The sequence below is a fragment of the Oncorhynchus nerka genome, linkage group LG3, assembly GCF_034236695.1.
Source record: "Oncorhynchus nerka isolate Pitt River linkage group LG3, Oner_Uvic_2.0, whole genome shotgun sequence".
NCBI classification, from domain to species: domain Eukaryota; kingdom Metazoa; phylum Chordata; class Actinopteri; order Salmoniformes; family Salmonidae; genus Oncorhynchus; species Oncorhynchus nerka.
The window spans coordinates 42,610,670-42,899,027 of NC_088398.1; the positions used below are offsets into that span (position 1 = coordinate 42,610,670).

General features: G+C 43.7%; 3 protein-coding genes across 7 annotated transcripts; 2 read left to right on the forward strand and 1 right to left on the reverse strand.

The window, feature by feature from the left end:
• The first annotated feature begins 1,029 nt into the window (after nt 1–1,029).
• On the forward strand, nt 1,030–94,659 carry LOC115108228 (myosin light chain kinase, smooth muscle-like). 3 transcript variants are annotated; one of them, XM_065011978.1, is made up of 33 exons: nt 1,030–1,107; nt 15,812–15,947; nt 17,854–18,007; nt 29,924–30,131; nt 33,151–33,196; nt 45,378–45,543; nt 45,796–45,961; nt 46,138–46,159; nt 46,315–46,907; nt 48,420–48,623; nt 49,749–49,883; nt 53,268–53,447; nt 63,542–63,688; nt 64,793–64,990; nt 65,234–65,480; nt 67,041–67,121; nt 67,485–68,284; nt 69,657–69,773; nt 70,424–70,492; nt 79,744–79,791; nt 80,481–80,608; nt 81,490–81,646; nt 83,368–83,673; nt 83,891–83,917; nt 84,113–84,197; nt 84,470–84,673; nt 86,586–86,803; nt 87,092–87,215; nt 89,295–89,447; nt 89,903–90,026; nt 91,274–91,364; nt 91,864–91,992; nt 92,131–94,659. In XM_065011978.1, the coding sequence occupies exons 3-33, from the start codon at nt 17,858–17,860 to the stop codon at nt 92,361–92,363; spliced, it is 5,556 nt and encodes a 1,851-aa protein (XP_064868050.1). In that variant the 5' UTR covers nt 1,030–1,107; nt 15,812–15,947; nt 17,854–17,857; the 3' UTR covers nt 92,364–94,659. The 3 variants fall into 3 exon arrangements, with proteins under 3 accessions (XP_064868050.1, XP_064868044.1, XP_064868046.1); XM_065011972.1 differs by lacking the exon at nt 1,030–1,107 and adding an exon at nt 1,108–1,276; XM_065011974.1 differs by lacking the exon at nt 1,030–1,107 and adding an exon at nt 14,489–14,598.
• Nucleotides 94,660–107,648: 12,989 nt separating this feature from the next.
• Nucleotides 107,649–188,349, forward strand: LOC115108233 (formin-like protein 2). Its single transcript, XM_065011980.1, is given in 30 exon segments — nt 107,649–108,222; nt 135,774–135,857; nt 149,693–149,773; nt 155,057–155,133; nt 155,714–155,797; nt 156,658–156,807; nt 159,949–159,978; nt 160,143–160,187; nt 161,912–162,020; nt 162,350–162,426; nt 165,610–165,703; nt 168,091–168,165; nt 169,051–169,161; nt 169,460–169,609; nt 170,523–170,624; nt 170,917–171,223; nt 171,542–171,574; nt 171,577–171,612; nt 171,615–171,716; nt 174,058–174,182; nt 174,479–174,681; nt 174,965–175,199; nt 175,425–175,493; nt 175,610–175,690; nt 175,825–175,954; nt 176,395–176,558; nt 176,783–176,884; nt 177,002–177,100; nt 179,633–179,771; nt 184,479–188,349. Coding segments are annotated over 30 exon segments (3,318 nt in total). The 5' UTR covers nt 107,649–108,108; the 3' UTR covers nt 184,589–188,349.
• A 489-nt stretch (nt 188,350–188,838) lies between these two features.
• Nucleotides 188,839–225,395, reverse strand: LOC115108283 (pre-mRNA-processing factor 40 homolog A-like). Of its 3 annotated transcripts, none has more exons than XM_029632444.2 (27): nt 225,297–225,374; nt 224,345–224,422; nt 224,091–224,234; nt 218,662–218,745; nt 215,761–215,779; nt 215,642–215,664; nt 215,496–215,537; nt 214,911–215,021; nt 214,557–214,677; nt 212,540–212,564; nt 212,002–212,226; nt 211,698–211,803; nt 210,537–210,601; nt 210,271–210,435; nt 202,468–202,576; nt 201,795–201,945; nt 201,266–201,399; nt 200,577–200,691; nt 198,980–199,071; nt 198,588–198,704; nt 197,732–197,869; nt 193,600–193,695; nt 193,293–193,379; nt 192,972–193,068; nt 192,661–192,722; nt 192,383–192,547; nt 188,839–189,922 (listed from the first exon to the last, which is right to left on the reverse strand). In XM_029632444.2, the coding sequence occupies exons 1-27, from the start codon at nt 225,297–225,299 to the stop codon at nt 189,833–189,835; spliced, it is 2,664 nt and encodes an 887-aa protein (XP_029488304.1). In that variant the 5' UTR covers nt 225,300–225,374; the 3' UTR covers nt 188,839–189,832. The 3 variants fall into 3 exon arrangements, with proteins under 3 accessions (XP_029488304.1, XP_029488295.1, XP_029488313.1); XM_029632435.2 differs by having other exon boundaries at nt 198,980–199,092; XM_029632453.2 differs by lacking the exon at nt 224,345–224,422 and having other exon boundaries at nt 198,980–199,092; nt 225,297–225,395.
• Between the last annotated feature and the right edge of the window lie 62,963 nt (nt 225,396–288,358).

Genomic DNA, 288,358 nt, shown 5'->3' on the forward strand with positions numbered 1-288,358 from the left:
TGACACCCAAAAGTACTTGTTACACTTTGAATGCTTAGCAGGGCAGGAAAATTCACACACTTATCAAGAGAACATCCCGAGTCAACCCATATTGCCTCTAATCTGGTGGACTCACTAAACACTTTTTTTTATTTTTTATTTAACCTTAATTTAACTAGGTAAGCCAGTTATGAACAAATTCTGGGGGATGGGGGCTGGGATTTTTTTAAATTTTTTTTTAACTTTTAAGACAAAACACACATAATGTCAAGAGAGACAACACAACACTACATAAAGAGAGACCTAAGACATACTTCGTTTGTAATTGATGTCTTGAGTGTTGGAGTGTGCCCCTGGCTATCCGTAAATAAAAATAAAATCCAAAGTATATTTAAAAGAAAATACTTTTAGACTTATACTCAAGTAGTATTTTACTGGGTGACTTTCACTTTTACGTAAATCATTTTCTATTAAGGTATCTTTACTTTTAAGTGTGACAATTGAGTACTTTTCCCCCAATGTATTTCATAGCACAAAAAATACTTGACACTTTTAAATTGGGCGTTCAAAATCGGGAGATACAGCTAATGGCTCTTGGTGATAGTAGTCAACTATGGTGTCACAGTGAGAAATGCAGAGAAACGACATTAGCCGGTCCTTTTTGTTTTGAGTAATCACGAGTAAGCCTGATAAACTGGGCATTCAATGTTATCAATAACTATCTAGAAAGGATTAAAAGATGATTACATTTCAGAATAATAGCTGTCTGATTGCAGGCTATGTGAACTAAGCACTTAAAAGCGTATTTAAGTTATCTATTTGAATTTACCATCTGAAAATATTGTACTAATCCTCAAATACATGTAAGAAGTTGATGGCCATTGGTTCAAAACACCCTTGAGCTGAGAGCAATATACATCATGTAGTTCATACATAATTTACAGTTCACAAATGCTGTGACCCAGACCAGACAGTACATTTTGGGGAGAGATTTGCACATTTCCAGACCTTCCCCTTTCCCATCTCACACGACCAATGAAACGTCTCGCAACGCATGTTAGAACTGACGCCAAAAAGTTTGATACTGGCAAACGAAAACCGCAAGAACTGAATAAAGTAGTCTCGACGGTAAGTCCGACGGGTGAGTGACTTACCTGTCTTTGAAAGCGCGATTCATTTTCTCGCTGAGTTCTTTGAGGAAAAGTTTCTCCCTTCAGAGTGAAACGTTTGAGCAAAGGAGCAGCGCTTCATATTGGGGGGGGCACTACTTTCTAGCACTCTGCAACGTGCTGCTAAGGTAAATCCAACTGAAAAATTGAAAATGTTTGGCAGAGCCTAGGCTACCGGTATTGCATAGGCTTACGTTTATAATAAAGCAACTGACTATGACAACTTTTATTATATCCTACTTAATGTATTTCTTTGGATTTCTCTTATTATTGCATGTGTTTCCAATTTTCAGCGCTTTTTAAAACTTTTTAAAAATTGAAATGTATGAAATTACTATTTACATTATTCTACTGAATGATTAGTAGCCTAATACTTTACCAGAATATTTAAGCACATTTTTTTTAGCCTTTCATTTATTGCCGTTGAGTTCTAAATTGCACATAAGCACTGCAGTAGATAAATAGATAATCATGTAGCGTATTTGAATTCAACGTGGTCGCAGGGCAATTCGTATTGTTATATATATATATATGTGTGAGCTTCATTCAGGATGATATATTACGTTACCTTACATTATGAATGGAATAGCTGTTGTACAATATCATGCAAGTCATAGGATGTATAGTATCATACGTCTTACCCGGTCGTATAATATCATACATGTTTGAAGATTTATTGTAATGACCGCGATAAATGAAAATGTAAATGTTTTTATAATCTATTTCATTTAGCAGATGCTCTTATCCAGAGCGGCTTACAGGCGGAATTAGTGTTGTGTCCTTGAGTAAAGGACTTATCGACAGTCGGTTCGGGGATTCGAACCAGAGACCTTTCGGTTACTGGGCCAAAGCTCTTAACTGCTTTTCTCACACGAATCACACGGCCTGTCCATATGAACCCCTTCTCCTTCTGCGGCAATGGTGGTTTTGGTCAGTTGTTCCCAACCTGGGGTACTAGGACCCATGGGGGTACTTGGCCTATCCACAGTGGGTACTTGAGGAGACTCATGAGACCATAGGACTACTGGTAAAATGCTTATGAAGGGGAACTTCCTGGGGGGTACTCCGGGCAGTCAAAATTCAGTTGGTGGTACAGTAAATGAAATAGGTTAGGAACCACTGATTTTTACCTTGTTAGCTCGGGGATTCGATCTTGCACCCTTTCAGTTACTAGTCCGAAGCTCTAACCACTAGGGTACCTGCCGCCTGTGTTGGTGACTGCAGGCCCTCCCTGGAAGCTCAGTGTGCACCTGTCTAGATCTAGCTTCCTTCCCACACAGGATGATGCACCGTCCTGACCCCTACTGTAATTATCCCCTTCCTTTCCATGGGTGCCAGCTCACCTGTGACTGTGCAGAGCTGCACAGTTGTGGCCTCAAACTGAGCCCAACCTGTTACAATTTCCAGTCTCACCATGGTTACTGTGGATCCAGTGTCCACCAGGGCAGAGCAGAGCACCCCCTCACAGTGACTGGGATGTGACAAAAGTCCCCAACACAGGTCCGGCCCGCCCATCCGCTTACAGTTGTCTGCTTCTGGGGGAAGTGGAGCCTCGCTCCTCCGTCTGTGCTGTTGGGCTCCCCCTGGCGATGGTGGGGGTTGGGAAAGAGAGACAGGGGTCTGCACGGCACCGTCTATGCGGACCCCAAGACGTTTCCCTGGGCTCTGGGGGACATTGGGCAATTCCTGCGCAAATGGCCTGGCTGGCCACTCCCCCAGTAGACCATGGGGCCAGGGCGTGTGTTGTGTGCTGTCTGGAGCGATACAGCACAAATGAGTTCAGTCATTTCAGTCACTCATGCAGGCTTTTCCAGCTCTGGGCTACTCTGCACCACAGCCCGCAAAGTGGGTGTATCTCCAAATGCCCCCACTGAAGACCCAGCCCACACAATCTCCCTCTCCAAAGCCAACTCCAAGGCTTTCTGTAATGACTCTGGATGAGCCAGCTGGGTCTGTGTGTGCAGCTCCGTAGCAGAGAGCGCCTGTATGAACTGGTCGTGTGCCAGCTTGCTCTGCACGGAGGGAGGGGGGGCGGGCGGGCATGTGAGCGTATGTCCGCAAGTGAGGCTCTCATAGTCCTTAGCTACCACCCGTAGAGGCTCCCCTGTCTGCTTGCATCTATTACTCCGTTTGGAGCGCAGTAGCCCTGTGTTCTAACTAAAGCCCTATAATCACGTCTCTCCTCTGGGACAAGCAACAACGAACAGGACAGAGCATGGTTTGTGCAAGCAGGCTTTGTGCCCTGATGCCCTCACGACCACCTCAGCCAGGTCCTTCGATGTCTATGTGGGTTCGTAGTGTCAACTCTGCAGCGCACACACACTTACATACACCAACTGGTTGATGGACTGCTGAATGTTTTTTTTCTTCTCTTGCTTTTTTGTTCTTTTCCATATTATATCTATCTCTGATAAGCTACCCAGAAAAGGGTTAAAATAGCCCATATTCATATTTGTAGCCTTAGAAATAAGGTTAATGAAATCATTAACTTATGACTATCAGATAACATTTAATATATTAGCCATTTTTGAGCTTCACTTAGATAATTCCTTTGATGTTACAGCAGTAGCAATACAAGGATATAACATCTACAGAAGAGACAGGAATGCCTATGGGGCAGGTGTTGCTGTATATATTCAGTGCCATATCCCTGTAATGTTAAGTGATCTCATGGCAAGTGCTATTAAGGTGTTGTGCTTACAGGTTCACCTGGCTCATCTAAAGCCTATTATTTTAGGTTGTTGCTGTAGGCCACCAAATGCTAACAGTCAGTATCTAAACTGAACAAAAATATAAACGCAACATGCAACAATCAGTCAATTGAAATAAATACATTAGGCCATAATCTATGGATTTCACATGACTAGGCAGGGGCCCAGCCAATCAGAATGAGTTTTACCCCACAAAAGGGCTTCATTACAGACAGAAATACTCCTCAGCACTCCCCCGCCATCTCCTTAGACAATCCCGCAGGTGAAGAAGCCGGATGTGGAGGTCCTAGATTGGCGTGGTTACATGTGGCTTGCAGTTGTCAGGCCGGTTGGATGAACTGCCAAATTCTCTAAAACAACGTTTGAGGCTGCTTACGGTAGAGAAATTAACACTCAATTATGTGGCAACAATTCTGTTGGACATTCCTGCAGTCAGCATACCAATTGCACACTGCCTCAGAACTTGAGACATCTGTGGCATTGTGTTGTGTGACAAAGCTGTACATTTTAGAGTGGCCTTTTACTGTCCCCAGCACAAGGTGCACCGGTGTAATGATCATGCCTTTTAATCAGTTTCTTGATATTTTATGCCTGTCAGGTGGATGGAGTTTTTTGACGAAGGAGAAATGCTCACTAACAGGGTTGTAAACAAATTTGTACACAACATTTGAGAGAAATAAGTTGTGTGTGTGTGTGTGTGTGTATAGAGCATTTCTGGGATATTTTTATTTCAGCTCATGAAACATGGGACTAACAATTTATGTGGTGTTTATTTTTGTTCAGTATAAATAATGTTTGTGAAACGCTTGATAGTGTGTGATGAACGCAGAGAGGTCTATTCTCTGGGTGACCTGAACATTGACTGATTAGCAACTAGCTGTCCTCTCAAGAGGAAGCTTCTGTGACTAATGCCTGTGATATGACCCAGTTTATCGCTCAGTCAACTGCAGTGTATACCAATAGTGTTGGATCTGTGACAACTACTTGTATTGATCATATCTTCACTAATGCTCCAAAGCAATATCAGTTCCCATTGGCTGTAGAGACCATAACATTATCCAGATGCAGCTCTGGAAGTACTTGTAAAATGATTCATGCCATTTTTGACAAGCATGTTAAGAAATTAGTGGCGAGAACTGTTAGAGCCCTCTGAATTGAAGAATCGTATGACTCAAAGTAGAGGTCGGCCGATTTCAAGTTTTCATTACATTTTTGGATGCCAATTATGACGAGGAAATTCCACGAGGGAGGAAACTGCGTAGTAGGCTTGACCACCTGTTACGCGTGTCCCGCAAGGAGTCAAGGTAAGTTGCTAGCTAGCATTAAACTTATCTTATAAAAAACAATCTTAACATAATCACTAGTTAACTACACATGGTTGATGATATTACTAGGTTAACTAGCTTGTCTTGCTTTGCATATAATTCATGCTGTGCCTCTTAATTTATCATCGAATCACAGCCTACTAAGCAAAAAGGGGTGATGTTTTAACAAATCCCATTTGTGAAAAAAGCTCAATCGTTCCACGAATGTATCTAACCATAAACATCACAACCTTTCTTAAAATCAATACACAAAGTATATATTTTTAAACCTGCATATTTACACTGCTCAAAAAAATAAAGGGAACACGTAAACGACACAATGTAACTCCAAGTCAATCACACTTCTGTGAAATCAAACTGTCCACTTAGGAAGCAACACTGATTGACAATAAATTTCACATGCTGTTGTGCAAATGGAATAGACAACAGTTGGAAATTATAGGCAATTATCAAGACACCCCCAATAAAGGAGTGGTTCTGCAGGTGGTAACCACAGACCACTTCTCAGTTCCTATGCTTCCTGGCTGATGTTTTGGTCACTTTTCAATGCTGGCGGTGTTTTCACTCTAGTGGTAGCATGAGACTGAGTCTACAACCCACACAAGTGGCTCAGGTAGTGCAGCTCATCCAGGATGGCACATCAATGCGAGTTGTGGCAAGAAGGTTTGCTGTGTCTGTCAGCGTAGTGTCCAGAGCATGGAGGTGCTACCAGGAGACAGGCCAGTACATCAGGAGACGTGGAGGAGGCCGTAGGAGGGCAACAACCCAGCAGCAGGACCGCTACCTCTGCCTTTGTGAAAGGAGGAGCACTGCCAGAGCCCTGCAAAATGACCTCCAGCAGGCCACAAATGTGCATGTCTGCTCAAATGGTCAGAAACAGACTCCATGAGGGTGGTATGAGGGCCCGACGTCCACAGGTGGGGGTTGTGCTTACAGCCCGACACAGTGCAGGACGTTTGGCATTTGCCAGAGAACACCAAGATTGGCAAATTCGCCACTGGCGCCCTGTGCTCTTCACAGATGAAAGCAGGTTCACACTGAGCACGTGACATACGTGAGAGTCTGGAGACGCCGTGGAGAATGTTCTGCTGCCTGCAACATCCTCCAGCATGACCGGTTTGGCGGTGGGTCAGTCATGGTGTGGGGTGGCATTTCTTTGGGGGGGCCGCACAGCCCACCATGTGCTCGCCAGAGGTAGCCTGACTGCCATTCGGTACCGAGATGAGCTCCTCAGACCCCTTCTCAGACCATATGCTGGTGCGGTTGGCCCTGGGTTCCTCCTAATGCAAGACAATGCTAGACCTCATGTGGCTGGAGTGTCAGCAGTTCCTGCAAGAGGAAGGCATTGATGCTATGGACTGGCCCGCCCGTTCCCCAGACCTGAATCCAATTGAGCACATCTGGGACATCATGTCTCGCTCCATCCACCAACGCCACGTTGCACCACAGACTGTCCAGGAGTTGGCGGATGCTTTAGTCCAGGTCTGGGAGGAGATCCCTCAGGAGACCATCCGCCACCTCATCAGGAGCATGCCCAGGCGTTGTATGGAGGTCATACAGGCACGGTGATGCCACACACACTACTGAGCCTCATTTTGACTTGTTTTAAGGACATTATATCAAAGTTTGATCAGCCTGTAGTGTGGTTTTCCACTTTAATTTCGAGTGTCACTCCAAATCCAGACCTCCATGGGTTGATAAATTTGATTTCCATTGATATTTTTTGTGTGATTTTTGTCAGCACATTCAACTATGTAAAGAAAAACATTATTTAAGAATATTTCAGTCATTCAGATCTAGGATGTGTTATTTTAGTGTTCCCTTTATTTTTTTGAGCAGTGTAGTTAAAGGAAATCCAGGTTAGCAGGCAATATTAACTAGGGAAATTGTGTCACTTCTCTTGCATTCATTGCACGCAGAGTCAGGGTATATGCAACAGTTTGGGCCGCCTGGCTCGTTGCAAACTAATTTGCCAGAATTTTACATAATTATGACTTAACATTGATGCTTGTGCAATGTAACAGCAATATTTAAGACTTAGGGTTGCCACCCATTGGATAAAATTATAGTTTCCGGATTTGACCATATTAATGACCTAAGGCTCTTATTTCTGTGTTATATTATAATTAAGTCTATGATTTGATAGAGCAGTCTGACTGAGCGGTGATAGGCAGCAGCAGGCTCGTAAGCATTATTTCAAACTTTACTGCGTTTGCCAGCAGCTCTAAGCAATGCATGAATCACAGCGCTGTTTGACTTCAAGCCTATCATCTCCTGAGATTAGGCTGGCAATACTATAGTGCCTATTAGAATATCCAATAGTCAAAGGTATATGAAATACAAATGGGATAGAGAGAAATAGTTGATGTGTCAACTACAACCTAAAACTTCTTAATTGGGAATATTGAACCACCAGTTTTCATATGTTCTGAGCGAGGAACTTAAACGTTAGCTTTTTTTACATGGCACATATTGCACTTTCTTCTCCAACACTGTTTTTGCATTATTTAAACCAAATTGAACATGTTTCATTATTTGTTTGAGACTGTATAGATTTTATTTGTATTATATTAAGTTAAAATAAGTGTTCATTGTTCATTCAGTATTGTTTTAATTGTCATTATTACATACAGTTGAAGTCGGAAGTTTACATACACCTTAGCCAAATACATTTAAACTCAGTAAAAATTCCCTGTCTTAAGTCAGTAAGGAACACCACTTTATTTTAAGAATGTGCAATGTCAGAATAATAGTAGAGTGATTTTATTTCAGCTCTTATTTCTTTCATCACATTCCCAGTGGGTCAGAAGTTTACCTACACTCAATTAGTATTTGGTAGCATTGCCTTTAAACAGTTTAACTTGGTTGAAACGTTTCGGGTAGCCTTCCACAAGCTTCCCACAATAAGTTGGGGTGAATTTTGGCCCATTCCTCCTGTCAGAGCCTGTGTAACTGAGTCTGGTTTGTAGGCCTCCTTGCTCGCACACGCTTTTTCAGTTCTGCCCACACATTTTCTATAGGATTGAGGTCAGGGCTTTGTGATGGCCACTCCAATACCTTGACTTTGTTGTCCTTAAGCCATTTTGCCACAATTTTGAATGTATGCTTGGGGTCATTGTCCATTTCAAAGATGCATTTGTGACCAAGCTTTAGCTTCCTGACTGATGTCTTGAGATGTTGCTTCAATATATCCACATAATTGTCCTCCCTCATGATGCCATCTATTTTGTGAAGTACACCAGTCCCTCCTGCAGCAAAGCACCCACACCGCATGATGCTGCCACCCCTGTACTTCACTGTTGGGATGGTGTTCTTTGGGTTGCAAGCCCCCCCTTTATCCTTTTGGGTTAGGTGAATGTTCCCGCAAAACTGCTTACTTCCTCCAGGACTGCCTCGTAGAAGGAATGACATGCGGCGCATAGACGCAAGATATTGAACTTAACTGTGTTCTATATAAGTTAGTGCCAACTAATGAAGCGATCAACGTTTTTTTTCTGTGATGGAATGAACATGATCTCAACCCCTTTTTCAATTGAACAAACCAAAATAAATATAACTTTGCAAGACCGAGTCCGTGACTTTGTTGTATGCAGAGCCAGAGCGCAACGGAGTAGAATTATATTATCAGGGTAACGTTAGCCCATGAGCAGTCTTTCAATCACCCGCAAGTGAATGAGTTTTTCAGATCTGTTCAGAATGGAGCGCAGAGCCGCACATGACCGCATGTGTTGATGTTCTTTGCTATTTGGCGAGTTATTAGCCCAGTTATAGATAAGTATAGGTAGACATTGGGGGAGTTACTGCTTCCTACAAAAGCACAAAACGTGTAGGCTACATTTCAAGGTGTATACATACATTGTACATACATAATACATTGTATTTTGTAAAGTGGTTTCTTGCCTCATACAATCAAATTTACAGTCAACTATGGTGTTGAAGACCAAGTAAAAAAATATAAATTTGTCAAGCCCTTCATAATGTAAAAACATTTTCAAAAGTTTCATGCAATGTAGGCCTGTATTGAACTACATACATGCATACAAACATACATACAGTGGGGCAAAAAAGTATTTAGTCAGCCACCAATTGTGCAAGTTCCCCCACTTAAAAAGATGAGAGGCCTGTAATTTTAATCATAGGTACACTTCAACTATGACAGACAAAATGAGGGAAAAAAATCCAGAAAATCACATTGTAGGATTTTTAAAATGAATTTATTTGCAAATTATGGTGGAAAATAAGTATTTGGTCAATAACAAAAGTTTATCTCAATACTTTGTCATTGCCAACAACTGGTATATAACAGAGGTCAAATGTTTTATGTAAGTCTTCAAGGTTTTCACACTGCTGGTATTTTGGCCCATTCCTCCATGCAGATCTCCTCTAGAGCAGTGATGTTTTGGGGCTGTTGCTGGGCAACACGGACTTTCAACTCCCTCCAAATATTTTCTATGGGGTTGAGATCTGGAGACTGGCTAGGCCGCTCCAGGACCTTGAAATGCTTTTTACGAAGCCACTCCTTCGTTTACCTGGGCGGTGTGTTTGGGATCATTGTCATGCTGAAAGACCCAGCCACGTTTCATCTTCAATGCCCTTGCTGATGGAAGGAGGTTTTCACTCAAAATCTCACGATACATGGCCCCATTCATTCTTTCCTTTACACGGATCAGTCGTCCTGGTCCCTTTTCAGAAAAACAGCCCCAAAGCATGATGTTTCCACCCCCATGCTTCACAGTAGGTATGGTGTTCTTTGGATGCAACCCAGCATTCTTTGTCCTCCAAACATGACGAGTTGAGTTTTTACCAAAAAGTTATATTTTGGTTTCATCTGACCATATGACATTCTCCCAATCTTCTTCTGGATCATCCAAATGCTCTCTAGCAAACTTCAGACGGGCCTGGACATGTACTGGCTTAAGCAGGGGGACACGTCTGGCACTGCAGGATTTGAGTCCCTGGCGGCGTAGTGTGTTACTGATGGTAGGCTTTGTTACTTTGGTCCCAGCTCTCTGCAGGTCATTCACTAGGTCCCCCCCGTGTGGTTCTGGGATTTTTGCTCACCGTTCTTGTGATAATTCTGACCCCACGGGGTGAGATATTGCGTGGAGCCCCAGATCGAGGGAGATTATCAGTGGTCTTGTATGTCTTCCATTTCCTAATAATTGCTCCCACAGTTGATTTCTTCAAACCAAGCTGCTTACCTATTGCAGATTCAGTCTTCCCAGCCTGGTGCAGGTCTACAATTTTGTTTCTGGTGTCCTTTGACAGCTCTTTGGTCTTGGCCATAGTGGAGTTTGGAGTGTGACTGTTTGAGGTTGTGGACAGGTGTCTTTTATAATGATAAGAGGTGCCATTATTACAGGTAACGAGTGGAGGACAGAGGAGCCTCTTAAAGAAGTTGTTACAGGTCTGTGCGAGACAAATCTTGCTTGTTTGTAGGTGACCAAATACTTATTTTCCACCATAATTTGCAAATAAATTCATAAAAAATCCTACAATGTGATTTTCTGGATTTTTCTTATTATTATTTTTCTGTCATAGTTGAAGTGTACCTATGATGAAAATTACAGGCCTCATCTTTTTAAGTGGGATAACTTGCACAATTGGTGGCTGACTAAATACTTTTTTGTGTGTGTGTACACACACACACACAGTGGCTACTGTAGGCTATATCATAGAAATCAAAAGCTATTTCCATGTGAAAATCTTATGAGATTTAACCCACTGGTTGTGTTGGTAGGCCTACATTATGATCAAATAGCCTATTGGCTACTGTCTAAAACTGTAAGGGTACAGCCTCCGTGTTCACTGTAAACACTTGCCGAAGGTTGCACAGAATTCTCACAATGTTGAAGTTTCTGCTCACAACACCTAAAGACGTGTTCATGTGCTTGATCCACAATCAGTTGGACATGAGCAGTGCCGTAAATAATGAAATGCAGGTGGTTGAACGGTCAATCCAGTTAATAACACTGCAATAGTAATCCTCTCTCACTAGCTGTGCTCTGGCAGTTGGCTACTTTGGCACCCAGAATCTAAAGACGGCCTTGAATAGGAGCAGAAGTCTAAAGTCAGCCCTTTCCCGTGTCCAGATACTGACTACAAGGGGACAATGGAGCTGGCTAGTGTTGCAGCAGCAGCTCATGTAATGTAGCTAGAGAAGGACGCTCTTGACCTGTTCGTCTGATGTTCTGTGGTGGAATATGTCACAACTAGGGTTGCAAACCTCCGGTACGTTCACAGATTTTCCAGAAATCCCAGTTGGAAGATTCCGGATATCAGGAGGGAGTAAGCAAGAAATCCGCTATCGTCCAATTTTGGAAAGTTACTGGAATTTTGCAAACCTAGTAGTAACTTAATTATTATAGTTTGATAGGACAAATGTCTCGACCTACAGTCACATTTGACAAATGGAACTGTTATGGGGCATTGGTTAGGCCTATGGCTATACAAAACTGACAACAGCACCCCAGCATCGTTGTGTGGTTAAGCGATTTAGATTTAAGTCATTTCGCAGACGCTCTTATCTAGAATCGAACCCACAACCCTGGTGTTACAAGCGCCATGCTCTATCAACTGATCCCCGCAATTATGTAACAACTGAGCTAAAAATCTATGTCCCCTTCAAATGGCATGTTATTCCCTATATAGTGCCCTTCTTTTGATAGGGCCCTGGTCAAAGGTAGTGCACTACATAGGGAATAGGGTGCCATTTGGGACTTACAGTGTGTTGAGGGTTACAGGGTTGTTACTAGCCTTGTCACAGTCCTGTCAGTGACTCAGAGCTTCCTGCTGCTATTGCCAAACAGTAGCATTGTCTCTGTATACCACAGACCATTTATCTATCACTTGTCTTCCCAGCTGTCACGTTTACCAAAAGCCCCAACCAGTGGGATTTCTACTGTTGATAAGATTAGACGGTGTGTACACACATCATCCAGTTTCACCCAATCCTTCTCCTTTCCTTGTGGCCTTTTGTACACTTAACAAAAAATATAAAAGCAACATGTAAAGTGTTGATTCTATGTTTCATGACCTGAAATAAGTTTCCAGAAATGTTCCATATGCACAAAAAGCTTATTTCTCTCATGTTGTTTGTCCATGTTACTGAGCATTTCTCCTTTGCCTTGATAATCCATCCACCTGACAGGTGTGGCATATCAAGAAGCTGATTAAACAGCATGATCATTACACAAGTGTACCTTGTGCTGGTGTCAAAAGGCCACTCAATGTGCAGTTTTGTCACACAACACAATACCACAGATGTCAAGTTTTGAGGGAGTGTGCAATTGGCATGCTGACTGAAGGAATGTCCACCAGAGCTGTTGCCAGGGAATTTAATGTTAATATCTCTACCATTAGCTGCCTCCAATGTCGTTTTAGGGAATTTGGCAGTAAGTCCACCCGGTCTCATAACCGCAGAGCAAATGTATGGCATCGTGTGGGCGAGCGGTTTGCTGGGGCAAGTGGTGGTCACACCAGATACTGACAGGTTTTCTGATCCACGCCCCTTTTTTAAGGTGTCTGTGACCAACCGATGCATATCTGTATTCCCAGTCATGTGAAATCCATAGATCAGGGCTTAATGAATGTATTTCAATTGACTGATTTCCTTATAGACACTAACTCAGTAAAATCTCTTAAAATGTTGCATTTATATATTTGTTTCAGTATATTTGACTGCAGGCCCCTGTTCATATCATCCTGGTGAGTCATGGGCTGTGTCAATTGTCCACTTATGGTAGTTGCTGAGTACAGTGTATATTTCTAGCAGAAATGTCTCATTCCCGACACACACTTACGTGTTGCTTCTGATATTGTTACATTTCCTCTATGGGTCTGACCTTGAGTTCCGCCATGTTCTGTTGCGCAGTTGAATGTTCAATATGATAAGCACTTTGCCGTGTGGGCTGACATTAAACACTGTGCAACACATAAAGTGATCCCCAGCCGATCTTGCCTAATTTAAAATAATATCTCGAACTGCTATTTGGTTTCATTCACAGGTCCCAAAACATTTGATTTACTGGTTATTTGACTGAGGTACAGTAACGTTTAGATGGCTATTTGTTGATAGTGGCCAAAACAGTAACTTTTTAACTGTGGGATTCCAGGTGTTTTATCAGTCCACAGTTGTGTCTGAAACGGCACCCTCCTATTTCCTTAGAAACGGAGTGTACAAAACATTAGGAACACCTGCTCTTTCCATGACGTAGACTGACCAGGTGAAAGCTATGATTCCTTATTGATGTCACTTGTTAAATCCACTTCAATCAGTGTAGATGGAGGGGAGGAGACGGGTTAAATAAGGATTTTTAATCCTTGAAACCATTGAGACATGGATTGTGTATGTGTGCCTTTCAGAGGATGTATAGGCAAGACAAAATATTGAAGAACCTTTTGAACAGGGTATGGTGGTAGGTGCCAGGCGCACCGGTTTGTGTCAATAAGTGCTTTTTGAGATTGGTTCGGTTTCGTTTAGATTATTGAAAAATAATCACGGTTTTCGGTTTCAATATTTTTTAACATGAATTCTGTAACGACACAGAATAAAACAATTCATAAATGTACTATGATGGTACTGACTCTCCATTACTGCTTATCACTTAATAACCATTTATTTACATCACTTTACTTGAATAAAATATTTCAGTTGTTGTGCATATTCCATTTGTTTTATAGGGTGACTTTTGTTATTTCATTTCTTTAGAAAAATACTTCATTATTTTGTTTCTCATCTCTATAGAGCTGCTGCCTATGCTGCCTGACAAAATCACTATTTCGGTAGTTCTTGAAAGTAAAAAAGGCATCACTTAGGTCATGTATTTTCAGGTAGAGATACCTCATGAAGGTACTGCTCTCCATCCCTCTTGATCGCGCATCTTCTGTCTCGCCGTGTCTGCCCCCACACAGACCGGACAAGTAGGCGTGCAATGGATTATGGTCATTGTAGTTAATTATCATGTTTTCTGCGCTAAACTATTAGGATATTGGCTTGTTGGAAACTACAAATCCCTTACTATATCGCACAGTTCGGGCTTGATCTTATTTATCTCTAGGGAAACAGTGTATTCAACTCACAGAAGAAGAAAAAATGCACAAAATTAAATTCAAATAACTGAACCGATGTCGATATATTAGTTGTTTTTAAAAACCGAAAAATAACCCACATTTCAGTTAATCATTGAGCACTACACCCTAATGGCCTTCGGCGAAGGTGAATGACCCCATGGCCATGTAAACGTCTGAGGTGTTTGCTTATTGCTAACACCGGTGCAAAAGAGAGCCCCAAACCCAAACGGAGAAGGAGTGCATCTCTCCCAGCCAGGTGTTCCAGATATGCATCTCAGTGACTTAACCCTTCGATGTTAGGATCATTGCTATTGGGGTACTGTGGATAGAACCAATATTCCTGTGAGTTAGCACTACAGCAGCGGCACCTTTTTTGTGGTGTTTCTTCTGTCGGCTATCGCAAGTATTTTTCATTTGCCTTGCTAAACTATATATTCCATGTTTTATTGGTATTGATATTGGCTTCGAAAGGGTACGAACCTTAACATCGACCATGTCGAATGTGAGTTATGATTCATGTTTGTTTCAGGGCCATGCAAAACATGATTGGTCAAACAGACTGTGAAGCTCTGAATATACACTCTGCAATGTGTCAACTGATAAAGCACCAACATCCCTATCTTGTTGTTCTAAGAAGGGATTAGTGAAACACAGGCCTGGCTGTGACTTTGCTGATAGTAACCCATTGTTGTTTTTTAATATTTGGGAAAGCAACATGGCATCCTGGTAAGGGATTACAGTGTATGTCCCAAATGCGCCCATAGTCCATATATATAGTGCACTACTTTTGACCAGAGCCAATAGGGTACTGGTCAAAAGCAGTGCACTATGTAGGGTGCCATTTGGGATGTAGACAGAATAATAATGCATTAGTTACACACTTGGCACACACTGGTTGAATCAACGTTGTTTCCATGTCATTTCAATGATATTACGTTGAACCAACATGGAATCGACATTGAATTGTCTGTGCCCAACCTTTTTGTCAAAATGTGTGTGCATGGAATATTTTGATGGTTTATACAGCAAATGGACGCTTTCACGCTTGTGGTTATTATAGGCCTTGCACATCCTGTCTAATTTAAGTGTTTTCTCAGACAGAGATCATTTTATGTTAACGCCGTGGATGCTGGGAAGTCGACACATGCAACACCACTGTTTACATTTTGAAGTCCTCACCAAGCACATATTTAGATTCCACCTGAGGTTGTGTTCTCCAATTTTGTCCACATCAGTTTTTCCTCATTTTCCTTTTGATTTGGAGCTGAACAGAAGCACCATGTGTTCCCTGATAGACTTGTTTTAATATGATGTTGTGTTAGTTGAACAAAGACAGGCTATAAAGTAACATCGTATGGACCCTAAAGAACCCCAATGGACATCGGCCTTCTTTTGGCTTCATTGTTTTTAAATTCAATCAATCAATAAACTAATCAACCAATCAGTCTCTTAGTCCATGTAAAGATGTGCGGCTCTGTTCGTCCTAACAGCTCTACTTTACCTTAATGTGTTCCTACCTAATACACTCATTTTCTCCATGCTGAAAAAAAAAAAGGAGTTGGGACGCACACAAACCCAGCCCCGGGACAGCCAACTAGCAAGCATCAGGCTTCCTGAACACTAAACAGAAGCAGGCCTTGATCCACCACTGCCCCTCCGACTGCGAAGCCAGCCCACCACGAGAATACACAGTGAGTCGGCGGCTTCTCTCTGATTGTTTCCCTTCTCTCTTTCTGTTGCGCAAGCTTTCTTAATTGTTTGAATGTTTTATTAACTGTTTTATAGTGTTGACATGAAAGTGAGAATGCAACACGGCGTATGGTGACGTCACCACGATGTCGGCTAACGTGCAGGGCAAATATCATGCAGTATCGTCGTATGGGTCACTGCTGGGCAAAGATTCTATTTGAATTCTTACGTTGCCGACATGGTACCGCAACACGATCTGATCAACTGTGAGACTTGAATTACTTCCAGATACAGGTGAATAGGCTAGAATGCATTAGTCAATGTTGCCGGTAGACTGCATTCACTTTGGGGCCCGCCATGCTTCTTTTTGTTAGTCACATTACATATCAGTTGTGCTCTGAGCTCAAGTTAAATCCTTCATCTTCGTCCTTAATGGGTGTGAGGCTTTTGTTTCGGGGCAGAGCATGTCAATCTCATAGCCGACCCGTTCTGAATGTGTCCTACTATTACTGGTCTCTGTGAGGTAATAACCCAATGGCTCCCTATTGTCTACAGTGCACTATTTTTGACCAGGGCCCCAACCAAAATCACACTGCAGAGCCCCTCAGTGACCCTGAACTGACACCTGTCTCACAACACCCCGAAAGAGCAAGAGGGCTTGACGACACGCCACATCAATTAAGCAGCTGTTTTGACATTATTAATCCCATGTGATGTTGGGTGGCATTGTGTAGAGGTGGGGATATGAATTGTATTAAAATAAAGGCTAAACTCAAATGTGTTGTTTCTGACACTTTACAGCCACTGCTGTTAAAACCGCAGGAGATTTTTTTTTTTCTCTCTCTCCATTTTCACAAAGGAACATTTAGTCATGAATTCTCAAATCCTTTCGCTTTTTCTACCCTTTGCTCCTCTCGCGTTCGTTCTCAAGGGGCTCCAGCTGCGGCTCCGGCTGCAGCGTCATATGGCTTGCAGTCTGCAAGTCTGAGGGCCCTGTGTTTATACCAGAATCAGACATCAAACCTCTCAAAACAGCCATAATTAAATCACTTCTACTTGTCCCTCCTTGGTGGTCCCAAGTCCTCTATTGAGAGAGTGCTGATTATAACACATCCCACAGACGGGATACACGATGACCAATGGCATATTTCCGACTGACCGTATGTTTGTATGTACAGTATGTGGGTGTTATGCTTATTTAGTTATTCTAATGTATTAGATTAGATGAGATTCACAGGGATGAGTGTTGGCCACCTAGAGCGAGAGAGCGCACGTACTGCGATCCAGTGAACTTTGAGTAGTCAAATATTGTGGTTGTCGACGACAGGGAGCATTTTTTTTTTGTTACTTATTTTGCTTTGTCGCTTGTTTGACTGTTGATTTTATGGTGGAGGCTGAAAAGGTGTCTGAGAATACCGCTTCTGTGAACGCCTCAAGTCTGTGCTGCGAAATGAACATGGGAGGTATTTTCCCCCAAAACGTCAGGAAAGGGAAGTTGCAGTTATTTTCTAATATTTCCTTAACTACTTCCACAGCTAAGTTACGCCTTGCCAAAGCTAAGCGAGGGCGTCTAAGAATAACAAGCTCAAAACTGCTAAAGTAATGACTGTGAATCAATGGATGACCCTTTTTTTTTTGTGTATCTATCGTTATTAGGGTTGATACGGATTTGGCAAGAAACTAGATGGTTGATGGTATATAGAGACAGGAATCACTTCAAATAGAATTAGTATGTGAATTCCAACAGCCTGTAGCTGTGCCCCAAATGGGACATTATTCCCTATACAGTATTCTATGGGCCCTGGTCCACTGCACTACATAGGGAATAGGGTGCCATTTGGGATGCATCCTATAAAAATGAAGTGCATTATCAAAACAATTGACAAAAAGTCATTATATCCTGTACAGAAATATGGGGGATGTGCAGCTTGTGACAACGCGGATCTCCAAGACCAGCCTGACACAAGGCCGAGGTTCCCCAAGTCAGGATCCTCCAGCCTTCACTCTCCCACCCCGCAATGCCCGGGTCAGTCTGGGAGGGACAGCACGGCTGGATGGGAAGGTATGGATCTCTCTCCACTTCCCCCTCTCAAAATCCCCTTCTATCCTCCTGACGTTGTACTGGTTATATCTGTTTCTTTTCAACCCGCCCCAGCATGTGTGAGTTCTGCATGTTGCATCATTTTCATTGTGTTAGGAGTGGAGAGGTGCTGAAGCGGACTTGTTGCTCTTGGGTCAAGGCCTGATGTTGAGCCCCACCTCCTGTTAGCAGACAGAGGCTGTGCCAAGACTCCTTACTGTGCTGTTCACTGAGCACTCCTTGAGCATCACCTGGGTTTAGGGGTTGATTTGGGATTGGGCATCAGTCTCCGGTTATCAGCTGACTCAATGTGGCCATGGAAGAGCAAGCAGGCTTTGTACAAAAAAAATGCTTTTCCCAACATGTAACTGAGGTTGACAGACGGTACTGTCAGGTCATTACATTTACATTATATTTTAGTCTTTTAGACACTCTTGATTTATCCCAATGGTCCTTTTTGGAGAAGACCTGCTTGAATTTCCCATCTGATTCTAGCATGGTTCATTGTTCATTGTTATCCTATCAAAGGAAGAAATCTCTGCCCCTAAGTGTTTTAAAGTTTCCAAACCGATAAGTCGTAGGCTATACTTTTAAACAGGCACTTCAAAAAATTGGGTGGACGGTTCCGTAGGTAGATTAAAGGTCTATCATGGGTGAAATGCTAGTCAAGAAAGAGAAATATAACATATGTCATTCAGCAGGCCCAAAGTTTCTTAGTTGTGAGTGCCTACACCCCACCTCCTGTTGTCTGCTAACAGGAGGTGGGGCTCAACATCAGGCCTTGACCCAAGTGGGTTAACTGCCTGTTCAGGGGCAGAACAACAGATTTGTACCTTGTCAGCGCAGTGGTTTGAACTTGCAACCTTCCGGTTACTAGTCCAACGCTCTAACCACTAGGCTACCCTGCCGCCCCATGGTTGGCCCCAGTGAGAATCGAACCCATACTCTACCTGCTGAGGCACACAGGACCACGCAATGCATTTATGAAGAATACTTTATTAATTTCATGCCTATACCTGCAGAGTGTGGGTTTGTTGTCTATGTATTTCTTATCCCCAAACATGCATGATTTACACCATCCACTGCACATCGCACTCAAGCTACACCAACTCTCCAGTGGCCTTGCTTCATGTTTGGACACCTGCTCTTCAGATGCCCCAGTCTCAGTTCTTGTAATGTCTCACCACTGCTTTCCATGTTAAAGGGATATTTCACCCAAATTACAAAATGACATTGTTTTCCTTACCGTGTAATCAGGCTTTGGTTATCTGGCCACTGTCTCCAGATGCTAACGTTTTATAACATTTTGTATTTTGGGTGGACTATTGCTTTAAAGACATGACGGCGGTGTTATGGCAATGCATTGAGTGGGATTTCTCTTTTAGATTGAAAAGGATATGTGATTAACAAGACTGTATTGTTACAGAAAGCAGACTCCTGTCACTGTGTTCACCTCCACTCTACCCATCCGCCTGGTTTTCATTTGGCTTCTCTGTCGCTGATTTTGAGTCTGATGTGAAGCATTGAAGTAGTTTCTAGGACCCATGTTATGAATTTGAATTGCATCCGGTGAATTAAATGAAACAGTAAAGTCTTAAAGGAGAGATGTGATAATTGATGGAACTGTTATTAGGCATTTGCAGAGGAATATTGTCCATAACTATAATGCCTTTCGACCAATCAGCATCCAAGATCCAAACTAGGGCTGTCCCTAATAAAGAAAAAAAACGTATATAATCGTAGTCGATCGAGAGTTGTCTGTTCTTTCGACCATATATAGACACACCCTATGTTTGAATAAAATCAGCTAAATGTAAGCTACTGATCTTGTCTGATGCTTTAAGCACCGAAATGAAGACACACAAATGACTAAAGAGTGAGCCAGAGATCAATATAGTCTAACAAGAAGAAAAAAACCTGTTCTGACCCCACCCCCGCTGCTGGCCTATGCAGATTCTGCTATTAACCTCCTGAAGTTGCCTGTAATAGGCTACACCAGCGGTCTGCAACCTTTTTCCATTTGGAGTACCAAGTTACGTACCATTGCTACTGATCTGCGTGCCAGTTATGATTTTCATAAGCACATTTTCATGGAACAGTTGAATATAATTTCTAATCAAGTCTTCATATCTCAGAATCAATGTCAAATGATTAATCTAAATGATATCTAAATGAAAATGTCAAAGTAACTTCTAATAACATAGCAGCCCGCAGGTAAGAAAATATCCGGATAAAAAATAAATATCCCTTAAATCACATTGGCTAGACTTGGCCTGTCTGCAAAGAACTTGAAACATTTGTATCAGTTATTGACTTGCTAGCAACATTGTGTAAAATATTCTGGGCCCTCAGTTTCCTGCGCCAGTGACCTCCTGACAGATCGACACAGCTGTAGGCTATTTGCGCAAGGGATAAGAAGTAATCAGGTAGGCCTGTTTTATGACGTTTCCATCAGAGCATTACATTGTTTTTCCCATTTCATGCTCTGGTTGTTGAAAGGGAGAGCGCTGGAAAGATTTTTCAAATAGGCTGAGGAACTATTCTCATTCTCAATTGATTTAAAAACGTTTGTTTACTTGCTGTATGGGGTGAAGAACAAATTACTTTGAGAAGCTCCACAGTGATGGTGAGCTAAAACAATCAGAAATAGTATTAGATCCCCAAATGGGCACACTTTTTAACAAATGTCATTAGTCACATGTACCGAATACAACAGGTGTAGACGTTAGTGAAATGCTTACTTACAAGCCCTTAACCAATAATGCAGTTTTAAGAAAATACCTTAAAAAAAGTAAGAGATGAAAGTAACATAATTAAAGAGCAGCAGTAAAATAACAATAGTGAGGCTTTATACAGGGGGTACCGGTGTCAAGGTAATTGAGATAATATGTACATGTATGTTGAGTTAAAGTGACTGCATAGATAATAAGAGTAGCAGCAGTGTAGAAGAGGGGGGGGGACAATAAAAATAGTCTGGGTAGCCATTTGAAGAAATTGTTCAGGAGTCTTATGGTTTGGGGTAGAAGCTGTTAGAAGCATCTTTGACCTAGACTTGGCGCTCCGGTACCGCTTACCGTGCGGAAGGCAGAGGGAACAGTCTATGACGGGTGGCTGGAGTCTTTGACAATCTTTATGGACTTCCTCTAACACCGCCTGGTATAGAGGTCCTGGATGGCAGAAAGCTTGGCCCCAGTGATGTACTGGGCCATGATAGTTGGTGATGTGGATGCCAAGGAACTTGAAGCTCTCAACCTGCTCCACTGCAACCCCATCAATGAGAATGGGGGCATACTCGGTCCTCCTATTCCTGTAGTCCGCAATCAGCTCCTTTGTTTTTATCACGTTGAGTTCTCTGACCACCTCATCGTTGTCGGTGATCAGGCCTACCGCTGTTGCGTCATCATAAAACTTAATGATGGTGTTGGAGTTGAGCCTGGGAGTACAGTCATGAATGAACAGGGAGTACAGGAGGGGACTGAGCACGCACCCCTGAGGGGCCCCGTGTTGAGGATCAGCGTGGCAGAAGCGGGCTGACAGGAAGTCCAGGATCCAGTTGCAGAGGGAGGTGTTTAGTCACCGGGTCCTTAGCTTAGTGATTAGAGCTTTGAAGGAACTATGGTTTTGAACGCTGAGCTGTTGTCAATGAATAGCATTCTCACAGGTGTTCCTTTTGTCCAAGTGTAAAAGGGCAGTGTGGAACGCAATAGAGACTACATAATCTGTGGATCTGTTGGGGCGGTATGCAAATTGGAGTGGGTCTAGGGTTTCTGGGATAAGGGTGTTGATGACCAGCCTTTCAAAGCACTTCATGGCTACAGACGTGAGTGCTACGGGTCAGTAGTCATTTAGGCAGGTTACCTTAGTGTAACGAGCAGGCCTGGTAGCCTAGGCCTATTTCTATGGGTAATCAAGTGCGTGTCCTTACTCATGAGTGCTCCAAACAAGACAATGAATAAATTGACAACTCGTAAATTTAAATTTTAAATAAACCAAAACATTTTTCTCACAAGTGTAGCCCAGATTGTGCGCTCTGCATGAAGCTGGTTGAGAGAATTCTAAGAGTATGCAAAGCTGTCTTCTAGGCAAAGGGTGGCTACTTTAGAGTCTCAAATATAAAATATATTTTAAATTTGTTTTAACACTTTTTTTGGTTACTACATGATTCCATATTTGTTATTTCATAGTTTTGATGTCTTCACTATTATTCTACAATGTAGAAAATAGTAAAAATAAAGAAAATTAGTAGGTGTGTCCAAACTTTTGTTTGGTACTGTACATAATATGTATCTCATACTCTCAGACTACTGTATATTTGCCACTACTCAACAAAAAAAATTTGGTCAACCAACATCCTAGCGACCAAACAATCGACCAGTCGACTAAATGGGGTCAGCCCTAATCCAAACTATCTGGGTTTTTTAAAATATTGTACCTAAACCAACCAGTGCTCTTGGCTAAGATGCAATGGGACTGTAAAAACTCTCCCCTATCGTCAACTTTGTCCGGGTTCTCTAATTGACCATCTTTGCGTATGTGTAGCCGTCAATGAGCTTCCACATTCTGTAGATTTTGCCTCCCGAAGGTCTCATGGTGCTCTGATTACTCTCGCTGCCCGCAAACCCTTGTGGTCTGCTCCTAAAACACAGCGGCTAAGGCAGAGGAAATTGAAATCATAAATGCTGCTGCAGAACCTGCCACTGCTGTCTGGAGCCAGGGCTGGAGCCAGGGCTGGAGTATGAAGCTGAACGCCTGGGACTGCTGGGTGCGTTGGCGAGGAGAACTGAACTGGCTTTGTGTCCAGCCACTGTACCTCAGACACTCTGTCAGAATCCATTTAGCTGTGGTCACAGATGCTTAACACCACAGAGCACCACAGGTCCATCGAGTCCAGATTAACAGTGGCCAAAATAGCTGCTTGCCCTGAGTTAGCCTGGCTTCCACAACAACCCTAGGACCAGGCTGATGGCCATAGAAGTGATGTCATGGTTTGAGTATTTGATGAAAAAAAAAAAAAACATTGTTAAACCCACTGCAGGTTCTTGATTGCTAGACAAATATACTACCTCGTTTAGCTTTATATACAGACTTGTTACGTACATAGTTGATAACATGTGTGGCCCACCACTGCTACCTGTGGTGCTCCACATGTCTAAATCACTCATACAGGAAACTTACCACTCCCCTCTGCGTCGCCCTAATCTACGGGTTTATTTTCATTTGTCTAGAAATGTATTTAAGATCTTAACAGATTCCAGTTGTATTGGATGAAATGTGAATAGGGGGGAAATCCATAAGGATCCTATTTATGGTTGCAAAATTCTGGTGACTTCCTGTAAAAACCCAGGATTTCCAGAAATCCTTTTTGGAGGATTCCAGATTTCCTGCTTATTTCTTTCGGAATCCTGGAATCTTCAAACTGTGATTTGTGTAAAACCTGGGAATTTGGGGAAAGTGACCTTAGATCCAAGTAAGTCTCGCCCTCATAATTCCCATGCTAAAAAAGGATACACAGTTCTGACTGCCATCACGACAGACTCTTGACATAATGTAAGGAAGCACATCATTGAATTCCTCTGAGAACTTTGAGATGGCCTGAAAATTAGCTGCACTGAACATGTCTGGTTATTGACAGCAATGCCTTTTCTCCCCCCCGTGAGTTTTCTTATATCGCTCGGATATCGGACAGTTATGATTAAATTCTTTGACATTTTTGCCATTTATTCACGTTTTATTCAATGCGTTTCTATGGGCTATAGCAGTAAAGCAAATGGCTCAATTATACATTTTATGACCGTCTTGAAACAATCCCATATGTTAGCTTAGTATATATTGCGATTTTAAGGGCTTAGGCCTACAGGGGTTAAGTCTGGCGCTGTTTCTCGAGAGCATAGAACCAACTGTTGCATTTAAAGGGGCTTCAGTTTGGGGGGGGGACTTGTTCTTGTAGAACCCCATTATAGCCCTCTGTTCTCAGATACTGATCATATACTGTAGGTTCATACATAGAGATCCAACTATGTAATTCTTTGGGTTCATTTTGGGTATAGTCACCCATTTGTGATATTGAGACAACTTTTAAGTACAGCTAACTTGAATATCGCTAATAAAGCTTTACTGGTAAAAACAGACAATTGAAATACTTCCCCCAGGCAGACTGTTCGTCTGGGTCACTTCTGTTCTGGTCCATTTAACAGCATGGATAAAAAAAAATAAAAAACTGTGTTATTTAAAGTTCCTAAACACAGACACCTGTGTCTGTTCCTCACTTGCGGTCCCGTGCTGCACATTGGCCCAACAATAACAATACCTTCCGCTGTAAGTCTCTAGCTCTTTCTGTCACGTTTTGTTGTTCTGCCATTTTTAACCTTCGTACAGTAAATGTGCGTCTGACTCAATTCGGCATTTCCAATACCGCTAAAAAAGGAGACATTACTGTTGCTATCAAACTAACGATGAATCCAACGTCTAACCAATGTATTTTGAAGGATGTGTATTTTTTTGTTGTTTTGAAGACAGTCGAGCCTCTCCTCCTTTACACGTCACTTCGTAATCCTTTTGTGAGCGATCGGTTGGTTGATGATGAGGGTGACATGCTGGTTAGGAGAGGAGGAGAGCCAGCAGTGCAGTGTCTGATTTAGGGCAGCCTGACTGTCCAGTGCTGAGCTGACCTGGGTTCAAATACTATTTGAAATCATTTCGAACACTTGATCTGTGCTTGATTGAGATTGCATGGCTTAATGGACCAATAAAATAGTCCCCAGAAACGGTCAACTCCGCCCGTCTGCAACTCCAGGCAGGCTAGAGCAGATGCTCAAAGTATCTGAAAGAATTCAAATAATATTTGAATCCAGGTAGGTGCTGAGGCAGTAGATCTATGGAATGCGTCTTCATAGGGATTAAAATATCTTAGTCTTGTGACTTGCTTCCTCAGGAGTAGTTTTTTTCAGAGCTGCTGGAACAGAACCCAGTCAGCTCCAGTTCTGCTTGGATGAGCTGAAACAATGCAGAATGTATCTCCTCCAACTATTACATTTTGGGCAGTTTTACAGTAGTACCTGAAAAATGGGATGGTGCTAAACACATGTTTGTGTGCTGTGAGAGAATAGTTTGTGTGGGTACTGTATGTTCAACACCAACCCTAAGACGATAGGTTCTTTAGTACCGATGTGATGAAACACCTCCGACATCTGCCAGCCAAATGCTACAGGCACACACACATACACACTTGAGGCGGCCTCCCACCACCTACGATTTACAGACCTTCAAAACAAGGGTATCAAGTGCACAGATGTTTCCCGGCTCCCAGGAGGAGGTAATGTGTCAGGGAGTTTGTTACTTGGTTCTGTTGCTGTCCCAGGCAGCATCCATCACTACTGAAGGCAAGATTCATCACCTCTCCTTACGGCTGCGTCCCAAATGCACCCCATTCCCTATATAGTGCACTTCTGTTGACCAGGGCCCATAGGCAGTATAGTGTCGGGTGCCATTCTTATGCTCGTCCAGATTGAAGCCTTTTCAAATGTTCTGTGTTGCGTAGGGGAAACTTGATTTCTCTTTTGGCAGATCTGTGCATATTCTACTCTAGTCAGTGTTTCAGCCCGATGCAGATGACCAGATAGTATCTGTCCTGCTTCTGGAAGGAGTTAGGGTTGCAACGATGATTTGTCTCCGGTCTTGGCCCAGGGGAGCGACTGGCTCTGCTAGGTTTCATTGCAGAGGGATGTTTGTGCTGTCTCCTCTCTGTTGAGGTTCAATGGACAAGAAAAACCAGAAGCTCTACCAGATCAGTTGGAGAACATTGATGTGTAAATCAGTGTCCTGCCTGGCTCAGTTGGTAGAGCATGGAGCTTGCAACGCCAGGGTTGTGGATTCGATTCCTGCGGGGGGGACCATTATGAAAATATATGCACTCAGTACTGGAAGTTACTCTGGTAAAAGAGCGTCTTCTAAATGACTAAAATGTAAATGTATGTCAATGGCTGGTGCGTCCGGATTATTGATGTGGCATTATTGCATCCTCTCCTAAAAAGTATACAGGGAAAAACATTCAGAATAGCAAGTGAACCAGCCTAGTGTCACCATTTTGAGGTTCTGGTCCTGCTGCCTGTCATTTTCCTTCCCGGCAGGCGTGGTTTTTGTCATGCTCCAGAGCCATGTTTTCAATAAGAGGGGATGCTCCTGTGAAGACAAGGAATGTCCACCAGCATGGAGGCAGGCGTCTGACATGCTCTAGCACCCCCCCCCCCCCCCAGCCTCCTAGTCATTTATTGGCCTGCCAAGGGAAGAAGAATGCAATATTACATAATTACGAGCCAGTAGGAAAATATAGGGGTAACAGCATGCGAGGGAGGCTCCATGTTAACTCTGTGAAAGGTATGCTGCCAGAAACCTGATGGTGGTTGAAAGTGCTCGCCTATTGAAAGCAGATGTGGACCACTGCTAGGCTATTCCTACACGGCTCCACCCTTTTTCCACCGCTCCGCTCACTTCTCTAACCAGTGTTGGAGAAGCGGCCATCTTTCTTCTTCTGCTGGTTACGTTGGTCAATGGTGTCCATTGGCTACATTTTGAAGGCCGTCTTCCTCGTCTCATCCATCCACTGGCCATGGTTAGAAACGGTCGTTAAACCCTGGTGATTTGTCTCTTGCATGTGTAATTCATAGCAGCTATTTGGCAGTGTGGCTTGACCGTGTCAGTGAAGCCAGGAAAAATAAAAGGTTGATGTGTTGGAGACATCAGGTTGTTTCAATGTTGAAACAATCAGTGAAATACTTCATTATTTCCCTTCCAATGGAATGTTAGCTCAGGACTAAACATTAACTCTGTGTCCTTAAGTGATGTGGGATTCCTCACCATCATGTAGACTGTGGCTATTCACAGCACTGGGAGAGTCAACGTATTGATCACTCAACATCATCAAATGACCAGACAATGCTCGGTTGTAGTGTTATCAGTTTTTCTGTCTGGGAATAGTGTGCCAATTTGGGACCCAAACTTACTGTATTCCGACCCGTGGTAGAAATCACAACTTTGTGTGATTTATGCTACAATGCAGGTGGGAATACATGAATAGGTTCTTATGAATGTATGTTGAGCAATAGCCAGAGGACAATTCTTCTCCTAGAGTCTCCGTCAGAGGCCAACGCCAGCAGTAATCCACTACAGGTGTCTTCCAGAATACAAAGTTGAAAAGTCATTCCGAGTACAAGACATTTTAGAGAATTACTGGGACAAATAAACCATAGGCCTATTTCTTGGGGAATGAAAAAGACCAGGGGTTCGTCCCAAATAGCACCCTATTCTCCATATATGCCACTACTGTTTGACCAAAGCCCTGGTCTGAAGTAGTGCACTAAATAGGGAATAGGGTGCTATTTGGGACGATATTGATTTGCATCTTCCCTTTTAATCAGTTTCTCTCCATTACGAGGGGATTTAACGGACAAGGCTGCTTTTATCCCCTAAGTATTAGCCTTGTTATAGCGAGTAGTACCCTTGTTGTAGTGATATATTGGGTTCCAGTAGCATGACTCAACAAGAACTAGAGAGAATATTCCTTGCTTTGTTCCCTTTTTTACTTGTCGTCTTCTTGCACTCTTGGGTATTTTGGTAGTCTTTAGGAGCTAGGTATGTTCTGGGTGGATCAGCAGTCAGGGCCTCTCTGCTACCAGTGCATTGGACCATAGTCTTGTCCCAACCTTTTTTGTTTTCAACCCGTTTTCTCTTGGTACTTGTCTGTTTTTCTGTCATTTTTAAACTTGACTTGGTGTGTAAACAACCTAGTGTTTTTCCTATACTCCGCATGTGAACTTGCTCATTCAGGATGTTTGAGGCCCAGAGTGGACCACAAGAAGCTTGAGGAATGAGAAGTCCGAAGTCTGCTCGAAATTTCTCTGGCACTGAGCCTCAAGCAGCTGAGTTTTCAAGGAAATGCCAGTGTCTGTTTGATTTAATAATGACTTTAATAATGCTATTTTTGGGCAAGCTTTCGGAGAACTGGGTACAACAGAGGTTATATTTGATTGAAACTGAGAGAGGCTAGTTTGACAGGCTGGAATGTGAGTGGACGATTTTTAAAGAGCGAGGCTGGGCCTGTGTGCTTTTTTAGCTTGCCTCAGAATTTTGTGTGGCCTACGGAGTCATTCTATCCTCTACTAGCAGTCGAACCTTATTCACTTGTATGTTCAATCTGAAATCCGTTGCAGTGGTTAACAATGTCCATTTCTCGTTAGTTTGTTCTGTTAATTCAAAACAAGTTGTCTTTGCGAGGGGCTTGTAAATTGCAGAGTTCGGGTTTACCATGGTTCTCCTCCGAAATACAACGTTTTAAAGTCCTCCAGGGTTCAAGACGAGGATTGTTGGCTTGCCACCAGTGGAAACAGTGTGCCCATCCCCTGTCCTTATTAGCTGTGGCCTCTGCCTGCAGATTTGTGATGCTTCAAAGATTTCGGAGAAAACAAGCTGTAGTGAGATTAGTGAAGTCAACTGGAACTGAGATGAATCGGAGAAAGGTGGGAAGCTCCTTTCAGAGATACGGGGAAAGTTAGAGGTGTTTAGCATATCTTCTGTACTTGTTCATTTTTGCTAGTTAACTTCCTGTGCTGTTTCAGCACCAGTGTTGTACGCCACTCTTGTCAAGTGGCATGATGAGTGATGGCTACTGACCTGGGCCGTGTCGGGAAAAAGAGCATTGCGAGAATTGAAACGTCAGAAAGGACTAAGAACTTGAGTTATGCACTAAGGAAAAAGGAATGAAGTTGAGGAAATTAGGTTTAGCTGGAAACCAGAACACAGGGATAATAAAACAAATGTGTTTTTTTGTATTCTAGGAGGTCGGAAACGTTAAGGGTAATCAGTAGCTTTCCATTTCGCTTGCTAATTACCGACATCAATGTTTATCATTTGTGTTTTTGTAAATATCCTAGTTTGCCGTGTCCATTTTGTTTTTACATCTAATTATTGATTTTGTATCCACTTTAATTAGGCTATGGGCCACGGATTGTCAGTTTCACACACTCAGTGAGTTACTGTGCTCCGACTCCAATTGTATTGAGAAGATGCTTTTGTGCCCGCATAGAGATTGTCATAGAGCTTGGTGTCCGTCCGTGCCCTAATATTTTGACCTGCTCATTTAAAACTAGCTTATGGAAACGGTTTTTTGATTATGATAGTGTTATGTTCATGGGAATGTGATGCATACACTCTGTACAAAACATTAGGGACACCTTCCTAATATTGAGTTGCACCCCTCCATTTTGCCCTCAGAACAGCCTCAATTTGTCGCGGCATGGACTCTACAAGGTGTCAAATGTTCCACAGGGATGCTAGCCCATGCTGACTCCAGTGCTTCCCACTGTTGTCAAGTTGGCTGGATGTTTGGGTGGTGGGCCATTCCTGATACACACGGGAGACTGTTGTGCGGTCTGCCTGGCACCTACTACCATACCCTGTTCAAAGGCACTGAAATCTTTAGTCTCGCTCATTCACCCTCTGAATGGCACACGTACACAATCCTTGTCTCAGTTGTCTCAAACCTTCTAAATCCTTCTATAACCGGTCTCCTCCCCATCATCTACACTGATTTTTGAAGTGGATTTAACAAGTGACATCAACAAGGGATCATAGCTTTCGCCTGGATTCACCTGGTCAGTCTGTCATGGAAAGCGCTTATTGTACATACTGTATGTTTCTATGGTTTTACTTCCCATCCGCACTGTAAATAAATGCCTCTTCCTGGACATTGCAGCGCTACCAACGTTTTTGTTTCCTCACTGAGAAATCTTCACAGGGATATTATTGCTGATTTAACCCTATCAACTGTTTTTGTTTCAACCAGGACCATTTAACCACTGATGCTCTATGTTAAAAATACACTGAGGTACATCCATCTATCCCCAGGTGAGAGGATACCCTGAGCCCCAGGTCACGTGGTCCAGGAGTGGGAAAGCAGTGACGGCTGGAGAGCGGTTCGTCATGGAACAGAGTAGCCGCGGAACCTTCAGCCTGGTGTTACACGGTGTCCAGGAGGAGGATGCAGGGCGTTACACGTGTGAGGCTGTCAACGATGCTGGGAGCCGCCAGGTCACAGTGGAGATCACTATAGAAGGTACAGGCGCAGCTGTCCAATAAAACTGTGTCCCAAATGGCACTCATTCCCTAATATAGTGCATTACTTTTGACCAGAACCTGCAATAGGCAATATCCAAACGGTGTGTGCTATATAGGGAACAGGGTCCTATTTGGAAGGCAACCTAACCCTCTCCATCAGCCAATCAGAAATAATAGAATGGTCTGTTGACAATTGGGCTCCTGAGTGGCACAGCGGTCTAAGGCACTGCATCTCAGTGCTAGAGGCGTCACTACAGACCCTGGTTCGATTCCAGGGTGTATCATAACCGACCGTGATTGGGAGTCCCATAGGGCGGTGCACAATTGGCCCAGCGTCACAAGGGTTTGGCCGGGTTAGGCCGTCACTGTAAATAAGAATTTGTTCTTGATCGACTTGCCTTTTTTTTAAATGAAGGTTAACTAAAAAATACAAATAAATAATAATTGGACAGGGTCCATTGCCTTTGTATCTCCTTTGAAATGTAGCATAGGCAGTAGACTGGGACATGTGCACGGCCTCAATACCTCATGTCAAGGACCATATCACCTCCACCCTACCTGACACCCTAGACCCACTCCAATTTGCTTACCGCCCAAATAGGTCCACAGACGATGCAATCTCAACCACACTGCACACTGCCCTAACCCACCTGGACAAGAGGAATACCTATGTGAGAATGCTGTTCATCGACTACAGCTCGGCATTCAATACCATAGTACCCTCCAAGCTCGTCATCAAGCTCGAGACCCTGGGTCTCGACCCCGCCCTGTGCAACTGGGTACTGGACTTCCTGACGGGCCGCCCACAGGTGGTGAGGGTAAGCAACAACATCTCCTCCCCGCTGATCCTCAACACGGGGGCCCCACAAGGGTGCGTTCTGAGCCCTCTCCTGTACTCCCTGTTCACCCACGACTGCGTGGCCATGCACGCCTCCAACTCAATCATCAAGTTTGTGGACGACACAACAGTGGTAGGCTTGATTACCAACAACGACGAGACGGCCTACAGGGAGGAGGTGAGGGCCCTCGGAGTGTGGTGTCAGGAAAATAACCTCACACTCAACGTCAACAAAACTAAGGAGATGATTGTGGACTTCAGGAAACAGCAGAGGGAACACCCCCCTATCCACATCGATGGATCAGTAGTGGAGAGGGTAGCAAGTTTTAAGTTCCTCGGCATACACATCACAGACAAACTGAATTGGTCCACTCACACTGACAGCGTCGTGAAGAAGGCGCAGCAGCGCCTCTTCAACCTCAGGAGGCTGAAGAAATTCGGCTTGTCACCTAAAGCACTCACAAACTTCTACAGGTGCACAATCGAGAGCATCCTGGCGGGCTGTATCACCGCCTGGTACGGCAACTGCTCCGCCCTCAACCGTAAGGCTCTCCAGAGGGTAGTGAGGTCTGCACAACGCATCACCGGGGCAAACTACCTGCCCTCCAGGACACCTACACCACCCGATGTTACAGGAAGGCCATAAAGATCATCAAGGACATCAACCACCCGAACCACTGCCTGTTCACCCCGCTATCATCCAGAAGGCGAGGTCAGTACAGGTGCATCAAAGCTGGGACCGAGAGACTGAAAAACAGCTTCTATCTCAAGGCCATCAGACTGTTAAACAGCCACCACTAACATTGAGTGGCTGCTGCCAACACGCTGTCATTGACACTGACCCAACTCCAGCCACTTTAATAATGGGAATTGATGGGAAATGATGTAAATATATCACTAGCCACTTTAAACAATGCTACCTTATATAATGTTACTTACCCTACATTATTCATCTCATATGCATATGTATATACTGTACTCTAGATCATCGACTGCATTCTTATGTCACTAGCCACTTTAACTATGCCACTTTGTTTACTTTGTCTACATACTCATCTCATATGTATATACTGTACTCGATACCATCTACTGTATGCTGCTCTGTACCATCACTCATTCATATATCCTTATGTACATATTCCTTATCCCCTTACACTGAGTATAAGACAGTAGTTTTGGAATTGTTAGTTAGATTACTTGTTGGTTATCACTGCATTGTCGGAACTAGAAGCACAAGCATTTCGCTACACTCTCATTAACATCTGCTAACCATGTGTATGTGACAAATAAAATTTGATTTGATGTGAAATTAAACCAAGACGGCGCCAAGTGTTTTTAATGGCACCGCCTTTATTTTACTCTGTAAAATACAAGACGTCCTGTCAAAAGTATTGTACATAGGCTTCTGTGCTGTTTTTAACTCTATGTAATGGTAAGAATAAGGTTGAATACTTTTCTACTTCCCTGTTCAGACGGCACTCATTAGAGTAACCCATGGCAAAGCCAGCAGAGGTTTTGTCCCAAATGTCCCCCTATTCCCTATACTGTATAGTGCACTACGTTTTGACCAGAGCCCTATAAGCCCTGGTCGAAAGTAGTGCACTAAATAAGGAATCTGGTGCCATTTGGGATGCTGCCATTATAATATCCACATGGAAGGCTTCGGGAACTTTTTATTCCTGTTAGGATAAGTGTTATTGGCACACTTTTTAGATTTTCAAATTCCTTTGTGTATACCATGCCAGCTGTGCCTCTTGCATTTCCAATGTTTACACTGTGGATACTTAGGTTACATTGTGCATGAAAGAGGCGGCCTGGCACCTACTACTTTCCAGGGAGAAGTATGTAAACATTCAGACGTCCTCCACATTTTGTTAAGCTTTACAAGATCGTAAACAGCTATTTAGGCACCTCTGGCTCACTGAACACTAGCAGATACATATGGAGCATGACCTCTGTAACAAGGGGCATTGCAGCGAGATCTGAAGCATTCTTCAACACTGCACTGTGCACATTCATTTACACCCGTGCTGCTGGACTTGCACCAGCAATTCCCTGTCTCCCCAATGGCACCCTATTCCTTATATAGTGCACTGCTTAGGGAATAGGATGCCATTTGGGATGCACACTGATGTTTATTTTTATTCATTATCTGAGGCGTGTTTTCCATCTCTCATAGGGAACACAGGGAAGAAATCCAGACTCCCCTCCTCCAGTAGAACAGGGTAAGGTATATGTGCCTGCGTCCCAAATGGCACCAAATTCCCTATATAGTGCACTACTTTTGACCAGAGCCCAATGCACCCTTGTCAAACGTAATGCACAATATAGTGAATAGGTTGCCATTTGGTGAGCATCCTTTCTTTGCAAATGGTGGTATCATGGTGGTGTTTAAATCAACCTTACTGTCCTTGTTTCATCGTTCTGGTCGTTTTTTATTTTCAGAATATTGTTCATAAATGCTTTCTTGGTATAATAAATATGGCTGCGAATCCAACTTTTTAGGGGTCTTTAGTCCGCTGCACTTTTGCACGTGCGGATCAGCGCATGTGTATATTCTATATGCACAGAGAACCGGCTGCTCAGACGAATGGTAATCAAATCAAATGTATTTATGTAGCCCTTCTTACATCAGCTGATATTTCAAAGTGCTGTACAGAAACCCAGCCTAAAACCCCAAACAGCAAGCAATGCAGGTGTAGAAGCACGGTGGCTAGGAAAAACGCCCTAGAAAGGCCAAAACCTAGGAAGAAACCTAGAGAGGAACCAGGCTATGAGGGGTGGCCAGTCCTCTTCTGGCTGTGCCAGGTGCGGATTATAACAGAAGATGGCCAAGATGTTCAAATGTCATAAATGACCAGCAGGGTCAAATAATAATAATCACAGTAGTTGTCGAGGGTGCAACAAGTCAGCACCTCAGGAGTAAATGGCAGTTGGCTTTTCATAGCCGATCATTGAGAGTATCTCTACCGCTCCTGCTGTCTCTAGAGCGGTGAAAACAGCAGGTCTGGGACAGGTAGCACGTCCGGTGAACAGGTTAGGGTTCCATAGCTGCAGGCAGAACAGTTGAAACTGGAGCAGCAGCACGGCCAGGTGGACTGGGGACAGCAAGGAGTCATCATGCAGTGTAGTCCTGAGGCATGGTCCTAGGGCTCAGGTCCTCTGAGAAAGAGAGAATTAGAGAGAGCATATTTAAATTCACACAGGACACCAGATAAGACAGCAGAAGTACTCCAGATATAAGACTTACCCTAGCCCCACAACACATAAACTACTGCAGCATAAATACTGGAGGCTGAGACGGGAGGGGTCAGGAGACACTGGCCCCATCCGATGATACCCCCGGACAGGGCCAAACAGGCAGGATATAACCTCACCCACAAAGCACAGCCCCCACACCACTAGAGGGATATCTTCAACCACCAACTTACCATCCTGAGACAAGGCCGAGTATAGCCCACAAAGATCTCCGCCACGGCACAGCCCAAGGGGGAGCGTCAATCCAGACGGGAAGATCACGTCAGTGACTCAACCCATTCAAGTCACGCACCCCTCCTAGGGACAGCATGGAAGAGCACCACTAAGCCAGTGACTCAACCCCTGTAATAGGGTTAGAGGCAGAGAATCCCAGTGGAGAGAGGGGAACCGGCCAGGCAGAGACGGCAAGGTCGGTTCGTTGCTCCAGAGCCTTTCGGTTCACCTTCACACTCCTGGGCCAGACTACACTCAATCATATGACCTACTGAAGAGATTATTATTCAGTAAAGACTTAAAGGTTAAGACCGAGTCTGCGTCTCTCACATGGGTAAGCAGACCATTCCATAAAAATGGAGCTCTGTAGGAGAAAGCCCTGCCTCCAGATGTTTGCTTAGAAATTCTAGGGACAATTAGAAGGCCTGCGTCTTGTGACCAGAGCGTACTTGTAGGTATGTACGGCAGGACCAAATCGGAAAGATGGGTAGGAGCAAGCCAATGTAATGCTTTGTAGGTTAACAGTAAAACCTTGAAATCAGCCCTTGCCTTAACAGGAAGCCAGTGTAGGGAGGCTGGCACTGGAGTAATGTGATCACATTTTTTGGTTCTAGTCAGGATTCTAGCAGCCATATTTAGCACTAACTGAAGACTATTTAGTGCTTTATCCGGGTAGCCAGAAAGTAGAGCATTGCTGTAGTCTAACCTAGAAGTAAGAAAAGCATGGATACATTTTTCTGCATCATTTTTGGACAGAAGGTTTCTGATTATTGCAATGCTACGTAGATGGAAAAAAGCTGTCCTTGAAACAGTCTTGATATGTTCGTCAAAAGAGAGATCAGGGTCCAGAGTAATGCCGAGGTCCTTCAGTTTTATTTGAGACGACTGTACAACCATCAAGATGAATTGTCAGATTCAACAGAAGATCTCTTTGTTTCTTGGGACCTAGAACAAGCATCTATGTTTTGTCCGAGTTTAAAAGTAGAAAGTTTGCAGCTATCCACTTCCTTATGTCTGAAACACAGGCTTCTAGCGAGGGCAATTTTGGGGCTTCACCATGTTTCATTGAAATGTACAGCTGTGTGTCATCAGCATAGCAGTGAAAGTTAACATTATGTTTTCGAATGACAGCCCCAAGAGGTAAAATATATAGTGAAAACAATAGTGGTCCTAAAACGGAACCTCGAGGAACACCAAAATGTACAGTTGATTTGTCAGAGGACAAACCATTCACAGAGACAAACTGATATCTTTCTGACAGATAAGATCTAAACCAGGCCAGCAATTTGGGTTTCCAATTTCTCAAAGAATGTGGTGATCCATAGTATCAACCGCAGCACTAAGGTCTAGGAGCACGAGGACAGATGCAGAGCCTCGGTCTGACGCCATTAAAAGGTCATTTACCACCTTCACAAGTGCAGTCTGTGCTATGATGGGGTCTAACTAGACTGAAGCATTTCGTATACATTGTTTGTCTTCAGGAAGGCAGTGAGTTGCTGCGCAACAGCTTTTTCAAAGAATTTGGAGAGGAATGGAAGATTCAATATAGGCAGATTTAAAAAAAAAAATATATATATATATATATTTTCTGGGTCAAGCTTTGGCGTTTTCAAGAGAGGTTTTATTACTGCCACTTCTGGTGAGTTTGGTACACATCCGGTGGATAGAGAGCCATTCATTATGTTCAACATAGGAGGGCCAAGCACAGGAGCAGCTCTTTCAGTAGTTTAGTTGGAATCGGGTCCAGTATGCAGCTTGAAGGTTTAGAGGCCATTTATTATTTTCATCATTGTGTCGAGATATAGTACTTGAGCGTCTCTCTTGATCCTAGGTCCTGGCAGAGTTGTGCAGACTCAGGACAGCTGAGCTTTGGAGGAATACGCAGATTTAAAGAGGAGTCCGTAATTTGCTTTCTAATGATCATGATCTTTTCCTCAAAAAGTTAATGAATTTATTACTGCTGAAGTGAAAGCCATCCTCTCTTGGGGAATGCTGCTTTTTAGTTAGCTTTGCGACAGTATCAAAAAGAATTTCGGATTGTTCTTATTTTCCTCAATTATGTGGGACAAATAGGATGATCGAGCAGCAGTGAGGGCACTTCAATACTGCACGGTACTGTCTTTCCAAGTTAGTCGCAAGACTTCCAGTTTGGTGTGGTGCCATTTCCATTCCAATTTTCTGGAAGCTTGCTTCAGAGCTCGGGTATTTTCTGTATACCAAGGAGCTAGTTTCTTATGACAAATGTTTTTTGGGGTGCAACTGCATCAAGAGTATTGTGCAAGGTTAAATTGAGTTCCTCAGTTAGGTGGTTAACTGATTTTTGTCCTCTGGCGTCCTTGGGTAGGCAGAGGGAGTCTGGAAGGGCATCAAGGAATCTTTGGGTTGTCTGAGAATTTATAGCACGACTTTTGATGCTCCTTGGTTGGGGTCTGAGCAGATTATTTGTTGCGATTGCAAACGTAATAAAATGGTGGGTTGATAGTCAAGGATTATGAGGAAAAACATTAAGATCCGCAACATTTATTCCATGGGACAAAACTAGGTCCAGAGTATGACTGTGACAGTGAGTAGGTCCAGAGACATGTTGGACAAAACCCACTGAGTCGATGATGGCTCCGAAAGCCTTTGGGAGTGGGTCTGTGGACTTTTCCATGTGAATATTAAAATTACCAAAAATTTGAATATTATCTGCTATGACTACAAGGTCCGATAGGAATTCAGGGAAATCAATGAGGAAGGTTGTATACGGCCCAGGAGGCCTCTAACAGTAGCTATAAAAAGTGATTGAGTAGGTTGCATAGATTTCATGACTAGAATCTCAAAAGACAAAAACGTTTTGTTTTTTTGTAAATTGAAATTTACTATCGTAAATGTTAGCAACACCTCCGCCTTTGCGGGATGCACAGGGGATATGGTCACTAGTGTAACCAGGAGTTGAGGCCTCATTTAACACAGTAAATTCATGAGGCTTAAGCCATGTTTCAGTCAGGCCAATCACATCAAGATTAGTTCATTGACTATAACGGCCTTTGAAGTGAGGGATCAAACATTAAGTAGCCCTATTTTAAGATGCAAGGTATCACGATCTCTTTCAATAATGGCAGGAATGGAGGAGGTCTTTATTCTAATGAGATTGCTAAGGCGAACACCGCCAAGTTTAGTTTTGCCCAACCCAGGTCGAGGCACAGACACGGTCTCAATGGGATAGCTGAGCTGACTACACTGACTGTGCTAGTGGCTGGCCTGCACCCTATTTCATTGTGGAGCTAGAGGAGTTAGCCCTGTCTATGTTGGTAGATAAGATGAGAGCACCCCTCCAGCTAGGATGGAGTCTGTCACTCCTCAACAGGCCAGTCTTGGTCCTGTTTGTGGGTGAGTCCCAGATAGAGGGCCAATTATCTACATATTCAATCTTTTGGGAGGGGCAGAAAACAGTTTTCAACCAGTGATTGAGTTGTGAGACTCTACTGTAGAGCTCATCACTCCCCCTAACTTGGAGGGGGCCAGAGACAATTACTCGATGCCGACACATCTTTCTAGCTGATTTACAGGCTGAAGCTATGTTGCGCTTGGTGACCTCTGACTGTTTCATCCTAACATCGTTGGTGACGACGTGGATAACAATATCTCTATACTCTCTACACTATCTACACTCTGCCAGTTTTAGCTTCAGCCAGCACCATCTTCAGATTAGCCTTAACGTCGGTAGCCCTCCCCTGGTAAACAGTGGATGATCGCTGGATGATTCGTTTGAAGTCTAATACTGCGGGTAATGGAGTCGCCAATGACTAGGGTTTTCAATTTGTCAGAGCTAATGGTGGGAAGCTTCGGCGTTTGTATAATAAAGTTAGATCAAAGCGGAATCAATGAGGTGTTAAATAAATGAATTTTTTAAATTCTTCAAATGGCTACCCTGCTTCCTTCTGAGAATTCGAAGGCAATCGAATAAACCCCCACTTCCTTCCATTCTGCTAGGAAATGTGCAGTCTTTGGAGAATAAAATAGATGACCTACGGACAAGATTAAACTATCAACGGGACATTCAAAACTGTAATGTCTTGTGCTTCACGGAGTCGTGGCTGAACGATGACACTCAACATACAGCTGGTGGTTTATACGCTGTCCTGGCAGGATAGAACAGCTGCGTCTGGTAAGACAAGGGGCAGCCGACTATGTATTTTTGTAAATAACAGCTGGTGCACGATATCTAAGGAAGTCTCAAGCTATTGCTCACCGGAGGTAGAGTATCTCATGATAATCTGTAGACCACAATATCTACCTAGAGTTTGATCTGTATTTTTCGTAGCTGTTTACATACCAACACAGACTGAGGCTGGCACTAAGACAGCATTGAATGAGCTGTATTCCGCCATAAGCAAACAAGAAAACGCTCACCTGTAGGGAAGAGGTCAGAGACCTGGCCATGTGGTGCCAGGACAACAACCTCTCCCTCAACGTGATCAAGACGAAGGAGATGATTGTGGACTACAGGAAAAAGAGGACCGATCACTTGCAGTGGAGCAGATTGAGAGCTTCAAGTTCCTTGGCATCCACATCACCAACAAACGAACATGGTCCAAGCACACCAAGACAGTCGTGAAGAGGGCACGACAAAACCTATTCCCCCTCAGGACACTGAAAAGATTTGGCATGGGTCCTCAGATCCTCAGAATGTGCTACAGCTGCACCATCGAGAGCATCCTGGTTGCATCACTGCCTGGTATGGCAACTGCTCGGCCTCCGACCGCAAGGCACTACAGAGGGTAGTGCGAACAGCCCAGTACATCACTGGGGCCAAGCTTCCCTGCCACCCAGGACCTCTATACCAGGCAGTGTCAGAGGAAGGTCCTAAATATTGTCCGACTCCAGCCACCCTAGTCATAGACTGTTCTCTCTGCTACCGCATGGCAAGCGGTACCGGAGCACCAAGTCTATGCCCAAGAGGCTTCTAAACCGCTTATACCCCCAAGCCATAAGACTACTGAACACCTAATCAAACGGCTACCCAGAATATTTGCATTGCCCCCCCTCCCCTCTCCCCTTCTTTTATACCACTGCTACTCTCAGTTATCTATGCATAGTCACTTTAATAGCTCTACCTACATGTACATATTACCTCAACTAACCGTTTCCCCAGCACATTGATCCTGTACCAGTACCCCCCTGTATATAGTTTCGCTATTATTATTTTCCTGCTGTTCTTGAATTACTTGTTACTTTTATTTCTTATTCTTATCCATATTGTTTTAAACTGCATTGTTGGTTAGGGGCTCTTAAGTAAGCATTTCACTGTAAGTCCTACTACACCTGTTGTATTCGGTGCTTTTGACTAATAAAATGTGTTAAAGTGTGAGTCTGCATGTGTGAATGCATGTATGTTTGTGCATGTAGTGTTTGAACGTGAGTGATTTGTGTGGGAGTGAGTGTGTATATATCAAGTCTAGTGCGTGTGCTTAGCGTCAAGTGCAAGATAGTCAGTCCAGAGAGTTTGGGTACTCTTAATTGACTATTTAGCAGTCTGGCTATTGAGCTTCTACCCCCAAGCCATAAGACTGCTGTCTCGGAGCCTGTTGGTCCAAGAGCCGATGCTCCGGTACTGTTTTCTGGATGGCAGCAGAGTGAACAATCTATGGCTTGGGTAGTTGGAGTCTTTGTCAATTTGTCAGTCATTCCTCTGTCACTGTCTGATATAGAGGTACTGGATGGCAGCCCCAGTGATGTCCGCACCACCCTTTGTAGCTATTTGCGGTGAAGGGCGGTGCAATTGCTATACGAAGTGGTGATGCAGCCTGTCAAGATGCTATCGATGGTGCAGCCTTTTGAGGATCTGAGGGCCCATGACAAATATTTTCTGCCTCCCTGATGGGGAGTGGCACTGCCATGCCCTCTTCACAACTCTGCGGGTGGGTGTGGACCATGTTAAGTTGTTAGTTATGTGGACACCAAGGATGATGGTGTTGGGGTCGTGCGAGGCCACACAGTCATGGGTGAACAGGGAGTACAGAAGGGAACTAAGCACACATCCCTGAGGGGCCCCCGTGTTGAGGGTCAGTGTCCTGGAGTTGTTGTTGCCTACCCTTACTGCCTGGGTCCGAGCTGTCAGAAAGTCCAGGATCCAGTTACAGAGTTGTTCAGTCCCAGAGTCCCTAGCTTGGAGTGGACTATGGTGTTGAATGCTGAGCTGTAGTCTATGAACAGCATTCTCACATAGTTATTTCCCCTTTTGTCCAGGTTGGAGAGGGCAGTATGAAGTGCAATTGTGATTGCGTCATTTGTGGATCTGTTGAGGCTGTATGCAAATTTGAGTGGGTCTAGGGTGTCTGGGATGATGGTGTTGTGTGTCATGACCAGCCTTTCAAAGCACTTCATATTTACAGATGTGAGTGCTACAGGGTGGTGTAGTCATTTAGGCAGGTTACATTGGAGCTCTTAAGAAACATTTAGCAACTGACTTGGCGGAATGAATACACCCCTGATCACCCACACACAGTTCACCTTTATAGCAGCCACATACAGCATCATCACTTTGATCATTGTATAATTCCTTCTCGCATCTACTCGCTTTCCTTCTCTCACTTTTTATTTTCCCCTTGCTTTTGGACAACACAACAACTGTGTCAGTCTTTGACCAGGCAGCCAAACCTTCATAGCATAACCACTAATGGCTACACAGCCTAAGTTGTCACCATAGCGTTATGATCAACAAACTAGAACTAATGTGTTTGTACACATGGATTGGATTGTGGGTTCACTATCACGCAGTACAGTGTACAGCAAGCAGTTTAGCAGTTACACCAGCGGGTCCCAGTGGCAATACATTTGTAAAACCAAAAGCTTATATTTTTGTTAGCTTAACTTGACTTAGAGTTGCAGTGTTGGGTAACCTTAGCCAGCTAGCTAACACACATAGCATTAATCTCTGCTTGAGTCAGGTTGTTGGGTAAGCTAAATTAGCTGCATTAGCTAAGTAAGTGAAAAGTAAACTAAGAAGAAAAAAATACAATGAAATATAGCTAGCTCACTCTCGCTCTCTGCTGCTCTTCCTTAGTAGTTGAACAGTTTTGAACAAAACAATTGTCGTTCTCTCTGAGTCAACAACTCACCACACTTTATGCACTGCAGTGCTAGCTAGCTGTAGCGTATGCTTGGATTGGATGGAGAACATGTCAATTCATACTGAAAGAGGCTGGATGACGTCCCCGGGAAGTCGTCATAATTACTGTGCAAGTCTATGGAAAGGGGTGAGAACCATGTGCCTCCGAGGTTTTGTATTGAAGACAATGATCCCAGAGAAGGACTGGAAATAGCTGTCCTCCGGCTACACCATGTTGCTACCCTAAAAGGTGCTGTTGAGGCTACTGTAGACGTTTATTGCAAAACGGTGTGTTTTTAAATCAATTATTTGGTGAGTTTTATCTAAAAAGGATACCTTTTTTAATGTTTCACAATTTTTTGGTTGTTGAAATTCACTGAATAGGATGGTCCTCTTCCTCCCTTGAAGAGCCTCCACTGGTATACAAGATCACATAATGATCACAGTGTTCTACATAACCTAACCCGAATAGCATAGTATAACGTTACTGTAAGACAAATCCGCCAACACACTTTTCTTTCATGTGGCCAGAACTCAACTGTGCAAAATAGGGGGACTGAGCACGCACCCCTGAGGGGCCCCTGTGTTACAGATTAGCATGGCGGATGTGTTGTTGGCAGCCCGCCAGGAAGTCCAGGATCCAGTTGCAGAGGGAGGTGTTTAGTCCCAGGGCCCTTAGCTTAGTGATGAGCTTTGAGGGCACTATGGTGTTGAACGCTGAGCTGTAGTCAACGAATAGCATTCTCACATAGGTGTTCCTTTTGTCCATGTGTGGAGGGCAATAGAGATGGCATCATCTGTGGATCTGTTGGTGCGGTATTCAAATTGGAGTGGGTCCTAGGGTTTCTGGGATAATGGTGTTGATGTGAGCTATGACCAGCCTTACAGACGTGAGTGCTACGGGTCGGTAGACATTTAGGCAGGTTACCTTAGTGTTCTTGGGCACAGGGTCTATGGTGGCTTGCTTGAAACATGTTGGTATTACAGACTCAGACAGGGAGAGGTTGAAAATGTCAGTGAAGCCAGTTGGTCAGCGCATGCTTACATGTCTTGGTAATTAATCTGGCCCTGCGGCCTTGTGAATGTTGACCTGTTTAAAGGTCTTGCTCACAATGGCTGTGAAGAGCGTGATCACACAGTCGTCCGGAACGGCTCATGCTCTCATGCATGTTTCAGTGTTACTTGCCTCGAAGCGAGCATAAAAGTAATTTACCTCGTCTGGTAGGCTCGTGTCACTGAGCAGCTCTCGGCTGTGCTTGCCTTTTGTAGTCTGTAGTAGTTTGCAGGCCCTGCCAGAGGAGCCGGTGTAGTACGATTCGATCTTAGTCCTGTTTTGATGCTTTACCTGTTTGATGGTTCATCGGAGGGCATAGCGGGATTTCTTATAAGCTTCCGGGTTAGTGTCCCGCTCCTTGAACGCGGCAGCTCTACCCTTTAGCTCAGTGCGAATGTTGCCTGTAATCCATGGCTTCTGGTCCGGTTATGTACGTACAGGCACTGTGGGCACGACATCCTCGATGCACTTATTGATAAAGCCAGTGACTGATGTGGTGTGCTCCTCAATGCCCTCAGAAGAATCCCGGAACATATTCCAGTCTGTGCTAGCAAAACAGTCCTGTAGCTTAGCATCTTCTTCATCTGACACTGTTGTATAGATCGAGTCACTGGTGCTTCCTGCTTTAATTTTTGCTTGGAATCAGGAGGATAGAATTATGGTCAGATTTGCCAAATGGAGGGTGAGGGAGAGCTTAGTATGCGTCTCTGTGTGTGGAGTAAAGGTGGTCCAGAGTTGTTTCCCCTCTGGTTGCACATTTAACATACTGATAGAAATTTGGTCAAACGGATTTAAGTTTCCCTGCATTAAGTCCCCGGCCACTAGACCATCAGAATGTAAAACAGCCATCACTAACGCAGAGAGGCTGCTGCCTACATACAGACTTGAAATCATTGGCCACTTTAATAATTGGATCACTAGTCACTTTAAATAATGGCACTTTAATAATGTTTGCATATCTTGCATTAGTCATCTATCTATATACTGTATTTTATACCATCTATTGCATCTTGCCTATGCTGCCTGTCATTGCTCATCCATACATGTAAATGTATATATTCTTAGTCTTTACTTAGATTTGTGTGCATTAGGTAGTTGTTGAGGAATTGTTCGATTACATATTGCAGCACTGTCGCAACTAGAAGCGCAAGCATTTCGCTACACTCGCAATAACATCTGCTAACCATGGGTACTGTATGTAACCAATCAAATTTGATCTGATAATTATTCTCGCTTCCCAGCAAAATCTGCATAGCTGGGATGGTTGTATCCCCCCAACAGCTGTCAATTATTTGGTCCTTAAATTAAATAAAATAAAGTATCACAATTGTCTTTAGACAATTTTGGTCTTTAATGCAGGGCCAACAGACATGTTCCTTACTTTTTCCCCCTTCCACTTGCCTCTTCCATTTTTGTGGTAATGCTGAAATTGGGTATCATTTTGAGTAGAGCTGAAATGTCCATATATTTTTGTTTGCTGCATGTGTGACAACTCCACCAGTCCTATTTATGATATCATTAAAAATATCATAACCAAAGATATATATTTTTTTTTATCAATTAGTGTATTTGAGTTTAACCATAATATTGGTTGTAATATTTGTTTTGTCTTTTCTGGTTGATTTAAACTGAAATTGCAACCGACTTTCTATGGCTTGTTTTAAAAATAGCGATATTTTAGAGATGATGATTTCATTTTCAAATAACCTAAAGTGAGAGATTGTAAAGCCCATTCCTGAACATGGGGTCACACATTCTTGCTAGAGAACCAGTTCGGGTTTTAAGTATAGCTTTTGTATGACTGAAGCCTTTAGTGAGAAGTGTAATGCTTTAATGTTGAATCATTTCTGCTCCCCGAATTCATGATAATTATAGAAATAGGCCTGTTTAATGTTGTCTGGCTTGCTGTTCCGAAGAAAATAAAAGAAATTGCTCATATAATATATATATTTTTTTTAAATAGTTAAACAGGCATATGACTAAAGAGTTAATCAGCGTGATCTCTCCACAAATGGAAAGGTATTTTCCTTTCCACTGTAGCAAGCTCTATTTTTGCTAACTTTCTATTAAAATGTATTGTAGTGAGATAATTTCTTTGAATACCGAGTATGTCCACTTCACCGTCAGACCATTTTATTGGTAAACTACATGGTAATGTAAAAGTATCATTTTTTGTGATGCAATACATATTATAAACTGGGATGGTTCAAGCCCTGAATGCTGATTGGCTGACAGATGTGGTATATCAGACCTTATACCACGGGTATGACAAAACATTTATTTGTACTGCTCTAATTTCATTGGTAACCAGTTTATAATAGCAATAAGGAACCTCTGGGGATTGTGGTACAGTATATGGCCAATATACCACACCCCCCTCGTACCTTATTGCTTAAATGTAGTACTTATCATAATTTGGTTGTAATGCAGAGAGGTTAGAAAAAGTATCTAGATCATCTATGAGGCTGTGGAGGGATCCAAGTTGTGGATATAAAGTAAGGGGGGGGGGGGGGGGGTGCAACTCAATATTAGGAAGGTGTTCCTAAGGTTTGATATACTCTGTACATGCACAGAAGATTGGGGAAGCTCCGGATCTTTGATTGCTGCAGACAAAATCCCGTAAAAGTTGGATCCGCAAGCAACTGCCTGTAAATATAGTCTGTCAGTCACTCATATTTGCTATATTAAGTCATTGTTCAAATGGAATTTGTTTGTTCAAGTGGCGTGATTAAGCAGACACATATTTGGATGCTGAGGTAGTGAGTGGTTGTGTTTTCTCTGACTCCAGTGGGCGGTTTGGAGTGTCAACCATGGAGAGCATGCCCAGTATCTGGGGGGAGAGCCCCCCTAAGTTTGTGACAAGGCCCTCGCGTATCTTTGTCCGATTGGGACAGAGTGGCAAGTTCTCTGCCAAAATCACAGGACGCCCACAGCCCCTGGTTACCTGGCTTAAGGTGAGATGGAACAGAGAGAAGGTTTAGTAATCTCATTAACTTTCCCAAAATTCCCAGGTTTTCCAGCAATCGCACTTTGAATCTTTGTTTGAATTAGGAGGGAATAAGCATGACATTTTGGAAAGTTAACATTTAGATTTTGCAACTCTGGTTAGAACAGAGATGGTGTATTGTCTTTCAAATATGTAGGATGGTGAGTCTTAATCTCTGACATCTCTCTCTTCCACTTTTTCTCTTTGATGGGTGTCACAGGGAGATGAAGAGCTTCATACTTCTTCCCACTTCAACATGTTTGAGAAGTCGGGAATCCACTTCCTGGAGATCCGAGACGTGTGTGTGGACGATGCAGGAATGTACACCTGCTCTGTGGCCAACAGTGCTGGGAAGGCCACAGCTACAGCAGAGCTGAATGTTCAGGGTAAGATACTGCAGCCATCAACACACAGGCTGTGTCCCAAATATGACTTTTCCCCTTTGTAGTGCACTCCTTTTGACTAGGGTCCACTGAATAGGGTGCCATTTGGAACAAGTTATATTTGGGACATTTTTTGTTGTATTTGAGAGGAAATTCAGTGTGCATCCTTTCCTTTTTAGGTTCAGGCAGTGAGGCTGGCATGTGAGTATGTATCTCATACAATTCCCTGCATTGTAGTATTACTAACTGATTCCATGAGCAATTATTTTCATGAGATGTATACATTTCTACCAAATAATTCCACAAGAATTTCTCTACAGTTAAATATTCAATCCCTTGACAATGTGTTACTACAGCCTTGGTCCCTCTGCTCCGGTGGCCCCTGTCCCAAAGACAACTGACTCACCCGAAGTCAAGCACACAAGTAACGGCCTGCTCGCTGACCGGCGTTCACCTACCAAGACAGGAGACAGGACTGGGACCAGAGAGAGACTCGCCACACTCACCAGGGAGACCAAAGACCACACAGAGCTGACCAAAGCAACATGGAAGGACACCATGGTGTCTCCCAAGACCACCATCCTGGCGTCTCCCAAGCCCCCTGCAGACCTGCCTGATGAGGCCCCTAGAAAGCCTGGAGTGGCAACCCCAAAGGCTACCAGCTCCACCAGTCTGCAACACCATCTAAGAGGCCAGGGAGCTGCTAGGACCAGCCCAGACCCACACAGAGCCCCTGAGAGGGATACAAGGGATAGGGTGAAGACTCCCCCAGTGGGAGTCCAGAGCCCCCCACAGCCATCTCCAGAGCCCACTAGAGAGACTAGAAGGCAGGCCAGAGAGAGCAGGTCAGCGAGGACAGCAGTGACTGCTGGAGCTCCACCAAAATTTGACTCTGTACCTCAGAGCCAGGACACTAAAGAGGGGACCAAAGTCGCATTCAAATGCCAAGGTGATTCAAAACATCTTATGGTGTATTATATTGAACAAAAATATAAATGCAACATGTAAAGTGTTGGTCCCATGTTTCATGACCTGAAATAAAAGGTCCCAGAAATGTTCCTTAAGCACAAACATCTTGTTCCTCTAAAAATGCTGTGCAGAAATATGTTTACATCCCTGTTAGTGAGCATTTAACCTTTGCCAAGATAATCCATCCACCTAACAGATGTGGCATATCAAAAATGTGATTAATTAACAGCATGATCATTATACAGGTGCACCTTGTGCTTGGAACAATAAAAGGCCATGCTAAAATGTGCAGTTTTGTCACAACACAATGCCACAGATGTCTCAAGTTTAGAGGGAGTGTGCAATTAGCATGCTGACTAGGAATGTCCACCAGAGCTGTTGCCAGAGAATTTAATGTTAATATCTCTACCATTAGCCGCCTCCAATGTCGTTTTAGGGAATTTGGCAGTACTGTACGTCCAACCGGCCTCACAACCATAGACCAAGTGTAACCACACCAGCCCAGGACCTCCAAATCCGGCTTCTTCACTTGCGGGATAGTCTGAGACCAGCCACCCAGACAGCTGATGAAACTGGGGGTTTGCACAACCGAAGAACTGTCAGAAACAGTCCCAGTGAACCTCACCTGCATGCTCGTCGTCCTCATCAGGGTCTTGACCTTCAATGGTCACTGTCACGCTGGAAAAATGTGTTTTTCACGGTTTAAACTGTACTGGGCAGATGGCAGACTGTTTGCTGACGTCAACGTTGTGAACAGAATGCCCTATGGTGGTGGTGGGGTTATGGTATGGGCTACGAACAATGAAAACAATTGCATTTTATTGATGGCAATTTGAATGCACAGAGATACCGTGACGACATCCCGAGGCCTATTGTCATCCCATTCATCCGCCACCTCATGTTTCAGCATGATGATGCATGGCCCATTGTTGCAAGGATCTATACATAATTCCTGTAGACTGAAAATGTCCCAGTTCTTCCATGGCCTGCATACTCACCAGACATGTCACCCATTGAGCATGTTTGGGATGCTCTGGATCTACGTGTACGACAGCCTGTTTCAGTTCCCACCAATATCCAGCAACTTCGCACAGCCATTGAAGAGGATTGGAACAACATTCCACTGGTCACAGTCAACAGCCTGATCAACTCTATGCGAAGGAGATGTTTCGCGCTGCATGAGGAAAATGGGGGTCACACCAGATACTGACTGCTTTTCTGTTCCCCGACCCTTCCTTTTTTTGAAGGTATCTGTGACCAACAGATGCATATCTGTATTCCCAGTCATGTGAAATCCATGGATTAGGAATGAATTGATTTCAATTGACTGATTTCCTTATATGAACCGTAACTCTGTAAAATTCTGTATGTATTTGTCATGTTTAGATGCACATTTTTGCCAATTCACGAATACCAGTTCACTAACAGTTCTTAGGCACTTTTATTATTGCATATTTAACCCATTAGATTGACTGTTAATGTGCTCTTCCAGTCTCAGGCTCTCCCGTGGCTGGCCTGAGCTGGGTTAAAGATGGCTTCCCTTTGAGACCCAGAGCAGGGCTGAGTTTCCAGCAGGACGGCAACACACACACCCTCACTGTGGACAACGTCCAGAAAAGGGACAGTGGGACGTACGGATGCACCCTGACTACTAGCACTGGGAAGGTGTCCTCGACTTGGAACCTCACGGTCAAGAGTAAGTACTTGGTTTGGGTCCCAAATGGCACCTGATTTTTATCCAGCATTTCCGAATCCTGGTCCTGGGGAACCCAAGAGGTGCAACATGTTTTATTTTTGCCCTAGCACCACACATCTGATTTTAAAATGATCAAAGCAGTTGATTTATTTTAAATCAGGTGTGTGGTGCTAGGGAAGTCACTAAAATGTGCCCCCCTTTGAGTCCCTGGGACCTGTAGGGCTCTGGTCAAAAAGTGTTTACCATACACACTGTGGCAGGAACTAAAGGAGAACGGGAGAGCAGCATTGTTGGTTTTAATAGTGTGAACTAAGGCCCTTGTTGTGCAGGATATTTATCGCGTCATCCTTTTCATGGTTGAAGGTACAGTAGTTTAGACGTAAATGGTCTCCGCAGTCTCCAGCTCTGCCTTTTGGGTAAATAAGCGTCTAATTCATTTCCCCTGCCTGTCTTAATCAAAACACGATAATGATGAAGGCAGGCTAAACTGAGGTGAGCACATCGACCGTTTAGTTCATTCCTCAGCGGCAATGCCGATTTTTGGGCTGAGTTCAACTAAAACGAGACACTGTTGCTATTGGACCGGTCCTTATAAGCTGTCTGCGGTCTTTAACCAAATAACAGTTGGTTGTTTATTGTCCAAGTGAAACTGTTTTGATATCTGGTTGGTGGTTTTCTTTGGACTAAACGTACTGGCACCAGTCTACGGTGATTTAATTTAGGGAGAGTCCAGAATTTATCGCTTTTATTTTCCATAATACAGAGCCGTGTCGGACTCTATGCATATTCAGGTTATTGTGCTTGAGATGAGCAGTCTTTTTGTTGGGAGTGTGTGTCCTCCCAGACATGACTGCCACAATTATTGTCCACCTATGCCCTCTACTGGAGAGAAGGAAAGATTGCATCTGGTCATACACCCAGTTTGCTGATACCGCGGTCGGTTGTCCCAAGTCCGGGTAGGTATTGTTTGCGGCAGGTACTTTAGGCCAAACACTGGGGTAAAGTCTTAAGGTGGAAATGGGCCCGTTAGACTGACCAGTACCACGCATTTCAAATGTAAGGCCCCAATGTAATATATTTAGGTCGTATTCTTAATACTCTGTCTGTGTACTCCCTCCCCTGCAGACCCACGGCTGGAGGGCAAGCCCCCTGCGTTCAGCACTGTCCTGAAGGGATGTTCAGTGAGTGAGGGCCAGGACTTCCTTCTGCAGTGTTCAGTGGAGGGGGAGCCTCTACCGAACATCTCCTGGCTCCTAAACGGTGAGAGAGCCCATCATTAAAACAATTTTACATTTGACTTAAGAAATAGGTGCCATGCTCAAGGGCACAACGGACAGATTTTTCACCTAATCGGCTCAAGGATTCAAACCAGCAATCTTTCGGTTACTGGCCCAACGCTCTTAAACCGGTAGGCTACCTGCCACCCTGCATCTCCCCCTGCAGTAACTGAGAATGCAAAGTTCCAGTAACTTTCCTATAATTTCCAACTGGAATTTGGCAAAAATTACCGTAAATGTGCAACCCTAGCAGTAGCAGTCACCATTGTCTGCTAGTTACCGTATATCCATTATACCCACAAGAGGGGGGTGATAATCCTGTTTTTCAATGCTTTGCATCTCATTGGACGGACAGACGAAAATCCCTTCCACTCCTATGAAAAGTGAAGGATGAAGGGAGAAGTGGTAGGAATAACAAAAAGTCCCTGTACTCAGAACCCTCTTGAATAGATCAGCTAGGTGGGGGGGGGTGTAATTTATTACATGCGTTCACGAATGGCACCCTATTCCCTATATAGGGCACTACGGCCCTGGTCAAAAGTAGTGCACTATAAAGGTAATAAATAGGGTGCCCTTTGGGACACCGCCATAGTAAGTCTGCTACTGCTTTCCCTCTCAGCATGAGGCCGGCCCATCACAGGACCACCGTTTCACAGGTCTGGCTGCTCTGCTGCTGAAGGCTCATGTGTCTCTGTAATATGTCAGATCCCACACAGAGAATGTTGATCTTTTTCATCTTTAACTGCTCTACGTAGAGAATGTAGGAGGAAACACCTTGAATGGGCAATTTTGAAAGTCATAACTCCAAAATGGATTAATGCTATACGGGAGCCTTGGGGACGTCCATGTCTCATTAGAGTTGACGTTTGAATTGGTTACGGTAAGGGTTAAGGTTAGGGTAAGGTTAGGGGTCAGGGTTTAGCCTTGGGAGTATGGACGTCCTAAGGGTACCCAATATCACTAACCAAAATGAAAGCTTGGCATGACAATTGATCTAGCAGAATTCCAACTGAACATAGTATTTTTTTATTGTAGCTAGGTCATTTTTATCCTTCCATATTTAATGAAGATGGATCACAATTTGTTAAGAGTTAGACAAAATCAATCTATCACCTGAGCCTAACTTGGCTCACAACATAGGGCTACAGTTCTTAACTGTAACTTTCATTTCTAGTCAAAAGTTTGGCTCCTGAACTTGTTTGTGAAGCGTCTTGGCCAATGTAATTGTTTGTGTTTTGTTTTACTTCGGTGGCCAAATGTGTTTGAGTTGAATTATCCTCGTTAGAAAACATAGCTGAAAAGTATTAAAGGTCCAATGCAGCCGTTTTAATCTAAATATCAAATAATTTCTGGGTAACAATTAAGTACCTTACAGTACTTAATTATAAAAAAAAATAGCTTCTTAGCAAAGAGCAATTTCTCAAGCAAGAAATTTGCTAGGACTGTCTGGGAGTGGGCTGAGTGGGGAGGGGAAAATTGAAAACTAGCTGTTATTGGCAGAGCGGTTTGGCACTTTCTTTCTTATTGGTTTATTAACTAATTTACCATGTAGTGACGTCACCAGGCAGACCAAAGCTCCATCTCAGCAAAACAAGATGACATTTCAGGCGGTCTTTTCAAACAGCTCTTACAGTACACTAGAAAGGCATTATCATTATTTTCACAACTCCACAGTATTATTTCAACCTCATAGTGCTGAAATATAAAACATATGAAAATCACATTTTGTCTGTACTGGGCCTTTAAGAGGCATCTTTAAAATAGAGATTTAATCTTTAAACTCAAATAGAATTGACTTGTTCCTGATTTTAGTGAAGGATCTAACATAGTTTGTGTCCCAAATGGCACCCTATTCCCTTCATAGTATACTACTTTTTGACCAGACCCCTATGGGTCCTGGTCAAAAGTAGTGCACTATATAGAGAGTAGGGTGTCACTTGGGACGTAGCCATAGTTTCCACAAGGCCACTTCTCTTAGTGCTCCAGGTCTGAGCTGTACGGGAACTGTTGATGTTATACTCTGGTCTCTTGAAGACGGATGGACAGTTAATGGCATCACACTTATCTCAGGGAAGAGAAATAGTCCCCGCTCCCAGCAGGGATCCCAGCACCGACCGATTCGCAGCCCTCTGTTCTTTCCGCTGGAAAATACACCCACAGCCATTAAACAAATATGAGGCCTAGGAACCATATAAAGGAAAAACATGCATCGCTGCCTCCTGAAACCTCTTCTGAAATATTACACACAGCTAGACTTGGCAAGTGTTTGTGCTCCAAAAGCAGACATCTGAGACTCTCTCTCTTTCCAAACTCTGACCTGTGCCGGCCGATTATGAAATGCCTACCACAAGGACAAAAGAAAAGCCTCCCCTGGATTTCAAAGTGAATGCCTTTCTTGGGATTGGGTGGTCCAGCACCGGGAGGGAGCAAGAGCCGTTTATATAGCGGTGGTGCATAAATATTGCATATTGTACATTCCTTTCCGTTACTCTCTTTTTGTGTCGTCATTAGCACAGTATACATGATCTCAATTTGAGCTCCAAAATTTGTAAAACTCCAAATTGTGATTGTGCCGATTTATTTACTGGTTCATTGAATCATGTTGTGCGCTGTAGTTAACAAAACTCTGTGTGGCTCGTGCTAAAACAATGACGTCATATCTGTATTCCGACATCTTTATACACCTTCGCCATTGTTGGTGTCAGACCATCACAACTCGTATATTATTTGACCCCTTTCTCCACAATTTCATGGTATCCAATTGGTAGTTACGTTCCTGTCCCATCGCTGCAACTCCCGTACGGACTCGGGAGAGGCGAAGGTCGAGAGCCGTGCGTCCCCCGAAACACAACCCAACCAAGCCTCACTGCTTCTTGACACGACGACCCATTTAACCCGGCAGCCAGCTGCACCAATGTGTCGAAGGAAACGCCATACACCTGGCGACCGTGTCAGCGTGCATTTGTGCCCGGCCCACCACAGGTGGATCAATTTAACACAGAGCTAGCTAGCTGCCTGTCTGTGTAAACTCAGGCCTGCAGGGAAACACACATCCGATCAGTTACAAGGTTGTTGTTGTTGTTTTTTACATTCGTGTAGTCTTTCTCTGCCACCACACATTTATTTTGTTTTATGAGCGATTCCACAACAAACATTTTCTTTGTTCAATATGAATGAATGAATATTAGTCTCTTGCTTAATTTCTAATAATCTTTCTTCAATCATCTCTCTCCATGTAATACTGCTCTCCTTTACTTTTACACTCTTAGTGTAAGAAACTTTTTTGTTGTTGTTGCTGTGTGTGGACTGGGTTTAGGTGTTTCCTCCTCGAGTGTGACGCATGTTCCTTCCCCCACTCCCCCTCCAGACAAGCCAGTGCCGCATGCCCACTCTGCCTTTGAGAATGGCCTGACCCAACTCACAGTCCAGGGTGCACTGCCAGAGGACGAAGGCCAGTACGCGTGTGTCGCTGAGAACAGCCATGGGAGAGCGGTGTGCACTTCCAGAGTCATCGTCAAAGGTGGGCTTGGGAGCCTCTACAGTGGCCGTATGTATCAAGCTTCTCAGAGTGGGTTCAGCTCCTCCCTGCTGTTCATTAAGATCCAAAATGTATAACTGATCATATACCATGACCTGTACTCTGAGACACTATTTACATACAATACACATTACACTGAGAGTACAAAACATTAGGAACACCTTCCTAATATTGAGTTGCACCCCCTGTTACCCTCAGAACAGACTGTTAAACAGCAATCACTAACATTGAGTGGCTGCTGCCAACACACTGTCATTGACACTGACCCAACTCCAGCCACTTTAATAATGGGAATTGATGGGAAATGATGTAAATATATCACTAGCCACTTTAAACAATGCTACCTTATATAATGTTACTTACCCTACATTATTCATCTCATATGCATATGTATATACTGTACTCTAGATCATCGACTGCATTCTTATGTCACTAGCCACTTTAACTATGCCACTTTGTTTACTTTGTCTACATACTCATCTCATATGTATATACTGTACTCGATACCATCTACTGTATGCTGCTCTGTACCATCACTCATTCATATATCCTTATGTACATATTCCTTATCCCCTTACACTGTGTATAAGACAGTAGTTTTGGAATTGTTAGTTAGATTACTTGTTGGTTATCACTGCATTGTCGGAACTAGAAGCACAAGCATTTCGCTACACTCGCATTAACATCTGCTAACCATGTGTATGTGACAAATAAAATTTGATTTGATTTGAACAGCCTCAATTCATCGGGGCATGAACTTTACAAGGTGTCGAAAGCATTCCACAGGGATGCTGGCCCATGTTGACTCCGATGTTTCCCACAGTTGTGTCAAGTTGACTGGATGTCCTTTGATTGGTGGACCATTCTTGATACACACGGGAAACAGTTGAGTGTGAAAAGCAGCGTTGCAGTTGTTGACACACTCAAGAACTACCATACCTTGTTCATAGACACTTAAATTGTTTGTCTTGCTCATTCACCCTCTGAGTGGCACACATACACAATCATATCTCAAGGCTTCAAAATCCTTCTTTAACCTGTCTCCTCGCCTTCATCTACACTGATTTGAAGTGGATTTAACAAGTGACATCAATAAGGGATCATAGCTTTCACCTGGATTCACCTGGTCACTCTTTATGTCATGGAAAGAGCAGGTGTTCCTAATGTTTTGTACACTCAGTGTACACCACAATGGCTTTGGAAATATTTTTTTTAGGACAAGTGAAAAGTCTGCTTTACTAAAATGATGGTCATGTAGGGGAATGCCGAATTAATATTTCAAGTTATTAAAAGAAAATGTAAATTTTTGAACATCTGAACACACATGCATGTTATGCTGAAAAATTCTTTAAACATGCTATATATAGAAACATCTCCGGTAAAATATAAATCTATACAGTACCAGTCAAAATTTTGGACACCGACTCATTCAAGTTTTTTTTTTACTGTTTTCTACATTGTAGAATAGTAATGAAGACATCAAAAGTATGCCATAACACATATGGAATCATGTAGTAACTAACAAAGTGTCAAACAAATCAAAATATATTTTATATTTGAGATACTTCAAAGTAGCCACACTTTGCCTTGACAGCTTTGCACACTCTTGGCATTCCGCCAACCAGCTTCATGAGGTAGTCACCTGGAATGCATTTCAATTAACCGGTGTGCCTTGTTAAAAGTTCATGTGTGGCATTTCTTTCCTTTTTAGTGCATTTGAGCCGATCGGTAGGGGTGGTATACAGAAGATAGCAATATTTGGTCAAATTCGTATTATGCCAAGAACAGCTCAAATAAGCAAAGGGAAACAACAGTCCATCATTACTTTAACATTACATTTACATTTAAGTCATTTAGCAGACGCTCTTATCCAGAGCTACTTACAAATTGGTGCATTCACCTTATGACCTCCAGTGGAACAGTAGTGCATCTAAATCTTTTCAGGGGGGGGGGTGAGAGGGATTACTTTATCCTATCCTAGGTATTCCTTAAAGAGGTGGTGTTTCAGGTGTCTCCGGAAGGTGGTGATTGACTCCGCTGTCCTGGCGTCGTGAGGGAGTTTGTTCCACCATTGGGGGGCCAGAGCAGCGAACAGTTTTGACTGGGCTGAGCGGGAACTGTACTTCCTCAGTGGTAGGGAGGCGAGCAGGCCAGAGGTGGATTTAATGCATGAAGGTCAGTCAATCCGGAAAATGTCAAGAACTTTGAAAGCTTATTCAAGTGCAGTCGCATAAACCATCAAGTGCTATGATGAAACTGGCTCTCATGAGGACTGCCACAAGAAAGGAAGACCCAGAGGTATCTTTGCTGCAGGGGATAAGTTCATTAGTTCCTAGCCTCAGAAATCCGCAATTAACTGCACCTCAGATTGCAGCCCAAATAAATGCTTCATAGAGTTCAAGTAACAAACACATCTCAACATCAACTGTTTAGAGGAATCAGGCCTTCATGGTTGAATTGCTGAAAAGAAACCACTACTAAAGGACACCAATAAGAAGAATATACTTGCTTGGGCCAAGAAACACGAGCAATGGACATTAGACTGGTGGAAATCTGTACTTTTGGACTGATAAGTCCGCATGTGTAGTTCCCACCGTGTAGCATGGAGGAGGAGGTGTGATGGTGTAGGTGTGTGTTGCTCGTGACAATGTCTGTGTTTTATTTAGAATTCAAGGCACACTTAACCAGCGTGGCTACCACAGCATTCTGCAGCTATTCGCCATCCCATCTGGTTTGAGCTTAGTGGGACTATAATTTGTTTTTCACCATGACAATGACCCAAAACACACCTCCAGGATGTGTAAGGGCTATTTGACCAAGAAGGAGAAGGATGGAGTGTTGTATCAGATGACCTGCCCTCCACAATTCCCTCGACCTCAACCCAATTGAGATGGTTTGGGATGGTGAGTTGGACCGCAGAGTGAAGGAAAAGCAGACAACTCCTCAGCATATGTGGGAACTTCTTCAAGACTGTTTGAAAAGCATTCCAGGTGAAGCTGGTTGAGAGAATGCCAAGAGTGTGCAAAGCTGTCATCAAAGCAAAGAATCTCATCTAAAATGTATTTTGATTTGTTTAACACCTTTTTTGGTTACTACATGATTCCATATGTGTTATTTTATAGTTCATAGTAGAAAATAGTAACTATAAAGAAAAACCCTTGAATGAGTAGGTGTGTCCAAACTTTTGACTGGTACTGTACATAAAATGTGTCTCATACTATCAGGCTATTTTAAGTCTTAGCAATCTTTTGGCTTTGAGAATGTGCTCAATCCATGATGGGAAATATGCTTCTCTTCTCAGAAGAATGAGCATTTGACTGTTTACTAAAGCCCTGAAATGTCTATATTGAGAGTACTTTGAGCCCTTTGATAAGCAACGCTGCTGCTCTAAGAGAATATCTATTTTAGGGCTCTGATGTTGCATTTAAGGAAACATCTGCTCTCTCTGTTCCAGCATGCATCTTGTCTACATCCCAAACGGCACCACATTCCCTATATATTCCCTACATTCCATATATATAGTCCACTACTTTTTTTTCTTTTTTTATCCTGGTCAAAAGTCCTGGTGTACTCTGTAGGGAATAGGGTGCCATTTGGGACAGAAACCTTGTCTTTCAGCGCACACAGGGCTTCATGGCAGAGGTTCAGCTTTTTATAATGTGAAATGCCATCATTTTCCCACACATGCACCGTGAGTTCAGCATGCAGCATGAGAGAGCGAGAAATTACAGCTTGTTTGACTTGCTAGCACACCAACCATCTTGGTCATGCATTAAGAACTAATGGCACTCATTCCTTTTTAGTAGCAAAAGAGTGCTAGAGCAGTGAGAGAGTATAACTGTAAGGACACCCACAATCCAATCTGTTTGGAAGCACATTCTATGAAGTCCTTTATAATGCATTATAATACACTTATGTTTAACGGTAATGACACTGACTGTAAGATTCCATAGTGATCTCGATCTACAGGTTAACCTTCACTTCAATCGAAGAGTCTTCTTTCTAAGCCCTGATTTAAAGATGCAACGCTTCATGCAGATGGGCTAGCTGCAAGCCAAGTGGCCGTTGATTCGCTTGGCAAGTTGGCATCACACTGAATCTGTGAGAACAAGTAGATGAGTGGATTGGTGCCCATTTATATGATGCCAGTCTAAAGAGGTAGGGTGAGTCTGCTATGTTCAACACAGCTAAGATATTGTTGAAGAACAGCCATGGCAGTGTTAGCTGTAAGTTAACTTCTCATCATACTGTACATATACCTACAGTATATGACAGCGGAGGCTGCTGAAGGGAGGACGGCTCATAATAATGGCCGGAATGGAGTGAATGGAATGGTATGAACCAGATGGTTTTCTTGGGTTAGTTACCATTCGATTACGCTCCATCCCAGCCATTACTATGAGCCGTCCTCCCCTCAGCAGCCTCCAATGATATATGAATACTGTAAGGTGTGATGGTTTCTTTTTTACTATTGAAATGCCTTTGGGAAATGCAAAATGTTTATATTGACTGTTGAGTATTGCATGCCTTAGGATTGGTAGAGGGGCTAGAGGATGTCCCACGCAGTTAGGCTCCCTGCATTATTATTAACTTTTGTTTAAAGTCGGGCCCTTGGGCCATGTGTAAACTGTTATGAGGGCTCCTCAGATTACTGTCGGTCCCAAATGGCACCATATTCCCACTACTTTTGACCAGGGCTGACGAAAAGCTCCCATAGGCCCAGGTGAAAAGTTAGTATAGTATAAAGGGTATAGGGTGCCATTTGGGACGCAGCCTGAGGCAGCAGTGAAACGGGGCTTTTTAAGCAGTAGTGCTGATGGAGATGCCTTGGATCTTCCCTCTGGCATGCTGGGTATGTATACAGACAGTGGGCTGTGTTTATGACCAGCCCTGTCTTGTAGGGTCCTGACGTCCACAAGGTTAGGGCCACTAGATTTATGAACCTGGGGAAGGGGGTTGACTCTACGTAGAACCAAACGCCATACATGGTGCGTATGAATCAAGGAGCGAGGGCCAAAAAGGTCCTCGCTCTCTCTCTCTCTCTCTCAGGAAGCCCTCCGTAATAGAGAAGTCCCTCGTGGAAATGTGCCTGTTTCGCTCAGAACAGCTTGTCATCTTGCTCCCTCTGTCCCTTTTTATTTTGATATATGATTTCTTTCTATATAACTGTATTGTGATAATACATGTTTTTATCATTAGATTCAACTTAGCTTTTTACCCCATTATGACTAAAGTATAATTGATGAGTCAAGTAATTTGATTTTGACTCTTAAAGACCTTGGCAAGAGCATCGCCCTTTTCCCCTCATGTCCTATGGTCATCTTTAATGAGATTATCCAAGTGTTTGCTTTTTCAGGACATGTACCTCACTAGTTTGCCAATAACATCACATCATCAGTCATTTGGAGTGTCCAGATCGTCGCTGTGGTGTTTAGAGCACGGGTCTAAAGTATGATAAGAGCTGTAATTGGAGTACTGTAACGTGTCCGATCAAAAGTAGTGCACTGTATAGGGGTTAGGGTGCCTTTTGGGACGCACACCTGGTAACGTTCAGGACATATCTCGTATTCATCCCAAATGGCACCCTATTCCTTATTTTGTGTGTTACTTTTGACCAGGGCTCTGTTCACAAAGAGTGCACTAAATAGGGAAAATGGTGCCATTTGGGATGCAGATATAGCATTGCGTTGTGCTCTGGAAACTTCTCCAGATGGCAAGTCTGTAGTTATGGATGAGATTCTACTCCCGACTTCTGAGGATGACAAAATGTGATCAGAGTAGGAGGAATTCTATCGTAATAATTATTCATTCTGACTCCATAATCATGTGTATAAAATGCATACGGCCCTGTGAGTCTCTGACGGGTCTAGCAAGATAGCTAATCATTGCATCACCAGACTATAATGTGTCTATCTTGTACCATAATGGAATTAACAATGTTCGGATACTTATAAGCTGATTCTAGAGATCTAAGTTCTCGCATTATTTGAGTCACGTTTAGAGCAGAGTTGTCAAGGTGGAAACCAAGTGTACGATGTGTAGTATAATTACAGTACCAGTCAAAAATTGACACACCTTCTCATTCCATATTTTGTTGTTTTTTGTTGTTGCTAGTTTCTACATTGTAGAATAATAGTGACGGCATCAAAGCTATGAAATAACACATGGAATCATATAGTAACCAAACAATTGTTAAACAAATCAAAATACATTTTAGATTCTTCAAAGTAGCCACCGCCACCCTTTGCCTTGACAGCTTTGCACACTTGTGGCATTCTCTCAACCAGCATCATGAGGTAGTCACCTGGAATGCATTTCAATTAATAGGTGTGCCTTGTTTTAAAGTTCATTTGTAGCATTTATTTCCTTCTTAATACGTTTGAGCAAACCAGTTTTGTTGTGACAAGGCAGGGGTGGTATATAGAAGATAGCCCTATTTGGTAAAAGACCAAGTCCATATTATGGCAAGAACAGCTCAAATAAGCAAAGATAAATGACAGTCCATCATTACTTTAAGACATAAATGTCAGTCAATCCGGAAAATGTCAAGAACTTTCTTCAAGTTTCTTCAATTGCAGTCGCAAACACCATTGAGCGCTATAATGAAACTGGCTCGCATGAGGACCGCCACAGGAAGGGAAGACCCAGTTACCTCTGCTGCAGAGGATAAGTTCATTAGAGTTAACTGCACCTCAGATTGCAGCCCAAATAAATGCTTCACAGAGTTCAAGAAACGGACATATCTCAACATCAACTGTTCAGTGGAGACTGCGAGAATCAGGCCAATGGACATTAAACTCGTGGAAATCTGTCCTTTGGTTTGATGAGCCCAAATTTGAGATTTTTGGTTCCAACCGGCATGTCTTTGTGAGACAGAGTAGGTTAACGGATGATCTCCACGTGTGGTTCCCACCGTGAAGCATGGAGGAGGAGGTGTGATAGTGTGTAAGGGCTATTTGACCAAGGAGAGTGATGGATTGCTGCATCAGATGACCTGGCCTCCACAATCACCAGACCGCAACCCAAGTGAGATGGTTTGGGATGAATTGGACCACAGAGTGAAGAAAAAGCAGCCAACAAGTGCTTAGCATATGTGGGAAGTCATTCAGGACTGTTGGAAAAACAGTCTTCATGAAGCAGGTTGAGTGCTGTCAATGCAAAGGGTGGCTACTTTGAAGAATCTCAAATTTACTATATATATTTAGATTTTTCATAACACTTTTTTTTGGTTACTACATGATTCCATATGTGTTATTTCATAGTTTTGATGTCTTCACTGTTATTCTACAATGTAGAAAATATATATTTTTAAAATGAATGAATAGGTGTTGCCAAACTTTTGACTGGTACTGTATATTTATCATTAGTCCAGAACAACAAAACAAAGAATATTACTCTGAATTACAAGGACTACAGTATGAAGCCAATTTAAAAGTGATAAAGATGCATTACAAGTATGCAATAAGAATATAATTAGAAAATGTGTACATACCATACATTTTTCTACAATGTAGAAGATTGTCTGTCTAATAACATAGCATACACACTATGGCATAGGCCTACAAAGTATAGCCAGGAAATTTGCAATAGAAGTTCTCAATGAATGAAGCAACCCATTTCAATTTCCTCCATCGATTAATTAGCATCACTCTGCTGGCCAACAAACAAAATGCATAAAACTTCACAATCATTCTCAAAACCTAATCGACACACACTCAATCTAAATGATAGGGGCTTTGAACTGACCACCGTCCGGCGACCAGTTTAGTTCAGCAAGATAAATCCTTAACTTGCAGCTCTTCAGAGCTACTGAAGGGATCCAAACATGACAATTTAATTGAATCAGTCGTCATGCCTCTGAGTGTGCCAGTATCCTTGGACCTCCGTGGCAATGTCCGGCCCCAGAGAAAGCCACTGGCGAAGGTGTGCTCCACTCCTGTGATGCGTATAAATATGGTCATCCATCCGGACAGTGCCATAAATCGTGATCAAATCATCACGCTGTGCCTTGGCGCCGACGTGTCTTCATCACCGCTTTCATCATCGGTCAACCTCTAATTCTTCAACGACAAGTCCATATGAGGATCAGCTGTACACTTGTAATGTTCTGCTCCAGAGCCTCTGAAAGTTTTCAGACTATACGCTTGGCTGCCAATGTCATTGAGAACACAGGTTTTCCACATTCTTTGGCATGGTTTCTTCAGTACTGTAGGTTTCAGATGTCCTGGCCGGAGTAGATTGCCAGCCAACTGAGTAATTGATGTAGGAGAGCTCTTGCTCTTGGCCCGGAGGTTCATCTTTATCTGAACAAGCGGAGACTCCCATGCGATGCACAGGGCTCCCAAATCAAATCAAAATCAAATGTTATTGGTCACATATACACATGGTTAGCAGATGTTATTGTGAGTGTAGCGAAATGCTTATGCCTAATGCTTCTAGATCCGACAGTGCAGCAGTATCTAACAGGCAATATCTAACAATTCCACAACAAAACCTAATATACACAATCTAGTAAAGGAATGGGATGAGAATATATAAGTATTAAATATATGGATGAGCAGTGACAGTGGCGAAGATGCAATAGATAGTTAAGGATACAGTATATACATATGAGATGAGTAATGCGAGATATGCAAACATTCTTAAAGTGGCATTACCCCATAGGGTTCAGGTCAGAAGTATTGCACTATGTACAGGAAATAGGGTGCCATTTGGGAAGTACTATAAGAAATCTACTCCAGCCTTAATATACAGTGCATTCGGAAAGTATGGGGAGCGTCGCTGCACAGCTATTTTCAGGTCTCTCCAGAGATGTTTGATCGGGTTCAAGTCCGGGCTCTGGCCGGGCCACTCATGGACATTCAGAGAAGTGTCCCAAAGCCGGTCCTGCGTTGTCTTGGCTGTGTGCTTAGGGTCATTGTCCTGTTGGAAGGTGAACCTTCGCCTCAGTCTGCGCTCCTGAGCACTCTGGAGCAGGTTTTTATCAAGGATCTCTCTGTACTTTGCTCAGTTTATCTTTCCCTTGATCCTGACTAGTCTCCTAGTCCCTGCCGCTGAAAAACATCCCCCACAGCATGATGTTGCCACCACCATGCTTCACCGTAGGGATGGTGCCATGTTTCCTCCAGACGTGACACTTGGTATTCAGGCCATGGAGTTCAATCTTGGTTTCATCAGATCAGAGAATCTTGTTTCTCATGGTCTGAGAGTCCTTTAGGTACCTTTTGGCAAACTCCAAGTGGGTTGTCATGCGTCTTTTACTGGGGAGTGGCTTCTGTCTGGCCACTCTACCATAAAGGTATGATTGGTGGAGTGCTGGAGAGATGGTTGTCCTTCTGGAAGGTTCTCCCAAACCAAGGCTCTTCTCCCCCGATTGCTCTGTTTGGCTTGGCGGCCAGCTCTAGGAAGAGTCTTGGTGGTTCCAAACTACTTCCATTTCAGAATAATGTTCTTGGAGACCTTAAATTCTGCAGAAATGTTTTGGTACACTTCCCCAGATCTGTGCCTCAACACAATCCTTTCTCGGAGCTCTACGGAGAATTCCTTCGACCTCGTGGCTTGGTGTTTGCTCTAACATGCAGTCAACTGTGGGATCTTATATGGACAGGTGTGTGCCTTTCCAAATCATGTCCAATCAATTGAATTTACCACAGGTTGACTCCAATCAAGTTGTAGAAACATCTCAAGGATGATCAATGGAAACAGAATGCACCTGAGCTCAATCTCGAGTCTCATGGCAAAGCGTCTGAATAGTTATGTAAATAAGGTCTGTTTTTATTTTTAATACATTTGCAAAAAATTCTGAACCTGTTTTTGTTGTCGTTATGGGGTGCTGTGTGTAAATTGAGGATTTTTATTTTATCCATTTTAGAATAAGGCTGTAATGTAACAAAATGTGGGAAAAGGGAAGGGGTCTGAATACTTTCCGAATGAACTGTATAGTATTCCAAGACTCCATCTAGAATAACTATTGATTTACATGACAAACAGTCCATTGGGAGAATGCTGCTGAATCTCAAGTTGGTTGTCTTGGCTTAGTGTGCGGCTTAGTAAATGACTCATGTTCTTAAAGTAACCCTACTAATGTTGTCGTTACATTTCAGCGAAGAATATTTTCAAGAGGACGGACCCTCCAAATGCAGTTGACGCCAAGAAGCCGTCGAAGCCGTCTGCCCCTGTATTCCTACGTGGTCTGAAAGATCTGAAAGTCATGGACGGTAGCAAAGTCATCATGACCGTAGAGGTGGCGGGTAAGAGAAGGCCTAGTCTCTCCTCCTCCTAGGTCATATTCTTTAGGTAGCAAATGAAAGAAAACAGACTACCTAGACGAGTCCAATAAGAACACCTTTTGTTTTTATATTCCGTTGAAAAGCATTTCAATGACGGTGTGCCACAGTGAATACATACAACCCTGGTCGGTGTCTTGTGTTGGCACTTATTCCTATTAATCAGACTGGAAAACTCATATCTTTTGCTATTGTTTTCAGTGTTTTTAGCAACTCTGTTTGCTTTAGACACTGGTATTTCCTGCTCAGCCCCCCCAGAGATAAGTTGTTTGGTTTTTGGTTGTTTTATGCATTTGCATTTCCTTCCAACATGTGACCTGAGGGGATGGGTAGCCTCTTGGAGTATTATCATTTCTTATTATATCATCTTCATCATCCCACTTCCTGTTTGTCTGAGAGGTTGTTCGCAGGAGTCGCAAGTAGTATGGCGTATGATTTAAGTTATTATTCTAGGCCTTTCATCATTTAATGTAAATGGTGATGGAGCGGGATGGTCTCTCACTGTATTTTCTTATGGAGATTTATGATGACAGTAATCCCACATGCAATTTATTCAATTATACCATGCATCATACCTGTGTGTAAAATGCATAATATTATGCAAGATAATTCTAAGTCACAGCATGTGTTATGTAACACAACCTGTCATGTTATAGGGCACAATTCAAATGATTTTAAATTACAAAATTACATATTGGTTTCCTTACTCAGTAAGCAGTCTGACAGAAATCCATGTTTTGGTTTTGTTTACCTGGCCACGTTCTTCAAATGCTAACTTTTTAGCATGTTTGTCCAAAAATCAACTTATTATCCAAACAATTAGTATGTTTTGTGTTTCATGTCCAAAGTATCTTAAAGTAGCTTTATTGAGCTAAACGATACATGTCAGACACTTTTTAGGATGATTGGGGCATGAAGCAAGAAAAATGTTAACTTCTGGAACAATGACTTACATTGGTCTTTGGACAATAATGCTAAAAAAGTAATTTGGAGACCGTGACCAGGTAGACAAAGCCAAACACAACCACGTCCAAACACAAGGTTTAATGTCAAATGTTGTGGTCGTAGGGAATCCTCATCCAGAGATTGTGTGGCTCCACAATGGGAAGGAGATCCAGAAGTCAGAGGACTTCCACTTTGAGCGGAAGGGGAGCCAATGCAGTCTGTTCATCCAGGAAGTCTTCCCTGAGGACACTGGGAAGTACACCTGTGAGGTGTGGAACGAAGTGGGAGAGGTTCGCACCGAGGCCTCGCTCACTGTGCAAGGTAGGCTAGTAGCCTAAACTCCACCTAAGCTAGCTCAGTATCTCTGATGAAATATCTCTAGTAGGATGTAGTTTATGCCTAGGGTCATTTTCCCCAGGTTTTCCAGATATCCCGATTTTTGGAATATTCCTGGAATCAGAGAATCCGGAATAAGTTGGGAATCTTCCAACCAGGATTTTATGGAAAGAAGTTACAGGAAATTCACAACCGTAGTCATGCCATAATGTTGTCTCTGTCTTCCAGAGCCCCAGGATGGGGTGCAGCCCTGGTTCATCACTAAGCCCAAGTCCACCACTGCCTCCTTGGGCCAGAATGTCCTGCTGTCCTGTGCCATCGCTGGGGACCCCTTCCCCCAGTGGAGCTGGATGAAGCAGGGCCAGGTGGTGACCACTGGGCTGGACTATGAGATTCTGCAGAAAGAGGATGTGGTGTCCCTGCTCATCAGGCGAGTCCGGCCCCACCACGGCGGGGACTACGAGATCAGCCTGAGGTAGGCATTTGAGATGCGCTTGGACTCCTTACACAGTAGATGACTCACTTCTGTAGTGTCGGGAGAAGGATGTTGGAACACAATAACACTGCCATTTACAATGTAACATACTATAAGGTAGTGGTTTTGAAGCTGGGGGTCCCGACCTCCCGGGAGGTCGAGAGAAGGTTCTGGGAAACTGAACGGGGGGGAAAATATTTTGTTTCCAAACATATTTTAATAAGCTGAATATACCATTGGTATTTTATATGTAGACCTTTGCCTATTCAATCTGGTTAGCAACATAGGCCGACACATATTGGACCAAATTCTTCTTTAAAAAACATTTCTGTGATTCAGAACCAAAACGTTGCGACTGTTGATCATGACCAAAGACCAGTCATCGGCATTGGCACGCAAAGGCGGGCACACACTTCCAGATTAGTGACCAGAAAGCACTTGTGTAGGTTACTGGCTGTATGTATAAATATAGCTGTAACATCACACTGCCTTCAATACCTGTGGCTGATGAACATTCTGGCTAATTTATTACGATATTTGTGAGGAAGGCAACAGCTACGGACAGACCTTACAGTGAAAAGCTTACTTACGAGCCCCTAACCAACAATGCAGTTTAAAAAAAAATGGATAAGAATAACAAGTAATTAAAGAGCAGCAGTAAAATAACAATAGTGAGACTATGTACAGGGGGTACCGGTTAGTTGAGGTAATATCTACATGTAGGTAGTGTTATTAAAGTGGCTACGCATAGACGATAACCACAGAGAGTAGCAGCAGTGTAAAAGAGGGGGGGGTGGCAAATGCCAATAGTCTGGGTAGACATTTGATGAGGTGTTCCGGAGTCTTATGGCTTGGGGGTAGAAGCTGGTTAGATGCCTCTTGGACCTACACTTGGCGCTCCAGTTCCGCTTGCCGTGCAGTAGCAGAGAGAACAGTCTATGACTAGGGTGGCTGGTGACTTTGACCATTTTTTGGGCCTTCCTCTGACACCGCCTGGTATAGAGGTCCTGGATGGCAGGGAGCTTGGCCCCAGTGATGTACTGGGCTGTTCACACTACCCTCTGTAGTGCCTTGCAGTCGGAGGCCGAGCAGTTGCCATACCAGGCAGTGATTCAACCGGTCAGGAAACTCTCGATGGTGCAGCTGGACTCAAGAGAAGTGACATGATATCCCTAGTTGATATTGGCTACTAACATGAATGACTTTCAGCTCAAAATGTTAAGTGTAAAATGTAGTTTATTTCTGTATCTTGTGTCTTGAAAATGTGTGCTTGTCAAACAGTTTGAGAAACACTACTATAAGGTGCTACTACCACATGTCTGCCTATGCCAAAGTTGAATTTTAAATCAATGTTTTGATTGGTTATTATAATACATGGATTAGTATGAGGATTACGAATGTTGAAAAATTATGTTTTTAGGGCAATCCAAGACCAGCATCAGTGAGACACATCACTGAGCCTCTTCTTGATTTGGTCTTAAAAGCAAGGGCCAGTAGTTAAAACCTTCCCCCTCCCTAGTTTTCCATTCACCTTCTCATCCTCTCTCTCTTTTCTTCTAGGAACAAAGTGGGTGACTGCAGTTGTGCTGCCACTCTGTTAGTCAGTGAGGGTGCTGTGGTGTCCAGTGGAGAGCACCAAACGTATGTAGCTAGCTATCCTACTGCTTCACTGTCGAGTCCCCTCAGCCTGGACTATTTTTGCCTTCCCTTCTCCCCACTAACTCCCCCCTCCCCAGACCCCGCTTTCGAATCAGCTTAATCCCTGAATATAACCAAATAAATTGTTTACAGTACCTTTTCCAGCTGTGCCATTGTTCAAAGCCAGGGGTTTGGGGGATGGGGCCCCGTTCAGGGTGCATGCCCTTATAAGGCTACTGAAGTCATCTCTGATGTAACATCAAGTTGAGTTGTGGTCCCCCCCCCCCAATTAACCAGTGGATGTCGGGGCTTTTAAACGACCACTGTTTTTTTCCCTCCTCTCTCTGTCTCTCTGTGCTACTGCAGGCTTGAGCCTTGTCAGCGTGTGGGAGGAGTGGACGGGACAGTGCGAGGCAGAGGAGCACCGAGCAGCATTCAGCAGCAGCAGGAGTCGGAGGAGCCCAGCGCAACCCGAGGACTCCTGAAGAGGCGCGTGGAGACCAAGGAGCACCCCGAGGACCAGATCCGCCTGCAGGAGGCTGAGCAGCGCGACTTCCGCACGGTGCTGGGCAGGAAAGTCACCACCAAGAGCGTCTCTGAGGAGGACCTGAAGGAGATCACGGCGGAACAGATGGACTTCAGGAGCCAGCTCCAGCCCAGAGGGGTCAAGCCCAAGACCCTGTCTGAAGATGAGAGGAAGGTCAACGCTCCCGCACAGGTGGACTTCAGAGCCGTCCTGGGTAAGAAGGGGGGAGCCCCTAAACAAGGCGCCGCTCCTGCCGAAAAAGGAGAGCCTGCAGATTTTAGATCGGTTCTGGCCAACAAGAAGAAGCAGACGAGCTTGGAGAACAACGGGGAGAGCCCTGCTCCAGCAGCAGCTCTGGCACCAGCAGCAGCAACACCCAAAGCTCCTGCTTCTTCCCCTGACAAGAAAGAGAAGGAGAAGAACGCTGTCAACTGTGTGGATGGTGGGATTATTGATAAGAAGAATAACAACATTGGAAAGGAGCCAGCGTTCAGTCAGAAGCTGAGTGATGTGAGCGTGGTGGACGGGGCTCGACTGCGACTACAGTGCCAGGTGACCTGTGACCCCCCTGCTACCACTACCTGGACACTAGACGGGAAGGTCATCAAGCCGTCCAAGTTTATCAAGCTGTCCAACGAAGGTAAATGTATGGCCTACTACTAAAACGACCATGTCTGCCTCCCAAATGGTACACCTATTCCCTTTCTATAGTCCAGAGCCCAAAAGTAGTGCACTACATAGGGCAGGGGTATTCAACTCGTACCCTACGAGGTCCAGAGCATGAATGGTTTTCTGATCTACCTGATAGTTAATTGCACCTAATGTAAATCAGTCCCTGATTAGAGGGGAACAATGAAACATCGCTGTGGAACTGGCTTCAAGGTTCCAGAGTTGAGTTTTAGGGACATGGGGACGAAGCTACCATTTGGGACGCATTCCATTTCATTAATGCCTTATTCATGTCTGTGGAGGCTTGGCTTCCAATATTAGAAAGTAGTGTGTCTATGACAGACAGAAAGACAGTGATATGACTTGAGTTTTCCCTCCTTCACTACCCTCTGTACGCACTACCCTCTGTAGCACCTTGCGTTATCATAGCGCCGATTTATATTTTGTACTGGTTCATGTAAAAAGCCCCTCTCATATACAACGTGGTATAATAGAGTAATAATAGCTAATTCCCTTTTTCTGGGCTCTTGGGGGTCCCTCACACACACACACACACACACACCATGTTCGTCCCAAATGGCACCCTATTCCCTTTTGACCAAGGCCCATAGGAAATAGGGTGTCATTTGGGGGAAATAGGGTGTCATTTGGGATGCAGACATCCATAATTTCAGCTCTGTAATTTCAGTCGGCTTGATGTGCTGATGAGCTGTGGCGATTTCTCACATTGCCTGAGACTCTGGCCTTCCTGCTCCACTCTGTGTGTCCAGTTACAGTGCAACTGTATGGGGATAAGTTAGTTCATAGTTTGTCCTTGTGGCAGCAGAGGGTAAGGGTTGCTCTGGTCCCATGACAACAAGGAGATGCCTCTCTTAATGAGAGCGCAGCCAAATGACGCCCTGGACCAGAGCTAGGGGTAGAGGCTATTTAACAAGATGATCAACACCACAGTAACATAAAAACGTGGCACCCTGCTCAACCCCCAGCTGTTATTTAATGTCAGAGATACAGCCCCAAATCCCAACTGTCACACAGCCATGTCTAGTAATGATACGATGGAATTATTACTTGGTGACCCTCCAGGTCACGTTTATTCCCATTTTAGTTTCACCGAAGGTCATGCTGAAGAATGCATAGCTTCAGGCTCTGAGACGGAGGTTTACATATCCCATTTACGTCCCACCATAACACATGAAGTATGTTAGTATGTTCTCATGGAACCATAGGGTCGTAATGGAGGCCTCTCTGGCTATGGTTGTCTGTGTGTGTTTTGGGGCCGCTGTGTGTTTATTGTGGCCACTGTAGCTAAGGTCCCTTGTGTGTGTATCTTTGTTTTCCTGCAGGAGGCCAGTGCTCCCTGACCATCGACAAGGCCCTGCCCGAGGATGAGGGCCAGTACAAGTGCCGGGCAGAGAATTCTGCCGGTAAAGCTGAGTGTTCCTGCATGGTGCTGGTGGATGGTGAGTTGTTTCAGGCTGACGTGTCCCTCTGACTGCTCCCCACTCCCATGAGTCCCCCTCAGCCTCACGGCCGCCCCGGCCTCGGCCCAGACACTTCCTGCAATTACAGCGGACAGATTAGCCTAGCTGGAGTCCCTGTTCCAGATTCTCACTGCATGCCCCCCCCCCAGCACTCATTAACAGGCCTGGATAAAAACAATATCCAGGCACGCACAGTTCAATTCTAGCTTTAGATTCCTACGCAAATACAAATGAGTTGAACTTTCGCATACTTCCACTGTTGACGTCAGTGCAAAAGTACGAGATACTGAAACGTTATTTAGCAAATATGATTCAGTCCACCTTAAATAGTCCAGAGCAGGGTTGCCAAATTCTGGGAACTTGCAATACATTCCCTGGTTTCCCTTATTCCCTCCTGATTCCGGGAAGCCTCCAACCAGGATTTTGGGAAAGCCAGCGAATTTATTGAAAGTTCCCAGAGAATCATTCCATTTCTAACATGAATGGTCCATTTGTATTAAGTACTTTAAGAGACAATTGTTAGCTGTTGTTACTGATACATTAAGTAGGAATTCATATAGTTTATCAGATAGGGAAATGAGTAGCCAGTTTTTGGGGCCATGTTGTTTTTTTTCTCCCCTCTTCCATAGATCCTACAGACACAAACTCGACTGCAGCAGACAAGAAGATCAAGAAGCCATCCACCCCTACCTCAGAGAGTGAGTTTCCAAAATATGTGCTTCCTTATTTCCCAAAAAGGAGCGGCGTGGGATCTCTCTCTCTCCCACTGCTGCAGCCTGCCTTCCCCTCTCTCTCAGCGGGTTGGGGCTCTTTATAGCATGTGAACAAAACTAAGATATTCTTCTGACCCCAACCTCCCTCATTAAATCTGGCCCAATCTCTTCTCTCTGTGTAGAGAACCAACATGAAAACTGTCATCAGTAAATCTGTATATATCTTTTCAGCCAAAGTGGTGTAAGTTAGATGTATGCTAAGGTGTTGGGGAAGATTATGGAGAAGATGTTATTTTCTTATTGGTCTTAATCTTCTCAAGCTGGAGGAGTAGGAGAGGAGTTCTATAGAGCGATGTGCTATACTGCACATTCTTTTCCATATGATTTAATGACGTAAGCATTAGCCTGTAAAGAATCCAGCAGTCGACTCCCCCCCCGTGCCCTGAGTCAAGCACGCAGATCTACCTTTACATAAAAGGCTTTGGATCAGGCACACTCAGGGCTGGGCACGAAGAATGTTCATTTATCCCTCCCTGCCTCTAGCCTGGATGGTTCCTTCCAGGGGTCAGAGGCCACTATGACACCCCTCTCCTCTGTGATGTTTGACAGAGCTAATTGAGTGCTGTTTGTCTTTAAGGCCGGGACACTCAGTCGAACTTAAAACATGTCCAAGGAGGGGAGGAAGAGGGGAGGGAGAGGGGGACCTTTTGCATGGCTGCCCAGCTCACTCAACCTCCTCTCCCAAACTTCCATGTAAGGCTTTCGTCTGCCTGCTCCTTAGCCCTCTCTTGACTCGCATGCTCTGGCCTCTTTTTCCTATACTCTGAGGTTCTGCAGAAAATCTGCCAGCTTCAGGGATACGCTTTTGTCCTGCTGGAATGTGGACTGACCCAAACAAGCTCTAAAACTAAGAGCTATGTGGTGAGCGTTTTTAATTTAAAAAGAACACGCATGAGGCAGAGACCGGACATGAGAGCCCCTAATGATTAAGTCAACGCTATTCTCTTTTTAGGATGATGGATTCCCAAGTAGGAGGGATTTGCAACAAGTAAATAGGTGTTTAACGTTCACAGCATTGGCTAGGGTTGGAGGTAATTCTGTTTTTAGAATGATTCACTCACAACAATGTACCCCATGGTATTGGGATCATGTCATGTGAAGCTTTAGAGTACAGGAACTCTGTGATATTTGGGGTCAGTGCTTATGGATCTCAAAGAGATTTTGTTATTTTACAATGGCACTAGAAAGCAAGCCTTGCTGCAGATATTATAAAATATAAAATAATGGCGCTGGAGGGAATAGCATCCGTTTTACGGGCTCTTGACCATTTGTGCGTTTGTTTTTTTTGCTCTTTTGGCCTATGATTTTAATGCAGGAAAACTGAAATCTGTCCCACCTAATATCTACCAACATGTCACCCGTGCAACTAGAGGCGAAAAAAACCTCTAGAAACTCTAAAAACGTAAACAGGAAGTACCAGTGACGCGCTCAATACAGAAGTGGTCCGATTAAGCGGATGCTAAGCTACAGGACTGTTTCGCTAGCGCAGACTGGAATATCTTCAAGGATTCATCCGATGGCATCAAGGAATTTACCACATCAGTCACCAGCTTCATTAATAGATGCATCGATGACCATTGTGGCCATACGTACGTACATATCCCAACCGAAAGCCATGATTAAAGGAAACATCTGTACTGAGCTAAAGGGTAGAGCTGCCACTTTCAAGGAGCAGGACACTAATCTGGACGCTTACAAGAAATCCCGCTAAGCCCTCCAACGAACCATCAAACAGGCAAAGCATCAATACAGGACTAAGAGTGAATCCTACTACGCCGGCTCTGACACTCGTCAGATGTGGCAGGACATGCAAACGATCATTGATTACAAAGGAAAACCCAGCTGTGAGCTCCCCAGTGACGGGAGCCTACGAGATGAGCTAAATGCCTTCTGTGCTAGCTTTGAGGCTAGCAACACTGAACCATGCATGAGCGAACCAGCTGCTCCGGTCGTCTGTGTGATCACACTCTCCATAGGGGATGTGCGTAAGACCTTTTTTAAACAGGTTAACATTCACAAGACCGCAGGGCCAGACAGATTACCAGGACCTGTACTCAGAGAATGCACTGACTAGCTGGCAAGTGTCTTCACTGACATTTTCAACCTCTGCCTAACCCAGTCTGTAATACCTACATGTTTCAAGCAGACCATCATAGTCCCTTTCTCCCCTCCTGTACTCCCTGTTCACCCATAACTGCATGGCCGTGCACGACAACAATATCCAATGACGATGAGACAGACTATAGGGAGGAGGTCAGAGATCTGGCACTGTGGTGACAGGACAACAACCTCTCCCTCAACGTCAGCAGGTTAAAGTAGCTGATTGTGGACTGCAGGAAACGGAAGGCCGACCACGCCCCCATTCACATCATCGGGACTGTAGTGGAGCGGGTCGAGAGCTTCAAGTTCCTCTGTGTCCACATCACTAAGGACCTATCATGGTGCAAACACACCAACACAGTTCCCCCTCAGGAGGATAAAAATACTTGTCATGGGCCCTCAGATCCTCAAAAAATAGCTGCACCATTGAGAACATCTTGACTGGCTGCATCACCGCTTGGTATGGCAACTCCTTGGCATCTGACCGTAAGGCGCTACAGAGGGTAGTGCCTATGGCTCAGTACATCATAAGGGCCGAGGTCCCTGCCCTCTAAGACCTCTATACCAGGCGGTGTCAGAAGAAGGCCCTAAATATTACCAAAGACTCCAGCCACCCAAGTCTCATAGACTGTTCTCTCTGCTACCACACGGCAATTGGTACCGGAGCACCAAGTCTGGGACCAAAAGGCTCCTGAACAGCTTCTAACCCGGAGCTATACGTTGGCTTCCCTGACTATTTGCATATACCCCCTTTTATTTTCACTGACTCTCTTGCACCAGCTCAATGCACACTCACTAGACTCTACTCACACACCCTACACCGACACTCCAACACACACACACACACTGACGGCACACACTCACACAGACTTTCACACTCTTCACATACGCTGCTGCTACTCTGTTTTTTATCTATCCTGATTGCCTAGTCACTTTAACACCTAATATATGTTCATATTACCCCAATAACCTCGTACCCCAGCACATTGTGTTTCCTTTTAAATGTTTAGCAAATTGTTCTTACACAACAATGCTGAATTTAAAAAGTAAGGGCTCGTAAGTAAGCATGTCATGTGACAAATACAATTTTATTTGAGTATATATATATGTATATATAACAGTGAAATGCTGATTCATCACTGTGCCCAGCAAATATAATGACCGTCATTTATTGAATCCTTAAGTGCTTTTGAGTGAGCTATTGATGGTATCCGCCTTGTTTTGGTTTTTCTAAAGCCGTTGCTCTTGCTTGTGTGGCGTATCTAACTCTAGTCACCGAGCGTGGCGAGCCATAGGAATTGCATCAGTGGTGCAGTGCGATTGAAAACAAGCTGCTTTTTCATGCCCACTGGAAAACTCAAACCTCTGCACGATTTACCTTACGCTTATGGGGCATTGTCCAGCACTGCAGGGTCCTGCAGACCTCAGAATGCACTGTCCTATCTGGTGGCTCAGCATCTCCTCTCCTCTCGCATCTTTTCTCCTCTCCCCTATACTCCTCCTCTCTCCGCACAAACAGAGCATGCTGGCCACAGAGTGGAATGCCAATGCGGTTGCCTGCTCCCACACCTCGTACATCCAACCGCTTTCATCTGCACCTCTGCTCCTCTCGTCAGCCTGTAACGATGCTGGACAAGGGAGATGTAACGTTCTCCCTCTATTCGGAAAAGCGATGGTGCTCGTCAGGGGGAATTGAATGGTTTTGGAGCTGCTGTTCCCCTGGATGCTGCGCATTTGCAGCCTGATTGTGACACCGGGCCGTGCAATACAATGGCTCCACGTTGTCTGAAGGCCCGTGTGAAGGAACCAGATCGAGGATGCACGGCCCCCTGGGGAAGGGTTAAGGACCCACTTGTTTAGACAACTTCAACGTCTCTCAAAAGACTGAGTAACATGGAGCGTTCGCTCTGCTGCTCACTGCTCCTGACTCTATATGGACCGGGAACCATCAGCCTTCGAGGCTTGATATCCTAGGTGCTGGCATATTAAATAGTACCAAGGTTACAGATATGGTCTTTGACTCATGGTCAGGATGCCGGAATACAGTTTAAGATGTAGTGCCTTTTACATTGACACTGAGATTAAAATAAAAAAATGCAGAACGGTGTTTTTCAAACGATGGGTCGGGACTCTGGGAACCACTGATGGGTAGAGGGCTCCAGGTTAAAGTGTCCCCCTAGGTACAGATCTAGGATCAGCTTCTCATCACCCAATCCTAACCATTAGTGGGGGAAATGCTAAACTGATCCCAGGTCAGCATCTAGGGTCAAGACTGCGTTTTGAGCGACTAAAAACATAGGTATTAGTGGCATTGGTTAATGATTTGTCACAAAGGACAGTTATAATGGAGTACATTTGGAGAGCTTCTGGTGCAGATGATCGTGTGACATTGAGCAATGTATCATGGTGCCGGTGTGATCCTTTTCCTACCAGTCTATTCTTTCCTCTTAAATGTAATGGCAACATTTAGATTTCCACCGAAATAGACATTCCCAAACGTAACTGCTATTCGTGTGTAATTTACATGACTCTGACTTACCAAAACTTGGTGTATTTGGAAAGACATCTGGAAGATTGAGGAAATGATCAGAAGATAGATGGTAGTTACATAGTTCAGAATACACAAGATCAAGTTCACACAAAATAACCTTTTTATTATTTTGAAAGTAAGCTTTCATTGACAAGCTGTAAGTGAGGCCCAGAGATGGAAACCCATCAGATGGCTTCCACAACATGTGAACAATATCAGAAGAAAAATGGGATTGATAGACCTAACAACTAGAAATGGTGTCAGGTGTGGTCACGGGATGTTTCCAAGTGTCCCTAAACATCTCCAAAGTGGCAAATGTCTGTAAATTAGATCATTCCAGTGCTATTACATATTTGCAATCCCTTCTTGCTATTTTTTTGTATAAAAACACGATTTCTACCATGACAACTTCACTCAAACATTGTGGTGTTATGTTATCCAGGGTACATTCAAGTGTCCTTTCAACCTCTCCAAAGTGTCCGAATGTGGTAATTTGCACTGTTTTTGCACACTGGATGTGCCTAAAAGTTATTGTTCACTATAAAAAACTAAATTGCTACAACACCAACCTCTCTCAAACATTGTGGTGGTGTCGGGAGACATACGGGGGGGGATATCCTATTTTTTTTTTTTTTTCAACCTCTCCAAAGTGCCTGAACATTTAGGCTCGGTATATCCAATGTATTGGTCCCACATACAAATGAGCTGTTTACAAAAACAATATAAAAGCAACAGATATACAACTTGGTTACACACGTGTCCTTCACTAAAAAAAAAAAGGTGCACAAATAAACTGGACTATTTCAGAATGGCATTCTTGTTCGTTTTACATCCCAGGTCTGGATGATTAGATTTCACTTTCCCCATAGCTTGTGCATGTCGTGACGGTCTTTGAAGCGGTCTCTCTCTGCCAGGAAACAAACAAAAAAAAGTGTTTTGTGCAATGCTTGCGTTTCTTCCTTTTGGCATGTGTGTTGGATAGTGATGCTGGCCTTCAGAAGGGGGTCTTGTGATGGTTGTGAGGTTGCTTTGGGCCCCTAATTCAGCTGCTCTCAGAAGGCCAACTGGGAGAGAGGGGTTTGACCTTTTTCTTTGGCCATCTGCTTGTGGAGAATGAAAACATTTACTGTAGCAATGTCCACAAAGTGGTTAAAAAAAAGTAGTATACCACTTCCTGGTCTTGAGGAGGACCTGGTAGTAGCCTATCAGAGATGTCGACACCCCCCATGCTGGCATTGTAGTCCTTCTCAGAAACAGGAATGGGGACTTTCTTCCTTTTTCCCCATCCTTGAGACATGGTTGTTATTGAATGACTTATGCTGTGTGGTGAGCATGGTTAATTCCCCGGTTTCCTTCCATTTCACAAAAAGCAGCTTGTTAGTCCTGATCCAATGTATGGTCACCCCCGGTCTCTGCTGTCTTTGTCATGTCTTTTACCTTGGTCTTGGGGAAACCGATTCTGTTAGGACGAATGGTGCCACAAGCCTCTCTTTTCTTTTTTCAAGATGTCTATGAAAAGTGGAAGTAGAACCATCAGACGGGGTGATTGACATAGCAGTGAGGGGTGAAGACCTTGACCGCTGGGGAGGGGTGGTTCCCAAACGTCATCATCCAAATCCTCTGCATCATCCACTCTGTGGTGAATAAAATAAAGGGATATATTGGTGTGAGACTCACAGAATTACAGTAGACTAAATTTGCAAAATGGCATTACTGTAAAGTAAAAACACCAAGCCTAAACTTAATCTGTGCAGTAACTCACATAGAAGGTGTGAAGCACACACACAATGCAAACAGTAACACATTGGAGACAAAGGCAGAGATGAGAACCACAAATAAAATTGGCTATATGAAGACATGAACATAATTTACTTAACGGATCTAAGTGGATCCAATCCTTCTAGAAAGCAAATCTCTGTCGGGCGAGTCGAAATCCTCGTTCGTTGTCCAAATCGCTCCCCTGATCCGAGTCCAACCAATATTTTATTCAAAGCTTCTGTCTGTATACTTATTCATAGCTGCCTTCTTTTTTAGCTTCCTGATCGATCTTCTTAGTTTACCTTTTTTTTTTACCCCCTTGAGAAGCCATCTTTTATGCTTAAAGCAATGAAATTCAACCGATGAAATCTGTTTACAATATATGACAGTACTACGTTTGTTTATCCAATGTGTAACTCTGTGTTGTTGTTTGTGTCACTCTGCTTTGCTTTATCTTGGCCAGGTCGCAGTTGTAAATGAGAACTTGTTCTCAACTGGCCTACCTGGTGTTAAATAAATGTGAAATATATTTATTTAATGTAGTGTGCTCGGCGCGTCTCGTCTGAGCCAGGTAGCAATAGTTCGCGTTATGCATAAAAGGTTCTAGGCCTTGCTTTGTCCCACCCAGGTCAACTGCATATCCCTGTAAAGCTTATCACATTGGCTACAAGACTGTCAAACTGCAATAGTAGCCAATCCCCTGTGTAATGGATGCCTACAGCGCGTATGCAGGCAACATATTTTTGATGCGCAAATATCTAGTCACTCGGTGGACATTCGATGTTGCCATTAAATCACACACATTGGCATTAGGCTGGATTTGGTCCTACCAACCTAAGGATTCATTTCATATCCCCCATTTAGCTATAGCTCAAACACAGACCAAATCGAAGCTTACCTCGTAAGATGTTTGGTGAAAACGTTGCGTAAAATACAAATGTTGACTCTCAAGGCTGGTGATCAATAACGGTAGGTCACATGCAGACGGACAATACATTCTCATTCTCTGTGGAGTCCCGGATTTCGGTGTGTATCAATGTATTCCGTGTTTATTTTGTTTACACTTCATAACGCTAACCGGAATGTATATAGCAGCCGTCTTGAAACGAGGTCATCGGCTCGGCCTAGGGTCTACCGTTCTCATACCAGACTGAATTGAATAATGTCTAATAGGATCCCCACATATTGGGCCTTTACATTTAAGGGGTTAAACAGCCATTCCCTTTCTCTAGTGCTCCATGATTTGTTGCACGTTTCAATGTTCAGTCCTCCACTAGGTCTCTTGTCACATGGCTGTCTGTTTTTCCAAGGATACAACAAAGAGCTGTTTTGCACTTGAACCGTAATGGATGGCTAAACTAACTAACTGATACACTGCCTCGAAGCTCAACTGCATAGTTACAACATGTAAACAATGATTCGTTTTCTTGATCCCGAGTGCTCGAAGGCTGGGCGTAATAGTTTAGTTAAGTCCAATCTGAACTGAGGCATGTGAACTTTACAACAGGACCAATGACCTACTAAGGATAAATACTTTTCTGCACTAAAACTTTGCAAAGCCAATCGGTTTGCTCATAACCATTTTAGTCTGTTGTTAAAGCCTGGTTTGTTTGTTGGGCTTCTTCTCTATTTGACGTGAGCTAAAATATATCGTTTTGTATTGCAATGGTAAATGCTTTGTTTGTGCGATTACAACTTTTATCAACTTCAAATCGTTTTGGTAAGTTTTGTATTGGAAAAATGTTTTTTCTTTCCAGCGAGGAGGACCTGTCATGCAACAAAAAAGTATGACTTTGAGAGCTTGGAGCTCGAACTGTTATTGGTTCATATTGATGTTGTTGCTCCTTGCTCCTCACTCTGTGCATGAGTTAGATTTACTGGCACATTGTTTCTTGACAGCAATCAAATGTAAAATAAATAGTGCCAAAAGCTATTTCCTGGATACTTTGACTATTTTTAGTATTACCAAAAAAGGCAAATACCAAAGGACATGAGCACAGAGGCAGCCCTTCTTTCTCCCAAGACATCCACAAGAGAAGAGCTCCCTCCCCCAATTTCACTGATCAGACACTGTTTATTCTCCTTTCCCGTATACTGTCCTGGGAATAACTAGTGGTAACATTTAAATGAAGCACATAATGCACTTGTAATGTGTTATGATGACACAGACTATTATAATAAGCGTCCACAATAACTCATAAGCGGTTATAAAACTCAATGTTTGATAGATAATTTATTATAATAACGCGGAAGACTAAATGCAAATGAATGAACCAGTTAAAAAATGATTCTAAATCTACGAATGTGGTATATTTCCCACAGTATGTGGTATATTTCCCACAGTATGTGGTATATTTCCCACAGTATGTGCTGGGCCAGAGGCTTGCTCACACGCTGGACTGTTTCCAGCTTGTGTCAAATGATCTGTACAAATCTTCACCTCTGCTTTGATCGAATCAGTCTGACTGTCAAAAGTAACAGCTCTTAACGGGGATCCAGAGAAATCGCTGCAGGCGCAATTTGAGAAATATGTTAGGAAAAAGGCTATGCTCTTTCTAATGCTTGCTGCGGTAGCTCACAATGATGGAATAATTAAGTGCAGTGGCCGTTAATTTATGTGAATCCGACACACTCACTACATTTTAGATTCCGTCTGGTTTCAGATCACTGTTTTTATCGTGTCAATTTCACACATGAAGAGTCACACATGGGATTTAATTTGTACCTAATCTTCTCGTTTTGACACAACTGCCTTCCTAATTGCAATCATTGATCTACTCTTTTCCAGGTGAGGCGAGGATAAAGAAACCGAATACAAAGATGCCTCCCAAACAGGGTAAGAAAGACTCTTCTGCCATGCAAACATGTCATTTAGGGGCATCTCAGAGTATGAGTGCTGGTCCAGGATCAGCTCCCCCCTGTCCATGTCCATGTTATTCACTGGGATCGGAAATTCTTAACTGATCCTCTATCATCACTCCTACTCGGGGAGTCGCTTGATCAATAGGGCCCAGTACTAACTCTCTCTGGGCTATTGAAGAGCCCACAACCAAAATGTCAACAAGCGGTATAGATGATTCCCCAGACTCTATGTACTCTAGCTCTCTCGTCCAACAACAGTGATACATGCAGTGGGATAGCCTAGAGGACCTGGCTCGTGTGTCAAACACTGGCCATACCTTGCTGCTTTAACTAAGACTGAGAGTACTGCTCCCTGCTCTAGCAGCGGTCTGGGGGTGCCTGTAATGGCAATCGGAGATCCCCCCCACCATGTTGTTAGTGTAAACCAACCTGCCTTCTAATAACGAGAGCCAGGGGAGCAAGTCACCCAATCCGAGCCGCTGTTCCAGTTGTGCTTTGTTCGCTGCCGGGGAGCATTAAGGCGTTAGCCATGGAACGGCGTGGGGCAAGGGCGGAAAGTCACAAGCCTGCCCAAACCTAGAGGTGTGATCTGATGATAGAGATGTTCCTGGCTGAAGTGATTGTTGATTTGTGTGTGTGTGTGTGTGTGTGTGTGTTGTCCAGCTATGCCCCCTCAGATTGTCCAGTTCCCAGACGACATGAAGATTCTGGCAGGGGAGAAGGTGGAAATTCTCTGTACGTTTGGAGGAGCTCCACCAGTCAACTGCACCTGGCTCAAGTTCCGCAAACCAGTAAGGACCAGTCTTTACAAAATAATTGACGACCTTGATAAAGATGAGCAAAAATGACTGGTGTTGAAATGAGAATGCGTAAGCAGAAAATAACCCCATACCTACTGTGATGGATCTTTGATGTTATGGGGCTATTTTGCTCCCAGTGATCCTGAGGCCCTTGTTAAGGTCAATGGCATCATGAGCTATCAAGTACCAGGGACATTTTAGCCAAAAGCCTGGTTGCCTCTGTCAGGAAGCTGAAGTGGATATTACAGTAAGACAAAAAACCCAAGCATACATCAAAATCTACAAATAAATGGTTAATTGGCCACAAAATCAACATTTTGTGGTGGCCATCTCAGTCTCCGGACTTTGAAAACCTGTGGTTTGAATTGAAGATGTCAGTCCATAAGCGCAGACAAAGGATATCAAGGATCTGGAAGGATTCTGTTTAGAGGAATGGTCTAAGATCTGTCCCAATGTGTTTACTAACTCCTAAAACATTTTAGTAAATGGCTCTGTGCCGTTACCCTCGCAAGGTGAGGAGGTATTGTAAGGTTTTGACCTAGTATTACTTGCTAAACAAAATCTCGTTCTCTGAGCAATTGTATAGGTATAAAATAATATAATTTCCCCTTTCTTGAATAGAATATAGCTCAGTATTTGAATTATTTATTTTATACAGTCATTTCTGCTCATCTTTATCGAGGGTGTCAATAATCCTGGACCCCACTGACTCTAATACTATGCCCCCTATCTCCACCATCTCCATCAAATATATAATATTTAATTACATTATACCAATTCAAGGCTGTAGCTCTCATCATTGTAGCCTTGAACACGGTTTCAATAAACACATGTCCCCTCTGTGAAACCACTGCCTTTTGTCTTGTATGCAGATTCAAGAGGTCAAAGGTGATTTAACCATTGAAACCACTGAGGTCACCAGTAAACTGACCATCGCAGACAGCCAGCAGGACCACTGTGGCTGCTACACCCTCGAACTGCGAAACAGCTACGGTTTGAGACAGGCAGCTCTCAACCTCACCATTGTGGGTACGTTCCATTTGACACACATCAGGCAGCTCTCAACCTCACCATTGTGGGTACGTTCCATTTGACACACATCAGGCAGCTCTCAACCTCACCATTGTGGGTACGTTCCATTTGACACACATCAGGCAGCTCTCAACCTCACCATTGTGGGTACGTTCCATTTGACACACATCAGGCAGCTCTCAACCTCACCATTGTGGGTACGTTCCATTTGACACACATCAGGCAGCTCTCAACCTCACCATTGTGGGTACGTTCCATTTGACACACATCAGGCAGCTCCCAACCTCACCATTGTGGGTACGTTCCATTTGACACAAATCGGGCAGCGACGCCATTTTTTTTGCCTCCGTTGATGAGATTCAGGAGGTGATTACGAGTGGCGGAAGTCTTTCCCTTTTTCAAGTGAGCGATATATGGTATTAATCCACTGTTTTAAAACCACTGCTCCTACTGATACCGATCATTGTATTGTCTCTCGTAAAAATAAAAATAAAAGAATAGCGGTCCTGTAGCTTTGGGGAATGTTGTTGGGGAAGGGAAGGTATGCAGGCCCGGGCCAGCTCCAACTCTCTGTATCCTAATACTAACAGGCCGTTGCAGGGATCTCCAGTGGCCTTTTAAGGCTGTGCTTTCTCTCCAGCTGTTGCTTCAATGTGAGGCCCTTTGCCACTGCTGTCCATAGTGGAGTGTATCCAGTCCAACTCCGGGAATACGCCACAGCCAGGGAAAGAGGACTTCTAGAGCTGCTCCATATAAACGCCACCGCTTATGTGCCCGGAGAGCTGTTAATAGCATACGAAGAGGCACGAAGCGCTTGTTAGATGCTGGTTAAAAAAAAAAATAGCCTAACTACTTAGACGCTTGTTAATGTATATGATCCTCGCGTTTAGGTTTATGGTTCTTGGACTGTATGTATGGAGTATAGAGGTTTAGTTTTGAATTGTTTCATGTAATGTGTGGCCCCCTTTTTTTTTTTGCAGTGACATTGAATCATCCCGCATGGCAGAGCTGTTGATGTCACGCTGTGCTCTTTTGGGGGCGGTTTCGTTTGGTATTTTACAAGGGACCACTGGGGATTTAAGTGGGGGTATGCTTTTAACAGCTCGGGTAACATGGCATCCATCTAAACAAACCAGGGGGAATAAGTGTGCTGTACCTAAGCAGACAGTCTGGGCCATGTCGTCTGACACCAGCAGTACATAAAACGGATCCAGACTCCATGTGGAGTCCCCCTGTCACGGCTCCCACTTTTCATCTGCGCTCACGAACAGTTTCCCCGTACTGTGCCTGCTTGCTGTTGACGAATGGAGTTGGTTCAAAAGGTAGCCACTTTTGCCAGACAGGAAGCTGCTTCATTCCCAACACAGCTGTGCTCTTGTGTGCACGGTCATTACTGATGTTGGTGAATGGAAGGACTGGGAGACCTATGTTCACAAATCGAGTGACTCATCACGCCTTTTCAATGGCATCAAACTATAGGTACATGTCCCAAATGGCGCCCTATTCCCTATATAGTGCGCTACTTTTGACCAGGACCCAAAGGGTCAAAAGTTAGTGCACTATATGGGGAACAGGGTGCCGTTTGGGACTCAGCCTGGAACAGGTATCACCACAATGTGAACATGGTTTTGTGGGGCTTGTTGAAAGGTCTAGTATTGTGTCTGAGCATGTTCGCCATTTGGTGCGTTGATCTACTGTGTGACCTCTCTGTGTTCCAGACAAACCTGATCCCCCTGCACGAGTTCCAGCCGCCTCAGACATCCGCCGCTCCACACTCACACTGTCATGGTACGGTCCCACCTACGACGGGGGCAGTGCCGTCCAGTCCTACAACCTAGAGATATGGAACTCAGTGGACAAGGAGTGGAAGAACCTCGTCTCCTGCAACAGCACCTCCTATAATGTCCAGAACCTGCTGGGTCAGCGCCAGTACAAGTTCAGGGTGCGGGCGGTCAATATCTACGGCATCGGGGAGCCCAGTGCCGAGTCTGAGGCTGTCACAATGTTAGAGGAGGATGTTGAGGGTGAGCTCCCCCTAGTGGGTATATGGTGTACTGACACTCATTGGTAATACTTTATAATCCCACTCAGTGGTAACACTTTATAATCAACCTCATTGGTAACTAACAAGCCATTTTCATTGTCAGACATAGATTTGTATTAATGATGATTAATTCATAATAATAATGATTGAGTCATACTAATCACTAACAACCTTTCTGATCATTTATTCTATAACAGAAAAGGAGGAGGTTGAGGATGATGAAGGTATGTTTAATCCAATCCAATATTCCAAGTTTAAGTAACTGATTCCTTTAAAAAATGATTTTGGTAACATCTTCTATGATACGTAAAATGTTTTATGATATCCTTTCTAATGCCTTATAATGCCCTTTATAATGTGCTATGACAGTGACTATAAACATCCATAATGACTCATAAGTGTCATGCTCCTATGTTCAGAGAAAGAGCCAGACTACAGAGATGTGATCGTTAGAACAGATGTGAAAGTAAAGGATCTGTATGATGTGGAAGAGAGGCTGGGAACGTGAGTACCCATCTATCAACAACTACAATGTCCCAAAAGGCACCATATTCCCTATATAGTACACTACTTCTGACCAGGGCCTATAGGTCTCTGGTCAAAATTTGGGCACTATTATAGGGTGTCATTTGGGATGTGGACAACATATTGGTCAGCAAAGCATTGGTCCACGTGTATCTACATGTGCAGCAGGCCTACTGAGCACGCCTCTCATTCATGATATCGTCTGTATCAGACTCCCAAAAAATGATCCTTTTCCTTTTCTGTGCTTTTAGGGGCAAATTCGGACAGGTGTTCAAACTTTTGGAGAAGGGAACAAAAAAGCACTGGGCTGGAAAGTTCATCAAGGCCTACTCTGCAAAAGAGAAAGATAATGTGAGACAAGAGATTGCAATAATGAACTCCCTCCATCACCCCAAACTTGTCCAGTGCATTGATGCCTTCGAAGGCAAGTCAGACATCGTCATGGTTTTGGAAATGTGAGTATATTTGACTCATATGTTACAAAAAGTTTATTCATTTAGGTTACCCTATTCCCTATATCAAATTTTATTGTCACATACACATGGTTAGCAGATGTTAATGCGAGTGTAGCGAAATGCTCCGACAATGCCGTAATAACCAACGAGTAATCTAACCTAACAATTTCACAACTACCTTATACACACACAAGTGTAAATGGATGAAGAATATGTACATAAAGATATATGAATGAGTGGTGGTACAGAACGGCATAGTCAAGATGCAGTAGATGGTATCGAGTACAGTATATACATATGAGATGAGTAATGTAGGGTATGTAAACATTATATTAAGTGGCATTGTTTAAAGTTGCTAGTGAAACATTTATTACATCATTAAAGTGCCTGGAGTTGAGTCCGTATGTTGGCAGCAGCCACTCAATGTTAGTGGTGGCTGTTTAACAGTCTGATGGCCTTGAGATAGAAGCTGTTTTTCAGTCTCTCGGTCCCAGCTTTGATGCACCTGTACTGATCTCGCCTTCTGGATGATAGCGGGGTGAACAGGCAGTGGCTCGGGTGGTTGTTGTCCTTGATTATCTTTGACATCGGGTGGTGTAGGTGTCCTAGAGGGCAGGTAGTTTGCCCCCGGTGATGCGTTGTGCAGACCTCACTACCCTCTGGAGAGCCTTGCGGTTGTGGGTGGAGCACTTGCCATACCAGGCGGTGATACAGCCCGACAGGATGCTCTCGATTGTGCATCTGTAAAAGTTTGTGAGTCCTTTTGGTGACTCGCTTCACGTTCCTATATAGTTTACTAGAAATGTAAACAGAGGGTTATTTAGTAGGCATACAACTGGAATGAATACAGGTCCATTTGCAGTTTTGATCTTGAGGATTTTCACTTGGCACTTGTGTGTAACAAATTACACTACATGGCCAGAAGTATGTGGACACCTGCTTGTCGGACATCTCATTCCAACATCATGGGCATTATTATGGAGTTGTTACCCCTTTTACTGCTATAACAGCCTCCACTTTTCTGGGAAGGCTTTTCTTCTAGATGTTGGAACATTGCTCTGGGGACTTGCTTCCATTTAGCCACGCCAATTTATACGGGCTACGTGCTTCAGCACTCGGCGGTCCCGTTCTCTGAGCTTGTGTGGCCTACCACTTCGTTGAGCCATTGTTGCTCCTAGACGTTTCCACTTCACAATAACAGCACTTACACTTACAGTACCAGGGTAGCTCCAGCAGGGCAGAAATTTGATAAAACTGACTTGTTGGAAAGGTGACATCCCACTGAGCTCTTCAGTAAGGCCATTCTACTGCCAATGTTTGTCTATGGAGATTGCATGGCTGTGTGCTCGATTTTATACACCGATCAGCAACGAGTGTGGCTGAAATAGCTAAATCCACTAGTTTGGAGGGGTGTCCACATACTTCTGATGTTGTGTATCTGAGTATGAAAATTGATATGATAACGTTTATTTTGGAGAATGTCAAAGGAAATTGATTTGCATTTAAACATCTCCATTATTCGTGGCTAATGATTCATTTTGACCAGACAGACACTTCGGCTTTTTTATGTGGTGATGCTTGGAAAAAGTTCACTTGCCAAGTATTTGAGATGTAAACACATTAGACTGGACCATTTCCACTCTTTTTTTATAGCATTATCAAATGGTACACTGACACAAGACCACTGGACTCACTTGACTCTCATTTAAAACCGCAATTGTCCTTAGTACTAACTTTAGATGATATGTCTTGTAAGCTGTCTAAGCTAGAAAAAGATATTCGAGATACTCTAAAATGACAAGTATTTGATATCCGGTGAAGGATTTCCATATTTGGCTGTAATGTGTTTTGCAGGATCTCAACCATCATTCTCTCTCTCTCTCTCTCTCTCTCTCTCTCTCGCTCTCTGCAGGATCTCTGGTGGGGAGCTGTTTGAGCGTATCATCGATGAAGACTTTGAGCTGACAGAAAGGGAGGTCATTAAGTACATGCTGCAGATTGTGGACGGGGTTCACTACATCCACAAGCAGGGCATCGTCCATCTGGACCTCAAGCCTGAGAATATCATGTGTGTCAACAAGACCGGGAACACCATCAAACTCATTGACTTCGGCCTCGCTCGCAGACTAGGTAACCAGGCCTCGTGTGCACAGGGCATTTTCAGAAATAGGGTTGCGGAATTCCGGTAACTTTCCCCAAATTCCGATGTTTCCCAGACATCCTTGGTGGGAGGATTCCTGGATATCCTGCTGATTCCCTCCTGATTCCAGGAATCTTCCATCTGGGAAAGTTACTGGAATTTTGCATCCCAATTCAGAATCATAGCGACATCTATCTTTTCATTAACTTCCTATTCTAATGAATGCTAAATGAACACCATTTTCATTTTTGAAACTGTCTTCCCCTGTGTGCTCTTAGAAAGCTCTGGAACATTGAAAGTTCTGTTTGGAACCCCTGAGTTTGTGGCCCCTGAAGTGATCAACTATGAAGCAATCAGTTACCCAACAGACATGTGGAGTATAGGGGTCATCTGCTACATCCTGTGAGTGTCAAACCAGTTATAATGACCCTTATAACCACTTGTAACCATTCTTACTTGTAATGAGTAAGCTTCTATGTTAACACTTTATTTGGATAATCCCAAATGGATGGTCTGTAAATGTTCAACTGTCAACAACATTTATACAAACTATCCGCTAATCCTAACCCTTATCCTAACCTAACGTTAACCCTAAACCTAACCCTTATCCTAACCTAACGTTAACCCTAAACCTAACCATTATCCTAACCTAACGTTAACCCTAAACCTAACCCTTATCCTAACCTAATGTTAACCCTAAACCTAACCCTTATCCTAACCTAACGTTAACCCTAAACCTTATCCTAACCTAACGTTAACCCTAACCCTTATCCTAACCTAATGTTAACCCTAAACCTAACCCTTATCCTAACCTAATGTTAACCCTAAACCTAACCCTTATCCTAACCTAATGTTAACCCTAAACCTAACCCTTATCCTAACCTAATGTTAACCCTAAACCTAACCCTTATCCTAACCTAATGTTAACCCTAAACCTAACCCTTATCCTAACCTAATGTTAACCCTAAACCTAACCCTTATCCTAACCTAACGTTAACCCTAAACCTAACCCTTATCCTAACCTAATGTTAACCCTAAACCTAACCCTTATCCTAACCTAATGTTAACCCTAAACCTAACCCTTATCCTAACCTAACGTTAACCCTAAACCTAATCCTTATCCTAACCTAATGTTAACTCTAAACCTAACCCTTATCTAAACCTAACCCTTATCCTAACCTAATGTTAACCCTAAACCTAACCCTTAACCTAACCTAACGTTAACCCTAAAACTAACCCTTATCCTAACCTACCGTTAACTCTAAACCTAACCCTTATCCTAAGCTAATGTTAACCCTAAACCTAACCCTTATCCTAACCTAACCTACCGTTAACTCTAAACCTAACCCTTATCATAACCTAATGTTAGGCCTAAACCTAACCCTTATCCTAACCTAACGTTAACCCTAAACCTAACCCTTATCCTAACCTAACCTACCGTTAACTCTAAACCTAACCCTTATCCTAACCTAATGTTAACGCTAAACCTAACCCTTATCCTAACCTAGCGTTAACCCTAACCCTTATCCTAATCTACCGTTAACTCTAAACCTAACCCTTATCCTAACCTAACGTTAACCCTAACCCTTATCCTAATCTACCGTTAACTCTAAACCTAACCCTTATCCTAACCTAGCGTTAACCCTAACCCTTATCCTAATCTACGGTTAACTCTAAACCTAACCCTTATCCTAACCTAACTTTAACCTAACCCTAACTGTAACCTAGCAAGTTGTTGCATTAGTATAGTTTGTTGATCATTTGAGCATATGTAGATAATCTATAAGGCACTATTCAAATAATGTATATTTGCTACCGTGTCCCTAACCTCAAAGCTGCCTTATTGGATTTCTCTGGGCTTCCATGCTCACAGCAACAGTTACTTTCCACAGGCAGGCAGTGTATGGGCCTCTCCAACCTCTATGCCTGTAAATGGATATAGAGACAGAGCAGAGCAATACTCTCCAGTGCCCCAAACCTCTGTGAGGTCTCCTCGGTCCACAAAGATTTATTACACACTGCTTACATAGCAGTGTTAGAAGTAAGGCTGTCTGATATCTATTGCCTCAGAGATTTCAGTTGTGCATCACAAACAGCTGCCTATTTCCTATGTAGGTCACTACTCTTGACCAAAGCCTTAAGGGAATAAGGTGCCCGTAGGGTGCCATTTGGGACGCACACTAGGTTTCATCCATCCTGTTAGAGTCCTGACTCAAAGTGTACATGGTGGATAAAAAGCTTTTGTGGTGTACCGATATAAGACCTATGTCTAGCACGGAAAACATCTGGGTGTGCCCAATAAGACTGGCTTCGCTGAAAGTGATGAACGCTTACCAAGTCTCACCAGTGAGCGCTGTTTAGGGGCCCGGTTTTTGGTAGCCCTTTTGTAGGTCAAGTGTTCATTTATATTTCTCGCTCTCTTTTTCTTTGTCTCTCTCGCTCCACCTCTCTCTAACCTCCCCCTCTCTCTCCATTCCTCAGGGTGAGTGGCCTGTCCCCATTCATGGGGGATAACGACAACGAGACCCTTTCCAATGTGACCTCGGCCACTTGGGACTTTGAAGACGACGCCTTCGATGAGATCTCAGACCACGCCAAGGACTTCATTACCAATTTGCTGAAGAAAGACATGAAGTAAGCAAAATGAGGCGCTCTGAAACACTGCTTGATTAAAGAGCCCTGTGTGTCCCAAATGGCACAGTATTCCCTACATAGTGCACTACTTTACCATACTTTATCATCAAGTAGTGTATGGAATAGGGTGGCAAAAGCCTCAGTTCTGACATGATTTGAGCGTAAGATGGCTTTGATCAGCCTGCCAGATTGTTTAGGTGTCATATATATGTTATTTAGTCTCCTTTTGCCAACGGTTGCTTTTGACTCTGAATACATCCCAAATGGCACCCTATTCCCCAAGTAGTGCACAACTTTTGACTAGGGCTCTGGTCAAAAGTAGTGCACTATGTATGGAATACGATGCCATTTGGGACGTAACCCCAGATCTCGGTCCAAATCTCTGTCTGATGTTTTGTAATAGTGTGACTAAAGTCTTTGCGCCTCTCAATGTGCATGTGTCTCTGTGATCGTAGGGCTAGGCTGACATGCGATCAGTGCTATGAGCACCCGTGGCTAAAACAAGACACTGGCAAAATGGAGGCCAAGAAGCTGTCCAAGGAGAGGATGAAGAAGTACATCTTGAGAAGGAAATGGCAGGTAGGTAACAGCAGAACCAGATCGTGTACTGTGTCCCAAAATGGTACCCTATGAGCCTCGGTCAAAAGTAGTGCACTATAGAATAGGGTGACATTTGGGGATGCAGACCATGTCTCCGGTTACAGATCAACATATGGCCAGCCGTCTTAACCACGAGACGAGCACTGTTGGAGCGGTGTCGTAAGGTATTAATCCACCCAAACAGGTTTGAGATTGAGAAAATGTGCTAGATACAGTGCACTATGAGTTTGGCTAAAGTTCCACTGTAAGAGGCGCTGTGAAAATCACTGTTGTCTGTTAGCGTACCCTGAGCTTCCAAGTCCCTGCAGTTAAACTCCTTCTTTGAGTGCTCGCCCATGAGCAAACCTCTCATTGTGTGAAGCGGTCACCATGGAGGTCCATTAGTAGTTCATGAGGTTGAAAAGTACAAACTGCAAGTATTACTTCGGAAAACTAGAACACAAAACAGTAGAGACGGTGAAAGTGGAGAGATGTCTGTTTGACCTGTGTTTTTGATTCAAATGTACAAAGTCTGAAGGCAACAATCTCAGGGATCAAGTTATCCACCATGCTTTGTTTATAGAAGCAAAATGTTAAGATCATAGATTGCGTCCCAAATGGCAGCCAATGCCATATATAGCTCTGGTCAAAAGTAGTGCACTATAAATGGAATAGGGTGCCATTTGGGACATTTATTCAGACCTGTTTTCCCCACGGTCAGCATAACATACACCAGTGGACAGTAGATCTGATCTGGTTCTACACATGGACTGAGATGGTGAATCACATCAGATTGTGGAGAAGCCAACTTAACGAGTTTCTCCTGACCCAGCCCAACACTCCTGTCAGTGCCCTCTGACCTCTTCCTTCTCACACCAGTCTCTCCTCCAACACTTTCAAGTTCTGTTTCTCTCTCCATCCTTCATCCCTCTTATCATTCTCCATCTGTCGGCTGAACTCCCTCTGTATCTTTAGTCTTTGATATTGTCTCTCGGTAAATCAGTCAGGACTATCTTCATCAGGCTTCCCTCTGCGTCAACTCTGGCCTCTCTCCTTAATAACCTGCCTATAGGACACAGCCCTACTCTGTACTTCATGGCCAACTAGCAGGTCATTTCTTATTGTTACAAACAAGGCCATTAATTCATAAGCGTCCTCGTAACATTTCTTGATGATGTCTATTCCTATCCCAAGGACTGTTTGTACTGCGACAGAATGTAACGAGTGTATCATTGATTTCACGGCAGAAAACCGGACATGCAGTGCGGGCCATCGGAAGGCTGTCATCAATGGCGATGTTGGCGGGCGTCAGTGCCAAGAAAGGCTCCCCTACTGAAGGTGGCACGGCTTCTTTTTTTGTACCTCCTCCTGAATGTTCCAAACCTTTCTGATGTCCCCCCGAGCAAACTCAAAGCAGTTTTTGGTTAAGTGGTTAAAGTGGCTATATGTAACTTTTTGCAACCTGACCAAATTCACATAGATCAATAACTACACATTTCTATCATTCTACTTGAATGCAAGTCTAAGAAGCGGTAGATCTGTTCTATGTGTGCTAGTTCTATGCTTCCTCTTAAGTTTTGTACACCAGATTCAAACGGCTGAAGCAACCATATTTTTGGTTATGGGAAAATATATTTCACAGCGGTTTAGGTGGTACAATGATTCTCTACACTATACTAGCTTATTTTGTCACGTAAACTGAAATTAGGTGAACTACTAGAGTTTTAGCAACCAGGAAATGGCAGAGCGATTTTTGCATAGTGCCACTTTAAGTTCAACTTGAGGTAAAATCAATGTGTAATTTTGTCCCCCCCCACCATTGTCCCATGTTTCATAGAGGACAACCAGTTCCTTGAATGCCTAGAGTATGAGGAGAAAACCCAGGTCAAGCCCACCTTCAGCTCAGTCATCAAGGATGTGGAGGTGGTGGAGGGGAGCGCAGCCAGATTTGACTGCAAGATCGAGGGTAATGTCTCACAACCTCCTCATTTACATACATCACAATCTCCTAATTGACATGTATGGACCCGGGCCCCTATAGGCCAGGGAATAGGAGGTGCCATTTGAGAGACATACAGTATAAAGATTGTTTGTGTTTTCCCAGGTTACCCTGATCCAGAGGTGGTGTGGTACAAAGACGAACAGCCAATCAAGGAGACCCGCCACTTCCAGATTGATTACGACGAGGAGGGCAACTGCAGCCTTGTGATCTCAGAAGTGAACGGTGACGACGATGCCAAATACACCGTCAAGGCTGTCAACAGCCTGGGCGAGGCCACGTGCACAGCCGAACTCCTGGTGGAGGTGATGGAGGAAGAGGAGGAGGAGGAGGAATGAACGGCACGACCGGTACAAGACTAACAGATGATATCCCCTGTGTTTTAGCCTTTAATCTCTTCAATGGGTCGTTCCACGAATTAGGTGCTTTTTGAGTAGTGTAGCTTATTTCCTTGTTCACGGGGAATGGAAGCACGTTGTGTGCAACAGGAAGGGGCGATGGAATGCAAAGTTTCATATCAATGTTTTTCTTGTTAAAACATTTCTAGCCCCTCTATCTATGGGTAACAAGGTCATGTGTTATTCTTGACCCTCCTCAGTTTTCCACCACGAAACACCAGAAAATGTCCTGGAAGAGTAGAACCAGCTCACCTGCTTTTACATTGTGATTTGACTATTAGATGTTCAATGTTCCTTTTGAAAAACATATTTGATAAGGAATAGGATGCACAGAGGGACAAAATGCCAAATCATTTTGGCACTTTATTCAAGTCTTTATTCATATTAGCCCTTTACACTGGCCTATATGGATGGGGCTAAGTTGAAATGTGTCTTACAGAAGAAATATGAAAAGCATATGCATGACCATGTTAGCGATTTGAAAGGGAACAGTTTTGAGATGATGGTGAAATTAGTAGGCCAAAGATGACTCAACAGTTCATCTGACACAAGATTGAATCCAATCATTATACTGTTGCTTTTATGTGCATTTTTAAAAACATTTTAATGTGGCTTTTTTTTTTGTCACATTTGTTGATAACGAAATCTGAAAATACTATGGCTACATTCAGTAACATGATAAGAATATCCCTTGCAAATGTGGGGTAGGTGCAACGCAAGACATCGGAATGACAAAGGGTTTGCAGTGAGAGGACTAACTGGTGTCTTCAAGTGGCCACACACACCTCTCCAAAGTGTGCACTGTTCCTAAGAAATTGTAATGCACTTTTATGACAGAGTCTTCCAACTATAAGGTGGGGTTGTTGTTGTTTTAGATCTCCTAGCTGTTCCTTTGAGGAACTGGAGCAACATACTTGTAGTTGTTTTGTTTGGAACACAACCCTGCATCCAACACGACTAGCTTAAGTTATAACATACGATATTACAGGGTTAGGCTTTCACAATGCAATTCGGGGAAGCCGATCCTCATTTTGGTGAGCATTGAAAGGAGTCACGAGTGCTTTCAGGCGTGTGCGCCACGGCGAGCTTCTCACAATAAACAAAGGTGCTCATTCTGCTAAAGAACAACCAAGGGTGTGACTCCATGGCGTCTTGTAGCTGTACGTCAAACAGAATGATCATAAACGTTGACACTGGACATGAGTTTTATGATATGGAAACGTGAACTGCACATTTGGCCTCGTGGCTTGTATGACGTCAAGGCGGTTGCCCGCTTAGCGGGAGGGATGGGGACAACTTTTTGTCGGGCGAGGTGCTCAAGTTCGGAAAGGCTGTCAAGTCAAAAACCCACACAGCGCTGCGAGTGTAAAGGGCTACGGATCAGATTTATTTCATTTTCCAGGTGGTCTATTTTAAAGGGCACTTCGTTTTAATATGACAGGCTTTTAAAATGCAGTATTTGTGTAAAATTTCAACTTTAAATATCAAAGGGATGCGAAAGGCACTCATTTCGTGGAACGACCCTAAAAGCTGCGTTGCTAAGACACTCTCCTTCTCCGACACACTCAGAAATGGGCTTGAAAATGGGCTTGATGACCTTTTTGCTCTGTTTGTGCACTTTCTTTTCTACTTACTTTTCAGTTATTATATTTCAGATGTTAATATTTATAACATTACCTTTGACATTATCCACATTCCAGCTGTTTGTGCTTTATCCATTTATTTAAAGGTATCTACATTTTTTTTTCTTCCTCAACCAAACAAGCCCAAAGTGACTGGTGTGTTTGTGTTATCAGCATTATTTGCAATTTACCCTGGGCTCTTTTTAAGAATGTTTTTTTAAATTGTATTTTTTATTTAAGCACAGAGTCATGTTATCGTATTTGAGCATCAGTTTAGAGATCTCCCTTGCAAGCACGTGTCCACGATATTACAAATTTGCAATACTAAACAGACCGGTGAATTATCACATCTATATTTGTTTTGTATTAGATGTATGTAGATTTATATTTCTCAAATTTTATAAATGTATCATTTTGACAAATTGCAGATTACATGTAATGTGAACACTACAAGTGTAGTTACTCACAGTTACTAAATAAATGTTTATCACACAATTATGCTGGTTGTATTGTGATTGGGATGAGGTTCCTATGGTGTTAGAAACTTGGGGAAATAATGGATTGTTGATTGATTGATTGATTAAAATAAAAATACATATCTTTTCTTTTCTTTACGGGACTGGATTGCACAATGATGTCAGACTTATTTCCGTTGTGGTCGCTAGATGCTTTTTTCCCAGAGGAGATCAAGTTTACGAATTTCCTGGCTGGGCTCTGGGACAGTGGATGTGCATTGACAAATAACATTTAACTGTTAATAGGCATTACCTGTGGATTATTGTGAATAACTAACGGCAATCAATCAATCGGCATACAAGATCCAAATTTACCGTTTTATAATTAAAGGTTAAACATAAAACATACTGTGCGCTTTGATTGATTCAAGAAATATAAATTGTGTGGGGTGAATACAATGTGGTTCTCTCATTCTAAAAGTCCATTCCAGTGCAAGGTCACTAATGTACATTGCTTTGGAATTCCGTCTCATCAAAAATCTTTACAGAACCTTCCCCCCTCTTCCTTCTCTAGACACAGTGGATAGGACCAGACATTTATTCAGACCCACGGTCATTCTTTCCCCACGGTCAGCATAACATACACCAGTGGACAGTAGATCTGATCTGGTTCTACACATGGACTGAGATGGTGAATCACATCAGATTGTGGAGAAGTTTCTCCTCACCCAGTCCAACACTCCTATCAGTGACATCTGACCTCTTCCTCACACCAACCAGTCTCCTCTAACCCTGAGTGAGCTTCACTGAGCTCTTTCAAGTTTGGTTTGTCACTCCATCCTTCATCCCTCTTATCATTCTCCATCTGTCTGCTGAACTCCCTCTGCATCTTTAGTCTTTGAGATTAAGTTGTCTCTCTGTAAATCAGTCAGGACTATCTTCATCAGGCTTCCCCCTGCGTCAACTTTGGCCTCTCTTTGATCTCCTTAATAGCCTGCCTGTCTCTCCTCTATCTCCATCTTCGCTGTACATCTCTTCAGTACTGTCCCTCCCCAGCTTTTAAAAAAATGTTATTTCTTATTTCAACTGTCTCTAATTCAGTTATTATTTCATGAAGTATCGTGATATCTCCCTTGAGCTTCTGAACTACTGCATCTTTCTTCAGATAGTTCTGCAGCTCCTTCTCAAGCTTCTGTCATCTCTCTTTCCTCACCCCTCTCTCTTTTTTTGTATTATTCCCTCTATCTCTCTGACCTTGGCCTTTGCCTCCTGGTAGGTCTGACTGCTGTAGAAACACTCTGTTTTATGCCACCATCTCCTCTACCTGCTCCAGCAGATCTAAGACCTGAGTGCCATGGGCCCTGTCCTTAATGTTGTGGACGTGGTACCTGCTCCCACGTTTCTCTACAAGCTGCTGGGGGTCCTGACTCCCTACTTGGAGAAACTGCTCAGTGCTCTGCTCTTTCAGGCCGTCAGCATGGGTGTGTCCCCAACAACCTTCTGCAAACATCTCCATTCTCTCCAGCAGCCCTTAGGGGGCTCCACTGGTACTGTATGACCAGGAGGAAGGCGGAGGTCCCAGAGCACACAGACAAGTCCAACATTCTGTCTCATCTTGATGATGGTGCCGGAGGAGATGGCTGCCGTTTTACGGGCTCCTAATCAATTGTGCTATTGTGTGTGTTTTTTGTACATAATGTTTCTGCCACCATCTCTTATGATTGAAAAGAGCTTCTGGATATCAGGACAGCGATTACTCACCTTGTACTGGATGTAGATTTATTTCTTTAAGGAGTCGGACGCAAAGGATTTACTTCCGACACCTGACAAGGCCCAAATCCCTGTCATTTGCATGAAGAAGAGACGGCGATATCGGGGATGTAGATCGGGGTGCCTTATAAGGATCTGACGGTGAGTGAGTAGTCTGGCTCTACCATCAGTCCTATTAGCCCATGTGCAATCATTGGATAATAAAATGGATGAGCACCGACCAAAACTATGCTACCAACGGGACACTAAAAACTGTAATATCTTATGCTTCACCGAGTCGTGGCTGAACGACAACATGGATAACATACAGCTGGCTGGGTTTTTGGTGCATCTACAGGGGTGGTCGTCTGTGTCTATTTGTAAATAACAGCTGGTGCACGAAATCTAATATTAAGGAAGTTTCAAGGTTTTGCTCGCCTGAGGTAGAGTATCTCATGATAAGCTGTAGACCACAATATTTACCAAGAGTTTTGATTTATATTTTTCGTAGCTGTCTATTTACCACTACAAACTGATGCTGGCACTAAGACTGTCTTATACGAGCTGTATAAGGCCATAACCAAACAAGAAAATGCTCACCCAGAGGCGGCGCTCCTAATGGCCGGGGACTTTATTGTAGGAAAACCTGTGTGTTTGAGGCTGACTACAACTAGGGAAAAAGCACAGCACTTTTTTTAACTCACTGAGTGGAGGATTCCACTCCATGCTGTTTCTCCTTCTCAGTGGGAGTGTGGGGTCCCTTCTCCCACTGTTACACAACACAAACCACTTAACACCCAGAACTGTTTGGGGTGTTGTGAGTCAGTCAAAATCACAGATAAAAATCAGGAAAACAAAACATCGGGCAGCATGACTGGAAAAGTGTGCATAAGGAATACACAGTCCTAAACAAATAATGCAGTTAAGTTAATGCATCGCTTCTGTGGCGTATGAATTGTTAGAATGTTGATACATGGCTGAATAGTTCCATCTCACCAAGTCGTTTTCTCGTTACTGGCATCCCGTCCAGTAGTTATCTGATTTTGTTTCTCCTTGTCTTGTAGTGGCTTGTTACTCTCCTGTTAACTCCCTTTTTAGATTCACTCCATGTCTCCCCTCATCTCCTCTTGTTGCCTCTCTATTTCCTCCAGTTGTTTTCCCATTTCTTCCACCTATGGAAAATACAATATTATGGATGATTATTTGATTATTAATAATATTCATTCGAAGACCCAAAATGTATGTTTCTCTCAACTCGTTTTGTTCTCCACCATGATATCTAATTAATTACCAATTTTGCGTTATTGAGTTCTGATTTGATTTGCCAATCAGATTTATTCAGTCATCCATTCATTCATCAATACAACAAGCCTACCTGGTTAAATAAAGGTGAACATTTAAATACAAATTTAAATAAAAAATATATACAAAAACCTTACAGGATTTGTTATTCTCATCCAGCCTCTGTCAACCGTCATCAGATCATCAACCATTATAAAACAATAAGAGAACATCGTTTGATTATTCCGTTTGACAGGTTAATTAATGACAATCAATACATCGGATAATGGTTCATAATGAACTGATTTATTGATTATCATTCATGAATTAGTCTGTCAAACTGATTGGCTCTGGGAACATAATATATATCAATCTTCTCTCCTCCAGACTCTCACACTTACCAAGCTCACCAGCTGATTCCTCCCTCTTCAGCTTGACCCCCTGGGTCTCACGTAGTAAATACTCTTGAGGCTGAACTAATGGTGTAAACCAGAGGTGTGTTATGTGTGGTAGACTACATCACTTGAATACAAGACGAGCAAGATGCAGTGCATCAGGCTACTCCAATAACTCAATCCTCTCTCACGTAGGGACTGTGGGCACCAATGGGATCCGGTTAGCTTCATTAGGTTAATTAACAGCAAGTTTTTATTGGACCATTTCTGGTCATGAATTGAATCAGGGGAAATGATGGGGTACTACGGTAGACATACTGTACAGTATTGTGGGAGGAGGCAGGGCTATGTAAACCCTTGTGGATGTCAATAAACAAAACAGCGAAATAAGTAATTACTCACCCAAATACCATGTTCCTAATAGTCCATTATTCAGGATGAGACTAATGATCATGTAAAACAAAATGTATTCATTATTGCCTTCAAGTCAACATCTGACATATTATCCAATTGAATGCCATAGTGTTTAGGTGTTTATAAACAGTATACTGTCGTAGTGTCGTTATAAAGCACCATCATGGACTGATAAATCCACCGTTGCCGCCTCCTGCTGTTCTCCACGGATGAACTGACGTACAGTGTGTAGAATCCATGATCTTGACTCCCTGATGTCGTTCAGCCTCAAACACGCGTTGCCTCTCTCCAGCTCCCGGGTGATCAGACTCACTCTGCCCTCATAGCCACTCCTCTCTGTCACCTGGCCACTCTTATACAGGTAAATACACTCTGCCCACTTAAACCGCCTGATCGTCATGAGAACTGCACTGGTCTCAGGTGAGCGGTGACGGGACAAGGGGGACATCTTCACCAACATCAGCGTCCGTATCCTCTTCAGGGGTGATGAATTTAAACCAATCTGTTCAAGAAAAAAAAACATTTCTGCTTTAATGACATTTCCATATTCACAAATACTCACATAAACACAGCTCAATTAAAAGCTACAATAGACATATAACAATCCAAGGCAGACATATTTAATTGAAGTATAAGAAGTACAACATGAATGCAGTGGGAATCTATGATGCAGAAGGAATTTAAAGGAGCGTGGGGGGAAGGAGTCACTGTGGAGCAGTAGAGCTGTTTCGCACAGACACAAACACAGCTTCAACTCATTTCGAACAGATGACATCCAAAGACATTGTTACACATAAAGAGACATTAAACCTCAAACTCATTTGACTTTACATAATTGGTTTGGTATTGTTGTCCAAAATGTGTAAGAAAAGCTAATAAGGAATTCTAAATAATCACGGGCTATGGACTCTGGACCAGGGACATCACTAGACATTCAGAACATCCGGGGCTCAGCACGACTGAAATGAAGCGCCCCGCTCGCTAGCAGTGAACATTTGAGCGGAAACAACGCGTTGTTGCATATCGCACTGCTTTCTTAAATGCGCGGTGCTCTCCAGACACCAAATAATCAACACTTAATATTAATTAAATGGATTGTGGTAAGTAAACCCATGGAATATGGGTTTATTTGCTAAACATGGTATCTACTGTATTAGCAAATACAAATTACAAGTGCATAACTATACAGTCATTTTCCAATAAGAAAATGGTTGGAAAAAGTAATCATTTTGTTGCAATGTTTTCATAAACCATGTCCAATATTTGATTGGCAATAAAAAAAAAGCCTCATGGTGACTGATGTTGGTCACATTACTGCTAACTAATGTGAGCTAGTCATGATGCATGGACCCTGCAGTTCCAAAATAATCCAAATGATGGGAGCCTAAACCACATGATGGGAGCCTAACCCCACCCATGAATGGGGGGGATATAATATGTACAAAAGCATGCACCAAACACTCATGAAAATCAGGATTTTATCATATTTATGGAAATAAATCTCAGATTCCAAGGTCAATTAGCTACAGGAGAATATGTCTACCTAATTAATTGCACAAAAAAAATGATTAGCTGTTCAGGAGTCTTATGGTTTGGGGTAGAAGCTGTTGAGAAGTCTCTTGGACCGAGACTTGGCGCTTCGGTACCGCTTGCCGTACGGTAGCAGAGAGAACCGTCTATGACTAGGGTGGATGGAGTCTTTGACCATTTTTAGAGCCTTCCTCTGACACCGCCTGGTATAGAGGTCCTGGATGGCAGGAAGCTTGGCCCTGGTGATGCACTGGGCCGTACGCATTACTCTCTGTAGTGCCTTGCGGTCGGAGGCCGAGCAGTTGCCATACCAGGCAGTGATGCAACCAGCCAGGATGCTCTCGATGGTGCAGCTGTAGAACCTGTTGAGGATCTGGAGACCCATGCCATATCTTTTCAGTCTCCTGAGGGGGAATAGGCTTTGTCGTGCCCTCTTCATGACTGTCTTGGTGTGTTTGGACCATGATAGTTTGTTGGTGATGTGGACACCAAGGAACTTGAAGCTCTCAACCTGCTCCACTACAGCCCAATCAATGAGAATGGGGGCGTGCTCGGTCCTCCTTTTCCTGTAGTCCACAATCATCTCCTTTGTCTTGATCACGTTGAGGTCACCTCTTACCTTCACATGTCTTCACGTCTTTCACTTTACATAAACAATTGTTGACTTCAATCCATAACAATGTTCCACTATTCAAGAAAAACATACTGTACGTGAGTACAATCAGAAGTACTACTGCGTGGCCACGCACGACTCCAACACCATCATTAAGTTTGCTGACGACACAACGGTGGTAGACCTGATCACAGACAGCGATGAGACAGCCTACAGGGAGTAGGTCAGGGACTTGGCAGTGTTGTGCCAAGACAACAGTCTCTCCCTCAACGTCAGGAAGACCAAGGAGCTGATCGTGGACAACAGGAAACGGGGACGAGCATGTCCCCATTCACATCGACGGGGCTGTAGTGGAGTGGGTTGAGAGCTTCAAGTTCCTCGGTGTCCACATCACTAAGGACTTAACATGGTCCACATACACATCTGCACAGCGACCTCTTCCCCCTCAGAAGGCTGAAGAGATTTCTCCTGGGCCCTCATATCCTCAACAGCTGCACCATTGAGAGCATCTTGACTGACTGCATCACCACATGGTACGGCAAATGCACCGCCCTCGACCGCAAGGCACTACAGAGGGTGGTGGGTTGACCCAGTACATCACTGGGGCTGAGCTCCACGCCATCCAGGACCTCTATATTAGGCGGCGTCAGAGGAATCCTCAAAATATTGCCAAAGACTTTAGCCACACAAGTCATGGATTGTTTTCTCTGCTACCGTCAGCAAGTGGTACCAGAACATCGGGTCTCAGACCAACAGGCTCCGAGTCAGCTTTTATCCACACAAGAAGAACAGCAAGAAGAATGAAATCAGAGTTGGTCCCATGTCCCAAGTCGTTGAAACCGAAGGCAGCGGCATACTTCTAAGCGGACAGGAGTGACTGCGAGTGGTTCGGAGCAGATTGACATACGGAATAGCTTCGCTGCACTGGTGCCTGATCTACCTGCGCCTTCATTGCTGGGATTGCCTGTGTCTATGACAGTGGTGCTGACTCATACTACGCTGACTCCAGCAGTGGCTTCGTCGAGTTCGTCTACTTTCCCTCTCTCTGGATCTGACGGGGCACTGCCTGCTGTGGGAGGTCTGGACCTATCGCTGCGAGCAGTGGGCCTACGCTATCTTGCTTCTCGTGGGCCCGTGAAAGGTTCGATGAATTGTGTGATGGGTAGGAATGGGCAGATTTCTCAATTCCCTTCTCCGGCCATAGTACTGGGCATAGTGTATAAGAGGTCATACGAGAAGTTTTTTAGTGATTCTTATGTGGATGTTAACAATATTTGTTGGTCTGTGGTGTGTAATGAGGAGCAACCAGACGTTGCACTTGACACATTTATGAAATTGCGTATCCCAGTTACTAATAAGCATGCAGCCATTAACAAAATGACTGATTAGCAAACTTTAAAAAAAACATGAGCTGGCACACACCCAGAATAATAGTTTGTGTGGAGGTGCTAACGGCGAATAAACTATAAACTATCAAAAGAAAGAAAGTCACACACTCCATGTGTAACAACCCTCAGGAAGGCACAGTGATGCCGAAACATTGGTAAATACCCATTAAATTGCTGGGAGATTTATACATGGAGTGTGCGTACTTTCTGGTGGAGCACGGGCCTGAGGGCACACTGTGTTGTGAAATCTGTGAATATATTGTAATGTTTGAAAATTGTATTAACTGCCTTAATTTTGCTGGACCCCAGGAAGAGTAGCTGCTGCTCTGGCAGCAGCTAATGGGGATCCATAGTACAAATACACTGCTGCTACTTTGTTTTTTACTCTTAATATTATTATTATTATTAATCCCAATGTTTAGTCACTTGTAGAAAATAGTACAAATAAAGAAAAAACCCTCGAATGAGTAGGTATGTCCAAACTTTTGACTAATACTGTATATATTCAACGTTTTAACCAAAGACTGCAGCTCAGGCCTGTACAAGAAATCTACAGACTTTCACCTTTACTCATATACACCCTTACAGGTAAACTCATTCTCTCTCTAGTACCTCTCTCCCCTCCTTCTACATGAAGTAGCATGAAGACTGTAGTAAATTCTTTACTTATTATTCACAATCATAATATGAGCCTATTAAGATACTCATGTACAACTGTGAGAAGTTCAGCAACATTCAGTCCAGTTTTTTGCCAGCAGATAATAAAGTCTGATTGGTTCTCGAGTCTTGGCTCTGTGTATTGTTGTTCCAAAGATCAGTGGCCGTGTGACAAACGCATCAACTCAACCGAGGGATCAACTTTTGATCACAGATCACATAATACAATTTAATGTCACCTGCTGGCAATAAGTACTGTGTGTGTGTTATTTTGATGCCAGCAACCACTCCAGCCTAGCCCTGTCAGATGAACCCTGTTAGCCCTGGGATTCAGACAGGAACACCTCACAACCTTGAGGCTACCAGCACACCCTTGTACTTTACTTGTGTACATTTCCTCTGAGGATGAGAACTGGGTGCACATGCAAAAAGTAATAGCCTTTAAAAAAATAAAAAATAAACTTTTCAGAACATTGATTTATTTATATAAAATTTACCAGAGTAATCATGTTCAAGTAATAGGCACGGTATGTATGTGATGAAATGCATAACTCACAACTTCTTGACTGGAGAGATGCATTTCAAGTTTCAACATGACACCTTGATTGATTTGATATTGTGGGGTAAATACAGTGTGGTTCTCTCTCTCTCTGCTAATAGTAGACTTTCTCTAAGTCCCCAACAAAAGTATCATCTTCAGAGTTCTCAGTCTCTGACTCCTCCAGGCTCCCCCCCGCCCTCCCCCCCAGCCCCACTGTTCTTCATTAGATGAAGATTGAATGCCAAGACGATCCATTACCGATTCAGAAAACCGATCACGTATCAACAAAAAAAAATAATAGATGACCCTTGTGTCGTCAAGTATTCGCAATTGTCGTTAGGTAAATAGTAACACATTATCTTGGAATGGATACACTTCTTATTCAATTCCAATTACTCTATACTGGGAGTGATTACGTCCCAAATGGCACCCTGTTCTCAATAGGGCCCATGGGAAAAGTAGTGCACTATGGAGAGAGTAGGGTGCTATTTGGGAAGTACCAATTGTATGTCGCCTGTAGCAGTTCCATTGCAGAGAGTAGCTGAACCATTACAAACATAACTCAGCAGAAATACTATTAGGGAGCTCTAGCTCTGAAAATGGCTTCCTCAGGCTTATCTGGATGACTCATGACAGATGAGTTTCAGTACCACCACGTTAGACTGGCATACACACTGGCAGGTCTACGAAACAACGTTTAGTGCTCATTGTGTTTTAAATGTTCCTTCTTGCTGTGTGAATCACATTTAAATATATACTATTTCCTCCAAAGTGGTGTGAATGCTGTGTCTTGCGTCTTTATTTTATTTACCCTGTAATACACTTTATATGCACTAGAGGGCCTCTTCATTCTATGATGCATCTGACATTACGTTCTCAGTTTAGGACTTAACACACTCATAAGACAAGACATGTGTAAAGCCTTCATTTAGCTGGAAACTTTAACAAGACCAATATTCTGTCCACAATGCTTAATTGGCCTGAAAATGATCACTTCCAACCTCTTATACCACTGAACTATTTTGACTCTGAACTAAAATGGACATTTCAAGATGTCCAATTGTATTTATGTTAATAGCACAGGAGGTTGGTGGCACCTTAACTGGGGAGAACGGGCTTGTGGTAATGACTGGAGCGGAATAGGTGGAATGGTATCAAATACATCAAACACATGGTTTCCGGGTGTTTGATTCCATTCCATTTGCGCCGTTCCGGCCATTATTATAAGCCGTTCTCCCCTCAGCAGCCTCCTGTGGTTTATAGAATGACCTGAGCGGGAGTCCCTACGTGGGTGATGTGTAAAATCTTGCCCACTGATCAACAGACAACTTTGGGGTTAGGGAGGGTTGCAAACGCTGGCTCTGTCGTGGCTCTACCACAACGTTCTCTTTGTGCCACGTCTTCTCCCTCTCTCATGAGCACTCTGGCATTTAACAACACTGCTTCCTTTAGCTTTGTAGACAAATTTAGCAACATATGTGAAATGGTGTCCCTGGGAGATTCCTGACACAGAGATTTGATTGTGCTCTCTTTATTTTGGGCATCTGTTTGGCATTTTAACATTTCCTCGCGGTGCACTTTGGGCCCTCTTAGGATTGCCTTAGTGGGTATTTCTCTAGGCCTCGGAGCACTGAGCAGCTGTAGGGTGTCTCCCCCCTGAAACACCATATTCTCCCATTCTTCTATGTGGATTAGGCCAAAAGAGCCTTCTCTGGAGGTGTCTATTAGGTCATCACTCATTGTGACACAAAACATGTACTATAGTGTTGAGCAGATGCCATAGAAAACCATGTTTTTGCCTAATTAGCCTCTCATCTCTTCAGTTCCAGAGGACTACTAATCAAATGGCTACCCAGACTATTTACAAAGCCCCCACCCCCACCCCCGCCCACGCAGCTGCTACTCTCTGTTATTATCTGTGCATAGTCACTTTAAAATCTCTACCTACATGTACATATTACCTCAATTACCTCGACACCGGTGCCCCTCCACATTGACTCTGTACCGGTACCCCCTGTATATAGCCCCACTATTGTTATTTACTGCTGCTCTTTAATTATTAGTTATTCTTATCTCTTACTTTAAAAAAAAATGTATTTTCTTAAAACGGCATTGTTGGTTAAGGGCTGAAGGGTAGGTATTGCACTGTAAGGTCTACACCAGTTGTATTCGGCGCATGTGACAAATAGAATTTGACTTGATTTGTCTACTGACATCCTGTCTCCCTGCCTTTCTCAACCAGCTGAGGCCCTGGCATGTCTGCAACCACCCCCACCCTCCACCAGGAAATCAATGTCTCTCATTCCCATCTCCATACACACACACACACACACACACACACACACACACACACTCCATCTACTATGCGCTGCCTCATCATCAGCTGCAGCATCATGTCTGTGTCTGTCCCACTCACTCCACGGCCTTGGCTGCTCTCCACGGCAGACGTCTGAGAGAGACCCTGCTATTGTTGACTGTTGTTGGTATGTCCATTGTTGTGTATTTTACAGGCATAGCTCTGCTGAGCACTACTGTTCTGTATGTTCATTAGTTAATTTGTGGCGTTTTGTGTACAGAATAATAGGCTAGTTGTTGAGCCCCTAAGGCCTAAAAAGAAAGGCCAATTATTGTAGCTATGTGATGAAGGTTATAATATTATGTTAAAAAAATATTTTTTAAAAGGGCATGATTGTAATGACAATGTTATTAAGATAGACTTACTGGTTTTGAAACATGTATTAGAATTGTTGTATGTCTGCAATGAGTGGCAAAGGGAACGAATCTGTAACTTCAAATATTGCACATTTACACATTTAACACTGCATGACCAAAAGTATGTGGACGCCTGCTCATCGAACATCTCATTCTAAAATCATGGGCATGGAGTTGGTCCCCCTTTTGCTGCTGTAACAGCCTCCACTCTTCTGGGAAAGCTTTCCACTAGATGTTGGAACATTACCGCAGGGACTTGCTTCCATTCAGTCACACAGAGCATTAGTGAGGTCGGGCACTGATGTTGAGCGATTAGGCCTGGCTCGCAGTCGCCGTTCCAATTCATCCCAAAGGTGTTTGATGGGGTTGAGGTCAGGGATCTGTGCAGACCAGTCAAGTTCTTCCACACCGATCTCGACAAACAATTTCTGTATGGACCTTGTTTTGTGTACAGGGGCATTGTCATGCTGAAAAAGCAAAGGACCTTCCCCAAACTGTTGCACAAAATTGGAAGAACAGAATCATCTAGAATGTCATTGTATGTTGCAGCTTTAAGATTCCCCTTCACTGGAACAAAGGGACGGAGCACGAACCATGAAAAACAGCCCCAGACCATTATTCCTCCTCCATCAAACTGTACAGTTGGCACTATGCATTGGGGCAGGTAGTGTTCTCTTGGCATCTGCCAAAATCAGATTTGTCCGTCGGACTGCCAGATGGTGAAGCGTGATTCATCACTCCAGAGAACGCGTTTCCACTGCTCCAGAATCCAATGGCAGTGAGCTTTACTCCTCTCCAGTTGACGCTTGGCATGGTGATCTTAGGCTTGTGTGCAGTTCTTGTGCTGACGTTGCTAACAGAGGCAGTTTGGAACTCGGTAGTGAGTGTTGCAACCGATTTTATGTGCTATATGCTTCAGCACTCGCCGGTCCTGTTCTGTGAGCTTGTGTGGCCTACCACTTCGCGGTTGGGCTGTTGTTGCTTCTAGAGGTTTCTATTTCACAATAACATCACTTCCAGTTGACCAGAGCAGACATTAACAGATGTGAAACAGCGTATCTTCATGCTTTGCCCATATTTGTAGCCCAAAATGTCACTTTCATCAACTGACTCAGTGACAGTGTATTTGATTGACGTAATCAAGCCAGTAAAAAAATGGCGAGAAACCAAACAGAGAAGGAGAATGTCAGAACGTGTAAGTCGCCAACAACACGATTTGGAGCATTTAATGGTATGAGTTCAGCCTCTCTCTGCATTGTGTCCCTGATGCGATGTGTATAGCCAGCTGACCCCCAATATGACATGACTGACGCTCTGTTGTATCAGGCTGTGTTGTTCAATATTGCCACTGTGCATCTGGAGAACCTCTGCTCTCCATGGAAACTCTCCCTAAACTGATGTCATCCTCTCAAAAGCAATGGGACTCCACCCTGTTAGCAACACATTATCTGATATATTCTACTCAGTAGTAGAAGTAGGCATAATAGATTGTTTTGCCTTTTTTCTCTCAACCTTCAGTATAGTGAATATTCTATCCTATGCCTATCTATAATGGCTGTAAATGAAGATTTCCCAACTATCCTAATTCTTCGGGGCTATGAGGCTTAAATACTGGACTTGGATTAGTGTTATTGTAATTAGTGTTTTAGATGAGGTAAATTGGTTGTAATAAGGTTGTTATAAACAGGTTATACACAGGTTATACACCATGAACGGGTCTGCATCTACCAGCATGCAACGCTACACAACATCGTCTCCTTAACTACGCTTTTAGCAAAGCCAAGTAGAAGGCTTGTCTCTGAAAGGGCTCATTGTGTAGAGATGTGATTGTGTGTGTGTGTGCGGTGTAATCGGTGACGTATGAGTAGACTAGACTCTTTACTGTATTCGTTGGGTCAGCACTGCAGAGATTAGCTTGCTACACAGACAGGGATTCCTAAACCCGAATCATGCACATCGCCATTACAACTAAATGGGAGTGGAGCAGAAATTGTGCAAGATATGGATAGATTCCGTTGGTCCTATAAATATTGCGCGGTCGTTGCTTCGATTCAAGTTTCCACAAAGTCCCCCATTCCATTATAATGCTTCTCGAGGAGTCGGCTCTTTGGAACCATCGTGGTGTGCTGATTTCCTCACGTGTGTTTTCTGTTAAAAGTGGCGAGGCTGGGATAAACACACGAACATTTGCAAACAAGAGGCATTAGCGCGGGTACATTTGTTTCGTTTTTTTGACTTGCTGTGATTTCTGAAGTCGAGGAGGAAGGTGTAACGTTAGGTAGTTGTAGTTGTGATCCAGCAACAAAAAACAAAAAAACAAGCTGAAACATGGGGAACGCAGGGAGTATGGACCAGCAAACTGATTTCAGGGGACATAACATGCCTCTGAAGCTGCCTATGCCGCAGCCAGGCGAATTGGAGGAGAGATTCGCAATCGTTTTGGTATGTTCACAAATTCAAAGTGCTTTCTTATCGAACCCTGATAAGTTTCCCATTTGTCTTTGCGCCATTCTTACTTTGAGCTGGCACCGCAGCGGTGTTGGTCCGACCGTTACCTAGCTACTCCGCTCAGTCGTCCTCTCAACTCAAACCATGTTCCACCGTTTGTGTTTAGCTACAGTAGCAAGCTAAGTTGGAATATCACGATGAGATAGACGTTGCAACAATTGATCTTATTTATTTTTCATTTTTCTTTGGTTTACTTGACACGTTTTTTTCTTCTTTCATTGATCGCATCAAATAATCAATGGGAGAGGGTAGAAAACCACGTGACCCAAATCTGTCACGCAAATTCATCCGAAAAGCACACAATCCAAGTATCTATCTAGTAGTCTGTGAAGTCAATTACCTTTGTTTTAGCGGTGAAGTTATACATGGAGGAAACTGAACTCTACTCAGCAAGTTGACTCCCTGGTTGATTTGATATGTAAACCTCAGCAATTTAAAGTAGGACAGCTGTTTGTTTGCCCCATCGGCCCTATCTTGCAAATTCGAAAATGCCTTTCTGAGTGGGACATTCGGTGTTCAGTGAGAATGCTTGTTTATCAGCCTGTATATTTCAAGGCTAGGTTTACTTGTACCTACGCTGCTTCTGTAAATGTGATATGTTATCCAACTGTGTATACTAAATAACCAATTGAACAGCCAGCTGTCTTGACAAAATTAGTAACCTAGCTAGTTGATTTAGGCTAATCCTGCTCAATTTATCTTATCTTCCATTTTCTGTACTTTAAGCTAATTCATGCATTGATTACTATACTACACATTTGCAATGTTTCAGCATCCTAAAACATGGCATTACGTACCAAGCATAACAACAACATAGCCTGTTCAGAGATTATGGGGGGTTAGATCAGTGAAGGGCTCCGGGGTGTAAAGCCTGGTTTTGTGAGGTCGTGTAGATGTGGGTCAGACATGGTTGTAGTCAGACCTAATACTCCGCTACAAGGTGGCTAGGTGAGTGTTGTGGGACCTGGTCGCCTGCAACACAATTAGCCCAACACAGACCTACTAAGAAGGTTATGCAGTGCCATGTGACTTCAGAGCTCCTGCAACCGTACCTGTCAGAAGGTACGGTTTGATTTAAGAGGGAAAAACTGTAACTAAACCTGTTTTACTCTGTGTTTCTGTGTTTTCCAATGTATTATGCCTTGGGCTATGACCTGTTACTCTGTTTGCTGACTGGTGCTGGCCCAAGCCATTTAGACTGTTATTAGGCTACCTAATGGAGCAATTGTTTTTTTTTACTGTGGGAGTCACTAATACATGTCACAGTGTTCTCGTTGGGGTGTAATTGCCGCATGTTTCGGAGGAGAGGGAGGCAGGGAGCAGACCTCTGGCCAGAGGGGTGCCCTTACAAAAAAAAGATAACAGTTCTGAAACTGCAGTAAAAGTGCAGTAACTGCAGTCGACTGTGTTATTTTGGACTCAGTAATTGCAGCCTACTGCAGTTCTACTGCATTCTAACTACAGTTATACTACAGTGTACTGCAGTTATACAGCACTCTGAGAGCAATCTTTTTTTTCGTAAGGTTGTACATCCCAAATGGCACCCTATTCCCTATATAATGCACTACTTTTGACCAGAACTCTATGGGCCCTAGTCAAAAGTAGTGCACTATGGAATAGAGTGCCATTTGAGACACAGCCAGGGTTGACGTCACACTGCCTCGGCCTACCAGGGGATTGAAGGCTTCTTCCTAATCCCGTCTGCTTTTAGGATAACCTGGCTTCTTTTCATGATCTGTGAGCAACACCAAGGAATGCCCGGCTTGAACGCCTGCCTGCCTGGCCTCCTTTTCAACTAAAGAAGTAGGCTAGAGGAACCAAATGTAACCACTTTATGACTCTATAGGAAGCATACTGTATCATTGAGTTCACTGAAACTGTTAGTTGTCGGTAAGCTTTTCCCAACACGCTCATAACCTGTATTTATTTCCCCCTGTAAAGGTCATTGATGGACTAATGAGTCATACTCTAAACGTATCCTATTAGTTAATGCTACTGGTTGAATCCCTTAAGCACAGGCTAAAATAACACAGTGGGTCTGGTTGCACCAGGAGCGATCAGTCGCTCACTGAAGAGGGATGGATGTGAGAATGAAGGAGTACCAGCTAGACTGGATCCTTGGGCGAGTTTAGTGTTTTAATCACCAGCACAGCGTTATTTACTGCTATTTAAACCCCGCTGATTGTCAGTAATGCCCGCTGGCCGGCGGCGCCACGAATTGCCCGAGTGTGCGTGTGACTCAGATGAGTGTGTCACTTCAGCCTGCAAGGCTAATGATTGAAAAACTGTATTGGGCCCCTCAATGATTGATCCAAAACCACCATGCATCCTTCACTGATTGATAAGCATGGGTTAAACTGCAACAAGCAGTCAGCAGGAGGAGCCGTCAGCAGGAGGATGACGGATTCACGGATTGGATGCTATCACTGCCCATTTTTTTTCTTCACCAACGCACAAAATCATTTTAATCAGTGTAAGTAGGACTTCTGTAAAACAGGCTACTTCTTTAATAAAACAGATATTTTCTACAGCTGCACCATCGAGAGCATCCTGACTAGAGGTCGACCGATTATGATTTTTTTCCACGCCGATACCGATTATTGGAGGACCAAAAAAAAAGCAGCTACCGATTAAATGGCCGATTTTTATTTGTAATAATGACAATTACAACAATACTGAATGAACACTTATTTTAACTTAATATAATACATCAATCAAATCAATTTAGCCTCAAATAAATAATGAAACATGTTCAATTTGGTTTAAATAATGCAAAAACAAAGTGTTGGAGAAGAAAGTAAAAGTGCAATATGTGCCACTTAAGAAAGCTAACGTTTAAGTTCCTTGCTCAGAACTGTGCTTTTCTTTTAAGTGGCTTGCTCAAGGGCACATTGACAGATTTTTCACCTAAGTCGGCTCAGGTATTCAAACCAGCGACCTTTTGGTTACTGGCCCAATGCTCTTAACCGTTAGGCTACCTGCCGTCCTATACAAGGTCTTTTAAATAGCCACGGTAACAGAATGATGCTAGACTCAGATTTTACACTTTTAAATATATTTCAAACAAAAACCAATGATTGTAAAGTTCAATAAACCATACAACTCTATGCACAAGGACGACTTTTAACAATTTCCACTGAAGATTTTACAAAAACACATTTACTTTATGAACAGTGCAGATGTAAAGTTTGGTAACAGGATGTCGGTTTGTGCTGTTTGTGCCGTCATTCTGTTATCAAACTTTACATCCGCACTGTTCTTAAATTAAATGTTGTTTTTGTAAAATATTCAGTGGAAATTGTTAAACGTCGTCCTTGTGCAGAGTCGTATGGTTTGTTTAACTTTGCAATCACTGATTTTTGTTTGACATAAGCTACATTTTAAAGTTAAAAAATCTTGAGTCAGCATCATTCTTTTGCTTTGGAATTGCCCCTTAAGCTTAGTTCAGATACATAAGAAGAGACACGACACAGCGGTTTTTAAGGAGTTTGTATGATCTGAACGGCCTAGTTTTAGAACGTCTCATTTCGTCGGCTGGAGTTTCCAAGACTCAACATGTCAAATCTTTAGTCTCAAGCGTGACAGATTTATTTAGCCAAACAAAGAACAGTGCACTAATGCTCTGTGTTCAGCCAGGTAGGTAGCTAGCCAAACAGAGAGCTAGCTAGCTATTTTGCTGCACATAGCTAACCTAGTTTCCTGACATTCATCTGACTAGTCACAAAGTGTACCCTGTTTCTGGTGCATGTATTCCATGACACTCAAGTTTGCTAAAGCACCTTGCTACAACAAGTGGCAACTTTGTTTCAAGGTTTCATCTGTCGTTTTAAAAGACACCGTTACCATGGAAATGGGCTCAACAGCACCTCTCACCTGCCCCGTCTTTAGTCAACCAGTTGTACAACACAACATTCTCAAACTAGCTCATTTTATCTCGTCTCATTTCATGTCGGCTGTTGTATCTGAACTGGGCTTTACAGTTCATTTTCCAAATGTATTTAAAAATAAAATTAGAACATGTTTAGCTCCCTCTTAATCTGAACATTAGCCATCTAGAGGGTAGCTGCTATGGCCTGACTAACTCCTACATTGAGAAACCAGGTGGAGTAAACAGGGTTGGGAGGGATTTGACTATATGAAAGCATTTGACCTCTCCATGCTCTGCTGACAACTGTGTTTTTTTTAGGCTATGTGTTGCACTCAGCTTTATTCTGTTTAGGGGTCACAATTTTAATTTTTTATTTTATTTATCTGTTTTTTTACCAGGTAAGTTGACTGAGAACACGTTCTCATTTGCAGCAACGACCTGGGGAATAGTTACAGGGGAGAGGAGGGGGAGGAATGAGCCAATTGTAAACTGGGGATTATTAGGTGACCATGATGGTTTGAGGGTCAGATTGGGAATTTAGCCAGGACACCAGGGTTAACACCCCTACTCTTACGATAAGTGCCATGGGATCTTTAATGGACTCAGAGAGTCGGGACACCCGTTTAACATCCCATCCGAAAGACGGCACCCTACACACTGCCCTGGGGCATTGGGATATTTTTTTTAGACCAGAGGAAAGAGTGCCTCCTACTGGCCCTCCAACACCACTTCCAGCAGCATCTGGTCTTCCATCCAAGGACTGACCAGGACCAACCCTGCTTAGCTTCAGAAGCAAGCCAGCAGTGCTATGCAGGGTGGTATGCTGCTGGCTAGTAGCAGTGTAGTAACACTGTTATTACTCTACTAACATGTTGTTACATTAGCTAATAAATAGCCCAATTTGAGTGGATTTGTATACACCCAGTCTACAATCTATTAGGTACGCCCATTTAGTACCCGGTCGGACCCCCCTTTGCCTCCAGAACAGACTGAATTCTTTGGGGCAGGTTGTGGCATTCAAACGTTGCTCAATTGGTATCAAGGAACCAGACGTGTACCAGGATAACATTCCCCACACCATTACACCACCGCCACCAGCCTGTACTGGCAGGATGTGGTCATGGAGTTATACTGCTTACGCCAAATCCTGACTCTGCCATCAGCCCACAGGAATGCCACTGACTGGATGTTATTTGTAGTGTTGTGGTTAGAGCGTTGGGCCAGTAACCGAAAGGTTGCAAGATCTAATCACCGAGCTCACAAGGAAAAATCTGTCGTTCTGCCCCTGAACAAGGCAGTTAACTGTTCCTAGGCCGTCATTGAAAATAAGAATTTGTTCTTAACTGACTTGCCTAGTTAAATAAAGGTAAAATGTTGCTCAAAATCAAACAGTAACTGAATGCCTCGAATGCCTGTCTGCTTTATATAGCAGGCCACGTGACTCACTGTCTGTAGGAGCGAACCATTTTCATGAATGAGTGGTGTACTTAATAAACTGTCCACTGAGTGTATTTGTACTTGGACTGTAATCATAAGAATAGAGTCAACATTGAGAACAGATTTAGTGCACTACAGGTAGGCTTTTCCTGGGAAATTCAAGGCTTGCTGCTGGCTGATTCCACTAAGCCTAACTGTTTCCCCTGACAAAGCACATTGCCTTTCATTGATACAGCTGCTGCAGGGGACTTGAAGCGACGGCTGAGATTTAAAACTAGACATAATTGTCATGCAAGGCCTCCGTCAAAGATAAGGCAAAGTATTTCACATACGACCTTGACCAGGGAGAGAAACAAGTATAATGTAAACGTCCATTATAAGCTTAGGCTACAGACTTGTAATCTTCCATGTAGATTTGATTAAATTGTAGGAATTTCATTTCCAATAACATGTTTTTTACTTGTAAGTCTAATCCTTTCTCTCTTAATACTTCCTGGCTGTAAAAATGTATATTTTGTGTGAATAGGCCACATGTCTGATTAGTGATGGGGAGAATAAATAAATACAGTATCGGGATATTATTTTTTGTGATAGCCTACATCGTTAATATTATTATCAGATCTTCAACCAAAACCTAACATTAGATCAAGGAAACCTGAGTGTGAACAAATAACACAACAATTCTATATTTATTTCATGAACAATGTAATGCAACACCCATTGCCTCTGCGTGAAATAGTAATTGCTCCCTTACACTCAATAATTCGTCGTGCCACCTTTAGCTGCAATGACTCCTGTAGTTGTTGATCAGTCTCTCATGTTGCTGCGAAGGAATTTTGGCCCACTCTTTCATGCATAACTGCTTTAACTCAGCAACATTTGTGGGGTTTCAAGCATGAACTGCTCATTTTAAGTCCTGCCACAACATCTTAATTGGGATTAGGGCTGGACTTTGACTAGGCCATTCCAAAACTTCCAAAACATTTTGTTGTTGCCGTTTTCATGTAGACTTGTTGTGTGTTTTCCATCATTCTCTTGCGGCGTGACCCAGCTGTGCTTCAGCTTCAGCTCACAGACGGATGGCCTGACATTCTCCTGTAGAATTATATGATACAGAGCAGAATTCAGGGTTCCTTCTATTAAGGCAAGTCATCCAGGTCCTGAGGCAGCAAAGCATCCCCAAAGCATCACACTACCACCACAATATGTACAATAGTAACCTTAGGGTAATGAGTGAATTAAGGAGTAAATAACAATGGAACAATCTGGACATTTAAAAAAAAACGTTGTTTTTTTGCGTTGTGTACTTTTTGCTTGTTCCGCCATTTTTTAAATATAACTAGTTAAACACTTTAAAAAGGAAAGTGGGCCACATGAGCAAAACTGAATGGATACCGTTTACAGTGGTTAAATACTATAAGTATAGTAAAAAAAGAAACTTGGAATCCATTTTCCATGACAAGCTCCTCAAGTAGCCTAAAGTACCTTCCTTGTAGCCACTACACTTGACTGGAAGTGTATCTGCTGATAAGTCTTTGTTTTAGCACCTTTCCTATTCGCGTCAATTGTGGCTCTAGCTCTGGTCCGGGGAGTCGTTCGGGTGTGCTCTCGCGGTCGTTCGACCGAACGACTCCCTGAACCAGAGCTATTGTGGCTCAAGAGCCCCACCATCCATTGCACTTAACAGCATTGCAGTTGAATGGCACTTGAGGTCTACATGAGCAGACAATGTACACTACCAGGCAAAATGTTTGGACACCTACCTCATTTCAGGATTTTTCTTAATTTGGCCTATTTCCTACATTATGGAATAGTAGTGAAGACATCAAAACTATGAAATAGCACATACTGTATGGAATCATGTAGTAACCAAAAAAGTGTTAAACAAATCAAAATATATTTTATATTTGAGATTCTTCAAAGTAGCCACCTTTTGCCTTGATGACAGCTTTGCACACGCTTGGCATTCTCTCAACCAGCTTCATTAAGTTTGCAGATGACACAACAGTAGTAGGCCTGATCACCGACAACGATGAGACAGCCTATAGGGAGGAGATCAGAGCCCTGGCCGTGTGAGGGCCAGGTATGGCAACTGCTCGGCCTCTGACCACAAGGCACTTCAGAGTGTAGTGCGAATCGCCCAGTACATCACTGGGGAAAAGCTTCCTGCCATCCAGGACCTATATACCAGGTGGTGTCAGAGGAAGGCCCTAAAAATTGTCAAAGACTCCAGCCACCCTAGTTATAAATTGTTGTCTCTGCTACCGCACGGCTAGAGGTACCGGAGCGCCAAGTCTAGGTCCAAGAGGCTTCTCAACAGCTTCTACCCCCAAGCCATAAGACTGCTGAACATCTAATCAAATGGCTACCCAGACTATTTGCATTACCCCCCTTTCACACCGCTGCTACTCTCTGTTGTTATCATCTATGCATAGTCACTTTAATAACTCTACCTACATGTACATATTACCTCAATTACCTTGACTAATCGGTGCCCCCGCACATTGACTCTGTACCGGTGCCCCCTGTATATAGTCTTGCTATTGTTATTTTACTGCTGCTCATTAATTAGTATTTCTTATCCTTATTCGTTTAAGAAATATGTATATTTAACTGCATTGTGGTTAGGGGCTCGTAAGTAAGCATTTCACTGTAAGGTCTACGGCTGTTGTATTCGGCATATGTGACTAATACAATTTTATTTGATCATCTAGAATTCAATTAACAAGTTAATTTGTGGATTTTCTTTTCTTCTCAATGCATTTGAGCCAATCGTTTGTGTTGTGACAAGGTAGGGGTGGTATACAGACGATAGCCCTACTTGATAAAAGACCAAGTCCATATTATGGCAAGAACAGCTCAAATAACCAAAGAGAAACGACAGTCCATCATTACTTTAATGCGTGAAGGTCAGTCAATCCGTCCAATTTCAAGAACTTTGAAAGTTTCTTCAAGCGCAGTCACAAGAGCCATCAGGCACTATGATAAAACTGACTCATGGGGACTGCCTGTCACGGTCGTCATAAAGGGGAGACCAAGGCACAGCATGGTCAGCAGCATACCACCCTGCATACCACTGCTGGCTTGCTTCTGAAACTAAGCAGGGTTGGTCCTGGTCAGTTCCTGGATGGGAGACCAGATGCTGCTGGAAGTGGTGTTGGAGGGCCAGTAGGAGGCACTCTTTCCTCTGGTCTAAAAAAATATCCCAATGCCCCAGGGCAGTGATTGGGGACACTGCCCTGTGTAGGGTGCAGTCTTTCGGATGGGACATTAAAACGGGTGTCCAGAATCTCTGAGGTCATTAAAGATCCCATGGCACTTATCGTAAGAGTAGGGGTGTTAACCCCGGTGTCCTGGCTAAATTCCCAATCGGGCCCTCAAACCCAAACCATCATGTTCACCTAATAATCCCCAGTTTACAATTGGCTCATTAATCCCCCTCCTCTCCCCTGTAACTATTCCCCAGGTCGTTGCTGCAAATGAGAACGTGTTCTCAGTCAATTTACCTGGTAAAATAACAGAACAATAAAAAATAAATGGTAAGCGAACATAACTCTTTATTTAAAGAGAGAACACTGAACATAACTAAACAAAACAACAAACCGTGAAGCAATATGGCTAGTGCAGAACAGGCAACTAAACATAGAATAACAACCCACAAGGAATAACAACCCACCAAGGAATATGGCTACCTAAATATGGTTCCCAATCAGAGACAACGATAAACAGCTGCCTCTGATTGAGAACCAATCTAGGCAACCATAGACATATAAACACCTAGACTAGAAAAACCCCTAGACATACAAAAAACCCTAGACAATACAAAAACTAAACAAACCACCCTTGTCACACCCTGACCTAACCAAATAATAAAGAAAACAAAGATAACTAAGGTCAGGGCGTGACACCGCCACAAGAAAGAAAGCACCCAGAGTTACCTCTGCTGCAGAGGACAAGTTCATTAGAGTTAACTACACCTCAGCTTGCAACCCAAATAAATGCTTCACAGAGTTCAAGTAACAGAGACATCTCAACATCAACGGTTCAGAGGAGACAGCGTGAATCAGGTCTCCATGGTCGAATTGCTGCAATGAAACCACTACTAAAGGATACCAATAAGAAGAAGAGACTTGCTTGGTCTGATGAGTCCAAATTTGAGATTTTGAGGTTCGGAGTAGGTGAATGAATGATCTCTGCATGTGTGGTTCCCACCATGAAGCATGGAGAAGGTGTGATGGTGTGGGGGTGCTTTGCTGGTGACACTGTCAGTGATTTATTTAGAATTCAATGCACTTTAAACCAGCATGGCTACCATAGCATTCTGCAGCTATATGCCATCCCATCTGGTTTGGGGTTAGAAGGACTATCCTTTTTTTCCCAACAGGACAATGACCCAAAACACACCTCCAAGAAGGAGAGTGATGGAGTGCTGCATCAGATGACCTGGCCTCCACAATCACCCAACCTCAACCTTATTGAGATGGTTTGGGATGAGTTGGACCACAGAGTGAAGGGAAAGCAGCCAACAAGTGCTCAGCATATGTGGGAACTCCTTCAAGACTGTTGGAAAAGCATTCCAGGTGAAGCTGGTTGAGAGAATGCCAAGAGTGTGCAAAGCTGTCATCAAGGGCAAGGCAGAGAGTGGCTACTTTTAAGAATCTCAAAAAAGTTTGCCATCACTGGCTAGCCCCATATGTGTTATTTCATACCTTTGATATCTTCCCTATTATTTCACAATGTAGAAAATATCAAAAATAAAGAAAAACCCTTGATTGAGTTGGTGTTTCCAAACTTTTGACTGGTATTGTATGTGTGCCTATTTGTCACTTCATGAACAGTGTAGCCAATTATACTTTTTCTATCTAATGTAACCTTCGGCACAGTCTGCTTTGTCCCTTGCTGTATTTGCTTTGTCCCTTGCTGTCCCTTGCTTGCATTGCCATAGTTTCTTGTATTTTCTAGTGAGCTCTGTCATACTGCATGTCCCTCCATTGATCACTGGCTAGCCCCTCTGTTTTTGTAAGCATGACGAAGACGAAGACTGCTCATTACACTGCAAGGCACAGTTTTCATACAAAATGTGGACTTTTTATGGGAACATGCTTGGCATTTAGTAGTCTCTTTCACTCAGGAGCATGTCTGTACGCTCTTACCTGGTTGCCATAGCACCCATGACATGAGTGTTGGCTGTTTTGACATATGAAAGAATTAAAGGGATGGCTCGCACTAGACTAAAGGTTTTGAAATCATATTTTTCCCTGTTTCCTAAACATAACAAGGTTGACATTTTCTCCTGAAGGGCAAGTGATGTACATTTGAATTTGTTTCTCAACTCTGATTTAACAGTGTTTCATTTCTCATCAAGCGTGACTCCAACAATTAGCCAATCAGTTAAGGGAGTCAAAACTAAATGGCTTTTGTGTCTTTAGAAAGTCCCCTACTTGTGATGGTTATTATCTAAACCAGGGATGGGCAACTTTGATGGGCATGGGGGCCACCAAACAAAATCTAAACTCATCAAGAGGGGCTGCAGTGGCTTGCACGTCTGCATACCCCCACATGCAGTCAGAGCCAGCCCTAGTCTTTTGGAGGCCCTAAGCTAAATGTTGTTGTTGATCAAAGGGACGCCCTCCGTCCAGTAATTCGACCATGATAACTACAAGTGTAGATAGCTGGCCGACATAATAAGAGAAAAACTGCTGATATACAACCGCATTTCAAAATTGTACCTTGCGTATTCTACTATTCTAACTCGCAACAGTAAGTTGAGACCCCGATTGATTTCCCTAAAAACGTCGTTTTTTAAAGAAAAATTTATCCACGGCCCTAAAAAAAGGCTAGCGGTTACCTGTCCCTGATCTAAATCATTGGGAAATCATCAATCTACCCGAGAGTATGTGAGTCACATGCAATGTGTATGCTTCACATGGGAACACAGGAAGGTGACACGACGCAGCAGAAATGTAGCCTTTTAGGCCTATGTTGCTTTCCCTCTGCTTCAAGTAACCACTGGCCTCTCATGGAAATATCGTGTTCACCATGTTAAAACACGGACACATCTTGATTTAGCCATTGCTGTATACCCTGGCTTGCCTGGGAGGCAGAGAAGTTTGAGGCAGTTTTTGGGACTTGCTTAAATGCCATATGGGGCTAAGGGCTTAGCTTTTGTTATAGACTTCTCAATAGTCTGACCAGATTACATATAAGCCGCTTTGCTTAAAGGCAGCCAAAGGGCCATGATCTGCGAATTGCTCCATTTTGGTAAACGTGGGCTACAGTTTGGAAAAGTTCTTTTTCTCTTCTCAATCCAAGAGTCCTTGGTCGAGCCAGCTAGGCGTGTTCTCAATTAGCCTTTTTAAAGTGTCCTACCTTTCTCTTTGGCCACTCAGTATATCTTTTGAGAAAGGAAATGCAAACAGAGTTTAAAAAAAAGAAGAAGAAATAAATTAATAGCCAGCATTCTTTTTGCATTTTTCATGCTGACTCTGCATTAAAAGAGCAGAACAATGGGTATTCTCTATGCAGCAGAGGGCTAACAGTTGCTGGGGAACAAAGCAGCTCGTTGTTCTGTAGGAGGATGGAGCCTGGCACTAAACCCCCGGCCCGACAGGCAGCTAGGCTTGTGGCTGTTCCTTCCGGGTCCAGGGGCCAGCTCCGTCCACAGCGTTGAGGCTGGGGCTGCTTCCGTCCCATCACTGGGGGCGCTGGGGCGTTCAGGGGATTGATTGAGAGGCAACAGGCAACGTGGTGTCGGACGTCCAGGATGCTGCCGAACTAAGGTCCCTAATTAGCCGTGGCAGCGAGGAACACTAAACTGTTACTGGTGAGAAGTAGTAGGGCTAGTGATCCAGCCAGAGAGGCACATTGGCCATTCAAACCCGTCACAAGTCTTAGGCTGCTGTGGTGTGTGATGTGCTTTTTAAAGCCTACACTGCAGGCAGGCAGCAGAGCTTGAAAGCCTTGCTCCCTCCGCTGGCACAGAATCATCTGGTTGTGTGGGAACCAGCCTTTTGGATGTGTGCAAGAAGCATTGGGTCGAAACCGTTGGGGACTGCAATCGTTGTTGTTGTTGGTGTGCTCAATTCAATTTGGGCATTTGCGCCTTGGCGGTGGTTTTGGATAATGTCTAATTTTATACCATGCTTTTGCGTGGGCTGTAGAGATGTTAGAGAGTTAGGCTACTGTATAGGTAGGCATAAATGACTTGGGCCAAGTTAGCAAATCTTGTAGCCTAAGCTATAGCCTAGTAATTTGAATTAGTTTAAATAGATGTAAATTCAATCACTCACACATTCTTTCAAACCTAACTTCTAGACCTAACCAGTCCTGCTGAGTTGTTTTTGTAAAGTGCCCAGTCTAGGACCAAAAGGCTCCTTAACAGCTTCTACCCACAAGCCAATAAGACTGCTGAACAATTAATCAAATGGCCACCCGGACTATTTACATTGACCCCCCCCCCCCCCTCTTTGTTTTTACACTGCTGCTACTTGCTGTTTATTATCGATCCATAGTCACTTTTCAAATGACCTTGACAACGTGTACCCCCGCACATTTTTTGTGTGTTACTTTTTGATATAAACTCAACAAAAAGAAACATCCTCTCAATGTCAACTACGTTTATTTTCAGCAAACTTAACATGTGTAAATATTTGTATGAACATAACAAGATTCAACAACTGAGACAAAAACTGAACAAGTTCCACAGACATGTGACTAATAGAAATGTAATAATGTGTCCCTGAACAAAGGGGGAGATCAAAATCAAAAGTAACCGTCAGTATCTGGTGTGGCCACCAGCTGTATTAAGTACTGCAGTGCATCTCCTCCTAATGGACTGCACCAGATTTGCCAGTTCTTGCTGTGAGATGTTACACCACTCTTCCACCAAGGCACCTGCAAGTTCCCGGACATTTCTGGGGGGAATGGCCCTAGCCCTCACCCGCCGATCCAACAGGTCCCAGACGTGCTTAATGGGATTGAGATCCGGGCTCTTCACTGGCCATGGCAGAACCCTGACATTCCTGTCTTGCAGGAAATCACGCACAGAACAAGCAGTAGGCTGGTGGCATTGTCATGCTGGAGGGTCATGTCAGGATGAGCCTGCAGGAAGGGTACCACATGAGGGAGGAGGATGTCATCCCTGTATCGCACAGCGTTGAGATTGCCTGCAATGACATCAAGCTCAGTCCGATGATGCTGTGACACACCGCCCCAGACCATGACGGACCCACCACCTCCAAATCGATCCCGCCTCAGAGTACAGGCCTCGGTGTAACGCTCATTCCTTTGATGATAAACGCGAATCCGACAATCACCCCTGGTGAGACAAAACCGTGACTCGTCAGCGAAGAGCACTTTTTGCCAGTGCTGTCTGGTCCAACGACGGCCCATAGGCGACGTTGTTGCTGGTGATGTCTGGTGAGGACCTGCCTTACAACAGGCCTACAAGCCCTCAGTCCAGCCTCTCTCAGCCTATTGCGGACAGTCTGAGCACTGATGGCGGGATTGTGCGTTCCTGGTGTAACTCGGACAGTTGCTGTTGCCATCCTGTACCTGTCCCGCAGGTGTGATGATCGGATGTACCGATCCTGTACAGGTGTTGTTACACGTGGTCTGCCACTGCGAGGACGATCAGCTGTCCGTCCTGTCTCCCTGTTGCGCTCTCTTAGGCGTCTCACAGTACGGACATTGCAATGTATTGCCCTGGACACATCTGTAGTCCTCATGCCTCCTTGCAGCATGGCTAAGGCACGTTCACGCAGATGAGTGGGACCCTGGGCATCTTTCTTTTGGTGTTTTTCAGAGTCAGTAGAAAGGCCTTTTTAGTGTCCTAAGTTTTCATAACTGTGTCCTTAATTGCCTACCATCTGTAAACTGTTAGTGTCTTAACGACTAGAGATTAACCGGTTATGGCCGATTAATTAGGGCCAATTTCAAGTTTTCATAACAATCGGTAATTGCCATTTTTGGACACCGAAACTGTGTCACTTCTCTTGCGTTCAGTGTAAGCAGAGTCAGACCATTTCTTCCTAACAAGGAACGTAATTATTTTTGCCAGAATTTTACTTTATTATGGCATAACATTGAAGGTTGTGCAATGTAACAGCAATATTTAGACTTAGGGTTGCCACGGAACGGTTCCGTATTTCACTGAAAGAATAAATGTTTTGTTTTCGAAATGATAGTTTCCGGATTTGACCATATTAATGACCTAAGGCTCGTATTTCTGTGTGTTTATTATATTATAATTAAGTCTATGATTTGATATTTGATAGAGCAGTCTGACTGAGCGGTGGTAGGTAGCAGCAGGCTCGTAAGCATTCATTCAAACTGCACTTTCCTCTGTTTGCCAGCAGCTTTTCGCAATGCATGAAGCACAGCGCTGTTTATGACAAGCCTATCAACTCCCGAGATTAGGCTGGCAATACTATAGTGCCTATAAGAACATGCAATAGTCAAAGGTCTATGAAATACAAATGGTATAGAGAGAAATAATCCTATAATAACTACAACCTAAAACTCCTTAGCTGGGAATATTGAAGACTCATGTTAAAAGGAAACACACCAGCTTTTATATGTTCTCATGTTCTGAGCAAGGAACTTAAACGTTAGCTTTTTTACATGGCGCATATTGCACTTTTACCTTTTTCTCCAACACTGTTTTTTTGCGTCATTTAAACCAAATTGAACATGTTTAATTATTTATTTGAGACTAAATAGATGTTATTTATGTATAGACACGGTAGGCACTAAAAATACCTTTCTCTACTGACTCTGAAAATAAAAGTGTTCATTGTTCATTCGGTATTGTTGTAATTATCATTATTAAAAATATTTATAAACAAAAATCAGTTTTTGTTCCTCCAATAATCGTTATCAGCGTTGAAAAATCATAATCGGTCGACCTCTATTAACGATCGTTCCACAGGTGCATGTTCATTAATTGTTTATGGTTCATTGAACATGCATGGGAAACAGTGTTTAAACCCTTTACAATGAAGATCTGAGAAGTTATTTGGATTTTTACGAATGATCTTTGAAATACAGGGTCCTGAAAAAGGGACGTTTCTTTTTTTTGCTGAGTTTATATATCTATATATATATATATATATATATATATATATATATATATATTTCACGTTAGTTTATTTAGTCAATTCTTTCTTAACTGCATTGTTGGTTATGGGCTTGCAAGTAACCATTTCACGGTAAGGTCTACTACACCTGTTGTATTCGGCCCAGGTGACAAATATAATGTGATTACATTTTTTATTTGATTTAATGATTGAGTCTAGAACAGCAGTCTTTTGTATTGGTTCTTTCTTAGCTGTTGATGTACCCTAGCGTAATGAGCAGGTGTAGGGTGAGGCAAGTTAGACATGGTCCAGCTTGGCTCCTTTATGTTGAGCACAGCCAGTTACAGCCAGTCTTCAGTGTGGCCCAGTCCAGCCCTACTGGCACAACAACAGGCCCCAACAACAATAGGAGAGGAGGTTCACGGTTGTTACTCTGCCTCTGAAGTAAACTGCTTCATGGAGTGGTTCTGTACACAGTCCAAGGTGACAGCTGTTTGAAACGGCACCATATGAGACACTGTTTAGACTGTCTTATGTAAAAGTGTTGGTGTTTTCTGTTTTGTCATTTTGAGTTGTTTTATGTTCTAGCTGAACTTTATCTGAAGTTAAACCGGGTGATTAAAGCCAACCATGCTTCAAGCTCTCTTAAAACAGGAGAAAACATTTTACACTGAGGTCATTCAGATAAATTAGAATCTGTGTCCTGGCACCAGAGGCTATGTTGTCTAGTGTTGCCATTTTGATTCCAAGGATTTACATGCTATCAAAGTTTTTTTTTACTCCTGACAGTATACAAAATGGTGACTGGCTCTATCAAATAATCCCAGACCATTTAAGCAAATATTTCCTTCATTTTCCATACCTCTGCAAATTCCAGCTTGTCTACAAATGAATCATTTATATGTTGGATTCACGTCTCCATCTCAACCAAGAATCAACGTCAAAGAAGAGGACTAAATCAAATCAAACTTTATTAAAAGTTTATTTTGATGTAGTCCTATTCTTTAACTTTGTCTGCAAATGACTAACTGGAATTAAAGAAGTTAAAGAATATGGCTAAATCTAATAACTTTAAATGCATGGATTGTCTATGTCAAATAGGTTATAATGAGGACATAATCCCGTGGTTGAAATTTCACCCTCAAAACAACTGCAATCCAGGTCATAACAACAAAAATCCTATGTATTTTCCACAGATTCTACGTCACAATACGTTGACAAATTACATTGAAACAACGTTGATTCAACTATTTTGTGGCCAGTGGGTTCTTCTTATCATAGTTATTAGATCCGGATCTACGGATGCTAAAATATTTAGGCTTTTGGAGAAGGCTCTGCAGACTAATTTTCCCCTCGGTTCTGATTGATGCACAACCCGACCGGCGAAGTTCTCTTGAGACATTTGTTGCCTTTTGAAGCTGCCCGAGTAAAAGGAGGGTTTTGTAGGGTAAGCTCATGCCAGAAGCAACATCTGCAGTGAAAATGGGAGGTCGTGCCTTGTCAGAGTTTGATATAGGCCTCAGTGACCGCCTTAGGCTCCAAATACTACAGCAATCTGTTTTTACTGGTTTATTGGACTGAAGACTGGCCTCCCACAGCATGCACATCCACTGTCAAGATCCTATTTTAGTTGATATACTTCAAACAATTTATTACTCCGTATAGGCCACTTTTTTCTCTAATGCTGAGTTTTCTTGTATTAAGTTTCCAGATAACTAGGCCCATGCTTTGATATGCGAGCCTAACCTCTCGATGTGTTTGTGATACGGGTGCATATTTCTACCGTGGGTACCTGTAGCTCAGTGTCCATTTCACATTGACATTTTAGTCATCTTATCCAGAGTGCCTTAGAGGAGAAATGAGGGCTAAGTGCCTTGCTCAATGGCACATCGGCAGATTTTTCACCTAGTCGGCTCAGGGTTCGAACCAGCTACCATTCGGTTACTGGCACCACGCTCTTAACCACTAGGCTACCTTTGTTAGGAACTCCTCCGAGTTCTCCGTTGAAGAGATGAGCGTCTCAGATGTGGGCCTGATCACGGCGTTAGTTTTACAGGGTTAAATGGGTCCTTTGCCTTCTATCTGTTATTCAGTTCTCTTTGTCAGAACTGGGGTCCCTGGTACTGTCAGAACTGGGGTCCCTGGCACTGTCAGAACTGGGGTCCCTGGCACTGTCAGAACTGGGGTCCCTGGCACTGTCAGAACTGGGGTCCCTGGCACTGTCAGAACTGGGGTCCCTGGTACTGTCAGAACTGGGGTCCCTGGCACTGTCAGAACTGGGGTCCCTGGCACTGTCAGAACTGGGGTCCCTGGTACTGTCAGAGCTGGGATCCCTGGTACTGTCAGAACTGGGGTCCCTGGTACTGTCAGAACTGGGGTCCCTGGTACTGTCAGAGCTGGGATCCCTGGTACTGTCAGAACTGGGGTCCCTGGTACTGTCAGAACTGGGGTCCTTGGTACTGTCAGAACTGTTATCGGTGCTGCCGAGACCAGTTTGAAGGAGGCACTGATGTAGCTAGGTAGAGGCTAACCAGCTTTGACAGCTCTGAAAACAAGTGGGCCAGTAAGGTGGCGAGGTTACCTTCGGCTACTGTACCATCCTCTGTTTTCCACATCAGCGAGCCGGGAAAAAAAGAGACGGCATGTTTTAGGTTTCCGTCCTCACAGTTGTGCCTGAAAGAGAAACTATTTAGCAGTTCTTATGTCTGAACCGTAGCCCACACTCAAACCAGACGCCCTTAGAGGGGTATCAGAACTGGTTAGATGAACAGGACCAAGATGAACCGGACCAAGATGCGTAGTGTTGATTTGCCACCTACTCAGAGTAAATAAGAAACTAATACATTGCGCCAAATCTCAACCGATAGTTTTATCAATAGATTATAACCATGTGCTGAGTAAAGGCTTGTTCTATACTGAGGCAAATACTTCAGGCAAAAACTGTGTCCAGGTGACTGACGGATATAAAAAAAAAAGTTGCCATTTCCCCTGCAAGTTACACTCTTAACAACCCAGTCAAAAATCACAAAGTGTCTTCACTTTCTCCAAATGAAACCCAAATGGCCGTGGTCGGTCACGAGTGAGCAGTGTCTCGGTTGAAAGCCTTGCCACCCACGGTTTGGACCATGTCAGGAATGTTCCCTCCCTGGGATGTGACTCGCACTGCCTTGACGGTAGAGTCTTAATGGCTCCCAGACTGGCCCTGTTTATCCAGCAGTAAACTACTATGTTTTGGGCTATCTGATATGATAAAGTAGAGGCAGACCCCCGGGCCTGAGCAGTCTGCCTCGAAGCTCCAGGGTGCCGATCAGGTCACTGTGATCAGATCCTGAGGTGGATGCTTCTCGGCTTCATGAAGGTGACTGCATGCAAGAGTAACGTCAAACTTAGCCTAGACATTTTAGCCACTCGTATGATAGGAAGTCTACAAATAGCAGGTTTTTTTTTTCTTCAGAAAGCTCCTTCGTAAAGATCAGGCATCACTGCTTGGTCAGCCTTCCATCGTTTGGACCAACATGTTATGAGCCCCTAACCCAACTGGCTTAAGAAATAATGCTGCTGATGTATGACCACGGTTAGACGGTTGCTTATGCGGTGCTGTGTCGTGCTGCGTCTTTGGGATGACGTAGAAATAGAACAAAGCAGATTAGGATGAAAAAGATGAAGGGTTGGAACTACATTTACATTACATTTAAGTCATTTAGCAGACGCTCTTATCCAGAGCGACTTACAAATTGGAACTACCAGTCCTGAACTTCATCGAGGTGCGCTCCCCATTTCAAGCAAAGTGTCATCGATGTTGTCGATTTCAAATCGCACAGGACCATAAGTATGTGTCAAAACGATCTTCTATTCATTGGGATTGAAATGGGTTCCCACCTAGTGTGGAGACGGACACACTTCCGCAACTTGAGCTCTTGTTCTTTAAAATTTAAAAAAAAAAATGGACAACTTTAATCCATTCAACAATGTGTCTCGTATTCTGATTCTGATATTTTCTAAACGTAACTCTTTCTCAAACAGGGACACTCAGGCGCTCTATTGTTGAGTGAAGCAGTTTATGTAGCGTATTAGGCTCATCGGCATTCAGTTTGGAACAGCACCCTGGCAGACACCTATTCACCTGGGAGCACGTTCTGGCCATGGAAGTTGAGACAAAGGAGGATATAGCCTACATTATATGTTGAAATTCTTGAAATGTGTGGAAAAATATTAAGCCGCCAAGTTGGCGACAGTAATCATATTAGCATTGCGATGTTATGATGAAGCAGACTTGCAGCAAATGTCTCCACATTTGTTTCGGCTCACATTCCTGTGAACACCTCTCCAAACGTATGCCATATCCCGTCATGGTGGGTGGTTGTTTTGGGCTAGGTCAGGGGCAGAGCCAGGGGCCGGGCAGGGGGGTCCTCGGGATTACACGGCTAATCTGAGGACAGACGAGGGACACCTGTGCCCCCACATAATTCAGACTGGAGGATTATGGAGCCACACTGTGCTAATGAGGGGAGGACGCTTGGCTGGGTTTGGCATGGAGACTCAGACAGACTGGGTTACTGGAGGGAGGGCCAGACTGGAGGGAACTCCTGTGGGAGGGACAGCGAAGTGCTGCCCGATGGCTCTCTCTGGCAGTCATCCACACTATTATGACCCGACTGTTGCAGCCACGTGTGTCTGACCGTCTGAGAGAACACGGCACGCACAGTCAACCCCTGAATGTTGAGCAACTCTTAGATTATTGTTACTACGTCAACTCGTCGATACCGGAATTGACTCTCTACTGAATCAAAGTGCATGTTGTGGTCTACAGGCTGTTTAGTCAAAAAGCCAACAGAGATGCGAGCCGATAGCTTTGATTGTTCTACTATGCAACAGAATGGAATTTGATTAGCGGGCGTCGTGTCATCAACATTCTCCTCTCTTGTGGGTTTATCCCCTCACACTGTCTGGTCTGGTGTGCGCAGCACAGCGCTGATCCAACCCACTCTGCCTTCGCCTCGGCTGGGAAAGCCATCTCATGTCGGCCCTGGACCGGAGAAAACCAGACTGGATACACGGCTCAGGAAACGCTGAGGAAATAGAGTCGTATGGGAAAGTCAAGCGGAGAGGCCTGGCTGGCTGGCTGGCTGGCTGGCTGGCTGGCTGAAGAGGAGCCCACTCCAGCCCCAGATTCAGTGCTGTGTGTGCGTCTGTGCGACAGCTGAACAAAGAGCACAGCCATCTCGCCAAACCATGAGGATCAGAAAAGCCTCCAGTACGTTCTCCTAGTCTGTCCTATTCCACAGCTATACTACAGCTCTATTACAAAATACTACTGGTATACTACAACTATACTACATATATAGTACAAAAATATTAGTACAGCTATTCTACAACTATACTACAGCCCCCTGGATCCTCCTGACACGATTGCATGCAGTGGATGTGGGCCCGGATCTCATGATTGCACTGTAGGCGGGTAGGAGGGCCCAGCAGTCCAGAAGATCATCTGACAGGTCCTGGATCAGTGGCAGGAGGGCAGGAGGAGAGAGCGGCATGCGCTATCCCTCATTGTAGTTAGACAGTCCCCTGGGTCTTATCAATCAAGGCAAAGAAATGATCTGAGGGGACGCGGGCGGGGAGAGTTGCTGCATTGCAGACACTTTTTGTATCTTCTCAATCATTTGTTGTCCGTGTAAAAAGTGAACCTGAGCGTCTAAATGATTCGTACTGCGCCCGGCTAGCTATGCTATGAAGCATTTTTGGAAGTTCTATTAAGGGTTAGATTGTCTTGATATAGCAAATAAATATATGTGTTGAATGTTGCATGGCCAGTTAATTAGTTCCATTACCCAATAGGTGTTTTGTTTTATTCCTTTTGACATATTTGCATGACTTGCAGGTGTTTTTCTGGAGGGGAACTACACTGAGGATGTCACTGTCCTCTTGAAGACGAGGTTAATGAATCCTGTCAGAAATAGACAAGACGCTGTTGAACTTCCTTCTGGACCTCAGCCATTTTCCTATGATTTACCAGTGCGCTCAGTAAGGTTGGCGATCAAAGTTCCCAATTTGGCTCTTTTATAGACTAATCACATGGCTATGTAAGAAGTTGGCATACTGCTTTTATCCAATGCCCTGTTTCAGATTTTTTTTCACCTTTGAAAAGCTTGACTCACTCTTCCAAGCAGAGAAATGAATTAGCCTAATTGACGTAGCCTATCTCAAAGTGAAGGCATAGCCCATGTTCGGTGAAGGTTCTCTGCTGGTCTGTGACGACAGCAAATGAAGCAAAAGAAAGAAAGAAATCGTGTTTTTTGTTTGTTTTGTTGTTGTAGCTGTCGGAGGCCATTTTCCTTGGACCTCCAGGGAGGTGTAAGAGTTGAGCCAAGTGCCGTCTGTCTGTCTGCCTGGCCTGTATGACTCATGTAATGGGAGGCTGGCGCAGAGCTCCTGCTCGGTCCCCTGTGTCTGTGGTCTGTATGGCACACTGAGTTTAAATCAACATCTGGGCTGTTTATTTAAAGGTGATGGAGTCGTTAGTCAATGGAGGTCCTCATTCGCGGTGCACGGAGGGGACTGGATTTCCCGTCCACCGCTTAAACACAGAGAATGTGTATTTCATGAAGGTTGTCCACATGGTGCGTTTTATGTGCCACGCGGGCCAGGGTTGCCGGATATCCGTCACACTTCTAGTTCTTAGCCAGGAGTTCAAAAGGAGAAGGTCCTTCACCAATGGGCTCCTATTCTCAGCGGGGGATTTTGCAATTCAGTAGTATGAAGTAAGTCTTCACAGACCCTTGTGTTTTCACGAGGCCGAATGTGACCTTGGATTGATCTTTCTTCCTCAGAGAAGACACATTTACACCAAATGCGGTTTGCTACTACTGAACGGACCATGTATTGCCTAGATGTTAGCGAAAACGTTAGACCCTTTTAGAAGCTGAAGAGGAAGAAAAGCCCAGTGTACAGAAAATACCTCAGGTAATCAAACCGGGAAGGCCAAGAAATGACACTCATGTTTCGTTCTGCCGAATTAGCTATCTCTGCCTTTCAGTTTGTTCAAGACTATTTTTTAACTTGTGTAACGCAGCTTTTTTTGTACACTGGGATTGTGTTGACAACGGGAAGCTACTTCAAAACACCGGGAGCCAATTTAAAGAGTAGTGCAATGACATCCCCGTTGGGCGTATTTTATTTTGACTATAAAGTTCATGTCAAAGTTTATTGGCCAATATTTTGTCAGCAAATGTCTAGGCGTACATAACACTACTGCCTATGTGTATCCCACTGCTCATAAAACAACCATTAGTGTTGTTTCTATCTCAATACCTAGGCTATTTAGGCATGCGATGCAGTCTGTTCTCCACAAGCCACTTCAGTTGGCCCACAAATTGAGCATGTTACTGAACTGAGGATGGTCATCCATTTTGTAGGTGAGAGAGGGGGTCAAGTGGAGTTGTGAGGCTGTTCCTTTCCTCTCACCAGTCAACGACACCCCATCCATACACGCACACTTTCTCCCGTAGCCTCCGATGAGGGAAAGCCGAACCGGGCGCCATAAGAGCATGTCACAGCTCATTAGGGGGAGATATAAAGGTGCTAGAAGTGGCCTCTGCTTGAGTTGGAGCATCACCAAGGACAGGAAGCTAGCCCACAGGGCCGAGCGTGCAGCACTGAGTCAGCCAGCCAGCAGTCTGCACTACTGCTCATTTAACTGCACCTACGTCAGTGACACTGCCACAAATCCATCTGTCTCGGGGCCAAGGGCTACTGCCGGGCTCCAAACATAACAAGGCAGCAGGAAGGAGGAATTAACTTTCATCATTTGTTTCGCCTCCCGAATTCGAACATGCCATCTGATTGATGTATAGGGGTTGCGTTTCAGTGGCTCTGTGTATTTAATACGCTGGCCACTGCTTGCAGGTTTATGTCACTTTATTGTGACGGGCTGCTCAGGTCTAGTGTTCCCTTTTAATATATCTTAGGGAAAGAAAGGGGGGTAGCTCCTAGCTAGCAATGTTAGCAGTCGGGTTCCCGGCCAGACAGTCGATGGAGCTCAGTTGCCTCCAATTCCCTCCAGTCAGCAGGCTGCTCGTCTCAGTGCTCCTACGGAATACTAATGTAATGTTCTGTTCGTACAGTGGTGGGAGACAGTGAGGGCATGGCAAGCTTAGTAGGCAGACAAGTGCTATTAAGATCACGAGTGCTTGCGTTGTAGCCTCACAAGGCCTTTTCCCCCCCAGCAGCCATCAACCACGAGAAACACATACTACAGTGTACTGTAGAACTCTGTAGTCTCCCTCGATCATGTGTAGTACTGACTATATCATTTTGTACTGTCGAATACGGTACTACGCACTGTATTGATACGCTATTCCCCTCCCCCAATATCCCAATTACTGCCACCCATGAGGCAGAAACCTACATGCCAGGTATAGACCGTATATTGCGTTCCCTACAGGTTATAGAAAAGAGCAGAAGCCCTGAACCGATCTGTTCAGACCCCAGTCTTATCGACTTACAGGTTATGGACAATTTGCTCTTTTAGTATTTGACCAGCAGATTTCCTCAAGGAGAGCGCCCAAACAAGGTAACACAGGCTAATAAAAAAAAGAAATAATGAAACAAAAGATAATAAAACAAAAACACTATAGTAAATACTACAGTATACTACAGTAATGTCTGCCGAAACACTATAGTAAATACTACAGTATACTACAGTAATGTCTGCCGAAACACTATAGTAAATACTACAGTATACTACAGTAATGTCTGCCGAAACACTATAGTAAATACTACAGTAATGTCTGCAAAAACACTATAGTAAATACTACAATACTACAGTAAAGACTGCCGAAACACTAGAGTAATGTCTGCAGAAACACTACAGTATACTACAGTAATGTCTGCAGAAACACTATAGTAAATACTACAGTATACTACAGTAATGTCTGCAGAAACACTATAGTGAATACTACAGTATACTACAGTTATGTCTGCAGAAACACTATAGTAAATACTACAGTATACTACAGTAAAGACTGCCGAAACACTAGAGTAAATACTACAGTATACTACAGTAATGTCTGCAGAAACACTATAGTAAATACTACAGTAATGTTTGCAGAAACACTACAGTAATGTCTGCAGAAACACTACAGTATACTACAGTAATGTCTGCAGAAACACTATAGTAAATACTACAGTATACTACAGTAATGTCTGCAGAAACACTATAGTGAATACTACAGTATACTACAGTAATGTCTGCAGAAACACTACAGCGAATACTACAGTATACTACAGTAATGTCTGCAGAAACATTAGTAAATACTACAGTATACTACAGTAATGTCTGCAGAAACACTATAGTAAATACTACAGTATACTACAGTAATGTCTGCAGAAACACTATAGTAAATACTACAGTATACTACAGTAATGTCTGCAGAAACACTACAGCGTATACTACAGTAATGTCTGCAGAAACACTATAGTAAATACTACAGTAATGTCTGCAGAAACACTATAGCAAATGCTACAGTATACTACAGTAATGTCTGCAGAAACACTACAGCGAATACTACAGGATACTACAGTAATGTCCGCAGAAACACTACAGTAAATACTACAGTATACTACAGTAATGTCTGCAGAAACACTACAGTATACTACAGCAATGTCTGCAGAAACACTATAGTAAATACTACAGTATACTACAGCAATGTCTGCAGAAACACTATAGTAAATACTGCAGTATACTACAGTAATGTCTGCAGAAACACTACAGTATACTACAGCAATGTCTGCAGAAACACTATAGTAAATACTACAGTATACTACAGCAATGTCTGCAGAAACACTACAGTAAATACTACAGTAATGTCTGCAGAAACACTACAGCGAATACTACAGTATACTACAGTAATGTCTGCAGAAACACTACAGTGAATACTGCAGTATACTACGCTCATATCCCCAAAAACACTACAGTAAATACTACAGTATTATTCAGTGTAGTGTTTTTGCACATGAAGCCCACACGATTGACAGTCATTGGAATTATGTGCCTGTCCCAAATAGCACAATATTCCCTATAAAGTACACAATTTTTTTGACCAGATATCTTCCCCGGTTACTGGTTCCGCACAGTAAAGTTAAGCCTGTATGGTAGATTGATCTCGTGTTATGCATGGTCATTTTGATCCGGTTATATGCATTTTGGGAAGGATGTTGAACACTGGCCCATCCCTCTTATATCTTCTTTTGTTGAATAAGAGAATTGCAGGTGTTTTTTGTTTTGTTTTACCAGGCAACACTTGGCATGTCATCACCTTCCTTCCCAACCCTGATGCCTGCTGTGTCTCTCAGACATGGGGTTACTCTCCGTCTCCTGACTGTATCCTGGTTTCACTCGGTCATGGAAAACGACACAGTCCCAGGATATTCTCCATCCGTCTTCCAGTCGCTCTCCTCGCCATGCGACTTCGGAAAATTCTGCGTCGGCAAAACATAGGGCCCGGTCCCAGGGCTGAACACACATTGATAGATGATCCTGCCAATTAAAACGGAGAAAAACCCAAAACTGTACACTGTAAAATTGCCCATTTTTGTCTTCCTTAAGCAGTGGAAAACATTCGCCCTGCACCACTGGTAGCCTGTGTTTATAACCGAGACATGTCCAACAGTTATAGTGGGCTATTCCACAGTAACAGAATGATGCAGACGCTCAAAACCTTTAAATGTATGTCAAACAAAACATAAACCAATGATTGCAAAGTAAACAAACCGTACGACTCTATGCAATAGTGTTGTACGGTTTTGTTTAACATTGCAATCATTGGTTATTGTTCGACATATATTCGAAGGTGAAAGGCCTTAGCAATCGTTCTGTTACTGTGGAATTGCCCATTCATTCTTGGGTTGTGTTTCACAACACAGACTGACGATCACTCAGACGAAACAAAACATGTTCTACCAAATCTAGGTTGTTTGTTGAGAGTGTAGTTTTCATATCAAAAGAATAATAGGTCGTAGCCTAACTCATTCATATAAAATGTGTTGTTTCAGAGTATTTAGAAAGGTTATGGTCACGTGTGTTTTGTGTACGTCAGTGAGTGTACGTGCGCCGCCCCGTGAATTTGGGTGGGTGGTGCGATTTAAGCACCAGCTAATTGTTTCAGTCTTTTCGAATGCACTTGTGGGGTAGGGTATAGTCGGGTCCGGGGGGGTCGTTACATGAAGCAGATGTTATTTGAAAGTAGGGTGAGCCAACGGAAAAAGAAAGGGGTTGTGCAATGGATGATGGAGGTCTTGTTTTTACACATGTAGCAGTTTAACCATCACACACACAGACACACACACACACACACACATGTAACCAACACATGGGTGTTCAATAGTAAGCCTCTAATACAACACATTACTGTCAGCTGCAAGTCACTTTCAAATCCTCCTAACAAAGTAGCTTTCTGTTTGAGATCCCAATTACCAAACAAAACGAAGCAGAAAGTTGTCTTAGTGGCTAAACAATTCGGTTGGATGTTTACAGTTTGTTTTATTGAGTGGTTTTAGCTACAGTAACGTTAGCTAAATCTAAGATGACATACTGCATGTGAGACAACCACAGCCGATTGCAGAGGACTCATTTCAACGCCAGAAAGCAGTTTGAATTTTGCCAATGAGGACGTAGCACTGCGTAGACTAATCCAACCCCTCCCGCACTGCCCCCCACCCCCCTATCTTACTCTGTCAGTATGTGATCCCGCCGGTTGCATGTTTGTGTGCATAAAATGCAATCCCACAGAATGATTACGCACACACGCACACAGCACCAAACACTCATCGTGCTGTGCCTTGGGGATGCCTGGGAGATTAAGTGGTGCTTCATGCTGCTTGTTATATGAGAGAGAGAGAGAGAGCCCCAGAGTCAGACTCCTTAGTAGGGGGAGAAACTCTGTCCTCGCCCCGTCACCCCTTAACCATAGGGCTCTGGTCAAATGTAGTGCACTATACAGGGAATAGGGTGCCACTTGGGACGCAGGTCTGACCGTGGCATCTGCCATTTTGGGTGGACGTTTCGTACATTTTATAATTGCGATGTTTCTCTGTTTCTCTTTCAGAACTCTATGAACCTTCCTCCAGACAAAGCGCGACTATTGCGGCAGTACGACAACGAGAAGAAGTGGGAACTTATCTGTGATCAGGTGGGATGTTGTTTACTCACCTTCATTAACCTGTTCACAATATCCTAGTTTAGAATCTACTGTGTCAGTCAGGGACAGACCAGAAATCAACATTTCGAACACACCGGCCCATTTTTTCCCCCCAAGGGAGGCCCCCACACCGGCCCATTTTTTCCCCCAGAGGGAGGCCCCCACACCGGCCCATTTTTTCCCCCGAGGGAGGCCCCCACACCGGCCCATTTTTTCCCCCCGAGGGAGGCCCCCACACCGGCCCATTTTTTCCCCCCGAAGGAGGCCCCCACAACAGCCCATTTTTCCCCCGAGGGAGGCCCCCACACCAGCCCATTTTTTCCCCCAAGGAGGCCCCCACACCGGCCCATTTTTTTCCCCCAAGGGAGGCCCCCACACCGGACCATTTTTTCCCCCAAGGAAGCACCCACACCGCCCATTTTTTCCCCCGAGGAGGCCCCCACCGGCCCATTTTTCCCCCGAGGGAGGCCCCCACACCGGCCCATTTTTTCCCCCGAGGGAGGCCCCAGATCCCCATTATTAGCTAAATAACTTGTTATGGCTGCAATCCCGATATCGGGATAAGTGTCATCAACAACCGCTGAATAGCATAGCGCTACATTCAATAAATATTACTACAAATATTTATATTCATGAAATCACAAGTGCAATATAGGAAAACACAGCTTAGCCTTTTGTTAATCCACCTGTCGTGTCAGATTTTGAAATTACACTTTTCAGCGAAAGCAATCCAAGCGTTTGTGTAAGTTTATCGAATGCACGACAAAACATTAAGTACACTTAGCATCAGGAAGCTTGGTCACGAAAATCAGAAAAGCAATCAAATTAATTGTTTACCTTTGATGATCTTCGGATGTTTTCACACGTTATGTTATGTTCAGAAATCCACAGGAAAGAGCGGTCACGACAACGCAGACGAAAATTCCAAATAGTTTCCATAATGTCCACAGAAACATGTCAAACGTTTTTTATAATCAATCCTCAGGTTGTTTTTAAGATATATAATCGATAATATATCAACCGCAAATGTCTTTCACAGTAGGAGAGGGAAAAGCAGTACCTATCCAAATTCTGTTGCGCAAGCAAAACTCATGTGACCACTTGACGCGATGTTATCGTTCTGGCTCATTTTTCAAAATAAAAGCCTGAAACTATGTCTGAAGACTGTTGACACCTTGAGGAAGTGATAGGAAAAGGAATCTGATTCATATCCCTTTAAATCCAGCAAAGGGAGGCTATGGAACATGGAGTTTTCAAAATAGAAGCCACTTCCTGTTTTGATTTTCCTCAGGGTTTCGCCTGCAATATCAGTTCTGTTATACTCACAGACAATATTTTGACAGTTTTGAAACTTTAGAGTGTTTTCTATCCAATACTACTAATAATATGCATATATTAGCAACTCATCTACAAGACCCTGCTAGGTAAAGTCCCCCTTATCTCAGCTCGCTGGTCACCATAGCATCTCCCACCTGTAGCACACGCTCCAGCAGGTATATCTCTCTAGTCACCCCCAAAACCAATTCTTTCTTTGGCCGCCTCTCCTTCCAGTTCTCTGCTGCCAATGACTGGAACGAACTACAAAAATCTCTTAAATTGGAAACACTTATCTCCCTCACTAGCTTTAAGCACCAACTGTCAGAGCATCTTACAGATTACTGCACCTGTACATAGCCCACCTATAATTTAGCCCAAACAACTACCTCTTTCCCAACTGTATTTAATTTATTTATTTATTTTGCTCCTTTGCACCCCATTATTTTTATTTCTACTTTGCACATTCTTCCATTGCAATACTACCATTCCAGTGTTTTACTTGCTATATTGTATTTACTTTGCCACCATGGCCTTTTTTGCCTTTACCTCCCTTCTCACCTAATTTGCTCACATTGTATATAGACTTTTTTTTTTTTTTTTTTTTTTTTTTACTCTATTATTGACTGTATGTTTGTTTTACTCCATGTGTAACTCTGTGTCGTTGTATGTGTCGAACTGATTTGCTTTATCTTGGCCAGGTCGCAATTGTAAATGAGAACTTGTTCTCAACTTGCTTACCTGGTTAAATAAAGGTGAAATAAAAATAAATAAATAAACTGAGACTGAGGAGCTGGCCGTTTACAATGGGCACCTTTTCATCCAAGCTACTCAATACTGCCCCTGCTGCCATAAAAAGATGCTTCTAATTTTGTGCAACAACCCTCAATTTGACGGGCACACTTGGCTAAAGATGGACCAGCCCATCTGGCATTTGCCCGAACTGCCGTATGGCTGGTCCATTTCTGACTCAAGTCGCTAGTCTAAACAACTGAGAGGGCACTTTGTGTGTGTGTGTGGCCCTCTGTCCCCCAAGCCCCTCCCTAGTTGGTCAAGTTGGTGAGGTGGCCCTGCTGGGGTGCAGATGATTCAGTAGAAAGCAGTACATTCACTCTCTCCACTGAGTGGAGGGAAAGATGACAGGGGTTTCACGGTGTGTTCAGCAGACCGAGTAGAGCTCCGGTCAAAAGTAGTGCACTATATAGGGAATAGTGTGCCATTTGGGATGAAACCCATGTGTTTTCTGCTTCCCGAGCAGAGTGAAAAGACGAGAGGGAGAGAGGGACCACCAAGCACTCGCTCAGGCTAAGGATACCATTGATACGCAGCCTCCCTGAACACAATAGACAGAGTGGGGAAGTGGGCAGAATATGCAGTTTGCTGCCTGGTCGTTTTGACATGTTGACACGTTTTTGAATTGTGACCGGAGTTCAAATTCCTGCCAGCGTCACACGTCAAGTGAAGCGAAGTTGTCTGGCATTTCTCGATGGCTCCATAGTCCCTGTTTAGTGTACTATGTTTGTCCATGTACCATAGGCTTCTGGTCAAAACGAGTGTACTACAGGGGAGAGTTGGGTACGTTGAGTCCTTTTGTTTTTATACGCAGTAACACTCCGTCAAAGGAAAACAGAGTATTCTTTCTAACAAAGATTTTTATCATATATTTCAGGATGCGGTGTATCCCCAGAAATAATCAGAATTCATGTTAACATTACAGTTTTGAAAACATAACTTGCAGAAAAACAGTGGTCTCCCGGGGTATGGCGTAAGTTGAGCCGCGGGACGGTAAGTTTCTGTACTGAATGAAATATTACCACTTCCTTTTTAGACCATGTCTATCTTTATTTCACAAACACAATTGAAATGTTTTTGTTGTATTTTAAGCATTTTTTTTGTAGCGCTTTTAACATAGGTCAGGCCCTGTTGTTACCTCATATCTCAGTGATAATGCCTTGTATTACGCCTGTGAAGAAAACACTTCAATTTGCTCCACTTGCCATTGGCTCAACCATTGGTTTATTTTACCCCATGGTTATTGGTTCAACTTACCCCACGGCAAACATTTTTGACTAAATTAGTCCACACAGCTACAAGGATGCACTTTCATGTTAGGTTTAGGGCCTCATATTGAAGCGTATACTGATGTATAGTACAATCTTAAAATGATCTACTTTGGTTTAGATACAAGCATCATGAAACCTCTTAACACAATAAATGAACGTGACGTGGTGGAAATACATTGTTTGTTTTTTAAACCTAACTTGCTTACCACTTTTATCCATGTGGTTTCTTCCTTCACAGACTCAATGAAATTGTATATTTCTTTGGTCAAATTGTTTATTTTGTGTATGGTTTCATAGAAACAAGGGTGGCTCAATTTACCGCTTTGGCTCAACTTAACCCACTCTCCCCTATATGGGAACAGGTTTTTATTCGGGACACAGATTCAGAATGACTCCTCCTTGTGAAGAGTGATCAGTCAGCTGTTTAAAGATCGCCTGATGGAATTCTGGCCAGGGGGAAGTTTGGAAGTGAGAAGCGAGGCGGGATCCAACAGTTTGTTCGCTGTTTGCGGAAACAAAGTTGGGTCGTATTGCTAAAAATAGACTTCTGCATGTTCATGTTTGCCATCAGAATAGCTAACCCGTGTTAAAGCCGAGTTGTGCGAATAAAATGTTTTCCTTGTCATATTACAACAACAGCTCATTTCGTAATGTAACCATGGCAACTGCGATGTTCGGAGGGGTAGCCAGAGAAACAAGGCCGACAGGTACATTAGTTTTGAACAGTATTTCTCTTGAGAAAAAAAAAAAACATTCAGGGGGGTTGAAATATTAAACCTTTGTTAGGGCAATTAAGATCGATCAAATATTAAAGATGCTCTTCTCACAACGAAAACAAGGAAAGGAGATTATTCTATAGTACGCCTGCATGAAGAACATGATGCATTGACCAATGTCCAATTATCCTCATCAGAGACCTCATCATGTAATGCCAAATGAGCCTTTCTTTGACCCACAGTAGACCTCTCTCAGCTACATCATGGCTGCATCCCAAATGGCACCCTATTTCCGATAATGCACTACTTAAGTGCACTATACAGGGATTAGGGTGCCATTTGGGACATAGTGCCTGGCTCCACTGATTGTCAATGCCACGTGGGTGGAATGTTGAGACTGGTATGTTGAGCAATGGTTTTGAGAGTTATTAATGGTGCTTCCAGCCTCAGCCTTTAGATAGGGAAAGCCATTGAAGTGCTGAGTCTCTGGAACTATCTCTGCCTCTCAAGTCGTTCATCCAGCAACAGAGAAGAGAGAGGCTTGCTTACTTTGGGCTCCCGAGTGGCGCAGCGGTCTAGGGCACTGCATCTCAGTGCTAGAGTATCACAACCGGCCGTGATTGGTAGTCCCATAGGGCGGCACACAGTTGGCCTGGGTTTGGCCGGGGTAGGCCGCCATTGTAGATAAGAATTTGTTCTTAACTGACTTGCCTCGTCAAATAAAGGTTAAATAAAACATCAACTTCACCATTAATAGTGGAATTGTAATGATTTCATAGATAAGCAGCCTGCCTGCCCAGTATAGTGTATGTTCTCTCTCCCTTTGAACTCGGTAGAGAGACTCCTCTCCGCCCCTCCGCATTGCAGCAGGATTTGAACTCTGGGCTTCACATGGCAGCTCAGTTCAAATGACCAGGAAGTCACTCCTCCTCTTTATCTAGTGGCTATACAGCACACACAGGATATTACAAACACCGCTGGCACTGCACCCGGTTAACCCCCCGTCTCCCAGCAGTATCCCTCTCCTCTGTCCCACTCGGGCCCCATGCTGCAGGTGCAGAGGAGGGATTCTACTGCTATTACGACAGCTCAGATTGGATCCAGATCACGATCCTCCTCCCACAGATGGCTTTTATGGCTGTCATAGACCACGTGGGAACGCTTTTATATGTCCCCCTATAAATCTCATATACTTTCCGTACGCCATGGCCTGCCACGTATATATTCCCCTGTCATTTTAGCAGCAACATATGCAGCTTGTCTGTCACCAACAACTGGGGGGGGGGGCATCCCAAATCGTACACTATTCCCTTTACAGTGCACTACTTTTGACCAGAGCCCTATACAGTGAGGGGAAAAAGTATTTGAATCCCTGCTGATTTTGTATGTTTGCCCACTGACAAAGAAATGATCAGTCTATAATTTTAATGTTATGTTTATTTGAACAGTGAGAGACAGAATAACAGCAAAAAAATCCAGAAATACGCATGTCCAAAATGTTATAAATTGATTTGCATTTTAATGAGGGAAATAAGTATTTAACCCCTCTGCAAAACATGACTTAGTACTTGGTGGCAAAACCCTTGTTGGCAATCACAGAGGACAGACGGTTCTTGTAGTTGGCCACCAGGTTTGCACACATCTCAGGAGGGATTTTTTCCCACTCCTCTTTGCAGATCTTCTCCAAGTCATTAAGGTTTCGAGGCTGACGTTTGGCAACTCGAGCCTTCAGCTCCCTCCACAGACGTTCTATGTGATTAAGGTCTGGAGACTCCAGGACCTTAATGTGCTTCTCCTTGAGCCACTCCTTTGTTGCCTTGGCTGTCTGTTTTGGGTCATTGTCATGCTGGAGTACCCATCCACGACCCATTTTCAATGCCCTGGCTGAGGGAAGGAGGTTCTCACCCAAGATAAGACGGTACATGGCCGCGTCCATCGTCCCTTTGATGCGGTGAAGTTGTCCTGTCCCCTTAGCAGAAAAACACCCCCAAAGCATAATGTTTCTACCTTCATGTTTGACGGTGGGGATGGTGTTCTTGGGGTCATAGGCAGCATTCCTCCCCCTCCAAACACGGCAAGTTGAGTTGATGCCAAAGAGCTCCATATTAGTCTCATCTGACCACAACACTTTCACCCAGTTGTCCTCTGAATCATTCAGATGTTCATTGGCAAACTTCAGACGGGCATGTATATGTGCTTTCATGAGCAGGGGGACCTTGCAGGTGATGCAGGATTTCAGTCCTTCACGGCATAGTGTGTTACCTGTTGTTTTCTTGGTGACTATGGTCCCAGCTGCCTTGAGATCATTGACAAGATCCTCCCATGTAGTTCTGGGCTGATTCCTCACCATTCTCATGATCATTGCAACTCCACGAGGTGACATCTTGCATGGAGCCCCAGGCCTAGGGATGCTGACAGTTCTTTTGTGTTTCTTCCATTTGCGAAATAATCGCACCAACTGTTGTCACCTTCTCACCAAGCTGCTTGGCGACGGTCTTGTAGCCCATTCCAGCCTTGTGTAGGTCTACAATCTTGTCCCTGACATCCTTGGAGAGCTCTTTGGTCTTGCCCATGGTGGAGAGTTTGGAATCTGATTGATTGATTGCTTCTGTGGACAGGTGTCTTTTATACAGGTAACAAACTGAGATTAGGAGCACTCCCTTTAATAGTGTGCTCCTAATCTCAGCTCGTTACCTGTATAAAAGACACCTGGGAGCCAGAAATCTTTCTGATTGGGAGGGGATCAAATACTTATTTCCCTCATTTAAATGCAAATCAATTTATAACATTTTTGACATGCGTTTCTCTGGATTGTTTGTTGTTGTTACTCTGTCTCTCACTGTTCAAATAAACCTACCATTAAAATTATAGACTGATCATTTCTTTGTCAGTGGGCAAACTGACAAAATCAGCAGGGGATCAAATACTTTCCCTCCTCACTGTAGGTGCCATTTGGGAAGCACGCCGCACTGTTTTTATTGGATCAACAAGTCAAGCTCCCTTTCCTGCATGGAGCTGTCCTCTTTCCTGTTATTGTGACTGAGAGGCAACAGCACTCACTCACGCGGTGATGAATGTAATGGTGAGGCCATCGGCATCATCACACAGCCAGCAATGCGATGATCAAGCACCCAGAAAATAAACACAACGCCCAGGCTGCCTCCCAAATGGCATCCTATTACCTATGTAGTGCACTTGATAGGGAATAGGATGCCATTTGGAACAAGGCTACTGATTTACACAATCTGTATGTCTGAACCGGGTTGACATGACCTAGCGACATGTAGTGAGCTCTGAGCGATGTTATTGGCCGCTGTACCGGTTCTGGCGTGATTTGTGATTCTCATTCCCGTTCGGAGTGATCCAAAGCCTCCGCTAATCCCTCTTGCTTGAATTTGGAGGACTGTGGGGGAAATTATGGCCTAAAACCTGCCTACTACCAGCCCTAGACAGTCGGTCAGGGCAAACAAGGCAGCCAGCCTGCGTCCTGCGCTCTTTGGTGTCCCAGATGCACTCTGAACAGCCTTCTAAGGCACCACCGCATAGACACAAATCTATGAGAGTCTGGTGATTCTGATCTGGGATCTGGGGCTGTGAAGGCTAGTTAATCACCTTTCTGTACTGGCCACTTTGACCTACAAGCCCTGGTCAAAAGTTGTGCACTATGAAGGGAATAGGTGGCCATTTGGGATGGAACCCTGTCTGTCACCTACAGATGAGCCGACTACTAATCATTCGATATCAGGACAGTGTGGTGTGGTCTGCCTGGGTTTGTTTAATGTCAGTTCATTAAACCTGAGGAGACTGTCTCTCTCTGACACAACACTCTACCTCTGGCAAGATGGTAGCCAACCTGGTCTCAAACATATTACATCTTACTAAAATCCGTGCCACTCCATTTAGTATGATATGTTACTTTACATTAGGTTACATTACATTGGCCTACCAATGCAATAGCGGTCATACAATATAATACGTATAGTATTCTACGTTTTGACCACACCAGTATGATTTGATCCATTTAGTATGATATATTACGTTTGACTGCTTTAGTATGATATATTACGTTCAACTGCTTTAGTGTGATATATTACATCCAACTACTTTAGTATGATATATTACATTCAACTACTTTAGTATGATATATTACATTCAACTACTTTAGTATGATATATTACATTCAACTACTTTAGTATCAAATCAAATCAAATGTATTTATATAGCCCTTCTTACATCAGCTGATATTTCAAAGTGCTGTACAGAAACCCAGCCTAAAACCCTAAACAGCAAGCAATGCAGGTGTAGAAGCACGGTGGCTAGGAAAAACTCCCTAGAAAGGCCAAAACCTAGGAAGAAACCTAGAGAGGAACCAGGGGGTGGCCAGTCCTCTTCTGGCTGCGCTGGGAGGAGATTATAACAGAACATGGCCAAGATGTTCAAATGTTCATAAATGATCAGCATGGTCAAATAATAATAATCACAGTAGTTGTCGAGGGTGCAACAAGTCAGCACCTCAGGAGTAAATGTCACCCCGGATAAGACAGGAGAAGTACTCCAGATATAACAGACTTACCTTAGCCCCCCGACACAAAAACTACTGCAGCACATATACTGGAGGCTGAGACAGGACGGGTCAGGAGACACTGTGGCCCCATCAGATGATACCCCTGGACAGGGCCAAACAGGCAGGATATAACCCCACCCACTTTTCCAAAGCACAGCCCTCACACCACTGGAGGGATATCTTCAACCACCTACCTACCATCCTGAGACAAGGCCGAGTATAGCCCATAAAGATCTCCGCCACGGCACAACCCAAGGGGGGGCGCCAACCCAGACAGGAAGATCACGTCAGTGACTCAACCCACTCAAGTGAAGCACCCCTCCCTAGGGACGGCATGAAAGAGCACCAGTAAGCCAGTGACTCAGCCCCTGTAATAGGGTTAGAGGCAGAGAATCCCAGTGGAGAGAGGGGAACCGGCCAGGCAGAGATAGCAAGGGCGGTTCGTTGCTCCAGAGCCTTTCCGTTCACCTTCACACTCCTGGGCCAAACTACACTATAATCATATGAGTTCCTCAGTTAGGTGTTTAACTGATTTTTTGTCCTCTGACGTCCTTGGGTAGGCAGAGGGAGTCTGGAAGGGCATCAAGGAATCTTTGGGTTGTCCGAGAATTTATAGCACGACTTTTGATGCTCCTTGTTTGGGGTCTGAGCAGATTATTTGTTGCGATTGCAAACGTAATAAAATGGTGGTCCGATAGTCCAGGATTATGAGGTAAAAACATTAAGATCCGCAACATTTATTCCATGGGACAAAACTAGGTCCAGAGCATGACTGTGACAGTTTGTAGGTCCAGAGACATGTTGGACAAAACCCACTGAGTCAATGATGGCTCCGAAAGCGGTTTGAAGTGGGTCTGTGGACTTTTCCATGTGAATATTAAAATCACCAAAAATTTGAATATTATCTGCTATGACTACAAGGTCCGATAGGAATTCAGGGAAATCAGTGAGGAACGCTGTATATGGCCCAGGAGGCCTTTAAACAGTAGCTATAAAAAGTGATTGAGAAGGTTGCATAGATTTCATGACTAGAAGCTCAAAAGTAGAAAACGTCTTCTTCTTTTTTTGTTAATTGAAATTTGCTTTCGTAAATAGCAACACCTCCACCTTTGCGGGATGCAAAGTATAACCAGGTGGTGAGGCCTCATTTAACACAGTAAATTAATCAGGCTTAAGCCAGATTTCAGTCAGGCCAATCACATCAAGATTATGATCAGTGATTAGTTAATTGACTATAACTGCCTTTGAAGTGAGGGATCTAACATTAAGTAAGCCCTATTTTGAGATGTGAGGTATCACGATCTCTTTCAATAATGGCAGGAATGGAGGAGGTCTTTATCCTAGTGAGATTGCTAAGGCGAACACCGCCATGTTTAGTTTTGCCCAACCTAGGTCGAAGCGCAGACACGGTCTCAATGGGGATAGCTGAGCTGACTACACTGACTGTGCTAGTAGCAGACTCCACTAAGCCGACAAGCTGGCTAACAGCCTGCTGCCTGGCCTGCACCCTATTTCATTGTGGAGCTAGAGGAGTTAGAGCCCTGTCTATGTTGGTAGATAAGATGAGAGCACCCCTCCAGCTAGGATGGAGTTCGTCACTCCTCAGCAGGTCAGGCTTGGTCCTGTTTGTGGGTGAGTCCCAGAAAGAGGGCCAATTATCTACAAATTCTATCTTTTGGGAGGGGCTGAAAACAGTTTAACCAGCGATTGAGTTGTGAGACTGCTGTAGAGCTCATCACTCCCCCTAACTGGGAGGGGGCCAGAGACAATTACTCGATGCCGACACATCTTTCTAGTTGATTTTACAGGCTGAAGCTATGTTGCGCTTGGTGACCTCTGACTGTTTCATCCTAACATCGTTGGTGCCAACATGGATAACAATATCTCTATACTCTCTACACTTGCCAGCTTTAGCCAGCACCATCTTCAGATTAGCCTTAACCTCGGTAGCCCTGCCCCCTGGTAAACAGTGTATGATCATTGGATGATTGGTTTGAAGTCTAATACTGTGGGTAATGGAGTCTCCAATGACTAGGGTTTTCAATTTGTCAGAGCTAATGGTGGGAAGCTTCGGCATCTCAGACCCCGTAACGGGAGGAGTAGAGACAAGAGAAGGCTCGGCCTCAGACTCCGACTCGCTGCTTAATGAGGAAAAGCTGTTGAAAGGTTCTGTCGGCTGAATGAGCGACACCGGTTGAGCATTCCTACAGCATTTCCCTCCAGAAGCCATGAGAAAGTTGTCCGGCTGTGGGGACCGTGCGAGGGGATTTATTTTAACGTTACTATCTGTACTTACTGGTGTCACAGACGCTGTTCATCCTTTCCTACACTGAAATTTCCCTTGCCTAACAATTGCGTCTGAAGCCTGGCTTGCAGCACAGCTATCCTCGCCGTAAGGCGATCGTTCTCCTGTATATTATACAGCGACTGCAATTAGAAGGCATCATGTTAATGTTACTACTTAGCTTCAGCTGTTGGAGGTCCTGACGAACCATGTCCAGATAAAGCATCCGGAGTGAAAAAGTTGAATGGAGAAAAAAAAGTTGCGAGGGAAAAACTAAAAATATAAACGGTAATTAAAAAGTAAAAAACGTAAAGTTGTCAGGTAGCAAAGTAAGGTTGGCAACAAAACGATCTATTACGTTGCTTTAGTATAATATACTATGTGCCAAAGTTGTCCGTGATGAGATTCAAACATGCAACCTTCGCTTTGCTAGACGTTTGCGCTTTTACGCCCACACATCCACCTCGACCAACGAGCCTAATTTGACGAGTCTGTGATAGTGGAGCCGCTGTGAGTGATGACCTTGTGGCCTTTTATTAGAGTGCCGATATACGCACGGGAAACTGTTGAGTGTGAAAAAGCGTTTTAGGTATTAACCCAAACCGGTGCGTCTGGCACCGACTACCATACCCCGTTTAAAGGCGCTTACATTTTCTGTCTTGCCCATTCACCCTCTGAATGGCACACATACACAATCCATGTCTCAAGGCTTACATTTTTTTTTTTTTACCTGTCTCTAGAGGTCGACCGATTTATCGGAATGGCCGATTAATTAGGGCCGATTTCAAGTTTTCATAACAATCGGAAATCGGTATTTTTGGACACCGATTTGGACGATTTACTTAAAAAATAAATAAAAAATTACATCTTTTTAAAATCTTTATTTAACTAGGCAAGTCAGTTAAGAACACCTTCATATTTTCAATGACGGCCTGGGAACGGTGGGTTAACTGCCTTCTTCAGGGGCAGAACGACAGATTTCTATCTTGTCAGCTCGGGGATACAATCTTGCAACCTTACAGTTAACTAGTCCAACGCTCTAACCATTTACATTTAAGTCATTTAGCAGACGCTCTTATCCAGAGCGACTTACAAATTGGTGCGTTCACCTTATGACAACCACCTGCCTCTCATTGCACTCCACGAGGAGACTGCCTGTTACGCGAATGCAGTAAGCCAAGGTAAGTTGCTAGCTAGCATTAAACTTATCTTATAAAAAACAATCAATCAATCATAATCACTATTTAACTACACATGGTTGATGATATTACTAGTTTATCTAGCGTGTCCTGCGTTGCATATAATCGATGCGGTGCGTATTCGCGAAAAAGGACTGTCCTTGCTCCAATGTGTATCTAACCATAAACATCAATGCCTTTCTTAAAATCAATACACAGAAGTATATATTATATGAATATTTAGCTAAAAGAAATACAGGTTAGCAGGCAACCTGGTGAAATTGTGTCACTTGAGTCAGGCTATATGTAACAGTTTGGGCCGCCTAATTTGCCAGAATTTTACGTAATTATGACATAACATTGAAGGTTGTGCAAGGTAACAGGAATATTTAGACTTATGGATGCCACCCGTTAGATAAAATACAGAACGGTTCCGTATTTCACTGAAAGAATAAACGTCTTGTTTTCGAGATGATAGTTTCCGGATTCGACCATATGAATGACCTAAGGCTCGTATTTCTGTGTGTTATTATGTTATAACTAAGTCTATGATTTGATAGAGCAGTCTGACTGAGCGATGGTAGGCAGCAGCAGGCTCGTAAGCATTCATTCAAACAGCACTTTCGTGCGTTTTGCCAGCAGCTCTTCGCAATGCTTCAAGCATTGCGCTGTTTATGACTTCAAGCCCATCAACTCCCGAGATTAGGCTGGTGTAACCGATGTGAAATGGCTAGCTAGTGAGCGGGCTGCGCGCTAATAGCGTTTCAAACGTCACTCGCTCTGAGACTTGGAGTAGTTGTTCCCCTTGCTCTGCAAGGGCCGCAGCATTTGTGGAGCGATGGGTAACGATGCTTCAAGGGTGGCTGTTGTCGATGTGTTCCTGGTTCGAGCCCAGGTAGGGGCGAGGAGAGGGACGGAAACTATACTGTTACACTGGCAATACTAAAGTGCCTATAAGAACATCCAATAGTCAAAGGTATATGAAATACAAATGGTATAGAGAGAAATAGTCCTATAATTCCTTTAATAACTACAACCTAAAACTTCTTACCTGGGAATATTGAAGACTCATGTTAAAAGGAACCACCAGCTTTCATATGTTCTCATGTTCTGAGAAAGGAACTTAAACGTTAGCTTTCTTACATGGCACATATTACACTTTTACTTTCTTCACCAACACTTTGGTTTTGCATTATTTAAATCAAATTGAACATGTTTCATTATTTATTTGAGGCTAAATTGATTTTATTGGTGTATTATATTAAGTTAAAATAAGTGTTCATTCACTATTGTTGTAATTGTCATTATTTCAAATAAATAAAAACAATCGACCGATTAATCGCTATCGGCTTTTTTTGGTCCTCCAATAATCTGTATCGGTATCGGCGTTGAAAAATCATAATTGGTCGACCACTAGTCTCCTCCCCTTCATCTACACGGATTGAAGTGAATTTAACAAGTGACATCACCTGGATGCACCTGGTCTATGTCGTGGAAAGAGCACGTTTTTAATGTTTTGCCTACTGAGTGGAAATCAACAACAGTGATTTGGCACAATCGCCAGTAAACCAAATGACAGTTAATGTTGTCCCCTTTAACCCTCCACAGTTAGCTGAGTAACTACAGAATGAGGGTGAAAGTAACGTGTTTTTGTGTTCTCTCTGTCTCCTCCTCTCTCTCTCTTCTCTCTATCTCTCCCTCTCACAGGAACGATTCCAAGTGAAGAACCCCCCCCACACATACATCCAGAAGCTGAGGGGCTTTCTGGACCCGGCCGCCACCAGGAAGGTAAGGGAGAGTGTGGATTCTTCCCGACCAACTGTTCCACTGCCTCAGCTTCTTCCTTCCCCTTTCAGCTCAACACCACCCGTGTTACATTCATTTGTAGCAAAACGTAGCAAAACATGTTGCAATGTAAAAAAAAAACTTTAAACGTTTAAGTTCACGTAGTCCCTTCCCATTTAGCCCCTTCTGCTTCCGTTTCATTCCTAGTGAATGTTACCCAGGGTATCCCCACCATACAGCTGTGTTGCCCTGAGAAGTAGTGGTCCCTGGGCGTGAACATGGCCTTGCGGAGCCATAGCTAACAGGAGCGTTATGATATCGTGCCGGTGGTAGTGTTAGGGGAGGGAAGCAGCCAGTACCGGCTGAGGCTGACTCTCTGGCCACAGGAGTTGGAGAGGCGAGAAGGTTTTCCAGAGTAAAGTGTCAGCCAGCGCTCAGGCCTCGCCAATAGGAAGAGATTTGGCTTGCGGAGGGAGATAGTGCCGCTGTCCCGATGGGATGCGTTCCAAATGTCGCCCGATTCCCTATATAGTGCACTACTTTTGACCAAGGCCTATAGGGTATATAGGCAATTCTATAGGGAGTATGTTGCCATTTGGGACGAGGCCACAAAGTTGTCTCTGTAATAAAAACAAATTAGCGCCGAGCGACTCTGCCAGAGGGACATCAAATTGCTCCAGATAATTAAATTACGCTGACCGACTGGATTGAAGGTTTCGGAGCGACATCATATGCTACGGGAGCGTGAAGAGGGCAAGAAAGCAGTTCTAGATCAGCCAATGGATGTGACTTCTGCTACGGAGATAGAATATCTGCCTATGCTGCCCCCCCCTCCCCCCCTAGTATTGAAGTGTGTTCCTCGTCTCTCCCCGATCGAAAAAGCAAAGAGAATATGTTCTGCATCTTGTATCGCGACACGCCTCGTAATTTGGCACTCCTGCAGCTCTAGCTGCATTATCGATGAACCCCTCTAAGCTCGGGGCCTACGTCTCCCTCAGAGCATCGCCCTGCTCTTTAGGGTTGTATCCAAAAAATGGCACACTATTCCCTTTCCAGTGCACTACTTTCGACCAGAGCCCTATGGACCCTGGTCAAAAGTAGTGGACGGCGAAAAGGAATAGGGGTGCCATATGGGACGCATCCGTAGTCGGCTCTCTGATGATACAGAACGTGACTGAAGGACTAACGTTCCTCTCTGGAGACGGAGATGAAGGGGAAGGAGGATAGGAGGAGGATGAAGAGCAACATTGGAGAGGAGAAGCGAGGAATAGAGAGAGGAAGGAGGATGGTGTATGGTAGATAACAAGTGCTCATGTTGTGGTCAGATGCAAGACTATGAGGAGGAGTGCATTGTGGGATGGGGCAGGGTTAGGCTTCCTCCCTAATGGCACCCTAGTCCCTATAGTGCACTACTTTTGACTGGAGCCGAGCCAAAAGTGGTGCACTATATAGGGAAATAGTGTGCTATTTGGGATGTTGGCATGGTGAACGGGAGGATGGCTCCCAGATGACGGAAATGACTGGTCCAGGTTTAACTCTCTCTCGGGGTGTAAACACTTAGCACTGCCATGGCTGAAGGAAGGATTTATTACACACTCTCTGCATCCCAAATGGCACCCTATTCCCTATATAGTGGTCTACTTTTGTCCAGGGTCCATAGGGGAGTCCCATAGGGCTCTGGTCAACAGTAGTGCACTATGTAGGGGATAGGGTGCCATTTGGGACGCATTCACTGACTCCAAGGCCTGCATACGTTTAGGCAGCGAGCCCTCGCTGTCTTTGTTTGTCTAACACCGCTGACCAAAGTATGATCTTCCTCTATCTTTATTGAAACCGTTTGTCACGGGCTGGAATCGAGCCTTCAGCGAGAGGCAACAGCGCTTATTAAAACACGTCTGACGAGCGGTTGGGCTCCTGTGTTTATTTTCGCGTCCAAACGTCTGGGCTGTTTATCACATGCCCTGGGAACTATGAGTCGTCAGAGTCTGCTCCCTCCACAGTTGGGCTGATACCATGCTCCAACAACAGTCCCGCGTGTCCCTCGCAGGAGGTCAGCAGCGGGCACCAGAGGTAGAGGGGGAAAGAGACAGAGAGAGAGAGTTGGAAAATGGAGAGAGACGGGGAAAGATAGTGTGTGAGAGAGCGCAGGGGAGAAAGAGAGAGTAGGGGAGAGAGAGAGATGCAGAAAAAGAGAGTTATGGTTTTACATTCCTGTTCAACCCCCTTTTCTTTCGACTCGGAACAATTGCCACTTTGTGCCTCTGTGGAGAGCCGGAGCTGGAGGTCATTGCCGCCTCTTTACATATGCAGGCCCCCGTGCATTCCTCTCAGCCAATAGGCAGCCAAAGAGGAAGAGGTTCATTCCAAAAAACTCCCTAAGAATGTATCGGCCATTTATTTGTTTCCAAGATGACCTCCCCGGAGCATGCACCGTCCTCCACTCATCACAGCTCCCCACTCGACCTCTTTTCCCCTCTCTCACTCTCTCTTTGCTATATCTCCCTTCCGCCTGTTTTCTCTGTTCTCTCTCTTCTCTTCCTCCTCTCTCTTTCCCTGCTTTTTTTTCTCTCTCTCCCTGCACTCTCTCTCGTCTTGTTCCCCCTGCTCTCTCTCTTGTCTCGTTCCCCCTGCTCTCTCTCTCTCGTCTCGTTCCCCCTGCTCTCTCTCTCTCGTCTCGTTCCCCCTGCTTTCTCTCTCTCGTCTCGTTCCCCCTGCTCTCTCTCTCTCGTCTCGTTCCCCCTGCTCTCTCTCTCTCGTCTCGTTCCCCTGCTCTCTCTCTCTCGTCTCGTTCCCCCTGCTTTCTCTCTCTCGTCTCGTTCCCCTGCTCTTGTCTCGTTCCCCCTGCTCTCTCTCTCGTCTCGTTCCCCCTGCTCTCTCTCTCGTCTCGTTCCCCTGCTCTTGTCTCGTTCCCCTGCTCTCTCTCTTGTCTCGTTCCCCCTGCTCTCTCTCTCTCATCTCGTTCCCCCTGCTTTCTCTGTCTCGTCTCGTTCCCCTGCTCTTGTCTCGTTCCCCCTGCTCTCTCTCTCGTCTCGTTCCCCCTGCTCTCTCTCTCTCATCTCGTTCCCCCTGCTTTCTCTGTCTCGTCTCGTTCCCCTGCTCTTGTCTCGTTCCCCCTGCTCTCTCTCTCGTCTCGTTCCCCTGCTTTTTCTCTCTCGTCTCGTTCCCCTGCTCTCGTCTCGTTCCCCCTGCTCTCTCTCTCTCGTCTCGTTCCCCCTGCTCTCTCTCGTCTCGTTCCCCCTGCTCTCTCTCTCTCTCTCGTCTCGTTCCCCCTGCTCTCTCTCTCTCGTCTCGTTCCCCCTGCTCTCTCTCTCTCGTCTCGTTCCCCCTGCTTTCTCTCTCTCGTCTCGTTCCCCCTGCTCTTGTCTCGTTCCCCCTGCTCTCTCTCTCGTCTCGTTCCCCTGCTCTCTCTCTCTCGTCTCGTTCCCCTGCTCTCGTCTCGTTCCCCTGCTCTCTCTCTCTCGTCTCGTTCCCCCTGCTCTCTCTCGTCTCGTTCCCCCTCTCTCTCTCTCTCTCTCTCGTCTCGTTCCCCCTGCTCTCTCTCTCTCGTCTCGTTCCCCCTGCTCTCTCTCTCGTCTCGTCCCCCTGCTTTTCTCTCTCGTCTCGTTCCCCCTGCTCTTGTCTCGTTCCCCCTGCTCTCTCTCTCGTCTCGTTCCCCCTGCTCTCTCTCTCGTCTCGTTCCCCCTGCTCTTGTCTCGTTCCCCCTGCTCTCTCTCTTGTCTCGTTCCCCCTGCTCTCTCTCTCTCATCTCGTTCCCCCTGCTTTCTCTGTCTCGTTCCCCCTGCTCTCTCTCTCTCGTCTCGTTCCCCCTGCTTTTTCTCTCTCGTCTCGTTCCCCCTGCTCTCGTCTCGTTCCCCCTGCTCTCTCTCTCTCGTCTCGTTCCCCCTGCTCTCTCTCGTCTCGTTCCCCCTGCTCTCTCTCTCTCTCTCTCTTGTCTCGTTCCCCCTGCTCTCTCTCTCTCGTCTCGTTCCCCCTGCTCTCTCTGGATCTGAGCGGCAGCTGGTAGTACTTAGTGAGGAGTGATGTGTGTGTGTGTGTGTACGTGACCGCTGTGTGTGTGGGTCAGGGAGTCTGCGCAGTACACCTCACACTAGCGCCGCTTTCCATATAAACACACAAGGGGGCTCCTCCCTAATAAAAACACTGTTTCTCATCTCACATGTGCCAAACACACACCCCAGCTCCGTACTACAGGCCAAGGACCAGAGAAACCCTGCCAATGGGAACATCCCTGTACTCATCTCTCTCTCTCTCTCTGTGTGTTTATAACACCGGGCACTGCTCTGTTTGTCTGGCACCCTAATTCCTTACCTAGTGCACCACTTTTTGACCAGAGCCCTGTGCACTATAAAGGGAATAGGGTGCTATTTGGGATGCCGCCAGCCATAGACACATCATGGAAAGGGAAGGCTCCAGCTCAGCCAAAAATGGGTTGATATGGAGACTGGGAGCCTCCTCCTCTGTCTCTGTCATTGGTGATGCAATGATTCACTGTCTGCCATCAGGGAGGCTCTTCCACTGAACGAGTAGTGATCAACACCGGTTCTTCTGGGAGTTGATTATGAATGCTAATGGCAAAGCCCTGTCGCTCACGCTATTGCTTTTTGGATTCCTCCGCGCAACTTTTGCGTAACAGGCTGTGAGGCTTTTGTTTGGAGTCGTGGGTCTTTTTGTCTGAAAATGAAAGCAGAGAGAGAGAGAGAGGTGAGAGGGAGAAAGAGAGAGAGAGGGAACAACCTCCCCACGAACACTTGTCTCACGTTGCATATTCACATGCAGGGCAGGTCATACACTTCAGTCCACCCAGCGTTTGTTCCTGGACATGTAACCACGGGAACAGCACAACGGGACTAGAATGGATATATGCTGTGTGTGTGTTTGTGTGAAGGCCCTGACAGCTCAAACACAAGCCAGATCCATTTTAATGAGTTGATTATGGCCTCATCCCAAATAGCACATTATTCTCTATATACTGTAGTGCACCACATTCGACCAAAAGTACACTGTATAGGGAATAGAGTGCCATTTGGGATGCTGACGATTATATTGCTCCGGATGAAGGAACTGCTTCTACGCAAAGCAGACATTGGAATGACTACGGTAAAGTCAAGCATTCTATGAGCAGGACTGTCCATTATGTTGACTTTCATGTTTCCTGGCTCTCTGTTGATGATGATATGGTTGGTGAAATGCCCCACAAATCACTCAACGTTTCTACCCGACATATCGGTCTACTGAATACGGAACGGAGCGATGAAATGTTCAAAATGTCTCTTTCTTTAACCCCAGAAATTCAGACGGAGGGTGCAGGAGTCCACCCAGGTCCTGAGAGAACTGGAAATTTCGTTAAGGACCAATCACATAGGGTGAGTAATAATTAAGATTAAGTATGTGAATGTGAAGGTCAAGTGCCTGCGTCCCAAATTGGTACCCTATGGGCCCTGGTCAAAAATAGTGCACTAGAAAGGGAGTGGGGTGCCATTTGGGTCTCATCCCAGGTCAGCTGTGGTCGCAGGTGGTAATGAGGCCAGGGTGCATGCTGGGTGCTGGAGGCAGGATGAGGCAGGATAAGGGATGATAAGGGTCAGCAGGAAGCAGCGGGGGTTGATGGGACTGGAGCAAGGTCACTGGTGACACGGCACCACTTTGTGACCCTGTGAGGACAGGAAGGAACGGTATGTGTTCCAAATGGCACCCTATTCCCTACACAGTGCACTACTTTTGACCCGAGCCCCCAGCCACAGACAGGAGACCAGCCAGCCAGCCAAATCCTACCTAGACAATACAACCCCAGGCAGACTCTGTTACATTACAACAGTCGCCTATCACAATGTCAAATGAGAATCCCAGACCGTTCACAACTCTGTGTGTTGCACGTGAACCACATGCCGAGCACCGTCTGCGCATTGTATTTGAACTAAGACTGTGTGTCATTTCTCCTTCTAGGTGGGTGAGAGAGTTCTTAAACGAAGAAAACAAAGGCCTGGACGTACTGGTGGAGTATCTGTCTTTTGCGCAGTACGCTGTCACGTAAGTCCCCCCTCCACGGCTCTTTCTCCTTTCTCCATGTCCTCCTATAGCGCGGGCCAGACAATGAGCACAATGGCCCTTTTTTTTGTTTGTTAGCCTAATCAACCACGCATCCCCTCGACACCCTGCAGCCTGCTTCGTTCTCAGAAACACCGAGTCACTGGTCGTATGTGGCGACCGGCCCTGCTCCCGTAGACTCTGTCTACGTCCCAACTGGCACCCTATTCCCTATATAGTGGGCCCTGGTCAAAAGCAGTGCACGGCATAGGGAATAGGGTGCCATTTGCCGTGCATACGTTCAACTCTGTGTGGCATGTAGATTCTATTCATAGATGGCGTGATTACTCGATGCCGGGGGGGGTTTCCATTCAGAGCCAATGGCGTTTTTAGTTACGTTTGTATTTGCTTTCTGACCCTACGTTATTGGTCTGTCCAACACGTGGACATGGTTACCCCATCAGTGAGGGTTTACCTTGATTACCCAGGTACTAGTTAGTCCCCTGCCTTTTTGTTAGAAAACAGCCACAGCTATAAACATAAAAAATACGGGGGAGGGGTGGGGGGATATCTGCCCTCCTAAAATGTGAAGTAAGAGATGCCTCTATGTGACTTTTATACAGTTCTCCTTTTCCTTCCAGACTCTGATAATGTATTAAACAGATTAGGGCTGTGTCTTAAACGGCACCCTATCCACTATGCAGTGCACTACCTTTGACCAGAAACCTATGGGTCCTGGTCAAAAGTAGTGCACTATAAAGAGAATACGGCGCTATTTGGGACATTGCTGGACTGTGGTCAGAGAGTACAGAAATGTACCAGGTTCTCTAGGCCCCTTTGTCCTGTGTGTTTCCCCTCTCCAGGTTTGATGGCGACAGCGTGGAGAACAACCCGGAGAAGTCGGTGGACAAGCCCTGGAGCAGATCCATAGAGGACCTGCATGGGGGGAGTAACCTCCCGTCCCCCGTCAGCGGGAACAGCATTACCCGCGCCGGGCGACACGCCACGCTACGGTAAGCAACGCACACGTCACCTCACCACCGTACATTATAGCCTAGAGGCTACTCTAAGAACGCGCTGCAATGATAACCAAGTCCTAATTCTCTATTTAAAACGTAACATGTTTGTTGTATAAGAAATGGCTTGAAATGTCATAATTGTTTTTGACTGGATTGTCACAGTTCCCAGGTTTGCTAATAGGCTCACGCGTTTGCATGTGATGTCTGAGAAGGCCTTTTGTTGTGGTCATGAGGCCTTTAAGTCTTTAAATGGCTTAAGACACATTTCGTTGTGGCATGGAACGGCAGGACGAAGGATAAGGGGGGGGTTGTTTTCCAGAGCTGTGTTTCAAGCGGCATCTTATTCCCAATATAGTGCACTACTTTTGATGGGTCACGGGTCAAAAGTAGGGCACTACATATAGGGAATAGGGTGCCATTTGGGAGAAGACCTTTTATTGGGTCGTCTGACTCATGATGTTATGGAATAGGATATCTCTGACACGGGGGTTTTCGTGGCTTCTGAACAATCTGGAAGAACTCTCTTCTAGCACCATCTTTTCCACAGGGATTTTACAAATATTACGTGTTATGTCATGAATATGACGCGAATTCTACGTCTTTTTGAATGATTTGGCAAACATTTAACATTTGAAATTCTCCCCGTTTCCTTTAAACCATGGTCATTTCATTTGGATTATAGGCCTGCAAACATAGTTCATGCATATTTCTGACTCTGTTTTAATCGCCGCAGTCGTTTCAACGATGTCCCGGTGTGTTAGTCCCGTTGACTTCACATGTACACGGCTAATCCCAATTTTTCTGACCGTCAGTAACTCGCAGGTCTTTTAACGAGAGACGTTACACCGAGGGCACCACTGAGACCGCACACGTCTTCTGAACAACCAACGTTATCCTAACTCTCATATAATGGACGAACGAATCTGGACTCGCTAGGCTTCTTCTCTTAGGAAACACACAGGCCAGTTTGTGTCCCCCAAAATGGCACCCGATTCCCTATAGAATGTCGCCGAGTGCACACCTTTGACCAGAGCTCTATGGGCCCTGTTCCAAAGTAGTACACTTTATAGGATATGTGGGTGCTAGCGCCTATGTACAAGGGCCTGTGGGGTTAGTGTTAGTACTTCTGTCAAGCAATTGTGCTATCAGATGGAAGATACTATAAGAGACTAAGGCTATATGTGTGTGTTTCCCAAATGACACTCTATTCCCTATATAGTGCACTACCTTTGACGAGTGGCAACCTGTTCCCTATATAGTGCACTGGTTTTGAAATGTAGTACAATATAGGGAATAGGGTGCCATTCGGGACCCATACAGTGCCTTCAGAAAGTATTCATACCCCTTGACTCATTCCACATTTTGTGTTACAGCCGGAATTCAAAATTGATTAAATACATAAATATATATATATATATTTTAATCTCACCTATCTACACACAATACCCCATCTAAAACATCTAATTTACATAAGTATTCACACCCCTGGGTCAATACATGTTAGAATTTCTTTCTGGGTATGTCTCTATGAGCGTTGCACTCCTGGATTGTACAATATTTGCACATTGTTCTTTAAAAAATTATTCAAGCTCTGTCAAGTTGGCTGTTGATCATTGTTTGACAGCCATTTTCAAGTCTTGCCTTAGATTTTCAAGCTTAGCTCTATTCTGTTTCTTTGTAGCCTAAAAGAAAACTCCCTAGTCCTTACCTGGTGACAAGCATACCCATAACATGATGCAGCCACCACCATGCTTGAACATATGAAGAGTGGTACTAGGTGGATGTGTTGTGTTGGATTTTTTATTCTGTACAGGCTTCCTTGTTTTAACTCTGTTGTTTTAGGTTAGTATTGTGGAGTAACTACAATGTTGTTGATCCATCCTCCGTTTTCTCCTATCACAGCCATTCAATTCTGTAACTGTTTTAAAGTCATCATTGGCCTCATGGTGAAATCCCGGCAACTGAGTTAGGAAGGACTCCTGTATTTTTGTAGTGACTGGGTGTATTGATACAGCATCCAAAGTGTAATTAATAATATGCTCAAAGGGATATTCAATGTCTGCTTTTTTTTCTACCAATAGGTGCCCTTTTTAGCGAGGCATTGGAAAACCTCCCTGGTCTTGGTGGTTGAATCTGTATTTGAAATTCACTGTTCGACAGAGGGACCGACCTTACAGATAACTATATGGGGTTACAGTGTGGGTTACAGAAATTAGGCAGTCATTCAAACATCATGTAAAACACTATTTTTGCACATAGTGAGTCCATGCAAATTATTATGTGACTTGTTTAGCACATTTTCACTCTTGAACTTATTTAGGCTTGCCATAGCAAAGGGGTTAAATATGTATTACACTCAAAACATTTCAGCTTTTCATTTGTTATTCATTTGTACAAATTTCAAAAAAACATAATCCCACGTTTACATGATGGGGCATTGTGTGTAGATCAGTGACACACAATCTTAATGTGATCCATTTTAAATTCAGGCTGCAGCACAACAAAATGTGGAACAAATGGAGGGGCGGGAATACTTTCTGAAGGAACTGTGTGTGAATGGAAGCTGTATGAACTTAACTAGGGGACGGTGAGAGCTGATGTTGACTGGTGTTCTGTCCCGGCCTTCCTCCTCTAGTCTCCTGCTCTGTGCTCCAGTCTTCAGCAGCAGCAGGCAGGTCTACACAGTACACAGTGTGGCTCACGGTGCTATCTGATAGCTCTAGCTCGCCCCACCCCCCTAGCCTTACCTCAACACCTCCTCCCCCCCTCCCCTGTCTTCACTACCTGCCACACACGAGTGCGCACGCGCGGGAACGCAGGCACCAACGAACACACACACACACACACACACACTCCTACCTGCTTCCATTGCTAAGCTGTGGTCCAGTGTGTGGAGGCGTTGAAGGGGAGATGCTACTACCTCTGTTGTGGTCTTACTGTAGATATTTCTGTTCCCATTTAGAGCAAATGGCTTTTTATACCGGCATTTTTCCTGGCCCCCTCTGATTATTGCTTTTCGTATGTCTCCTTGAGCAGGCTATATGCGGTGGGTAGTTGTGCAAGTAGTAGCTGGCTACAACCAACCCCTTCTTATGTATAAACTAATCCGATGTTATCTGTACTGTTATTCCTTAGTTACCTCCTGACACAGGCTGACAAGTCAAGGTAATTAACATTAGCGTTATCAGTATTTATTCCTCTTTCCAACGTACAGCACCTTTGCCTTGTCACAGTTGTATCCCTCCCAAGTCAATCATTGTGTGTCACTTTTCTGATGTCCTGTTGAATTTACATGTCTTTTTCTTTAAAAACTCACGGCAAACTCGAAGGACACCGAGCTCTTTGAAATGCCCAAAGTATTCGCAAGGACGATGGTACGTCTTCTGGTTCGCCCAGGGTTACCTAGAAATATTTAGGCTGTAGTATATCTAGTTTGTAGTTGTGTTTGTTGTGATTTCGACTATAGGCACGTCCCAAATGGCACCCTATTCCCTATGTGGTGCACTACTTCTGACCAGAGCCCAATGTAAAGTATTGCACTATATCGGAATTGAGGTGCCATTTGGGACTCCGCCTTAGACTGTGCTGTTTATTAGCTTTAGTGTTGAAGTAACGTCCATGAAAACATAGTTTGGAAGGCCTTTGAGGATCTTTTATGGGTTCTAAGTCGGTGCACCACAAGGCCTGTCAAAGCAAGTCCACCGCGCCGACATTGAATCAGGGTGATCGACTGTCTCTTTTCACTCATAGTCCTGTCACCGCACGTCATTCCGTCTGTGTGGTTACGAAGCAGAGGACGCGTCCCAAATGGCACCCTGGTCCCTATGTAGCGCACTGCTTTTGACCAGGGACCTATAGTACGCTATTTGGGACGTGTCCACGCCGAAGTCTCTTTCCCTCAAATGAGTGTCGTTCTACCATTCGTTTCCGCTGCCTGGTTGCAGGCAGGCTGAGTGCTGGAGGTAGTTTTCTGTAAAATCGCAGTTCTTTTGGAACACCGCCGCCCGTCGCCGGCTGCGTGTGAGGCGATGTTCCAATTCTGTCACCGGTCTCGTGAAGCAGCGAGCGCGTTTATGTGAGGAAACTTGTTTTGCACTACGTAGGCGCCACATGCACCTAAATAGAACAAAGACCAAAGAGCACACATAAACACACACGCACACACACACACACACACACAAAGACAAACAAAGTCACTCATACACACACCCCACACAATGTTTTGCTATTTTTCCTTTACTACACGCAAACGTCATAACTGCTTGCTTGCTGCTGAATAGCTCTCATTCATGGAACCAGTGAGAAGCATCAGACCATGAAGACTACAGCCAGTATGTTGGATCTGTCCTTATTTACCCTCATCATAAATCCTTATCAAAGCTTAGTCACACTGTCTCTGCCACACACACACACACACACACACACACAGATTCATGTCAGCACTGACGCCTTGAAGCTCTGAATCCGGTTTCAGTGTGTGTGTGTGTGTGTGTGTGTGTGTGTGTGTGTGTGTGTGTGTGTGTGTGTGTGCATGGGTCGGCTGAAGGCACCTTTTCCCAGAACCATGGCTGGTGGATAAAGTCTTATGACATGCAGGGCTGGAAATAATCAGTCTTATGTCCCTGGCTGTACTGGGCTGTGTTCTGTGACGCGCACACACACACACACACACCCACCAGCGATGTGCTACTCAAGCGCTCTCCTTTCAATGGGAGAAAGGGGTCAGGAGAAAGGCCCTCTTTCGCGAACGTTTTGTCTCCACAAAGCCGGCCTGATCACCTCCATGCATGCAAATGACTTGCCTCCATTGTACTAGTTGTAAGTGATATTTTTGTGCAGGATAGTTAAATGAAAACAATCACACGGTCTCCCCTCTGGCCTCTGAGTAAGGGAGTGGATTACACAGCTCTTTGTGTGTCCATGTAACATGCCATGGAGTTGGATGTCTACTTTGAAAACGACGGGGTGCAAGAATGGTACGTGTGCTGCTACGGTTCACCGATGGCATCTGTCTTCTTGTTTACCGCGTGTCTCTTTGTCGGTATGAATTCGGAGACGCCTTCTGCTGTGAAGACGCTCCTGTGTCCTTGTGTTTCAGTTGCAACGCGTTGCCGAGCCGGAGAACTCTGAAGAACTCCCGGCTGGTCTGTAAGAAGGACGACGTTCACGTCTGCATCATGTGCCTGCGAGCCATCATGAACTACCAGGTGAGAGTCTCTCCGGTCCCCGGGCTAACCCAGCACATGGGTGCGTCCCAAATGGAAACCTGTTCCCTAGCTTTGGTCAAAAGTAGTGCCCACGTGTAGGGAACAGGGTGCCATGTGGGACATAAAAGGGAGGGTTGAAGCGCACACGCACCCGCCCTCATCCATCATCGCCCAATTCAGTTTGTCGTCTACCATGTTTTCCGCAACACATTATGTCTCAAGTTTCTCTTTGTTACGTAAAAGGAGTCACTCCCTGTTTATTAAACGAGATCTCTCTCTTTTTCTCTCCCTCCATCCCTCTCTTGCTCCATCCATTTTTGACGACCCAGTACGGCTTCAACATGGTGATGTCCCACCCGCACGCTGTGAATGAAATTGCACTAAGTCTGAACAATAAGAATCCCAGGTGAGATGGCAGCGTTGTGTCTGGTGTTAAACAGCTCCTCCACTTAGTGATACACGTCCAATATCCATAAAGCGTATCAAAGTATTAGTGCTGATCTAGGATCAGGTCCCCCCCTCGGTCTATATTATCGCATTCATGAGGATCTAAAATGCACAACTGGTTGTAGATCAGCAGTCCTGACTCCTACTCTGAGACGCTTCACGAATACAGGCCCTTCCCTCCCCTTATTGCTGCACCTGCTCTTTCAGCGTCCAAATTGTGTGCGAGGCCAAGCATCCAGCACTAACTCATTCCTCCAGCCAGACAGACAGCCAGCTCAGGGCACCGCTGGCACACTGCTAAACACCGGCAGCTGCACAGAGCACCAGGCGCCTTTTTTACTCGGGGGGGGGGGGGGTTCGGCCCCCCGGGTGTTGTTTATCGAAGTGTGTGTAGCGCGCGTGCGTGTCTTTGTGTCCGCTTGCGTCGCGCGCGCACTTGTGTGAACACCAACCCCTGTGTGAGTGTATGCGTGTGTGTTTGTGCTGGGTTGAAAGGGGGTTTGCCGAGCTGTCTCGAATCGTCTGTCAAATAACACCTCTACTGTAGTCTGTGACCCAGGCAGAGAATTCCTCCAGGATTACAGTGGAATTTAAAAAAAAAAAATTTAAAGAATAGAATAGAATATCATATTTGGACTTTTAATGAATGAGCGGACGGTACTTTTCTTCCATCACCCGTAGGGATTATGGCTGAGGGATTCACTCTGGAATATACGCTTCATTTAATCCTCTCGATTATATCAACGGACCTGCATATTACATGTTCAGATATTAGGTAGACATTTTTAGATCCAGTCACGTGATCTGATAAAAACACATGATGTTACCTCGGATGAACCTCGGTAGTGCGTATGGCCCAGAACGTCACTGGGGCAAAGCGTTCCTGCCATCCCGGACCTACAGTCGTATGAAAAAGTTTGGGCACCCCTCTGAGGCTGCGTAGTCATTTACACTGTCGTCACAGAAAATGATCCCAGGTGGCATGCCATTCATTTTCGAATAAAAGCTGAGTACTGGGGGTATTGTCCAGACAAGTATTTTTAGTGTAGCAATATTAAGTTGTATGAAATTAAATTAGATGTGAAATATAGGCGATGCAAAAATGTGGGCACCCTTGTCATTCTGTTGATTTGAATACCTGTGAATACTTGATTCATTGGAACACACAATTGGTTCGGTGAGCTCATTAAGCCTTGAACTTCATAGACAAGTGCATCCAATCATGAGAAAAGGTATTTAAGGCCAATTGCAAGTTGTTGTTCTCTTTGACTCTCCTCTGAAGAGTGGCAACATGGGGGCCTCAAATGACCTGAAAACAAAGATTGTTCAACATTATGGTTTAGAGGAAGGCTACAAAAAGCTATCGCTGAGATTTAAGCTGTCAGTGTCCACTGTGAGGAACAGAGTGAGGAAATGGAAGACCACAGGCACAGTTCTTGTTAAGCCCAGAAGTGGCCGGCCAAGTAAAATATCGGAGAGGCGAAGGATGGTGAGAGTGGTCAAAAACAGACCACCTCCAAAGACCTACAACATCATCTTGCTGCAGATGGTGTCACTGTGCATCGTTCAACAATTCAGCGCACTTTGCACAAGGAGAAGCTGTATGAGGCGGAAGAAGCCTTTTCTGCACACACGCCACAAACAGAGTCGCTTGAGGAATGCAAACGCACATTTATTTGGTCATAACAAGGGACGTTATGCATGGCGGCTAAAGAACACAGCGTTCCAAAAAAAAAACACTTGCTACCCACAGCAAAATTTGGTGGGGGTTCCATCATGCTGTGTGGCTGTGTGGCCAGTGCCGGTACTGGGAATCTTGTTAAAGTTGAGGGTCGCAATGGATTCCACTCAATATCAGCAGATTCTTGGGAATCATTTTGAAGAATCAGTCACAAAGTTGAAGTTACGCCGGGGCTGGATATTTCAACAAGACAACGACCCAAAACACTGCTCAAAATCTACCCCGGGCATTTATGCAGAGGAACAAGTACAATGTTCTGGAATGGCCATCCCAGTCCCCAGACCTGAATATCATTGAGAATCTGTGGGATGATTTGAAGCGGGCTGTCCATGCTCGGCAACCATCAAACCTAACTGAACTGGAGATGTTTTGTAAGGAGGAATGGTCCAAAATACCTTCATCCAGAATCCAGACACTCATTAGAGGCTATGGGAAGCGTCTAGAGGCTGTTATTTTAGCAAAAGGAGGCTCTACTAAATATTGAGGTGATTTTTCTATTGGGGTGCCCAAATTTATGCACCTGTCTAATTTTGTTTAGATGCATTTTGCACATTTCCTGTTAATCCAATAAACCTAATTTCACGACTGAAATATTACTGTGTCCATCAGTTATTTGATATATCAAAATGAAATTGCTGATCCAAACACCCAATTATTTATAAATGGAAATCATGGAAATTGTCAGGGGTGCCCAAACTCTTTCATACGACTGTATATACTAGGTGGTGTCAGAGGCAGGCCCAAAGTCATAGACTGTTCCCTCTGCTACCCCACGGTAAGTGGTACCGCAGCGCCAAGTCTAGGTCCAAAAGGCTCCTTAACAGCTTCTACCTCAAGCCATAAAACAGCTGAACAATTAATCAAATGGCCACCCGGACTATTTGCATTGACCCCCCCCCCACCCCTTTATTTTTACACTGCTGCCACTCGCTGTTTATTATCCCCTACCTACAAATGACCTTGACTACCCTGTACCCCCACACATTGACCCGGTACCGCCTGTATGTAGCCTCATTATTGTTATTTTATTTTGTATTATTACTATTTACATTTTTTTTTACTTTAGTTTATTTTGTAAATATTTTCTTAACTCTATTTCATTAAAACTGCATTGTTGGTTAGGGGCTCGTAGGTAAGCATTTCACGGTAAGGGTCTACACCTGTTGTATTCGGCGCATGTGACAAATACAATTTGATTTGATTTGACGGCACCCTACTTCCTTCATAGTGCACTACTATTGACCATGGCGCTCTGGTCCAAACTAGTGCCCTAGAAAGGGTATAGGGTGCCATTTGGGATCCGACCGTTATGTAACCTTGTGGCAGAAATGATGGGTCGTGTGTTGGCAGTGGCGCCGCGTTACGTTAACCGTTCCTTCTCTTCTTCTTCTCCTTTCCCAGAACCAAAGCTCTGGTGTTGGAGCTGCTGGCCGCCGTGTGTCTCGTGAGGGGGGGACACGAAATCATTCTCTCTGCGTTCGACAACTTCAAGGAGGTGCGGTATGGGGGACGCGCGGAGCAAGAGGATAATGCTGTGCTATTGTGTCTAAGCAGTGGAATTTGACATAGTTGACGCCGTGAGTCATGTGGTAGGAGGATATTATCGAGGGGCGCAGCGCCGGCTGTATCAAAGCCTTTAGACATGTTGCTTCGCATCTCTCAGACAGAAATGGCAGCTCACTGGCCTCTCAGGCCCACAGAGAAATCAGTTCTGTGTTTTGTTAGTGATTTTACAGGCCCTTCAAAGATGTATTCAGTACAGCCTGATCAGGGGGCTGTATGTATCTCAGAGTAAGAGTGCTGATCCAGGATCAGGTCGCCCTGTCCATGTACTCTTCAGTTCATTACGATCTAAAAGGGAGAGCTGATGCTAGATCAGCGCTCATACCCTGTGTTGTATGCAGTGAATTGTGTATTTGATCTCCTCTAGAAAGGAGGGGAGTAAGGTGGAGTCTGGGGTGGCCTGGCATCTCTACAGGAGTCCCAGTTTCTAGGCCGGCTCGGGGAACTTGGGCTGACTGCAGTTAATGCAATATTTACACCCAGAATGAAATATTGAGCATTACAGTCTATTGCATTTCACTGTTATTAGAGGTGGAATATCAACTTCTATTGCTCAGAGCTGCTCACCCATAAGCAGAAGGTAGAGACATAGCCATGTGTGCCACTGCATCTATTCAAGTCAATGGATAGCGATTGACCCTTCGCAATAGATGTGGTTAGAGGGGTCAATGTCGATAAAACAAAGGAGCTGATCGTGGACTTCAGGAAACAGCAGAGGGAGCACGCCCCTATCCAGATGACGGGACCGCAGTGGAAAGCTTCCTCGGCGTACACATCACTGACGATCTGAAATGGTCCACCCACACAGGCAGTGTGGTGCAACTGCGCCTCAGCAACCTCAGGAGGCTGAAGATATTTGGCTTGGCACCTAAAACCCTCACAATTGAGAGCATCCTGTCGGACTGTATCACCGTCTGGTACGGCAATTGCACCGCCCGCAACCGCAGTGCTCTCCAGAGGGTGGTACGGTCTGCCCGAAGAAACACCAGGGGAAAACGACCTGCCCTCCAGGACACCGACAGCACCCGATGTCACAGGAAGGCCAAAAAGATCATCAAGGACAACAACCACCCGAGCCACTGCCTGTTCACCCCGCTATCATCCAGAAGGCGAGGTCAGTGCAGGTGCATCAAAGCTGGGACCGACAGACTGAAAGACAGCTTCTACCTCAAGGCCATCAGACTGTTAAACAGCCACCACTACGCTGCTTCCACCCGGTTACGTAACTCTGCACCTTAGAGGCTGCTGCCCCATATACATAGACTTGAAGTCACTGGCCACTTTAATAATGGAACACTCGTCACTTTAATAATTTTTGCTTTACTCATCTCATATGTATATACTGTATTCTATTCTACTGTATTTAGTCTATGCCACTCTGACATTGCTCATCCTAATATTTATACATTCCTTACTTCCATTATTTTAATTTTAAGTTGTGTGTATTGTTGTGTATTGTTAGATATTACTGCACTGTTGGAGCTAGAAACACAAGCATTTCATTACACCCGCAATAACATCTGCTAAACATGTGTATGTGACAAATAACAATTGTATTTGATTTAGATTATCTTGTTGGTTGGCAGTGTCATATAAATTGTAATATAAAAACAGCGCTTTCTTGTTCAGCTTTTTGTGTTTTGTGCAAAGAACTGATACAATCCGAGTGTTATGTTGGCTTGCTTAAGTTGAAATCGAGCTCTCCCTCTTTGAGGAGGCTTGTTGTGAGGGGGTTCTTGACTCTCCGCTCCGTGGGCTAGAAGGGGTTGTTTGAGTGGGGGGCAGGGTGCAGTCTGGGGCACAGAGCATTGTGTATGAAGGCTGCGCTTATGCACTCCAATCCCATCTCTTCCCCTCTCTCCTCCTCATCTCCTTGACTCTTCATCTCTCCCCTGTCTGTCTCCCCTTCCCTGGCTCTGAGCACCGTCTGAACTATAGAGCTGCATCCCTCTCTCTCTTCTCCTCCCACCCTCTCTCTTTCTCTCTCCCTCTCACCCCTCCCTCCCTCCCTCTCTCTCGCTCTCCTCCCCCTCCCCCTCCCTCTCTCTCAGAGACGTAGATATGGTAATCGCAGTGGGAGAAATGAGGTCGCGTGTGTTTAAGAAGCCCTATGTCAGGGGCTCCGCTTCATATTTTAGCAGGGAGGGAGTCAAAGTGATGGGAGGGTGTGAGGAGACAATACATGGGTATGACAGAAACATTTCCTTTCTCAACCTGAGGTAATATGTATGTTTCGTTGCAACGGATAAGGCTTGCTTCCCAAATGGCATCTTATTTTATTACAATAACAAAATGAACGATTGATTGTTTCTCTGGCAGGTGTGTGCTGAGACGCAGCGGTTCGAGAGGCTGATGGAACACTTCAAGGACATGGACAACAACATCGACTTTATGGTACACAACATTTCCACTGGACTAGCTATCGATTGCTAGGCTACATCGTATCCTGAAATCACAGACCCTGTCGCTTGCCATTGAATTAATTCTATCATTAGCCAACCACGCGTGCGGAATCCTCGCCAACTCCGTTTGTTTTGCCGCAGAGTTCCTACTAATATGTTTGAATAGAAATGGATGAGGCAGCATGCTGTGTGGTGTGTGTCAACAAAATACATGTTTTTTCTAAATGTGCCACACTGCCTCCCCTCCGAGGCTCCCCATTGGTCCGTGTGTGCATGAGAGTCCAACCAGTCACAAGTCAACTCTGAGCCATTTGGTAGCGGGCCAGTCATTTGACACAAGCACGAAAGCAAACAGATTTGTCAGACGGGGCCTGGCGTCTCTCACACAGTCAACTCTGAGCTTCTTAAGGAAGTCCATTAAGACAGTATTAGCAAGGAGAATGCACTGACACGGTGACACTCCACTGCGCACATTAGACTGAGGAGGCCGTGTCCCAAGTGGGACCCTAATTCCCTGGTCAAAAGTAGGGCACTACGTAGGGATTTGGCTGCCATTTGGGACACGGCCTGACGTGACTCCCTTCATCTGCCCATGTAACGAGATGGATGCAGCCAGATCATTTCCATGCACACGCTTATTTACAGGCCCTGGAGTCTGTGGATGAGTCCCAAACAGCACCCTATTCTCTTTAAAGAGCACTACTTTTCACCGGGGCCAATGGGGCTCCGGTCAACAGTAGTGCACTATATAGGGAGTAGTGTACCATTTGAGACGTACGCTACATGCGTCCCCCTGTAAATGCATTGGATGCTTTTGGTTTCGCTTGGTGTGAAATTCACTCTGTATGCTTTTCTTAATGTTTGCCGGTGCCTGTAGGTGGCGTGTATGCAGTTCATCAACATCGTGGTCCACTCGGTAGAGGACATGAACTTCCGGGTTCACCTGCAGTACGACTTCACCAAGCTCTGTCTGGACACCTACCTGGATGTAAGTCCTCTGCGTAAATAGCCAAGTTATCGGCACTCTTTGTGTGTATTTATTCCTCGTTATTATTTTTTCTACTATTTTGTGGAGTAAGCATTTCGCTGTCAGTCCACACCTGTCGCTTTTCGAAGCACGTGACAAACACAGTTTGATTTGATCTGAGGTAGACGTACAGTAGATTTATAGACCGCAAATATATAAAGAAGCTGTTCAACAGTGGGGTATATGGTAACAACATGGATCTACGCGTCATATGCGTTTCACTGACTCTTCCTCTCGCCTCTCCCGTCTGTCTGTGTAGAAGCTGAAGCATACGGAGAGTGACAAGCTGTCGGTGCAGATCCAGGCCTACCTAGACAACGTGTTTGACGTGGGCACCCTGCTGGAGGACGCCGAGACCAAGAACGCCGCGCTGGAGCGCGTGGAGGAGCTGGAGGAGAACATGTCACATGTGAGAGGACACGACAACCACGCGCAGACTTCCTGTCTCCATCCCTTGACTGCATTTGACACTTTTCACTAACTCACTCCACCCGTCCCTACTTTCTGAATCCTCAATTGCTCTTTCACCACTTCAGTCCCATCTCTTCGCCCCCCTATAAGAACCCAGTCTGCCCTCTTCTAGTGACTGTATCTAGTCTGTTTTGACGTACTGACTACTATTTGATGCCGTACAGATGGCAGCGTGCTGCGCTGCACAGCAGTGTCGGAGAGGGATCTGACAGCATGTACAGTGTGCCTTTAAATCTCTGTCACACCGGCTTTCCATCACATGCCTCTCTCTCAAAGGCCCTTTAGATTAGTCTCATGCTTTCAGTTAGCAGTCGTCAACACACACACACACACACACACACACACACACACACACACACACACACACACACACAGTCAGAGAGACACACACACTGCCCAATGGCCTCTGGGCCTCCTAGCCTAACTCTAGAAAAGTCCACATTTTTGTTCAGATCAGGGTGTCCACAAACTCCAGAGGAAGGGCATTTGACATGAATGCTTTGATGGCTAATGTTTCCTTAGAGTGTCACAACACATGGCTGATGTCAAATGATGCATGATTTGCACACACATACACCTTCTATGTAATACACCCCTGTGTGATATGACTTGCATACATGTGTGTTAAGGGCTACAACCACTTTTATTGGGTTGTGACTAGTGATGAGCACCAGTATCGATCATTCGATATGATATTGTTGAGCAAGCCATATCGGGATACCGGTGTATCCGTCCCGTTAGCCTACACGGTTATTTACAAAAGTGTACATGGCTGTTCCTGCATGCACAACACCCTCACACAGTTCTTTGTGTGTCCATGCCACGTTGAACCTTGACCTTTGCTCTCCCAGATGACGGAGAAGCTGCAGGACACGGAGAACGAGGCCATGTCCAAGATCGTGGAGCTGGAGAAACAGCTGATGACGCGCAACAAGGAGCTCGACTCGATCCGGGTGAGACTCACTCCCCTACAACTCACCCCCGTGGCCTAAATCAACGGGGGGGTGAATAACACTATTAGACAGACACAGGTCGATCATTCTCAACGCCTGTTTGTATCGAGCTTCTAAGGAGTGCTGATCTAGGATCAGGTCCACCCCGTCCGAGCGATCTTATTTATTGTGATCTAAAAGGCTAAACTGATCCCTATACTGTGAGTCAGCGCTCCTACTCTGAGATGCCTTCATAGTAAACCGCCCCCTGGTCTGCGTACATACATTGACATCTCCGTTCCCCGTCACCCAGGAGGTGTACAAGGACGCCAACTCGCAGGTGCACACGCTGCGGCGGATGGTGAAGGAGAAGGACGAGGCCATCCAGAGGCAGTGCAACCTGGAGAAGAAGATCCACGAGCTGGAGAAGCAGGGCACCATGACGATCCAGAAGAAGGGCGACGGGGACATCTCCAACCTGCCCTCGCCGCCCGCCCCCGGGGGCCCGCTGGTGGCTGGCGTGCCAGGGGTCTATAACGGGGGCACGGTCAGCCCGATGGGGTCGAATGGGGTCCCGGGGATGCCCCCTCCTCCTCCCCCACCGCTTGTGCCTGGGACGGGTAGGTGGAGTTCTAGACCAATCCCGTCCAGGTTTACTGTTTAGTCCCAGACGGTAGCTAAACAGTCTGGATTGCTAGTTTCACAACATGCCCTTACATTTTTTGCTGTTCTGGCATTTGAGTTGTGACAAACAGACACAGAGGCAGAGCTGGAGAAAGATAGCCGAGAGAGTGAGCGGGAGGGAGGGAGAGAGCACTTGGCATGTTGTCCTCTCAATTCCACGCTTTGTTTCTCTCTTTCTCATTCCCTTTCTCTTTTTTTGTCTCTCTCTCTCTCTCTCTCATTCCCTCTTCTCTATTTCTTTCCCTCTCTTCCAGTGCCAAATGGGCCTTTGGCTGGTCCCGCCGCTCCTCCCCTCCCCCGCCGCCCCCTCCTCCTCCGCCTCCCCCGGCCCCATGGAGGTGTCTGCTCCCCTGCCCCCGCCTCCACCCCCATGGCCCCCGCTCCCGGGCTGTGGATCCCCCACCGTCATCTTCAACTCAGGGTTAGCAGGTAAGGTCCTCACACTCAGACGCCGCCCACATGAGAGACTGCCCCTGCGTCTCAAATGGCACCCTATTCCCTTTGTGGTGCACTGCATAGGGAATAGGGTGCCATTTGAGACGCTCACTATGTGTGTGGATGTGGATGAATCACACTGTAGCAGACAATGGAAGATGTGTTTTCATGATAGGCTTTCGTTCTGTCGATGTGTGCTGGCGGTGTCGGCTATCAGCGATCTCAATGACAACCCTCCTTCGATGCATTTATGAACGGTCGTTATCAAGTGTTCTCAGCCCTTATCACAATAGGTCACTGAAAGGACACCCGTGTGCTCTCCATTGCTTCTAAATTCACTGTCTACGTGGACACCGTGTCGCCTCATTGGCTGAGCAGTCTGTCTGTTTGTGTGGGTATGACTGACAGCAGTAGAACAGGAGCCAAGCCTCCTGAGATCCTCTAGGCCTTTTCTACCCTGCTTTCCTCCTGTCACAGCAGTCCTCCTTGATCAGTGTGTCCGATGCTGTTTACTCGAAGCTATTTCAAGCTGCTTGACTTCCTGGATATCAGGGCCATCTGGACACTGGGCAGCCATGGGTGACTCAGAGCTGATGGGACAGCCTCCTCCTTAACCGGTCACTCACCTCCCTAACCTATCACTGCAGCTTTTGACCAGTTGATACAGAGTTGCAATGTAGCACAAGATCGTTACAGAATTTGACCGGTCACTATGAATATGTGACTCTTGTCTAAAGAATCTACCATGCAGTATGACAGTAATAGCATTAGTACACGTTGAGGTATAAAGCTTGTTTTGAACACACAAAGGAATGGTTGGTTTGGTCTAGTGGGGATATTTTATTTGACTAATCTCTCTTTCTCTCTTCAAAATGGAAGCACAATGTTATTTTGTTCTCAATGATTTCTCTGGTTGTTTTCTCTCTACTTTTGTTTTCTGCAAACCAGAGGGGCCCATCAAACTGTTCTGTAGGTTTTCTCTGTCATGTGGTTGTGTTTTACCCCCCGAGTATTTGTTTGGAAATTGTATTTTTAGTCTCAACCTCAAATGTGAAGATGGACGCACACGCACGCAAGAAAGCACAGACACACACACACACAGAGAGGAACAAGGTCCACGTAAAGAGATGGCCACTCATGCCCTAGGCACTACATTGATATTATTTTAGTCTAGCCAAGAATGAAATTGGACTCTTTGTTTCATGCATTCTCTTTGAATTCGCTGACGACTGTTGGCAAACTCCCCCCCAAATATTCTTTACTTTTCACTGCTGGACTGTAGAAGTATTGGGCACACCAAAATATGAAACAACAGTCTCCCCACAAAACATGGACCACAGTACATGGACACCTGGTAACAGTCATTTGTCAACATTACGGGATCCTGAAATGCTGGTCCTTAGCCTGCTAAATGTAATGGGACGAGACAAGGTACAGTCTGACTTAGTCTTGACAGTTGTGATGGGAAAGCACTGAAAATGCCACATTTCCAACTCCTGCATGGTCTCCCTGTTGTACTGTAACGTGTGTGTGTGTTTTTTTGTGATGTCTGGTAGTGTCTGTTGTTGTATGCTGAAACACCTTGACGTGCCGCTGCAGGCAGGCTGATGGTGATAGTAAGATAGGAGAGTGTTGCACAGGCCTGGAATGCCCTGGTTGTCACACTCTCCGGTCCTAATCCTTATCTCTCTGCCCCGCCACCGGCGGTACCTCTGTCAGTCTGTCTGTGCCTCGTGGCATCACGAGTATGGTCATAATCCTAGTCTATAAAAACATAATCTGCTACTGTGCCAGGGATGACAAGCCTGGCCATATGCACATTCAATATCATAGCTAACTCAATCTGGTGTACCCCAAGGCTCTATTCTGGGCCCACTACTGAATGCAACGTCTTGGTTAAAAAAAGGTTAAATCAATAAACTGTAGTGGCTATGGCTAGCAGTACAGAGCTAGCCAGGGCACATCAGGCCCTGCTATGGAAATAACTGTAGAGCACCTCTCCAGCTTTCTCTGTGGGATTTTAATGAATGGGCTCTTAAGCCTCCTGTTACAGCAGAGGGAGGAATCTCCATGTGTGACACCACCTCCAGTCACATAAAATCCTGGGTACGTCCCAAATGGCAGCCTATGCCCTATATAGTGCACACCTTTTGGCCAGAACCATACGTTCTCTGGTCACAGTTAGTGCTCTATAAAGGTAATAAGGTGCCATTTGGGATGCCGACCCTGTCTACCCCTCCGTCACACGACCTTGCACTGTGTGTTTGTGAGCGTGATGATGGACATGGCGGATGGAGTGCTTTACTGAATAATTGATCTGTGTTTCACTGTGCAGCCGTGAAGATTAAAAAGCCCATCAAGACCAAGTTCCGTTTGCCCGTGTTCAACTGGGTGGCGCTGAAGCCCAACCAAATCAACGGCACTGTGTTCAACGAGATCGACGACGAGAGGATACTGGAGGTAGGGAACCCTCCACTCGTCCCCACGTGTATGCACTTCACACTCGGAACTACTATTAAAGCTATGATGGTCTACCGCACTTCAAACAACGTGTAGGCCGCTCACCACAGGGCAGGTTGCTTACGATTCAAACCCTCTCACTTGATGCACTGTACTGCTCACTGTGCTTCTACGCCTGCATTGCTTGCTGTTTGGGGTTTTAGGCTGGCTTTCTGTACATCAGTAAGAAGGGCTTTATAAATACATTGGATTTGATTTGAAATTTGATTTGATTTGATGTGTGTCTTCAACCTCAGGACCTGAACGTGGATGAGTTTGAGGAGATGTTCAAGACGAAAGCCCAGGGCCCGGCCATCGATTTGATCATGAGCAAGACCAAGGTCATCCAGAAGGGGCCCAACAAGGTGGCACTGCTGGACGCCAACCGGGCCAAGAACATGGCCATCACCCTGAGGAAAGTGGGAAAGGCCCCTGAGGAGATCTGCAAGGCCATCCAGCTGTAAGACACAGTGGCCTCTTCGGGTTACGTCCCAATGGCGCCCTATTACTTATATGGTGCACAACGCTATTCAAAAGTAGTGCACTATGTAGGGAATAGGGTGCCAATTGGGATGCAATTTCTTGTTGTCTTCTTTACCTATGTAGTTTTATAAATGAGGGTCCATTTGGTTATGGTGGTGTGCATGTGTGTGCTTGTTAGCCTTTATTGACAGGTTGTGTCTGCATAGCGTGTGTGTCTATGTCTCCAGTCTCCATATTAACTGTTAACCCCCCCCCGCCAGGTTTGACCTGCGCACCCTGTCGGTGGACTATGTGGAGTGTCTGATGCGCTTCCTGCCCACGGAGAGCGAGGTGAAGATCATGCGTCAGTACGAGAAGGAGAGGAAGCCCGTGGAGGCGCTGACGGACGAGGACCGCTTCATGATGCACTTCAGCAAGATCGAGCGACTCATGCAGAAGATGACCATCATGGCCTTCATTGGCAACTTCTGCGAGAGCGTACAGATGCTGACGCCGGTGAGGGCCGGGACTCCATGGATGTGCCCCAAATGGCACCCTATTCCCTACATAGTGCATTCCTTTTGAACAGAGCCATATGGGCCCTGGTCAAAAGTAGTGCACAAAATAAGGATTTGTTTCAGGTTGTAGGTGACTGGAGAGGAGGATTGGCTTTTTTTGAGTTTGACTTATCCTCCTCTTCTCTGACTTTAGTTCTACTTCCTTCTCTCTTGTTCTTCACAGCAACTCCATGCGGTCATCGCAGCATCTGTGTCAATAAAGTCCTCGCAGAAACTCAAGAAAATTCTCGAGGTAAGCGACTCGTTGCAGAAATTCTATGCGTCGGAAATATCCTGCGCTGAACAATGTGTTGAAAATATTGTTCCTGGCTGCCTTCTGTGTTGTTCTAATATGCTCTTTTTCTTCAGATCATCTTGGCGCTCGGAAACTACATGAACAGCAGCAAACGGGGAGCAGTATACGGTTTCAAGCTGCAGAGTTTAGATTTGGTAGGAGATTCTTTTCTCCCGAATGCTAGTGCATGACGTGCTTTAGGATTGCTACTAGTCCACTACGTAGGCCATAGGGTGCCGTTTGGGACGCAAGCACTGTCTTCACACTTCTTCTTTTTTGAACCCCCCAGCTACTGGACACCAAGTCGACAGACCGGAAAATGACTCTGCTGCACTACATAGCCAATGTGGTGAAGGAGAAGTACCAGCAGGTCAATCTGTTCTACAACGAACTGCATTACGTGGAGAAGGCCGCAGCAGGTACGGTTCACCGTGGAGCTCCGTGATTGCAGCGATGAAGGGCTGACGATGCTACTGCAGATCCTAGTGTGGGTCCCAAATAGCACCCCGTTCCCTATATAGCGCTACTACTTTTGACCGGAAGTCGTGCGCTAAAATAGGGAGTAGGGCGCTATTTAGGACATGCCACCTAAATGATCAGTCGTGGCGGTGGATTTGGACAGGATTGATGCCTATCTTTGGTCTGCAGGCATTTCCATTGCGCTGTATCCACAGCCATCATCTCAGAGAATGGGTGATGATGTTGTGCCCTTGTTGGGGCTCCTCCACGCTGTGTGTTGCTCTAGGGAGATGTGCAGTATGGCCCTCCTTAATGGGGAGCGCGCCGCTTCAAACTGTATCCAATTCTGCGTGCGTGTATCTGTGTATGCGTGTGCGTGTGTGTGTGTGTGTGATCTCAGTGTCGTTAGAGAACGTTCTGCTGGATGTGAAGGAGCTCCAGCGGGGAATGGACCTGACCAAGAGAGAGTATAGCATGCACGGTCACAACACCATGCTCAAAGACTTCATCACACACAACGAGGGCAAGCTGAAAAAGCTGCAGGACGAAGCCAAGATCGCGCTGGTAAACCTCACCTCGCTGAATTTGTCATGTGCAATTAAGGCGACGCTCACAAGGCATTTATACATGATATTCTTCAAGAATCAATGGTTATATGTCATTTATCCAAAAGTTTTCAAATGCATTTACCAATCCCAGATTGCTCCTTTTTATATAGGTTTGATCAAACTATTACCTTTATGATCGACAGATCAACAAATGCAAAATGTGCTATTTGTCTCTGACAGGACGCCTTCGACGAGGCCGTCAAATTCTTCGGCGAGAATTCCAAAACGACGCCCCCGTCCGTGTTCTTCCCGGTGTTTGTGCGCTTCGTCAAGGCCTACAGGGTGAGACTGGCATTGCTCTCTTACACACCCGTCATGTCCCACACCCACACACTACGCAGGGCGCTGGTACGGCTGTGTGTTTGAGCCCTCTGTCTAAATATGTGCGTGTTCTGTCAGCAAGCGGAGGAGGACAACGAGCAAAGGAAGAGAGCAGAGCTGATGATGATGGAGAAGCTTCTGGAGCAGGAGGCCATGCTGGACCAGGAGGACCAGAAGGTAGGCTCTCCTTCCCCCTCCCTTCTCCCTCCTCCCCCTCTTCCCAGAAGGTAGGCTCTCCTTCCCCCTCCCTTCTCCCCCTCTCCTTTTCCCTCCTCCCCTCTTCCCAGAAGGTAGGCTCTCCTTCCCCTCCCTTCTCCCCCTCTCCTTCTCCCTCCTCCCCTCTTCCCAGAAGGTAGGCTCTCCTTCCCCTTCCCTTCTCCCCCTCTCCTTCTCCCTCCTCCCCTCTTCCCAGAAGGTAGGCTCTCCTTCCCCTCCCTTCTCCCCCTCTCCTTCTCCCTCCTCCCCCTCTTCCCAGAAGGTAGGCACTCCTTCCCCCTCCCTTCTCCCCCTCTTCTTCTCCCTCCTCCCCTCTTCCCAGAAGGTAGGCTCTCCTTCCCCCTCCCTTCTCCCCTCTCCTTCTCCCTCCTCCCCCTCTTCCCAGAAGGTAGGCTCTCCTTCCCCCTCCCTTCTCCCCCTCTCCTTCTCCCTCCTCCCCCTCTTCCCAGAAGGTAGGCTCTCCTTCCCCCTCCCTTCTCCCCCTCTCCTTCTCCCTCCTCCCCCTCTTCCCAGAAGGTAGGCTCTCCTTCCCTCTCCCTTCTCCCCCTCTCCTTCTCCCTCCTCCCCCCTCTTCCCAGAAGGTAGGCTCTCCTTCCCCTTCCATTCTCCCTCTCCTCCCCCTTCCCTTCTCCCTCCTCCCCCTCTTCCCAGAAGGTAGGCTCTCCTTCCCCCTCCCTTCTCCCCCTCTCCTTCTCCCTCCTCCCCTCTTCCCAGAAGGTAGGCTCTCCTTCCCCCTCCCTTCTCCCCCTCTCCTTCTCCCTCCTCCCCCCTCTTCCCAGAAGGTAGGCTCTCCTTCCCCCTCCCTTCTCCCCCTCTCCTTCTCCCTCCTCCCCCTCTTCCCAGAAGGTAGGCTCTCCTTCCCCCTCCCTTCTCCCCCTCTCCTTCTCCCTCCTCCCCCTCTTCCCAGAAGGTAGGCTCTCCTTCCCCCTCCCTTCTCCCCCTCTCCTTCTCCCTCCTCCCCCTCTTCCCAGAAGGTAGGCTCTCCTTCCCTCTCCCTTCTCCCCCTCTCCTTCTCCCTCCTCCCCCTCTTCCCAGAAGGTAGGCTCTCCTTCCCCTTCCCTTCTCCCTCCTCCCCCTTCCTTCTCCCTCCTCCCCCTCTTCCCAGAAGGTAGGCCTCTCCTTCCCCCTCCCTTCTCCCCCTCTCCTTCTCCCTCCTCCCCTCTTCCCAGAAGGTAGGCTCTCCTTCCCCCTCCCTTCTCCCCCTCTCCTTCTCCCTCCTCCCCCTCTTCCCAGAAGGTAGGCTCTCCTTCCCCCTCCCTTCTCCCCCCCTCTCCTTCTCCCTCCTCCCCCTCTTCCCAGAAGGTAGGCTCTCCTTCCCCTCCCTTCTCCCCCTCTCCTTCTCCCTCCTCCCCCTCTTCCCAGAAGGTAGGCTCTCCTTCCCCCTCCCTTCTCCCCCTCTCCTTCTCCCTCCTCCCCCTCTTCCCAGAAGGTAGGCTCTCCTTCCCCCTTCCCTTCTCCCTCCTCCCCCTCTTCCCAGAAGGTAGGCTCTCCTTCCCCTCCCTTCTCCCCCTCTCCTTCTCCCTCCTCCCCTCTTCCCAGAAGGTAGGCTCTCCTTCCCCTCCCTTCTCCCTCCTCCCCCTCTTCCCAGAAGGTAGGCTCTCCTTCCCCTTCCCTTCTCCCTCCTCCCCCTCTTCCCAGAAGGTAGGCTCTCCTTCCCCTCCCTTCTCCCCCTCTCCTTCTCCCTCCTCCCCTCTTCCCAGAAGGTAGGCTCTCCTTCCCCGTCCCTTCTCACCCTCTCCCTCATCCCCCAGGACTAATGATGGGAGGATCATCTCCTGCTGTTGGGGCAGCTATATTAAGTACTGCAGACAGACACCTAGTGTGTCACATCAAGTCAGTATCAGCAAGTATATAACCAGTGAATAGAACCAGTTAGTAAACCAACCAGTGAATAGAACCAGTTAGTAAACCAACCAGTAAATATAACCAGTTAGTAAACCAACCAGTAAATATAACCAGTTAGTAAACCAACCAGTGAATAGAACCAGTTAGTAAACCAACCAGTCAATAGAACCAGTTAGTAATCCGAACGAGTAAATAGAACCTGTTATTAAACCAACCAGTCAATAGAAGCAGTTAGTAAACCAACCAGTGAATAGAACCAGTTAGTAAACCAACCAGTCAATAGAACCAGTTAGTAAACCAACCAGTGAATAGAACCAGTTAGTAAACCAACCAGTAAATAGAACCAGTTAGTAAACCAACCAGTAAATAGAACCAATTGGTAAACCAACCAGTGAATAGAAGCAGTTAGTAAACCAACCAGTGAATAGAACCAGTTAGTAAACCAACCAGTCAATAGAACCAGTTAGTAAACCAACCAGTGAATAGAACCAGTTAGTAAACCAACCAGTCAATAGAACCAGTTAGTAAACATAAACAGTATATATAATATAGACGGTATAACCTTTCTAGTGGACACATTAGGGACCAGCTTGTACAGCGGAGTAAACTACTCGTGTGTGTGTGTGTGTGTGTGTGTCTCACCACCAGTCTCCGTCCCATAAGAACACCCGGGGCAGGAGTCAGCAGCAGGAGGTGATAGCTGAGCTGAGGAAGAAGCAGGTGAAGGATACGGGCAGCCGCCACGTCTACGAGGGAAAGGACGGAGCCATCGAGGACATCATCACGGGTAAACAGGACCGGGGGGCCAATCACCATCAGTTCTACATATCACACACACCTTACTTATATACGTGCACATAAATACACGCATACAAATGTGTACACACGCACATTCATGCGCACACAGATAGACACATCTACACACACGAACACACACGCAGGCAGGCCTGTGCAGAAGAAGCTCTCCCCCTGCTCTAGTACGGCTAGCATGGTTAAGACACAAACTTACACACCGGGCGCTCTGCATGCAGGTCCTCTCCTCTGCTCCAATCCGATCATTAACACTGGGTATCTAAACCGCTAACAAGTACCTCTTAACTCTGGAACTGATTGAACTGTCAATCCGAAAGGCTTTACTACACCTTGATCCTACGGTAGAAACATGCTTTGACCATCCAGCTAGCCTAACGTAGACACTCGGAGCCGGCTCAAATGTCCGTAGGATCATTATCCGCTATCCCGTCGTAGCTTTGTAGCAGTTAGTAATGTCTGCTATCCCGTCGTAGCTTTGTAGCAGTTAGTAATGTCTTCTATCCCGTCGTAGCTTTGTAGCAGTTAGTAATGTCTGCTATAGCATCGTAGCTTTGTAGCAGTTAGTAATGTCTGCTATCCCGTCGTAGCTTTGTAGCAGTTAGTAATGTCTGCTATAGCATCGTAGCTTTGTAGCAGTTAGTAATGTCTGCTATCCCGTCGTAGCTTTGTAGCAGTTAGTAATGTCTGCTATCCCGTCGTAGCTTTGTAGCAGTTAGTAATGTCTGCTATCCCGTCGTAGCTTTGTAGCAGTTAGTAATGTCTGCTATAGCATCGTAGCTTTGTAGCAGTTAGTAATGTCTGCTATCCTGTCGTAGCTTTGTAGCAGTTAGTAATGTCTGCTATCCCGTCGTAGCTTTGTAGCAGTTAGTAATGTCTGCTATCCCGTCGTAGCTTTGTAGCAGTTAGTAATGTCTGCTATCCCGTCGTAGCTTTGTAGCAATTAGTAATGTCTTCTATCCCGTCGTAGCTTTGTAGCAGTTAGTAATATCTGCTATCCCGTCGTAGCTTTGTAGCAGTTAGTAATGTCTGCTATAGCATCGTAGCTTTGTAGCAGTTAGGAATGTCTGCTATCCTGTCGTAGCTTTGTAGCAGTTAGTAATGTCTGCTATCCTGTCGTAGCTTTGTAGCAGTTATTAATGTCTGCTATCCTGTCGTAGCTTTGTAGCAGTTAGTAATGTCTGCTATCCTGTCGTAGCTTTGTGATAGTAATGTCTGCTATCCTGTCGTAGCTTTGTAGCAGTTAGTAATGTCTGCTATCCTGTCGTAGCTTTGTGATAGTAATGTCTGCTATCCTGTCGTAGCTTTGTGATAGTAATGTCTGCTATCCTGTCGTAGCTTTGTAGCAGTTAGTAATGTCTGCTATCCTGTCGTAACTTTGTGATAGTAATGTCTGCTATCCTGTCGTAGCTTTGTGACAGTTAGGGGTGTAGACGGGCCGGGCTGAGGGTATAGTCTCCCGGACCAGATACCATGGTTACGTCCCTAATGGCAACTTATTCCCTACTATTTTTGACCAGAGACCTATGGGGCACTATATAGGCCATAGGGTGCAATTTGGGGATGCAGCCCCATGTATTGATCTGCTTTATTAAAATACACGACCCCTCTGTTCCACAGAGAAGACATACGACCGTAGGCCATTTACATTCTGTGTGGTTTGGCATATATAATACTATTAACACTAATTCTCTATAACAATCACACATAACTGTATTCTAGCTGACAAGCTAAAAGCCTGTCTTGTAACATTTTAACATTGGCGCTCCATAAGATACAGTATAATTGCCCTAGGGGCGCAAAATTCAAGGACATTTCCCCAAAATGCCCAGGTTTTTCCCAGTTGGAAGATTCCCGGAATCAGGAGGGGATACGCAGGAAGTCCAGGAATCCTCCAAGCGGGATTGGGAAAGTTCAGCCCTGAAGGCCTATTGTAGACTGTAATCCTCTATAGAATGTGTTAGTGTCTCTCTGCTCCAGTATTCTGATGCTTTGTAGGGTGTGCTAACCTGTGCTAAAACCCTGTAGATGTGTGCTACTCCTTACTGTCGTATCTTGGCTGTTGTTGTTGTTGTTGTTGTTGTTTCAATGCAGTGCTGAAGACAGTGCCCTTTACCGCCCGCACAGCCAAACGGGGCTCTCGGTTCTTCTGCGAGCCCGCTCGCAATGAGGAGAACCATTACTAAAGCTTAGAACTCTCTCTCTGAAAGGTCGCTGTAAATACTGTGCTGTCCTTCTTCTTCGTCTCTCTCTTTCTCCGTACTCTCACAGCGTGTTGTGTTCCCTCTCACTCTGTGTTATCCCTGTCACTCGTGTGTGTGCGCGTGTGTGTGGTGTGGTGTGTCGGCGTCACCACCTCCGCCCCTTCTAGCAGGGGGAGGAAGCGGTTTGTGGGAGGAGTCTCCGATGCCCCCTCCGTTACCCTGCATGAAGCGAGTCATCCCCGTTATTCAACCTCATCCATTTGTGTCACCAACCATAGCAAACCATAATGTCACAGAAATGCTCCTAGCAGTCAGCCAGGCTATTGACATTTGCCCTGAGGAGGGTGAGATGGGTAAGAAATCTACCACGTCTCACTCTATACAGTACAAGGAATACAGCAGCGTTACAGAGTACATGTCAATGGGACATTAAGGCAAGTGCCCTCTGCTGTTAAAAAGGAGGAAGTGCGTCCTAGACCGAAACGGATCTCACTGGCCATCATCCAAGAAGTTTACACTCCTACATGTTATGCTGACTAGTATTAGTGCTAGTAGTTCTACTATATAGTAAAACTTCTGCTTCAGTATATATCGTATACTAGTCAGTATTGTAATCAGCATAGCAGAGTATTTTTTTGCCTATAATTATATAGTAATTCATCAATTGTCAGTTTTGATGTATTGATAGCCTTGACTTATTTTAAAATGGCTGTGGCATTATACCTTGCTTGTGTGTTCATCTGTCCATCATGAAAACAGTGTTGTGTTCATCTGTCCATCATGAAAACAGAGTGTTGTGTTCATCTGTCCATCATGAAAACAGAGTGTTGTGTTCATCTGTCCATCATGAAAACAGAGTGTTGTGTTCATCTGTCCATCATGAAAACAGAGTGTTGTGTTCATCTGTCCATCATGAAAACAGAGTGTTGTGTTCATCTGTCCATCATGAAAACAGAGTGTTGTGTTCATGTATTACTGTGCTGTTGGTTGGGTTCCTGCATGCCTCTGGCTTTCCCCCGCTTCAAACCCACAATACCCCGTTCCCAGTTCCCCCTAGCTCTGGTCTAGGGCGTTATGTGTGGCTGATTCTGAGCCTTGTAAGTTATATGTAAACGCCCCTGGACCAGATCTCCAGTTTCCCTTGCCTTGTGCTCGGCTCAAACTCTTTGGTGCTGGATCATATTCGTATCACATGACTCTCTGTGGTTTGTCTGGTCACCTTTCTAACGTGTTGCACGAAGCATGAATGATTCATTTCTGACACGCGTTCTCGGACTTGGATGTCACATTCATTTCCGTTGTGTGCAACTAACACACAGCCAGATACATGTCCTGAATTGCTGTTGAGCCATTTAAAAAGGGACAGGCCTCAGTATTTCTAAATGTTTCATAACTTACAGTTGAGTTCACGTCCCATGCCCATGTATCTGGCTGAATGCATGCCGTTCTTTGGTCTGTTTTTTTATTCAACATATAACACTTGTTGGGTTTTTGTTTGTGATAACTAAGTCTTCGTGAAAAATGTGGTTGGCACTATTTGCTCATGCTGGTAGTCACTCTGGAAAGCAGCCTGGGTGTTTTTTTTAAGACAGAAAAACAGAGAGAAAAATAAAACGCTTTGATTTACTCGTCCTTTGTGCCTGCAGTATCAATTAGCAGCATATCTTAGTAAGCTCTACCCCTCTAACACCTTAGTCTTGCCCTATCCTGTCCAATGACCTCTGCCTGCCCCCCCCCCATTGGCCGCTTTGCTCGCTCAGCGCTCCTCCACTGTGAAAACACCCCTCTGGTCACCCTGCTTCTTTAACCTCCATTTTGTCTTCTCTTCATCCATCCAGCCCTAAAGAAGAATAATATTACTAAATTTCCCAATGTCCACTCGAGGGTAAGGAATTCCTCCAATAGCACCCCTGTGGTGGTGGATGTGTCCCAGACCTGGCAAGCATCTCTTTTTTACCTCCCCTTAAGTTACCTACCACTGAGGGCTTTCTCTACTTCATACTAGACTGACTGTGTTGGTCCCCCCTCCCTCCTTTTCTGTTCACCTTCCATTTCCTAATAAGGTTATAGATAAATGTTGCATGTCTAAAATCAAAGAATGCAAATTCAGTGTAAAATGCCCTTTATGGGAAATGATTTACGTTCCCCTTTTTTCCCCTGATTGTTTAACATGAGAAAATGTTGCATCTTTTTTTTGGGGGGAGGCTTGTATTGGGGGGCACTTGTCCATAGCTTGTGTTTTTTAATCGACAGTGACAGAAGGACTAGTAAATATGAAAAATGTCAAATCAATAAGGTCTTTTCTGTGGGACTGTTTTTTGTCTTCCTTTTAGAGGAGTGAACTGAAGGGGAATGTTTCTTTACAACTCAAGCTGCTTTGCCTGATTGGCTGCCAACAAACAGCCCCATCTGAAGGCCCTGGCATGACTGACACTTCTTTTATCCACCCTCCTCTCCCCCCCTTCCTCCCTCCATCCCAGATCTTCGAAATCAGCCTTACAGGAGAGCCGACGCGGTGAGGAGGAGCGTCAGAAGGCGCTTTGACGACCAAAACTTGCGGCCGGTCAACAACACTGAAGTTGTCATGTGATGAGGGAACAGTGCATGGGGGGGGGGGGGTGTAACAGCCTCTCACTCTGGACTGAAAGAGAAATGGATGGACTGAAAGAGAAATAGAAGGACTGAAGGAAAGAGAGATGGATGGGTCAGAAAGGTCAGTCATAGGGAACCTTAGACAAGCCAAGTGCCTGAAACGTACTTTTTATGTGATCAGTTTTATTTTTTCATTACTTCAAGCAATGCAACTTGACCTGGCTTTAACTGTAATTTCCTTTGATGTGTAAAACTGGACTCAAACGTCTGTAGGGAGAATTCCTGGAAGAGATTTTTCCCGAAAGAAGTGTAGAATGTACATGTGACACGGTTCCCGTTATGCCTCGATCACACCTCCCAGCGTCATTGCGTCATGGTACACCAGAAGCACATGCATTTCCAATGGAGGCGCTGCGTTTGCCTTTGCCGCGTGGCATTGGCAGTTGCAGTACGCTCCAGTGTCGGTGCGTACGTCGGACAAACCAAACGACGCATCACATTCTATGCGTGGACGGCTTGACAGAAACGGTAGCAGAAAGGTGAATGTGGAACTTCTGTTGCGCACATATCCAGATGAGGCCGCGTGCCATTTTGCGCATGACACTGCAGGTGTGTTCGAGGCGTCAAAGTATTCCGCCACAGGTGATGAATATGATATTCAATAGAAAATATCTTATTACATTCCTGGTGCTACTGCCATTGCTCTTGGAATTCCAACAATGTGCTCGAGTGGCACTTTAAAAAACGCATTAGCTTTTCCATCGTTGCTAAAGGGCTAATGGCCTTATTAAAGGGGACAAGTCTTACATGAAATACTATGAAGCAGTGATCCAAAACTAATATGCTCAATGAAAGTACTTAAGCAAGTATCAGGTAGACTTCTGTACACCAACGTGTGACCACAGTTAGAGAAATCGTATCGGAAATAATATAACTCAGAGAGGTGTGGCTCTCTCGAAATGAGACCAGGCTAATGTGAATTGTGTATAGCTAGGCCTCTATATTACGGTATTAACATCTCATTCATCGGTGTTAACATGGTTAGTGGACCAAGTCGTGAATTATTAGAGAGAACTACAGTACCAGTCAAAGGTTTGGACACACCTACTCAATCAAGAGTTTTTCTGTATTTATTGACTATTTTCTACATTGTAGAATAATAGTGAAGGTAACAAAACTATGAAATAATACATATGGAATCATGTAGTATCCCCAAAAAGTGTTAAAACAGATGAAAATAGATTCTTCAAAGTAGACACCCTTTGCCTTGATGACAGCTTTGCACACTCTTGGCATTCTCTTCAGCTTTACCTTGAATGCTTTTCCAACAGTCTTGAAGGAGTTCCCACATATGCTGAGCACTTGTTGGCTGCTTTTCCTTCACTCTGTGGTCCAACTCATCCCAAACCATCTCAATTGGGTTGAGGTCGGGTGATTGTGGAGGCCAGGTCATCTGATGCAGCACTCCATCACTTTCCTTGGTCAAATAGCCCTTACACAGCCTGGAGGTGTGTTTTGGGTCATTGTCCTGTTGAAAACCAATTGATAGTCCCACTAAGCGCAAACGAGATGGGAATGGTGAATCGCTGCAGAACGCTATGGAAGCCATGCTGGTTAAGTGTGCCTTGAATTCTAAATAAATCACAGTGTCACCAGAAAAGCATCCCCAAACCATCACACCTCCATGCTTCACGATGGGAACCACATGCTGAGATCATCCGTTCACTTACTCTGCATCTCACAAAGACACAGCGGTTGGAACCAAAATTCCAAAATGTTGACTTATCAGTCCAAAGGATAGATTTCCACCGGTCTAATGTCCTTTGCTTGTGTTTCTTGGCCCAAGCAAGTCTCCTTCTGCAGCAATTTGACCATGGAGACCTGATTCACACAGTCTCCTCTGAACAGTTGATGTTGAGATGTGTGTGTTACTTGAACTCCGTGAAGTATTTATTTGGGCTGCAATTTTTGAGGCTGGTAACTCTAATGAACTTATCCTCTGCAGCAGAGGTAACTCTGGTTCTTCCTTTCCTGTGGCGGTCCTCATGAGATCCAGTTTCATCATAGCACCTTCCTGTCTCATCATAGCACCTTCCTGTCTTAAAGTAATGGTGGACTGTTGTTTTTCTTTGCTTATTTTAACTGTTCTTGCCATAATATGGACTTGGTCTTTTACCAAATAGGGCTATCTTCTGTATACCACCCCTACCTTGTCACAGCACAGCTGATTGGCTGAAACACATTAAGATGGAAAGAAATTCAACAAATTAACAAGGTACACCTGTTAATTGAAATGCATTCCAGGTGACTACCTCATGAAGCTGGTTGAGAGAATGCCAAGAGTGTGCAAAGCTGTCATCAAGGCAAAGGGTGGCTACTTTGAAGAATCTCAAATATAAAATATATTTTGATTTATTTAACACTTTTTTGGTTACAACATGATTGTGTTATTCATAGTTTTAATGTCTTCACTATTATTCCACAATGTAGAAAATAGTAAAACTAAAGAAAAAAATCCTTGAATAAGTAGTTGTGTCCAAACTTTTGACTTACTGTACATTGTCTGCTCATGTAGACCTCAAGTGCTATTCAAATGCAATGCTGTTAAGTGGATGGTGGGGCTCTTGAGCCACAATAGCTCTGGTTCAGGGAGTCGTCCGGTCGAAGGACCACGAGAGCACACCCGAACGACTCCCCGGACCAGAGCCACAATTGACTCAGAGCGAATAGGAAAGGTGCTAAAACAAAGACTTATCAGCAGATACACTTCCAGTCAAGTGTAGTGGCTACAAGGAAGGTACTTTAGGCTACTTGAGGAGCTTGTCATGGAAACTGGATTCCAAGTTTCTTTTTTTACTCTGAAAACCTGCAATCGGCTAATGAATCTCTAGGTAACTGTCCACTCACTATTATTGTACATTTAATGTATAGTATTTAACCACTGTAAACGGTATCCATTCAGTTTTGCTCACGTGACCCACTTTGACGTGAGCAACAGTCATTTTTTTTAAAGTGTTTAGCTAGTTAATTATATTAAAAAAATGTCAGAACAAACAAAAAGTACACAACAACAAAAAAGTTTTGTAAATGTACAGATATTTTGCTACAAAAATTGTTACATTGTTTTTTACTTCTTAATCCACTCATTACTATAAAGGTAACTATTGTACATATTGTTTAAAACAAAATGTGCATCACCCTGTGATACACAATTTGAATGTTATTTTAACTTATAGGTTTGTCCATTTTGTATATTTAATTAAGCCGGGGGGAAAAACAAATCTGGGTTCACTTTAACACAACGGATCTATTGTGTGAAGCAGAATGCCCTGGTGTCACACTTGCCTGAGTAAAGAGGCATTATATTAATGTATGTTCCAAATGGCACTCTATTCCCTATCTAGGTTACTATTTTTGACCCTATGGGCCTTGGTAAAAAAAAATATCAAAAGTAGTGCCCTATATAGGGAGTCATTTGGGCCATAACCCATTGACGTTCAGAGAAGCTTTCTGTGGTCTTGGGACCATAATTGTCCACGTTAGCATGTGCAACAAACCACTCATCTCTATACTTCCTATGTGAACTGTTGACCACTCATCAGCTTCACTCATTAGACTGGATAATAGTGGCATGTTTTTGTTTTTTCTTCAGAAATGTATTTTAGGCATTGTGTGCTTATTACAAAATACTTTTAAATAACATTTAGTTAAAGATAGACCGAGTTCTGGACATGATCAAATAAACTATTTACACTATTATAGCATGTGCATCTTTATTTCAATTTTGTTCTTTAATCATTCATTTGGCAGACAGCTGTTCAGATTCACTCTGGTTTTCAATGCATGCTCATTGATATGAAAACAACAGGAGAAGTCGGTCTTGTCATCTCCGTGTATGTAAACTGTGGAAATCATTACTCGCCCGTCTGGCGGGCTTGGGGCATCGGGCAGCAACAAAGGTTTGGATTTGCCACTTCTGGCGGTCTTCGGCCACCGTGCCACAGTCCTGGTGATGTTATTGGAGCTTAATCTAGATTGTCCTGAGCCACGTTGTCTCGGGCACTCACTCTTACAGTAGCAATTATTACCTTCAGCCTGCCTAGCATTGCAATAATCCACAGGAAATGGATACAAGGCTACTAAGCCTAGTGAACAAGAGGCACTCATAACAGAGAGGTCCATATGTAAAGAAAATAATGAGCTCCGATCTATGGTGGCTGCTGGTGATGGTACATGAAGACAAACAAATTCATGTCAACTGTATTTTATTACATTTATAGATCATGCAACGAGGACTTTCACAATTCCTCTCGTGAAAATCTAGCAAACCAATCCTAAAAATACCATAAAAAAATGTATTTTAAAGGGTCTTGTTTCAGAGAGACATTTACTTCAGTCTAGACGTGGACCTTTGCCAAAGAGTTCTACATCAGTCCAAAGCAGCGGTATGCAACGAGATTCAGCTGCGGGGCGATTTTTTGTCGAAGCGGATGGTCGGGGGTCCGGAAAATCATTCAAATTTGTACACTGCAAATAAAGCACAACTAAGCACAAAAATGTATTCATTGTATTTGAAAATAATTTCAAACCTTGATTACACAGACACAATCACATCTCTTTTTATTTGTGGGATATTTTGTCAGATTTCCTAAACTAAACTTATTTATTTTTTTACTTTGAGGGCCCTAGTCAAAAGTAGTGCACTATAAAGGGAATAAATACAGTGCCATTTGTGACTCACATTTAAGAGCATGGCATTAAGATGCTCTTTGAATCCATTTCGATATCAAACAACTACAAAACAAATAAAATAGCTAGTGAGAAAACATTATAAAAAGGTACCACATTTCTGAAGTGTGTCACTAAATGTCCACACAGTTGACCTGATATCAAAGTAGTCACTCAACTCAGCCTGTGACCACTTCCAATAACGTAAGAAAACAGAGCAAATATTTACCAAGCATTCTAGTGCCAGTGTGGTGGGTTCATTCCCATTATACAAAACACAAGGGGAATAGTTCACACACAGTCCAAAAAGGGTTGAAACATTCTGGTAACTTGGACAAAAATTGGCAGGAATTAAGCAAATCTTCTAACTGGGATTTCTGGAAAAACCTGTGAAGTTTGAGAAAGTTACCGTAATTGTATAACCTTAAGTCCAAGCATGTGTGGCATTACGCTGAAAAATAAGCACCGGGGGGGAATCTATGGTGGATGAAAGGAAGCATGAGGAAAAACAGGATCAAGGAGCATCCAGCTGTTCCAGTAGAGTCCTCCTCCTCTTCTCCAGCTCTCCTTCACTCAGCTCGCTGCCTGAAGTGTCCCAGCCACCCTACACAACAAAGACAAAACATCAAAACCCACATTTTCCCGACAAAACTGGTGATTTCTAGGTAGTGCTGAGCGATTAACCGAAATGACGGTTATTTTGGGATTTTTAAACAACTAACAGGCCGACATCGGTTCAATTATTTTAATGGCACTTCGTTGGGAACGCGCAATCGAGAGGGATTGAAAGCAGTTGCTTCGCAAGCCTTTAAACACATGATCTACAGGATTGACGGTTGGTAATTCAGCAGTCAACAGTATGCCTTATTTATTCTGTTACAGCATTCAACGCACATATATTACATTAAAATAATAATAAATGTTGCGATTTGAACAAACATTCTCCAAAATATTTATTGAAGTCTATAAAGTACACAACCTTCTGTGTCTTGTAACGGATATTACAGTTGCACAAGCAGGACGAAGTCCCTACACATTGCAATGGAGCAAAAAAACTATCAGCATTTCGTGCTTCTACACCTGCATTGCTTGCTGTTTGGGGTTTTAGGCTGGGTTTCTGTACAGCACTTTGAGATATCAGCTGATCTAAGGGCTATATAAATACATTTGAAATATGAAATATCAAACAGACCTCTAAAAGCACTAATAGCTCAGCACTACTTCCAGGTGTTTTACTAGGTATGCTTCTCAAATGGTACCCTTTTCCCTATGTAATGCACTACTTTTGACCAGGATGTAACCCATACATATGGCTCTAGGCAAAAGTAGTCGAGTGACATTTGGGATGCACTAGGACAGGGTTCCCGAACAAGCGGCCTAAAGGTGATTTTATCCACCCCCACAAAAAAGTTCTGAGCCGCACCCCGTCGGAAACCTCTGCATGATCTACCCACTTTGCCTCGTATTATGTTTACCCCCAATTTCAAATCTTCTCATCGCTGCAACTCCTCAACAGGCTCAGGAGGTGAAGGTCGAGTCATGCGTCCTAGGAAACATGACCCGCCAGACCGCGCTTCGCCCGGAAGCCAGCCGCACCCATGTGTCGGAAGAAAACACCGTTCACCTGACGACAGATATCAGCCTGCAGGCGCCCACCACAAGGTGGTGGCCCTGCTGGCCAAACCCTCCCATAACCCAGACGACGCTGGGACAATTGTGCACCGCCCTATGGGACTCCCGATCACGGCTGGTTGTGATACAGCCCGGGATCGAACCTGGGTCTGTAGTTACACCTCTAGCACTGCAGTGCCTTAGACAGCTGTGCCACTTGGGAGGCCCCTGCCCATATTTCTAAAACAGCCGGGAAAAAAATAAAATAATTGAAACGCGGCGATTTCAACAAACATTCTCCAAAATATTTATTGAAGTCTTTAAAGTATACAACCTTCTGTGTCTATTGTAACAGATATTGCATTGGAGCAACAAAATAAACAATCAGCATTTTGTGTGATGTAGGCTAACCTTTATAGTTGCTGCCATATCACAGCCACTACGAGTTCCTGTAAAAAGAACATTCTAGGCAACCTGAGCATGTCTGACCAAGCGCTATTATTCCTTACTTCATTTGCACAATACTGCTTTAGACTTCCTACTATTTGTGGTGATCATCTTCATAGATATGCTGCCACAAAGTAGCGAGAGTAGCTGGGGAAAAAAAGAGAGCTAGCCAATGTTTGCAACGATAATGAATAAAGAATCACTATTGACTTCCTGTATGTATCTTGCTTGTGTTTGATATGCTTGCCTAAATACTGTTAGACGACAAAGTTTGTACCAAAATGTTGATCATGTCTTTTGTGTATAACATGAAGGCTGCCTACCGCCCTTCCAGAAAAAAATAACATAAAAATCGCATGGAATGCACTGTTCAAACATGTCAATCCATATCTTTACTCTTTAGAGTAGAACATGAAGTTTCCCCCTCCGTGTTAAGGGGGAAGCGGCAGTGGAAGCACTGAGCAGAAGCCACAGACAAAATAGTGGGCAGCAGCTCCGTAAAAAAGAAAAAAAGAATCCTGCACATGCACAGAAATCTCCATATCAATAGACACAGCAAGTTGGGTTGCAGCAAATCCAGAACCGCAGTCACTTTAAATCATTTTTGTTGTTGGACAGAAGACTAAAATCACCAGGAAGTGATTTTAAATGTAGGAAAAATCTGTTCCTATTTATTCCCACGCATAAAGGCATATGTGATCGTATCCCAATGTAATCAAAGTTTGAAATGACTCCGATTTTGTCAAATACTATATCTGTTTGGGATTCTTGCGGTCGATTTGCTGTGAACATCTATCTTCCGTCACCCCAACCATCTGCCCAAGGCTGAATGTAATCGGGGACCCCTGCACTAGGAAATAGAATAGTAAACACCTCACTGGGACTAGGATGAGACAAAATGCTTGGATACAACTGCTGTGTAACTGGCGTGGAGTATTTCTTTCTTTTAAAGCATTCAAATCCCAGATGCTTGGCTGGGTTTCATGACCGGAATGGGACGTTTTACCTCCTCCTTGGTAGATTTCCTTTTAGGTGACTTCTGCTTGGATTCGGAGCGACTCTTCCCCCGGGACTTGTCGTTCTCTTTCTCTTTCTCCTGGTCCTTCTCCCGCTTGCTGTCCCTCTCTCTTCCTCCCTTCTCTTTCCGCTCGCCTTCAGATTCAGGAGATTGCTGAAAGACAGGGTCACAAGAATAAGCGCGCCGTTCCGCCATTTGGCTTCCCAATCTTTCCAGAGTGGCCCAAACATTCCCCTCGAAAATGTAGTTCCGTCCTGAGAACCTACCGACTTGTGACGCCTCTTCTTCCCCTTCTTCTTGTGCTTCTTGGACTTCTTATAACTTCTATCTGTTGACCGAATGGAGAGGGATGTCAGAAACTGGCCGCCACACAATATTCCTTCATTTGTGTGTGTGTTTTTTAAATAGTGATTATTTTTATTTGATCATTTCTAGTCAAGGTTATAGGTACAATACATTCCTATCAGCATATACTTTTTCATCATACCTGATCCTTATATCACAATTATCATTCAAGTTTTTAATTGGAATGATAAAAGAATAAACAAAAGGGATTATACATAGGAAAACCACTGACCAGATTCCCCACTGGAGGAGCGCTCGGACGGGGACTTGGACTGTGAGCGCTTCTTCTTCTTGGTGTGATAATCGTCTTCAACTTCAGACTCTGAGCCCTGCAGAGAGAAGAGAAGTGGGAGTAGTAGGAGGGTTTATCTAGTGAGGTGCCATACTGATACAATTGAAGGCGAAATCCCAAATGGCACCCTATTTCCTATAAACTATAGGGTTTCTGGTCAAAAGCAGTGCACCATCTAGGGAATAGGGTGCCATTTGGTACGCACACTACAAAGGGCGCAGAGGGGTCTTGGTTTGTGCAGTGTCGGGGCATAGTACTAACCGATCGAGAGCGGGAGCGCTTCCTGTGGTGCTTCTTGGACTTCTTTGAGTGTTTCTTGGTCTTGGAGTGATGATGCTGGCACTCGTGCTGTGAGAAGAAACAGCAGCCAGGTTTGAGTACTGTATGTCGTGACACTGGTTCTGTCCCAAATGGCACCCTCATCCGTATATAGTGCACTACTATGGGCCCAGGTCAAAAGTAGTGCACAATATAGGGAATAGGGTGCCATTTGAGATGCAACCACTGACATTGTCGGGGTAATTCTCCCCCCTCCCCACAGAGGTTACCAGAGTTAAATGAGTCTTACCTCCAAGACATGCATGAAGTCTTTGAATATCCTTTTCCTCTCAGACTCCAGAGTCACGTCTTCGAATGCAGATTCTTTGAGGAATCTTTCTCGGACCTAAGACGACCAAAGAGAGAAAATTAATATTTAGAAAACAAAAGGTTTGCTTTTGAACAGTTGCATGACTATCAAATCATGTGCCAGACAGTAGCCCATTGATAACAACGTGTGTGTGTGAGAATGGTAACAGTAACAATGTGTGTGTGTGTGAGAGAAAGAGGTGGGTTAAAGTCACTATTTTTCGAGCCACAAGCAAGTCACAAGATCTGAGTCTCAAGTTGAGTCAAGTCCAAGTCCTGCGTTCTAAGAGCAAGTCAAGTCTCAAGTAAAAAATATATATATACGTGCAATGACTTGTTCAACTACAAATCTTTCTGTCTATTTATTGAGGCTACCAGACGGCCCTCGTCATTATTTTGTCTACAATATATATTTGGTTATGTAATAATTCAATTAACAACAATTTCCAAATGCAAACTTCATAACTGAATTATCAATATCAAGACATTTTGACATACCAAAAGACCAGTATGCCTATGCCAGTAATTGTTGCTTGATGTCCCATTGTCCCAAGTAAACAGTTATTATTCTTGATCACCGAACAATTTTTGGAGCTGCATATTTATTTACGACAATCCTCTCCACATACAATTTGACATTTGCGCTGTACAGCAAATCAGAAATCTGATTCGTTAGCGACCCCCCCCAAAAAAGGAGTGGTTCAAAGCTTGCGAACACGAGCGCACAAATATAGCCAGTCATTTACAGCCTTAAAACGGCGATGCATTTTCAGAACTTAAGATACGGAAATAAACAGCGGTTTTACACCTACATGTTAGCAGCCAATATCAAGTCACTTACCTGGAGTCCAGAGCAAGCAGAATCATACTGCCTACCTGCAAGCAGCAGAGGTTGCAGGATCGGATGGAAAGCATGGTCTATCTGCACCGCGCGATATCACTTTGGATGGCCGCCTAATTTTTTTATTTTACCTTTATTTAACTAGGCAAGTCAGTTAAGAACAAATTCTTATTTTCAATGACGGCCTAGGAACAGTGGGTTAACTGCCTGTTCAGGGGCAGAACGACAGATTTGTACCATGTCAGCTCGGGGGTTTGAACTTGCAACCTTCCCTGTTACTAGTCCAACGCTCTAACCACTAGGCTACCCTGCCGCTCTTCGCCAACTGTGTAGCCCTCTTCTTCCTCACAGATACTGTCATTAAATTCGCCAGAATGTTCCATTTTCATCCCATAATATTGAAGGCAGTGCGATGTTACAACCATCTTTAGTCATAAGGCAAGTAGCCACCCAAACTCAGCCTATCTGAAATATGAAAATGATAGCTATCATTGTTAGCCTACCAGGAAGCCTATCATTGTTCTGGCAAGGATGCGTCTGTAGCAGATTGCTAAATGGTATTTTATACAGATAATGTAAACATACTAATGTTTATAGAAAATGATGCAAGTGCTTTCTGGTCACTAATCTGAATATGTGAGCCTGCCTTTGAGCGCCAATGCTGATGATTTGGTCAACAGATTAAAATGTTTTGAGACAATAATTTGGTGCAATAACATAGGCCTATACTAGATAACAGATGAAATAGGCATAAGTTTGGACACACCTACTCAAAGATTTTCTTTATTTTTTACATTGTAGAAAAATAGTGAAGACACTCATGTAGTAATCAAAAAAGTGTTAAATCAAAATATATTTTATATTTGAGATTCTTCAAAGTAGCCACCCTTTGCCTCGATGACAGCTTTGCACACTCTTGTCATTCTCTCAACCAGCTTCATCTGGAATGCTTTTCCAACAGTCTTGAAGGAGTTCCCACATATGCTCAGCACTTGTTGGCTGCTTTTCCTTCACAGCGGTCCAACTCATCCCAAACCATCTCAATAAGATTGAGTGGGTGATTGTGGAGGCCAGGTCATCTGATGCAGCACTCCATCCCTAACCTTCTTGGTAAAATAGCCCATAATGTCTATTGCTTGTGTTTTATTGGTGACCTTTAATAGTGGTTTCATTGCAGCAATTCGACCATGAAGGCCTGGTTCATGCAGCCTCCTCTGAACAGTTGATGTTGAGATGTGTCTGTTACTTGAACTCTGAAGAATTTATTTGGGCTGCAATTTCTGAGGTGGGTAACTCTAATGAACATATCATCTGCAGCAGAGGTAACTCTGGATCTTCCTTTCTTGTGGCGGTCCTCATGAGAGCAAGTTCCATCATAGTACTTGTGTTTGCGACTGCACTTGAAGAAACTTTCAAAGTTCTTGAAATGTTCCAGATTGACTGACCTTCATGTCTTGAAGTAATGATGGACTGTTGTTTCCCTTTGCTTATTTGAGCTGTTCTTGGCATAATATTGGCTTGGTCTTTTACCAAATAGGGCTTTCTGTATACCAATCCTACCTTACACAACTGATTGGCTCAAACTAATTAAGGGGGGAAGCAATTCCACAAATTAACTTTTAATAAGGCACACCTGTTAACCTGTTGCTCCTACCCTCTACTTTTTTTGAACATTTTGTTAAAAATCGCGCAACATTTCAGCGCCCTGCTACTCATGCCAGGAATATAGTACGTTCATATGGTTAGAATGTGTGGATAGGAAACACTCGGACGTTTTTAAAACTGGTTAAATCACGACTGTGGCTATAACATAACGTGCGTTACATCGGAAAGCGCAGGAAAACCTGATCACAGAAAATGGAAATAAATATCCTTGCGCCACTTCCAGCAATTGTTCACAGTGAGCCGAATTAGATAAGACCGAGGATTCAACTCCCACAGCATCCCCATGTTGTCTAGAGTCTTGTGAATTGAATCATCTTTGATTCTTGGTTGAACCGAATCAGGGGAACCACTTACCTCCAGTCTCCGCCCAGATCATTTGGAAGAGCTCTCTCGTGAAATTTTTTCCAAGACGACAGCTATAGATTTTTACATCGCCTCCTGATGATTTTTATCGCTTATTAACGTTTACTAATACCTAAAGTAGCATTACAAACGTATTTTCAAGTGTTTTGTGAAAGTTTATCGTCTACTTTTTGAATTTTAAAAATGACGTTACGTTGTGAAATCGCTGTTTTTTTCGTTTATCACACAGTCTACATATAACGATATCTTGGCTTTATATGGCCCGATTTAATCGAAATAAAGACCCAATAGTGTTTATGGGACATCTAGGAGTGCCAACAAAGAAGATGGTGAAAGGTAATGACTGTTTTCTATTTTATTGTGCGGTTTGTGTAACGCCGAAATGCTAATTATTTTGTTTACGTCCCCTGCTGTGCTTTTGTGTTGTAGTGTATTGGTGCATGCTATCAGATAATAGCTTCTCATGCTGTCGCCGAAAAGCATTTTAAAAATCTGACTTGTTGCCTGGATTCACAACGAGTGTAGCTTTAATTCGATACCCTGCATGTGTATTTTAATGAACGTTTGAGTTTTAACTAATACTATTAGCATTTAGCGTAGCGCATTTGCATTTCCAGAGCTCTAGAGTTGGGACGCAAGCGTCCCAAGTAGAAGCAAGAGGTTAATTGAAATGCATTCCAGGTGACTATCTCATGAAGCTGGTTGAGAGAATGCCAAGTGTGCGCAAAGCTGTCATCAAGGCAAAGGGTGGCTACTTTGAAGAATCTCAAATATAAAATATATTTTGATTTAACACTTTTTTGGTTACCACATGATTCCATATGTTATGTCATAGTTTTGATGTCTTCACTATTATTCTACAATGTAGAAAATATAAAAAATAAAGAAAAACCCTGGAATGAGTAGATGTGTCCAAACTTTTGACTGGAACTGTATCACTGCAAGTGCATGCTCCCTGGAGACTGTGCCATAAATGAGTGACAAAACCTTACAAACCTGGCCAGATAATTTCAAGTCATCAGTCTGAAGTAAAAGTCAAGTCCCGAGTCTTGAGGCTCCAAGTCCGTCTCAAGTTGTCAAATTCGTGACTTGAGTCAAACGCAAGTCCAAGTCATGTGACTTGAGTCCACACCTCTGGTGCAAGGTAACAGTAACACTGTGTGTGTGTGTGTGTGTGTGAGAAAGGTAACAGATTAACACATACTTCTTCCCAGGTGGCCTCTGGTTCCAGGGCTGGGGTAGCCTGCTTCAACATGCTCTTGAAGGTAGCCTCTTTCCTCTTCATCTTCCTGGCCTCCTCCTTCTCCCGCTCCCTCTCCCGAGCCTCCGCCTTCTCCAGCAACTACATCGGTACAGGAGGAGAGAGGGAGGTCACTTAGTAGTTATTAGAAGCCCAGCGAGGTCACTGATCGTCAGATCGCCAAAATGGCACCCATTCCCTATTTAGTCCACTACTTCTGACCAGGGCTCAGAGTGTACAAAACATTAAGAACACTTGCTCTTTCCATGACAGACTGACCAGGTGAATCTAAGTGAAAGCTATGATCCCTTATTGATGTCACTTGTTAAAGCCACTTCAAAATCAGTGTAGATGAAGGGGAGCGGACAGGTTAAAGAAGGATATTTAAGCCCCGAGACAAGTGAGACATGGATTGTGAATGGGCAAGACATAAGTTAAGTGCCTTTAAACAGGGTATGGTAGTAGACGCCAGGCGCACTGGTTTGTGTCAAGAACTGCAACGCTGCTGTGTTTTTCAACCTCAACAGTTTCCCGTGTGTATCAAGAGTGGTCCACACGCCAAAGGACATCCAGCCAACTTGACAAAACTGTGGGAAGCATTGGAGTCAACACGGCCCAGCGTCCCTGTGGAACGCTTTCGACACCTTGAACAATCCATGCCCTGACGAAGTGAGGCTGTTCTGAGGGCAAAAGGGGGTGCAACTCAATATTAGGAAGGTGTTACTAATGTTTTGAACACTCAGTGTATAGTTTTCGAACACAGAAATGGTGTTTTCGGACACATAAATGGTGGTCTAGGTATAAATCAAAGAGCTCTTACGCTGTTGAAGGCTAGCTTGATGTTGCCTGCGTCCAGCGTTGTGGCTCTCTTGTCTGAGCTGATCACAGTGCCAAAGTCTTCAAAGCTAGTGTTTACCTCGACCAAGAAGTTTTTGTCCTGTGTGGAGGAAAGAGGAGAAAGAGTTAATAAAATGAAAACTACCATTGAGGCGATGGTGCAGATTACACAATATCTACGCTGTAAAGTAGATTTAACTGCATCCCAAACGGAACCCTACACTCTATTTCATACACTACTTTGGATCAGGCACCATAGGGCTCTGGTGAAAGATAATGCACTATATAGGCAAAATGTAGTGCACTAAATAGGGAATAAGGACGCCATTTGAGACCACAACGTGGGAGAAAACACAGACGGTAACATTCTCCCACCTTCAGGATATCCTTAATGATCCGCTTCTCGTCGTGGTAACGAGCCTTCAGGTCTTCCACGTAGAACTTGAACAGATCGAGGGGAGTGGAGCCTGCGGAATAGACACCATAAACTAACAGGCACGCGTTATTCAAGATGTGCTCGGACAACACATGGTTACCGCAACACCAAAGGCTAAAGAAAAAGGCAGCGACCACAAACCAGAGCAGCAGAAGTATAATACGACATTATCACCGCAGTACAAGTGGACAAGAGAACAACAATATTGATAACGTGCATGCGTGCCTATCAGTGTGGGCATCCACGTGTGTGTGTGTATGCGTATACCTGTGTGAGCCAAGGTTTCCGTCAGGAAAATGTGGCGCCGGACATTTGACCGGCAGCATTTTCATTTACTGGCCATGTGAATTGGGTGCGTAACTTGATTAGGGCGTCCACCCACGGCGCGCGGAATGACAGAAACCACATTTTGAGTATGGTAATTCATATTAAATAACAGAACATGCAAGTCGAGGATGAACGATGCGCGGTCCTTCTTACCCAATTCCGATGCGCACTTTGAAGAGTTAGTTTTCCGTAGCCACGAAGACGAGTGCAAAATCACTAGCCTATGTCAATCTACTATCCCCCATCGTAGAAAAGTTGACCTATTTTATTGGTCAGCTTGTCGAGAAATAAATAGACTAATCCAAACAGACTCTGGGAACAGTTGTGGGACGATAAGAGCCCAAATTCATTCAACCAGTACGCCACAAAACAATTATTCAAAAAATGAGTTTGATGCAAACGATCAGAACATTTATCTCAACTATTATTTCTTCACATTATAAGCGCACAGGGCATAATGCAGCGAGCCGTTTCATGCGACAGAGATTAAAATATCCATTCGAAATGTAGAAAGAGGGGAGATCTCATATGCAAACAACTATCATGGGTTGCTAATATGACTAGGATTGTGGGCTACTGGACGATGAAAGAAAGATGATGTAAAAATAATTGCCTCCACGGATATGGTCTGATTTTGGCAGGCTGCTTTGAAGTAAAGTAACACATGCCCCATAATACGTATTAAAAAGTTCAGGGTTCAAACAATTACATATATGTTTTCAAAATGCATACTGCCTCCAGCTCATTGTAAAGTGGTGTGTGACGCGCTGAAACCTGCCTTCCGCTGCCTATGTTTGCTGTTTGAGATGCTGTAGCAGGAGCTCTAGCACTGATTTTCCACTCAAAGGCTCTGTATCTGTATACTGTACGCGTGTGATAAATAAGATGCATAACGAATATACTGTACACACACGTCAATTTAATTATTTGATTATGCAAATTAACCTATAGACCGATAAGCATGACCAGTCAAATGTATTTCCATCGACGAATATGCTAAAAAGAATTATTTCGCAATGGAATTTTTTATTCTCCTGGACACTTTTGCAGGCGCCAATTAAAAAGATTGGCTTTTGTACTGTAAAAAAATATATATATACATACATACATCTTTGTTTTTGTTTTTTTTGGGCCTAAAGGCAGCTATTAGCTGCTAACGGAAAACCTGGTGTGAGCGAGAGTATGAGCATGCAGCAGGTGTCCTCATACCTGGCTGGCCCAGCATGTTGGCGAAGCGGATGTCTGAGCTGACGGTGGGGTACATCTCCATCCACGCAGACATGGAGTGGAGCTGACCGTTGTCATGGAGCTCGTCCAGGAATTTCTGGGGGGGAGAAACATAAGGCTCAGCAAAGCAACTGAAATGACTGGGCGAAGTCCCAATGGCACCATATTCCCTATATAGTGCACTATATAAAAGGAAATAGGGCGCCATTTGGAACGCAGCCCGGGGGGGGGAAGAGAAACATAAGGCTCAGCAAAGCAACTGAAATGACCGGGCTACATCCCAATGGCACCATATTCCCTATATAGTGCACTATATAAAAGGAAATAGGGCGCCATTTGGAACGCAACCCGGATATATGACATCCCTGAGATCAACCCACGCAAAATACACTTATATTTTCCTGTACTTTTTCAGTACAGTATTACAGTCAAAACGCCTGACAAATTATTTGGCTTTTTCTTCAGTCGGTCTGTGTTAGTCATAGGAATCCTATAATTCCCTATGATCCGTTTTAAGAATGAGCCGTACCATGTTGCTAGGCTACCAATATCCATTCTAATGTTCTGTATGTAATTCTATGGTATTAGCATTTTTTGTATCATAATCCTCTACCGTGTACACTGTTCCCAAAATGCTCCATGGTGGGGTAGAGGAGGCCCGTCTTTCTCACCTGGAAGGACTCTCTGTTCTTGCGCTGTCTCCTCCTCTCCCTCAGCAGTGTCTTCTGCTTCTCGTCCTCCTCCTCCTTCTCCAGAGCTCGGATGTGCTCCTCGAAACAGATCAGAGCGTCCTCTTTGTCCATGTCTGAAGCGAGCAAGGAGAGAAAAGAAGAGAAAGGGGAGAATGTCAACAGAGCACTCACACAGCAAACAGTCAGTCTTTTACACACACACACTGCTGCGCCACACAGGCACACGCTGCAAACCACAGCACCTGACTGGACAGGGCAGTCATTCACCAACTTCAGTTACCCGGCCTGTTCAGTCATTCACCTATTCAAACTCACAGACAGACACCCCCCCCTTGTTTTTATGAATCACAAGTAACAGCTCTGCTGCTTTAGTTAAATGAATGCAGAGCTCTGAGAAAGGTTGTGTCCCAAATCTGTCCCATATAGGGCTCTGGTCAAACGTAGTGCACTATGTAGGGAATAGGGTGCCATTTGGGATGCAAGTAGTATGAATGAGTGGGTAGTGTACTCTGGAGCTCCTCATCCTCTGCGAAGGTGGGGTTGTCCAGCAGGTACTGCTGGGCCTCGGACCAGGTGGTGCGGTACGTCACGTTGGCCATGTTGTCCAGGATGTTCTTCAGAGCCTCCCAGTTCCTCTTCCTCAGCTGCTTGGCTTGCTCCTGTACCCCACACACAACAAAGATGGAACAGACTAGAGTAAAGAGGAGGTCAACACATTCTGACAGATAATGTCCTTAGTCATCAGCGTTGGGTTCAATTCCATTTAGATTCAGGAAGTACACAGACATTTTGTCTCCCTGAATTGAAATGGAATTGATCCCAACCCTGATAGCAATAATCCGTTCTTCAGACAGCTAGGGATCAAATACATTATTTTCCTCACATTACATTTATTTTGTAAATAGAAATGTTTAATTAGAAATAGGATAAAATGTTGGGATGTGAATGTAGATGGAAAATAATAAACTGGTAGTTGTGACACCACACTCCAAAAAACAAGCCTGGCTGACTTGTTATTCATGTAGTTCTGTCCTTGAGCTGTTGTCTATTCATGTTCTGTATTATGTCATGTTTCATGTGGACCCCAGGAAGAGTAGCTGATGCTTTTGCAACAGCTAAATAGGGATCCTAATAAAATGCCAAATACCCAAAAGAGGCAGCCTAACGGCAATAAATCTGACCTTTTCCTTCTTGGCTAGGTAGAACAGGACGTCTTCATAGATCTCCAGTCTGTCCCTCTCTGGGACGGTGCTCCACACATCGAGCTCCGCAAACATCTGCTCTGCTTTCCTGGTTCACACAGAGACAACCACAGTTTTTTTATTATTAGTATTTTTCATTTAACCTTTATTTAACTAGGCAAGTCAGTTAAGAACAAATTCTTATTTACAATGACAGCCTACCAAAAGGCCTCCTGCGGGTGATGGGATTAAAAAATAAACACAGGACAAAAACACACATCACGACAAGAGAGACAACACAATACTACATAAAGAGAGACCTAAAGACGCTACGGTCACAAGACGCAGGCCTCCTAATTGTCCCTAGAATTTCTAAGGAAACACCTGGAGGCAGGGCTTTCTCCTATAGAGCTCAATTTTTATGGAAAGGTCTGCCTACCCATGTGCGAGACGCAAACTCGGTCTCAACATTTAAGTCTTTACTGAAGACTCATCTCTTCAGTGGGTCATATGATTGAGTGTAGTCTGGCCCAGGAGCGTGAAGGTGAACGGAAAGGCTCTGGAGCAACGAACCGCCCTTGCTGTCTCTGCCTGGCCCGTTCCCCTCTTTCCACTGGGATTCTCTGCCTCTAACCCTATTACAGTGGCTGAGTCACTGGCTTACTGGTGCTCTTTCATGCCGTCCCTAGGAGGGGTGTGTCACTTGAGTGAGTTGAGTCACTGATGTGATCTTCCTGTCTCCTCCTTCCTGTCCTGTTTTTCCTAGCCAACGTGCTTCAACACCTGCATTGCTTGCTGTTTGGGGTTTTAGGCTGGGTTTCTGTACAGCACTTTGAGATATCAGCTGATGTACGAAGGGCTATATAAATAAATGTGATTGGGAACAGACAACAGCACAAAGGGCAAGAAGGTAAAGACAACAATACATCACGCAAAACAACCACAACTGTCAGTGAGTGTCCATGATTGAGTCTTTGAATGAAGAGATTGAGATAAGTGTCCAGTTTGAGTGTTTGTTGCTGCTCGTTCCAGTCGCTAGCTGCAGCGAAATGAAGAGACGAGAGACCCAGAGATGTGTGTGCTTTCGGGACATTCAACAGAATGTGACAGGCAGAACGAGTGTTATATGTGGAGGATGAGGGCTGCAGTATATATCTCAGATAAAGGTGAGTGAGGCCTAAGAGTGTTTTATAAATAAGCATCAACCAGTGGGTTTTGCGATGGGTATACAGAGATGACCAGTTTACAGAGGAGTATAGAGTGCAGTGATGTGTCCTATAAGGAGCATTGGTGGCAAATCTGATGGCCGAGTGGTAAAGAACATCTAGCCGCTTGAGAGCACCCTTTCCTGCCGATCTATAAATGATGTCTCCGTAATCTAGCATGGGTAGGATGGTCATCTGAATCAGGGTTAGTTTGGTAGCTGGGGTGAAAGAGAAGCGATTACGATAGAGGAAACCAAGTCCAGATTTAACTTTAGCCTGCAGCTTTGACATGTGCTGAGAGAAGGACAGTGCACCATCTAGCCAAACTCCCAAATACTTGTATTACCTCATGCTCTACACCCTCAAAAGGTAGTAATAAACACCCGTGGGGAGAGGGGCATTCTTCTTACCAAACCACATGAACTTTGTTTTGGAGGTGTTCAGAACAAGGTTAAGGGTAGAGAAAGCTTGTTGGACACTAAGAAAGCTATGTTGTAGAGAATTTAACACAACATCTGGGGAGGGGCCAGCTGAGTATAACTATCATCTGCATATAAATGGATGAGAGAGCTTCCTACTGCTTGATCTATGTTGTTGATGTAAATTGAGAAGAACGTGGGGCCTAGGATTGAGCCTTGGGGCACTCCCTTGGTGACAGGCAGTGACTGAGACAGCAGATTTTCTAACTTCATACACTGCACTCTTTGAGAGAGGTAGTTAGCAAACCAGGCCAAAGACCCCTCAGAGACACCAAAACTCCTTAGCCCACAAGAATGAAATGGTCTACCATTTCAAAAGCTTTGACCAAGTCAATAGAAATAGCAGCACAACATTGATTAGAATCAAGGGCAATGGTGACATCATTGAAGACATTTTAAGGTTGCAGTGACACATCCATAATAGAGGTCGGCCGATTAATTAGGGCCGATTTCAAGTTTTCATAACAATCGGAAATCGGTATTTCTGGGCGTGGATTTGCTGATTTAAAAAAAGAAAAAATCAATTTTAAAAAGTATACCTTTATTTAACTAGGCAAGTCAGTTAATAACACATTCTTATTTCCAATGACGGCCTAGGAATGGTGGGTTAACTGCCTCGTTCAGGGGCAGAACGACAGATTTTCACCTTGTCAGCTCGGGGGATCCAATCTTGCAACCTTACAGTTAACTAGTCCAACGCAATAACGACCTGCCTCTCTCTCGTTGCACTCCACAAGGAGACTGCCTGTTACGCGAATGCACTAAGCAAAGGTAAGTCGCTAGCTAGCATTAAACTTATCTTATAAAAAACAATCAATCATAATCACTAGTTAACTACACATGGTTGATGATATTACTAGATATTATCTAGCGTGTCCTGCGTTGCATATAATCTGACTGAGCATACAAGCATACAAGTATCTAAGTATCTGACTGAGCGGTGGTAGGCAGAACCAGGCACGTAAACATTCATTCAAACAGCACTTTAGTGCGTTTTGCCAGCAGCTCTGTTGTGCGTCAAGCATTGCGCTGTTTATGACTTCAAGCCTATCAACTCCCGAGATGAGGCTGATGTAACCGAAGTGAAATGGCTAGCTAGTTAGTGCGCATTAATAGCATTTCAAACATCACTCCCTCTGAGCCTGTGGTTGTTTCCCTTGCTCTGCATGGGTAACGCTGCATCGATGGTGGCTGTTGTCGCTGTGTTGCTGGTTCGAGCCCAGGGAGGAGCGAGGAGAAGGACGGAAGCTATACTGTTACACTGGCAATACTAAAGTGCCTATAAGAACATCCAATAGTCAAAGGTTAATGAAATACAAATGGTATAGAGGGAAATAGTCCTATAATTCCTATAATAACTACAACCTAAAACTTCTGACCTGGGAATATTGAAGACTCACATTAAAAGGAACCACCAGCTTTCATATGTTCTCATGTTCTGAGCAAGGAACTGAAACGTTAGCTTTCTTACATAGTACATATTGCACTTTTACTTTCTTCTCCAACACTTTGTTTTTGCATTATATAAACCAAATTGAACATGTTTCATTATTTACTGGAGGCTAAATTGATGTATTATATTAAGTTAAAATAAGTGTTCATTCAGTATTGTTGTAATTGTCATTATTACAAATTAAGTTGTAAAAAATTAATTGGCCGATTAATCGGCATCGGCCTTTTTTGGTCCTCCAATAATCGGTATCGACGTTGAAAAATCACAATCGGTCAACCTCTAATCCATAACCTGAGCAGAAACCAGATTGCATACCAGACAGAATACTATAGACATCAAGAAAGCCAGTCAGTTGATTATTGACACGTTTTTCCAATACTTAAACAAGGCAAAATAGAAATAGGCCTATAACAATTAGGATCAGCTTGATCTCCCTCTTTAAATAAAGGACTGGCTGCCTTCCAAGCAATGGGAACCTCTCCAAAAAGCAAAGACAGGTTAAAAAGGTCAGAGATAGGCTTGGCAATGATAGGGGTAGCAACCTTAAGGAAGAAAGGGTCTAAACCATCTGACCCAGATGTTTTTTTGGGGTCAAGTTTCAGGACTTCCTTTAGCACCTCGGACTCAGTGACCGCCTGCAGGGAGAAACTTTGTAGCGGGGCAGGAGAAAAAGAGGGGAGAAGCATCGGGGATAGTCGCATTAGAAGGGCTGGGAGATGAGGAAATGTTGGACGGGCAAGGAGGCATGGCTGAGTCAAATAGGAATCCTGACTTAATAAAGTGGTGATTAAAGATCTCAGCCATGTGCTTCTTGTCAGTAACAATCACATCATCAACATTAAGGGACATGGGCAGCTGTGAGGAGGGTTTATTCTCCAGAACTTCTTGGGGTTAGACCCACAGAGAGTTTAGTTACTTCAAGGAACAGTTCTCTAAGGTTTTTTAGCAAGCGTCTATGACAAATCAGGACAGGTCGTTTCACTGAGCAGCCATTACAAACACAGGCTGTAAAACAGTGATCACTAAGGTCATTACAGAAAACACCAGACTGATTTGTGAGGATAGCATCGAGGAGAGTAGCCTTTTCTGGGTGTTTGGGATTGGTAATAATCTGAGAAGGATTTAGGGAGTCTCATTGCTTTAGGACTTGGTCAGGTGGTTTAAGCATTTCCCAGTTTAGGTCACCTAGCAAGACAAATTCAGACTTATTATAAGGGGCCAGGAGAGAGCTTAGAGCATTTAGGGTACAGGCCGGTGCTGATGGAGGACAATAGCACCCAGCAACAGTCAACAAAGAGATATTTGAAAGTTTAATACTTAAAACCAGCAAATCAAATTGTTTGGGGACAGATTTGGTGGAGACAACCGAGCACTGAAGGTGATCCTTGGTAAAGATTGCCACTTGATCGGACTTGCCGAAAAAGGTTATGACCAGAAAGGTTAACATCTGTATTCAAAACGCTCTTCCTTAACCAAGTCTCAGTAATGACCAACACACCTGGATTGGAGCTGTGAACCCACACTTTCAATTGATCCATTTTAGGGTAATAAGCTTCTCGTGTTAACGTGCAGAAAACCCAGGCTTTTTACAAGAGCAGAAATCAGTGAAGCAGATATCAGAGCACAAGTCACAATTAGGGCTAGCAACTATAGATGGGCCTGGGTGTACATGCACATTTCCAGATATCATCAACAGTAATACAATCACGGCACGGCATAGGACAGGGAGAGCTCTGCCGTGCTAATTTATGACATCTGAATGTGCATCAGATGGCAACAAGATAATATCGTACAGCAATTTCATCAGGTAACATGAATACAAAGACGGCGAGAGATGGTTAGAATGAGATGGGAGGTCAATAGTCAGTGTAACCAATAGAGAGCCAGAGTCCCGGGTGTGGGAACAAACAGTCTGTCCCACGGTCAGGTAAAGAAAGTTTGTAGTCAACAAAGCATGCAGGAGTCATGAGGTAAATAGCAAAATACACAAGAAAAAATCTAATATATAACGACTTGGGGCTAGTCATTGTAAGTTCAGAGTCACTCGCCCCAACAGTGCTGAAGGCGAGCGAAAGCTTGGGAGAGAGGACGGGGCAACCAGGGGAGACGGTGAACAGATTTGCAGGTGGAATCCAAGCAGCAGTGCAGCAGGCAAAGGGAGTAGGTGTCAAACCCACCTGGGAAAAGCTTTTATTTCTGGAGGCAGATTTCTTGTAGAAAATGGCAGTCTCTGAACAGCAGGAGGGGGCTTCAAGGCCTCTGGGTTTGGGTGGGGTAGTCTGCCATTTGTTGGGCTCAAAGGCTTCGACGCCTCTCGCTTCACACGTCAGTTGAATTTCTTAGTCCTCGCAAGCTTGGTAGCTTTCAGTCCATATAAAGTCAAATATATCCTTGTAATGTATTTTTCTTGGCTTTTGAAAGTAAAAAATAGCTTCAGACTAAACATTACTCACTCAGCTCCAGGTTGGATGGTGTTTTCAGGTTTCTGTTTATTTCCCAGAGAATTTACTGTGTAGTTTGGGAATAATAATCCTTGGGTGTAGGAAGCATTCCAGATGATTCCAGGTAATTCCATCCAAAATCAGGTCGTAGGTTTGGAGTTTTGATTTGGAGTGAAGGTTATGTTGTTTAGGGTAGCATTCTGTATAAGTCCCTGCCAAAAATCTAAGTTTGTCTAACTCTAAATCTTTTTTCCTTTAAACATGCTGAAAAATGTGGGATGCTCATCTGCTCATGACCTCCCTCTCTCGATAAAAATAAATAAAATGCCATGCATGACAAATAGGGTTGCGAAATTCCGCTAACTTCAGATATCCCTTTTGCAAGATTGCCAAAATCATTAAGGAATAAGTTGGAAATCCAGACTCCAAATGCAACGACACTTTGCGCCCCACGGGGGCAGCATTACACAAGCTAAAACCATCACTATTGCTGCTCGCCCAGCTCAAAGCACTGCTGCTATTGTTGGAGATGATTACAATTGTCCAAAAAAAGGACCATTTGAATTTAAACTTTTACAAGACATAACAATTGCCTACAATTCTTCATGAGAAGAAACGTAGATTCAAAATACGTCACAACGCGGTGAAACCATATCAAGTTCATCATCTCCACGCTACCATGGAGGCCAGCAGAGTAGTAGTATTTCTAGAATGAGTGAGTCCTAAAAACATGAAAAGGAATAAAGACACAGTCTGACGACCCTGATGTCACCCCCCCGTCTTAAGCCAGGCCAGCGTGCGCACAAACTGGCTGGTTGTCAAGGTCGATCACTTCGCCTGGAGCCATGTCAGTGCCTTTCACACCCAGGAAGACAGACAGGAGAGGGGTAGGGGGGAGAGCGAGCAAGTAGGGGGAGAGAGAGAGAGAGCGAGAGCCTGCATGGTAATGTGGTGGATTCACATGCAGGGGAAGTCAAAATGCTACAACCTATCTGATAAAGCAATGTTTCGTTTTAGGGATGGATGGGGAAGTTCAGAAGCCAATCTGCCTGTGAGTTATTCAGTCTGTGTACTACTAGTGTTTACTCATCTATTAGGGTTTGTCAGGCGGCAGGTAGCCTAGGGCCAGTAACCGAAAGGTCGCTGGTTCGAATACCCGGGCCGAAGAGGGGGAAACATCTGTGGATGTGCCCTTGAGCAAGGCACTTAAACCCTCATTTGCTCCAGGGGCGCCATACTACTATGGCTGAGCCTGTAAAAACAACACACTTCACTGCACCTATCCGGTGTACGTGACAATAAAAAAATGTTTTCCCCCTGCTAATAATAAGTCTGGTATGGCTAGATATGGGCCATGGACTGGCCACAACAACTGCACAACAGAATGGTCAGCGTCAAAGATTAAGTGGGGGTATATTATTGGTACTCTGGGCATATAATTAAGCAATAGGGCACCTCTGGGGTTTGTGGTATATGCTCAATATACCACTGCTACAGGCTGTTGTGCGCGACGCAATGCGGAGTGCCTGGATACAGTCCTTAGCTGTAGTATATTGGCCATATACTACAAACCTCCAAGGTGCTATTATTTTACCTTTATTTAAATAGGCAAGTCAGTTAAGAACAAATTCTTATTTACAATGACAGCCTACTCCGGCGTGACGCTGGGCCAATTGTGCGCCGTCCTATGGGACTCCCAATCGCGGTCGGTTGTGATACAGCCTGGAATCTAACCAGGGTCTGCAGTGACGCCTCTATCACTGAGATGCAGTGCTACGCCACTCAAACCTAGTTATAAACTGGTTACCAATGAAATTAGAAGAGTAAAGAAAATATATGTTTTGTCATACCCGTGGTATACGTCCTGATATACCACGGCTGTCAGCCAATCAGCATTCAGGGTTCGATCCACCCAGTTTATAATGCTTCGTGCCTGAGAACAGCACTTAGCCGTGGTATATTGGCCCTATATCACACTCCCTCTGGCCTTAGTGCTTAAATAACTTAATTTTTTTGAATACAATTTTATTGATCATCTCAATATCTCCACATATTAGCAACTCTAGGAAGCACATATCAATGACAGAAATGTAGAAGTATAAAGACTGAGGCCTGCATCCCAACTGGCACCCTATGCTTATGGGCCCTGGTCAAAAGCAGTACATTATATAGGGAATAGGGTACCATTTGGGACACACCTTGACTTGACCAAGAAAGGTACTTACTTATATCTGGTTGTAGATGTCATTTTCTCGTGGTTTTCCAAAAATCGCTGATACGTTTCCTTGGATTCCTTGTACTTGATCCTAGTCTCCTCCTTCTCCTCTTTCTCCGTCTGCACCTTGTAAGCATTGAAGGCCTGCTTTTTCTCACTTAACTTCGGCAGAGCACTTCAAATGAGAAATAGGGACAAACAGCTGGTTAGAGACGTTGTTTAATATTCATGGACGAACATTAGCATAATCAGAAAACTGAGGAAGTTGGTGGGTACCTGTAGCGTGGGTCATTGATGATCATTTTCATGGCTTGTTCCCAAGACGCATTGGATGAAACGCCCTGACATGAAGAGTATATCGAGCATTAAGATTTGAATGAAAAATATAAAGTACTCTAGTCAACACAAATCAACCCAGCTGTATAATCTGCATCACAGCTCATATATAGCAAAACTGTGTAAGAGGACAGCTCACATTTCCATCAACAGTAAACAATAGATTATGCTGGGAGTAGCCTATGTATTGAATCTATGCACCTGTGTAGAGGAACCCGTATGCATGTGTAGCCTATCTGAAAGATGCAACAAGGAGTGGTGATGCGATTCTCTGGCTTGTTCCAGGCATGGCGATTCATTTTCCTTAATTACTAATAGTTGCTACGGTTACTTTTTGTCCGTCTGTCTCCAAGAGACACACCCTATTCCCTATATAATGCACTAGTTAGGCTACGGGCCCTGGTCAAAAGTAGGGCACTAAACTGGGAATAGCCTGTTATTTCAAAACGCAACCAGAGTTATTCTAATCCAGTGGAGCACGTCAACCTCCGCTGTCCTAATCCGGACACGTGCTTTCATCCAATAACGCCAATCACAAAGACAGAGCCATCAAGAGCTCGCAGGGAAACGGCAAGGAGCAATCTCAGAGGCGAGCGTTGTGTGCCAAATTAAAAGTACCTAAATATAGCTACGCCGAGCCACCTTGGTCAAAAACAACACATCCGTCGCCACAATGGCAACAGGAGGAGCGGCGAGGCTTAGCAATCACGCGAAAGACCCGGAGAGTGCTCACGCTGAGCGAGATGGATTAATTAGAGTCCAAGAGGGCCATTTTGGTAAACAATCTTTAGGTCGGGAGGACACTCCAGCTTTATTACAGTCAAGTCATAGCGCGTTGAGCACCTTATTTACAAGCCCAGTGAAAGTGCTTCTCAGACAGAAGTGTGTGGGTGTGATTCATGATGACGGCTAGCTAGCAGAGCTGCGGGGCTTAATGGACACAGTCGATGACCGTGCTTTGCCTTTATGTGCTCGTTGTATTGATGTAATGTTCAGATTGTAATTTCGAAACGATCATTGAGATGATGCATGCTGATGATTCACGCAGGAGCCCCGACTGAGGAGCCGGGGAGTAATGAAAACCCATCCCGGAAGGCTCACCTTCTCCTTCAGGAGCTCTTTGAAGGCCTGCTTGGCCTCTTCTTTCGTGTTCCACTTGTACGTTTTCTTCACCAGCTCTGGCCTCTCCTCTTTTGAGGCGTCATTACTAAAGAAAAGAAAGACAGAAAGGAAAGAGAAAGACCTTACCATTGTCCTAAGATAAAAACAAAATCATGTTTTTGGTAGGGAAATAGGTAAACGGGTCCGTGCTTTCTTGCTATTCCTGGTGAGTTCATTGTAAAGCCTGTGCTGGGAGCCTGTCTCTAAACTCTATGGGGTTAAAGGGTCTGTCTGTAGTACCAACCTGGCTGAGGCCTCCATGCCGGCTAAGTCCTCTGTGGAGTTGACAGGCGAGTCAGCGTTGACCTCAGCTACAAGCATGGGGACCAGGGACATCTGTTCCACTGAGACGGTTGGAGCTGGCCTCATGGCCGGCATTTCCATCATCATGGTCGCCATCGAAGCAGCGCTGTCGAGCTGAAGGTTGGGGGTGATGATGACAGTGCCAGGAGCACATACCTCCGCCATCCTGTAATCAGTTTGGTTGTTATTGACGGTGGACCTTCATACAGCATCATCCACCATGTTGTTGTTAGACATAACAGCAGAGTGCCTCTCAAATATGTCAAAAAGAATCAGGTCATTCCATTCACACATATCTGTAAATAATAGATCAAAATATTAAAAAGGATATGTTTTTTTTTTTTATCAGTTGACGAAGGTAATGTGTTCCGACATCTACAAAGATCTTTTATGCTCTAAAAGGTAATTGGCTGTGATACAAAGTAAAATACTTTGGCGACAAAGTTTGTTGAGCACTGGTAATAATAAGCAGCTCTTACCCATTCTCCTCAGCTTTTATCATGGCTAAAAAAAGAAGAAAGAAAAGAGGAAAGAAACGCATGTTAACAATGCCTACGCAGGATACTTTTAGGAACGAATTTGGCATTAAGAGGAGTTTGTGCAAAGTGCTGGCTGATCTATCATTACCAATAGCTGTTTATATCCATTGATGACACCGCTACCATTTACACTGGCCTAGATGATGAGTAAATGCTTCCCCTGGCCAGGGCCCGTATTCACAAAGCGTCTTATGAGTAGAAAATTGGTCGTAAGTGCTGAGAAGAGACATTTTACTCCTACTCTTATGGGTAGGAGTAAGTGTCACACCTAGTTGACAGATATTTAGGACACCTCGTGAGCTGTCCTAACCAGTTACAGCAGGCGCCTTGATAATAGAAAAGTGTAGCGAGTCAGTGGTTTCTGCCCCACACGCAATTGCTTTGGAGTTGCTAAAAATAAATGTTTTGATATTTCTAAATATTTTGTATTAGTTATTTAAATGTAACCTTTATTTAATGGCTCTTTGCTATGAGACTCAAAATTGAGGTGCATTCTGTTTCCATTGATCATCCTTAAGATGTTTCTACAACTTGATTGGAGTCTTCCTTTGCCAAATTCAATTGACTGGACATGATTTGGGAAGGCACACACCTGGCTATATAATGTTGACAGTGCATGTCAGAGCAAAAACCAAGCCATGAGGTCTAAGGTATTGTCCATAGAGCTCAGAGACAGGATTATGTCGAGGCACTGATCTGGGGAAGAATACAAAAACATTTCTGCAGCATTGAAGGTCCCCAAGAACACAGTGGCCTCCATAATTCTTAAATGGAAGAAGTTTAGAACCACCAAGACTCTTCCTAGAGCTGGCTGCCCGGGGGAGAAGGGCATTGGTCAGGGAGGTGACCAAGCACCCAATGGTCCCTCTAACAGAGCTCCAGAGTTCCACTGTGGAGATGGGAGAACCTTCCAGAAGGACAACCATCTCTGCAGCACTCCACCAATCAGGCCTTTATGGCAGAGTGGCCAGACGGAAGCCACTCCTCAGTAAGAGGCACATGACAGCCTGCTTGGAGTTTTCTAAAAGGCACGTAAAGGACTCTCAGACCATGAGAAACAAGATTCTCTGTTCTGATGAAACCAAGACTGAACTCTTTGGACTGAATGCCAAGTGTTACATCTGGAAGAAACCTGGCACCATCCCTACGGTGAAGCATGGTTGTGCCAACATCATGCTGTGGGGATATCTTTCAGTAGCAGGGACTGGGAGACTAGTCAAAATCGAGGCAAAGATGAAAGGAGCAAAGTACAGAGAGTTCCTTGATGAAAACCTGCTCAGGACCTCAGACTGGGGTGAAGGTTCACCTTCCAACAGGACAATGACCCTAAGCACACAGCCAAGACAACACCGGAGAAGTCTCTGAATGTCCTTGAGTGGCCCAGCCAGTGCCCGGAGATGAACCTTATCGAACATCTCTGGAGAGACCTGAGAATAGCTGTGCAGCAACACTTTCCCAAATGTACTGTACATGCGACAGTATCTCTAGCGCTTTTGACAATGATTTCAAAAGGCCAATTTCACATGATATGCCTAATACTTATAACCACTAGGCTAAAAAACAAATCAGTTTCTTTCAATTACTTACATCATGTTATTCACTTAACATTGCCATGTTTGATGTAGTCACATTCACTGTGGTTGTCTGAAGTGTGCTATAGAGTTTACAGCTGGCGATGCCTCATCTCGATTGGTTCACCATCATTTGCAACAATGTCAATGAGCGTTCTCACAATCTTTGCGGTACCTCAAAATATTGTGGAAATCAGCTGAGAAACTTTTAGGAGTTGATGTTTCACCTGGCTCAGAGTTTGTCTGGGCAGTGTCTTAACATCATCCTAAAACCTACACTGAGCTGGGAGCTTTTTTGTTTTTAAACAGGTTTTTACGTTTTCTGAGAGGATACGGGCCCAGTCCGCTACAGTAGAGTAGAAAAGGATCATTAATGCCCGGCTCACCTTCCAGATCTTCAAGCTCTTTGGGTTTGGTCCACCGGGACTCCTTAGTGTGGGAGTTGTAGTAGTACGCCTTCCCATTGTCTGATTTGTACTCCTTCCATTGGCATTTAGACAGCATTTGCTGCAAAACACAAAGCGAAAACAGTACATCTAGACACGCTCCACAATACAGTGGGGACAAATTGTGGCAGCAGCTAGAGTCTGGGAATGGCCTGTACTGTTAATGCAAAAACAGTGTGGAAAGGATGGTGGTGTGTCCCAAACGGCACCCTTTCCCTATATAGCGCACTACTTTTGACCAGAGCTCTATGGGAATAGGGTGTCATTTGGGACACAGAATGTGTGGGGCCTTACTTCTGCAGGAGATTTCAGGTCGTCTGGCTTTTCCCAGGAAGACTGCTTGGTCTCTGTGTTGTAGTAGTAGGTCTTCTCATCCAGGGACTTATGTTCTGTCCACACAGACTTCTGAGGATGACAACACTTTGCCTTAAGCACTCGACAACAGGTGGCACTGTGATACAAATTCTACATTTCCATGGAAATTATTATACTTCAAAAAGCCTTAAGCAAGCAGTAAGTGTGAAAGTTTTTAAAGGAAAGAGTCGCCCATTGAGTGTTATATCATTTTTTTTGTGGATCTCTGAGTGATGTTTCATCGATTCCCAGGATCATTTCATGTTTATCTGAGCTATTCATATTATGCAAAACTTGTCATAAACGTCTGAATTTCTGCCTGCTTGAATGGCAATAGCTCTGATATACACCAAAACATGAAATGACCCCGGGAATCGACAGAACATCGCGCAGAGCCGCACAAAAACAATATAACATTCAAAATGGGTGAATCTTTCCTTTAAGGCTATATCTTCAGACAGAAAACAATGGTTCATTTGAGGTCAGGAAGAGTAAAGGCTTCCACTTAAAGACATGTTCACTAACATTCTTTGGTTGGTCATCCTGTGGCGAGCCATTTGTGGTACCCTGTTGAACAACAGATATATTATATATAGTAGGGTCGGTAATTTATATAGTGCTAGAATCATTACACTAAATTAACTTATCCACAGAAAATAGGTTGTACTTACAACTGTTCCAGGCATAGCGATGACTATAAAAAAACAACGCAATAATTAAAATTCATTAAAATCACTCAAATTATCAATTTATTTGTATTTTTTTCAAGAATATGTTGTTTCAGCCTTACCAGTTGTGTCCACTCCAGGCTGTGGAAGAGATATCTTCATTAGTTAACAAAATTATTATGACCCAAATTTGCTTCATTAAAGGAAAACTGCACTTCCTGGTGTGGTTTCATGTGGGTGTCTCGTGTGTGTGTGTGTGTGTGTGTGTGTGTGTGTGTGTGTGTGTGTGTGTGTGTGTGTGTGTGTGTGTGTGTTCGCAGGTAGAACGAGTTAACTAAATTGCTTAGATAATTCGCTTCAGCCGGATGGTCTGAAGCAAAGTTGTTTTGACTTTGAATAGCCTCTCTCTGGGGCTAGTTAAGGGGCCGTCAATAAACTACACAATGTAAATGAGACAATATTTTTGTGTGGCACACCTTTTAGTTGTCATTAAATGCTTTCAATAGATGCATATGTATTTCTACAATTTATAGTTGGGTTGAGGTTAAGTAACTGAAATTTGAAGCGGTTTAAATTAACATATTGTACCATGTACATTGTGTAATTTACAGATGGTCTCTAACTGCCCCATAAGGATATCCAAAGTCAACCCAATTTTACAACAGGCATTAACTTCTTTGGGATAGGGGGCAGCATTTTCACTTTTGGATGAATAGTGTGCCCAGAGTGAACTGCCTCCTACTCAGTCCCAGATGCTAATATTTGCATAATATTATTAGTATTGGATAGAAAACACTCTGAAGGTTCTAAAACGGTTTGAATGATGTCTTTGAGTGTAACATAACTGATATGGCAGGCAAAAACCTGAGAAAAAATCCAAACAGGAAGTGGGAAATCTGAGGTTTGTAGTTTTTGAACTCACCCCTATCGAATACACAGTGGGATATGGGTTACTTTGCACTTCCTAAGGCTTCCACTAGATGTCAACCGCATTTAGAACTTTGTTTCAAGCTGCTCCTGTGAAGGGGGGCCAGATGGGAGCGGTTTGACTAAAGGGTCTGCCTGCAGCCTCGTTCTCAGTCACGCGCCTTCACATGAGAGGCATCTCTCGTTCCATTGCTTTTCTACAGACAATGGAATTCTCCGGTTGGAACATTATTGAACATTTATGATAAAAACATCCTAAAGATTGATTCTATACTTAGTTTGACAAGTTTCTTCGACCTGTAATATAACTTTTGAACTTTTCATCCGACTGGACCTGAACGCGATTTTGGATTTGTTTACCAAAACGCCCTAACAAAAGAAGCTATTGGACATAAATGGACATAAATTATGGAACAAAACAAGCATTTATTGTGGAACTGCGATTCCTGGGAGTGCATTCTGATGAAGATCAAAAGGTAAGTGAATACTTATAATGCTATTTATGAATAATGTTGACTACCCGACATGGCAGATATTTCTCTGGCTGGTTTGGGCTCTGAGCGCCGTTCTCAGATTATGCCTTTTCCGTAAAGTATTTTTGAAATATAACACAACGGTTGCATTAAGGAGAAGTTTATCTAAAGTTCCATGCATAACACTTGAATTTTAATCAACATTTATAATGAGTATTTCTGTGAATTCATGTGGCTCTCTGCAATATCACTGCATGTTTTGGAACTACTGAACGTAACAAGCCAATGTAAAATAAGATTTTTGGATATAAATATGAACTTTACCGAACAAAACATACATGTGTTGTGTAACATGAAGTCCAATGAGTGTCATCTGATGAAGACCATCAAAGGTTAGTGATTAATTTTATTTCTATTTGTGCTTTTTGTGACTCCTCTCTTTGGCTGGAAAAATGGCTGGGTTTTTCTGTGAGTTGGTGGTGACCTAACATAATCGTTTGTGGAGCTTTCGCTGTAAAGCATTTTTGAAATCAGACACTGTGGCTGGATTAACGAGAATTATATCTTTAAAATTGTGCCTAATACTTGTATGTTTGAGAAATTTGATTTATGATATTTCTGTTGATTTGTATTTGCACCCTGCAATTTCATTGGCTGTTGGCGAGGGGTTCCGCTAGCGGAACTGGATTGGATGATTACTTGTAATGGATGATTACTTGTGTGCTGCCAGCTGTGGGCAGAATTGAAACCAACCCAACCTTAATTTACATTGTTATGCAGTCACAACTACAAGTCTCACAAAACTCAGTTTTGGACGAGGCTGACTTTATGAACAAAATTATCCTATTTACACTTTGTAGTACATTTTTACTGTATAATAAAATGTTAGACTCATTGACGCCACATTGGTTTTTAGGGGCAGTTGCTCTTTAACACAACACGGTACCTTTGAGCTTCTAACATGAATACAAACTTCTCTCCAGCCTTGATGCATCCCAGTTGACAAGTGAAACATTTATTTGGCAGGTCTAAGTGCATCGAGTTAAACAGCTGGCTGCTGTCGAAAGCAAAACAGACTAAAATGTAGAGAACCCTTTCATAACTCACTCAACCATCTACTGGAGGAGGAAATGTTCCATTAAACAAGGTGTTTTTCTTGGACTTTTCTCCAATTTAAGATTGAAATGATCTTGTCCCTTAATGTCTACTGAGATACAAATGATATTTGTTTGAGATAGCATTGATCCAAAGTAAACAAACAGAAATACTCTTCCTAACACAACACCAAATGATCATTTGATAATAGATTATTGTGGCAGGAATACAAGAGAACCAATGTGTTATTGTCTTAAATGAAGAAATAAAGTGTACACATAGATTCAAAGAAGACAATAAGTTGCCTAATTACATTTTTATAACGAGGAGTGTATACTTAATATGGAGATGGGATGTACACATTCAGGTTGTGTGATGCATATATTAATCCCTCTATATTGGTGGCCTATGTCTATATTGGTAAGTGTTCCTACACTTTGCCGTGTTAGTTATGCTAATGTCAGTCGTGACAGCTTGCGGGCTCTATTTTTAAAGTGTGAAGCAGAACAGTAAGGCGAGTCAGTTTACCGGTCCTGTTGGCTGCATCGTCGCAGCTGGCATGCGAGGTGGCATCATCATCCCGGGCATCATAGGTGGCATCATGCCTGGCATCTAATAAAAGAGTATCATGAAATATTCATCTGACCCGTTCATTTCCCTCCCGCCAGGCGCACGCTGGGTATTAATACACAGTGAGAGACGCCGTGGCTGGGTAAGAGCGACTGACAGTCTTTCACAAAGCGAATCGAGCTTCGGCTTGTACTCTGAAGCGGTGACGCTACAATCTGCAGCTCCTCGCCACCTCCTGAGCCCCATTTCTCAGTCAGGCAGCCGGATCACACAGCCTTTTCTTCCGGATAATGCAATCGCATATGATGACTGCAAGTAGTATAACCACAGTGATTGAAATATTTGGCACCATTTCTAAGACTTAGTCTAGTCTTAATCATTTTTACTAAAAGCCTAAAGCAAATGATTGTCATTTGAATAATGATTGCCTAGTTATTGTCAAAATGACAAAAACTGAGGGCTATTTTAGGTAACTAAATGCCCCTTAATTCAAGCCATATCAAACTATAGTAACCCTAGATCACTGAATACCATGTGCACACACATGCAGTGGGGCAAAAAAGTATTGTCAGCCACCAATTGTGCAAGTTCTCCCACTTAAAAAGATGAGGCCTGTAATTTTCATAGGTACACTTCAACTATGACAGACAAAATGAGAAAAAAAATCCAGAAAATCACATTGTAGGATTTTTAATGAATTTATTTGCAAATTATGGTGGAAAATAAGTACCGTAATTTCCGGACTATAAGCCACTACTTTATTCCCATACTTTGAACCTCGTGGTTTATACAATGACGCGGCTAATTTATGGATTTTTCCCGCTTTCACAAGATTCATGCTGCCAAAAAACTGAGCACCGTCACATAATGTGATGTAAATCGAGCGCGCTCAAACTTCCCATCATTCTGATTACGGTAGTAATTGTCACCCTCATCATGGCAAAGACACGGAGAAATGCATATGATGCAGCTTTCAAGTTGAAGGCGATAAATCTAGCTGTTGGAAAAGGAAATAGAGCTGCTGCATGGGAGCTTGGCCTAAATGAGTCGATGATAAGACGTTGGAAACAGCAGCGTGAGGAACTGACTCAGTGCAGAAAGACAACAAAAGCTTTCAGAGGGAAGAAAAGCAGATGGCCCAAAGTATTTGCAGCCACTCGACAGTGTAAATCGTGCATTTAAGGTGGCGCTCCTTGTTCAGTGGGAGGCTTGGATGACAAGTGGGGAGAAATCCTTCACTAAAACGGGCCGCAGGCGAAGAGCATCTTATGGTCAAGTCTGCCAGTGGGTCCTGACAGCGTGGAGCATTGTCAAAAAATCCACTATCATCAACGGGTTTCGAAAGGCTGGACTGCTGCGTGTTGAAGGGGCAGCATGAGCTCAGTGGGGTATTTGCCTCCGGATGAAAGTGACGAGAGCGACAATGAAAACGATCCAACATCGGATGAAGCAATTCTGAGGCTATTCAACTCCGACACCGAAGGAGATGACTTCAGTGGTTTCAGTGCACAGGAGGAAGATAGTGACCAATGACTTTCTTGGTAGGCTACTGTTTTAATTTTTGTTACAAGCCGTGTTTCGTTTAAAGGCTGTGTGAAGTTAATTTATTTCAATGTACCGGTAGGCACCTGTGGCTTATAGACATGTGCGGCTTATTTATGTACAAAATACATATTTGTTTAATAATTCAGTGGGTGCGGTTTATATTCAGGTGCGCTTAATAGTCCAGCAATTACGGTAATTGTTCAATAACAAAAGTTTATCTCAATACTTTGTTATATACCCTTTATTGGCAATGACAGAGGTCAAACGTTTTCTGTAAGTTTTCACAAGGTCTTCACACACCGTTGCTGGTATTTTGGCCCATTCCTCCATGCAGATCTCCTCTAGAGTAGTGATGTTTTGGGGCTGATGCTGGGCAACACGGACTTTCAACTCCCTCCAAAGATCTTCTATGGGGTTGAGATCTGGAGACTGGCTAGGCCACTTCAGAACCTTGAAATGCTTCTTACGAAGCATTGCCCGGGCGGTGTGTTTGGGATCATTGTCATGTTGAAAGACCCAGCCATGTTTCATCTTCAATGCCCTTGCTGATGGAAGGAGGTTTTCACGAGCTGACAAGGTACAAATCTGCCGTTCTGCCCCTGAACAGGCAGTTAACCCACTGTTCCTAGGCCGTCATTGAAAATAAGAATTTGTTCTTAACTGACTTGCCTAGTTAAAAAGGTAATAATTTTTTTAATAAACTCAAAATCTCACGATACATGGCCCCATTCATTCTTTCCTTTACACGGATCAGTCATCCTGGAACCTTTGCAGAAGAACAGCCCCAAAGCATGCTGTTTCCACCCCCATGCTTCACAGTAGGTATGGTGTTCTTTGGATGCAACTCAGCATTCTTTGTTCTCCAAACAAGACGAGTTGAGTTTTGACCAAAAAGTTATATTTTGGTTTCATCTGATCATATGATATTCTCCCAATCTTCTTCTGGATCATCCAAATGCTCTCTAGCAAACTTCAGATGGGCCTGGACATGTACTGGCTTAAGCAGGGGGACACGTCTGGCACTGCAGGATTTGAGTCCCTGGCGGCGTAGTGTGTTACTGATGGTAGGCTTTGTTACTTTGGTCCCAGCTCTCTGCAGGTCATTCAAAAGGTCCCCCCGTGTGGTTCTGGGATTTTTGCTCACCGTTCTTGTGATCATTTTGACCCCACGGGGAGAGATCTTGCGTGGAGCCCCAGATCGAGGGAGATTAGAAAATTCCTGAAAATTATGTCATGACTTTAGAAGCTTTGGATAGGCTAATTGACATCATTTGGGTCAATTGGAGGTGTACCTGTGGATGTATTTCAAGGCCTACCTTCTAACTCAGTGCCTCTTTGCTTGACATCATGGGAAACTCTAAAGAAATCGCCCCCCAGAAGACCCCAGAAAATAATTGTGTAGACCTCCACAAGTCTGGTTAATCCTTGGAAGCAATTTCCAAACGCCTGAATGTACCACATTCATTTGTACAAACAATAGTACGCAAGTATAAACACCATGGGACCCCGCAGTGGTCATACCGCTCAGGAAGGAGACGCGTTCTGTCTCTTAGAGATGAACATACTTTGGTGCGATAAGTGCAAATCAATCCCAGAACAATAGCAAAGGTCCTTGTGAAGATGCTGGAGGAAACAGGTACAAAAGTATCTATATCCACAGTAAAACGAGTCCTATATCAACATAACCTGAAAGGCCACTCAGCAAGGAAGAAGCCACTGCTCCAAACCCGCCATAAAAAAGCAAGACTACGGTTTGCAACTGCACATGGGGACAAAGATCGTACTTTTTGGAGAAATGGCCTCTGGGCTGATGAAACACAAATAACTGTTTGGCCATAATGACCATCGTTATGTTTGGAGGAAAAAGGGGGATTCTTGCAAGCCGAAGAACACCATCCCAACCGTGACGCACAGGGGTGGCAGCATCATGTTGTGGGGGTGCTTTGCTGCAGGAGGGACTGGTGCACTTCACAAAATAGATGGCTTCATGAGGGAGGAAAATGATGTGGATATATTGAAGCAACATCTCAAGACATCAGTCAGAAAGTTCAAGTTTGGTCACAAATGAGTCTTCCAAATGGACAATGACCCCAAGCATACTTCCATGGCTTAAGGACAACAAAGTCAAGGTATTGGAGTGGCCATCACAAAGCCCTGACCTCAATCCCATTGAACATTTGTGGGCAGAACTGAAAAAGCGTGTGTGAGCAAGGAGGCCTACAAACCTGACTCGGTTACACCAGCTCTGTCAGGCGGAATGGGCCAAAACTTATTGTGGGAAGCTTGTGGAAGGCTACCCAAAACATTTGACCCAAGTTAAAAAATTTAAAGGCAATGCTACCAAATACTAATTGAGTGTATGTAAACTTCTGACCCACTGGGAATGTGATGAAATAAATAAAAGCTGAAATAAATCATTCTTGCTACTATTACTCTGACATTTCACGTTCTTAAAATAAAGTGGTGATCCTAACTGACCCAAGAGAGGGAATTTTTTACTAGGATTAAATGTCAGGAATTGTGAAAAATTGAGTTTAAATGTATTTGGCTAAGGTGTATGTAAACTTCCGACTTCAACTGTATATAATATATAAGAATGATCTAGACATGTACATTTTTAATTTAGCCTGCATACAGTGCCTTCAGAAAGTATTCACACCCCTTGATATTTTCAACATTTTGTTGTGTTACAGCCTGAATTTAAAATGGGTTAAATTTAGATTGTGCCACTGATCTACACAAACAATAGCCCAGTGGAATAATGTTTTTCTTTTCTTTTTTCTAATTCATAAAAAAATGTAAAGCTGAAATGTCTTGAGTCAATTATTATGTTGCTAGCCCTGTAGCAGAGATGTGACCCCCCCCCTCTCTTCGTCAGGAGGGGGCAGTTTTGTGACTTTACAACAGTGTCATAAATTCCTGGCAGAGGCTCTCTTCTCCCTTGCAACATGCAGTGTTTTTTAAATGTATTTTTTATTTTATTTGACCTTTATTTAACTAGGCAAGTCAGTTAAGAACAAATTCTTATTTTCCATGATGGCCTAGGAACAGTGGGTTAACTGCCTGTTCAGAGGCAGATCGACAGATTTGTACCTTATCAGCTCGGGGATTTGAACTTGCAACCTTCCGGTTACTAGTCAACGCTCTAACCACTAGGCTACCCTGCCGCCCGTGTCACAGTAAGACAAAGGGACTCTCCTGCCAAATACTCCTACCTCCCCAAATTGGAGAACTAAACATTATTCCTAATTTATAGAATGTGGAAACAGTCGGTGGAGAAGCCAGCTAAGACCCAGCCCGTTCTGTCTCACGTTTGTGACCTCATGAAAAGACAATTCAGCCACATTACCCTAACTCTTTTATACATGTTCCTCAGTTATGAGGCTTGCATCTGAATTAGACGTCGACCAATTATGATTTTCCAAATATAGATATATTAGTGTGTCATTAATTTTAAAAATATATTTTTTTTTAAATATTCCACTTTGACATGAGTATTTTGAGTAGATCATAAACCAAGTTAAATTATATCAATTTTAATCCCAATTTGTAACAATCAAATTTGGAAAAGGTAAAGAGGTGTGAATACTTTCTGAAGGTACTGTAACTGGAAAGTCAACCAAAGCTGATCCCACCCCAACGTTGTATTTTCTTGTTCTCAGGCCCAAATCAATAGGCTACCATTTAATGAAAATTGAACCATTACACGGGGCTACATATTGGTGAGTTAGGTTGTTGAGCGCTAAACTGGAAAATTCCAACAAAGGAAAAATGATTGATCTGTAGGTCTAGCCTATGTTCTGGGACTCCAAGTGGACATCTAAGCTTGATAGTAGGCTCACCTGTCCCATGGGTGGCCCTCCCATTGGTGGCATCATGCCAGGTGGCATCATACCAGGTGGCATGGGAGCCATGTTGGGAGGCCTCTGTCCCATGGGTGGCATTCCCATTGGTGGATAATGAGGCGGCATTCCTGGTGGTCCCATCTAGACAGGAGAAAATTGAGAAACAAAGCTGTGAGATTCAACACACTCAATGTAACTTCATTTTGAGATGCCATTGGGAACACAGTGAAGATTTTCCAACACCAACTTACAAAAGGCGGTGGCATCCCTGAGGGTGGGACCCCAGCAAAAGAAGGTGCTTGGCTCTGGCCATTATTATCATCTGAAGACTGGACATGAACAAGAGGCCCAATACAGTTACTACTATAACTTTTATTTTAAGGCTCATATCTGTCCTTTACTGCTATGCACAGTAACATTTAACCGAAAAAAAACAAAAAAAGTTGAATATGTCAGTGATCTCTGTTCTTGCTATTCTATCTACTCAATCATGTATCGTGATCTGGGAAAGGAGCGTGCCTACTTATTACATATTGGGCTATGTAAGGAGATGGCCCTGGACAGAACCAGGTTCGCATACTACCAACTAGTTAGCCTACTAGGCAACTACACAGACGCAGTTCTGTCCACGACTAGGTGTAGCTAGCTAGAAGCTGAAGCGTCTGCTTGCCATTCTTTCACTGTCGATAGTAGGTACATTCAGTCATTCCTAACTAGATAGCCATTTAGCTAACTATCTATTTATCCATCAGCATACACAATGCGTACTTGCATCTTGTAGCTAACTTAGCTAGTTTTGCTGGCTGTAAGCTTGTTAACTGGCAAAGTATATGGCTGTTGCTGCTACTACTACTACACGTGATTTGTTCACACCACATACGTCTAAATCCTGCACATATAACATGATTAGGTCGCTAGCCACTTGCCTCGTTTAACTTTAACTTGCTAGCTTATGAAAAAGGTGTCCTTACAACAGCACGCTAACTTTAGCGGAATAGATGCTATTTAGCTAACTGTTGGTTTACCTAGCTGGCCGGTTAACAACATTGTAGTCAGAAACACACCAAAATAATTAAATACAGATAGCTATGTGGGTTATACCCATTCGTAAAACAATTGTTTATGATAAACGCTTCATACAGTAGGCGATATAAATGAGTAGTAATACAACATTTGGCAATATTATCAATACACTTTACTCACCATGTTGACTTCACGATGCGCATCCAGCAGCCACGCTACAATAACGTGCAATCTGATTGGTTAGTTTGCTTCTGAATGAAAGGGCAAAGGTGAACCAACGTATCTGAAGACTGTCTGCCCACAGATTTTGCAAAAAGCTCTAACGCAATTTCGTGGCTAGAAAATACATTTTTCTTAACTAAAAAAAACTAACAAATCATCCATGGTTGAGCTCATAGCCGCGTGTCTAAATGTCATGCCTTTTAAACCATGATGACCTCTTTATAAAAATAAAATAAATACATACACGCCCTTCATAAAATCATTACAATTTTGTTTCCTCAATTATGTGGACAAAACAAACAGTGTCCTAAATGGAATTTATATTTATTTAATTTAACCGTTTTTAACTATGCAAGTCAGTGAAAAACAAATTCTTATTTACAATGATGGCCTACCAAAAGGGTGGATAAAGAAATACAACTTTTCTGTTGTTGTAATATATATATATATATATATATATATATATATATTAAAACAAAACACACATCGTGACAACAGAACACTACATAAAGAGAGACCTACGATAACAACATAGCAAGACAGCAACACAGACTGGTAGCAACACAACATGACAGTAGCACAACACGGTAGCAGCACAACATGGTAGCAGCACAAAACATGGGACAAACATTATTGGGCACAGACAACAGCACAAAGGGCAAGAAGGTAGAGGCAACTGTTAGTAAGAGTGTCCATGATTGAGTCTTTGAATGAAGAGATTGAGATAAAACTGTCCAGTTTGGGTGTTTCTTGCATTACATTTACATTACGTTCCAGTCGCTAGCTGCAGCAAACTGAAAAGATGAGCTACCCAGGGATGTGTGTGCTTTGGGGACCTTTAACAGAACGTGACTGGCAGAACGGGTGTTGTGTGTGGAGGATGAGAGCTGCAGTAGATATCTCAGATAGGGGGAGTGAGGCCTAAGAGGGGTTTTATAAATAAGCATCAACCAGTGGGTGTTGCGATGGGTATACTGAGATGACCAGTTTACAGAGGAGTATAGAGTGCAGTGATGTGTCCAATAAGGAGCATTGGTGGCAATCTGATGGCCGAGTGGTAAAGAACATCTAGCCACTCGAGAGCACGCTTACTCACCAATCTATAAAATACGTCTCCGTAATCTAGCATGGGTAGGATGGTAATCTGAATCAGGGTTAGTTTGGCAGCTGGGGTGAAAGAGGAGCGATTACGATAGAGGAAACCACATCTAGATTTAACTTTAGCCTGCAGCTTTGATATGTGCTGAGAGAAGGACAGTGTTCCTGTCTAGCCATACTCCCAAGTACATGTATGAGGTGACTACCTCAAGCTCTACACCCTCAGAGGTAGTAATCACACCTGTGGGGAGAAGGGCATTCTTCTTATCAAACCACATGGCCTTTGTTTTGGAGGTGTTCCAAACAAGGTTAATTAAGGGCAGAAAAATCTTGTTTAACACTAAGAGAGCTTTATTGTAGAACGTTTAACACAGAATCCGGGGAGGGGCCAGCTAAGTATAAGACTGTATCATCTGCATATAAATGGATGAGAGCTTCTTACTGCCTGAGCTATGTTGTTGATGTAAATTGAGAAGAGCGTGGGGCCTAGGATCAATCCTTGGAGTACTCCCTTGGTGACAGGCAGTGGCTGAGACAGCAGATTGTTTCGGCGCCGACAGAGATGGCCACCTCGCTTCACGTTCTAGGAAACTATGCAGTATTTTTTTTTTTTTTTACGTGTTATTTCTTAGATTGGTACCCCAGGTAATCTTAGGTTTCATTACATACAGTCGGGAGGAACTACTGAATTTAAGAGCAACGTCAACTCACCATCATTACGACCAGGAATATGACTTTCTGAAGCGGATCCTGTGTTCTGTCTTCCAACCAGGACAGCGGATCCTGTGTTCTGCCTTCCACCCAAAACAACGACAACAACGGTCTTCTGGTCAGGCTCCGGAGACCGGCACATCGCGCACCACTACCTAGCGTACTACTCGTCAATGTCCAGTCTCTTGACAACAAGGTTGATGAAATCCGAGCAAGGGTAGCATTCCAGAGAGACATCAGAGACTGTAACGTTCTTTGCCTCACGGAAACATGGCTCACTCGAGAGACTCTATCGGAGTCAGTGCAGACAGCTAGTTTCTTCACGCATCGCGCCGACAGAAACAACCATCTTTCTGTTAAGAGGGGCGGGGGGGTATGCCTTATGATTAACGAGACGTGGTGTGATCATAACAACATACAGGAACTCAAGTCCTTCTGTTCACCTGACTTAGAATTCCTCACAATCAAATGTCGACCGCATTATATTTGGGCATCTCCGGCGCGGCCCACGCTTGGATTGCGTCCTACCTGACAGGTCGCTCCTACCAGGTGGCGTGGCGAGAATCTGTCTCCTCACCACGCGCTCTCACCACTGGCGTCCCCCAGGGCTCTGTTCTAGGCCCTCTCCTATTCTCGCTATACACCAAGTCACTTGGCTCTGTCATAACCTCACATGGTCTCTCCTATCATTGCTATGCAGACGACACACAATTAATCTTCTCCTTTCCCCCTTCTGATGACCAGGTGGCGAATCGCATCTCTGCATGTCTGGCAGACATATCAGTGTGGATGACGGATCACCACCTCAAGCTGAACCTCGGCAAGACGGAGCTGCTCTTCCTCCCGGGGAAGGACTGCCCATTCCATGATCTCGCCATCACGGTTGACAACTCCATTGTGTCCTCCTCCCAGAGCGCTAAGAACCTTGGCGTGATCCCGGACAACACCCTGTCGTTCTCAACTAACATCAAGGCGGTGGCCCGTTCTTGTAGGTTCATGCTCTACAACATCCGCAGAGTACGACCCTGCCTCACACAGGAAGCAGCGCAGGTCCTAATCCAGGCACTTGTCATCTCCCGTCTGGATTACTGCAACTCGCTGTTGGCTGGGCTCCCTGCCTGTGCCATTAAACCCCTACAACTCATCCAGAACGCCGCAGCCCGTCTGGTGTTCAACCTTCCCAAGTTCTCTCACGTCACCCCGCTCCTCCGCTCTCTCCACTGGCTTCCAGTTGAAGCTCGCATCCGCTACAAGACCATGGTGCTTGCCTACGGAGCTGTGAGGGGAACGGCACCTCAGTACCTCCAGGCTCTGATCAGGCCCTACACCCAAACAAGGGCACTGCGTTCATCCACCTCTGGCCTGCTCGCCTCCCTACCACTGAGGAAGTACAGTTCCCGCGCAGCCCAGTCAAAACTGTTCGCTGCTCTGGCCCCCCAATGGTGGAACAAACTCCCTCACGACGCCAGGACAGCGGAGTCAATCACCACCTTCCGGAGACACCTGAAACCCCACCTCTTTCAGGAATACCTAGGATAGGATAAAGTAATCCTTCTCACCCCCCTTAAACGATTTAGATGCACTATTGTAAAGTGGCTGTTCCACTGGATGTCTTAAGGTGAACGCACCAATTTGTAAGTCGCTCTGGATAAGAGCGTCTGCTAAATGACTTAAATGTAAAATGTAAATGTAAATTATCTACCAAGGGAATTCTCTTCGTTTATAATCACAGCCGTATATAGTCCCCCCCAAGTAGACACATCATTGGCCCTGAACTAACTTTATTTGACTCTATGCAAACTGGAAACCACATATCCTAAGGCTGCATTTATTGTAGCTGGGGAGTTTAACAAGGCTAATCTGAAAACAAGACTCCCTAAATTGTATCAGCATATCGATTGCGCAACCAGGGCTGGTAAAACCCTGGACCCTTGTTATTCTAACGTCCGCGACGCATATAAGGCCCTCCCCTTCTTCCTTTCGGAAAAGCTGACCACGACTCCATTTTGTTGCTCCCAGCCTACAGACAGATACTAAAACAAGAAGCTCCCGCGCTCAAATCTGTTCAACGCTGGTCCGACCAATCTGATTCCACGCTTCATGACTGCTTCGATCATGTGGATTGGGATATGTTCCGCATTGCGTCCAACAACAACATTGACGAACACGCTGATTCGGTGAGCGAGTTCATTAGAAAGTGCATTGACGATGTCGTACCCATAGCAATGATTAAAACATTCCCAAACCAGAAACCATGGATTGATGGCAGCATTCGCGTGAAACTGAAAGCGCGAACCACTGCCTTTTAACCAGGGCAAGGTGACCGGAAACATGACCGAATACAAACAGTGTAGCTATTCCGTCCGTAAGGCAATCAAACAAGCTAAGCGTCAGTATAGAGACCAAGTAGAGTCACAATTCAACAGCTCAGACACAAGAGGTATGTGGCAGGGTCTACAGTCAATCACGGATTACAAAAAGAAAACCAGCCCCGTCGCGGACCAGGATGTCTTGCTCACAGACAGACTAAATAACTTTTTGGCCAGCTTTGAGGACAATACAGTGCCACTGACACGGCCCGCTACCAAAACCTGCGGACCCTCCTTCACTGCAGCCGATGCGAGTAAAACATTTAAACGTGTTAACCCTCGCAAGGCTGCAGGCCCAGACGGCATCCCCAGCCGTGTCCTCAGAGCATGCGCAGACCAGCTGGCTGGTGTGTTTACAGACATATTCAATCAATCCTTATCCCAGTCTGCTGTTCCCACATGCTTCAAGAGGGCCACCATTGTCCCTGTTCCCAAGAATGCTAAGGTAACTGAGCTAAACGACTACCGCCCCGTAGCACTCACTTCCGTCATCATGAAGTGCTTTGACCCCGCCCTGTGCAACTGGGTACTGGACTTCCTGACGGGCCGCCCCCAGGTGGTGAGGGTAGGTAACAACATCTCCACCCCGCTGATCCTCAACACTGGGGCCCCACAAGGGTGCATTCTGAGCCCTCTCCTGTACTCCCTGTTCACCAACGACTGCGTGGCCATGCACGCCTCCAACTCAATCATCAAGTTTGCAGACGACACTACAGTGGTAGGCTTGATTACCAACAACGACGAGACGGCCTACAGTGTCGAGGTGAGGGCCCTCGGAGTGTGGTGTCAGGAAAATAACCTCACACTCAACGTCAACAAAACAAAGGAGATGATTGTGGACTTCAGGAAACAGCAGAGGGAGCACCCCCCTATTCACATCGACGGGACAGTAGTGGAGAGGGTAGTAAGTTATGTTCCTCGTCGTACACATCACGGACAAACTGAATTGGTCCACCCACACAGACAGCGTTGTGAAGAAGGCGCAGCAGCGCCTCTTCAACCTCAGGAGGCTGAAGAAATTCGGCTTGTCACCAAAAGCACTCACAAACTTCTACATATGCACAATCGAGAGCATCCTGTACGGCAACTGCTCCACCTACAACCGTAAGGCTCTACAGAGGGTGGTGAGGTCTGCACAACGCATCACCGGGGGCAAACTACCTGCCCTCCAGGACACCTACACCACCCGATGTCACAGGAAGGCCATAAAGATCATCAAGGACAACAACTTCCCGAGCCACTGCCTGTTCACCCCGCTATCATCCAGAAGGCGAGGTCTGTACAGGTGCATCAATGCAGGGACCGAGAGACTGAAAAACAGCTTCTATCTCAAGGCCATCAGACTGTTAAACAGCCACCACTAACATTGAGTGGCTGCTGCCAACACAACTCCAGCCACTTTAATAATGGAAATTGATGGAAATTGATGTAAAAAATGCTACTTAATATGTTTACATACCCTACATTACTCATCTCATATGTACAGTATATGTATATACTGTACTCTATATCATTTAAAATATATATATATATTTCACCTTTATTTAACCAGGTAGGCTAGTTGAGAACAAGTTCTCATTTACAAGATAAAGCATAGCAGTGTGAACAGACAACAACACAGAGTCACACATGGAGTAAACAATAAACAAGTCAATAACACAGTAGAAAAAAAGAGTCTATATACATTGTGTGCAAAAGGCATGAGGAGGTAGGCGAATAATTACAATTTAGCAGATTAACACTGGAGTGATAAATGATCAGATGAACATGTGCAAGTAGAGATACTGGTGTGCAAAAGAGCAGAAAAGTAAATAAATTAAAACAGTATGGGGATGAGGTAGGTAAATTGGGTGGGCTATTTACAGATGGACTATGTACAGCTGCAGCGATCGGTTAGCTGCTCAGATAGCAGATGTTTAAAGTTGAAATAAAAGTCTCCAACTTCAGCGATTTTTGCAATTCGTTCCAGTCACAGGCAGCAGAGAACTAGCCACTTTAAACTATGCCACTTTGTTTACATACCCTACATTACTCATCTCATATGTATATACTGTACTCGTTACCATCTACTGCATCTTGCCTATGCCGTTCTGTACCATGACTCATTCATATATCTTTATGTACATATTCTTTATCCCTTTACACTTGTGTGTATAAGGTAATAGTTTTGGAATTGTTAGGTTAGATTACTCGTTGGTTATTACTGCATTTTCGGAACTAGAAGCACAAGCATTTCGCTACACTCGCATTAACATCTGCTAACCATGTGTATGTGACAAATAACATTTGATTTGATTCAGATTTTCTGACTTCATACACTGCACTCTTTGAGAGAGGTAGTTAGCAAACCAGGCCAAAGACACCAAAACTCCTTAGCCGGCCCACAAGAATGGAATGATGCACCATATCAAAAGCTTTGGCCAAGTCAATAGAAATAGCAGCATAACATCGATTAGAATCAAGGGCAATGGTGACATCATTGAGGACCTTTTAAGGTTGCAGTGACACATCCATAACCTGAGCGGAAACCAGACTGTATACCAGAGAGAATAGTATAGACATCAAGAAAGCCAGTTTTTCCAACACTTCTGTTAAACAAAGCAAAATGGTAATAGGCCTATAACAGTTAGAATCAGCTTGATCTCCCCCTTTAAATAAAGGACGAACTGTGGCTGCCTTCCAAGCAATGGGAACCTCTCCAGAGAGAAGAGACAGGTTAAAAAGGTCAGAGATAGGTTTGGGGTTCATAGGGGCAGCAACCTTAAAGAAGAAAGGGTCTAAACCATCTGACACAGGTGGGGTTTTTTTAGGTTAAGTTTAAGGAGCTCCTTTAGCACCTCGGACTCATTGACCGCCTGCAGGGAGAAACTTTGTAGCGGGGCAGGAGAAAAAGAGGGAAGAGCATCGGGGCTAGTCACATTAGAAGGGCTGGGAGATGAGGAAATGTTGGACGGGCAAGGAGGCATGGCTGAGTCAAATAGGAATCCTGACTTAATGAAGTGTTGACTTAAAGAGCTCAGCCATGTGCTCCTTGTCAGTAACAACCACATCACCAACATTAAGGGACATGGGCAGCTGTGAGGAGGAGGGTTTATTCTTCAGGTCTTTAACCATTTTCCAGAACGTCTTTGGGTTAGACCCACAGAGAGAAAACAGCTCCTTAAAGTAACTAACGTTGGCCTTCTGCATAGCCTGAGTGCACTTTCTTCGCATTTGCCTGAATGAGAGCCAGTCAGTAATTCTTGAGGTGGAGTAACACTGCAAGATCACGGTCGAACCAGGGGCTGAACCTGTTTTTAATTCTCATTTTCTTTATGGGGTCGTGTTTGTTAACAATACCACTGAAAATATAAAAAAAAGAAGTTCAAAGTGTCTTCGACAGAGGGGATCAATCTGATTCTATATCATTTTACAGAGGCCAGTTCATGAAGGAAGGCTTGCTCATTAAAGTTTTTTAGCAAGCGTCTATGACAAATCAGGAAAGGTCGTTTCACTGAGCAGCCATTACAAACACAGGCTGTAAAACAGTGATCACTAAGGTCATTACAGAAAACACCAGACTGATTTTTCAGGATAGCATCGAGGAGAGTAGCCTTTTCTGGGTGTTTGGGATTGGTAATAATCTGAGAAAGATTTAGGGAGTCCCATTGTTTTAGGATTTGATCAGGTGGTTTAAGTATGTCCCAGTTAAGGTCATCTAGCAGGACAAATTCAGACTTAGTGTAATGGGCCAGGAGAGAGCTTAGGGCAGGTAAGGTACAGGCCGGTGTTGAGTAAGGACGATAACACCCAGGAAGGAGGGGAACAGCCTATTCTGCAATATCTTCCTATTCCTCCATGTATGACACCAGCAAGGTTTCAATCCAATTGGCTACAGATTTGAAAGTGAATATTCTAAAGTCTGCAAAAAGAAAATATGTACATTTGTACAACGGGTGGGTCTAATCCTGAATGCTGATTGGTTAAAACCTCTTAGGGAAGCTGCGAATTTTCACAGCTTTTTGTTAAAAATCGCGCAACATTTCAGCGCCCTGCTATTCATGCCAGGAATATAGTATATGCATATGATTAGTATGTGTGGATAGAAAACACTCAGACATTTCTAAAACTGGTTAAATCACGGCTGTGACTATAACAGAACGTGCGTTTCATCGAAAAGTGCAGGAAAATCTGATCACTGAAAATGGAAATAAATATCCATGCGCCACTTCCAGGAATTGTTAAAGGTGAACCGGATTAAATGAGGTCGAGGTTGCAGTACCTACAGCTTCCACACGATGTCTAGAGTCTTGTCATTTGCTTCGGCTTTGTTTCTTGGTCAAACCGGAACAAGGGAGCCGATTTCCTCCGGTCTCCGACAGGATATTTTGGTTGAGATTTCTCCGGACATTTTTTCCAGACGGACACCTATAGAATTTACATAGCCTCCTGATCAATTTTATTGCTTATTAACGTGTACTAATACCTAAAGTTGCATTACAAAAGTATTTCGAAGTGTTTTGTGAAAGTTTATCGTCAACTTTTTTAATTAAAAAAATGACGTTATGTTAGAAAACGCTATTTTTTTCCGTTGTTCACACAGTATTCATAGATCGATATCTAGGCTATATATGGACCGATTTACTCTGCGTTTTGAGTAGCCCCCGGCTATCGCAAAATCTGTCGTTAGGTGACGTTGCTGTATTCTGGGGGATACATGCTATCAGATAATAGCTTCTCATGCTTTTGCCGAAAAGCATTTTACAAATCTGACTTGGTGGATAGATTCACAACGAGTGTAGCTTTAATTCACTACCTTGAATGTGTATTTTAATGAAAGTTTAATGACAGTTTGAGTTTTATCAAAAACTATTGGTGGCGCTCTGAAACTCTGCTGAGTGGTGTTCCTGCCAGGGAACTGTATTCTGCTACATCTGTTATGCAGGTGAGTGAGGACCCAACAGCGATTCAACAGAAACAGAGTCTTTTAATGTCCAAACAGGGAAAACATAAATCCTCTATCTTTGCAGGAGAGTCCTCCTTCTAGTAGTAGAGGAGAGTTGCAGGGCTAGCGGCAACAGACTGCAGGTCCCTCTGGGTAGGCGCGGGCCGTAGAGGACAGAGACACCTGCTCACACGCAGCATCTGATGAAGAGGCAGATTACGACAGGACGGGACAAGGGCAAAGCAAACAAGAATCCGACAAGGACAGAAGCAGAAACAGAGAGAGAAATAGAGACTTAATCAGAGGGCAAAAGAGGAGACAGGTGTGAGAGAGTAAACGAGGTCGTTAGGAGAATGGGGAACAGCTGGGAGCAGGAACGGAACGATAGAGAGAGAGAGAGATAGTAACCTAATACGACCAGCAGGGGGAAACGAAGAGAAGAGAAAGCACAGGGACAAGACATAACATGACAACATCCTTAAGAAGTTTTTAAAAGCGCATTCCAGCCGGTGTCTATTCCACAAATTACCACCGGCTAAATCTGAGGTTAAAATGCCTATTTACTCTGTTCCATCTGACTGTGCAATCCACAGTCTCATCAGCCCATTAAGGGAAGTTATAAACTTGATCTCCAACAGTGTCTGTCTGAACGTGTAGGGGTCAGGACGAGAGAGAGAGGCAGACTGCGTTTCTCAGCCAGTCGAAATCATGAATCCGCTGGCTTAATTTTAATGGATATATACAAAGTGCCTCATTAGCTCATTGTTATGGATGTATCCAAATAAATGTCACTAGAAAACAGCTTAAACAAATGCAGCTACTGCTGTTATTCTGTCTGCACTGTTTGACATGACTGTAAGTTAGTTGTAGTTGGCCAGCTAGTAAGCAAGGGATAAGAACGTTGCCAGCCAGTGTGGCAATGGATCATTTAGAACGAACGACTGGGTCGCGTCCATAGACAAAAAGACTGAACGACTGGCAAACGATCAGCCGGTTTGGGTAGCAACCCTAGATTTGCTTTGGGACTATATCTTGTGGAAGGATGAAATAGTATGAATAAATTCATCAAAATAATGTTTTTAATTAAAATATGTTAATCATTATTTGAATATGTTGGTAACCCGTTGTATTTCAAAATTCCAAAAGCACTCGCACATCTGAGCTATCTTTTTTTTGAAGTCGCATGGCAACAGTTGAATAAAATGAGAAAAAAGAAGAAACTCGCACACTGCTCTTGATAGTAACACTGCTCTTTAACCAGCTGTATAAACAACACCAGTGCCAATATATCCTCCAAACACTTGTTTCTCGGGCATTATCACTTAATTACCCACCAGTAACTAGGTTTCCATCCAACCTTTTTATATGAGTAAAGTACCTCAGATAAAAAATGTGATGACAGGCGTGATGGAAACAGCAAATTTGTCGGTAAACTTTCCAAATGTCGAAAAAAACTAAATATGCCAGACAAACGTGGGATCTTTTTGTGTTGGTAAATGATGCGAGAAATATCAGTGGGAACTCATGCAAGAGCAAATATTGATATAATAACCAACCGTTATATCAAAGTAAACTTGGAGTTACACTATGATATGGTGTGTGATCCTCCCACTAAAACTTGGGAAAGCAAACAGTTTATTAGGCTACAGATTAAATAAATTACGATGAGTTTCACAAATTGGTGAAAATGCTCCTTTCCAGTAAATATTGAGGGTCTTATTCTGGTGACATGTTGATCGATGCTTGACTGCTGTTTGACAAGCAAAAGTAATCTCGCTCTTCTGTCCATAATAATCTAGTACAGAAGTTCCCAAACCATTTTACTCAGTCCCCCATTCCAGCATTGGGGAACATCCCGCAGATTGAGGGATGGGTGGCCATATCCATGCGCCCCCGCCCCACCCGCCAACCCCCAGGGGGGTGCGCCCCACATTTTGCGAACCACTGATGTAGTAGACTATACCCACATTATATCTGCGAGCTGTTGGCTAGAGCGCTCGTTCCAAGGCCAGAGTGGGCACATTCGCTATATAACACAACATTTGCTTGTGACAAAACCATATCGTCAGTAGAGTTGACGGTTCATGGGAATTTCACTGCAAAAGTAATTTTTATGTGCACTACATCATCACATGCATCCTTTCATCAGCAACAAGTCAATTTGATGGAAATCCATCTTTGGTGGGAAAATGCGTGTTTAATGCGGATTTTAGGATATTAACCTAGCTACAGGTGTGTTTCTATCAAAAGTACTTGTTGCAAATAAAAATCAGTGAGTGATGACAGTGCACACAAAATGTAGTTTTTAGGAAAATGTTTCACGTACCAAATGTTTTAGGGGAAATGTCAGTGTTTCCATTGCATTTTCAACTCTACTGGTAGTTTTGTCAAAGTTTTTTGCATTAAATAGCAAATGGTCTACTCTGGTCTTGGCACATGTACTCTAGCCAACAGATCGCAGTTACAGTGTGGGTAGGCTGTGCGGGTAGGCTAATCTACATGATGAGATTATAATAGATAAGAGTGAGAATATTTGCATCTGTGAAACGGCAGTCAATCATCGATCATTATGTCACCATAATCAGAACCACAATATTTATTGGAAAGAAGCATCAATCTCATCATTGTGCACTGTTCATCATTGTGAAGTTCATCATAATTTATTTGATCTGTAGCCTAATAAACTGCATGGTTTCACGAGTTGTAGTGGGAGGACCACATAACATATGTGACTCCAAGTTTACTTCGATATGATGGTTACTATATCAATACTTGCGCATAAAGCGTTTCCACCATTAATAAAATAAGAACTGTCTTATAAATTCACGTTATTTTAGAACAGATTGTCGTTTTGCTATGTTTTTGGGGGAAGAACATTGTTTGCATCCATGAGCTAGCTAGCTTTTTTTATGACCAGTACTGTAAGTGCGCGAGACAACTTTACCAGCATCATAGCATACGTATCGATGAATCGTTGTGACATATGAAATGAGTGATAGTGTAATCAATGTGTAATAACTACGTAGAAAATTAATGAACACATTCAATTATTATGTGACGTGCAGTCATATTCAGATCCTGATTGGTCAACATGCTTATTTGACACATCATATAGTATTATTTGACGTGTATCTTTTTTGACATGCAAAGACCCAAACAGCGTTCCATAGAAATCTTGGTTGAGAATGAAACGACTGAACAAATGAACAATGAAACAGCACAGCAAGTAAGTGAAATAAATAGGTTTTGATGATGTTTTACTGATAATGGGGACATACGTAAATGCCAACAAAATAACTTTTTGGTCAGTGTGTGTGTGTACGTGTGTGTGTGTGTAACCTTTATTTAAGGCAAGTCAGAAAATAACAAATTCTAATTTACAATGATGGCCTTCCCCAGTCAAACCCGGACGACGCTGGGCCGATTGTGCGCCGCCCTATGGGACTCCCAATCATGGCTGGATGTGATACAGCCTGGATTCGAACAAGAGACTGTAGTGACGCCTCTTGCACTGAGATGCAGTGCCTTAGTCCGCTGCGTCCATGTGTGTGTGTTAACTATTTAACTGTAATAGAATGCTTAAAAGGCCACTAATTTTAAATATCGGTTATCGGTATCGTTTTTTTTTTTTGTCAAGGAAAGTATTGGATATCGATATAGGCCAAAAATGTCATTTCGGGGGATCACTACGCTCAGGTGTTGTTTTTTTATACGCCTGCTATTTTAAGTTACTCCATCTGTTTCCTTCAAAATGGAAATGGCGGCGCATTTCCCACTAAACACGTTGGTTTGTCAATATTGCTCTTTTACTACCTACTACCTGCACCTACTACCATACCCCGTGTCAAAGCACTTACATCTTTTGTCTTGCCTATTCCCCATCTGAATCCATGTCTAAATTGTCTCAAGGCTTAAAAATCATTCTTTAACCTGTCTCCTCCCCTTCGTCTACTAGTAGATCTAGTAGATTTAATAGGTGACATCAATAAGGGATCATAGCATTCACCTGGGTTCACCTGGTCAGTCTATGTCATGGAAAGAGCAGTGTTTTGTACACTACGTGTATAATTGAATCAGTGTGAGAGTTATTTAGCAAAGCATTTTATCATTATGTTTTAGATATCGTAACTGGTACCCATGTCAGGAAATAAATTATGACATTGCAGTTGATGTTCAGATAAAGCAGAATTTCTTATAGCCAGTGGTGATGATCTGAAGAACAGGGGGCAAATTTCCTGTAATTGACTGATACATCATACATATATTATCCGAGTGTTAGCACAGAGTTGCTTTCAAAGGATGTGGGAAATTGGCAAGATAGCCTTCTATTAGACCATCTACTCCTTTACATGTCATTCACATTGGTTCCAATTCCCTTGCACCTTTTCTGTGTCGAGTAGTGTTGAGTCATATTGACATAGAAATGAAATTGTAGAATTTCTCTGAGCAGTTGCGTTATGTGCATGCAGATAGTTTTCAATCAACATTCCTTTGTAATGGAATGTTGCCACTGAATTTTTTTGAAATAACTTAATATGGTATTTTGAGCAGCACACTTTCAGCTGGCCATAATTCGCAGATGCAACGTCTGTGTTTATCCCATATTCTGAAATATGTTGACAACACGCCGGATCCTTTTTCACACATTTTTTTCAGTTGGTGGGTTCCAATCGTCTTGAAAGGCTTTTCAAGTAAAGGAATGTCCTCAACATACCCTGCACAAACAGTCCAAAAGGATGTCAATGAAAAGGCTGTATGTAACAGATGTCTGGGACTAGGACTAAAATGTGCTTATGTTTGTCTTTTGGTTGCTGTTGGAGTGTAACTAAAGCATGCAAAAGAGTGATCCATTTACTGAGTGACTCTGCAGCACTTGCTATCCATCAGCTTACCCGGCCAGAGGACGGAGGTTGTATTTGGGATGACTCCGGGAACAATGTATGTATACAAATAAAATACATGATAGGTCAGTGTACAAGATATGGGATAATCTCTCTTTACTCTGAAAAAAAAGGACTAATTTGGGAAGGTCGGGGACCCCAGGCACGTGCCCTGCATGCCCGTTCGTTCAGTTATCCAGCCCTAGTTGTCACACCCCCATAGGGACTTTTAGAGTGCCTTTAAAGTGCAAGTGCATTGTTGCAACAGGATGCCTCTTTGGAGCACATCAATCTGATGTAGGCTTTTCAGGATGGTTTTGCGTAACAAAATAATCAGGGTACAGTTTGTCACCGTTTTGCATCCCTTTTTGGAACATATTTCTGCTTCAATAATAAACTGGTAATACACTTCTATATTAAATAAAGTCACATTTTCCACGTTTCAAAAGGGCCATGGACATGCAACACTTTGGACAATGTATTCATAAAAGACTCCCTTATCCATGAGTGAATTCCAGCACAATTCACGAGCACCTCACAGATGTATATGTCAGCTGGACGAAGGCTGTCCCTGGCCTATTTGACACTTTGAGTCCTCCGTGCCCCATCTTTACTGTCGATTTTCCCCCCACAGAAGTCAGTATGACCGCATAACATGGGAAATACTTGTCAAGACTCGCTCTCTGTTTGAAAAAGTATGCCTGATTTCATGGCAGGGCTTCTAAATCGCTTGTTCACTCTACAGTGGGAGGAATTACCTCATCATAGCCTCGTTACTGCCGTGGATGATGTTGCTTCAAAATGGGTGTGTCCGTCTAAAAGCCTATTTGTCCTGTGGGGAGGTATTGACCTGTGCCAGATACGAATCCATCGACCCACCAAAAGCATGGCCTCTATGTTGATAACGCGAATGTCCGTCTCCACGCTTGCATGCATGCTTTACATGTGGGGAAACTGCTAAACTGTTCAACTGGGGGAAAAGGCTAGATATTTACTCTGTGGAATGACACATCAGGTTTTTACCTATACTGTTGTTAACATTTCTTCAACGAGCTTTGTACATGCATGGGAAACCTTTGACACATATCCAGATAAGCTATTTTGAGTTTCCTAAAAAAAAAATTGGCTGGCAATTCAGAGCTCACATAAAGAGTCTGATTACTGAAGAATAACAACCACTTTTCGTATCTCTTCTGAAAGTGTGCCTGATTTCATGAATATCAATCATGAAAAGTGCATTACTCTCCCCGCACACATTCGCAGCTTATTCATCTAGACTTAACTATTGCATTTGGTAAAATGACACAATCAAGCCTTTCCATGTAAATGTGGCTGTTACATATGAATAGAGGATCTAAAAAAAGATTGTACCAAAGACATCTCCCAAAAAGCAGGTTACATGTGAAATAAGTCCTTGTTAACCACCACGTCTTTCTTTTGATTTAGAAGACTCGCTCATACTGGATTCTCTGCTGCTGTTGACAGATCAGTACGTATTGCTAACCCTCTCTGTCAAAAGGAATTACTGCTAGTAGTAGCAATGAATTAATTAATTAATTTGTAAAGTGCTTTTCATTATACAGAACAATCTAAAATTGCATGAAATAAAAACCAAATAGAAAGAAAATAGACAACTAGACATGGCAAACGACTCAAAGAACACAGCTGACACTACAAGGGACAAAGACACCTAGGAGCACAGCTATCAACAGAAAGACCGTTTTAAAAGGAGCCCAGAGTCTTCAGGTGTGCCGGTAGGGCCTTCCAGAGCCTGGGGCCGGTCAAGCTTAAAGGCCCAAGGAGCGGAGCTTGGTGCTGGAGGTGTGGAGGAGCAGGCTATCGCTTGACCTGAGGGTGCAGGTGGGGGTTATAGAGGGAGAGCAGTTCTTTGAGATAAAGAGGGGCATTGCCATGACTACACTGGAAAGCCAGCAGGAGGGTTTAAAACCAGAATACGGAATTACTATCACATTGTCCCTATCATCTGAATATTAAAGGGATGTTCTTACACTTGAGCTCCCTCTTATCCAACTGCACTCAGTTAAACCTGGTTGTATCGTCATCATGTCCCGATTGCCATCTCATTTCATGTATGTAACCGACAGGATCATCACTGTATGTGCATACTCCTTGGGCTCTTCCAAAAGAGGAGCAGTATGTGAGGAGAATGGATGTGTCGTAGCCACTGTCACAGTCAACGTGACCGACAACTTCTTTGGACACGTTATCAGCCAGCAGATTGAGATGTGTCACATGCTGTCAGGGCTGAGGGACACTATAAAAACAGGGCAACATCTAACTCAGAGCTGTGCCTCCAGGGACAACTACAAAATGGCTGCTATCTACAGGTCTGTCTGTCAGACGCCATGCATAATTGATTTAAGATTGTGTGCTCTTCAGTGGTGTGAGATAATTAAAGTTGGTAAAGACTCAATCAATAAAGAACTTGTCATTTATTTAGTTATGCAACTTTAAATTGGGTTGTTCCATTTGATTTCAATCACTTTTTGACCCCTTTTTATTTGAATGAAACTTTCTGTACATATAGTACTTGCCCATGGTAGAAGTGGTCAGAAAGTGGAATTTTGGACCTGAATGCCAAAACATTCAGGAAATAGAGGTGCTTAAAGTTGCACATGACCCGCACATGATTCTTTCCCCCCTAATAGCACTGACTTTGCTGATAGCTACTTTATTTAGGAAAAATGTACTTATTATGACTAAGATAATGTATGTGGTTGTCCCATTTAGCTATCTTAAAGTGAACGCAATAGCTGAGCGTCTGATGTCAACATCAGAAGCTTCCTCCCTAAGTTTGTTTTACTCACTGCTTTAGCACACTCTGCCAACCCTGATGTCCTTGCCGTGTCTGAATCCTGGCTTAGGAAGGCCACCAACAATTCTGAGATTTTCATACCCAACTACAACATTTTCCGTCAAGATAAAACTGCCAAAGGGGGAGGAGATGCAATCTACTGCAGAGAGAGCCTGCAAAGTTCTGTCATACTTTCCAGGTCTATACCCAAACAGTTTGAACTTCTAATTTTACAAATGAACCTCATCCAGAAATAAGTCTCTCACTGTTGCCACCTGCTATAGAACCATCTCCGCTCCCAGCTGTGCCCTGGACACCATTTGTGAATTGATCGCCCCCCATCTCGCTTCAAAGTTTGTTATGTTAGGTGACCTAAACTGGGATATGCTTAACACCCCGGCAGTCCTACAATCTAAGCTAGATGTCCTCAATCTCACACAAATCCTCAAGGAACCCACCAGGTACAACCCTAAATCCGGAAACATGGGCAACCTCATAGACATTATCCTGACCAACTTGCCCTCCAAATACACCTCCCCTGTCTTCAATCAGGATCAAAGCAATCACTGCCTCATTGCCTGTATCCGCTATGGGTCCACGGTCAAACGACCACCCCTCATCACTGTCAAACGCTCCCTAAAACACTTCTGCGAGCAGGCCTTTCTAATCGACCTGGCCAGGGTATCCTGGAAGGATATTGACCTCATCCCGTCAGTCGAGGATGCCTGGTCATTCTTTAAAATTAATTTCCTCACCATCTTAGAGAAGCATGCCCCGTTCAAAAAATGCAGAAGTAAAAACAGATATAGCCCTTGCTTCACTCCAGACCTGACTGCCCTTGACCAGCACAAAAACATCCTGTGGCGGACTGCAATAGCATCGAATAGTCCCCACGATACGCAACTGTTCAGGGAAGTCAGGAACCAATACACGCAGTCAGTCAGGAAAGCAAAGGCAAGCTTTTTCAAGCAGAAATTCGCATCATTTTGGGACACTGTAAAGTCCACGGAGCTTCCAGAGCTGCGTCCAGAACCAGAGCCACCACCAAGGATAGATGCACACCCGGACCCTCCCCTATAGGTTCAGGTTTGCGGCCGGGAGTCCGCACCTTTGGGGGGGGGGTACTGTCACGACCTGACCTTAGATATCTGTTTTTCTATATACTTTGGTTAGGTCAGGGTGTGACTAGGGTGGGTGCGCTAGTTTTGTACGTCTAGAGTTTTTGTATGTCTAGGAGTTTTGTATGTCTATGTTGGCCTGATTTGGTTCCCAATCAGAGACAGCTGTTTATTGTTGTCTCTGATTGGGGATCATATTTAGGTAGCCATTTCCTCGTTTGTGTTGTGGGATCTTGTCTACATTGAATTGCCTGAGTGCACACCTGTAGCTTCACGTTTCATTTGGTTGTTTGTTAGGAGAGTTTCAGTTGATTAAAATTATGTGGAACTCTACTCACGCTGCGCCTTGGTCTCCTCTTTACGACGATCGTGACACACTGCCAGGGAAACTAAGCCAAAGCATGGATTGCTGTCATTACTTGTAGCCTACATCAACTGCATACAGGTTAAGGAACCAATGTTTTTTTTGTTGTAATTTGGGTGAATCTTTGTGGTAGTAAATAGAAGTTAAAATGTCAATTAAATGTAAATGGTGTACCAGCTAAAGTACAGTGGTCTGAAGGGATATGTCCATTCTATGAATGATATTTATACTGTATGATTGAAATGACACACCCTGTATTCAAGAGCATGCGGTGTCCCAACTGATGGCAGGCACAACACAAACACCTAAGATGTCAATTAGAGACTAAAGGCCAGTTGATACTTTGTAAAATGACATCTCTGTAGGCAATTAGAATGCAACGTTTTGCTGGTCAATTCCGGAGTAATGTCTGTAGACCGTTGCTGCAACTGTCAGTTTCCTTGATGCACCGACATGAAAAAGGTTTAAATCTCTGTGACTGTCATGTTGGCATGAAGGATCGGGAGACAGACACAGGAATGCGTAATCATTTTTTAAATGAATAGTAAGGCCAAATTACAGAGTGTCGTGTAGGGGCACGTGGATGAAGACCAAACAAACACATAACAAAAACACAGGTTTGAAACCCAAACAAAAGAGCGAGGAGTACCTCAAACAAATAACACATGCGCACAATGAATATCACACCGGATGAGACCTGTAATCATTTGCGCGATCCCAAGGGCACGAAAGCCCAAAACACACAGCAAAGGTACTCACACGCACCAACGGACATTGAAACAATAAACGACAGCCCAATGGAAACCAAATGGCACATATATACAAATACTAAATAGTGGGAATAGGGGACAGGTGTGCGTGACGAAAGTTCCGAAGGGATCCGTGACAGTGACTGTCGCAATGTCTGTTGTCATGGTTACCGGACTGCCCCAGCAACAAGGCCAAATCTTCCTGTGACAAGATGACGCAGGAGTTTTAAAAAATCTGATGGAATGACCTACCTTTATATTTTCATATTTTTATTTAACTGGGAAAGTCAGTGAAGAACAAATTCTTATTTATAATGACGGCCGACCAAAAGGCAAAAGGCCAACTGCGAGGACTGGGGCCTGGGATTAAAAATGTTAAATAAACACAATACAAATATAGGACAAAACACACATCACAACAATAGAGACAACACTACATAGAGACCTAAGACAACAACAGAGCAAGGCAAGAACACATGACAGCACAGCATGGTAGCAACACAACATCACAACAACATTGTAGAAATACAACATAGTAGCAGCATAAAACATGGTACAAACATTATTGGGCACAGACAACAGTACAAAGGGCAAGAAGGTAGAGACAACAATACATCACACAAAGCACCTACAACTGTCAGTAAGAGTGTCCATGATTGAGTCTTTGAATGAAGAGATTGAGATAAAACTGTCCAGTTTGAGTGTTTGTTGCAGCTTGTTCCAGTCTCTAGCTGCTGCAAAGTGAAAAGAGGACCGACCCAGGGATGTGTGTGCTTTGGGGACCTTTAACAGAATGTGACTGGCAGAACGGGTGTTGTGTGTGGAGGATGAGGGCTGCAGTAGATATCTCAGATAGGAGGGAGTGAGGCCTAAGAGTGTTTTATAAATAAGCATTAACCAGTGGGTTTTGCGATGGGTATACAGAGATGACCACTTTCCAGAGGAGTATAGAGTGCAATGATATGTCCTATAAGGAGCATTGGAGGCAAATCTGAAGGCCGAATGGTAAAGAACATCTAGCCGCTCGAGAGCACCCTTACCTGCCGATCTATAAATTACGTCTCTGTAATCTAGCATGGGTAGGATGGTCATTTAAATCAGGGTTAGTTTGGCAGCTGGGGTGAAAGAGGAGCGATTACGATAGAGGAGACTTTGATTTAAGTCTAGATTTAACTTTAGCCTGCAGCTTTGATATGTGCTGAGAGAACTCCCAAGTACTTGTATGAGGTGACTACCTCAAGCTCAAAACCCTCAGAGTTAGTAATAACACCTGTGGGGAGAGGGGCATTCTTCTTACCAAACCACATGACCTTTGTTTTGGATGTGTTCAGAACAAGGTTAAGGGTAGAGAAAGCTTATTGGACACTTGTTGGACACTAAGAAAGCTTTGTTGGAAAGCATTTAACACAAAATCCCGGGAGGGGCCAGCTGAGTATAAGACAGTATCATCTGCATATAAATGAGAGCTTCCTGCTGCCTGAGCTATGTTGTTGATATAAATTGGGAAGAGCGTGTGGCCTAGGATTGAGCCTTGGGGTACTCCCTTGGTGACAGGCAGTGGCTGAGACAGCACATTTTCTGACTTTATGCACTGTACTCTTTGAGAGAGGTAGTTAGCAAACCAGGCCAAAGACCCCTCAGAGACACCAACACTCCTTTGCCGGCCCACAAGAATGGAATGGTCTACCGTATCAAAAGCGTTGGCCAAGTAAATTTAAAATAGCAGCACAATATTGCAATACTCAAGGTTGCAGTAACACATCCATAACCTGAGCGGAAACCGGATTGCATACCAGAGAGAATTGTGAAAAACAGTGCAAAATATAAATAGGCCAAAAACAGTTAGGATCAGCTTGATCTCCCCCTTTAAATAAAGGACAAACCGTGGCTGCCTTCAAAGCAATGGGAACCTCACCAGAAAGGAGGGACAGGTTAAAACGTTTGGAGATAGGCTTGGCGATGATATGGGCAGCAACCTTAAGGAAGAAAGGGTCTAAACCCTCTGACCCAGATGTTTTTTGGGGGTCAAGTTTAAGGAGCTTCTTTAGCACCTCGGACTCAGTGACCGCCTGCAGGGAGAAACTTTGTAGCAGGGCAGGAGAAAAAGAGGGGAGAAGCATCGGGGATAGTCACATTAGAAGGGCTGGGAGATGAGGAAATGTTGGACAGGCAAGGAGGCATGGCTGAGTCAAATAGGAATCCTGACTTAATGAAGTGGTGATTAAAGAGCTCAGCAATGTGCTTCTTGTCAGTAACAACCACATCATCAACATAAAGGGACATGGGCAGCTGTGAGGAGGAGGGTTTATTCTACAGGTCTGTAACGGTTTCTCAGAACTTCTTGGGGTTAGACCCACAAAGAGAGAACTGCTCCTTAAAGTAAACTTTGGCCTTCCGGATAGCCTGAGTGCACTTATTTCTTATTTGCCTGAATGAGAGCCAATCAGCCTGAGTATGGGTGGGCGGTGCCTTTTTCCAGATGTAATTCTTGAGGTGGAGTAACTCTGGAAGATTACGGTCGAACCAGGGGCTGAACCTGTTTTTAATTCTCATTTTCTTATGGGGGCTTGTTTGTTAACAATACCACTGAAAATATATATTTTTTAAATAAGGTCCAAGCGTCTTCGACAGAGGGGATCAAGTTGATTCTATATTATTTTACAGAAGCCAGTTCATGAAGGAAGGCTCGCTTATTAAAGTTTTTTAGCAAGTGATATTGACACACTGTGGCAGTTAACATTACCTTGTAAATAATTATGTTGTGGTTTATTTTTCTGGAATAATATTGAATAAAAATGAGCAAAAGTAAAAGACGTTGTCAGCTATATTTTGGTAATTATTTGAACTGGCTAGCTATCTACCTAGCAACGAAACAAAACATTGTTTAGAAAATTGTTGGATGACAATAAAATGTTCATTATGTCGCTACGACAATTGTCTATAGACATGTTGATAGATGGACTGTAAACCAGCCTTTAGCTAAAACATGAGAAAATGTAACAAAGCTTTTTTTACGCGGTTGTCACCTCCTGACCTTAGTATTCTTTGTTTTCCTTGTTTTTTTGGTTAGGTCAGGGTGTGACATGGGTGATGTATGTGTTTTTGTCTTGTCTAGGGGTTTTGTATGTTTATGGGGCTGTTTCCTTTCTAGGTTATTGTATGTCTATGGTTGCCTAGATTGGTTCTAAATTAGAGGCAGCTGTCTATCGTTGTCTCTGATTGGGAACCATATTTAGGCAGCCATATTCTGTGGGTACTTTGTGGGTGATTGTTTCCGTGTCTGTGTTTGTTTCACCACACTGTACTGTTTCGGTTATTCACGGTTCGTTTATTGTTTTGTAGTGTTTCGGTTTATTTAATTAAATACAACTATGGACACTTACCACGCTGCATTTTGGTCCGATCCCTGCTACACCTCCTCTACAGACGAAGAGGAGGAAATCAGCCGTGACAGCGGTTGGTAAGAAAGGGTTTGGCTGGTGTAGGCTGTCATTGTAAATAAGAATTTGTTCTTAACTGACTTGCCTAGTTAAATAAAATAAAGGTTGGATTATTATCACATCTCATTTGAATGATTTAAAGAGGAAATGAGAATGGGCTGTTTTGCTTTTGAAATTGAAAACGTCCAGCTGGTAGCACTAGCCAGGAAAAGGACTGTATTTGCATAAGGAAAATGAAGAACACCTATCCGAAATAGAACTCAGCCTCAACGCGGTTCCATTCAGCTAGCACTGTCCTAGCTACATCATACCTTAGCCACAAGGTAGCTGTTAGGGGAGCAAGCAAGGGCTGGCTGGCTGGCTATCTACACACACTAGCTCTTTTCCTCGCTTAGTTAACCTACATTCATTAATTCATTTAGCTAGACCGAACGGGTTTCAGCCTCAAGGCTTCTCATTCGAAGGAATTTACCAACCCAAAGTTGAACCTGCGAGCCATGACCGGCACTCAAACCCCCACGTTCTTGCTCCTGTGACTCCATGATTGGTGGGAAGAATTTACACCTTCTATACATCAACTGCTTAGGAAAGGAACATACTCGAGGAGCACTCAAAGACCCAGAGTCCTGTCAGCACTGTAAGGTGCAGATTAGAGCAGGTCTGAGGAGGAGGTTCAAATGCACCTCCGTCTAGACTCCTCTGCTCACTTCTAGGCAAGTGGCCGAGGCTGAGATTCAGCCCCCCACAACCGAGCCCAGCTGGGACAAGGTTATGGATAGCCTTGATTCTCTCCCCTCGCTGTCTGACAACTTTGTGTCAGGGGATGGCGAGCTAGGGGATGACGAGGAAGACGATGGAATTAATCTTGCGGCTCTCCGTCAACTCACGACTGAAATTGAGGGTGGAAACCCTGCTCTCCCACCCTCTTAAGTCCTTACGTCTCCTTGCCTCCGGGACAAGTGATATCCTCTCCCCCTTGGAATTTGGGTTTTTAGACAAGCCGCGGCCAGACTCGACACCAAGTGTCTGCTCCGTTGGGTGCCCAAGATCCTGTAGGGAGACTCCCTTCCCGTACAGTCCCTACTAAACAACTGCTTCCCATGGTACCAGCCTGCCTTAAGGAAGCTAAGGGCTTGTGGGATAAGCCTCTCACCAACAAGTTCCCTACTAGGGGCTCCCATAGCATGGACATGCATCATATGGAGGTATTTGGGTTTGGCAACCTTTGCAGGTTGGGGTCGTCACTGGCTGACCACCTCATCTCGCCGTATGGCTAACACCGCTGCTGCCTCCCTCCATGGAAAGACAGAGCGCTTTTCTGACTCCATTTTTTCAAAAGACGTACAAAACCACAGGCCAGTCAATCAGGGCACTTAATGTGACCTCTCTATTGGCTTCCTGGAGGAAACAGAGAATCAACTTGATTAAGGCAATCTAAACTCAAATGCTTGGGATGAGATCTGTATGATTACAGACTTAAACATCCGCACCTCCCTTACTAACATCCAAGGCTGGGGTCGTACCACAATCCTGGTGGTGGTGTGAGATAAGGCTCTTTGGTTAAGCTTGTCCAGCTTGACTAACAAAGAAAAGGTGGACCTCCTGGATGCCCCTGTGACACCCAATGAGCTGTTTGGGCCCACTGTCTCCGCCATGTGGCAGAAGTGTGACCCAGGCCCTGTGTCAGCCCATTGGCTCCAGCAACCCACCCCAGCCGTATGACTGGAAAAAGGCAACAAGCTGTCCTTGGGGGTCCAAAACGACGCAGCAGTCTGCCAATACCCTGGTAAAGCCCCTGAACCAGAGCACACCTGCCGGTAAACAGTAATTTGCTGTTGCTACAGCAAGGTTCCACCCTTTTAAACCCACTAAGGGGAGCAAGAGGAGCCGGCCAACCTAGGGCACAGCCCTTGCAGCTGAGGAGGATATCGTGCAAAGCCGAAGGCTCCCTGCTCCACCCTCTCTCTTTCGGGTTTAACATACCTCCACCACGCTTATCCTCAACACAGGGTGCATGCTCAGGCCCCTCCTGTACTCTCTGTTCACCCATGACTGAGTGGTCAGTCACGTCTCCAACTCAATCATCAAGTTTTCAGACGAGGGTGAAAAGCTTCAAGTTCCTCGGCATGCACATCACTGACAACCTGAAATGGTCCATTAACACAGACAGTGTAGTGTAGAAGGCGCAACAGTGCCTCTTCAACCTCAGGAGGCTGAAGAAATGTGGCTTTGCCTCCAAGACCCTCACAAATTCCTACAGATGCACCATTGAGAGCATCCTGTCGGGCTGTATCACTGCCTGCTACGGCAACTTCATTCTCCACAATCGCAGGGCTCTCCAGAGGGTGGTGGGATCAGCCCAATGTTCTGAAGAGGCACAGTACAGGTGCATCAAAGCTGGAACATAGAGACGGAAAACAGTTTCTATCTCCAGGCCATCAGACTGTTACATAGTCACCACTAGCTGGCCTCTGCTTAGTATCTTGTTCTGAACTTTAGTCATTGTTACTAGCTGGCTACCACCCGGTACTTAACCCTGCACCTTAGAGACTGCCCTATGTACATAGTCATTGAACACTGGTCACATTACATTTTACATAATTTTTTTACTCTCTCCATATATATATATACATACTGTATTCTAGTCGAGGCCTATCCTATTTAACTACTGCTGTACACACCTTTTCGATTCATATACTGTCCATTAAGTCTATACATACGTGCTTTTACACCTGCATTGTTTGCTGTTTGGGGTTTTAGGCTGGGTTTCTGTACAGCACTTTGAGATATCAGCTGATGTACGAAGGGCTATATAAATAAATTTGATTTGATTTGATCCAATCATATACATATGCATATTTACATGTATATTCTGGACTCTGACACATTTTTGGGATTTTCCTGTATTGTTTTGTATTGTTAGCCATTACTGCATGGTTGGAGCTAGGCAGAAAAGCATTTCGTCACACCCACGATAACGTCTGATAATGCTACGCCCATGATAACACTACAACCATGATAACGTTGGATAATGCTACACCCACGATAACGTCTGATAACGCTACGCCCACGACAACGTCTGATAACGCTACGCCCACGATAACGTCTGATAACGCTACGCCCACGACAACGTCTGATAACGCTACGCCCACGATAACGCCTGATAACACTACGCCCACGATAACGCCTGATAACGCTACGCCCACGATAACGTCTGATAACGCTACGCCCACGATGACGTCTGATAACGCTACGCCCACGATAACGTCTGATAACGCTACGCCCACGATAACGTCTGATAACGCTACGCCCACGATAACGTCTGATAACGCTACGCCCACAATAACGTCTGATAACACTACACCCACCATAATATGTTTACTCGACCAATAACATTTCATTTCATTTTGATTTTAGCCATCTCTCCCCCACCCCGTCTCAAACGGCTGTGGGGAGGCATGTCTGCATTCTTGAAAAATAAACCTAAACCATAACCTAGCTAATTTTCATGATCTTGCTCACATGTGAAAAAATGGAGGAGATGCACTTTACCCCCAAGAGCTATACTCCCATAGGCTCTACCCTCAGCACCTTGTCAGGTTCTAGCTAGAGGTAGAAGTCAACATGTCCACACTCCCTCCGGTATTTTTGACAAATAGAGAATTATTACAGATTTCTATTTGCCATCTATCATGGCTCTTCCTTAAAATGTTCTGTTGCGTGCAAGCAAACGTAATAGAACAGACTCATGGGTGCACCCCCCAGGTTCTACCACCAGGGTGTGTCATCACCCTAGGTCAGGCCTGGGCAATTATTTTCCATGGGGGGCCACAGACTATATTTTTGCCATTGCGGGCCAGAATTGTATTACAGGATTGTACATCATGTGTTTGACCGTGTTGACAGATATATCTACTGTAAATCACATCCAGACATGCTACTTATTTAACTTCTTTTTTTTTTTTTACCACATCCATTTTGTCCTTTTGGTAGGTATTTTCATTATTAAACATGAACTACATGGAGGGAAAAGAACACTGTGTATTCAGCACCAAGGACAGAACTCTTGTTAGCTGGTATGCACCAGTTAACAAACAAGAAACACAAGAAAGGGAGAGAGAGCTCAACATTACATTTAAACTACTCAATCAGTGTGAAGTCTGATGCGAATTGACTAGGGAAAGGGGGTTACCTAGTCAGTTGTACAACTGAATGCCTTCAACTGAAATGTGTCTTCCGCATTACTAGAGCAGTAAAGACAGGTATAGTTTCTGACATCGCAATGCACAGGATTGCTGAGAGGTGAGTCAGTAAGAGATGATCTGTGCCTTGACTTATATTTCATCACTGAAAATGTCTGTTCACATACATAGGTTGACCCAAACCGTACAAACATCTTCTGAGCATGACTCCTAATCTTTGGAATGTTTTGTTCATCGGGGGATGCATAGAACCTTGTCAGTGACATTGTTTTGAATAGTTCTCCAATCACTGCATCAGACTGAAGATCAATAATCTCAAGTTGTAGGTCAGTGGGTGAAAGGAGAGGAAACCAACAGCATGTCATTTTCCTGCACTTTGCAATCCTCAAAACGTAGAGAAAACTCACCGTTCAAAGCACGCAGCAGCGATGTATACTTCTCCCGCTGGTCATCTGATAGGGAACAGACTAGTAGTGTCGGAAGGTGGGTGAGATTGTTGTCATCTGATAGGGAACAGACTAGTAGTGTCGGAAGGTGGGTGAGATTGTTGTCATCTGATAGGAACAGACTAGTAGTGTCGGAAGGTGGGTGAGATTGTTGTCATCTGATAGGGAACAGACTAGTAGTGTCGGAAGGTGGGTGAGATTGTTGTCATCTGATAGGGAACAGACTAGTAGTGTCGGAAGGTGGGTGAGATTGTTGTCATCTGATAGGAACAGACTAGTAGTGTCGGAAGGTGGGTGAGATTGTTGTCATCTGATAGGGAACAGACTAGTAGTGTCGGAAGGTGGGTGAGATTGTTGTCATCTGATAGGGAACAGACTAGTAGTGTCGGAAGGTGGGTGAGATTGTTGTCATCTGATAGGGAACAGACTAGTAGTGTCGGAAGGTGGGTGAGATTGTTGTCATCTGATAGGGAACAGACTAGTAGTGTCGGAAGGTGGGTGAGATTGTTGTCATCTGATAGGGAACAGACTAGTAGTGTCGGAAGGTGGGTGAGATTGTTAGCTTCTACTTGGCAGGTCAAGAGGAGTAATTTTCCATTGAAGGCCTTGACAAGGCTGTACATCTGATGTGCAAAAAGGCCCTTCCCTTGTAATTTGGAATTCAGTTCATTCATGAGGGCCAAGATGTCCACGGTGAAGGCAAAATCAGCCAACCATTCTTTATCTGGCATAAATCCACATATTTTCATTTGCAAAAACTCAGCAATCTCCGACTTCTGGTATCACACCCTTTTAAGCACCTTCCCCAAACTCAACCACCTCACGTTCGTGTGGTAGTGGAGATCTGCATGACCCGACTGTCTCTTCCAACAGTGAGACAAAAAGATTTGGCTCTTAAGTTTACCACTTTAGTGACTGTATCCACAACATGGCTCATTTTCAGAACACCTCCTGATGAATAATGAAATAAACATTCTGATCTGGGTTCAGCTCAGTTGCTTGATCTTGTATCCTTTTCAAAAGGCCAACGTTTTTTTCCTGTCAAGTTTGGGCACCATCAGTGGTCACACTGAATAACGTTTCAAAACTCTCAGCTTTGTCACACTTATTTACCTCATCCAATAAATGTTTGTGCTAAGTTGTTCTGCTCTTCATTGACTGCACTGAAGCAAGCTCCACTGTAGTTTCAAAGTCTGGGGTTATGCCTCGTAAGAATATCAACAACTGCACCATGTCAAGTGCATCACTGCTCTCATCCAGGGCCAAGGAGAAATAGGTGAAATCCTTTACCTTGTCTTTAAACTGTTGTTCCATATTCTCTGCGATGTCCTCAACACGCCGTGTCACTGTTTGTCTTGACAGGGAAACATTTTCAAACAGCTCTTCCTTGTTGGGGCAAAGTATTGCTGCAGAGTCGATTAAACATTCTTCAATGAATTTGCCCTCAGTTTAGCAATTTTGTGGGACAGTACACAGCTAGCTCTCGCAATTCCGTCATTTGCTGAATGTAGTTTGGTGAAAAGTCCTTGCTGCTTTTGCAACTGAGAAAGCAACTCTTTCGATGCACTTGCCCTCTGCTCAGAAGATATATTCCTATATTTCTCTGCATGCTTTGTCTGGAGGTGTCGGGACAAGTTGTAGTCTTTCAAGACAGTGATGCTCTCTTTGCACACTAAGCACACAGCTTTCCCTGATACCTCAATAAATAAATATTTCGATGTCCACCCTTGCTGGAACACCCTACATTCATTGTCTACTTTCCTTTTCTTTGAAATCTTTGAAAAACTAATTTTTGCGCAATTTCTAGCTAGCTACTATTCTAGCTAGGTACTATTAGTAACTGTGACGTGTGTGTCAGCCTGTCAGTCACTGTCTGTCCTCGTGCAGTTGTTATTTATAGGTGCCTTCAAAATAAATGTCCCACAAGAGTTAAATCATTACACAAAGTCAAGTATTAAATGGACTTTGAATTTGAATAACAAATACGTTTTTACTATCGCAAATTCTTTACGTGATCTGAGCATGATTCCTCGGGCCTTATTGAATCAGGTTCCGCATACGCCCCCCCGGGCCGACCTTTGCCCTGCCCTGCCCTGCCCTAGGTGAACGAGGCTTGGAATTAAGCCTGGGAACAGGTTTCTTCTACCTCACTATGAGACTCCCTTAGCCTCTTCGGGGAGCCTACGGCAACTCTGCTCTATTGATGAAGAACCCTCTTTATCGAGCTAAGGAACAGCCATTAAAGTATCAGATTACTCTTATTTTCTGGTTCAAGAAAATGGGGGGAACCGTGCCCTTTTCAGGCACCAGAGCCCAGACAGCTATCTGGTACTCCCAAGTTCACAACGCTTAGTCATCTCTCGTTCGTTCTGTTTTCTACTCCACTATACGGGAGCGAGCGAAAATACGGGAGCAAGGGACAATTCTGGTTGGCAGGGATCACTCCCCCATGGCCTAAGCGAGAATGGCTCTGAATGGGCCATTCTCACTGTATTATTACAAGTGAGGCATTTTGAGAAGTGGTGTTACCAATATACAGATCATTCCTTGACTGTGCTCTGTATCTAAGGTTTATGCTTGTTGCAGGACCTTTTTGAACAGAGGGAAGGTTGCTTCTCCTCCATTAAACAAAGTGTTTGGAAACAGGCGGTGCATTCTAGAGAAGTGGTGTGACCGAACACAGACCCTCCTTACCTCTGCTCTGTGTCTAAGGTTTCATGCTCTTGCAGAACCTTTTGAGAAGATGAAGGTTTGTATCCACTGTCTCCGCCTGTCATGGAGGCTTTGACATTAACACAGTAGGGACTTCCTCTGTTATGTCGTTTTGTGAAGGGGGGCACGTTGCATATGCCCGTGGTGGCGGCAGGTAGTCTAGTGGGGGGCTGCAGGTAGGCTAGTGGGGGGCTGCAGGTAGTCTAGTGGGGGGCTTGCAGGTAGACTAGTGGTTGTCAGCTCGGGGATTGAATCCCCCGAGCTGACAAGGTAAAAATCTGTCTTTTTGCCCCTGAGCAAGGCAGTTAACCCACTGTTCCCCGGGTGCCAAAGACGTGGATGTCAATTAAGGCAGCCCCCCGCACCTCTCTGATTCAGAGGGGTTGGGATAAATGCAGAAGACACATTTCAGTTGAATACATTCCTCGGACCTGTCTATTGTGCTTGAGGCTATTTCGCAGAAAGCTGTTTTTTTTGTTTTTTTGCAGCTGGAAAGTGTGGAGGTGCAATATTTCTCCTTAATATTGCTTTACTATTGCCCGATTCAGCAAAGCAAGTGAGTGAGCTGCATGCAGTGTAAGTCCACCATTATTTGTGCCTACTGTTACACCAGGGTTATCCTAGGTACCTTGTTACCTGGCCACACCATTTGCCTACGGTCAACAATTGTTGGTTGTCTCACCTTAGAGCTTGTGGCTTCTACCAGCTGCTCTTCACCGATTCAGAAGAAGAGCTTCTCAGCCGTCCATGTCCATTACGCACTTTGTGCATTTACTTGGATGAAACGAGAGCTTTACGCAAGAGAGACCAGCTCTTCGTTTCTTGGGCACCTCTCTGCATGGGGGAGGCATTTTTTCTCGTCAACAGCTATCCCATTGGATAGTGGAATCTATTATATTGGCTTATAATAGCAAGGGTTTTACAGCCCCCCAGAAGGCTTGGAGGACTCATTCCACCAGATTTTCGACTATGTCTTGGGCACTGCTCTAAGGTATCTCTTTAGAAGAGATTTTCAATGTGGCACGTGACCAGCCATCATACATTTATGAGTTTTTTTACAGACTAAATGTCACCGCACCTTCGTTGGCGCATGCTGTCCTCAGAGTCAGAGCCTCTGAGGGGTGATGCTGTTGGGACTAGCCTGGCTTTGGAGAGCATGTCAGCGATCCGGTAGTAGGCCATATCCCATAGTAATACATCAAAACGAGTATTTGAAACAGAATACAAGGTTACTTGCGTAACCCCAGTTCTCTGATAATATGAGTTAGATGTAGAACCACATTTCCCTGCTCGCAAGAGCGTACGGAATAGAGTCGCTCTCGAGAATGACCAGAGGACGGGCAAACAGCTCCTTATAACGAGGAAGGGCTCACCTCATTTGCCACTCGACCGGTCTGTCTCTGACAGATGTTATTTGATTGGTGTCTTTGTCATAGTGATCCGCCTGAATCGAATCCTCAAGTAACCTTGAGATTTGTATATGCTTTTAACTGTCCCATTATGCTTTGTTTCTTTCATTTCAAATGGAGCTGGGCTGGAGCTTGTTCAAGTACTTTCGTGTTCTATTGTGACAGCCGTCTTCCTGTAGACTGTTCAGAAGGGGTTTCTGAAGTTATGACCATAATTCTAGTTCTAAAATAGTCTTGCGTGTCATGTGCCTGGGCTGTTTCAGATAAGCGAGCACAATCTCCATAGAATCCCCTGTGCACAGAGTACTTGAACCTCCCCCAAAATGTTTGTCAATTTTCAGATCACAGTCACAATACATGAAATAGCTTTGCTAAACACAAATATGGGTATGTTTCAGCTATGGCTGAGACGAATGGCTTTGAGGAATTGATTGTCACCTTTTTGGCCTTAATCAACATTCGTAATAGCTTTTGGGCAATCAAAACATTTCACATGCTGATGCCAATGTTTTGATGTAGCAAACCCAGACCATTTAAAGTCTCATTATGGATTCCACCATAATGGCTTATAATGGGGTAAATCTGTCTTGCTCCCTTGTGTTATTAAAAAAAATGCCATGGTAATGTTTACCCTAGATCATTTAAATCATGTCACATCTCAAAATGAATTCAGTCCCTTCATAATGTCCTCTGGGGAAGCGATGTGCCTTGCTCTTAGTCATGCTGTCGGCACAACCACGTTAGTCTACGACCTTATGAACTTTATACATTTAGCTCACATTATGATGGTCTACCAGGATAGAGTGCACCATTACTGCACACGTTTGTCTACCAATATAAATATGCAGTAAGTGGGTTATTTCTCTGCAGTGCGTCACTGGGTATAATCAGTGCATCTTTACAGAATGTTGAGGGAATGGATTATTTGTGATACCTACTCATCCGTTTTGGATTAAAACGTCTGTTATCAATTCACAAAGTGTTGTATGTCGTTTAGAAATATGACCTGCTTTGATGAAACAGTCGGCACTAACTTTTTATAAGAAAATGTGGTCAGTCAGCAGACACTTTTATTCATATATTATCACATTTCAGGAGAAGACCCAGATGCAGACGGTGTCGAAGTAACAAAAGCTTATTACTAGAACAGGGGGCAGGCAAAACAACAGGTCAATGGCAGGCAGATCAGAGTCCTTTAGGTACAGAATGGCAGGCAGTCTCATGGTCTGGGCAGGTAGAGGTCGATTATCCAGGGTGGTGTGACAAAGTACAGAAAGGCAGGCTCAGGGCAGGCAGAATGGTCAAAACTGGGAAAACTAGAAAACAGGAACTAGAAAAAGACAGGAGCAAGGAGAAAACGAACTGGCAACAGACAAACAGAGAACACAGATATAAATACACTGGGGATAATGGGGAAGATGGGCGACACCTGGAGACAAGCACAAGACAGGTGAAGCAGATCAGGGTGTGACATATATGGTCCATGTGAAAATACCACAATCATGATCTTGCCACTTTCCACCACCACCTTCACTGAGCCAATGGAAACACAATACGGTTGTACATTTTAAACACAAAGTACTGTATACTGCATCTGGTCATATTTAATTTCTCCTCTAGGGACAGCCAAAATAACAAATAGTCTCTTCTTCAAAGCCCAAACAGACCAAATTTGAAAATAGCCTTATTTTGAGAGAGGTTGAGATCAGGTGTTGAATGGGACCCTTTTCCCAGAGTGAGTGTGCTTGGAAGAAACCCAGGATGCAACCCGAATGGCACCCTTTTCTTGTTTAAAGTGCACTAATTTTGATCAGGGCCAATAGGGCTCTCATCAAAGGTAGTGCACTACAAAGTGCATATGGTGCCATTTGGAACACAGACCCACTATAAAATGGGGCTGGATCAGCAGGTTGAGTCCCAAATGCAGCGAAGAGAAAACATTCACCACAGTGCACAATGACCATGGCCTTTGATCATCTGCTACATAAGCAAAACCATTAGCTAGATTTGTCATAGATAAATATGAAAATATCCATCTCACAGGCTCGGAGCCATAACCACAGCTTTCAAAACAGAAAACAATATTTTTTGCTCGGTTCAAAAGTGAAGTGCTCATGAGTGATTTGCACCATGAAATTGCAATTATGAATCAAGATTGACAATTATTTACATTTGTCCTGCTGTACAGAAGTTAATTTGTGGCTAGATGCACAGTGTTTGGAAGGGTTACCAACCGCATTATCTACCAAGAGAATTATCTTCGATTATAATCACAGTCGTGTACATCCCCAACAAGCAGACACCTCGACGGCCCTGAAAGAACTTCATTGGACTCTATGCAAACTGGAAACCACATATCCTGAGGCTGCATTTATTGTAGCTGGGGATTTTAACAAGGCTAATCTGAAAACAAGGCTTCCTAAATTTTATCAGCATTTCCCAGGCTGGGAAAATTCTGGATCATTGTTACTCTAACTTCCGCGATGCATACAAAGCCATCCCTCGCCCTCCAAATCTGACCACGACTCCATTTTGTTGCTCCCAGCCTATAGACAGAAACTAAAACGGGAAACGCCCGTGCTCAGGTCTGTTCAACGCTGGTCCGACCAATCTGATTCCATGATTCAAGATTGCTTCGATCACGTGGACTGGGATATGTTCCGGATAGCGTCGAAAGACAACATTGATGTATACGCTGATTCGGTGAGCGAGTTTATTAGCAAGTGCATCAGTGATGTTGTACCAACAGCAACTATTAAAACCTTCCCCAACCAGAAACAGTGGATTGATGGCAGCATTCACGCAAAACCAAAAGCGCGAACCACTGCTTTTAATAAGGGCAAGGTGACAGTGTAGCTATTCCCTCCGCAAGGCAATCAAACAAGCTAAGCGTCAGTATTGAGACAAAGTAGAGTTGCAATTCAACGTCTCAGACACGAGAGGAATGTGGCAGGGTCTATAGTCAATTACAGACTACAAAAAAACCCCGATGTCTTGCTCCCAGAGAAACTAAACAACTTCTTTGCTCGCTTTGGGGACAATATAGTGCCACCGACACGGCCTGCTACCAAAACCTGCGGATTCTCCTTCACCGCAGCCAACGTGAGTAAAACATTTAAACGTGTAAACCCTCACAGGGCTGCCGGCCCAGACAGCATCCCTAGCCGCGTCCTCAGAGCATGCACAGACCAGCTGGCTGGTGTGTTTACAGACATATTCAATCAATCCATATCCCAGTCTGCTGTTCCCACATGCTTCAAGAGGGCCACCATTGTTCCTGTTCCCAAGAAAGCTAAGGTAACTGAGCTAAACGACTATCGCCCCATAGCACTCACTTCCGTCATCATGAAGTGCTTTGAGAGACTACTCAAGGATCATATCACCTCCACCCCACCTGACACCATAGACCCACTCCAATTTGCTTACTGCCCCAATAGGCCCACAGACGACGCAATCGCGATCACACTGCCCTAACCCATCTGGACAAGAGGAATACCTATGTAAGAATGCTGTTCATCGACTACAGCTCAGCATTTAACACCATAGTACCCTCCAACTCGTCATTAATCTCGAGACCCTGGGTCTCAACCCCGCCCTGTGCAACGAGGTCCTGGACTTCCTGACGGGCCGCCCCCATGTGGTGAGGGTAGGAAACAACATCTCCCCCTGCTGATCCTCAACACTGGGGCCCCACAAGGGTGCATTCGCAGCCCTCTCCTGTACTCTCTGTTCACCCATGACTGCATGGCCATCCACACCTCCAACTCTATTATCAAGTTTGCAGATGACACTACAGTGGTAGGCTTGATTACCAACAACGACGAGACGGCCGACAGGGAGGAGGTGAGGGCCCTCGGAGTGTGGTGTCAGGAAATCAACCTCACCCTCAACGTCAACAAAACAAAGGAGATGATCGTGGGCTTCAGGAAACAGCAGAGGGAGCACCCCCCTATCCACATAGACGGGACAGTAGTGGAGAAGGTGGAAAGTTTTAAGTTCCTCGGCGTACACATCACGGACAAACTGAAATGGTCCACCCACACGCCTCTTCAACCTCAGGAGGCTGAAGAAATTTGGCTTGTCACCAAAAACACTCACAAACCTTTAGAGATGAATAATCAAGAGCATCCTGTCGGGCTGTATCACCGCCTGGTACGGCAACTGCTCCGCCCGCAAGGCTCTCCAGAGGGTAGTGAGGTCTGCACAACGCATCACCGGGAGCAAACTACCTGCCCTCCAAGACACCTACACCTACATGTCACAGGAAAGCCAAAAAGATCATCAAGGACAACAACCACCCGAGCCACTGCCTGTTCACCCCACTATCATCCAGAAGGCGAGGTCAGTACAGGGGCATCAAAGCTGGGACCGAGAGACTGAAAAACAGCTTATCTCTGAAGGCCATCAGACTGTTAAACAGCCATCCCTAACATTGAGTGGCTGCTGCCAACATACTGCCTCAAATCTCTAGACACTTTAATAATTCAAAATTGGATGTAATAAATGCAACACTAGTCACTTTAATGCCACTTTATATAATGTTTACATACCCTACATTACTCATCTCATATGACCAGTATATACTGTACTCTATACCATATACTGCATCTCGCCTATGCCGTTCGGCCATCGCTCATCCATATATTTATATGTACATATTCTTATTCATTCCTTTACACTTGTGTGTATAAGGTAGTTGTTGTGAAATTGTTAGATTACTTGTTAGATATTACTCCATGGTCGGAACTAGAAGCACAAGCATTTCGCTACACTCGCATTAACATTTGCTAACCATGTGTATGTGACCAATAAAATGTGATTTTATTTTATTTGGTTGATTTGGGAATGGGATTAGGAAGTTCATCTTGTGTTTTTTGTTCTTATATTTTTACCCTAAACTTAGAGGTTATTTGAGGGGAATGTATCCTCTGATTTCTATCCTCACGAGAGCCCAATATTATAAAGTAGACCTGTTGTGGTTCATGGTAGGAAGCTTAGATGGCTGACTAACATTGCATTACGATATTCACTCATATTGAAAGCACCTGCTCCCAAACTTGAATGAGCGTGTGGAGTTTGCCTCTCATGGCCTAAAACGATGAAAACCTGATGGGATCTCTTCCTCTCTAGGTAAAACATAATAACCTCTCGGTGAAGCGCAGGTGGGAAGCCTCCATTTATATTCCCCATCCACTTTAAAGGTCCATTGCAACCGTTTTTATCTCAATATCAAATAATTTATTGGTAACAAGTAAGTACCTTACTGTGATTGCTTTCAATTTAAAAGGTCCTAAATAAACAAAAATAGCTTCTCAGCAAAAAGCCATTTCTCAAGCAAGAATTTTGCTCGGACTGTCTGGGAGTGGTCTGAGTGGGGAGGGGAAAACTGAAAACTAGCTGTTATTTGCAGAGGTTTGGAAACCTCTTTCTTGTTGGTTTATTAACTCATTTATTGTCTGGTGATATCACCAGGCAGTCCAAAACTCTATCCTACCAAAACAGGCTGAAATTGCAAGTGATCATTTAAAACAGTTCTTACACCAAAAGGACATTATCGTAATTTTCACAATTTCACAGTATTATTCTAACCTCATACTGTGGAAATATATATAAAACACAGGAAAAATCACGTTTTTGACTGCACTGGGCATTTAACAAGCGTACGTACGCCTTTGATAATTCATTAAAGCCCAGCTTCAGCTGCCCGTCTGCAGAATCATTTAATCTATGATGAATCCATCTCCCACAAGGCACTGAGGAGACTCTGTTAGGCTCCTTTTTATAATTATTCCTAACCTGCCAGGTAATTCCTCAAGATGAAATAAAAAGTTTTGATGTTGTTGTTGTGGTAACACCACGTCACTGGATGACACTCAAGTAAAGAGGTATTTTTCATCGTTAGAAATCTGATTGTGCAGGCTTCAATACCCGAATGAAATACCACAAAGAAATTGCTCAGGGCATTATTGTTATATTGAAGATGTATTAAAAAGGCTTGCTGTGAGTGACAGCAGGGATTGACGGCTCTTGATAGAGACCATATCTACAGTACTGTGTAGACTGTTTGTAATAAAGTACAGTTATCCATTACTTTCCCTGAGGTTAAATTGGCAGTCTGGGATTGGTACATCCATTTTAGGACTTTTAAATGATATATAGCCATTGATGTACTGTAGGCGATCACAATGCATAGAGTAAGCGATACAGTAATTACTCTCTTACATACACAGTAGAGGGATATACAGTATGCAGCAAAAAAAATGACTTTGTTTGTACAACAAATTGTAGCTTCCTTAGAAAAGCTTCAACTTAAAGAATAATGGGAAATCTTTGTATTGCCTGCGAAAATGACTATTGGCGATGTGGGATTTCTAAATGCACTCTTTCATCTATTCGTAAACTTTTGAAAATACCAGAGTCTTGTGATCCCCGATTGGTAATTAGATAGTGACAGATTAATATGGTATCTCCTGGACTTATTAAATTAGTCCCATCTCAACTGCCCCCCCGTTCTCTCTTATCTCCAGGAAACAGTTGGTCGGTGTCCAGGATGTCATTTAGGCTGGAACACCACTTACTTCACATACGAGGCATCCTTTTCTGCTATTTCTCCAAAGCTCCAATACTGCATGTCTGCCCTGTCAGACTTGAATCAGACTTTAATTAACAGGCTGTCGCAGAGTTCTTTCCCAACTGTCTGGGTTTTAAACTGCCTGACCCCTTTGATTGGATATGAGGGTATTTGAGGCAACATCCTTTTTTTGTTGTTGCGATCAAAGGTTTTGTCAGACACGTCATGTCAACATGAAAACAGATAAACAACGTCATTGGAGGTCAAATATGGTGGTCATTTATGCAGCACATATACATATGTCAAAAATGCATTTGTATCTCCTATTTCATATTATGCTACATGTTGACAGTAATTGTCTTGCACATGGATTTGATACACAGGACCTTCAGAAAGTATCCACACCCTTTGACTTTTTCCACATTTTGTTACAGCCTGAATTTAAAATGGATTCAATGAGATTTTGTGTCACTGTCCGACAAATAATTGTCACACCCTGATCTGGTTCACCTGTCCTTGTGATTGTCTCCACCCCCTCCAGGTGTCGCTTACTATCCCTGGTGAATATATCCCTGTGTTTCCTGTCTCTCTTTGCCAGTTTGTCTTGTTTGCCAAGTCAACCAGCGGTTTTCCTTGCTCCTATTTTGCTCCAGTCTCTGTTTGTTTCTAGTCCTCCTGGTTTCGACCCTTGCCTGTCCTGACTACCAGCCTGCATATCCCCTTGCACTGTTTTTGGACTTGGATCTGGTTTCTGACCCCTGTCTGGCCTGACCTCGAGACTGCCTATTGCCTGGTACTGTTTGGACTCTGACCTGGTTTATGAAATCTCACCTGTCCTCGACCTGCCTTTGCCTACTCCCTTCGTTTTAATAAATATCGGAGTTCAACCATCTGCCTCCCGTATCTGCATTTGGGTCTCGTCTTACACTGTGTTTTTAGACATTTTTACAAATTAGTATAACATGAAAAGCTAAGATGCCTTGAGTCAATAAGTATTCAACCCCTTTGTCATGGCAAGTCAAAATACGTTCAGGAGTAAAACACGGCTTAACATGTCACATAATAAGTTGCATGGACTCACTCTGTGTGCAATAAGTGTTTAACATGATTTTTAAATGACTACCTCATCTCTGTACCCCACACATAGAATTATCTGTAAGGTCCTTCATTAGAGCAATGCATTTCAAACACAGATTCAACCACAAAGACCAGGGAGGTTTTCCAATGCCTCACAAAGAAGGGCACCTTTTGGTAAATGGATTTGGGGGGGGGGGAAACAGATAATGAATAACCCTTTGAGCATTGTGAAGTTATTAATTACACTGTGGATGGTGTGTCAATATACCTAGTCGAAACAAAGATACAGGCGTCCTTCCTAACTAAGTTGCTGGAGAGGAAGGAAACCGCTCTGGGATTTCACCATGAGGCCAACGGTGACTTTAAAACAGTTACAGAGTTGAATAATGTCTGGAGAAAACTGAGGATGGATCAACAACATTGTAGTTACTTCTCCATACTAACCTAAATGACAGAGTAAAAAGAAGGAAGCTTGTACAGAATAACAATATTCGAAAACATGCATCCTTTTTGCAATATGGCGCTAAAGTAAAATGTGGCAAAGAAAGGAACTTTATGTCCTGAATACATTATGTTTGGGGCAAATCCAACACTACAGTACACATCACTGAGCACCACTCTTCATATTTTCAAACATGGTAGTGGCTGCATCCTCTTATGGTATGCTTGTCATCGGCAAGGACTAGGGAGTTTTGTAGGATAATAAGAAATGGTGTAAAGCTAAGGACAGGCAAAATCCTAGAGGAAAACCTGATTCAGTCTGCTTTCCAACAGACACTGGGAGACAAATTCATATTTTGGCAATAACCGAAAACACATGGCAAAAATACAATGCAAATAGTCTGGGACACAATGCAAATAGTCCGGTTAGCCATTTGATTGGATTGACTCAGGGGTGTAAATACTTATGTAAATTACACATTTCTGTAAACTATTTCTACAAACATGTTTTCACTTTGTCATTATGAGCTATCCATTTTGAATTGGATGCAAGCACAACAAAATGTGGAATAAGTCAAGTGCAATTGAATACTTTCTGAAGGCACTGTACTTTCCTAATTTGGAGGGTTGATGTAGGCCTACAGCTTTCTTGTGTGACAAGTCAAAGGAAACGTTCCGCAGTGGCTGGGAGGCAGACAGACAGTGATGCAATTCAATAGCGGGAGATCACATGAATTATTTGCGGCCTACATCAAACCAGCCTGACATTCATTATTTCCCACACAACACAAGAAAAAATATGCGTCTTATCTTGAAAGGCGGTTCGTAATGAAACGATTTATGTCTCTGCTTCGCTAAAATCCCATTTAGATAAAAGAACTCACTCAACAGGTGATGCACAATCTCTTTGCCAATAATACATGTGTGTAGTGAGCAAACAAAAACAAAAAAACAAACACAAACCTCAGAAGTCAGTATCAAATTTTAAGATCTATCAATATATATATATAGGGAAAATGTTCTTCTTGTCAACATGGATGTATCACTGCTTTGAGATCTCACTGTTTTCTTCTTGTGGCATGTGGCCCTCCTGCAGTTTCTATAAGACAAGTGCTTTAATTGCTTGTGACTGTCTGTCTGTGTTTATTTGCGTTAAAATGACAGCAACATATAAACCCAATTGCAAATGTTTAGTCGACAGACAATACCATTTCTATTCATGTGCCATTCAATGCTTTGGCCTCTGGATCACGGAGAATGGAACACTGTGCTAAATTTAAACTACTATTCCCTATATGGTGCATTCTTTTTGACCAGGGCCCATAGGGAATAGGGTGCCACTTGGGGTGTAGATTAAGTTTGCATAAATTCTTCTCACTTCAGCAAATTTACAATTTACAATGAACAGCCATCAAAATGTTTATCTTGATACAGTATGATGTAGCAAATCTTGTTTGCAACGCAAGATAGATTTTTCAGTTTCTCCATCTATGATGTATCATATCTATAATACAATTGCAGTGTTCCCCCAGTGTTGCCCTTTTGTGTCTTTTTATTTTACTCAAAAAGGCAGAAATCATTCTCAATGACATACTATTATCTACATCTCAATTTTTTTTATCACAAAAACATAAATTCGACATATGAGCCTGTCTGACCACTATGCTTATGGTACTACTGCCAACTTAAAATGTCAGAATCTCTAAGAGCCACAAGATGGTGTTTCAACGTTTCATTACTATAAAATCCCACATTTTGTGATAAATCTGAAATGTAACTAAATGAATTCATAATCAATACATTTTCAGTCGATGACCCACGGATTCTATGCCACCAAAGGTTTTTATCAAAAATAATGCAACTACATTCGCATTTGAGTTGAATGAATCACAATGAAGAAGATTTCAGAATTGGAAATGTTGTTAACCTTTTTAGAGTGTTCTCAACAAACACTCTTTTCAGACCAGGTAGCTACTCTTTCCAACGTCAAGACAGAATTTAAATTATTGATAAGTTCAAATTTGCCTGGCTCGCAGTTGGCATTCCAATTCATCCCAAAGGTGTTCGATGAGGTTGAGGTCAAGGCTCTGTATACTCCTGACATCCGCCAAACCCAAATTCATCCATCGGACGGCCAGATGGTGAAGCGAGATTCATCACTATAGATAACGCATTTCCACAGTCCAATAGCGGCGAGTTTTACACTACTCTAGCTGACACTTGTGCATGGTGATTGTTACGAATCCCTTTTGGCCCGACAGTCTAGGGGGGGATGGTAATGAGACCCGTAACATAACTCATGCAAATTATTATTGTGACAAAGTAAAAGTGTGCACGAAATAACCACGACAACAGAAATCTACCGTCAAACTGTAGGTTTATTTATAAACACACGGTAATGGGGGGAGCAGGAAAAGGGGCTGAGCTGGACCCAAGGAAAGAAACAATAAGTATTCAAAAACACCCCTAAGCTAGACTAGCCTACTTTAACAACAGCTAACTAACTAACCAAAAATACAGTGGGTGGTCCGCCCAGTTCTAACTAGTGTATTTAACAAAGTTCACCTACGGGTAGTGTATGCCCATGGGCGACTTGTCTTGGTTTCCCCCTTTTCCCACCAGCAACACACAAACACCATAACCAAAAACAATACTCACAGGTGATGACAAAGTGCTATGGAGGTGCTTTAAACAAAAGAGAGGTTAAGACACAAAGCGAGAGTGAAACACAGAGACCTACAGACATGGCATTTACAGAGAGATTGAGCTAGAGATTGCTTTAGAACAAACAAATGATGGGGTTTTTAAACCATGGGGAAGGAACTGTGATAGGGTAGGAAATAGGAGGAGGTGTGTCTTCTGATTGATGATTGATTGTTGACTGATTGGGGAGTGATGGTTTTCACCTGTGAGGGGAGAAGGAGAGAAAAGAAACACACACACAGGATACACACACACACAGGATAACTGTATCCGTAACAGTGATCTTAGGCTTGTGTGCAGCTGCTCGGCCATGGAAACCCATTTCCTGAACCTCCCGACGAACAGTTATTGTGCTGACGTTGCGTCCAGAGGCAGTTTGGAACTCGGTAGTGAGTGTTGTAACCGAGGACAGACAATTTATACGCACTTCAGCACTTGGCTGTCCTGTTCTGTGAGCTTGTGTGGCCTAACACTTTGTGGCTGAGCCTTGCTCCTAGATATTTCTACTTCACAATAACAGCACTTACAGTTGAACTGGTCAGCTCTAGCAGGGCAGAAATGTTTCCAACTGACTTGTAGGAAAGGTGGCATCCTATGACGGTGCCGTGTTGAAAGTCACTGAGCTCTTCAGTAAGGCCATTCTACTGCCAATGTTTGTCTATGGAGATCGCATGGCTGTGTGCTTGGTTTTATGCACCTGTCAGCAATGGGTGTTGCTGAAATAGCCAAATCCACTAATTTGAAGGCATGTCCACATACTTTTGTATATATAGTGTAATTGAGGCAATACCGTATGAAAATATGGGTAAGGGTAAAAGTGACTAGGCAATCAGGATATATAGTGAACAAAAATATAAACTCAACATGCGACAATTTAAAAGATTTTACAGAGTTACAGTTCATATAAGGACATTAGTCAATTGAAATAAACAATTAGGCCCTAATCTACAGATTTGACATGACTGGGCAGGGGTGCAGCCATGAGTGGGCCTGGAAGGTCATAGGCCCACTCACTTGGGAGACAGGCCCACCCACTGGGAAGCCAGTCCCAGCCAATCAGATTGGCTTTATTACAGACGGAAATACTTCTCAGCACCACCCTCCCCTATCAAATGAACCACAGGGGTAGAAGCCGGATGTGGAGGTCCTGGGCTGGTGTGGCTGCACGTGTTCTGCGATTGTAAGGCCGGTTGGATATACTGCCAAATTCTCAAAAATGACGTTGAGTCGGCTTATGGTAGAGAAATTAACATTAAATTCTCTGGCAACTGCTCTGGAGGACATTCCTGCAGTCAGCATGCCAATTGCGCACTCTGTGGCATTGTGTTGTGTGACAAAACAACACATTTTAGAATGGCCTTTAATTGTCCCCAGCACAACGTGCAACTGTGTAATGTTCATGCTGTTTAATCAGTTTCTTGATATGCCAAACCTGTTGGGTGGATGGATTAGTTTAGCAAAGGAGCAATGCTCACTAACGGATGTAAAGAAATTTGTGCATAATTATTTTGTGCTTTTTGTGCGTATGGAAAATTTCTGGAATCTTTTATTTCAGCTCATGAAACATGGGACCAACACTTTGCATGTTGCGTTTATATTTTTGTTCAGTATATAATAAACAGATTACCAGCAGCATATATAATGAGTGTTAAAGTGTGTTTATGTGTGAGTGAGTGTGTGCGGTGTCAATATGCATGTGTGTGCGTTGTGTGTTTGACGGTATGTAGTTTGTGTGTGCATGTGCATGTGCATGTGTGTGTTGGAGTGTCAGTGTAGCATGTCTGAGTGTGTGGGTAGAGTCTAGTGAGTGCACATAGAGACCGTGCAAGGGAGTCAGTGCAAAACAATTGAGATAAATAAATAATACAGGGGTTCAATGTAAATAGTCCAGGCAGCCATTTTATTAACTGTTCAGCAGTCGTATGCCTTGGGTGTAGAAGCTGCTTAGGAGCCTTTTGGTCCCAGACTTTGGTTCCGCTTGCCATGCGGTAGCAGAGAGAACAGTCTATGACTGTGGCTGGAGTCTTTGATCATTTTTAGAGCCTTCTTTTGACACCGACTGGCATAGAGGTCCTGGATGGCAGGAAGCTTGGCCCCAGTGATGTACTGGGCCGTACTCTCTGTAGCGCCTTGCGGTCGAATGCAGAGCAGTTGCCACACCAAGCAGTGATGCAGCCAGTCAAAAGGCGCTCAAAGATGCAGCTCTAGAACTATTTGAGAATCTGAGGGACCATGCCAAATATTTTCTACCTCCTTAAGAGAAAAGAGGCCTTGTCATGCCCACTTCGCAACTGTGTTGATGTGTTTCGACCATGATAGGTCATTAGTGATGTGGATACCGAGGAACTTGAAGCTCTCGACCCACTCCACTACAGCCTTGTTGATGTGAATGGGGGCGTGTGTCGGCACTTCATTTCCTGTAGGTGACATGCTGGTAGAAATGAGGTGAAATGGATTTCAGTTTTCCTGCATTAAAATCACCAGCCACTAGGAGCGCCGCCTCTGGATGAGTATTTTCTTGTTTGCTTATGGCCTTATAGAGCTCTTTGAGTGCGGCCCTAGTGCCAGCATTGATTTGTGGTGGTAAATGGACAGATACGAAAAATACAGCTGAAAACTCTCTTGGTAAATAGAATGGTCTACAGCTTATCATGAGGTATTCTAACTCAGTGTTTGCCCAGTGGGTACTTCTCTTCTCTCAGCAGTGAAATCCACCTTGCTGGGAGCCCAAATCACTCTCAATTAACTCAAAATGGCATTGGATAGCATGAATAAAGACAAATCACCTGGATGGGACGATATTCCTTCTGAGGTCTATTTAACATTTTACTGTATATTCAATTTATCCAATATTGCTCAAAATGATTAACACAGCCGTTCACAAAAGTTCATTTGGGAGAGATGTGAATCCAGGACTAATTTCCCTTTAATTAAAAAAAGGTAGGGATGCCATCCAGTGTGCTCACTATCACCCTCTATCTTTAATAAACACAGATATTAAACTGTTTTCCAAAATGTTGTCATCCCGTCTTGAGACTAACTTACTGAAATTGGTCCACAGCGACCAAAGCGGGTTTGTTAAAAAACATTTATCCTCGGATAGCCTCCGTCAATTATTTTATATCTTAAATGATTTATCAGAAACAACAGCTCCTTGGGCTGTTTTATCTATTTATGCAGATTTTGTTTTTTTAACCCATTTTTTTCTCCCCAATTTCGTGATATCCAATTGGTAGTTATGATCTTGTCTCATCGCTTGTCTCAATTCCCCAACGGACATGGAAGAGGCGAAAGTCACGACATGAGTCTTCGGAAACATGATCCGGCAAGCTGCACTGCTTCTTAACACATTGCTCGCTTAACCCGGAAGCAAACTGCACCAATGTGTCGGAGGAAACACCGGTCGACTGTAGACCGGAGTCAGCTTGCAGGCGCCCGACCCGCCACAAGGAGTCGCTAGAGCGGGATGAATGAAGGAAAGCCCTCCAGCCAAACCCTCCCCTAACCTGGACGCCGCTGGACCAATTGTGTGCTGCCCTTTCAGGTTCCCGGTCATGGCCAGCTGTGGAATCGAACCAACAGAAAAAGCTTTTGATAGACCAGAATGGTCATATCTCTGATCTGTTTTGGAACATGTGGAAATTGGCTCCAATTTAATTAATCTGAATAAAATGCTTTATGCCAATGCCTCAGCCATAGATATAGCATGCAATATCTGCTCTGCTCTGTTCAGAATCACTAGAAGCAGCAGACAAGCCAATCTAATATCCCCCCTGCTATTTTTATTATCCATGGAAACCCTGGCCCAGGCAAATCGTAAGTCAAAAGAAATAACACACATTTCCCTAAACTCTACTGATCCCTTCATCTCATTATACGCAGACGATATTTTACTATATGTAGACAATATATCTCAATCGCTCCCAAACGCATTGAAGATCATAGATAAATTCAGTTTAATGTCATGATATAGAAATGAATCGAACGAGATCAGCCGTACTGCCTCTGAAGACCACGATGGAGGACTCCATCTCTACTTATGGAATCACAATCATTTCCCATTTGAAATATTTGGGAGTAGATATATTCAATTCCTTAGATAAAACCATTATCAGGAACTTTAACAGAACGCTCAAATTAATTTAATCCAACCAAAGTAGATGGAATAACATCCCAGTTGCTTTAACCAGCATAATGTCTATTGTCAAAAGGAATATATTCCCACGTCTGAATTTATGTAGTTCAATGCTTCCCATGGCTCCCCATCCTAAATTGGTTTAGACATGATTACTTCTTCCCCTGGCTGAGAATAGAGAGAAATATTGCCCCGGAAGAGGTGGTCTTCAGTGATATACTGTATCCCTTAAACATTGTAAAATACACTTTGGTCTTATAATTGCTCACACAATTTCTATTTTGAGCAAAATGTTAAAACAATGTAACTGGGAATCAAAATGGTATGCCAATACTCCAATATTTCACAACAATGCCTTGCGATTTGGAGGGAGGCCTTTTGAATCCCCTAAATGGTCCAAACGTGTAATCTGTACCCTGTCCAATATGATGCATAAATAAAATCAAACTTTATTTGTCACATGCGCCGAATACAACAAGTGTAGACCTTACTATGAAACGCTTACTTTACAAGCCCTTAACCAACAGTGCAGTTCAAGAAAGAGTTAAGAAAACCTTTACCAAATAAAGTAAAACATGATAAAAAAGTAACACAATAAAATAACAATAACGAGGCCATATACAGTGGGTACCGGTACCGAGTCTATGTGGGGGGTACAGGTTAGTTGAGGTCATTTGTACATGTAGATAGGGTTGAAGTGACTATGCATAGATAATAAACAGTGGGTAGCAGCAGTGTACAAAACAAATGGAGGAGGGGGGTTTCAATAGTCCGGTGGACATTTGATTCATTGTTCAGCAGTCTTATGGCTTGGGGGTAGAAGCTGTTTAAGGAGCCTTTTGGTCCTAGACGTGGCACTCCGGTACCAACATTTTAAATATGCACACACATTATCAGGAAACTCCTTTTTCTATACTTACAACTTGGGTAAGCTATGCTCCCTTGGGAGATCAAACTACTGAACCATCGAATGATGGGATTTATAAATAAATTATCGGGGCTCCCGAACAGACTGATCTCTATAATATATAAACAACTTTTGGAGAGCTCATATTCTGAGCTAACCATTAACCTCTAAAAATGGGGAGATTTGGGCTTTACTACTATAGCCAGTAGAAATGCATTGAATAACACATTCAAAAATGCCAAACATACAGTAGAAATGTTTTAAGGAATAAGATTTTGAAGACTCTTTCCTATAATTAGGAGATAAGAAAGCGAAGGAAATAATTTAACTCCTTTTTCTGGCACAAAACTTCCTCCATACTTAAAAAAAAATGGAAACTGGTACCGTTTACCTTCAGACAAGTCTCGTGACACTTGTGGGGGTTGTAGGGCAAAACGGAGAACACCATTGTGTTCTTGAGGAATTCCAATTTCCATAGTGGGGTCATTTTAGTTTGTAGCTCAAATGGACCGGAAGCTACAGACAGAGGTTTGCACATCAGCAGTACCAACTTCAGACGAGTCTTGTGGGAGTTGTAAAGCAAAACGGAGAACACTATAGTGTTCGTGAAAGTCGTATCTTTCCATCATGGTTTGTAGGCCAAATTGTTTGGATGCTACAGATGTTTTGGTGAGAAGAATGATTTTTTCTCATAGTTTGAGACATCCCACTGTAGCTTGGCCACCTTCCACTGTAGATGCGGAAAGCAGACATTTTATTTTTCCCAAATATTTTTTTTTGTGTAAATATATACAAATAATGATTTACATACACTATTGTTTGGGGTCACTTAGAAATGTCCTTGATTTTGAAAGAAAAGCTATTTTTTTTGTCCATTAAAATAAAATAACATTTATCAGAAATACAGTGTAGGCATAGCACAGCTGAAAACTTGTTGTTCTGATTAAAGAAGCAATAAAACTGGCCTTCTTTAGCTTTTTAAGGCAAGGGGGCAGTATCGGAAGTTTGGATGACTGAGGTGCCCAAAGTAAACTGCCTGTTACTCAGGCCCGGAAGCTAGGATATGCATATGCATGGTAGTATTGGATATAAAACACTAGCTTTTCTAAAACTGTTAAAATAATGTCTGTGAGTATAACAGAACTGATTTGGCAGGCAAAACGTTTTTGTTGTTGAGGTCATTGGACTTTTCAAGCATTATACTCACAAATAGACAGGTATTTTCCTTTTCTTGGTAGCAAGATCTTATCTATTTTTGCTAACTTTCGATAAAAATGTATTGTCATGAGATAATCTTTTTATTTTGGTATATGAACAGCGAATATGTCCACTTCACTGTCAGACCATGTTATTAGTAAACTACATGGTAATGTAAACATGTTTTTTTTGGTGATCCAATATGTAATATAGTACACAGATAATAATCTGTAATCCAGAGAGGTTAGAAAAAGTATCTAGATCCTCTATGAGGCTGTAGAGGGATCCAAATTATGTATTTAAAAGAACATGAATAATCAGCGTACAATGACACCTTTGTTTTTAAGCCCTGGATTTCTAGCACATTGGTATTATTTTGGATCTGATTTTAATAGTTAATGTTCAATGGGGATAATAAATAGATATGCCCATAGTGGACAACCTTGTTTTACTCCTCTTGACAGTTTAATACTTTCTGAGAAGTAGCCACTATTTACTATTTTACACCTAGGGTTACTATACATAACTTTAACCAATTGTATAACAAAATGTAAATGTTCCAGGCTTTTATATATAAACTCCAGTATTACTTTATCAAAAGCCTTTTCAAAGTCAGCTATGACTTTTCTATCCCAGGCCTGGTTTTTCTTAGTGTTCAATTGTTTTCACAACTTGTCTTATTATCTACAATGTATCGTTCATGTAAAAAAACTTTCTGATTAGGATGAATAATATCTGACAATACCTTTCAAATTCAAAGCTATCCATTTTGCTAGAATTTTTGCATCACAACACTGAAGTGTAAAGGGCCTCCAATTTTTTAAAAGGAATTGATTTTTATATTTACCACTTGGGTCCTGTTTCAGTATCTGCTAAATCTAAGAATTTTTATAGGAGTGGTTAAAACATGCTAATAACGGTCCTCTGAGTACATAAAAAAGGTTTGGTACACCTAAACTGGTATGCCATCCAGCCCTGGAGTTTTCAAACTTAAAGGCCTTAATTGCATCAAGAAGTTCCCCCTCTGTAATTTGGCCTTCATATGAGTCTTTCTGTACAGCTGTTAATTTTACATTATTTATAGAAAAAACATTCCTTACAATCAACTTTGGTTAGTGGAGATGGAGACTGAAATGAAAACATATGCTTCGAGTACTTTGCTTCCTCTTTCAAAATATTATTCGTTTTATCATGGGTGACTTCGTCATTTGAAACAAATGTCAATACATTTTTGGTAGCATTTCTATGTTTACATTTACATTCACTTAGTGACTTACAGTAGTGAGCACATACATTTTCATACATTTTCCCCTATGGGAATCAACCCCACAACCCTGGCATTGACAGTGCCATGCTCTACCAAGTGCCCCAGAGTCTGCAACACCATTAAGCAAGGGGCACCACCAAGCAAGTGGCACCATGAAGACCAAGGAGCTCTCCAAACAGGAGAAGTACAGATCAGGGTTGGGTTATATAATAATATAAGAAACTTTGAACATCCCACGGAGAACGATTAAATCCATTATTTAAAAAAATGGAAAGAATATAGCACCACAACAAACCTGCCAAGAGAGGGCCGCCCCCACAAAAACTCACGGACCAGGCAAGGAGGGCATTAATCAGAGAGGCAACAAAGAGACCAAATATAACCCTGAAGGAGCTGCAAAGCTCCACAGCAGAGATTGGAGTATCTGCCCATAGGACCACTTTAAGCCATACACTCCACAGAGCTGGGCTTTAGGGAAGAGTGGCTAGACAAAAGCCATTGCTTAAAGAAAAAAATAAGCAAACACGTTTGGTGTTCGCCAAAAGGCATGTGGGAGACACCCCAAACATATGGAAGAAGGTACTCTGGTCAGATGAGACTAAAATTGAGCTTTTTGGCCATCAAGGAAAACACTATGTCTGGCTCAAACCCAACACCTCTTATCACTCCGAGAACGCCATCCCCACAGTGAAGTATGGTGGTGGCAGCATCATGCTGTGGGTATGTTTTCATTGGCAGGGACTGGGAAACTGGTCAGAATTGAAGGAATGATGGATGGTGCTAAATACATGGAAATTATTGAGGGAAACCTGTTTCAGTCTTCCAGAGATTTCAGACTGGGACGGGGGTTCACCTTCCAGCAGTACAATCACCCTAAACATACTGCTAAAGCAACAAAGTGGTTTAAGGGGAAACATTTAAATGTCTTGGAATGGCCTAGTCAAAGCCCAGACCTCAATCCAATTGAGAATCTGTGGTATGACTTAAAGATTGCTGTTCACCTGCGTAACCCATCCAACTTGAAGGAGCTGGAGCGGTTTTGCCTTGAGAAATGGGCAAAAATCCCAGTGACTAGATGTGCCAAGCTTATAGAGACATACCCCAAGAGACTTGCAGCTGTAATTGCTACAAAAGGTGTCTCTACAAAGTATTGACCTGTATTGGGGGGGGGGGGGGGGTAGTTATGCACGCTCAAGTTCAGTTTTTTTCTTATTTCTTGTGTGTTTCACAATAAAAAATATGTTTCATCTTCATAGTGATGCATGTTGTGGAAACCAAATGATACAAATCCCCCCAAAATCTATTTTAATTCCAGGTTGTAAGGCAACAAAATAGGAAAAATGCCAAGGGGGTGAATACTTTTACAAGCAACTGTATTGGATCAAAAATATCATGACAAGTCTGATGGAAAGAGCAAATTTATCAGTAAGGATTCCAAATGTCGATTAAAACAAAATACGCTAGACAAGGTGGGATCTTTCCGTGTCTGTAAATTTAATTATGCGAGAAATGGGAGGTGGAAGTGCTTTTTTAATGTGCAAATATTGATATAATAACCATCAAATGACTAAAAATGTAAACGTAAATATCAGTAAGTAAGCTTGGAATCACGCTATGGCATGTTGTGTGGTCCTCCCGCTACGACTCGGGAATGCATGCAGTTTATTAGGCTACAGATTAAATAAGTTTATAATGAACTTCACAGGGTTGTGAAAGTGCAAGGTGATGAGCTTGATGCTCCTATCCAATAAATATTGAGGCTCTTACTTTTGTGACATGATGATCAAATTTGACAAAATAAAATAATCTCGCTATTGTGTCCATAATAATCTCATTATGTAGGCTATATCGGCACTGTGTCTGCGAGTTGTTAGCTAAAGCACACGTGTCAATACCAGAGTGGGCACATCCGCTATATAGAGCAACATTTTCTATGACAAAACCATCAGTAGAGTGGAAAATACAATGGAAACCCATTTAACTTGTATTTTTTATTAAATACATGGGAATTCCACTGAAAATGTTATTTTTATGTGCATTACGTCATTATTTACATCGATTTGATAGAAACATCTCTGATGGAAAAATGTGCAAAATTTGGATGGAAACCTAGCCAGTGACATTGTTGTTGAATTCATTCAATTTCCGGCCTGTGGCCTTCAACTGAGATCCTAGGCAAATCAGGCCTGCAAGTCACATTTTATGCTACCTTGCAAAGTGATGTGTAATTCCTATTGGAATACAGCCAGAATTAGGATATCCAACAATTGCAATTTTCATTCACCTTTCAATCTCCTTTCAGAATGACTATCAGAGTTATGAACATTGATAAAGGAGACTACCTAAACCATTTAAACTGGAACCATTTCAGTAACGAGTGTATTAAATCTAACTCATTGATTGAATTAGTTTAGAAAAAACATATGTTATTTATCTTTGTGTGAAATAATATGAATCAATCAATTAATGTATTTGCAAAAACAGATATGAAAAACAATCACAAAAAAATCTACCTGCATCAGAGCATGTTGGGAAATATGATAATGATGGGAGTGGTTTTGATGGGTATGTTTTACTCTCCAAAGAGTAAAACTGAGACAATAACACTCACACTTAACTCTGGTTATTAACACCAACACTGGGTTATTTTACACCATTCGGTATACATTTTACTCTTACAGAGTTAATTTAACTCTTGAATTAACACTAGAAATGGTCAACAGAAAAAGCAACACTACAGTAGGTAACACGTGACATGTGGAGCAGTATTACATTTTAAGCTAAGGTGTCTTGGATATTGAGGCAGGTCTACCTCTTGTTATCTGATTAAATCTACACACAAATTATATACAAAATAGTAATTGTGTTTGAAAACAAAGATTTTCTTTATAATTGAAAGGATGAATAATACATCTGTTGTCTCTGCATGCGGTGGTTAAACCACATCACAAACAAGACGAGATTGAGGGCAAATTAATATTTCATCAGATTCCATTCCAGTGTCCTACTCCGAAAAGGGAGTGTCAGTCACCTTCTGTCATATCTACCCAACCTGCCAGTAATCCGAAGCAGCTATGGGAGGCTAACATCATGTGAAAGTCATCTGACCCATGCTGTGGCTCGTCCTGTCCATATTCATCTTGCCAAATACAGCCCTAGTCAAAACTATTCCCAGCATTCTGTAAAAATTTAAAAAGACTATGTGGCATACTTTGTGGATTGTATCTAATAGACGCCGAACTCCATGCTAAAACAATCTGAGGGTGGCATATTGCTGTGGGTTTAGTCATTAGTTTCAATCACATTACATTTCCACAACACAGCTGCTCTCCATCTTAGATTGGGAAGCTAATATATGCCCATTTCCTGCAGTCACCCCGCAATGCTTTTTTATAAAGAGTCGTTATTCACGGGTTTATATACAAAATGCCCACCATCTCCGATGGTCTCATTGACATATTTGAAGGTGGGAGTTGGAGACACAACATGTCCCTCGGCTGGTTCTCTCAGGTTGTCATGTTCTGGTCAGGACGTGAGCTGGGTGGGCATTCTATGTTGTGTGTCTATGTTAGTTGCTTGTGTCAGCACAGTTCTCATTATAGCTTCACGGTCGTTATTCCTTTATTGTTTTGTATAGTTTTATTCAGTGCTTTCTTTAATTAAAAAATCATCATGAACACATACCACGCTGCATTTTGGTCCGCTCCTTACGACGATCGTGACACAGGTGTACGGTGTGGTGTCTAGATTAGGACGGGCGCTTCTGCAAATCCCAACCAGACCCATCTCAGCACCTCAGGCCCCACCAAGGACTCATTATGGGATGGTCTTCTGGAAGGACCATAGACGACGCCTGTGGAAAAATGTGAAGCTGCTGTGAAACTGTCTTGATTAACTTCCCAACTCCACCCTAGGTGTAGGAGTTTGGCGTTAATGCTAATCAACTTAACGGAGACACACTTCCAAGTCTTGCTGAAATTTAAAAAAAAAAATAGGGTCAGAGAATTCCGAACACCATCGTGGCTGGAAGCATAATTTGTTTCGCTACCGTTCAAGGAGATGCTGACAACCCAGAGAAATGATCACTTTTGATAATGTGCTTTACAATGATTATCAGACAAAACCACCCCATTCTGCTGTTCAGTTTTGCAAGTCTTGTTGCTGTGTACTTTGCGACGTGAATGGTCTTACTGTGTTGAGGATACAGAATGTCTCCAGTCCTATCATTCTTGGGTAAACACATTATCACATTTATGGGTATTAGAGTTTAATTTATGTTCCTATCGGGATGGAGGCGCAAGGCCATTTGTAAACAGTGAGTGAAACTGAATCTGGCTGCTGGTGTCTAGTAATAGGGTGAGGATTTCCCAAATGGCACCCTATTCCACATTTTGTGCACTACAGTCAAAAGTAGTGCACTCTATAGGGAATAGGGTGCCATTTGATATATAGCTAATGACTGTGACCCTGGTCTTGGATATCTGTATTTAAAGACCCAAAGAGTGCAGAGGAACCCTGCTGATGCACTGTAGAGCTGCCACTTTCAATGAGCGGCACTCTAACCCGGACGCTTATAAGAAAGCAAACGATTACAGACTACAAAGAGATGCCGAGATGAGCTAAATTACTTCTATGCTCGCTTCGAGGCAAGCAACACTGAAGCATGCATGAGAGCATCAGCTATCCCGGACGACTGTGTGATCAAGCTCTCCGTAGCCGATGGGAGTAAGACCTTTAAACAGGTCAACATTCACAAGGCCGCAGGGCCAGACGGATTACCAGGATGTGTACTCTGAGCATGCGCTGACCAACTGGCAAGTGTCTTCAGAAACAATTTCAACCTGTCCCTGACTGAGTCTAATACCAACATGTTTCAAGCAGGCCACCATAGTCCCTGTGCCCAAGAGCACTTAGGTAACCTTCCTAGATAACTACTGACCCTGAGCACTCACGTCTGTAGCCATGAAGTGCTTTGAAAGACTGGTCATGGCTCAAATTAACACCCTTATCCCAGAAACCCTAGACCCACTCCAATTTGCATACCGACCCAACAGATCCACAGATAATGCAATCTCTATTCCACTCAACACTGCCCTTTCCCACCCGGACAAAACAAACACCTATGTGAGAATGCTATTCCTTGACTACAGCTCAGTGTTCAACACCATAGTGCCCTCAACGCTCATCACTAAGTGAAGGACACTGGGACTAAATATCTCCCTCTGCAACTGGATCCTGGACTTCCTGATGGGCCGCCCCCAGGTGGTAAGGATACACTTAGGTTAGAGTCATTAAAACTCATTTTTTTAACCACTCCACAAATGTCTTGTTAACAAACTATAGTTTTGGCAAGTCAGTTAGGACATCTACTTTGTGGATGACAAGTAATTTTTCAAAAAATTGTTAACAGACAGATTATTTCACTGTATCACAATTCCAGTGGGTTCCAGTACAGAAAACAAAGTTGACTGTGCCTTTAAACAGCTTGGAAAATTCCAGAAAATTATGTCATGGCTTTAGAAGCTTCTGATTGACTCAAATGATGTCAATTAGCCTATTGGAGGTGTACCTGTGGATGTATTTCAAGGCTTACCTTCAAAATCAGTGCCTTTTCTTGACATCATGGGAAAATCAAAAGAAATCATCCAAGACCTCAATAAAATAGCAATTTACAAACGCCTGAAGGTACCACGTTCATCTGTACAAACAATAGTACGCAATTATGAACACCATGGGACAACGCAGCCGTCATACAGCACAGGAAGGAGACGCGTTCTGTCTCCTAGAGATGAATGTACTTTGGTGCAAAAAGCGCAAATCAATCCCAGAACAACAGCAAAGGACCTTGCCAAGATGCTGGAGGAAACAGGTACAAAAATATCTATATCCACAGTAAAACGAGTCCTATATCGACATAACCTGAAAGGCCGCTCAGCAAGGAAGAAGCCACTGCTCCAAAATCGCCATTAAAAAAGCCAGGTTACGGTCTGCAACTACAAATGGGGACAAAGATCATATTTTTGGGAGAAATGTCCTCTGGTCTGATGAAACAAAAATAGAACTATTTGGCCATAATGACCATCGTTATGTTTTGAAGGGGAGGCTTGCAAGCCTAAGAACACCATCCCAACCTTGAAGCACGGGGTTGGCAGCATCATGTTGTGTGGGTGCTTTGCTGCAGAAAGGACTGGTGCAGTTCACAAAATAGATAGCATCAGGATGGAGAAAAATTATGTGGATATATTGAAGCAACATCTCAAGTTATATCAAGTTAAATCTTGGTCGCAAACGGGTCTTCCAAATGGACAATGACCCCAAGCATACTTCCAAAGTTGTGGCAAAATGGCTTAAGGACAACAAAGTCAAGGTATTGGAGTGTCCATCACAAAGCCCTGACCTCAGTCTTATAGAAAATGTGTGGCAGAACTGAAAAAGGGTGTGCGAGCAAGGAGGCCTACAAACCTGACTCAGTTGCACTAGCTGTCAGGAGGAATGGGCCAAAAGTCCCCCAACGTATTGTGGGAAGCTTGTGGAAGGCTACCTGAAACGTTTGACCCAAATTAAACAATTTAAAGGCAATGCCACCAAATACACTCAATTAGTATGTAAAATTCTGACCCACTGGGAATGTGATGAAAGAAATAAAAGCTGAAATAAATAATTCTCTCTACTATTATTATTCTGACATTTCACATTCTTAAAATACATTTACATTACATTTAAGTCATTTAGCAGACGCTCTTATCCAGAGCGACTTACAAATTGGTGCATTCATTTACATTTACATTTAAGTCATTTAGCAGACGCTCTTATCCAGAGCGACTTACAAATTGGTGCGTTCACCTTAAGACATCCAGTGGAACAGCCACTTTACAATAGTGCATCTAAATCTTTTAAGGGGGGGGTGAGAAGGATTACTTTATCCTATCCTAGGTATTCCTGAAAGAGGTGGGGTTTCAGGTGTCTCCGGAAGGTGGTGATTGACTCCGCTGTCCTGGCGTCGTGAGGGAGTTTGTTCCACCATTAAAATAAAATTAAAATAAAGTGGTGATCCTAACTGACCTAAAACAGGGATTTGTATTAGGATTAAATGTCAGGGATTGTGAAAAACAGAGTTTAAATGGATTTGGCTACGGTGCATGTAAACTTCCGACCTCAACTGTAGGTAACACTTCTGCCACACTGATTCTAAACACTGGGGCCCCTCAGTCCCCTCCTGTACTCCCTGTTCACCAATGACTGCATGGCCAGGCACGACTCCAACACCATCAAGTTTGCCGAAGACACAACAGTGGAAGGCTTGATCAGAGAACAATGAGAGAGCCTATAGGGAAGAGGTCAGAGACTTGGCCGTCTGGTCCCAGGATAACAACTTCTCCCTCAACATGATCAAGACAAAGGAGATGATTGTGGACTACAGAAAAAGGAAGACCGAGCACACCCGCATTCTCATCGACGGGCTGTAGTGGAGCAATTTGAGAGCTTCAATTCCTTGGTGTCCACATCACCAACAAACTATCATGGTCCAAACACACCAAGACTGCCTGGTATGGCAACTGCTCGACCTCCGACCACAAGGCACTACAGAGGGTAGTGCGTACAGCCCAGTACATCACTGGGGCCAAGCATCCTGCCATCCAGGACCTCTATACCAGGCGGTGTCAGAATAAGGCCCTAAAAATTGGCAATGACTCCAGCGACCCTTGTAATAGACTGTTCTCTTTGCTACATCGACTAACCTATGACCCCACACATTGACTCTGTACCGGTACTCCCTTTATTCTTCAAGCTCTGTCAAATGGATTGTTGATCATTGCTAGATAACAATTTTCAGGTCTTGCCATAGATTTTCAAGCAGCTTTTAGTCAAAACTGTAACTCTGCCACTCAGGAACATTCAGTGTTGTCTTGGTAATTAACTCAAGTGTAGTTTTGGCCTTGTTCTTCAGGATATTGTCCTGCTGAAAGGTGAATTTGTCTGTTGGAAAGAAAACTGAACCAGGTTTTCCTCTAGGGTTTTACCTGTGCTTGGCTCCATTCTGTTTATTTTTTATCCTGAAAAACTTTCCAGTCCATAATGTACCCATTGCACGATGCAGCCACCACTATGCTTGAAATATGGAGAGTGATACTCAGTAATGTGTTGTATTGGATTTGCCCAAAACATAACACCATCCAAAGTGTAATAAATAACTTCCCCATGTTCAAAGGGATATTCAATGTCTGCTTTTTATATTTTTACCCATCTACCAATAGGTGCCCTTTGCGAGGAATTGGAATACCTCTCTGGTCTTTATGGTTGAATCGGTGTTTGAAATTCATTGCTCGACTGAGGGACCTTACATTTAATTGTATGTGTGGGGTACAGAGATGAGGCATTTTCTACTCCTGAACTTATTTAGGGTTACCATAACAAAGAGGTAGAATAGTTATTGACTCAAGACATTTTAGCTTTTCATTTTTATTAATTTCTAAAATTCAGAAAAACATCATTCCACTACGATATCATGGGGTACCGAGTGTAGGCAAGTGACAAAAACATCTCCATTTAAATCCATTTTAAATTCAGGCTGTAACATAACAAAATGTGGAAAAAGTCAAGGGGTGTGAATACTTTCTGAAGGCACTATATGTAACTCCATTGCCAGATCATCTGGGTTATTTTAACATAAAAAAGCCTTAATACTAGTAATTGATCTTATTTCATAATATTTTTCAAGATATTTACCTCTAATATATCAGCAATGAACGGGGTTCACAGGATGACAGAAAGGACATGAGCAGTTGAATAACACATAAAAAAATGTCACAGTATTGGTCCAGCCTCATAGTGTGGAAATATACTGTATATAAAACACAGTAAATCACGTTTTTGACTGCACTGGGTCTTTAAAATAATTACTTAATGCATTGGTTTTATATACCAATTCTGTGGTCAATGTGACTAATGCTTTATTTTAAGATTAGTGAATTATTTTCAGCGTTCGTGTATTGGTATATTGGTATCATCTTTGTATTCTGGGACTTTATTTAGTCAAAATATGTTTATTTAAATGATTTAAATCTCAGTTCCTAAATACTTCAATCCCCTCTCACAGCTGTAATACGCTGACTGCACAAAATGGAGGACTTCCAGTTTCTTGTTTCCCCAAATAAAATATCCACTTTTCACTACGTTCAGACGTAGTTAACAATAAATGACAATACTAATCACGATATTTCACATGGTTTGTCTGCATAATTTAAATCTAACATTAATCTTTTACCCATCTTCTTTCTTTCATCACATTCCCAGTGGGTCAGAAGTTTACATATACTCAATTACTATTTGGTAGCATTGCCTTTAAATTGTTTAACTTGGGTCAAACATTTCAGGTAGCCTTCCACAAGCTTCCCACAATACGTTGGGTGAATTTTGGCCCATTCCTCCTGACAGAGCTGGTGCAACTGAGTCAGGTTTGTAGGCCTCCTTGCTCGCACACGCCTTTTCAGTTCTGCCCACACATTTTCTATAGGATTGAGGTCAGGGCTTTGTGATGGACACTCCAATACCTTGACTTTGTTGTCCTTAAGCCATTTTGCCACAACTTTGGAAGTATGCTTGGGGTCATTCTCCATTTGGAAGACTCATTTGTGACCAAACTTGAACTTTCTGACTGTCTTGAGATGTTGCTTCAATATATCCACATCATTTTTCTGCCTCATGATACCATCTATTTTGTGAAGTGCACCAGTCACCCCTGCAGCAAAGCACCCCCACAACATGATGCTGCCACCACTTTGCTTCACGGTTGGGGTGTTCTTCCGGTCATTGTGACCAAAAAGTTGTATTTTTTGTTTCATCAGACCAGAGGACATTTCTCCCAAAATGTACGAGCTTTGTCCCAATGTGCAGTTTTAAACCGTAGTCTGGCTTTTTTTTATAGCGGTTTATGAGCAGTGGCTTCTTCCTTGCTGAGCGGCCTTTCAGGTTATGACGATATATTACTCGTTTTTACTGTGGATATAGATACTTTTCTACCAGTTTCCTCCAACATCTTCACAAGGACCTTTGCTTGTTGTTCTGGGATTGATTTGCACTTTTCGCACCAAAGTACATTCATCTCTAGGAGACAGAATGCGTCTCATTCCTGAACGGTATGACGGCTGCGTGGTCCCATGGTGTTTATACTTGTAAACTATTGTTTGTACAGATGAACGTGGTACCTTCAGGCATTTGGAAATTGCTCCCAAGGATGAACCAGACTTGTAGAGGTCTACAATTCTTTTCTGAGGTCTTGGATGATTTCTTTTGATTTTCCCATGATGTCAAGCAGAGGCACTGAGTTTGAAGATAGGCCTTGAAATACATCCACAGGTACACCTCCAATTGACTCAAATGATGTCAATTAGCCTTTCAGAAGCTTCTAAAGCCATGACATTATTTTCTGGAATTTTCTAAGCTGTGTGTATGTAAACTTCTGACCCACTGGAATTGTGATGCAGTGAATTATAAGTGAAATAATCTGTCTGTAAACAATTGTTGGAGAAATTACTTGTGTCATGCACAAAGTAGATGTCCTAACCGACTTGCCAAAACTATAGTTTGTGGAGTGGCTAAATACAAGTTTTAATGACTCCAACCTAAGTGTATGTAAACTTCCAACTTCAACTGTACATAAGGCTTACGTATCAAATTTCATGGCCGGTTGTCCATCGGTTCAGTTCTTATTGCCCTAATGTGATATGGTGCCATCTAGTGGGGTAGCGTGGCCAACTTTGAATGCAACAACTAATTATTCTCAAATTCATTGGAGGCTATTTAATTGAGTATTAATACCATGTCTGGAGTCAATATGATTTCTGATTCATGAGAAGATTTGTAAAGTATTTTTTGCATTAGCATATGGGCTAACGTGCATTTATAGGCAAGTGTTGCAGTACTCGAGACAGGTCTCAGTCTCACCACATATTGGGCGTCGGATACATTTTTACTCGGCATTGACACCGTCTCTGACAATGAAGACTCATCATTTCTTGCCCAGACTATGTTGGGACCAGCGGAGTGAAAAACTCATGAATCAGCACCCATTTATTCAGCCCATAAAACCGCTTCACCAGATTAAATATACACACTCCTTTCATGAGACAATACTATCTTATCGCCCATTGAAACCTGGGCTTCCTACTTTACTCATAACATCACTGTCCTTTACTTTCACTGAAAAATATCCTCAAACTTTGTCGGCTCAATCAGAATGTCCTTGATACACTGGTAGGGAAGAGTGGGGGACATTGTTTAAAAGTTGCGCACTCACTGTTAGTAAGGGGAGACATGAGGAAGTTTGACTCAATTCCAACCATGGTCTTGAACTAGACTCACATTTTTCTGGTCTTGGTCTCGACTTTGTCTCGAACCCTTTGCCTCCTCCCGGTCTTGGTCTTGACTCCTCCGAACTTGTCCTTGACTCAAACTTGATTTACTCCGGCCTTGGTCTTGAATCGGTCTCACTTTAGGTGGTCACAAGCACAACACTGTCTATAGGAACAGTGTGGCCATATATTAATGCAGATTTAGTTCTCCTGAAAGCCATTCAAGACAGTTGTAAATACAAACATCTGGAGTGAATCTGACAGATGGTTTATGAGGAGAAGTTGATTGCACATGATTTTGAGCATACTGTGACAAGCCATCGGTGTTGCACAATGCCTTTCTGCCCCTGCATATCTCATAAAATGAGGCAGGAATGCTGGCAGGTTGCTGCTGGACACTGATTGGCCCATTGCACATACCGAGTGATGTCAGAGATTTTCTTGGGTTTTTAGGAGCAAGAGTGAGCACACAATTATGGGTGACATTTAGAAAATTGCTGGAAGGAGAACATTTTAAAATTAAATGTGCTGAAAATACCTTACGCATTGTCAAAACGGAAGCCCGATGTTTCGTGGCAGGGAGGTTTGAAAAGGTCTCTCCCTCATCTGAAAGGAACAGAAAGCAGAAAACATGTTGCTGTACACAGGAAGCTCACTGATAATGCCAGCAAGAAAGTTACATCTAAGCAAGCCTAAATATCTTATATTGAGTGACAATTCACATAAGTGTTTTTCCTTGGTTTGTCTTACCAAGCTAAATTATCATTGGCAGATAATTACCTCAAGCATAGATGTTTTACTTTTTTCTTATTTGGCACACAGAAACTGGAGGCCATGAGTAATTTGGTCAAAATGAATGGCACCGATTGGTCTCTTGGGGGTGCTGTTATAAGAGAATGCCAAGAGTGTGCAAAACTGTCATAAAAAATATAATTTGATTTGTTGAACACTTTTTTGGTTAGTACATGATTCCATATGTGTTATTTTATAGTTTTGATGTCTTCACTATTCTACAATGTAGAAAATGGTCAAAATAAAGAAAAACCCTGGAATGAGTAGGTGTGTCCAAACATTTGACTGGTACTGTATGGTACATCTCTTACCTTGGTTTGAGAAAAGCTAGGTGATTGGTTAAGTTATGGCTGAGTTATTGATACATCCAAATTTGGTTTTTGGACTTGTCACAATTGTCCCTAAATAGAAAATATTGTTGATGCATTCACAGATTGCCACACTATACCAGTATATGCATTAGAACATACACTAATATACTAAAATATGTAACATAAATAGTTCAAAAATAATATTTTCCATAGGACCAAATGCCAACAAACTTGGAAATGTGCAAATAGAAAAGGCTAAGGGATTGGTCAAAAGATGGCAGAGTTATGGACAAATCAAAAATCTGATTTTATGCGTCCATTTAAACCACAGTAAATCCGCTACACAGTGGCTTATCAACTAGAAACTTGTCATCACTGTCATGAACGTCCCTAAGATGGACCACACTCAATTTGGCATTGATATCTAAAAAACAAACAAGGAAACTATTAATACATTCTTTCCATATGCAACGCTAATTCTCAAAATCATCTGCAATCAACTTCTCCTGGTGAACCATATGTCAGATTCACTCCAGATTTCTGTCTTTATTGGTTTTGAGAAAATTGTTGCCTCATTCAAATATGGCCACACTATATCTATAGATGCACATTAACACATATGCTAATGCAACAACAACAAAAAATTCTCATGAGCCATAAATTCAATTGATTCCAGATTTATAATCAATGAATTAGCCTGAAATGAATTTGAGAATGATTAGATGCTGCATTCAAATTTAGCCACGCTATACCACTAGTGGGCTATAAGAACTGAACCAACGTACACAAGGCCATGAAATGTGGTATGCACCAGACCAGTTGGTGGCACTATAGATGTAATTGGCACCATAGGATACTAGAGCAATAACTATTAAGACAAACAATGTGAAATATCGTGATGAGTATCCTGAACAAAAATACAAATGCACCAAAGATTTGACTGAGTTACAGTTCATATGAGAAAAACAGGCAGTTTAAATAAATGAATTAGGCCCTAAACTATGGTTTTTACCTGACTGGGAATACATGTG

Excerpts from the sequence above, each read along its gene's own strand:
- LOC115108283 (XM_029632435.2), bottom strand. Across the intron at positions 197,870-198,587 it reads TCAAGCTAGCCTTCAACAGC|TTGCTGGAGAAGGCGGAGGC; the intron begins GTAAGAGCTCTT and ends GTACCGATGTAG. Across the intron at positions 192,723-192,971 it reads CTCCTCCAGTGGGGAATCTG|ATAGAAGTTATAAGAAGTCC; the intron begins GTCAGTGGTTTT and ends TTCGGTCAACAG.
- LOC115108228 (XM_065011978.1), top strand. The coding sequence starts at position 17,858 with ATGGGGGATGTGCAGCTTGTGACAACGCGGATCTCCAAGACCAGCCTG. Across the intron at positions 65,481-67,040 it reads GACTACGAGATCAGCCTGAG|GAACAAAGTGGGTGACTGCA; the intron begins GTAGGCATTTGA and ends CTTTTCTTCTAG. Across the intron at positions 70,493-79,743 it reads ATCCACCCCTACCTCAGAGA|GTGAGGCGAGGATAAAGAAA; the intron begins GTGAGTTTCCAA and ends ACTCTTTTCCAG.